The sequence below is a fragment of the Rissa tridactyla genome, chromosome 2, assembly GCF_028500815.1.
Source record: "Rissa tridactyla isolate bRisTri1 chromosome 2, bRisTri1.patW.cur.20221130, whole genome shotgun sequence".
Taxonomy (NCBI): domain Eukaryota; kingdom Metazoa; phylum Chordata; class Aves; order Charadriiformes; family Laridae; genus Rissa; species Rissa tridactyla.
Genome location: NC_071467.1, coordinates 119,341,852 through 119,627,642, shown reverse-complemented (window position 1 = coordinate 119,627,642; position 285,791 = coordinate 119,341,852). Strand labels below are relative to the sequence as shown.

The window sequence follows — 285,791 nt, the reverse complement described above, 5'->3', positions numbered from 1 at the left end:
TCTAAGTTGCTGCTTGCAGATGCTATTGATCTGGCATGAGGAAGAAAATGTAGCCAGTGAGTATTTTATGGCAGAGATGAAAGCTAATTTAATATTCAGATACGCAGACGATACAATAGAAATAATATTCTCGTAAGGCATTAGACTAATTAAAGTGTTATAAACTCTCTATCAGATTATCCTCTTTATTCTAGTGGTCCACTGGTGTCAGCACCAGTCATTGCACATGGAAATCCCATAGAGACTAATTAAATTTTCCTGGCCTGCAATAAGAATACAGGGGATTATTTTTAGATCTTATTTTTACCTCTATGGATAAGATGTGTCCAAAAGCACAAACATGCCTATGTCATCTTCTCGTAAGTGAGTCTTCCTCTAGGGCTTGGGAAGTGTGTTCCAGAGCCTGGAAACCAGGGAATCATGGCACTTCCACCAGCAGTTTGTCGACTGCAGCAGGATTAGTCTGGATAGACCATAGTATATGGGTATAGGTGAGAAAAGAAACAATGGCTTCATTCATAGCTAGAACTCGAGAAGAGGAGCTTGAATACAGTTATGACAGATTACCACCTACCAGTCTTTCCGAGAAGATAAAAAGGCAGTTGTCAGCTCTGGGTGCTCTACAGTGACAGAGTAAAAAGGCCAAATGCAATGATGTGGGTGATGGATCCGCATACAATATTAGAAAGTGTAGCATTTGACGCGATGGCTTGAGCAAGAGATCCCGCAGACTGATTTAAGATACACATCTTGGGGCTGATACGTGTCCCTCTTTAATTTGCAGAATCAAGCTAAGACATAGTAAAAACCCAGGCACACCTTTTAAAGCTGGTCAGGTCAGTGAAGAACCAGGCACATAACATCAGAGGCTATATTCCCCACTTGTTTTGTGATTATTAGTTCATGGAAAGAGTAGGTAAAGCTGAGTGAATATTGATCTTTCAGAGAGCAAGCTGTTCGTACCGCATGTATTTTCTAAGCATCGCCTTCTGATTCAGAACATCGGGAGTATTTGCATGAAAAGAGAAAATCTTTGTTTTTGAAGAGCTTGTGTTCTTCTGCTGCTTGTTCAATGCATCAGGTTTAAAGGCTGAAACCTGCATTTGTTCTTACTTGTGTACCCCCGCATTAAGGACTCAGTCCTTTGTATCATACAGAATCGCATTTATGAGTGCCATGGTCCTGCTGAAAGCAATCAGTCGCTTTGTTCATGTACTGACTTTGCTGGATTAGGACAAGAGTGCTTTGGAAGTTAGGAATCGAAGCTCTGACTCCCTTGATTTCCATAAAGCTACTTCAGCTTAACAAAGGTTTAACAGGGATGTCTGAGCACTAGCCTTGGGTTTTGAGTGCCTAATTATGGCTCAGACAATTGTTGCAATGTCATACTCATTGTGGCCATTGCTGGGAAAATAAGTAGTGTGAACTAGCGAGTTCCCTAGAAGCGAAGAACATTTTGTTTCCTTTTAAATCTGGTTCCTATCTAACCCAGAAAGAGCTGGCAGTTTTTTCTGAATCTGCTATTTGAAGCCCAGGCTGTCTGTTGTTCTGCAAATAATGACGATGCTGGACCGAGGAGTGGAATGGGAAATGTAACCACCTTCTCTTTGACGCAGCAGGACTGCTGCCCAGCTCAAGGAAAGGATGGGCATCAGTTGTGTCTGCTTGGATGACTCAGCCCCACTCACTGGCAGTGACACTTCTGTAAAGAGTTAATGCAGTTCTGCTGACTCACGGAGGCAGATGAATCTCTTTTCCCATTTTGATATACAGCAAAAGTGTCTCGCTGGAGAAGGGACAGCAGGCAAAGTTTCCCAAACAGGGTCACGTATATGACTAGTATGCAGACCACTGCAAATGGTACCCAAGTGCTCCTTGAGAACCCCAGGGTCTCCGCTTCTGCACACCAACAGCTACAGCAGCTCTGGGAGCCCCAATCGAAGCTGTTGATGCACAGTCTGGAGGCAGGGAGGAGTTTATTTTTTACTGCTAATTTTACTGATGATGTTGATGCTGCTGTGCTTTAAATGTCACTGATTTGTCTCATGTAGCATCTCTAAAGTATCACAATTCGTCTCAGCTTGATCTGCCAAAAGTCCTAGCCAAGGCCTGTGCATCTTCCCCATTGTAATCTCCTCTCTGGCTAGAGCACCTGGAACTGTCTCAAGTTTATTCATTTGGGCACATCACAGAGTTTTCCACAGTTCTCTGTCATTTCTCCTCTTCCGCTGCTCCAAATGCAAACTCCTCGTTCTCACTTTGAAAGCCCTTCACAATTCAATCCTACCTCACACCAGCCCTGGTATTTGTTATTCTTCCACCAACCCTCACTTTGTCGATTGCCAGCTCCATTTCTGCTTCTCGATTGTACACTTCCCTTTATGACTGGGGACAAAAACCTGCCGTGAAACCAGTAAAGTCCCTGCTGTAGACTCCTTTATAATGTCTCTGTCAGGTAGCACACAGCATTGAAGCACCAGCTAGTAACAGCAGGGCAGAGGATGATGAGGGCTGCAGGCTGGCTAAGAAGCTGCACACACAATCTGTATCACACCCTCTCCTTTGAACTCTGATTTTCATCCACTTGTTTTCTGGAGAAGTTCTTTAGGATACAGACTGTAATTGACAATGTCTTGTGTTTGCCTGCCTTCTGTGCAGTACGGCAAAACAACTCTTAAATGACCTGTGGAGCAGCTTGTCTTCCTCTCCTGTGGAACAGGATTGCTTCACAGTCCAAGTGTCTTGCAGCTTCTCAGGGAAGCAGGATTTTATATTTTATAGCTGGATTTCAAAGCCACAGAGAGACTGAGGCCACACGGGAAGCTCATGGGGGTGCCAAACCCACGTCTGCTTAGTGCAGACTAATTCCAGACTTCAGCACCTGTCTCCCTTTTCTATACAGAAATAAATAACAGTAAAGGCAAGCCCTAGGGCCACGTTCAGAACAGGCTGGGAAACACTCAAAGTATTTGCAGAACTAAATGCTTTCCAGGGAGCTATTTTTCAATGTATTGTTGTAGTAAATGTTTAGATTTTCCAAAGACAAATTCATAAAACAGCCGTTAAAGAATGCTATTTTATGCACAAATATTTTGCAGAACAATATGTAATCATGCAAAATGTTTTCGCGTTCCTAGTACCTCCACAGCATTGGCATTAAACAACTACCACTTCAGCTGACATCTCTTTTCCATCAAGAATGGCTGTGACATGTCAGGGTTTGCCCAGAACCCCGGGGATCACCCAGATGTTGAGAACATCTGTGCTTCGTGAACACGCAAAGCGTGACACCTGGTGAAACCCACCCTACAATGGCCTTTAGTGACCTGGCAGAAAGTAGCCCCGAGTCCTGCAGTGTGTATATTCTGGTGGGAACAAAGGTGTTACATTGCCCTTTAACCCTTTGTGAGGTTTCTTAAAAATTACTCAGATTGCCGGTCCCTCAATTCTGCCTGCACAGACCATTTAATTTGGATTCATTATCTTTCTTGACATACCAGATCCGAAGTTTGCCAGTTTCAGCTGAGCTCCAACACTGGATAGGTTTACCGCTGAAATAAATATAAAGCAAAACAGGTTATAGTCATAGTCAGGATCTTGGCCAATAAAATTTAAAATAAGCAAATGTGGTAGTTGCAAGACAAAATAAATAATAGTCCAGAGCTGAATCTTGCACAAGCTTTAGAAGTTCAGCTGTGAGGAAGTCTCACATGAGTGAGGGTCTTTTTCAACCTGCAAGGGGGAACCTAGGCAAGAACGTGAATCCAGTCTTCCTAGAACACTGCTTCAGGGTTTTTTCTATTTTGCGATTACCTCAAGCCAGTCTGGTCTTGTTTTAAGATCACCTTCAGCTGTGGAGGTGCACAGTTTGTTCTTTGGACCACTTCTCTCTTACACTCATTTCCACTGAGTTTTCTTTTCCTGTCATTTCTTTTTGATCTTTGTCTAAAAGCCTCAACCTATATAAAGCATGCTACAAATAAAAAAAAAGCTCTGAAAGTCTATTAATACATTCCCTTTAGGATTCTCTGCATATATTTCACACTTATGTTCAGATTTGAAGCGGTCTTTTTAGTCTGTGCTAGTACAACACAGAGTCTAACGGAGTTCTGGACATGAGCTCCTAAGTACTCCTCGAAGGTCATGGAGCCCTCATCCTGCAGGCCCTCTATCTTACTGATACCACCTGATGCTCTGAACAATGTGTTCCTGATTTCTAGCAACCTGATTTGCAGCTGGATTAGACTTTGTAGTAATGCCATGGATAACTCCTTCAGTAATTCTTCTAGATTCCTGATGGCAGTTGCTTTCTTTTGGTCCACGCTCCACCAGCTGTGTGGTTTGCAGACCGTGGGAGCACCACTAGAGCCCATCTTGACATGCAGTGGCTAAATAGCCCCAGCCTGGCCCTCACTGGTCAAGTCCTCTCACCTTCCCTGCTGCCTTGCCTCACTCCCTCACCTACCCAGGAGCATGTGGTGATCTGAATAAGGGGTTAAAGACTGAGGTTAAGGTTGGGCTGAAAATGTTTCAATATTTTAATGAAAAAGGGGCATGTATATCAAAGGTATTTTAAGATAGCAGTCATCTGCCCCAGCTCTTCGACGTGGGTCATTTTATGGCTTCAGAGACATCTGTGCTTGTCTAACTGAGAGGGTGGTGTGGAGGCACTATCTGCTGCTGATAGAAATGCACGGCACATGATGTCTTTGCTGAGATAGGTGTGTTGACTTCTCTGGAGAGATTATGCCCTTGTTCTCAGCCTGCTTGCCAACTGGCTGTTCCCTTTGTCTGGGCTTCTGATATTCATACAAAGTGCGGTACAAAACCCTGGCTTGTTCCGTGCAGCGCATGATCTCTGTTTTCTGCAGATAAATCTTTCTGACATGATGTAGCAGTAGCAAGCCGCTAAGTCCAACCAGCTTCTACTATCTGTTTCAGAAGCTTCAGTGGCCTTTGTTGCATCCCAAATATTTTCTGACAAATCCACAACAATACCAAGCAAGAAGGAGGAGAGAGAAGGTTCTGACCACTGTGCTCACAACCAAAGCAACATGTTGGTGGGCAGTACGAAACATCCCTGAGCTCCTTCCTCAACCAGCAAACCACAGATTATCAATGACTCTTCAAAGAGCACATTCCACAGCCATCACAAGATCAGCTCCCACCCTCTGAGATTCTCCCCCAACATCAGCTGTGAAAACATGAGCCAACCAAGCCTTCTAAATTATATCACAGAAACATTTTTCCTCAGCTGGGAATAAGTACCTCTCTCAGAACAATCCCCAGAATGATTGGATCCTGCTCCTTTCACGGAACTGAAACTGCTCTTTTCAGAAAAGGAGTCAAGTACCAACTTCTCTCTCCTGACCTCACCTCCCTCTTCAGCTGTTGACTGTGAAATTCTCCTTATTTACCTGGCACTTTTACAGAGATGGGTAATGCATCGCTATACTTACTCGCTCCTAACATCTTTTTTCCTGTAATTGACAGTAGGTGTCTTTCCACAGAAAAATATCTCTGTGATGTTATATAGCTGGGTATCCAACCCTTTACTCCACCACCTTCCCATCTTCTCTCCCACATGCAACTCCTTTCAGAAATGACAACCTCAAAAGCGCCTCCTCTGTCAGGAATTATTCCCTTCTGCAGTTATTCCCTTCCCTCAGTGCAGATCAGCATAAGTTTGCCAAATTGAGGAATGCTGCCTGAGGATCACAAGATTTTACTTGAATCTGATTATGGATTTCCTTCTGGAATCTGTACCTGCCTAGGGTCAGTTTCCACTAGCTGCAATGAGACTTCAGGCTCTAAATGAGCACCCTCATGAGATGCAATTTTAATGGCACTTGGGCAGAAATACTTATTCTTGATTTCATCTTACTAGAAGTATTTCACAAGCGATACTTTAAGAAAAATGTTTAGTTAAAATGTCATTAAAACAACTCTCAAAGATTCTGATTGTCCTTTACCATTAGTCTTCATCCTCCCAAGAGCTCTGCAGTCTGTCTCATGAAACTCCTACTGTCTTGTTACCTCATTATTCCCTTCTAAAATTTTATCATTATAGCCCACTTCACACCTCCTCTACCACACTGACAAATGCTACTGTGACCTACGGTGCATATTATAGTTCTAGTTATATCTATAGAATCAAAACTGCAAAATTACATCCTGATCTGCCTGTGACTTGTAGGTCACCTTTGGCTGGCCCCTGATTTCTTTATACTTCAGCCTCCCCAGCCATAAAACTGCCTTGCTCTTTGAGATTTATGGCTGAAAACCACAGAACAGAGCTATATATTAATATTACTTCTAAAGAGTTTTCAAGTGTGCTGCAAACTCTTTGAATGACTGAATCCATGCAGAGATTAATTATAGCTGATAGACCTATAAATGAGATATCTGTAAAGGGCCCTGCTAGACAGTGGCTGTAACCAATGATCTGACATACTTTCTGCTTCTTCTACCCACTTGCTCAATTATTCCTTGATGAAGAGGAACAGATATGAGGCACCTATGCATCTCCAACCTGAAATAAATTGCCCTCTTTTAGTTCTTTGACACGGCAGTCTAAATGATGCTAAATGCATTTAACCATCCTGTGGCGAGTTATCTTTTCTTGCAGGAAAAGAACTTAGCTCAACTCTCCCTCCCCAAACTGCTTCACAGATCCCCCTGGCTGCATTCAGCTGGATGCTGGGAGCTGAGACCAAAAGAACTGAAGCTCAGCCAGAGAACATTTGCCACCCACATACTGCAACAGTGTTCAGGAGATAAATCTTATTTATGAGGCTTAGTTTCATTTCTAGTCCTTTGTGCCAAAATCCCAACGCAATGTAATTTGTGCACGAGTGGTTGCAGTTTTCACAGTTTTGGCATTATTCGCTGCACACTAGCCCTCTCTTATTCTGGTTTTGGGTCTATAGACATACAACAAAAGAAAAACTTACACCCATACAAACGCATGGGACTGTGAATATGACAACATCAGGAGATGTACCTAGAGACACATTCAAGGGACAACAAAAAGTATCAGAGAAGTCTTAAATAAGAGACATTGAAACAGAAAATTGTATTAACTGTATAGTAACATCTGAGCAAAAACCCAGAACTGGAACCAGACAGCTTGCTTTGAACGCTTCATCAGGCGTTTCTCTGTAATAAGCCGAACTAAAAACATAGCCAAACTACAGACATCTGGTAGACAATACCTTTTGGGATAATTTGGGAGTGAACACAAGTCCATTTTGGTGCTCAGGTCTCTTTTGAATAGAAGGCAAACAACTCTGGGTTTTGTCATGATGTATTTAGGCAAGGGTTTTGAAAGAAAACTAATTCACTACCTTCATTCATGGTGAATTATAGCAAATCTAAAATTTACTCTCTACCCTCATTCATCTGAAAGAATTGAGAGTGGTATTACAGGAACTTGTTCTCCAAGTGAGAATGTGTCCTTGTGTTGCTTTGACGTGGGACCATGTCTGACACAGGACCAACGCCAACCTCAAAGGAGCGCCTTACAGAGTTCAGTTCTATCATTTACACAAGTTGTCCTATATATACTTGGGAAAGCCTAGTTTTTGTATTTGTGTCTCCCTTGTGCATCTGTAATTCTGAAAAAAAAAAAAGGCTGCAAAGGCAAAGAAGAGAGTCCCAGTTCTGGATGCCTGCCAGGAAAATGTAACTCTGCCCAGCTGTCTGCCCAAGGTACAGGCTAAGGAATGTTCATCAATTGTGTCATCCAGTTCTGTCTCTCCTCGAGCCTCCAAATGTCACTGGAACATAGCAAGTCTTATACTATGGCCAGCACAGGGTGGTGAAAGAAGCTGGAGTATCTAGCTTGATTATAAACGCTCACGCATATAAAGCAGCCTTTGGAAAAATGCAGCTTTGTGCTCCTTGTAATAAGCTTCCACGTTCAAATCTGTGCTGTAGGCACCGGCTGCGCCCGCCTGCGGGATGCCGTGCGCCTCAAGCCCAGCCCGGGCTGTGGATGCCTGGCTGCGGGAGCGGCTCCCGGGACTCAGCAGAGCATCCCTGGAAGAACCCAGCCACGGCACCCCACCTGACAGCCCGAACTCCCTTCCTCCGCCTCTCTTTTCTTATAAAGTCGAAATGAAAACGTGTGCGGTCGGTTCCGGGATGCTCTTTCCCCACCCCAGCCCATCTGAGGAGGGGGAGAGCCGACTGCCACCGCAACCCCCGCCCCACAGCTCGGCCGGGACAGGCGGGACGGGAGGGACCCGGCGGGCCCGGGGGTCTCAGCTCTCCCCCCGCGGAGGAGGTGGTGGCGGCGGCGGGCGGCAGGGGAGAGCGGTCCCCGCCTGAGGGGAAAGGAGCCGCCTCTGCCTTGCGGGGGTCCCGGGAGGCGCTGCCTGCCCCGGGGAGGGCAGCTGCGGGGGTGCCGGGCCGGCACCTCGGAGCGCGGCGGCAGCGGGGCCGGGGCGGGCTCACGGCTCCTCCCGCCGGGGCGCTGCCGGGCCGGGCCGGGCCGGGGGCGGAGGAGGCGGGGAAGGGGGGAGCCGCTGCCGTCACCGAGGCTCCCGGCTCGCCTCGCCGCCGCGGCAGCCCCAGCCCCGCTCCCACCCCCTCGCCTGCCCCCACCCTCCTTCCCTTTCTCTGGGCGAGAGCGGCGTGCCTTCCCCTCCCCAGATGGCAGCCGGCAGCGCCATGCAGCCTCCCGTTCCTCCTCCTCCGCTGCCTCCTCTCCGGCTCTAAGTCAATGCCATGCTGCCGCTGCTCCTCCCGGCGCTGCTGGCCGCCTGCCTGCCCCCCGGCCAGGGCTGGAGCCCCTCGGCGGCCGCCAGCGGGCAGGAGGAGCCGGAGCAAGAGCTCTTCTTGCCCGCTGCCAACTCCTCCTCCCGCTCCTTGCCCGGCCTCGAGATGGACCTCGACGGGGCAGCAAGCAAGGAGGAAGGCAGCACCGCCACGGCCACCACCAGCCCGGGCACGCCGGCTGGTCCTAGCCGAGAGCCTTTCCCCTCCGCTCCCACCTCCTCCGGGCAGCAGCAGCCGCGTCCCCAGCCGCAGGGGCAGCCGCATCCCGCCGAGGACCCGCACTGCAATATCAGCGTGCAGCGGCAGATGCTGAGCTCGCTGCTGGTGCGCTGGAGCCGCCCGCTGGGCATCCAGTGCGACCTCCTGCTCTTCTCCACCAACAGCCACGGGCGGGCCTTCTTCTCCGCCGCTTTCCACCGCGTGGGGCCGCCGCTGCTCATCGAGCACCTGGGGCTGGCGGCCGGCGGCGCCCAGCAGGACTTGCGCCTCTGCGTGGGCTGCAGCTGGGTGCGGGGCCGCCGGGTCGGGCGCCTGCGGGGCACCGCGCCTCAGGCCGCTGCTTCTTCCTCCTCCTCCTCCTCTTCCTCTTCCTCCTCCTCCTCCTCGCTCTCCTACCCGCCGGCGGCGGAGCCCGGCCAGTACTGGCTGCAAGGGGAGCCGCTGAATTTCTGTTGCCTGGATTTCAGCCTGGAGGAGCTGAAGGGGGAGCCGGGCTGGCGGCTGAACCGCAAGCCCATCGAGTCCACCTTGGTGGCGTGTTTCATGACTCTGGTCATCATCGTGTGGAGCGTGGCCGCCCTCATCTGGCCGGTGCCCATCATCGCCGGCTTCTTGCCCAACGGCATGGAGCAGCGCCGCAGCACCGCCGCCGCCGGCACCGCCACCGCCGCCGCCAAGTAGCCTCTCGCCCGGTGACTGTCCCCCCATTTTCCTCTTCGTCGTGTGTGGTGTGGAGGGACGGGCCCTGCCGCCATTTTCTCTTTTCAAGCGTGTCAGGGGTGGCCCCGGGCGGACGCGGGGTCGCCTGAGGGCCCGGCCCGGCCCTGAGGGGAGCGGCCCCGCCGCCGCCGCCAGGGCCGGCCAAATCCTCGTTTTATATCTTTAATATCCGTTTTAAGCAAACCTTTTAGTAAAAAAGAAGAAAAAAGAAAAAAAAAAGAGAAAGCCCCCAAAATCAACGCAAGAAATAAAAGATCCCTCCCATCCAACCGCGTTTGTTGTAGTCGGAGTAGCTTTTTTTGTAGATGAATATTGTTTTTTTTTTCTTTATTTACAGAAAGGGAAGACTTTTTGGCAGGATCAAGAACTGAAGCAGTATATATATATATATAGTTATTGCTGAAGCTGAACTTTAACGGACCTTTTACACTGTATTATCCAGTTGAGATGGTGTGTCTTTATTATTGTAGCTCTGTGTTATTTGGCTTTTAATACAGAGGTTTTCTTTCTGGAGCCACCGTAGCCTTTTGTCGGTCTGTTTTCGCCAGGGTGGAACGTAGGGGTTTGGCCGATTTCCCCATCTGCAAATGGGCTGCGAAGCTTCTTTCCCCATGAGATGATGTTGCTAGTGGTGTTGGTGGAAAAAGGGGAACCCCAAACCCTTTCAGAATGGCGTTCTGTCCTGTCCTTACAGTAGATTGAGGTCTATATGCCTACATCAGGGTGGGATAGGGAATGTGGCTGTGCCAGGGATCCTCCAAGGCGATTTGTTTAGCACCGCTCCACAGATGATGGCTTTCTCCTCGGTGTGAGGTGGGGTGGTTTTGGTCCTGGGAAGAGGAGGCACTCTCTTTAGGATGTGTTAAAAGCAGCCGGGGGGCAAGTTTCTGACTTCCGCAAAGCACATTCCTCAAAAACAACTCAGATGCAGTGTATTTTTTGAATGTGTGGTAATGTCGTACCTTTTCTGCATCCACCAGGGTTGCTCACAGAAAGCCTGTGGGGTGGAGAGAAGGTCCAGAACTAGATTACGGCTGCCACTGTGCAAGCGTGCAAGGAAGACAGACTTGCAAGATTTCCTCTTTCTTGTTAAAGCAGACAGTTGCATAGCCTGAAATACCGTTTGTTGTATACTTCCAATTGTTTAGCCTTATAAGAAGTTGTTTTTCATTTGCCTTAGACATGATTAGTCGAGCTGAAGTTTCTAAAACCAAAATGTGAACTGAGTGAGAAGGATTTGCAATAGGAATTCTCATTCCTTTGTCAACATTAATGTATTTAATTTATTAGTGGCACATAAACTCACTCGGGGGCAATTTGGTGTATTTGTAATGTTGTTTTCTTCCCTGTGTTTGGTGGAAATGACTGGATGAAAAGTCTGGAAGGATTAAATTCTTAGGATTCCTATTTTTTTAATTGAGAACAAAATAAAACAAATACATGCTTTATGTGTATGCTATCTGGAAAAAAAGATGCAGAGAGAAAAGGCTTACAAACAGCAGAAATAAATGAAGATTTTAAAATGTTCCATGTTACTGGGGTACCTCTACACCCACCGTTTCTCCTGTTGATCTTAACGGGCACGTCACTTGAGTAAACATTGCATAGTGTTGTTTTCAGAAAGTAGAGGTTCCAGTCGCTGTGAGAAATGTTCATTTGACCTGTTGATCCGAAGGGCACCTTCCCCTGTATGCTTAGTTTACAGAGACCCGCTTTTCGTTCCTTGATCTGAAAAACATAGTGTCATTTCCACCTTGTGTAAACTCTTTTGCACAGAAATGCGACATCCTAGGGAGCAGATAGTTGCCTGTAATGCCTTGTGTGAGAGAGGAGCATCTGTACTGAAAGGCGAGGCTAGCAAGAGAACATGAAGCTAATCTTAACACCCTCCTGAAAAAAGAAATGCTCTACATATGGAATAACCCTCAGAACAGTTGCCATGCTAGAAAGGAATTTCTTCTTTTAAATGAAGATACATTTAGGCAGAGAGTTAAGAACTTGTGTTGGAAGTTGTGCTGGCTTTGTAGTGTACAGTGCATAGTACTCACTGTGATCCAGGGAGCCTGTCCTTAAACTTACGGTTGGCATCTCTTTTTTGCTTATCCTAGTTTCACCAGTGACATGCCGTTGTTTTTTTCTTGAACTGCATCAACATAAGCAAGATAATGGCATTACTGTGTGAAACAAGCAGCTTCAGTTATAAGAGGTTTTTTATTTGCAGTTCTTACAGGCACCTACCAAGAACAGTAGACCTGGTGCAGAATGGTTTTGGGGTATGTCTTCTAACTTCTGCCAGTATCAGCTTGAATACAAACGTTGTGAACAGGCAATGCCGCACTCAGAATATTTTGCTGCTTCACTTTAAAAGTGTGATAGAAGAGAGGGATTTGCTTTTATAAATACACTTGTAAGTGGAGTTGCTATTAAAAATCTGCTAAAATGTGAAATGTGTAAAACACAGGGATGGCATTAAAAAAAAACCCAAACAAACCCCCAAAGGCAAACCATGTCCAGAATACAAAAAACCCCCGCAACATTTTCTGGGGGTACTGATCTCAGCCACAAAGTTCAAAGAGTGTTTCTGAGTTAGGGAATGTGTTTCCTTAGATCGCAGTAACCACTGGCATGTTCCCCCTTCATAGAGAGAGGACAGTCTGCATTTCTGTGCCTTAAAAGAGTACAGAGATTACTTGATGTACAGGGTTTAGCCTGGACATAACTCCTTGAACCCTTGGGTTTCGGTGAGATGGCAGCAGGCTTTCTCCTGTAAAGGACAGAGAATGGAAGTACATTATGCAGACCGTGAGCTTTCTGCAATCACTAATGCATCTGACACCAGTAACCCTGCTCCCATAGCTGTGGCTGCTACTCTGACTTTTAAGTAGCCAATAATTTTGAGTAACAAAAGGCACACACAACTTTCGCCCGCATCCATGGGAATTTCATCGGAATTAAACCCAGAAGATTCAAGCCCAGAGCAAAGGGAAACGATATATCTCCACACCAGCTAGTTTTAGATTTCGACTTGAGACACCAAGGTGTCTATTTATTTTATTTTCAGTGGCAGTGGAGCTTTATGGTCTCTTTCCTGGGGATGGCTTTTTCTAAGCCATTTTCATTCATTTGGATTTATTTTTAAAACCAGTTGGTAGCAGGGTCAGTGCAAGAGTGGAATTAGTCACCATATATAATCCTTTGTATACTCAGGGCGGGCATATATATATGTTTATATATACATACATCTATACATGAGGACTTACTGTGTACAACAGAAAGTCAAAACAAAAGGGAGAAAAAGGATGGTGAGAAACAAATAGAACTGAACAAGTAATACTGGTTTTCCTTCACTATTTGTTGGATCATGTTTCCTGGTAAGTTATCCTGACTTTATTTACGTACATGTATTTGTTGGAAAGCAAGGGATACCTAGAAACAGAGGTAATTTCTCATTTTCCTTTTTATGTAATTCAAGTATATTGCAGATTTTTTTACCAGGAACCAGGAACTCTCTCTAGAGAGAGATTCAGCGTTAGAAGGTACGAGGCTTGTATGCTAGTGTTAGACTGGTGCATTTTTTGCTGTATATTCAGACCTCCGAACTGGATCCGTCTCCCTCACCTACTTGTTTAGTTGTGTTTTATAGATCTATTAGAAGCAAAAGTATACAGATCAGTATGTAGTTTTAGCATGGACACAGTCTTGCTGTTATTTGGTGCCACATTTATTGCCATAATGAAAATACAAAAATGTAGTCCGGTATAACGATAATTATATATTATGTAAGCATACTGTTGTTCAATAGGTTATCAGTAATCAAGGGCAGTTTTGTATGTCAGGAGGTATGCGGGGCAAAATTGCCATACTTGGATAAACAAGAGAGTTGTTACTTAGTGCTTAGTTCACCCGTGCTTTTGATGATTAATATGACTGCAACAGCAGTACTATTTGTGCAGTGAATATTACTCAATATGGGTAAGGGCTACTGAACCAGGCCCTAAAAATACTAATTAAAAGCCTTACTTGTCTGAGTAAGTATTATTCATTGTGACCTCCGCTTGCTGAATAAAAGTATCTCCAGGGCTGACATTACGTGATTCCAGGGGCTGAACAAAAGCCCAATGAAATCAAATAGTTAATTGAACGTTTGTATGATTAATGATCAAAGAATCTATTTTAAAGATATTTATCAAGATATAAGAGTAGGTATTGCATTCTTTATCCTCTCTGGTTTTTATACACATAGTTTATAAATACAAAGCCAGGATTTCTCAGTCCAGTGTAGCGCCTTGCTAGTTTGGAAATTAACTTCTTTCTGAAGCTAGTGTGAAAATGCCAGTTATTTTTCAAGGAATTTTACTGAATAAATGCCTTTTTTGTGAGCATATTTCAGGGAAAGGCCTTGGTTTTTCAAAAAACATTTTTAATGATTCTGGGAGAATGTGTGAATATCAAATCCCAAATGTATTCAGATTTCAAAACAATAAAACATCTTTTTAACCAGTAACTGATTTTTAAAAGCATATTTTTAAACAAAACGTTGTTTTCCATTTTCCCCCTCAGAAGTAGAACATTTCAATGAAGACCAGAAGTGCATATGAGCGTTCTACCTTGCAAAAGTGCTTTTGTAGGGAAAAAAAGTATTTTTTTACACTCCTGTTTTTTGTGCGATACATAGCCATGTTCTAATCATAGTGTTCTCTTCCGTGATTTGGAATTGATCACAGCTTGTGACAGATAGGGAACTATATTTCATGTCCCTTCTTCATAATAGTTCTAGTTAAATAAGTTGTTCAAAATAATTGGGGGTAAAAAAAAAAAAGTAGCTTGGCCTGTTTGTTTTGTTTCTATTATATTATGCCAAGGGTAAAAGCAGCCTGGTATAAAAATTGGGATATTAAAGATGTTTACTGGAAATGTCTGGATGGCGTTTAATTAGATTTGTGGCCAGACTAAGTCTCACAATCCAAACATCTTCCAACGTTTATGAAGTTTGGATTCATAACTGAGTGTAGCAGTTTGGTCATCTATATGACAGAGGAATCTCTGGCTCTGCGTGTTGGTAAAGCCAGGGTCTAAAACCTTAGCTCTTATTTTAGCTTTCCTGTTATTTCAACAGGTTACCAAAGTCAGAGTAAAACTGGAAGATCCAAATATCCTATGAAACGCTGCAGTTTTGTGTGTGTTTGACTTGTTCTTAGCTTTTGTAGAAAAACATCAGATTAGTGAGACGTGAATTTGAGACCCATGCCCTACTGAGGAAGTGAATTCACTGGGAGTGTGAAGTTAAATCATGTTTTTGTTCCTTGTAAGGTGAGACTCGCTAGAAGCAGTGGGACCTTACCTTGTTGGTGTCATTCTGGGTGTTGCTAAGCAACATGAAGTGGTTAAAAAGGAGATACGGAAGAAGAGCATGGAAGAATAAAAGGAAACAAAAGACATAGAAAAAGCATAAAAGAGAGTAAGTGCGCCAGCATATTCTGCAAAGAAGTTGTATCAACTGGGAGAAAGCGATTAAGATAATAGAGAAAAAAGAAAGCTGACAGAAGATGGATTAGGAACTTGATTCCATACTTCATCAAATTTTTCAGTGCTTTGCTTGAATAATTGATTGCAGTTTTGGCCCCACATGGCAAAAGTAATGGCAAAAGAGAATAAAAGCCTGGGAAGAAATGGGAGGCTTGAGAAAAACTGGGAGTGGAACCACCATACTGTAAATAAAGAGAAAATAAATCATTCTCCGTATTGCTAGAAATCAAACAATGAAATGGCAGGGCACTCCCTTGCATATACTGTCTACTCTAATTTTGCTTCAGGTGCTCTCTGAGGTTGTAAGGAAAACAAGCTAGAAGTTGTATTTGTGGAATGGATATGGTTCTTCCATCATATCTTGTTTTGGTCCATGTAAAATATACGTTTCTCTTTGTCCAGCACAAGAATGTTAATCAGAACCGTATTAAAGCTTTTCAGCTGAATTGAAGTAGTGCTGGTGTGACTGTATTTCCCAGGCTGGGCCACTGCTATTGACAAGGCTACGTGCTGGTGTGCTCTTTACAGCATTCTGATCTATATTGCAAATACTTCCTCACTCATATGTTTTGAAGACTACCTACTTCATCTTCCTCTCATGTCCCTATCTTCATTGTCTCCCAAGCTTCACTCTGCTTTTTCTTCTGTCATTGAATATTGATCATTCTTAAGATTTGCTCGTTCTTACTTACTATCTCCCTTTTCCCGTCTCTTTTTCCCTAGCATGTTTTTATCTTGACATTTTCTGTCTTTGGATTTCTCACCTCTCTTTCCCACAAGCATGTCTTGTATTATCAAGCTATAAAAAGTACCCCAGGAAACTGTGCTATCAGTTTCTACTGCTTTTCCACTCTGCTTCTCACCCGTTCAGACTGTACCTCTCATGCCTTTGGTCTATGACACCTACAAGCCAAAGATGAGCCGGAAACCTTGTGTTGAGGGCAAAACCCAAGTGCAAAGTTGTCTCTTCCACCAGTCCTGTGGACTTCGTCCACACTTCTTCGGCAGACACAGAGCAGGGGCCCTAAGTTACTGTGTCTTCTTCTAGTAAATGAGAAATAGACCCATTTGAAGAGCTTCCTTCCACCTTAGTTCCTCAAAGTCCTTTCTCTGAATAACTCTGTACTCATGCACCTGCCCAAACCCATATCTCATGGATCGTGGGAGCTCTTGCATGCCACCCTTCCCAAGTATCCTCCACTGCATTGTCAGGACATGTCTCACCCTGCCTTCTGCTCTGACCGAAGGTAGGTGTCTCACATCTTGGCAAAGCTCTGCACAGCCAGAGAAGCAGTGATCTCACTTAGGAATGGATCGGCGTTTAAAGTTACACTCAGCTCAGCTGTGCAACTACGGGGTCAAACCCATTACTTTTCCATTAAACCTTGGATTCTGCAGAAATTGAAGTCCCTTACCCGAATGGATAAGTTGTACAAGCAGAGGGCCCTGACAGACTTTTTTAGTAGTGTTCTGGCTTCACTAGTAACTGGCGGAGTGGCCAGGACAACTCACCACAGCCCTCCTTCAAGATGATAAATACATACAGCTCACGCTGGAGTCTGTGTGTGCTCAAGCCTTCTGAAAAACAACGCGTCTGTCCGTGTCTCTCTAGCTGTGGAGGAAATGATATTTACTCTTCTCATACTGGTAGGGAAAGGATTAATGAGCTAAACCCCATATGGCGTTTTGAGCATGTGAAGCACAATAAAAATGCAAGACATGAACATGATTTTATTCCTTCTGTGTTCTTTTTGGCACTTAAGGGCATAGTTTAAGCCTTGTGTTGTTAAATTAAGGTATTCTGCACAATTCTGTCCACAATTTAGCCAGGCAACGGCTGTACTCTGGAAATGCTTTTCCCATTGAAAGGGGCTGCTGCGAGCTGATATATTAAAAACAAATCATTACTAAGTGATGAATGTTACTGGAAGAGATTCTCATTAATCCAAAAGTATATGAAAGAATCCCCGAAGGTGTAAGACATACTTCTAGGAGGTGAATATATGAAAAAATTGGTGTGGAGGTAGCTGGTGGAGATTTAATCATGGGGCTATTTCATTTCGTTTCTTGCACTGCGTGTTTCATCACATTTTCTCTGGGGAATGTGAGCTGTGCCTAATTATGCCAGCAATGTAGTTGCTCCTAAACGCAGACTGGAAACGACTTTCTTCAGGCAATACTTACTATGAATTCTTGACATTTTTTCATTTCCTCCAGGAGATGTAAAGCACTTAACATTGCAGGGTCATATCATTTCCTTAACCCAAAGAAACACACTTCTGAGGCATGGTGTTTACCTCACAGCGTGTCCAATGCAGCCTTGCAACACCCCATCCCTTCCCCAAGAGGGGGACTTCCCGTGGTGCCCCAACGCCCACTCTCTAGTTGTAGGATCATTTTGAGGCTAGGACCATGAAGACAGAAGCCTTATGCCTCTGTGCTCTACCCCAGCCATGTATCACCTTTCCCTCTGTCCTGGAAGCACAGTTACGGTGGGAATAAATTTACAGCAAGCCCATGCAAGCGGCAGTTTCTCACAAAAAATTAATACAGCCATACTGGTAACAGTTTCTGGAGAGGACCACTGCCACCAGATCTCTTGTTCCTCTTGCCCTCAGTTGTCAGCAGTCCGTGCCAGTGGAGCACTCCACAGCTATGGATCATAGATCATAGATCCTTAGATCCTCATAGATCATAGATCTATGGACCATAGATCCTTGCGGGGCAGCTAAGGGAAACCACATTCACAATTTAGGAAATGTATGAGGTTTTAGCCTGAAAGCCATTCTGAGCAGAAAAGGTCTTTCACTGAGCTGTTCAACAGTGTCTGAGCCCTATATGAGCTGTGTACTGATGCCTCTAATGCATACTGGGAGCTTTGCAGGCCTTTTTGGTTTGCTTTCTTTTTTTTTTTTGAGAGAGTTTGACTAGGAATTGCTGTAGATACTGGCTTGAGAGCATCCCTTTCCCATGCATATAAAATGTAACTCCATAGGCTTTGCTCTAGCTACCCTGGTGTGAGAGTGGATTGCCCATGACAAAACTCATCCTCCAAAAGATCACTTACTTATCTCCAGTTCTGAAATGGAGACTCATATCCTCTCCCCATGACATTGCCATCATAACACTTAGAAGCACCAGCCCATGCTGGGTTAAGACAGAAGAAGACAACTTTTATTTTCCTCCTACATCTGGAATGTTTCATGCCTGTGACAATTTTCAGTCCCCTGAATTCAGCCGGCGAGATTGATAATGGTGCCGCCCAATGCTAACTGAAGTGCCGTGGGTGGAATGGGTCAGGGAGATTTACTCTCCTCCCACACACTAAGTACAGAAAGAAAACAACGTTGGCTAATCTGTTTTCCCACATGTGCAGGGCACAGTGAAGCAGAAATCAGTGGCTTTACCCGTGTAAGAAAAACAATCCCCTGAAGCAGGCTCTCAATGAACCAGTTCTTCAAAAAAACAAAAGCAAGAACTGTTTTCTGTGCATGTAACTCCTGCTGATTGCCACGAGAACAGCCCCAGCGTAACTGTGTGATTGGAAGGTCATTTACCATAGTGACAGGAATAGGATCACTTTTTGAAAACTTCCCAATTAGCTTCAGCAAGTTATGTGTGATTCAGCTGATACCCACACTATCTTTGGTATCCTCACGGCTACAGAGTTGCTATCTTTCTTCTGTTACATATAAAAAGATAGTGAGAAACCTATGATGATGAATAATGTTAATGACATTTCTGACCAAAAAGCCTGCTTAAAATGCCAGTTAAATCCTTCCAACAATGATATTCAGAGAGCCTGTAAGCTGGAAAACATCAAAGAGTTAATACATTTCTGTAATATATTTAAAATATCAAAATCCTCAGCGTGAGGACTACAGGTTGACTGTAGCAACAGAAAGCATTCACAGCAAGTTCCCAAGCATGTGTTGTCTGCTATTACTTGGCAAATAATAGTTATGCTTAGCTACTTCCTAATATCTTCCAATCCCGCATTCATCGTAAAACCAATTACTCGTGACAATGTGCATAAAATACTTTCAAACTACTACTCTGAGCTCCTCAATGATACAAGCATACTGCATCTGCCTATTAGCCTGTCTTGAATATTAGGATTTAAAAGGTCCAGAATATTCTTTCCCTTTGACCATGTTAATTTTCTTGCCTTTATTTCCTACAGCTGCTGTACTGGCTGTCTTTGCTCAGCACACTTAGAGTTGTGGTTATTTAGGAAGCGATATAATATGCGAGCAATTCAGCAAAAAAACCTTGCTACGGGCATTACTAATCCTTCTAGGCTTGGAGTTAGCACAGGAAGGGAGGGTGCTGGAAGTTCCTTGCACTGCTGGCTGTAAGGTGTGGAGGACAACTTCGGGAAAGAATGAAATCAGTGTTCGCCACAGTGATTTTAAGAAATCGATCTTTATTCATCAGTTCAAAACACTGAGCAGTCAGTCTGATTAAAGCACAAGGGAAGGAGGACGTATCAGCTCCTCTGTTTTTAATTTAAGATTTGGCAGTTGTTGCTTAATAAATAAATGTATTGCAGGGTGTAAGTTTCTACATTACTGTAGGATTTTGAGTTAGTTCAGAGAACTGGAATGTAGGGCCTTGATCAATTCAGAGAAAGTATAGAAAATATATATATGCTGAAAGAATGGATCACATGAAGAGCACTTCTGATGGAAAGTACCACACAGCAGCGCAGCTTTGTGTAACTACTGTGTCTCACTGCACTACGTGCCAGTTAACCACACCACGTTGAAACAACTGAGCCTTCTCCTTGGTGGGCAGGAGGGTGAAACCTCTGAGAGATGGCAGGCCAAGGGGTGAGGGTAGTAGTCACTAACCTCTGTGACACTCCGGAGGCAGGACCCTACCGCCATCAGCCACGCGTCCATCGGCCGTGGGCACATGTCCATGGAGCATATAGCTGGAGCAAACCTGAGAAGCTCCTTTCCTCTTGTGGCTGCATGGTGAGAGTTACCACCTCATGCTAGCGTGGAGCCAGCTTCAGAAAAAGCAAAATCACTGTGTATTTAGGCTGGTCTAAAGAGGCACTTGGAGCTGCTCTGACTGACTCCAGTTTCAGTGTGCTCGGTCATGCTTTCTTGACTTTTGCTCTTCTCCACTCTGGAAGGTAGCTGCCCAGGGAGTACCTCGGGTGTTTAACAAATATCAGTCACTGAAATAAAGTCTTCAGTTTGTTAGTTACCAGCGGCAGACAGAATTTTTAAGCAGCGTTTTGATCGAGTATGATTTTCTGCAGTTGTTTGCACCTTAAGGTGCTGTGCAAATGGAATCCAAATGTCATGGCTGAAGGGCATTTGTGTTGACATTGCCTGTTCCAGTACTCTGGGCTTCTTGCATTTCCAAAATTTCACACTTCCTTCCCTAAGTTATTTTTCTCCGGTGGTGGTTTGGCTTCTAGATCCCACCACAACCCTGACGCTTTCCTCTTTTCACTGACCCACATATCGGAATACTCTGTGCATGATGGCTTTGAGTAAGAGTATATTCCCATTGTGTATTTCATTGCATATCCTGAATTTTCTTTTCTCCGAGCTTCTGTTGGAAGATGAAGGCCAGATAAACCAACTACCACTGTGGTTCTCACAGGGGAATCCATTCCTGGCCAATACTGCAACTTGGTTGTGGCTGTAGCACTGTTACATCAGCTTTGCTTGTGCCCAAAGGTCTGAGTGATTAGCACTAACATGACTGGTATTTGAATTCAGCAGTGCGTTTGCTAATAGTCTCTGTGCAGGGATAGTTATGCATCGTGTCATTAATAACCAGGAATTGTGTCTAATAAGGTTATGCTTTTGTGTGCATTATATGGAAAATGGCATTTAAAAAACAAGCTATGCCTTGTCTTAAAGGTCAAAGCTGTAATCAGATTACCTTCTGCATATTAAGAAAAGCAAAAAATTAATGTAAAAATGTATGAGATGGATAGTAAAAGCATGTGTTTGAATAATAATTGGAGGCGGTATTAATGAAAACTGGGCCTCTGTAACGAACTACACAGTCTGTGAACGGTAACATGATTCACACAGAATTGACCGTGACCGTGAGAGGGTGTAGGCAGTGTAGGACTTTACTGCAGACTTTGCGAATGCTAGCATGAGTGCTTCTTTGTACAGACTTCAGCAAGCCCGTTCTGACGTGCTGCGGGCACAAGTCAACATACCTAAGGCAGCAAACCCAGCACGTGGCACAGTCACGCTTGCTCACGGGAACCCCGCTGAGTTTTGAGCTCTCCTGCACCCTTCCAGCTGACCGCAGTGCAATATGAGAGGAGCGGTGCCATTGCTGCAGTGCTTTGCCACACGTCTCTGAGTGGCTCACCACTCCTCTTGCTCCAAAGACTTTTGACCAGCCAAAATGTCAGGGACTTTCTGAGCCCAACCTGTGGGTCCTGGGCAGTCAAGCTACAGTCTGTCCTTGGGGGCTGCTGGGATGCCTTGACTTTGCTTGGCCTGACTTTGGGCTGCCATTATGCTCCAGATTCTTGCTCCTGGTGGTTGGTTCAGTCTCACGCTTTTTGGCTCTGGTGCTGCTCCTGCCTCTGGCCTCCTTAGCTTCGACCTGCTTCTCTGTTCCTGACCACTTTACCTGATCTTGCTTGATCTCCGACTGCATCCTTCACCACTGGCTTCCTGGCCATACCATGCACCGGACCTGACTTTTGGGACTCGAGTAAGTTTTTCAGATGGGAGACTTGGAAGATGGAAGGACACGTTCCTTTAGTGCAGATACCTTTTCTCAACCTCGTCATGACTCATCATAGTGATTTGTTTCGGATGTAAGTAATTCACAAGGTTAAAAGGAGCAAACAGAAAGTTTAGGTAGCCACTGCAACTAAAATGAGGGATTTCTCTTAGGGTAAAGTACATCGGAGAAGAATGGGACCGCATGTAACCCATACTGTCAGGGAAGACAGAGACTCACAGACATACAGGTGTTCACAAGGCACATCTATGTCTGTTCTACAGAGTTGGGGATTTGTTTTAACAGCAGTGTGATTTACGAGGTAATCTCACTGTCTAACGATGCTATCAAATACTGGCCTGTGTGATGAACAGAAGTGACTCACTGGCAAGTTAAATAACAGAAGGGGAATGGAAATGTGCGTTCACCAGCCGTCCCATTAATGCAGAGTGCCATTAACACCTCGGTACATACAGGCTAAATAGACTTACCCAAATCAGTTTTATTACCTCAGTATGTGTGTGCTTTAGCCTGTGAACCAAAGCACAGTGCTGGCTCTTTCCCCGCTGGGAGCAGAGCCGTGTCCTGCCATGCTCTGCCGACTGCTTCCCGCTCCACAGCTCCATCTGTGCTGTGTGCCATCCACCCCACAGACCCTGCACACCTATCCCTGATCACCAGCGGCATCCCATTTCCCAGACAGCAGGAACAGTTACACCAATAAGCCAGTGCCCACAAAGTATCACCTATTTGTCTTTAAAGACCCGCTATTTAACTGGCTGTAGTGAGTTGGGAAATGATAGATGTGTGTTACATCGCTATTAGCCTACCAGGGAAGATGTTAAAAGTGGCCATAAATCATTTGTTATGCAGTCTCCTAGCCTCTAGAACAATCCACACCAAATATTTATTTCCTTAATGAAATGTCCTTTCTTCTCTGGTTGACTCTTTGTAACACAGCAAGTATTGGATCCTTTGCGTGATCAATAAATAATAAGGAATTGATTCCCGTGTAACCACTCTGGCCCTAATGCTGAAACCCCGGTGGTTGCATGGTTTCGCCAGATTTACACATGGGAATATGAGGTCAGGACCTTTTTTTCTCTGGCAAGTAAGAGGAGACTCTTCCAAAGGTAATAAAGTGCCCTTGGCTGTCCCTAGCTATTGCTAAGAAGCCGGGGGACAAAGTGGCCCGTCAGACTGGACCTAAGCAGCCCAGGGCTGGCCACGAAATCCAGAGGAGAGAAGGCTGGTGGGGCTCCTGCAGCCAGCTCTCTCTTATCCTCCCACGGCAGCGGCTGGATGACAAGGGAATCTCCATCCACAGGCTGAAGAAGGACTAGTGACAGTATGAAATTACTCCGAGGTGCAGACAAACCAAGTGACTCCCCATGGCTGAGCTATAAATTAGTCTCTGCAGCTGGCCAGTGTAACCTGCCTGCTGATAGCTTATAAATAAGTCAGCTACAGAGCGGGCTTAATATTTACCTACACATCTCAGACGGGTGGCATTCTGAAGATGGAAAGTGTTACAGAAGTGCTAGAGTAAGTCATCATTAAGCCTTTACTCTGGCATATTTACTTACCTCTAATAGCTTACAGAGGTGCAGAAATACAATTAAACTAGAAGATATCTATAGCTGCTGGCCTCCTGATAACACCTCATCTTCTCATGTATTGATTTAATGCCTGTGCTGGTGGTGTAACATATGTTCACCGTGTTTTACAAGTACCAGTGTGCTGACCTGATTTCTGTGTACCGATCCTGCCTGTTTCTTTGTTCCCTTGGTTGGTATTTATTTATTGTATCTGATAAAATACGCAGAAGCTTGCCAGAGTCTCAAAGGCAGGATGGCTTATCTACAGCTCAGTGTTCAGAGTGTTTCTGTAAGTAAAATGTGCTGTGGGATTGTACTTTCTGGGCAGTAGAAGTATCCTTCATTACACTTCATCAAGAGATCATTAAAACCAACCTTTAGCCCTTTTGAGTTCTGTGGTTTAGAACAGAGATGGGCATGGTGCAGTCATTTCCATTTGCTCTGTCTGGAGAGATGTTTTTTTCTTTCCTCATGATACAGCTGTTGCAATTTGCTTTTTTCTTTAAAGACAATAATAATGTACCAATGTGCACCCTTATTACTGTTTGCCATTAGCCCTTATAAGCATCCCTGTATTTTTGTTACAGGTGCTGTCAAAGGAAAAGAAACAAGGAGGAGATACATGTGTCTGTGTCTGTGTGTGTACGTCAGCTCACTGCAAGGAAGAAAATTTTGCTGCTGGCCTTTTGCAGGGATAATACTGGAATAAAGAATTACACAAAAAGGAAAAGGAGTGTCTCTGTCACAGAACTCAATATGGTGAAGGGAAGGCATTATTTTGAGTGACGCAGTCCTTTAATTTATCACTCTCTGACAACCTAAGCTATAATTTTGCTTCGATTATATAAAACCTGGTCATCACACACTAATTCTCACATCTCCAAACCCACGATGCCACACAGACATCTGTGCCACGCAGTCAGCTTGGACTGCAAAAACCTGCCTTTCACCAAGCTGGTGTTCCCTCTTCTTATCTTTCCCTTGTCCTCTTGAAAAGATTCATAGGAAGCATGACCCAGAGCCAATTCCCAGCACGTGGCAGCTGGAAACAGGGACATTTATGTTCTGCATAAAAGTGCAGTCTTTCTAACATGGCCATTGGTGCTCGCAGTGATACGCTACAACTGCTAAATACGGGCTTGTGGTCACAGTGCAAACTGGATGTAGCAGTTCAGCCTGCTCCTGGGTCTGCTCTTTATCTTGGCAAACTAGGATTTAAGCAGGATTAGCAGCCCATGGCACATAGTGCTGCATCCACGGTGGATTCGCAAACTTGAAGGTTTAGGGCTGCGAGAGCAGGAAACAGTTTGGAAGGGCTGGGTGCAAGAGGCAGGTTCACAGTCTGAACACGAAAAGCACGAGGCGTTGTGAAAGCACTATTTTAGATGTCTATTTTAGGATGAGATGTCCTGTGCTCTGTAAGTGACTATTCCTTTCCACTCTTACGGATGAAGCCTAGATGGGGTATTTGCGTGGTAGATGTCTACATATGCTTAGATGAATCCCACCCCTAAAGCCAGATCTAAATTTTGCCATGAGCAATTTAAACACTATTCCTTGTTCTTCTCACACCCTGCCCCCCTCAAAACAAATAATCCCGTCCTGCTTATAGCTACCCTTGAAGTATTTGAAGACCCTTCCTACATCACTCCTCCATGCCCTTGTCTTTGGCTAAAGAACCACACATCCTTCCATTTCTCCTTGCAGGTCTTATTTTATAGACTTTCAAATTTGTGTCATCAGGGCTTTCTTCAGCAGGCTGGCCTTCCCGAGGCAATCCATCCTTGGGTGTAACACGCCTACACAACTTGGATTGGGCAGACCTCTGCCTCAGTAGGCTTCCTGCAGGGCTGCGCTCGCCTTGGTACAACAGATGATCTTGCCACTGTTCCTACCTCATAGCCACTGCTGGTGTTGGAGCACCCGAGCAAATCTCTCAATCTTGACTGACAAAGGCCTCCTCCCTTTCTCTTCACGCTGTTTAATATAATTCTATGAAGAATAGAATAGGAATAGAATATAACAGGAGTTATATTCTATGAGGAATAAATCGCCTGCTATAAACTCTGGATGGAATTCAGAAGCATGCTCCACAGAAATATGTCTTTTGACAATGAAAGTAGATTCGTCATCAAACCCTTAAGGATGCTCAATGTTCTGTTTTGTAAGCATCCAATGGAAGTGATGAACTCCATCATGAATATCCAAATTGTATCTTTTTTGTTCTAAAAGAGCCTGCAGCAAAGCAACAGAAAATAATGGATTTGGTAGGTCCAGTTTCATGCTATATTCAATTTCAGCATTTCCTGAAGAGTCTTCAATTAATAGTATCTTAAATTTATACTGAATACTTAAAAAGGAAGGGGCTGGGAACAATGGATGTCCTATCTGAGTGAAGTCAGGCAAACATCTAATTACTGGCCTGCAGATTTTCAGATAGCTGTTGCTTGACCCATGAAGACATTGAAAAGTCATCCCCTCCTCTGACAAACTTCACTGGTAGAGGCAGGAGCCTTGTCTGAACCTTGGAAATAGCACATATAACACCTTTGTTAAGCTAGTTTCCATGGTAACAATTTCATGTCATTGAACATCATTAAAGACTATAAGAAATACAAACTTTTCAGTTAGCTTGTCTTTAGGGTTTTATTGACCTCTCTTTCTGAATAACTGTTCTCCTGGGAGATAAGACTCAGGGCAAAACAAGGGATGCAGGAGGTGGACTGCTTTGCTGTCGTGTTATTAGCAACCCTTTCCTTTGATTTTTCCGCTCAGGATTTCAGAACAAACTCTGTAAATATGAGTAGGCATGGAAACGTGGCACAGATATTTCTGTCTCTAACACAAAAATAAGGCAACTAAAGATTACTGCAGTTAAGTAGCTTGTCCAGAGGGGGAAAAAAGGGAAGCATGAGGAAGCTGAGTGAGAAATTACATGCTGTGATGACTTGACTCCCCCATTTAGCATCCTTGCCAGAATGCTATTGTTCCACTTCATGTTAAAGCTGGATAAAACCACTGTCAGCCTCCTTTGCCACTGGCCTCTCTGGCACAGCAGAAAAGATAAAAACCCTGGCAAATCTCGACCTACGTGAATAGCTCAGCTCTTCTTATGGGAAGCTCTAGCAGTAAAAGGAGTGAGATGCAGTAGCAGGAAAATTCAGCAGTTGCCTGTGATTTCCTCTGTGCAGTGGGGTGGTTTTTTTAGCTTACATAATTAACATTTGTTTTCTTACCCAACAGTTTTTCGTGTACTACAGTCTCCTCTCATGGGCAACGTTTGTCACTTCTCCTGCTAGGGTAGGATTGCAGCCCTGGAAACAGGAGCAAACTATGTCTTGACTCTGGCTCTAAAACCACAGTGGCTTCTACCTAAGGCTTTTTCAGCAGCCTGAAGGTCTCCTATGGCATGTCACCTGTAGGGACTTCCACAGCATGGAGGAAAGACCCTTGAAAATTATTGCTGAGAAAGGAAGTCAGTGAGAAGTACCCTCTGGCCATGCTGCTGTGGTTTTCCAGCCACTTTCCTGGCTGAAAGAATTCATGAATGCCTTCTCCTCTATATGACACAGCCACAGTAAGCTGGGAAAGGTCCTTCAGAGAGGGAGGAGGAACGAGGAAAAAATGTCTGTGCTTTTTTGGGTCAGAACCAAGCCCACAGATCAAAATATTTTGCAAAATGCAGATATGAATGCAGGCAGCCTGTTACTTCAGTGTGTTAGGTTGGGGTGTCGACTATATCCAGAAGGTGCAGAATGTAGATTTCAAAAGATAAATGGCTCACCAGCTGAGATATGTACTCAAGATGCTACCGTCCTATGACAAATAGCAAATTGCCTACTACTGCCGGCAGGATGCCTGCACAGAAATCAAAGGAAGGATAAGGGTTTCATTTTTTCCCGGTGGAAAGCTGTTTGAGGAGGGAGTCAAATAATGCACTGCATTACTACAGGATTGTAATACAATAAAGAGATATCAATTTTGGTCCGAGCCAAAATCAAACATTGTTTTTCACACCAAAAAGAAGCTGTGAAACTGTGTTTCAGGTTAAATGAAATAATTTATAAAGCATTTCACATAGGCCTTCGGCAGCTTCTGCTGCTGAGCAGGAGAAGGTGGAACACAGCTGGGTGGGACCAAGAGGAAAGGTGACATTCCTGTCTCTTTAAAAATTTCCAAAATTATTTACAGTCAGGCACAGCATCACACTTTTTGTTCTGGATACTGGAGACTGACGTGGTCATGATACTTCTCCCCCTTCCCACAGAAGGGGCATTTGGAGGATGTACCCTAGATGTGGGAGAGCAAAGTTGGACTTCCTCTTCTCTGAGGTGAATGCTGTAGTTCCAAAATACATTTATTTAAAAACACACTCAAATACTTGAAATTACACTGAGCCATCCATCAACTCCGTAACCTGACAGTGACAGGCTCAGTGGGTGAAGGGCAGCTGGGTTCCAGTTTCTTATTCACTGAGCAGCAAGATGTGGATTTTTCCACACCACTACCCAATCTAGTGAAGGAATTGACGCCACCAAGTGTTTTACTCTGCTTTCTTTAGCTGTACAATGCTACAGCAGAATGAAACACCAAAACCTCAAAGTCAAATGACCTGACATTTTCTAAATATCTCTTTCTGCCCAAACTATTCAATAAATTCAACATGAAACTTGAATAAGCGTAGTGGCTCCTAAAATGTCTCTCACTGACAAAAAAAAGAATTTGTGACAAAAATTAATTTAGGTACCCACTAGCATTGAATGAGGCATGAAATGTCTGTCACATTATCATTCTGGAATTGGAATTTCTCCAAAAAAAAGAAATTAAAAAAATAATTTAGCATTACATGTTAATTTTTAAAAATAAAATTCTACCTGCAGGCCTGGAAGGAAATCCAGGGGCTCTGTAATGAGGGAAACCTCAACGATAATCCCACTTCCAGCTTTTTTAGCTGAGCCCTGGCTATTCCCCCAGCCCCAGGGCAAGCAGTTCCCCGATTATTGCACTGTTTGGGGCAGTCCAAGGCTCCTTCCCTGCCTGTGTCTGCCTGATGGAACTGTGCGGAGCTGCATGCAGGCCAGGTCCAAGGGATCCTGGGTTGAGACAGGCTCCTTTACTGGGTGCATCGTTGCTTGCCCAGAAGCTGGTTGGCTGGAGCTGATAGAAAACCAGGATGAAATAATATGCACAAAACTTTTGATTTTGATTATCGAAACATTTTTCATCTGACTTTTTTCCCAATGACCTTTTAAAAGGAATTCAGCCTTCCTGGCACATTTATTATCAGTTACCCATCAAGCTTACCCATGATCTTTTCCTTCCCTTTTCTGCTTTTTCTGCTTCACTCTCTCTTTCAAACCTTAGCAACCCTCCTATCTTTCTCATGCTCTTGCAGTAAATCCCAAGTCTGAACAGAAATATGCCTCATTCCATTGGTACAACTAGCGACCCTACCATTTACACGGGCATGAACTACTCTGTCATTCAACACTGACACTCATTTCAGATGAAAAAATGATGCAAAGGAGGAGGGGGTGGGCAGAGGTGCATTGCTATTTCAAATGATGTACATTCTGTTGGATGCATTTTCTTTCTCTTTAAAAATTCAGTGTCCTCGCTTAGTCCTAAAAATTACTGTCCAAACCTCCTTTCTGCTTTGAGGAAATTAAAAGCTGTGACTAAAGCTCGTCTCTATCAACATCTCAAATCGTTCTTTAATGAAGAGAACAAGGATCTTGTCTCTTTGTTTTCACACAGGCTTCAGTTCCAAACAGCTTGCTCGAGGGTAGCATTTAATTGACCTCGGTGATGGAACACTTCCAGGATGCCTCTTGCCTAGCAACAACCGCCAGGTAGGGGAGCTTTAATAACTGCTGGGATTTAGAAGCCGGAGAATGCTATTGTGTGGCAATGGTGGCTTCTGAGCAGCCCAAAAGTGAGCCATCAGTGCAGGCTGGCTCCCTTAATACAACCTTAGACCAGGGCGACTGGCTTGTAAGTCGTGAGCCCTTGCATTTTGCTGGGTCCCGAAGCACAGCTCCACTTCCAAGCCCTAGCAGCAGGACGGTCCCCTTGCGGGGGTGCACTGCTGTCTCTGTGCAAGATGGTTGCTGCAAAGATCAAGGGGTTGCCCCCAGCTGTAATGGCATGCCCAACCCTGCTCTGTCCTGCAAGCTGCGAGGATACATGGAAGGACAAGATAGTTCTCCTATGTCAGTAAGCCTCTGCCAGAGCTCCTTGGCTCTCTGAGGAATGTGGTACAGGTGTTGTGGCTTCCAGCTTCATACAGACAGCCTGGAGGTCAGGCTAGCTACTTTACCCTAAATGGCTTGCCGAGCAGTACGTGGAAAATTGGAACCTCAGGTGGTAATCAGAACTGTGCCTCTTCGGTGAATAAGCAACCATTACCAGGCCAGGGTTCATTTTGTCCTATAATGTATGTTAAGTGACAGACCAACCAAAGCAAAAAACAAGTGGAAAAAAGGGGACTGGCATTCCAATTAAGTGTATCCAAACTGTTTTGACAGAGAGCTTTTCTCTGCATCTTCAGTCCCTAACAAAAGAGAGAATTTCCAAGCCAGCGAACAGACAGGGTCTTCATCCCACTAAGCCAATGTTGGGGTCAAGTCCCGTGTCTTTTAAATATGGAGCATTTTGGGAAAAGAAGCTGACAAAGAGAATATACGAGAACAGTCAATATTTCCATTTATCCCCATTCCAGATACAGGGTTTTTTTATGGATTTGTGAAGAACTGTGCTATAAAGAGTCTGTGTGTGCTGATAACTAAGCATTCCCTACGTTTGTCTCCCTGCTTTCAGAAATGTCATTCTGCTAATTTTCAGTAGTCCTTTATTACTCATTTTTGACTGCTTTGGATTTCTGTGTTATACATGTGTTTGTGTCTTTGTGTCTGTATGTGTATATAGCTCATACACCATTCTGATGGACTTCACAGTCTAATCCCAATTCTCCACTTTCTTCCCCCAAATCCATTGCTTTCCTTGTAAATCCTCTAACCAGCCATGACGCCCGACACTGTAACCAGAGACAAGAAGCAAGTCTGATAGTTACTGTCGTACTCCTAGTCCTCCTCTCTCCTCCTTTTCCCCTGAGCATCAGCGCCCACAGCCGCACAAGGGGCTGCCACGTGAGAGGCGAATAGAGCCAAGCCTTGGTGTCTGCTGCTGCTCAAGAGGACATGATGCAGATCCTCATCCACAAGGACTGACTTGATCTTTTGGGATGGGCTAAAGAGGGGAAAAGAGGATTATTTTGACAGGGAGCAATAAAACCAGAGTTCCCCCTGGCGCTGAAGTATCTCACTTGGACTCTGTTAGCCTCCCTCACTCTTTTCCAGCTCGTACTGTGTCACAAAATCTGTTTAGGCCAGGAATCTGCCCATTTTTTCCCTGCTGCAATTGAAGGCTTAGACTCTAAATGTCTCAGGGCCAAGACTTTCTTCATGTTGTTAGTCAAGCACCATTCCTGCCTCCGGTGTTGTACCAGCAAAATAACCGGCGCTGGGTATCTGCTTTAGTGTTGAAGCTGCTGTCTCCAAGAACAGGGAGGCACGCTGCAAACTGGCCTTGTCTGTCGAGGATCCCATCCCGTAGCTCACTGAAACCGTCTGGTCTTGGTCAGTGGGGCCTCCTTAAGCCCCAGCACAGTTTGTTTTGTGGTGTCTCAGATCAGGAGAATCCTATGGGGGAAAAAACGAAACCCTGAGTCTCTACAGTCTTACTCGGTGGCTGTATCCTGACCTGTGTGAAGGTAGCAGAAGGTAACAGTCTTCTGGGTCAATGCTGTCTTGGTGGAGCAGTGCTTTGGTGCTGGTAACGATCCGAAAGGGAGAAGGCACAGATTGCTGTACACCTCTTAATCTCTGCTGTGCAGGAAAAGTTTCCCAGCTTCTTCTGCTTTTCTTTCCTGTGCTTTTGCCCAGGAATGCATCTCCGTGGGCTTTGGCAGCCTCATGCGACTGACAATCGGCTCTGAGGTGGAAGATGGAGAGCTGCAATCTGGGTGGAGCCGAGTCCAATGCACCATCCTACAAGGGGCTGTAGCTAGCACAGGTCCAACACTGCCCTAACCTGGCTGTATTATTTCTGCCTGGCTCAGAGCACTACCAAGGCAAGTTGGTTTCCCTGAAAAAAAAAGAAAAAAGCAGCATGTAATCTTATCACCGGTTTGTTAGTCCAAGCCTCTTATAGAAACGTGTTTTTCAGATGTGTCTAGCTCAAATCTGGAGTAGCTGGCCATGAGATTTCAGGGGGAATTACACGTTCCTTGGAAGCATGTTCCTCCTGACTTGACTTTGAGGCAAAAACAGAGGAGCAGATTTTGATCTCTGCTGCCTGAGAGGGAGTTTGCAGCGACATTATGGACCGCAGTTGGGTTACTCTCCATTTATACCAGCTGAGAGTTGAATCTGGCCTGCAGTCAAGCCAGTAGGTCTCGTGGGATCTTATCTACACTGTTTTTAAAACCTATTTCTTGAGGAAAACAAAGGCAGTTCGAGGAAAACAAAGGCAGTTCCCTTAATCTGAAGTTCATAATGTTTTCAGTAATCCAGCTACCCAAAAACAACTCCCCCCCGCCTCCCCCCCAAGTAAAACTCCTTTAGAAAGGCAGCAAACAAGACTCTCTTCCTGGTGCCTTGCTGCTCTATGAGAAGGACCAACCACTATTTTCTTCAGGAGAAGGCACAGAGGCTATAGTTCATGTATACTTGCCAAGAAGGGATGGCTGAAAGGAAGACTGGATTCGGGCTGGGGGGATTCAATCCCCGCTCTTGTATGGGCTGCCTGGTCGAAGTTGAGCATCTCTTTGCTTTCATTCTCTGTCTGCCAGATGGGATTATTGCTCCGCTCAGGCATTTTCAGGGATGGAGGCCGGGCAAGAGCCTGTAGCAAGAGGAAGGCTCTCTGATCTTGCAGCTCCTGACATCTGTGCCTATGCTGGTAACAAAAAGGCCACCGGTGTAGGTGGCTTTTTGATGCGGAAACTGTGATGAGACCTGAAATGAACTGAGACCACATGCTTCTTTGTCTTAACGAAAGCAACTGAACAACGAGTAGAACCTGTTTATTTCTAACAGGTTTGATCCGTGAACAGGAATCCTGGTTCTCTGTGGGGGTTAGGATTATCACTTCCCATTAGTGTTCATGTTGCTCCCCAATAATGCCTTCCCTTGTCTTTTGCTTGTCTCCTTTCTTCCCTTTCCCCCTCAATTCCCCATTTCTCTTCCACTGCTCCTGCTTTTATTTTCTTCCATCCTTCAGTTTGCTGAGTTTTTTCACAGCAAGGCTAACCGGTAAAATCACAGCCTTTTTTCACAAATTGTGACTCCTGCTCTGTGCTCACATTTTAACCCAAATGTATTTTTTCCTGTCCCACCTCTAGGTGGTTGGAATAAGCAGGATGTGTAAACACACTGAGGAGCATGTTTCTGATGGGTAAGGAAGGGAGATTAAGGAAAATCAATAGCCTTGAGATTCCCAGGGGTACTGGGAGTGGGTGAACGCTCCTTTCCCCCAGCGCTGCAGGTACCAAGCTGCCTGTGCACTAATCCGGCGACTGGGCTTACACTGATGTGACGGTGGCTACATTTACACTGTAATCAACATCCACCTCCTGGGTATATTTTAAATTGGATTAGGGTGTGAGTTTCCTTCTCACTTTACAATCAACATGAGCAAATGCTTTGTTTATCAAAGCAATCTGAGCGATGCATAATGGAAAGCACTGGGATCTATCCGGAACAATTATAACAGTGGAATAGGTGCGTTACAATAGCGGGAAATCTATTCTGCTAAAAGCTTCCTTCAGGATCATTATCTAGAGACCTGCTAACCCTGTAATTGTTCCCTCAGCACAAGCACCCTCTTCAGAAAAAAACCATAAAGACCATAGCGGTCTGGTTCAGAGTACGAACAGTTGCGCTTGCTGCCGCTCTGATGGATGCAGCTCCCCCTGTGAATGCAACGCTTCCCTCCCTGCGATGAGAAAATGCGAACTAAGCGCTTTGCACGGGGATTCCTTTCTAGTGCAAATCCTTCTTGTTTAAAAACACGGCAGGGATGGGGGGGCGCGAAGATTACCTCTGTGTCCAATAGCCTCTTTGATTTCTTTTTAACTAAACAGAAGAGTTTTATCTAAATCAATCTCAAACGTACATTTACAAAGAGTGAGAGACTGATGTCTGTATAAATCAGTGGTATCCATTCTTACAAAGCGGGATGTTTACTGTGATGTTTTCATGAAATTGCTTAAAAAAAAGTCGCTTGCTTTCTTCTCAAGGATGTTTACTCATTTTATGCATGGGCAAGAGGTATCTCTGCTATTTCGAGTGAATTTTTCCTGAGCTGATCATATGATTCCCCTATAATCCCGGCTTTTATACTGCTTATATTTTTTTTTATTCATCTGACTACTCTTGATATTCAAAGAATAATTTCTATCAACCCACTTTATCCTCGAACTTCTTCACAAACTTGTTGCTATGGCTGTTGTTGTCATGTGCACGGTAAAACAGACCCCGTTCAGCCTGGGAGCCGGCAGGGCTCGGTGTGAGTAGGGGAGGGACTGAGCTTTGTCTCCAGCCGGGGGTTGGAGACTCTGCCTTGGGCTCGATTTACCTGGGTTACCACGGAGGTCATTCCAAGTGGGCCGTTAAAACAATCGGTACCTAAATATTATCACAGAAACCTCCTTTAGTTTACCTACTTACACAAGCGCCTTTCTTGACAGAGCTTTGGCACTCACAAGAACAAATGCAAAAATAACAATGAGCCAGAATGCAAAAAAAACCGGACAAATGAAAACAGGACAGTCAGACTCACAAAGGAGGTGATGAAGAGCCCCGCAAGGCTGCCCTGCTTATCTCCCATGATTAATCCCAGGAGGCACCTCAGTTAAATTGGATACCCTTGGCAAGGCAGCGTGTCGTGAATAACAGTTGGAGGAGGTGGAATCAGAGGGGAAATGCTTTATCAGGCGGATATTTGAGCGTGTTAGAAACAGAAGGGAAAACAAAGGCTGGGCAGGTGAGTAATATCTGTGGCAAAGCAAAAATCTGTGGAGAATGAAAGATGGGGACGAAGACAGGAGAGAGCTCTGCGCTGGTGGGGAAGGAGAAGCTGAAGTCAGGGCAAGGGCTCAGCCCCCCGCGGCCCTTGCTTAAAATCCTGGCTGGAACACAAAGTGCCAGCATGCCACCAAGCTGGTCGTTTTGGGCAGTAGATTGCACTAACCATGGCAACCCAAAAATCAGGGCTAAAATTGTCATTTTGTACTAAAATCATCACGTCTGCTTGCCAGTGTAGCATCTCCCGGTGTATTGCTCCTCTGCTCGAACCTATTTCATCTGTCTTCAAGCCTACACCTGTAAATCAATGAAATTGAAATAATTTTGTAGCTGTCCTAGCTCTTTCAGAGTAGCAAAGCCTCCCACCACATCAGTAATACCCAGCATTCCCAACAGGGCAATATGTGGCATTGCTCTGGGCATGCTTTTGAAGAAATACTCCTTGGGCAGAGTTTTTTGGCGTGCGGAGGGAGGGCTTTCCCCATCTGCAGTACCTGTAGATTTCACGCCAAAATAGTTTTTTGGTGGTAGAGTTTTTTGATTTAATTGTATTATATTACTTTATATTATGTTGGTTGTATTATTATTGTATTATATTGGGGTTTATACATTATTTTTTTTTAGTTACATTAAGAATCTAAATGATTTTAAATCACACTTGAAATTCTCACGAAGAGCAAGGGTTAATGGTAATAACGGTGCTTCAGCTTTTAGGAAACCCTAACCTTTAGGTTTCAAGGCACCGTTGCTGCTATGACGTTCCCAGAATCTTCGTGCTGTGATGAGAAGGGATTTTATTGAGGACTGACACAACACTAAAAAGCTGCTGTCTCTTGAAGACAGCAGAGACCTTGGGAAGGTGGGTGCCCATCTCCCTCTGATCAAGGCTGCATGCTGCTGCTGAAGAAATGCTGATTTTCCGAGCGAAGCAACCATCTGCTAAAAGTAGGCGGGACTAGATCCATCTGCCATTGAAATCAAAAGAAAAACTCGCATTAAAGCAGGTTGTCGTGGTCTTGCCACACAGTATCAGGAAAGCAATTTTTATTTCTCATTACATACTTTTTGCTGCTGGAGAGTGGCGAAAGAAGCTCTTAAATGCCTATCAGCAGTAGAAAAGGATGGTGTTTATCTGCTGGAAACGCATTAGAGGGAGGAAGATGCTAGAATTTGGAGGGAATAATGTCTTTTATAGAGCAGTCTGATACAGAGGCCTCCATGCATCGGCTGCACTTGAAGGACTAGAAAAAGATGTAGAAATAAACAAACCACAAGCCGGTACCCATTTAAATTTTAAATTCACTCTGGATGTGCTGTCATGCCTTTTGTGTTCATTTGCTTGCAGACGGGGGAAATCACGGTTTCCAAGTTCAAACAAACTCAGAAGAGAATTTTCAAAGTTTATATGCCTAACTATTAAAAAAAATAAGCACTGCATTCATGTTTATGTACGTTTTTACTGGAAGTGACTGCAGATTTATTCAGACAGGGAATAAAAATGACATCACTCGATTTATTTGACCAGCCACTAGAAAACAATGCGCATTTTAATGAATGTGCATAATTACTTAAAATTAACATTCAATCTACAGAGCAGTAGGATCATTAAGATGTATCAAATGAACTTAACTAAGGAATAAATTCAAAAGAAATCTGTGGACCTCTGGAAGTTATTATATAAGTGGGAGAAAAGACTGCATTAATTGTATAAATTATTCATTTTTAATTTTTTGCTCGGCTGCAGTAAGTATTGATAACATGCTGTCTCAGGGAGGGAAGAGCGATGACAAACAAATTTTGCTTATTCTCCTCACAATGGCAGAGTAAACAAAACCCGGGAACAAGCTGAGAAGTCTGGGAGTGTTTCTAAGTGCGTTGGCGGGGACCTTGTTCACTGTGTTTTCTTCTGTCTGTCTTCTTTCTGCCCTTCTACACAGCACTAGGGAGCCTTCCTAACAGACAAATTTTTTGAAAACTCGAGCGATTAAAAAGTTGGCTGGGAGAAGAATGACACAAAATAAAGCAAGCTTTGATCCATGGAAAGGTTAGATGAGAAATGGCAAATGTACTCTCAACAGAAGGTGCACGTATGCGTGGCTGCAAATAAAACTTCCAGCAGCCTTGGGGAGCCGTTTTGATCCTCAGCGATGCGCAAGTGGAAACGTTGTGTGCTTTGGGGATCCCAGAGTGTGCAGTAAAAATAAATTAAGATTATTCTGCTTCTCAAGATGCAACCTGCAGCTTTCGATGCTTGTCCATACGCAGCGGTGGTCCCCGAGGCTCTGAGACCTCTTTTCTGGAGCAGGTGTTGAACGCAGAGGGCAGCAGGGATGGTGTTCATGTAAGTGCCAGCACATCCCCCTCCTGCCTTCTCCCCACCAGGATGGGCAAAGCTGTGTGCCTTCCTCGCCAGGCAGTCTTCTGAGAATAGAGCTGCGGATCTCCTCCCGGGACTTCCTCTGGGATTTGCTTTGGGATCTGGCTGGATGAAATTGTCAGGTAAGACAAACTTCTGTCAAAAGCGTTTGTTCTGCTGCTTCAGCCTGAGAGACAGTTAGAAACATCTTACCTTGACTTACAACAGCGCGGCCCCGTCTCCTCCCTTGTTCCCGTTCTCGCGTCACCTCTAGACCTTGTTGCCATAATCTTGTTGGCTCGGCAAACTAGGACACCTGAAAACTGATTTTTTCTTCTATTTTTGAAGGGTTAATTTTCAGCTGCATTAATGAGCTGACTGTGAAACTAGCACCTCTGGCCTGATGTCCTGCTGCTGAGGACAAAGCAGACATTTGAAGGAACTGCATCAGCCTGCCCACAACCAAAGAGCCATGGAAAATGTGAGCACCCAGGCTCCGCTCGGTCACTGTCCTGTGAACATGAAGCAGCTGTACAAAGTCACTGGCAGCCTTCTAATGGATTTCTGGTATTGGCAGCAAAACCAGTAAGGACATTAATTTCACTAAGTGGCATCAGCAACAGAAGCCAAGGAGCTTTCAGACTGCTGGAAATGTTGGAAAAACCTGGACAGACACACCGCCCCCACAGCTTTTCTAGTTCTTGCTCCAAAGCATCTGAACAGCAGAGCTTTTCCAAAAATAAAAAGCTCACCATATTTTTTTGCGGGTAATAAAATGATGAGTTTATTGAATCAGTTAAATCAATTGGGCTAGAATGTACTCAAAGAATTCAGGTTGTTCAGGTTGAAGTAGATAGTTGGCATGAAAAATTTCAGCATGAAGAGTATGATAAACTTACAAACAATCAAAAGCAATTTTAGAGAGGGGAGCATCGGACAATCTTAACCAGAGGTGCCATTCCCAATCTATAATGGACGAGTATCATGTATCCCATTAAATATCACGTATGATATTATAGGTAGCTCCTGTGGTACAGAGCTATTTCCTTGGATGATGATGACGATGATTCCCTTGCTGTACAGTTATATCTTCAGATATTCTTCAGGGACTTTTATTAAAGGAGCACTATTCCACCATGCAAGAAGTATGCCCTTGGCAGATTCAGCACTAGTTTATACTACCTGTACAAGACTTTTGACTTCTGCAAAGGAACATATGTCCCCGTGAACTGTTGGGCACTAATAATTTTTTCTACTTGCAGCTGTTGTCTAGTGAGAAATGAGAAACTGGCTTTCCATTGGGCATAGCCTCCCTCCAAAATGAACAAAGCCATCACTTCTTGTAAGTTATCGCTCTGCTGAAATAACCTGAGGGGCATTCAGCCTCCACACAGTCAATACGGCATTCGAGAGAGCCGTCAGTCTGAATCACCCCAACAGTCTCTGTTCCCTTCCAGCAAACCTGCTGGCCTCACCAGTTTCCCAGGGACAGTGTATAAGGAATCACCGCATGATCAGAAGGTGCCGCTGACAAAAAAGGATGCTGTAAGCTGTGACATCTTGTGTAGCTTACAAAACAAAAGAGCCATCTGACAGCACTAAGATATTCAAGAATATTTCAGGAGGCAATTAGCATCTGTGTACCAAATGCTACCGAGTGGCTTTAGGAACACTCTCTAGGATTTTTAGCCGAGTTTGCATCCCAGCTCTAAACCCAGGGAGGTTTTTTACATTTGCTGCACACTGCCAGGAAGGAGGGGACAGCAAAGGTGTCTCACCTCCTTGTTTGTCCCCACAAACCTGCACCAAAGCGCCTCCTGAACCCCGTTGTTTTCTCTGGGGACTCAGGGATGCAACACCTCCTTGTGCTGCTCTTACTACAGAATCTGGTGCGTTAGCCACGTTAGCTCTGCAGGACATCGGCCATAACCTCTATTTTGGATGTGTTGCAGAATCAGATGTGCAAAACTTGAAGTCGAGAAAGTTTAAGCACCTAAGCAGGGTATAGGTATAAATATCATGCCAGGATCTGCCCCTGTTCTATTCCATGAATGTGAAATTCCCTGATGCAGGGGATAAATTTGTGCATGATCTCTCGGCAGTGGTGACATTTGTGTTCGGCTTACTCTACCTGTGTGGAACAGCAGGAATATTTGACAACATAAAGGAAAAGTCAAATGAAATCAAGCAAGGAAAAGAACATAATTTAAAGCACACACCAAGGGCTTACGCTGTGTCCTGCTACAGAATTAAATGGAGACATTCTGCGCCTACTTTTCTCCAAGTATTTCTCTGAGATGGAAGATGTGAATTCATGTTTTGCCAAATGCGGAGTGAGAGCCAGCTGATTTTTACAATTAATTCGCGGTCCAGATGCAGCATCCTAGAAAATATGTTCTCTCTCCTCCTGTTTTGTGTACAGCTTTGTTAGGAAGAAGGTAGCAGGCTGTCTGTAAAGGCTCATTCGAGAGGGCTCGGTGCCCTCTGCTGAGCTTGAATGCACAGGCAGTGATCAGGAAAGAAAAACATGTTGAGCCTCTTCAGGCAGAAGGATCTTACATTGCCTGCTGTCACCACCGCCTTCTCCTTGTCCAATAAATTGGATATTTGTAAAGTATTTTTTTTACCTAGACTGTGTTTCTCCTAGGGATTTGATAAGCCTTTTTTAGTATACAGTAGATGTTTTCTGAAGTCCAGCTCTAAAATTCTAGGAGAGAAGCTCTCTTTACTGGAAACATTATTTGCTCTTGGAAAAGCCGGCATCTGTGCCAGGTAAATGCATTCTGATTTGCAGATCCCACGGTATTTGTATAATCACCATAGGCAATGTGTGGCAGTTATCTTCCGAGAAACGCTGATTTTCTAGTCATGACCACTACCGTGCCTTTCATCTGAGTTTTGGTCTTCAAGTGTACGAGCCTGGGGATGTGTGCATGTACCGTCTCTGTGGCAGAAGTACAGCAGCACGTATTACCAGTTTGGTACCCAGAAGAGCAGCGGATGGTCGGTGGACACAAAAATAGAGCTAGAACTTGCCCCAGAACTGTACGTTCTCAGTATTAACAGGTTCTACAGGAAGTTTGTGTTGATCCATGCCCTTTTCAGCATCCAGGCTATCTGTCTTCTGGTGGGGGTGTTTCAGCTCTTCAGAAACTGGACTCCTCTCCCCAGAGGGAAAAGCAGCCTCTTCCCCAGCTGCTTTTGAAAAAAAAGAGGCCTACTGAAGTCCCTAACTTCATCTGAAAGGAAAAGTTCTCACACTTACACAATCTCCATTGCCACAGCCTCAGAGAACACCGCCCCCACCCCCACTTTTGAACGCATTTAATCTTCCTAGCACTAATGACAAAGGTGTTGCTGTATTTCCATGTTAAGCGTTAGGCAACTGAGGAACAGAAAGGCTAAAACTACATCTGTACAACACAACGCAGCTCTCAACCAGCAGGACCTAAAGAGGGCAACACAAAACCCAGTACAGCCCAGTAAGTTCTCCACCTAATTAACTTGCCTGCTGGAAAGCTTGGCGAAGCAGGGCTAGCGAGGTGCACAGCGAGGGTGGGTGGGAAATGATGGGCAGATGTCTAATTTCTGCCAAGCATAAGGACTGACTGCTGTGCTCCCGTTCCCGAGCAGGCTCTTTTTAGTATCACGCTTTGTTCCTACAAACCCCAGTTAGGATGCTGGGCCTACACGCCACGGATTGCTGGAAAGCTGAATTCAAATCCAGATGACAGCTCCTTAGTTTAGCGCCCTGTAGCCTGCAGAAATCATTACAGCAGCATCGGGAGCCGCTTGAGCAATCAAAGTATAAATGCAACATCACGGGAGCATCGCCTTCAACTCTCCCAGGCTTTGGTGGAAACTGGATCCAACCACAAACTTTGCAGATAAAACAAAAAAACCCAACGCACTTTTAACACTTCGTATTCTGTTGGGCAGAATCTCACTTTTTGGATACATTCTGTATAATTTAAAATAGCTTCAGCATATGCTCCCTTCTTCCTCGTTAAACGTTTCCAGGAAAGTCTTAGCAGTTTTATATGTGGAATAAGAACTTTAGCTTCAGTTTTCTGGACAACCTGCTGCAATTGCATCTAGAACATGGCCGCAAAGTCTCATTTAAAGCCCACAATTGTCTTTAATCACTGACCCAGTCCTTTTTTTGCCATGTCCACCTGAGATGGCAAATATTTTGCCAGAATAGGACCAGGTAGGAGCGACAACAGAAAATCCCGGGATGCAACTCCCCTGCTTGGGAGCTTCATCAGTCTGTGATGGAAAGACTGTCAGTGCCAGGCACAATGGGTGTCTGTGCGAACTGGATCATTTCAGTACCTAACACAACCTGTTTAAAGGCAGAATATTATGCAGTAGGCACCTGATTCACTTCCCTAATGAAGCCGTAGACCTTTACGAAGGCATGGGAATGTTAGCCCACATGCGCAACTCAGGGAGGAAACCTCAACGTCTCAAGCTTTTTCCGAATTTGCTGTTTTTACCAGAATAGCTAATAGTGTGGGCACATCACCAGTATCTCCCATATGTAAAGGATCCATTGCATACGTGCCGGCATGAGAGCCATGGGGAAGCGCTGGTCTCTCCATGGTGTCCCTTACGTGACTCATGCTGTTTCTGCGGATACTAAGTATACGTATAGGCATAAATGTTATTTGGTAGAGGGATCCTGTTCTGCAAGTTGTTTACCACACATACTATTTTTATCTTTTGTTATCAGAGCTTGAACATCTGTACCAGAGATGTCTGTATAAACTGACAAACAGATACATACAGTATGCAATAAATAACCAATCCTTAAGCGTCGGGGAATGTTCCTGCTGTTAAGCTGGTTTGTTATGATTTCACTTAGCGACAGATAAAAATGATGGAACATGACTTCTCCCTGACAAAAAATTGGGTTTCTTCCCAGAGGCTCAGCAATGCCCGAGCCTCGAGACTCTCTCTGCTGTCTCCTTTGCCTGTCTGTCTGATATATGATGAGCGCTCCCTTCCTACGCGAGCAGGTTATTCCTTTCAGGCCACGATGTCTCGCGCGGTAAGGCAATACATTTTATGCTGAACCACCCCTGACCACCATTTGGGAGCAGGTGGCTATGAACCAGCCAAATAGCCACTCTGGCTGGCTGATGGGTTTTCTTCCCCCGCATTTTGCACAGGACAAAGCAGAAGGGAGGCAGGCGGCCCCTCATGAGTCCTGCTTCTATGTCTTTTCCTGAGAAAACTCCCTTTAAAATATGAGCAAGAAGAAAACAATAACTTTACACCAAAGAGAAATGAAACGTACCGGACGCAGCAATTTCTCTCCTGCACTACTGTAACAGCACCACATTCTTCACACCCAGTTTCACGGGAAAAATTGCAAGCTATCTGTTTATCGAAGCGTGCTCAGGGATAAATCTTGCTCGTCTTCTTTACGTGAATGAGTAACCCTTATTTGAATGAGCAGTTCGGCCCAGGGGCAGAGTTACCAGGCAGTTTGTGACCCACCTCCTTCTTTGCTCAGGGTGCAGATTTTTGCGTCCCCTCTCCCATGCAGCCAGCCCTGCTTGAGAAGGCTCAGGCAAAGGGCAAAAGATCGCAGGATAAGACCTTGCACATAGAGTTTCCAATCTTTAAGGTAAGCCTGTTTGTCTAATAACCAGGGTACAATTCAGAATTGCCTCACCGCCATGATGAGAAAAAAGCCCCATGCTGACCTATTGACGGAGGGGTAACTCCAGTCAGCGCGGGGGCTGGTTTTTGTTGTTTTTTTTTCCCAGCATAAAATCATCGAACAAGCTGTAACAAATGTTGCTGCACTCGCCGCGCAATGTACCTGCCAAGTCAAATCAGGGATATCAACAAGAGCATTTTAAATGTTCTGGCGAGAGCAAACTTTCTTTAAGCTATTCAGGTGCTTTGTGGGTGTATTTTCAGGTAACGAGCCTTGGCTCAAAGCCCTGCATTCCAGCATCGCTGAATCTCACTCATATTCAAAACCTAATCAGCACCCGTATTCAAGTGCTGTAAGCAGTCCCTGTGCTTTCCACAATTCATCCAGCCACCATTAATAACTTGGAAATAATTAAGCTTTTGACCAAAATTATATGCTGCGTGACTTCAGTCTATGGAAGGCTGATTTGTTGACTCCAAAATGTTCCATGGATCATTATTATAGCTGGGCGTAATTATTTCTTTCATTTTTTATGATCGATAATGTATATATTATGACATGCAGAGTTGTATTTCTTATTTAGCATCATATGTATCTTTATTAAACACTGTAATAGAGTAACTCCCAAATACAGCGAGCAGATGTTTTACAGCTGTAGCACAGATACACTTCAACTTTATTTCAAGAACAGCCTTAAGCAAGTGCCTAACTTGAAAGCAATGGAATTTAAGTGCATGCGACTAATTGTATTTTATTGTGGGAAATTCTGTTCTATCCTGCAGAGGTGGATTTAATCCTGTGTTGAGAGGGTTTAGTAGACTAGAGCCAGTGTCAGCAAGGCATTGATCATGCTGATTACAAAATTATCTAAGTACAGACCTACATTTATCAGGAGGGCCCTGACTTCAATACACCTTGGCATTTATGTTTGCTCCCTTCCCTTGCTCCTCCTGAGTCACTTGCTTCCCCTGAGAAGTGACTCACCAGACATGGTCGGGCCGCTGGGGCAGACTTACCCTGTGGAATCACTTTACTAGATGAATTGCTTTAGCAGAAGAATTACTTTAAAAAGTCATCAAAGGAATGGAAATGTGTTCATATGGCTTGCATTTTCACAAATACGCAGAAGACCGTGTGGGGCTGTACGCCTGGCAGGCAAGACAAATGCCATCTCCTTATATATTTGTGGAGGCAGTCATGAGACTCCAACTCCTCCTTCTCCTGGAAGCTGCCACAAACAGCAGAGAGGTGTCGTGTCCCATGTACCATGACAGATATGCCATATTACTATAGCTGGATATTCCTGCAAGGACTGAAGGAGAGGTAACAGTGACTTTGGTTCTCTTGAACAGAGACAAGGGAACATAGAAAGTTCTTTGGTCTTTCCTTAATATTAACCTGCTCTCTCTTAGGCAGTCTGCTAGGATGATGCAATTACTGTATGAGGGGAACAGACCACTTTCATAAAACATGGTAAGTAAAAACGAGCTTAAAAAATAAATGTGCTATTAGCCATTTCCATGCCTACCTCAGTCAGGAGATAGCACATCCAGTATATTCCATGCTCCTGGTTTGGGGGTGAAGCAGAGCCAACTTTCTGTTCAGTGAGAAGCTCTTGCTTATCCTTGTTCCTGTAGCAACCAGGGTCACTGACTGGGTTGTTTACCCCATGGAGGGGTCACCTGTGGGGAGGAGTGGGCAGGTCAGGAGACCCAAACTGACCAATTGGGTGTTCCATCCCATCTGCCATGCTCAGTATAAACCCGGTCTTTGTTGTAAAGGGTAGAGGAATGAGTTGATCTTGTTTTCTGGTCATGGGGTGGCTGTTGGCGGTTTGGGTTTGGGTTTGGGTTTGGGTTTGGGTTTGGGTTTGGGTTTGGGTTTGGGTTTGGGTTTGGGTTTGGGTTTGGGTTTGGGTTTGGGTTTGGGTTTGGGTTTGGGTTTGGGTTTGGGTTTGGGTTTGGGTTTGGATGGTGGTGTACCGCTTGCTGCTGAGCGGCTGGGGGGGTGGCTGCATGGACAATGCCACTGGGGCCAGTGATGGTGGGGCCGATGCTGAGCTGCCCCTGGTATGGGCAGGGGCAGAGGCTTGGCTGGTACTGGTGGGGGAGTAGCTTGGGGAGTGATTTGTGTCTGTGCCAGCTGTGAATTGGCCCGTGGGATATGAGTAGCAGCAACATGTGTCACACAATACCCACTCCTGCACCGATGTTTAACACAAAGCCACCCCTGCAACACATTCAGGAGAAGCAGCAACAAAATCACAATCTTTTGAAGGTAACATTCATTTTCTAAGCAGCCCAAAAGGTTTCCATCCCCTAGCTCAAGCCAGACAGCATGGGGGAGAGTTCTTCTGACAAAGATGAAGGAAAGGGTCCTGCTAAAGGAGATCCAGGAGAGGGTCCTTCTAAAGCAGGTAAAGGAAAGGGTCCTTCTAAGACAGCGTCAATGCAGGAGGAGGACTCGGAGGTAGAGATAATTGTTAAATCCTTCTCCATGAAGGATTTGAGAAACGAGGAAGGACTTTAGTCATCAAGAAGGGGAGACACTTATCTCCTGGTTGCTCCGATGCTGGGATAATAGAGCTGATTCCATAGACTTAGATGGTAGAGGAGCTAGGCAGTTGGGAAACCTGGCCAGAGATGGAGGTATTGATAAAGCAATTGGGAAGAAGACAAAAACTCTCAGTCTCTGGAGGCGAGTGCTATCAGCTGTAAAGGGCAGGTATCCCTACAAGGATGATATCGAATGCCGCTCCAGTAAGTGGACTGGCATGGAAAAAGGTATCAAGTACCTGACGGAACTGGCTGTGCAAGAGGTGATTTATGGTGACTTGCAAGTGAACATAGACCCTGATGAAACACCATGCAAACAATCTTTGCTAAGAAAGTTTGTGCAGAGTGTGCCATCGATGTCTTCCCATTCATTTTCACCAATGGTTTGGAGAGGATCTGATGCTGATGCACCAACTGTACATGAAGTGCCTAACAGGGTATGACAATATGAAGACAGTCTCTCTCGACCCCTCACTGTGGCAGCCGTAGAAAAAATGACTGAGAAAATAAAGGAAATCAGCTCCTTCCCCTGCCTCTTCTGATGAGGATCCAGGAGAGGGCCCTTCTCGGGCAGCATCAAAGCAGAAAAGGAGATCAGCTTGTTCCCCTATCCCACACGACAAAGACCAGCTCAAGCCAGAGCCAACACAGAATACCTGAAGACAAAGAGCCAACTTGACCCCTTTGATCCCTCAGCTTTTATTATAGTTATTGGCCAACCCAGCCCAAATCACGACATCCACTAATAAGCTTCAGACAGTGAAAAAAATATGCCTGGAATTTGCCAGTGTTGAAAAATGCGGTATTTCCTGTGCTCTTGCAAGAAATACTGAATTTTGCACCTTTCCCCTGCCATACTGAGCTGTGCTTAAAGCACGGGGAAGCAGATGCTGTGCATCGTTGCTGTTCTCAGCTGCAGCAGAGCTGGAGAGCCAGCGCATAGCAATTACCCTGGCACATCACATCCCTGTAAAGCGGAGCTGCGCTCACCCCTGTCTGGTGCGTACAGACACCAGCAGCCCCGGGTTCTGATCCCTCTAACACATCCTCTTCTCCGTGACAGGCTTCTGCCACCTTTTGTTTAGATATTTGCAAGCTCCGTGGAGCCTGGGGTGAAGCTGCCCATGGTAGGTATGGTCTTTAGGCATCACCACAGTATATAGTCATAAAGCAGCTGCTCGATCGGATCTTTTTGTAATAACGGAGGGGACGAAATACTTGGGAACTCAGCTAGAATACCCGGTGAGTGCCCTCTCACCAGCGTGGGGTACTCGTCCGGTGCTCTTTGACCAGCTGGATGAGTGTCACACAGCTGGCTGAGTGTCACACAGCTGGCTGAAGGCTGTTTTGGTTTACACAGACAAAGCAAATATGCTATCTCATACAGCAGCTGTGTTTTAAGGAAGATGAGCTGCATCTCGATTACTCTCTTTGAGGCTGCATCGGCTTTTCTACCACCTGCCTCATGGACATCTGCACTAAATGCACACCCCGTCATTTCAGGATTCTCTCAGCTAGTTCTGCTGTTGAGAGCCAGAGCACAGTAGAAATGACCAGCATAAAAATTACTCGAGTCAGCTTTCTCTCATTGGGACAGGAGCAAATTTACGCGCGTCTCTCCTGATGCGAGGTTATCAGAACATTTTCTCAGCAGATTTTTCCCCAGGCTGACTGTGGGGGTCTCTGCCCACATGCCTCTATGGTTATTACTTTAATGATTTCATTTTAGGTAAAAAAAAAGTAGTGGAAAAGTAGTGGAAAAGTAGTGAAAAAAGGCAGTGGAATATTTCATTGACAACTACTGGTAAAACAACACTTGTTCAGTCGTTGGTGTGTTCATTTAGTGATGTTACACACACTGTGGGGATAAGGAAGCTGAAGTGGAAGATTTGCTCCTCAAAAATAGTATCGTTTAGAATTCATGTGCTTCCACTTATAGTTTTTCTGTATTTTCTTGTAACTCGCTCTGTGTAATTAATAGAGCATTTCCAGGCAAAGGATGCGATTCCCATAGACAAAGGAGAGGAATAGTTTCGACCAACCAGCATATGCATGTTTTTTGGGGGGGGTGGTTATCCCATTTTTGCCTCTTCCCTGGCTTCCCTTGCTAAATTCACATTTCTAAGATGATTAATCCTAGCTTTTCCTCAGGAGTGCATTGACTTTACTGTAGCCAGCCTGTCCATGAAGCTCACCACTGAACAACGATACATGGCCCGTGTGAAACGGCTGCTGCAGAGCACTTCAAGTCTCGTGGAAGAAGAATGCTATAAAAACGCCAAATAATGTTAATGAGGATTAAACCCTCTGATTTTTTACACTATTTCCAGCTGGACCAGGGCACTGTGAATTAAGCTAATGAGAAATCCAAATTAACTGGTTTTGATGGAGCTTTCATTGCGTGTGGGCACGCTCTGACTGCAGATGCAATTATTTCCCAGTTCCTGGGAGCTTTAATCCATAGACTTGCATACCATATTGAGCTGATCCAGTAAGGCCAGCCCCCAAATCTGACCCGGCTGACTCTTGTTCTTTTCTGAGGAAATGGCTGTAGATCAGGGAGAAGGAACGTGAAATGATACACGCTGTTCTCGTTCGCCTCCAGCCTGAGATGGGGGCGAGAGCTGCCTGCAGGACGGTAGGTCTGCTTACAGATGCTTTCAGCTTTAACCCACATTAGGACCAAGTCAGGATCTTTCCCATCACTGTCAATATATAAGTATAACCAAAAAGAGAGGAAAACCAGAAATGTCTTAAGCACAAAAAAAAAAAAAAAGAAGATGGGACAATGACAAAAAAATTCTTTGTCCTCAACAAAAGACCGACTGAGGGAATTGCTCATCAGCTGCATCAGCCAAAATAGACATGTGGACAAATTGACAGTAACACAAGAGTATTCACCTTCTCATGAAAATACACTGCAGTGAAAGACGATAGCTATTTCAAAGGAAATTTTGGTAAAAAGACGTGTGAAAGGAGGAGGGTCTCTTACACTTCTTCCCGTTTTCCTTCTTCATTTTAAAAAGTTGAAACAATGAAAGGCATAGCAAAGCAGATAAAGGAACTTTTATGCTTAGCACATCGACTCTTGCCGCTAGACTGCCAGTTTTTTACATCTGGTCCTCACTCTTTGCAGACAGAGAAAAGTCTGATTTTAGCAGGGCGCCTAATTAACAGCATTCACCTTCAGAGCATGCTTTCTTACCTCCTGGATGCTGGAGCACCATCACGGAGAGTGGTACACCTCCATTTGCACTGTACTCTGAGGGTCAGGGTGTTTTGGGGGAGACGTGGAATAATTCTCTAACTTTAACCCTGCCAACGCCCCAGGACTCTCTTATAGCATCCTGGCATGTCTAGCCAAAAGGTGTTGATGGCGGTTGGCTCCTTCACTGTAGCTGATACTACAGCACCCAGGATTGTTACCGCTGTAAGGAAGTGCATGAGCTGCGCAAGCCTTAATGAAGTCAATGGAAAATACCTTCGTGTTGTGTTGGTGTTTTTTTTCCCACAGAGTTATGTGTACAGACAGTCAATGTTTTTTGACTTGAAGTGGTCATTTCTGCATGCTTTCCCATGCCAAATATTTTAAGCATCTTAATCCAGCTGTCTGCAGCGTTTTTGCAACACTAGATGTCCAAATCCACTAGGAAGTGACTCTCATAACTAGCCAGTCTGTCACTACACAGCCTTCTCAACCCTACAGAGGAGCACTCACTCTTCGGTCACACTGGGGAAGTCACAAGGACTGTCTGTCCCTTGGTCCATCATCTCCAGACCAGAGGGAAGTGAACTTAGCTGTCTCACAGAGCTAAAGTTTATAGAGCTTTCAAAGGGAATTAGATGATGATGTGCTCGTTTGGAAATGCTGGCGACCACAGGCGACCAGAGAGAACCTAAGGGCAGCCAGACCGCAGGTGATTTCCAGTTCTGTGTTCCTACGTCAGAATTACAAATGACAGAATAGTGCTAAGAACTATAATGAACATAAACGCGTATCTATTTTAGGAAGTCTACCACACCTTTTCCATGTTTTGATCTGGAAAGAAGTAAAAAGGAACCGTAAGGTAATATAAAGCTGATATAAGGATTACCTTCAGTGGGAAAGTACTGAACTTTATGAGGATGTGAAACTTAATACGAAACACCTAACATAAATTAAAACCTGTGAGTTGGCCCAAAGCCTTCCTATTTCTCCAGTAAGAGAAAATAGAAACCCTAGCCCTTCCTTATTTCCTTATGTTAATGAAGTGGCATCAGAGTTGGTTTGAGCCCCAAAGAAATCATTCTGTTCCTCCTCATATAGCTGTAATGCTCCTATCCGTTCCTTTCTCTGCAGCTGTACTTTAAATTAATTACTTTCTTATTAACAGTGTCCATTTCTAGAGACTGATTTTTTTCCCCATACACATTTTCTTTTAATTGCATATTCTTCATTAAGATTAGTAAAAAGCTGTACTGTGCAGAAGACCACTGAACAACAGATTTATTTATAAAAGAGGTGTAAAGATCTCCCAGGGGAGCTGAGTATCCTTGTTGCCAGCTGAAATCAGCCAGGGCAAAGGGTCATAGAATCAAAGAATCATGGAATGGCTGGAGTTGGAAGGGACCTTAAAGATCATCTAGTTCCAAACGCCCCTATCATGGGCAGGGACACCTCCCACTAGAATTTTCTGAAGCTTGGTCTTAAATCTGTAAAAGGTCTTGAACTTCTGACATAATTTTGACTTTTCTCCTTCTTTGAACATGAATATCCCTGTGCATATTTCTACAATAGCCAGGTGCTGTTGTGGGCTAGTATAAATGTACTGGGTTTTTTGCAACGATATTGCCAAAGAAACAAAGGCTCCAAAGCAATGGCGTGGAATTGCTGGCAGATGAGCTGTCTGACATTAGTAATGTATTTACTCACTGGGCAAACATCTACTCCTGACTACATCACAAAGGTTTTTGCTCAGTTTTTCATCGCAAAGTCCCCAAACGTTTAACAAGCAGGATACAAACTGCTGTTCTCTGGGAAGAACCTACTTCTGTGTGAAATGTGGTACTTCCAAATGTAGAAACATCGAATCATAGAATGCTTTGGGATAGAAGACACCTTTAAAAATCATCTAGTCCAACCCCTCCCCTGCAATGAACAGGGACATCTTCCGCTAGATCAGGTTGCTCAGAGCCCCGTCTAGCCTGGCCTTGAATGTCTCCAGGGATGGGGCATCTTCCACCTCTGTGGGCAACCTGTGCCAGTGTTTCACCACCCTCATTGTACAAAATTTCTTCCTTAAATCCAGCCTGAATCTACCCTCATCTAGTTTAAAGCCATTACCCCTTATCCTGTCGCCACAGGCCCTACTAAAAAGTCTGTCCCTGTCTTTCTTATAAGCCCTCTTTAAGTATTGAAAGGTGGCAACAAGGTCTCTCCACCACCTATGCATCACTAGATGAGGAAGCACATCTGTTCAGAGATGCTTTGCCAGGCAAGCTGGGCTTTACCTGGCATCCGTAACAGATCGGGGACTCAGCCAAGAGTGCGAGGGGAGCTTCCTGACCGAAAATTGCAAAACTCTTGGAATTCTTCCTAACTTTTGGTAGGAGTTAATAACGTCGGAAATGTGCAGGGGAAGCGCTGGAGTAAAGTGTAACAGCAGAAATAACACTGCAGGAGCTTCACCACCATCGGCATCTCTCCCATGGACCACCACCCGCACCGCCGGTGCCCCCCCCCCCACGGCCAAGCCGGCTCCACCCCGCCACGCCGGGGCGGCGGCAGCGCCGGCGGCCGCCCCGAGCCCATCCCGTCCCCTCCCCGCCGCCCGGGAGGAAGAGGAGGGCCTTCACCTGCCCCGTCCCGCCCCGCCAGGTGCCAGGTGGAGCAGGAAGCTCCGGTGTCGCCGGAGGGGACCCGCGCCCGCCTCGGCGCCGGGCCCATGCGGGGAGATGGCGGCGGGCCGTGCGCTGGCCGCGCTGCTGGCCGCCCTCCTGGCCGCCTCGGCGCAGCTCCTTCAGCGGGAAGGTAAGGGACGGGGGCGGCTTCCCCTTGCTCGCCCGGTGGGGTTGCCCGGGGCGGGGGGGGGGGGGGGCGCGGAACCCGCCCGGTGCGCGGCTGAGCCCCGCCTGGCTTGTGGTGGCCGCACCGCCGGCGGGGGAGCGGCGGCTGCGTTTTATCCCCGTGGTGCGCTGCTGCCCGATTTTAATAGCTGTTTTGGGGGGGGGGGGGGGGGAACAGGGTGGAATCGCGTCCGCAATGCTCACGCGGTGCTTTATGGCGGTGCCAGCCCCGCCGGGAGGAGCGTGTGCGGGTCGTCTTTCTGCGGTGCCGGCAGGCGGGGATGAGCCCCGGGGGTGCGGGGAGCCGGGGCTCCCCTCGGGGCTGCGGGAAGCCGGAGACGGGCTCTCTTCTTCCCGGAGAGAAAGTTCACGGCGGCTCGGCCCGGCACCGCGTCCCGGGGATGCGGGAGGCGTCCCGCAAAAGGCGCCCGACCTGCTGTGCCGGGGTGCTCGGGCATCCCTTATAAATAGCGTTGAAATAGGGGCAGCCAGTCTCGGCACGTCTCGCTTGAATATTCCTTTTTCCTTTCTCCGTAAAATAAATACTAGCAGAGAAATTATTTGATTTTTGCGTGCTCGCTCGGTAGAGTATTGATTATGCAAGTAACTTCACAAAGTCCTTTTCCCTGGACGTGAGAGGCAGCTGCATTATCAGTAAGGAGCAGGAGTTGGCAGGATCACGCTCTTGTGTCAGACCATGCAGTCACTAAGCTTTTAAGCAAAGAGAACGGTGTTATTTATACAGAGCGATGGATGAACTGTACCTGCAGGGAAAGAGAATGGCTTGAATGCCTATGCTGGTTCGGACGGTTTAATGGGAGGCAGCTTCTTACTATCAAATCTGTGTCTCTTGAAATTCCTGGATGCTTGATGCAATCCCATGTATATAACCCACGGATAATTTTCGAAAATCCTGTCTGTGACCCTACAAGAATTCTGGTTATGAACACAGAGACAGTGTGTGGGCTTTTCCTCGCTTTCCAAAGCTGCTTGATTGCAAAAAATGCCCATCCTCATATCTAAACAGTCTGGTTTATAGCTATTAGTCCTGTTAAAGACTCTTGAAGTATGAGTCCTTCTATACAAAATAACTGCTGAGTTATTTGCGGCACCTATGAGTAACCTAAAGACTCTTAGATGAAATTCGTGCCTGTTAAACGTTTCTGTTACCTTCAACTGTGCTAGTTATGCTGAAGTGTGGCTCACGGCCATTGTTGTTATAAACAATATAGCCTAAACGTTGACTGTGAAATTGGAGAGCATTGAGGTTTAAGTTTCAAGTTACATAGTCTTTTATATAAAATATTTGCATTTAATGTATTGCCTCTGAGTCAAGTGAATGACAGCTATTTGTCTTTTTAAGCCTCTTCAAAGGAAAAAGAATACTGTGGTTAATTGTGTGTTGTTTTCTAAGAAAACAAACTTTTAAACCAGATGGGTCGGTACTAGGAGAGGAGCTAGGCTTTTTAACGAACTTGTATTGTCAAAGCAGCAAATGAAAAAAATGCTCATTTGCATCCTTTCTCATACATACTGCTAGACCTTCAGCTAGACCTTCACTGGGACACGTAGCAGCCTATTAATCACACATTCACACATGATTCTTCACCCTCTGGTCAAACTCTTATCAAAATCCTTTGTTCCTTTTATTCCCACCACCAAATTTTCTTGATGTCTCCACATTAAACTTCATTGGCTTGCTTTCGAGGCACAGTACAGCTCTTTCTAGAATCATAGCATCGTTTAGGTTGGAAGGGGCCTTAAAGATCATCTAGTTCCAACCCTCCCGCCGCCACCGGCAGGGACGCCTCCCACTAGACCAAACTTTTCTAATTTGAAGCCATTACCCCTCGTCCTATCACTCCATGCCCTTGTAAAAAGTCTCTTTTAAGCCAATGTCTTTGACTTTTGCTTATTGTCATCATCTGCTCCAGCTTCTTCCCCTCTCTCGTGTTTAAAACATCCAAATGAATTGCACGTTTGCGTTGGCATTTAAAAAAAAAAAAAAAAAGTTTATACCTGCTTTACGCAAGGTTGAGCCCTCTCAGTTAGTTTGGTTGGGTGTGTTAGTGAGCAGGATACCGGCTGTGTGGTGGCAGTGGGTGCAGGCTGTGTCCCTGCAGAGCCGCACAAGGCTGCTTTGCACGCGGTTGCAATCGCTCTGGTCCGGAAGGTGGCAAAACCAACTCAGATGCGAAGGTGCAGGAAATGGAAGGAAGATGGCAAGTCCGACGAAGAACGTGTAGTCTGTCCTTATTGTGCAAGCCTTCTCTACAAACAAGGTATCCGTGGGGTCTGGGGCTTTGTTAACTTTGTCTACAGGAACCGGGGAAAACATTCTCACCAGCCAGTGACCTTGCCCTCAGGCAAACCGTGAAGTTGCTCTGTAAAGCAAAGTTAGTAACAGTGAAGTGGCACAAAACACTGCTGGTAGACCCAGCCAAGGGTCTGCTGCTGCTGTTGGTGGTCCCTCTTCCTGCCTCCTTTGGTCCCTTCCTTTCCAGCCGCATGCTTCTGCCCGCTTGTCCTTCTCCTGCACAAGCATCACCGCTCCTGTGTGCCAGGTCCTCTGTCGTCCTGTCAAACTCTCTAACTTGGTGCCTTCTTCCTCTTTGTAGACTCAATCTCAGCTGCATTAGTGGCATGGGTTGGCAGGCTGAAGGTTGCGATGGTGTGAGCAGGAACGGGGAGGGGAACGGTGCCTTCCCAGATTTCTTGGCAGCTGTCGTGTGCCTGATGGGACCTTAATGCCAGTGGGAGTTGCTTTTGTTATTGTGCAACCAAAACTGTAGTTGGAACGTTTCCCCAAGCAAAGGTTTGTCCTGAAAATGCAAGATAGTTCAAGTTAAGATTCCCCCCCCACACCACTCCTATGGAGTTTGTAAATTTTAAGGGGTTCCCTTTGCCCTGGAGCTGATGTTGGTACTGGCTCTGCTATTGCTACATTTTGTCTGCAAGTTGGAGCAACCTCCCTTTCAACGAGGCTGGGTTTAGGCTGGTTGTGCAGAACCACTCATGAGGTGGCCATGAGGCACACGTGCCTCTTGTCGGGGACTGGCGACGGTGTGGTGGGATGACTACAAATCTTGGTGCGCCTATTTTTTAAAGCTGTCTTTTGTCATCCTTGGTGAAGTCCTTTCTTCTCTCACCTTCTCCCTCCACCCTTTCCCAGCAGGTACAGTATTATAGTGTTGTCTTTGCTTTCCTGTAGGAACATGTAGATCAAGCATGGCTGGTCACGTTGTCTTCAGAGGAGCTTGTGGTGGTACTTCCGATGGAACTTTATGCATAACGTAAATTGTCAAATGAAACGTTGGTCAACTTGTAGGTGGAAAACTACAGAAAGAAGTATTTGGTGCAATAGTTGTGCATAGATGTGGGAACGTGAATGAAGTATTGCGTATGTGGCCTTTGAAAATGTGTTTTCCAACTGAAAATGTGTTTTCCAACTATAAACGTGTTACTTTGGCACATTAATAGTGAAGTTAATCAGACTTTTATGACGTCTATGAAACATAAACAAATATTTTGCCTTTAAAGTACCCTTCGGTGATAAAATCTGCATATGCATTTGGGGTTTGTCTTTAAAATGTCATTGTTATAATGAGTGAATTTGGAGATAATGCCGCGCTGTTTCTTGCTCTACCCTCCAGTTAACTTTTTCTTGGCAACCGACTGATTTGAGTCACACATCAGTCTTAACACGTAAAGCTGCTGCTTTTAATAAAATAAAAAAACCCCAAGCTGTTAGCAGGGTCTTTCTGTTGTTCTGACAGAATATAAATAACCGGCCTGTTTGTGCTCCTCTGAAAGTCGGTGAAAGCTGCATTATTTCCGTTCTGAATCACCATTTGCTCACTTGATCAAGACCTCTCCTTTTAAGAGCACAACTAATGTGTATTTGGTTGTACTTTTTTTTTTTTTTTTTTTTTTTTAAGCTTGTCTCATACCATTATCAGTCTGGAGCACTTAGTTTTTACTCTCTAGAAAGAAATGTGTGTATAGTAAATTGTTTCTGGCATGTCTCAGTTCTGGTGCTACTACCTTAAATTTTCCACCAGCAAATACACTTAATTTTTTTTTCTCAATTCCAAATTTTTGGGTGTTTGGGATGTTTGTTTTTAACAGGCGAGCCTTGTCTGTGCATGGTTTTGATTTGTTTGTCTTTTTTAAATCTGAAAGGATGCAGAAATAATGTGATGGCCCAATTGGGAATGTGAAGCAGGGGGAACATGAAAATATTTGAGGATTAATACATTGAATTGAACTTGTTGTTCATAGCAGGACAAACGACCACCAATTTGAGTGCCCCCACCAGAGATCCTCACTTAGGTCATGGTCTCTGGAGTCACGTGTGGATGAAGTTTCTCCAACAGCCATACTCTTGGTCATGGGGTTACTCGTACACAAACCTGAAAACACCAATAAATAGCATCCACGTGGCGAAGAAGTGGCCCAGGAGAGAAGAAACAAGATGTGGTGGGCCAGCTCCTGAGGCTGGCTGCTTAGGTGGGTGGTGAGTCTTTTGTGCCTGGGGTTGTCATTTGATGAGCTGCGGTGGCGTATCACCCAAAAAATAATTAAGGGGGGAGCAGGCTGAAAAGGATTATTTTTTGGCATTGGCTCAAGGCATGGGCTCAAAGGACTGGCCAGGGGAGAAACAGGAGGTGGAAGGGTTGGAGGCTGCTGGAGCTCATTCCGGAGTACCACCGTGGGACTTCTGGCATGGAGGAAATTTTTCTTTAGCTAGAAGATTCCCCTCCTCTCATTTTGATTCTGACTTGTGTGCATTGTCTTCCTACTTCGTGACAGGATTTTCTAGACAGAAATCGGAGCTTGCTTTATGAGGTAAGGGAAGAACCTTTCCCCCACCTGATATCAGGTATCCTTTGGGTCAGTTGTGTTCAGGCTTGTTAATTACTTAAATGACTTAATCTTATCTAGAAATAATATTGGATAAAAAAGAGGGTAGGAGGAAAGCTACTGGGGAAAAAAAAAAAGTTTTGACTTCTTGAAACATTTTCACAAATAAATATTGCTAGGGCTCAGATTATTGGTATAGCCCTTATCACGCAGTTTAATTGATATTTATACATGTATATATGTTAAATAAAGAGCTTTGGAATCCACACCTGCCAAACCCTCAGTCTTAGGTAGAAGTTGAACAACTTTGCACTTAGTTCATTCCAGAAATAGTTCATATTAGAAATACAATGAGGACCCATCCTTTGCTGAGAGCAAGTCAAGATGCTTTTGGCTTTACCCGTGTTGGCTGCTACAGCTATGGGTGACAGGGGTATGACGTGTTTGCAAATGAGCATAGATCATAGGTGAGTAACTCTTTTTCTTCTTCACCAATTTCTCTGTATTGATTAGACTTTCGTTAGCTTTTTGTAATTGTTGATGGCTAAACATGGCCTTCTTCATGTCCTGGCCAGTGATAGATGAATGCAACCCAAGAGCAGTGAACTTGTGGGGGGGTGTACCCCTTCGTGTTGCGGGGACGCTGGTGGTGCTGGGTTATTGCTGGGGCTGTGCGGTGGAAAGCTGGGTGTTGCTCACCGCTGTCATGAGCTGTTCAGCTGAACTGACCGGCGATTTTCTTTCTACTCCTGCAGCAGGGTCCTCCCGTTGTCTTCTGGGTGCTCCTTTGAGCTCTCCCTTTGTATGCTTTCTGGCCATGGTCTCCACGCATGAGCTCCTAGAAAGGCTCAGCTGCAGCAAAGCCTGTGTTAGACTGAAGGTGTGAGGGGAAAAATGGGTCTTGGATGCCAGTTTTCATCTTAACTGGTCTCTCTTCGGATGATCCCATATCCTCTCCCCTTGCTTTTCTTAAGCTTCTGTTAAAATCTTTTACAATTATACATCTTTAATAATATTTATAATTAACCTTTGTCTGACTGGAGGAAAGACTAAAGATGTTACCTTAGCAGATCACTTCCAGCAGTTTCTGGGATATTAGCCGTCTCGCTGAGGCTTTTCAGATATCCCTCTCAAACCTCAGCTCTGGAGCGGACAACACACCCACTGCAGTATTGGTTGGTTTGTTGGAGCCAAACCATTAACGAATTCCTGTAGAGCACTTGGTGACTTCTGGTGGTCTCTTAGTAGGATTCAGCTGGAGCCTGGGCGCCATCCCTCAGCTTGAAAACTTCTGTAATCTCACAGAGGTGTGACCATGCAGATTCCTCTTGTTCAACGTCTGCTTGCACCACCAGGGCGTGAGGGAAAGGATGTGGGTTGTGCTGCGTCTAGTAAAATGTTGCCTGCTGGCTGTTATGTCAGAGCAAAATCTTCTGTTTCTGTATTAGCTGGTGACAAAGGCGAGGATTTGCTGCCTGTAGCTGAACCTGATCAGTGTAGATAGTATTGATGGGATCTCCTGGAAGACCTGCAGGAAGAGCCAGCCGAAGAATTGTGCCATAAGGTCTGACAGAAGTGCATTTCATGTATGTTATTAAGCTCTCATCTGCTTCTGGGTTCCTAGGCCGACAGTGCTGTGGGAAAACGGACTATCTGTTTTTACTTATCATAATGGGGGGGGAAGTCTCACCTGTGCCTGTTCCATTTGACACCTGCTAAAAACCATCCTCAGGGGTGACAAGGGACAGACTGCTTCGAGCTGTGCCTCTTGATTTCTTGGGTAACAAAGTGAGCATGGTTACTTGCTGCCAGACCAAATGGTTATTTTGAGAGGTACAATCACACCAGCATTTCGGAGTTGGCCCTGGCTCTTCTGGCACTGTGGGTGGAGCTGAGAAATTAGCGTATGGAGACAGCAAACTGCGAAGGGTGAAAAGGGATGATCTGAAGTTCCTCAGAAGTGAGAGACAAAGAGCTGCTGACAGGATGTTTGGCATGGGAGGGACCACAGATTGTGAAACGCGCTCTTCCACCTTCGCTAACCACAGCCAAGACGGAAGAGCTGCTCAGACATGCTCCAAGATGCTGTCCGCTCGCTGGCTTACATCAAGGTAGGGATAAACTGTGAAAGCAAACACCCCTTTGATCAAGGGAGGCTCCTGCAGTGACTTGCGTGGTGTCTTCGTGTTCCTCGTGCCAGTGTGACATTTTCTGGACAAGTTGCGCGGACCCATGTATCTTGGGTTTTGTACGTTGTACGCGAGTTGGCAGTCAGCTTGCAGACAGCACTCACTGACCTCTGCGTCTCGCTTCTACAGAAGCAACAAAACTTCATATCTGTAAAATAATAATTAAGGAAAGGCAGCCCAGAGTCAACATTCTCCCTTCCTTAATTACAGCTAAGCTTGCCAAGTCCCAAAGTGTCTTTTTTTTTTTTGCCACTTCTGAAGTCTTTTACGCAAGTTATGAGTGTCTTAATTATCCTTCTAAAAAGGTTCAAGAGAAAGGGGTAGAAGTACTGAAATTTGTTATTTTGTTAAAAAGGCATTTTTAAACTGAGGGTACTTTATTCCTGTGAGGCATTACAAATTCACTTAATGAATTAACAACTTCTGAATTAACAACCCCTGCTGGCCTTGGGTACTGACAGACCTGCTCTGGTGAACTGTGCTGGCTTGTAACATCACCATGGCAGAAGCGTCCGCCTTTCTTCCCCGATGAGGAGATCATCCCGATGTGTGACCTCTCGCCTGCTTCGCATCCTCATCCTGGCTATCAGTTTAAACAGTCAGTGAAGATTAGGGGGCTGTGCTGTGGTGGCTGAGGAATGGATATTCTCCACCAGGCGCCCTCTCCTGAGATGTGGATGGTTACACTCACGTAATAGTCGTAGGCAGCATCTATCTGTAAGTGTTTACAAGCTTTGCAGATTTTAAGCTTTAATTTTCTGGGTGATTCCCTGAAAGAAATCCTTTCACAAAATATGGACCTCATATCCCAAGAAAGCGTGGTATTGGAAGTCAGTTCCAAACATAAGGAGATTGTTGAGCGATGTAGAGAGTAGTTACTTTACATTTTACATGTAAACAGAAAACCTGTTTGCTTATGATAAAGTCCAACAGGATTTCAGCAGCTTGCAGCAAGTAGGGTTGGCTGTAATTTGTGACTGTGCTTGTGATCTCCATTTGCTGCTCACAGCACCGTTTAGTAGGTGAGAAGAGTATAAATGCTGTATGGTTCCCTGACTAACTTTGCTAAGGGCTTGATTGTGAAGGCAATTACCTGGATGGGCATTGGAGGTGGAACTGGAGGAGTGGATGATGCGTGGGCAATCGGGTGCTGTAGTTAAACTGGAGAGTTGGACTCAAACTGACAAAGGAAGATTCAATAAAGCAGGTCCAAAACATTTGAGTTGGCAAAGCAGGGAGATATTTACTCTTTTAAATATTCTTTGATCTGTTGTTGGCAAAATTGAGACAAATTGTGTTGGAGGTAATGGGGAAATGGATGATGAGGCATCTCTTAGCTGAGCCATTGGGGCATTCAGTCGGAATGCGGAAGCTGGAGTGAACAATCCCCATCATGCAGGAGGTCCCTTCACTAGGCGAAAGGTGTTCTGGATGGATTGTTCTGAATGCGTTTTACCAATGCTGCTCTGTCCTGCACCAGGGCTGTCCATTAGATTGGTGATGGGAGTTCTTACGGCTTGAAACTGAAATCATTCAGCTTATGGCCAGGTCACTCCATTAATGAGTCATACCCCTTGCTTCTCACCATCTTGCCATGACCTTTGCAGTAGATTATGTGTAGTGGAACAGCCTCAGCAGGCCATGGGCACACCTGTGGGCCAGCTGCTCTGCAAGGGCTTAGAAGAGGTGGTGAGCTTTCCAGGAGAGCTTATCGAGCCGTACAGGCAAACAGCACTGTGCTATCCCTGTCTCCAGGTGGTGGCACGAAGCGCTGCGATGGATGAGCCTGTTCTCCGGAGGGGTGTGTTCGTTGTGTGGGTTGACATCCCCCTCGGGCAGAACAGGAATTTGGATCCTGGTACTTCATATCCGGAGCGAGCGTTGCCGCTACTCGTCTTCTGCAGCAGCCCGTCTCCTCCAGCTGCCGCCAGCTCATGAATGGTGTCTGAGTCAGCCCCATCCAACTGTTTTTTATTAAAAATGGCTGAAGTGGAACAAGCCCACGACTTAACCAGAATGAGCAAACCAACAGTTATTTTGGGATATGCTAATATCTGGGATCTTTTTGTTGGTGGCTCTTGTGGGCTTTGGTTTCTTGGTCTGTCTGGGTTTTGTTTGGCTGTTTTAATCCATCCAATGAAGTCATAGATCAAACAATCCATAGATCCTTATGGATGAATTGCTGCAATAAAATGCATCCCTCTAGCCAAAACTAGTTGGACTCTGTTCTCACTCCTGCTTTGTTTAGCAAGGCATTGTACATAGCCATAAAAATTGCTGTCCTGCCAAGTTCTTTCCATGTACGTACATACATACGCTCTCTGTAAGTGGCTCTTGCTCTACTACCCTCCAGCTGCCTTCTGCATTGCACCCCCTCTTGTACAGGAAAAATGTCCTTTTGGCATTTATATACACATACGAAAAAATACTCGGGGTTTAGTGTCAGGTGCAACTACAGTAGATAAATTTAAACTAAACTCTGTAGAGTAATCCGACTTGTTTTACACCATGCGCTTTGTTTCTAACTCAAGCTGGAGAGCTCTGAGTAATAAAATTGATGAAAGGTTTGGAAAAATCTTACTGGTGAGAAAAAGCTAGCGGAGGTGCATTCGTGCAGAGAGGAGCATTACTTAGCGAAGAAAGGATGAGACAACTGTCATGAAGGCATAGCCTTAAATGAGGATGAGCAGCAGCAAAATCCAGTTATGGCAGGGAAGATTAAGATTAAGATCAGGGTGGTTGAAGAAATAGCCAAGGGAGGCTGCAAAACTAATCGCTTAGAGGAAATAAAATAAAAATAGGGTGAGATCAGATGTCTGCGTCAGCCATCAGGACTGGAGGCTTCACCTCCGACATCTTCCAGCCCAGCGATTTCATTGTTGTGTAGACGGAGAGCGGATCCAGGTTGGTGATACTTCCTCTTGTTGGTTTGGATATCCTGTGTGTCATCCCTGTGCAGCATTAATGAGGCATGGAAATTCCTTCTTTATAAGAAATGTGTACGGTTACTGGTAATCCTAATAAAAAGGCATGCAGTGGGAATCATAGACAATGACAGATCAGTATGAGTCATGAAGAGACTCACTCTTACTTGTAAAAGCTCTGCAAAATGAAGGTGATTTTAAGTGGTCTCTCTATTGTGCTCTCTGTGTGTGGCTATAGTTTGGGGGGGTTAGCCTTTATTAATTTATATTTAGTGACTTTGGGATCACTGGATATACTTTCTGCATGAGTCTCTTCTTCCATTTTTCCTAAGAAAATGAGATTTGATAGTCTAATGTAGCTTAGCACATCCCGAACGGCTGGCTGTTGTTGACATTACAGCATGGCGCTCTTATTTCTTGGCCAAAGTGATTATCTGTGGAGCTTCATCTTAGCAAGCTGTTTGTTTATGCGATAATCTAGCTTGGTGTCTGTCCTCGTGTGGGCTTCTAGCAGACAGCTTTGCTGAGCCTAACTGGGCATGGTTCTGCGTCCTTGTTGCCTATTGGGATGCCGATATATTGCAGCACTTCTGTCATTTTTGGGCAGGTCCAGTTTTGGAAAGCTGAGGCACGTCCGTGCTGGAAAGTGTTACTGAGCTGGCAAGGATTTGATCTTCTTGGGGGGAGATCAAATAAATAACTACATGGTCATGAAGTCTGGAAAAAGGGTATAGTGGGCAAAAAACCCAGGGAGCAGAAGCCAGGTCTTTCAAGGGCTGGGGAAGATGTTACCTTATTTTTGACCCTTGTAGGAAGGCTTTGCTTATTTCCCAACGCCATTCAAAACGTTGAAAATTTCTCTTCCTTGGTTTCAGCTCAGGGTGTGTATTTGTTTTGTTTTGAAGCTAGTCATGTGCTTAAGGTTACCCTTAAACTTAATCCTCGTGACTAAAAATGGTCTTAGAGCCGTGCCCAAGCATTTGGCACAGAAGCGCTGGCTGTCAGTGACCCTGGTGTGTTTCTCCATCCTGCCAGGTTGGCCGAGTGGTTGGGCTGTCCCAGGGATGGGAAAAGGAACAGTGATAACTGACCAGAAAGGGAGAAACAGACTTCTCAGTCGTACTAATAAAACGTAGACAAGTTTGACAATCACTTTACGCAAGCAAGAAGTCTCTTTTGTCTGTAGTTATTAATTATTGGTATTATGCTGTTAACACTTCATATCTGGATGATGTAAACATCAGAAAAAAAGATGACCAAGGATATTTTGTGCACTAAGCTTGATAAATAAAAAACCCCAAAGAACCTAGAAAGCCTACAGGGATCTGGAAAACAAAACTCTGGGCTAGGCTGGAAGTAGAAGTAGTTGTTTCACTTTCTCTTCTGAAAACACCTTCCTCCTGAAGCACGAGGAGGAGCAGCTCTGGTTGCTGCGTTTGCTTTACTCTTTTCACTTCCCCACCCCGTGGACGTTGCCCCTGCAATTGTCATATGTGTGCTTGGAAGGTCATTGCATGGTTCTCTTTTTGCCCGCGGCTCGGTCTCTCTTTTTGCCCGCGGCTCGGTCTCTCTTTTTGCCCGCGGCTCGGTCTCTCTTTTTGCCCGCGGCTCGGTCTCTCTTTTTCCCCTCTTTTTTTTCCCTTCCCCTCTTTTTTTTCCCCTCCTCTCTTTCTCTTTTCCCCCTCTGGAAACCCCAGACTGAAAGCCTCTGCAAGAGCATTTCTAAGGCAGAAAACACGATGTCAAGTAGTGGCAGCCACTGGAAGCGGTGAACAAAGTCAGTGTAGATGCTCAGGTGGAGGGCTGTCTCATCACTTAAAAGCTGTAGGAAAGTTACTAAGTGACCAGGTTCTTACTAATGGTATGGAGGATCGGCAAACTCATCGTTACAAATATGTGCAGAAATTTGGCAAGCCTTATGGTTTTTGAGCTTTTCATTTTAAGCCTTTGATCCTGGAGGCAAATAGGTAAGGCAGTTTCACGGGCTTGTTAAGTCTTTTGGCTCCAAGATTGTACAGAAAAGCCGGAAAGGCCGGAAGAAGGCTCAAGACCAACAAAACTGAAATAAAAGCTTGATGGGATATCTCTGAGCACTCTCTTCTGCCCTGCTCCCCCTAGCAGTGAGACTTTTGATGTCTGGTGTTTGCAAACCTGGAACTGCAACGTTCCTGGTGGCAGGGAGGGACCATAGTCCATGCCGACTGCTCGATCCCTGGGGGTTTCACAAAACATTGCAATGAAAAGTCAGGCCCTGCAAAACCATGAGATTGCTGTAGAAATCAGGGAGATTTTTAAAAGGGGTGTTTAAAAATAGGATGGGTGGGCTTTGTGGGAGCTTGAATCGCTGATACTGGTACACTTCTCCCTGCAGCCGTGACGGCTGAAGTTTTGAGTTGGGTGGAGGGTGATTGGTTTTGAGTTGGGTGGTTTCAGGTTGGTTGAGGGTCTCTGGTGTGCTCATCTGCCACGAGAAGGCTCTGCTGACCAAGGGTTCCCGTGGCTTAGTCAGCCCCACTCCCCGCAATCTTCGCCAGGTGAGTCCCCAGGTCTCTGGGCTTTGGCCAGTGTCCTTGCCACCACCATGACGATTGCAGCTGGCATGGACCAGGCTGGATGTTTAGGTGCTCAAGGGATGGTGAGTGGTCGGGTAGAGCCTGGGGCACCCTGCAGATGTGCATTTCTGAGCCAGCTGTTCTCCCGTGCCTTCCTGGCGTGCTGCCTGCCAGTGGCTGCAGAGGCTCTCCTGGGGTGCTGCGCTGCTGGGTTTGCTCGGGTAAATCTCTCTTTATTGGGGTTAATGAGCAAGAGGATTCCCAAGCTGGCATATGGGCAGAGCTTGGTTGTGCAGCCCTGCATGATGTCCCGCTCAAGGAACAGACATTTAGAACAGAACTTAGGGTACCCTTATTTCTAGATATCTTACTTTTTTAAAAACATAAATATTTTTTTTTTCTATAAACACTAAAAGCACAAGTGCTGTAGATACTGTGATTGTATCTTCCATACACTGAAATAAGGAAGGGAGAGTAGTGAAAACAAATGTCAGTAAACTTATGAACTGACTTGTCCTCAGATCCCACCTGGGAATGGGGTATGGCTGACTTCCATGCAAACTTTGCTTGCTTCAATAAGGGCTGGGCTCAGTATTTGCTGAGAACCACGCTGATGCCAATAACTTTTCTAGTCATCTTGAATGTCCAGTGAGTGCTCCTTGGTGTTTCATGTTGCGTGTATGGTTTTAGAAGACAGTCAGGTTTGGTCCATTTGATAAACCACTACCCATTCAATAAGAGAAGATTTCAACAACCAGTTTACTCCGTGGCTCCTGTATTTCCTGTGAGAGCTGCTCCTGCATGCCGTATTGCTTGAGGATGGGTTGAAATATGTGAAGACAGCTGAGGCTTTTATGTATTCCCCAAAAGCCATAAGTCTATGATGGTCATGTCGGGGATAGGGAGGAGGCATCCAAGAACATGCAGTCTGTCCCAGGCCACAGGTGCCTTCTGTGCTGCTGAGGAGCATTGCATGGATGTCCTGTGCCTTCAGGGAATGAGTTGCAAAAGGTGGGGAGGGTGGGAGAGGGCCATAACCACAAGTATAAACGTCTTGTTGGTATGTGCTTTTGGTATCGCCAGAGTACCTAGTCTGGTCTGCAGTAACTGCTGGGGCATACCCAGAGGTTCACCGGTTACCATCAGGTGCAATGGAAGCTGGGAGTTGCTTTGTTGTTTGACTGCTGAATAAACTTCCTCAATCGAGTCATGACTTCATGGGTGCCTTCAGAAACGAAGACGGCTCTATGTCGGGCATAACAGGGCAAAAAGCAAAGCCTGGACAACAGAAATTTGGAAGGAATAGCTGAGCTACTTTTAAAACGTGAAATAAATAACTCTCGTGAAGGTTACCTGGAGCAGAACTGGTCCTGCACAAATTGCATGTGTACCTCTCTCTGGGCGCATGCAGCAAGCGTATTTTTGTATCGTCTGTGCTGGGTTGGAAGAGCTGAGGCATTTTCTGTAGGTCCAACAATATGTTTTGAGAACATGGATGCAAGTATTCCTTCTGACAATGTGGCATCTATGGGGATGTGTGGAGAGGCTGGTGATACTCATACATGCTAGTGAAAAAACACTACATTATTTTTTTTTTTTCTTTCTTAGCTTCCTTTACGATCGCTCTTCGTACGGTGGACAATGTCACGGTTATGATTAAACTGCGACCTGGTGTTTTGGTGGGCTGTCAAATTCATGTTAAAAATTTCTTCAGGTCTGAACTCAAGATAAAGCCTGGGGATAACGTGACTTTTACCTTCACTTGTAGTACTCCAGAGAAGTATTTCATCATGGAAATTCAGAAAAATATTGGTAAGATACAGGTTTTTAATTTTTCCTCCAATGGTAATTTTCCTCCAGTAAAACTACATGCCTTTTTTTTTTTTTTCCCTCTTACTGTATTAAGGTATCCTCTGTAATCTTGGGTAAGAAGAAATCTTTGAACACCGATAAATAACTTTGAATTACTGAAACTACTCAAGTTAAAGAAGTCTGTATTATGGCTGGCAGAATGAGCGTTAACTTGGCTGTTTCAGACACAGTTGAATGATAGTTTGTTGCATCAATTCCTTGCCGCATTCCCTTCTCCCACGGTTTATAAACCCATCAAAGAATTTATTTTTTTTTTTCTGTCAAAGCCTGTGGGCACTGATAATGATACATTACCCACATTACTCATTGAGCAGCTTGATTTTGAATGTGAAACATTGAAGACGTGCGCATGTTTCCTTATTTTTAATGAACATTATTGCAATCAACAAACTGAAAATTTGGAAGTGTTGGAACTAAACCTTCATTTGTTTTGAATGTTATCCCTGGTGTATGCATGCTAGTGTACTCTAATGGCATGAACACGTGCTACTTCTCAATGAGATCCCAAACTTAGTTGAGTATTCAGTCTTTGGTAGCATCATTGTTGTTTTTGGGGTGGTGTTGAAGGATAGTTCTCTTCATGTTTTGGAGTTCTATTCATATGGTTCATGCAAATAGTCACGTTCACAATATTTCATGATATATTTGTAAGATGCAGTTGTGCTATTTCTTCTTTTAAGTTGAAGCCTAGACATGGATTAAAGTATGCTTATTTTTAGTGTGCAGCTTGAAATACCAATATTCTGGATTTTTTGAAGAAAAGTTTTCTAGGTTCTCCCCAGAATCGTGCAGTGGCAGTTGTTGTTATTCATCACGTCCCCAAAATTTGGGGGCCAGGTTTTTCATCAGGGCACCAAGGAAAAGAAGGTACAGTTTATGGCAAGCAGTGGAAAATTTCATATATGAATGATGTGCCAGGAATTCTCTGAGCGAGATGGGATAAAAATCAGTTCTCTAAATCCATGATTTCCATCTGTCCTGATGCTGCATTTCTCCCTTTTGCCCATTCAGCTTTCTACCCTACTCACTAAATACCTTCTAAACTCTTCAGCAAACAAGGCAGGAGGAATACTACAATTAATCCCTTCTGTTAGTCAGCTTGACTAAAGCAGGTTTATCCTGTCTGCTCTATGGGCTAGCAACCCTGTTTAGAGAGAGCATGTGACCGTATTATAGGAGTGTCTTTTAATGCACGTAGAAGAGAAGTGCAACCTAAAAAATGTGAAAATAGCAATCAAAGTATCAAATTCCTCATTTACTTGAATGCTTTCCAGAGTGTTATCATGGCTGTTCTCTCTCTGCATTTAGACTGTGTGTCAGGTCCGTGTCCCTTCGGAGATGTTCATCTTTACCCACTGGGGCTACCTCGCCTTAACAGGACTTTCATCTGGGATGTGAAGGCAAGTACAAAGGCTGGACTTGAACTGAAATTTTCTACCCCGTGGCTAAGACAGATTGAACCGGGAGAGACATGCCCAGATTTTGTTAGCTACAATATCAACAGCTGCATCGATAAGGCCACGGTCAACATTGGCACCTTCTGCAGGAACGGCTCAGTGTCTCGTGTCAAGCTGCTGGGAGGAGTCATCATGTCTCTGCATCTCCCATGGAACTCGCCGCTCACCACCTCGGGCTTCAACATAGCTAACAGGGCTTCCATAAAACGTAAGTACGGAGTAGTGTTTCCTCACCTGTAGCTGCCTCATGCAGATAGCAGCAGAATTCTTTAAACCTTTCTTCTCAGGTAACCTTCTAGTTTCGGTGCTGCTACCCCTAATTCCCTCCCACTTCATCTTTTCTCAAAGCTGCTATTGTGTGGTTTTTAGTTTGGTAGCTGTTGCTCTTCTAGCGTCAAAATATCTTAGTTTGATTGGTTAACCTATTAATTACAAAAATTGTTGTTAAACTGCCTTTGGTGCACATTACTCATTTTCAATTGCTTTAGATTTCCTAAAACTTAAACATACCTGCTCTATTTTTCTTTATTTTTTCAGCTAGGTGAGACTAGATAGCATAATTGGAATGAGCCAAGAGAGTTATTTACTGGTTGCAGTGTGTGGTTGCGTTTGTTTATTTTTAAATAAAGCTTCCTTGGCTTGCTGGAGTCTCAAGCCAATGCCTCCCTTCAGGAGAGGAAGGTGGGAAAATGAGAAGCAGTGCCTGGAAGGCACGTGAGGCTGCTTAAATACAGCTATCTGTTTCAACCTGCACAGTAACATAAGCCGTTGGGCAATAATCTTCTTAAAATACCTGGAATGTTATATAGCAATCGGCGGGTTACTTTGTGATCTCGCGACAAACCCTTCTAGGGAGATGTTCTCGCTCTTTACTTGAATTCTGCAGTTGTTGCCATCAATTATAGAAGGGACCTGGTCCAGGTTTGAGGTTCTAGAACACAAGTTTTTGTAACTCCTGGCACTCCTCGCAGTAGCAAATCATCGCTGGATTCCTAGAGTGGCACCATAATCTCTTGTGTACCCAACTTCATGCTGCCAAGAGTCATCCAAGCATGAAGTGTCTTACACAGTCTCCGTGGCTTGCATTTGTCTCTGCTGGCATGCTTTTGTTAGCTCTGGGATTTTTTTGGACAGAGAGCTCTGTGCTGGTATAAAAGCTCGCATCTTTTTTTTTTTTCCTGAAACCCAATGGAGCAGAAGCCGTTGTCAGGTTGCATGTTTGCCAGGACCAGAAATAGGAACTAGGATATTTCCTTTCAAAAAATAAAGGCCCCTCTGTCCATGTGTGTGAAAGGTAAACCCACTAAACTGAAAATACAGCATTAATATATCCCTTGCCTCTTCTGTGATTGACGACAAAAACTTCAACTCAAATATATGTTTTAGTCTGAGGGTTTTGTAATAACCTAACCTGTCGCTGAGGTGCGTCACTGTCAAAATAAAAATACTCTGCTGCTGGGGTGCTACATATGCCAGCGTGTTGTCTTTAATTGCAACTTGTTATGTGTGGTTTTTTTCCTCCTTTTTTTAGGGTTATGCATTATTGAATCCGTTTTGAAGGGAGAGTCTTCAGTCACCTTGATGTCCCCAAACTACCCGCTGGGCTTTCCAGAAGACGAGCTCATGACGTGGCAGTTTGTGATTCCTTCCAGCATGAGAGCAAGCGTGTTTTTCCACAACTACAGCCTCTCCAACTGCGAAAGGAAAGAGGAGAGGGTGGAGTACTACATCCCCGGCTCCCTCAGCAACCCGGAGGTGTTCAAGCTGAGCGACAGCCAGCCTGCCAATATCCCTGGCAGTTTCAACCTGTCCCTGCAGGGCTGCGACCAGGATGCTCAGAACCCGGGCATCCTCCGCTTGCTCTTCCAAGTCGTTGTTCAGCACCCGCAGGTCGATGAGAGTAAGTACCCGCCTGCCCCTTCCATTGCTTTTGCTTACAGATGCCTGGTCTGAGCACCGCAAGGAAGAGAAATGCTGGGTTGGGGTTTTTTTTCGTTGTTTTTCTTGAACTTTGGACCCTCCTTGAGTTTAAGGAGGTGGGTTGCCAAGCAACGCTGCAGCCTGTTTTACCACCACAGGTACCACCGGCCGTCATTACAGCAAGGTGGACGGTGATGCTAAAACTTGCAATTTGTGATGAAGTATAAAGGTCCATCATAGATGTTTACACTGTAGCTTGTAAACAGGGATTCCTTTCCTTTCCCAGCACCTGTATCATGTAATTGAAAAACACCTTTAACACCTGCAGTATCAGGGCTTGCATGTTGTATAAACAAAGCTAGCTTTTCCTTGCGACTGTGTTCCCTCTGGGGCTCGATCCAGCTATTGGGCAAGGACCATAACTGCTTGATCGGAATTTTCCGGGCTGCCTGTTCTCCAGTACAGAAATCAAGTTCAAGCTTTTTTGGACAGTTTTGAATCTTACAGCTGAAAATAACATTTCAAAGGTATCTCTTAAAATGTGAGCACAGGTTTCTGCTCTGTACGTAAGCAGTCGCCAGGTGAAACCTCCTGTCGCGGATGGTCAGGATTCATAGCATTGAATGGGTGAAATTGGAGATGTAAAACTATCTTCATACTACTAATGGCATCAGTATGTATTTCTTTCCTTCCCTGCTTCCTTCCTCTGAGTTTTATTTTGCTTCTTAGGGAAGCCTGAACATCTTCCAGTGTGAAGAAGTCACACTAGACATGGAAGATGTCAATAAGATACTCCAATGATAATATGCCCTACGCATTTGGATGTTCTTTAGGTTTCTTGCTGCTTGTTGCTACGCTAAGAATATTTGTTTGTTTGTGGTTTTGCGCCAAGTTCAGACAGGCTTAACACAATGATGTGTAATACCACAGCATCTATCTGAAAACAGAAATAAAAAGCCTGGCTAGGTAATGAGCTATGAAATAAGCGATTTATCCTCTGGCTTCTTAGCTCTGACCTTGGTTCATGGTGGAGGTTAATAGACAAGGTGCCCTCACTGCAGAGGAGCAGGTGGAGGGAAATCCACGCTCCGGACTACCTCTGTAGCAGGAGCTAATCAGAGGCTTTCTAAGTCATTTTGGAGGGAATGAAGTTTGAGTGGCCTGTACCTTGAAGTTAAGTATGCAGAAAGGATCTGTAGCATCTTGCCACTGTAATCCTCAGTTCTTTGTCTAGTCTGGCTCCATTCGCGAGCAGCAAATCCTCCTGAAATTGTTGGTAACGAAATCGTGTTTGCTTGCATTTATTGTGTGTCGTTGCACCTTGGAAGCCAGACAGAGTGAAAACATTGTATTCAGTTAATCATCAGCTTTATTTCCCTTCTACTTTGGAAAGCAAAGAGGAATTTTAATATATTTATGGCCAGTAGACAAGATGATAATCACCTAAAAAATAAAAAACAAGTTGTCATTGAATGAAATGCAAGCAATAAACCACTTGGATTTAAGAGACAACAGTGGTTTTTCTAGGGATTTTATAGGATTTCATGAGTGATTTTGTGGTTATATAAGTTCCATCACAGATTCAAATTAGCCCTCAGGACAGTATTGAAACTCTTGTTTACAAAAAAAGAAAACAAAAAAATGACGTCTGCAGTGTGCAAGTTAAACATGACTCTTATAAAAAAAATGTATTGGTACCTGCATATTCTCAAAGCTTCCCAAACATTTGGGTATTCCACGACTGTCTGCAGTGCTTGTCATTAAATAAGAGGAAAATAGTCTCTTCCCAATCAAAATAACTTCTTGATCTAAGCCTCTCTGTGTTTAGCTGCTGCAGTAAAAAAAAAAAAAAAAACAAAAAAAAACAAACAAAAAAAAAACTCAAAAAACCAAAACCCCCAACTCTGAAGAATGAATAACCCTGCGATAGCAATCCCAGGTTCTGTGCTTGGTTGTGGCGATGACACAGAGGTTTCTGCCTGACCTTGTACAGCTTTTGTGGCTGTAAATTCCAGAAAATATTTCTGGAAGAACGCTTTTGAGCAATCAAATGCTGCAAGGGCAGTGCGGTAGTTCAGTCATGCCGTTGAGGGAAACGAAGCAGCCTAGCAAGGCGTGATCCACAGCCTTCCCACCAGCGTGGTGACAGACTTTGATCATTTGTGGCATCTCTGTACGTTTTTAATTGCCGAACAGAAAAGACTGTTAGGAAGCATCTTTGAAGGCTCCAGTGACCTTCGTAATGACTGCCAGCACTTCTGCTGAAGTACAGTACTTGGCAAATTTTTCTTTTTTGAACCTTATCGGTACTTGCATTTAAATTAGCTTAATCTTTAAATGACTCCAGACAACCAGATGTGCTTAATTACTGACTTTCAACAAATTTCTTCAGCTTGGCTCGAAATCCCTAAACCAACAAAAAGTTAGCAGGGGCGGAACTCTAGATGGAAATAAGAAATTTGAGAATGGAGAACCTTTTTTGATCAACCGGTGTGTGATCGGTAGAGCTGACTTTAAAAGAAATAAGAGAAAAAACTCTTAGGGAAAATAAATCTAACATAGTTGGCTGAGCTCCTTACATTATAGCCTAAACTGTTCAAAAGCGTCGAGCATACATGTTATGCTGTTACAATTGAAAAGTGGTAGGGAAATGGGGTTTGTGTGTGGAAAAGCACAAATCTCTAAATTAGAAGCGTGATATGATACTGCCTGAGTTCGTATTACACTGATGGAAAGAAGTAAATAATGTTTTCTTAGCTAATATAGAAACAGCTGCATCAGCTGCTCGCCTAATGGAGTGAGAAGAGATGGAAGAACTTCTGCTTCACACCACGCGTCTTGCTGGTAATTGGTCTGGGTTGTTTACCTTTGCAGATGTCACCCATTTGGTTGACCTGAGCAAGGAATTGAATATGACTGTAACGATACACTTCGAAGGGTGGCCCAGCCGCATCCCAGTCATGTCTGAACCGATATGCCTGATCTGTAAGGATCCTCGCACCTGCGACCGCGTCTTGACTTTAGTGTCTGGCGCCATCTACAAGATCTCCTTTCTCTGCAAGGACTTGTCCCGTCTGAGGATCACAGCTGAAAAAGGCATAAGTATGACAAAAGTGGCTTAACGTTGTTTCGTAGGGAATGCTTTTGCATGCTTTTCCCCAGGGATCAAACCTTCTCTCTCCCTTGGGCTTTAAATAGAGTGAGTCTGGAAACCAGGCTTTGGGCCAGCTGGGAGATGGGTACGATGAATCTGGAGACAACCTTGTTGTTCACTATGTCATTCTGCCTTTAAAAATAGAAACTGCATAGCTATTCCTAGAAGGGAAAGGACAGAAGGCACCTGAGAATCTTCTCAGTAAAAACTGCAAAATATGGAAACAGAGCAGGAGAGCCATAAACCTGCCCATGAAAATGCGGGACCAAGGGGGCCACCAGGAGTGCATCTTGGGCCTCTTGCATGTCCACTTGTAGGATTTTCCCAAACACTTTCAACTACCAGTAGAGAAAGAGTTTTAAAGAATATATCTGGACCGTGGCTAGTCTGCAACAGTGTCCCAGTCAGCAAGTGGCAGGACAAAAGTAATATCTTGAGTGAGGGATTTTGAATACGTTTGTATGTCTTGGTTTCTTTGGTGTCCTGCACCCTTTTAAGGAAAGCTCTTTAAATAAAAATGATGCATGTTTGGGTAAAGGTTACCAAGAGAGGATGTTTTCTGAGGTAGTTGCTTATAGAATCATAGAATGGTTCGGGTTGGAAGGGACCTTAAAAATCACCTAGTTCCAACCCCCTGCCATGGGCAGGGACACCTCCCACTAGACCAGGCTGCTCAAAGCCCCATCCAGCCTGGCCTTGAACACCTCCAGGGATGGGGCATCCACAACTTCCCCGGGCAACCTGTTCCAGTGCATCACTGTCCTTACAGTAAAGAACTTCTTCCTGATATCCAATCTAAATCTACCCTCTTTCAGTTTGAAACCATTACCCCATGTCCTATCGTTATACTCCCTGATAAACAGCCCCTCCCCGTCCTTCCTGTAGGCCCCCTTCAGCTACTGGAAGGCTGCTATAAGATCTCCTTGGAGCCTTATCTGGGTCTGTAACACAAAACTGACGGTACTCTGTGTGTGCGCGCATGCGCTCCGGTACGCAGGAATATTTGCTTTTCTTAGATATTTCCTTTGCAAGAAAAATACAACCCTTGGGACTTGCTTTTGTGATTGCAGGCTGTGTCGATCTTCGGTGGTGTCAGAGGAAGATCTTTTACCTTTTGGTGCCCAAGGCTATTACCCAATTGCCAATTCAACTGCATAAGTTTATTTGGAAGCTCTTGGCTCCTGATCTGATCAACATAGAAATTATGTCTCCGTCTTTGAAACTTCAGCAACATGTCCCAGAGCAGAGGTGCAACACAAGCTACAGTTACAGCATTGTTGGTGCCACCCCAGAGACGGAGTTGAATGTTGGTGTATTCTGTCCTGGTGGATCCGTTGAAAAGATTCAGATGAGGAATAACGTCACCATATCCTTAAAAACATTTGGTAAAAGATTCCTCAATGAGTCTAAGCATCAGGATCTGCAAATGTCTTTCGTGCCACATATTAAAGGTAAGGTAGTGGTTTGTATTACTCTGTTGTATGGTGTTGGATTTCTCAATATGCTTGTTGGAGCATGTAGGAATAAATAGAAATAAGAGTTCAATTCTTTAGAGTCTAGTCCTGGAGCCATTGCTAGGATCAGTCTTTATCTGAATCAATGAGGTAGTTTATTCCTGGAAGAAGGAAGGAACTTTGTGTTCTATACAGCAGATAGTTGTTTGTGGGAAATTCTGCAGATATATCTGTGCTAATTGGGATAATTACTGATGTGGAAGGGATGATACATGACTTCTATTGCTGGTACTGAGATGCAGTTGACTGTACAAATTTGCTGGTCACAGGTATAAGTGATGCTTTTTTGTTACGGAAAAGAAAGACCAGATAATTTCATGTGCTGAAAGAGAAAGCTTTAAAAAAAAGAAACCGTCAAAACTAAGTTTTCATTCCTTTATTCCTTTACTTTACTACAGATGAGTGCTCTTTCACTGTGAGTCCAGATCCAAAAGCTAAAGTTTACTTGCAGACTCCCAACTGGCCGTATGGTCTACCTCCTTACGTATCCATATCCTGGTACGTTGTTGTGCCCAAGAAGCAAGTTGCCCGCCTAGGGTTCTCCAAGGACCGCATGGGCATCGCTTGTGAGACGGGACGTGCCTATGTCAACATAAAGGAAGAGACAGCGGGGGCAGAGGAAACCGTGCGCCGTGAGGATGAGCCTCTGCCCGAGCCCCGAAATATGTATCATGACTTCTGGGTAAATGTCTCCAACTGTAAACCCGTGGATAAGACACAGCTGACCTTGCAGTTCCGGGTGACCCTTGCTGACAAGCAGATAGGTGAGTCCTGTGAGGTTGTGGTGGTTTGCTTTCTGCTTGTTTCCTTGCTTTCCCTTGGGGGGACAGTAATGGATGCTGGTCCACCTTGGGTATGGGCTTTGAGGTCCCTGCCTTTGGAAATACCTGTCCCTCAAACCATCTGAGAGTTACAGCTGGGTACCTCTAGAGGCTGTGAAGGAAAGAGGGTTTTGGGTTGGTTTGTGTTTTGGGGTTTTTTTTATGAGACAGGGTGTCACAGGGCTCTGGGGTAGTAAGACTGGGTTTTATTTTATTTATTTGATTTAGCTTTTTTAATTAGAGATCACAGCCAAAAGGTATAAGATCAAGTGATGTTTTTTCCCTCCCAAGGTCACAGACCTGGTGAACAACTTGGGATTTCATTTTATGCAAACATATTCATCCAAGTAGCCTTTACTTCATGTTCACGGTTCAATTAGTCTCAGTGTTCACACGAGCAAGAAATCATCTCTGGGGCTGCTCTGACCATTTAGTGGAGAGTGCGTGCTGACTACTAACAGCAAAATCGGCATCTCGGTGTCTTTCATTTCCCTGAAAAATAAATCATTAAAAAAAAAAAAAAGCATTTTTAGGGTAGGCTTTGCTCATGTAAATTTGCTTTACATTTGCACTTCTCCCTCTTCATCTGTGGAAGACTACTGTCTGTAGAAATATTGGCTGCGCAGGCTGGAACTGAAACGTATCAAATTAATTTCTAACTTTTTCCTTTTTTTTTTTTTTTTCTTTTTGTAATGTGTGTTTCTTTTAAAACACGCAGCATTTTTCTTTGCTCACATGGACTTTCCTGATCAATTTTATGACTCTTAGGAAACCCCAGGTCAACACAATTAGCGTATTTCGGAGGAAAGCATTGTGTTGAGGGGAGGCTGGTGAAATGTCACTGTTTCCTTTGCTGAATCCCTCTCTGTCTCTCTGTGCACTTTCTTCTCTTCCTTGCCTATTCTGCCAGAGGCATGCGAGACATTGCAGGTGAGTTTAGCAGCCCATGAGCTGTATTGAATTCTTGGAGGTGGGGTGGTGGGTTGGTTGGGGTTTTTGGCTGTGCTCCACTGACAGCAGCAGGAATTCGTCGTTGCTTGGCATCCAACCTCTTGGAAATGGCTTGTGGTACCCTGTGGTGGGCATAGCTTGGAAATGCCTGCTCTGCAGGCAGCTGGTACGCTTAGAAACTCTTGAGGAGGTTCAAACCCAGCTGGCTTTTCAGAAGAAAGCTGAATGTTTTCATTCTCTCACTCGGTGTCCTTGTACCTTGTCTGTTTGCAGACCTAGGAGTAATACTTGCTGTGCTGGCTGGGGCTGGAGTTCTCGCGGCTATTGGACTCACTGTGTGCTGTGTTAAGAAGAAGTAAGTTCATCATTTGGCATGCGTAACTTAGCAGTTCAAGAAGGTGTTTCAGGAGAGCTGCTGGGGCCTCTGTTTCACATGTTGGTATAGATCCCTTGAACAAGGGTCTGAAGCGTGAAGTAGGCAATGCATTGGCAGTTGAAGTAGTGGGCCTCCCAGAATGCTGATTTACTCTAAATTGATTGACTTTGAGTAGAGCACTGTTTCTTGAGTCGCATTACTTCCACCCCCAGTGCATTGCCGACCTTGGCCTTGCTTAGCACAGGCCTCTGGCTGAACTGGAAGTGAGGTATTAGTTGAGCTTCAGCAATTCCTGTGAAATGGAACCACAGTGAATGTGGCTGCTGTGCCTGTGGCTCTAGACAAGGCTTTGTTCGGACAAGCTGTAAACTCACTCAGATGTATTAAGAGCTATCTCTCATCTACATGACCTCCAGCAACTTCTTCTGGAGTTTGCACATCAAGTGGGAACATTTTTCTATGAGATGAGCCCTTGGGGAGAGAACTAGGTTGTGCAAAGCAAACATGCGTAGCCTTAGTCATGCAAGCAGAGTCTGAAGTCATCAATAATTTGGGGTTTCTGACACATGCATGCTCAGTGCTGGTGGGGTGGTTGGGTCCTGAAGCTGTAGAGCTGGAATGAATTTGTGCAATATGATGACTAGAGCTGTTATGAGCACACTTCTCTGCCACACAGGAAAGACTTCACAAATACAGGCTTAAAAATCTTCAGTTCAGCCTTTGCTCTTTCTAGCTTGGGGAAGTCACTCCAGAAAGTGAAATCAAGAAAAGTTCATTCAACTTTTATAGAGGATCCACTATCCTACTGGTCTTCAGCAATGATGGGTCTTGTTTTGTGAGGATCTGATGGCCTCTACGTCCTATTAGTGTCTGTGGATGTTGGGAGACTCAGTACACTGCACGGCTGGGACCCCCACACTTGGGAGGCCATTGGAGTTAATCGTGCAAACTTCAGGGTCAGCAGAACAGCAGTAGGCAACCAAATAGTGTGAAGTTATTTCCTGCTCTGCCAAAAAAAAGCACGTCTAGACTCAAGAGTTATCTTTTTCCTAAGGTTGGAAGTAAAGCTTTCAATCCAGGTAGGGTGCCTGACCCTGGGTAGCTGGGATGGGTAAACAGAAGCTGCCGTTATTGAGTTCAAACGCACCAGCCTGACCTTTTAACAATTTCAACTCCATAACAGGAAGAAGAAAAGCCAGAATCCCATGGTGGGAGTGTACAATGCTAACGTGAATACCCAGGTGCCTGGAAAACAAGGATTATTCACAAAAGGGAGGAAAAACAATGAGTCTCATGTCTATGCAGTTATCGATGATGCTATGGTCTATGGGCACTTGCTGAAGGAATCCAATGGCTCAGTCTCTCCAGAAGTTGATGTGTACAGGCCGTTTGATGGACCCATTGGTAGCTTACCGCCTTCTCCACCTCCGTTGTCCTTCAGAAAAGACATTAAACGCTCTTCTAACACTGAGGAACCTCCATCTCTGACAGACACAGACCATGACACTTACACGTTTGCTCATCAGAAATCAGGGCAGTCAGAGGACATTGGAGATACAAGTGAAAAGAATAATGGAGATACAAGCACGTCCTTGCTGGAAAATAAGGAACAGGACGGTTTAGTGGAGTAATTTTATGCCAGGTATAGCAGTTTCCTGTGGAAATAGAGGTGACCTGTAAGGACAAGGGCCTAGGGAAAAATACTGAAGAGGAGTGTTATTTTAAAACGTGTTTTGATGTTGTGTTGTTTTGTTTTGTGTGTGTGGTTTTGGTTTGTTGTTTGGTGGTTTTTTTTGGTTTTTTTTTAAACTTCAGCTGTTATAGCTTTCAGTTTTAGAGTGAACATCTAGCAAACTCAAATACAGTTGAAACACTCCAGGACTGCGTGTACTTCTGGTTGTGAAACAGGAGGCAAAGGTACGCTCCTGCTTTTTAGTATAAAGACATCAGGAAAATGAACTCCTAACTGCCAGCTTAAATAGAGCGGAGAGAGTGTTTTTGTCCAGAATGGCCTCCTCTCTCACGAGTCATTTGTTCCCGAGTGTTGGTTGGTGACTCCTTGAAGGCGTAGGCTACATCGCCGTCTCAAGGCAGGTCCAGGTTGCGGAGATGTCAAATGTCTGCGATCTGCTAATGTCTGAGAAAAGGAGGGGATGCTGTCATTCCCATCACTTGCTGCTTGAAAGTTCATCGTTATTTAGCATACTGGTGGCTATGTAAGTGTAATGAAAGACCACGTATGCCGCCTGGAAGAGCTCTGTGTGTGTAAATCGGTTTGAACGCTTGAGTTTGGGCTCTTCTAGTTTGGAAGTAAAGTTATGTGTTTTCTCTAATTTCCAACTGATGCTATAATACTTGGATAGCGCTGTGTGAGCCTGTTCCAAAGACTTGTGTTTTCCTTGCTTTTCTTACAAAAACAGTTTCAAAAGTCTAAAACAATCTGTGCTTCTGTTCAGATGTGTGTAGCATTCACATTTTACTAAAACCTTGCGCTTTTGGCTCGAGTTAAGAGTAAGGATTCAGTGCAGAAATAGCGATGTGGTCATCTGGCTGTTTATTAATGCATTTCACTGCACATGTTAGAGATGTGTGGTTGTTTAAATAAGGACCCAAAAAAAGGAGTAAAGAAAACAGATTATTTCCAGCAGGTGGTTTCTCTGAAATGCAAAGTATGAGAGTGAATCCCTAAGGAAAGCCTAGGTGTTTATTTTCTATCAATCTGAAATTAACGACCGTGTTGAAGTGATGGTGGGGACAGCTCTTGATTTGTAGTGGGACTTACACTTCAGTCAGCTGGCTGCCTTTGAAAGCCACCTCTTGAGATCAGGTAAATAACAGGTCTCATTTTTAAGCGCTATAGCTAGCATGCCCCTCAGTTTATGTGCCTTTTAAAACTTGAGGGTCAGATCTTCATGCAGAGGACTACGGGTATACGAATAAAGTTGCCTTTTATATACAAACACCTGGCTTGTCCAGGTGTGCAGGTACTGAGGATGTTTGCAACCAAAGGCCCGACCACTTGATAGTTTCTCTCCAAATGTCTCATTGTTGACTGTTTCCTGCCTAAGGATACACAAAGGTGCCATAAAACTTTTAGACAGTGTTAGATGCAGTAACGTTAAACACGTAATAATGTCTGAAATGAAAACGTCTTTACCAGAAACCTTACTGTTTACATCAAAAAAGAATGTGGATTTCTTCCCGTGTTAACTATGCTGGCATTGCAAATTGCCTATTTACATGGTGAGATGTGTGTTTTTACACAACGTATACTATTATACTGCTTGGACCGCTATAAAAATTAAGTATAATGTTGTATCTGACTCGGTTTTCTGTAGCATATAGCAAAACATGTGCCATCTAAAGGTGCCTTTTAATTGTTTCAGGTATTTTCCTGCTTATATTTATCACTTTTAATGTAGAAATGTGTATTCCTAGATCTCTGGCTACTCACTGGGATCACGTATTTCAAAGTGTACTGCGTCATTTTAATGTCACTTGAGAACTTTAAGAAGATTTCTGCAATACTGCTATCTGTTTTTCTCAGGTAACTGAATTGCCACAATACATTTTTATCGGAGCAGTCCAGTTGTGCTTTCATCTGGCCCATGTTTCTCACTTCTCTTTTACTGAAAAGGAATGAGAAGTCTGTAAGAGAAAGTCAAGTTTGTCTCATCCCTCTGGTTCAGTTTCTGCAGTTGCTTAGATGAAATCTTTTAATTCATGTTCTCTCTAACCAACTGAAGAAAATGTAATAGAGGTAAGGCTTTTGTTCACAGCCTCTCGATGTTTGAAGGAAGAACATGATGCTTGTTGACCGTTATTTTTATTTGTTCTATTTTAACTCAACTTTTGGTATGGCAATATAAACCTTATTTTACAGTTGTTTCCAGTCTAAGGTTGACTTCCACTGTGCTTACTTTGGTATGTTTAGAGTAAGAGTTCAGACAGAAATTCCAATTTGCTTCTCATTAAGAGGAACTTGTGACTTATTTTTTTTTAAAAAATAAATAAAATATAATGATACTACCGGCTGGAGTAACTAGTGTATGCCTTTTGTGTGTGCATGTAAAATCAGCCTCAAGTGGTTTTATGTCTGACTGTTGGTAGTTATGCCATTGCCCTAGATCATAGAAATAGGTTTCTAGAGAACTTAATTTGCTGGGATAATATACTGCTGACTGTGCGTGGCCGTTTTCCTCACGCAGCCAGTGATATGCTCCTAAGTGCTGTTTTTAAAGGCACGTGTTTATATCACTGGGGAGAAGGGTTGTAAAATATGTGAAGCTTTCAATATAAAAATGAATGGTTCCGTGGCTTTTCGGTAGGGTTGTGATGTTTGTAATTTATTCACACCCAACTGATACATATGGTTGAATTCCAAATTAATTTATTTTCAGGGATAATAGCATAAAAGTACATTTTTATGTCCTTCATCCCAGAAGGGACCCTTATGAAAATATGTGAAGCCCTTTTTTGTCCTAAATTGAAGTGCATGGAATCAGTACATGCTGACCGGTTTATTTTTTTATTTACTTTGAGGCAAGTTTAATGCACATAGAAAATGATGTTTGAAATCTTCACTACTGAGGATTCCAGTAATTGCTGGGAAAGGATCCTTGGCTAAATTTGTCAGATCTACTTTTGGAAGGCATAGGACACTCAGCAAGGATCGTCCGGTCCCTAGGCCCCCCTCTCCAAAATTTTCACTTAATATGAATGTAAATGAAAGTACTTATCACTTGGATCTTCACTGAGATTGTGCCGTCCTGGAGTAGTTCCCCTGCAGTGATCTTTATTTAAAAAAAGAAAATTTCTGAGTCTGGTTAACCATTAATTGAGAGGGGGAGGTCCATAGTGGGACAGCAGTTTAGAAACTTGTGTCCAGAATGTTTATTTGCCGTTGAAGAGCAAAGAGAAGCGGTGGGTTTTGTTGCCCAAAGCTGAAAAGATACTACTTCTTGCTGCTTGGACTTGGGTCTTTGAGGTTTGGACAATCTTCAGTCCCTCAAAACACTCAGTAATTGCTTTATTTTTAAGCACGTAATGTGAGTAGTCTAGTGCAATTTCCAAATAAATCAAGAGCCAAGTTACTACTCTTTGGATTAGAGCAAAATTTGTAGAGCACCAGTAAAAATGGAAAAAGTTGGTTTTGTTGTTGTTGACACCAGACTAATATTGAGACTTCAACTCCTTCATCTTAGCGGGGGGAAAAAATAAATCATATTACTCTGAAGAAACTATCCTGGAATACCTGTGAGCGTGACAGAATGAATTCAAGTATGTGGATGTTGTTGGGGGCAGGGAGGAAGTGAAATGCTGAATAACCTTTATCCATGGGCACATCTTCACCAGCCAGTGCTTAATGGTGAGCTGCAGTGTACACAAAGGCGGGAGCAAATCTGTCTCCCCGAAAACTTTGGGGCTAGAAGCTTAAAAAAAAATAAAAAAAATAAATATAGGATTCATTCCTTTAGTATTGCTTTCTACATCCAACTTAGCGTTTGGTTTATTTTTGATAAAGTATAGCTTCACAGCTATTAAGTAAGCATGGCTTACCTAGTTTTCTTTGGAAGAGAGGAAATCCAGTGTGGAAAACTGATCCAGCCTGGAGGAAGGGACAGTACTTTTACAGGGACTTAGAAACTTCTGGCATCTTGTTTCAGCAACATAAATGAAGCATGGCAAATTGTTTCAATTAGCAACACTCCTAACATATAGAAGGGGGTTTTGTTTTTGTTTTTTTGGGTGGTTTGGGCCACATCCATCTCTTGCATTAAAGAATTGCTGCACGTAAGTCAGGCTTTATGCTTCTGGACAAGATGAATCTTCAAAAATGGAAGGAACTGCATTGTTTCTTGCTACATTTGTGGGTATGTGTGTATTTTATAGAGAGAGATATGTGTGTTTTATCCTGGTACAACTGCTACAGTCGCTCATAGCCGTAGAAAGAGTGCCAGGGTGCGTCCTGTCAAAGATGCTCTAACAGAGCAATGCCCCATCAGCACGCAGCACCTTTTTAGACCTGAGGCTAGAAAAATGGCCTCGCTTCCTGGAAGGTGTTTTCTCAGAAGAAAATGAGGGGAAAAGTTCTGGCAATGTCCTCCATGTTTGCAGCAGAACTATTTTGTTTGTTTTCTAACGGGAAATTATTTGATTTCAGAAAGTTATTTAGAAGTACCATTAAAACATATGTATACATCTAGTTTTCCGCACAGAGGAACCCGCCCTTCAGTGCAATTTGCCGCTTGGTCTCAGGAGTACGAACTGCGGACTCCTAAGTCTAATTGTCTTAGCGTCTGCTTCAAATTCATCATCGCAAATGCTTTTATTCAAAAGGTTGTTTTTTTTTTTTTTAAATTCGAAGTGAAGCAAATTAAGGGTGTGTTTCTCCTCTCAAAGTGTGACTTTTATTTAATTGCTGGATTCTGGAAAAAGTAACCTGAAAACGAGTATGCATAACTGTCATTTTGTAACATACGGTGAACTATGAAGCCAAATAATCATTTGTACTGAGGTAAAAATGTCTGCTCCACGCTTTAAGCTGTTAAGTAGGGGTTTGTGCATACTAAACTGCATGTTTGCATTTCAGGGCATGAGTATATGAGGCTTTCAGCTTCGGAGACCTCCACGTCCACCAGTGCCTTCTCGTGCTGTAGAAACTTTCAGAGTTCTGCTACTTAGAAAAGTAATGCAGCTTCAGATCTCTTCAAAAGTGAGGACTTTAAAGAGAAATACTGGGATGTTTTTGTCTAAGAACAATCTTTGTAGCAAGTTGCGAACCCACAAGCCTGAATCTGTAGATTTCACTTTTCCACAGTAAATTAAAGCTGTTCTACTTTCTGCCAAATCAAACCTGTTTAGATACTTGGTAAAGCATTAAGCTGTGGAAGTAATTACCTATTCAAAAGCTTGAAAAGGTTCATATACTTTCCCTTCACTTGTTTCCTTAAGTTAATTGAGAGTATGTTTGGCTTTTTATTTAAAAAGTGGTAAACCTAAAAAGTAAGCAAAGGCATAATGTGAACATTTTATAGCTTAGTCTTTCAGAGCAATTAAAGGAAAGAAAAAAAGCAGGCAACAAGCCCTTACCTCTTCCTCTCTAATTTATTTTCTTTGGGTTAACGGAGAACAAGTTTCTAGATATCTTAAACAAGCCTAGCAAAGCATATGGGTTCATGCATGTGAGCATTTATATGGATTTAAGATAACAATGTTTTAAGAGATAATTTAATGTTTTTCCTTGCTAGTCAAACAGCTGAGGAAAATGGGCTGACATTTGGTTTTTGGCTGATCAGTTCCTCAGGTCAAACTCCTGCGTGTTCTCGTTAGGTTTTTATGGACACCCGCCTGGGTCAAAGGATGAGACGCAGCTTCAGCTGAAAGGAGATGCTGGATTTCTGTGACAACGCTTCCCCGATACTACTCGTGGGGCATGCGTCTTAAGGAATCTGTGCCTGGGTTATGGCTGGAAAGGTAGCCCTGCTGGAAGTAAAGCAATTCAACCTGGAGAGTTCATGTGTCAATTAAGTTGCCCCAAGCACTGACTGAAAGGTGAATTGTGTTCATCACCCCCTTTTCTCTTCCTGCTGCTGTATTTTCCTGTCTTTTCTTCCTCTCTCCCCACACTCCTAGTCACTCAAATTCAAGACGGAAGTTTCCAGAGACCACTATGGTGAATATCCTCTATGAGATTTACACCAAGCAACCCAGGCTGGGGTTAAAATACTTTTAACCTCTCTCTGCAACGTATTTCTTACTCCAGCCACACCTGAACCTGCTTGGTGTACCTGAGGTAAAAATGCCGCTGTTGTCTCGGCTTCCCTTCCCTCTGGCTGGAGAGGTTATGGCAAAGCTGCTGGGTGAGGTTTGCTACAGCAAGATTTTCCCAGATTTTTGATTGTGCTGTCACAAAGCTGCTTCAGACTTGAATGAAGTGGCAGTACGTGAAGTAATTGTTTACATCTGAAATAGCTGGAGAAGCACTTGGGAAAACATTAATAGAGGTAGGAAAAACTCAAGTTATTCTGGAAACTATCGCTTCTCTTGACATGAATGAGCTCTCATATGAGTAATAACCTATTAGACACCAAAGTGTGCAGAATGATAAGCCAGGTCCAGGAGTGGTGCAACGAACCGTGTCTCTACCAGTAAACCAAGATATACTTTACAAAAATCTGTAATTGCTGCGCTAACATTTACCATAGTAAAAACGTCTCCACCGATTCACGCTTTGCTTTAGGTGATGCAATGGTGATGACTCCGTGGCTTTCTGTCACCAAGGAACAACATAGAGGAGCCATTCCCCTTTCTGCTACTTTGAAGTAGAAAAAGATGATGGGAATAACGCATCCCTTTGCTTTAGAAATAGTATGATTTGAGGCTTAGATACCAATTTTAACTTTAATCATTAAGGTGAAGCATATCCTTTATTCTCAGGGTGGATATTTTCCTGTATCCTACTGAGATTTAAGCCTTTTCTTGAGGGTTGGTGGGAGGCTAGGCTTTACACTTGTCCTCACCCTGGTCCCACCAAAGCCGAGGGAAGGAAGACTACCACCCATAAAGAGAACCCCTCAGGTTCCTTCCTTAGATACAGAGGTGGGTTTTAGTAGTTTGTTTCCTTGATTTATTTCTAATAAATAGAAATAAAATCAGGTGTGAATGCCCATCAGGTGGATGCTACCTGACTAATGTGGGAGGAGGGAATGGATTTCAAATTTGAAACTCCCCATAGGATGGGGCAGGGGGAAATTAAAAAAAATAATGTGCTTCCTTGAAAGCCAAGCTCGTGGAGGGGCTGAATGACTGAACAGTTTGCACTGTGCCATCAGCAGTTTCTGGATGCTCGGGTCACTGGCTTTCAAAGCCGTCCTGCAAAAATAAAGGGCATGTGGAGGGAAATTACTGAACGTGGCAAGCGGTAGCTGGTGGGGAGTTTGGGGGATGCGTTTGTTCACCTGACGCTTGGCAATAATGGCTTAGGTCCAATGCAGACTTTTGGGGTATTTGTTATTGTTAATAACTAATAATCTATGCCAAACTTTGTGTTGTCTCACGTGATTGTTGTGAGGACACGGTTGCAAGAGGAGGATCCTGCTGGCTGTGGCAGCAGCTGTGCGTGAAGCTCTCTTTGTTCCTGGAATATCACAACCACCTCTCTTTCCTGCCAATGTCACGGAGACACAGAGGACAGGCAGCCTGGGATGGGCTTTTGGGGATGACGAGGACTGAGTGTGCCTCCCCTGGGCATTCCCAAGCCAGCAGTTGCTTGTGATGGCCTTAGTTGAAGTTAGTACCCCTCTGACTACAAATTCTACACTTCTAGCCATGATATTTAGTTAAATCACTTTCTGCACTAACCTTTGCCGGCAGAACATCTTCAGGTAACTTTATACGACAGTAGGAACGTGAGATATTTCCTTTGCCAACATTGATAGTGGACTCTAACTAGGGACCTTAACCCACCCTTTGGGTTTTGGCTAAGAAACTGGTCACATCTGGGTTGCAGCTGGGGGAAGCAAGGCAGGGAGGGAGGAGAAGCTCTCCTGCACAGCCAGAGGGTGCATTTCTGCCTGGGTGCTTGAATTTCATCCTTTTCCACAAAGTTACTGCTGTAATAGCATTTGCCGCGGTTACTGCTGCTGTTACGCTTGCAGTAAATGTACTAACACTGCTATGAAATTACTGGTGCAGCTAATGCCTGGTGATATAACGGAAGAAGGGTGTTGAATCAAGGTTTCCAGGCAACCTTAATTTTCACATTTTCCTGATTTTTTTTTTTTTTATTTTTTAATTTTTTTAAGGAGTGGGTCTTTACAGCTTTATTATCTCTTACTCTTTCGTCGTGCAGGATTCAAATCTGAAGTCCCGTAACTGCAATGTCCATAATACTCAGGTGCCCTCTGCATCGCCATCACAGCCCCAACGCAGAGGTCTCTGGGTGCACGTGGCACCTGGGCACCGGGTGCCCTGCCTCGTCGCAGCCTGTGCCACTAAACTGTCTCCCCACAGCGATGCTCGCACAGCCCGGGCACCTTTCCTGATGAACAAAAAAACCATTAGCATCTCTGGCACGTGACCATGGCAAAGGGCTGGAACATAGATGTTATGACCTGCCAGTCTTTTTAAATTTTCCCTCGCCTTTGACAAAGCTGGATCTTTCATGCAGCTCTGCTAAGAGCAGCTGGGGAGGGAGTCGATGGGAACTTGTATGTGAGATGGGCAGGAGGTGAGGGGGGCTGGCTGCTGTGGTCCCTGCCTGTTTTATCTGCCTGGAAAGGCTTGAATTTAACCAGGAACTGGGTTCCTGGACCAAGTATGGCTTAAGACTCCAGGCGTGTGTAATTCCTTGTTACTCATGTTAGCTGAAATCCCAGTGCTTCACTTGCGCAGCTAGGCACTACACTAAATATCCCAGCTTGCCCCGTGCTGCGGGGATGCAGCTGAGGAAGTAGTGGGATTGCCGCAAAACGCGACGCGTGCAGGTGAGCTCTGGCATGCTGCAGCTCCCATGGGTGGAAAACGGGACACATTGTGAGATGCAGGATGGTACACTATCAGATTATACGCGGGGGCTTTTTTTAATAGCCAACTTTTATGCAGCTTCAAGTCCCTGTGCCTGGAACAACCAACTTTAATCGCCAAGGGATGTGGATTCAGGGCATTGGGAAAGCAGAAGGAGAGCAGGAAAGGAGTGGTGTCCTCAGCCCCGTGGCTGGCAGACACAGCTCTTCCACAGGGGTAGGTGGGAGGATGGGTTGGTCGCAAGGCAACATCTTGGCACTTTGAGCTCTGCCTCAGACCTTTGTATGAGCTAAGATAGCTGCCACCTCTGTGTCCTTCTCCCCCAAGCCCAAGGGAAGGAGGTGAGTTGGCTTCTCAGTTTTCCTGTGCCCTGGGACTACCTGTCTGCTCCAGGGATTTTGGCAATGGCCAGCTTTCTCCATCGTGCAAGAACTGATAAAGGAAGAAGCCAAGTGGTAGATGTCCCAGGAAGGTCTGGCAGCTTATGGATACCTCTCTCATTCATCCCAAAATAGGAGGGGAGCAATAAAGCCATTTTGCCCCTGATACAGCCAGTTCCTGAGACTGAAGACTGTGATTTTCTGTGGACCTCCAAGGTCATTCAAGCCCCCCGATTAGCATGTGAGTCAAAGGCTGAATCTTTGCTTTTGGTTGAATGCAGTGCTCACTGCAGTTTGGCCTACAGACCTGTCTGCTCTTTTTTTAATTGCTTGATAAAATCTGTGAGGTGGTTTTATATCTGGCTGTGGATACTACCTACATCTGCAGTTCCAGTGGGCTTAAAAATAGGATACTTTTATAGGCTGGCATAACAATTCCTGTAAATGTTTAAGAGAAGGAAAAATTCTCAGTAATGATTATTTTTGTTTGTTTTCAAGCTTTCCACATTTTATAAGTAAGGCGTTGTGGGTTTTTTTGTGTCCAGTACCATGCTTTCAGGTTTGCTTATCTTTCTCCAGCGATACACTACAATTACTCGCTGTGTTTGCATCCCTTTTTGGTGCATACATTTTAATTTAGGAATAAAAAAGTGCTGATTGTTGTTCTGCTTCATTTTTCAAAGCAAGACCAGTTTCTAGGCTGTGCGGAAAATTGTCAGTCACTCACTGTAGGCATATAGCACCCCACCCGCACAGCGCCTTCCAAGTCCTTGCTCTTCAATGGAACCAGTTGTTTAACTGTGTTTATAACCAGTGCTATTCCTGGAGCGTTTCCTAAAAGTTGACCGGTTTAAGGTCTACCCGCTTTTGCTCTGACATATTATAGAAGAAAGTGCAAGAGCCAGCCTCCATGGATGTCTGTTGCAGTAGCCCTGTGCTGGTGCATGGGCAGGTGGGACCTGTGGCATCTCCTATCTCCTGGGGTTTGGATCCCCCACGTCAGTGTGGCTTGCTGCTTGAGAAGTTTGGGTTTGGACTGACGTTTTCCCAGCAATGGAGCAGTGTCCAGGTTACACATGAACCCGGATGAGATTCAAGGCTGCCCCTGGCCCATCCTGCCCTAACAGTAAAGCAAATCTGTCACTATGGTTGAGCTGATTCACAACAGCATCTACCCACTTATGAATTGTGTGTTGGGATTGAACGTTTAATATAAAATATATCTCATTTGCTTTTTAGTGCTTTGGTGGAGTTTTTTTGTTTCCTTTTTGTTGAATTTCTACATGAACATTCAGTGCTTTTCTTCTGATGACGTTTAGCAGAGCAGCAAGACCTTGTATCTGGAGCTCTGGCAATGTTACAGTGTAGAAATTACATCCCACTAGAGATTATTTTATCATCTTTCTTGATAACTTTTCTCTGTAGGAAGGCTCTTACATGACAGCTCCTCCAACAGGTGTCTGAGGTCAGCAGTCTCCCCCTGAAATGCTTTTTTTTCTCCTGTGACTGTAGAAGAGGACCCAGTTACATAGGTATGATCCCTTGCTCAGTGTTTGTGTCCACACAGACTAGCTGAGGTCAGCAGGGACCTCTGGAGATTGCCTGGTCCCACCTCCTGCTCAGAGCAAGGTCTCTTGGAGCAGGTTGTCCAGGGCCACGTCCAGCTGGGTTTTGAGTATCTCTAAGGATGGAGACTCCACAGCCTCTCTGGGCAACCTGTGCCAGGGTCTGACCGCCCTCACAGAGAGAAACGTTCCTCTTCTGTTTAAGCAGGATTTCCTGTATTTCAGTGTGTGCCCACGGCTCTGTCTTCTCTACCCATCCCCATCAAGCATTTAAACAGGTAGATAAGACGCCCTGAGCCTTCTCTTCTCCAGGCTGAGCAGTCCCTGCTCTCACACAACAGTTGCCCCAGTCCTTTCATCATTTTTGCGGCCCTTCACTGCGCTCACTCCAATAAGTTTATGTCCCCCCCTGTACTGGGGAGCCCAAAACTGGACCTGGCACTCCAGATGCAGCCTCACTGGTCCCAAGAAACACAGAAACAGGGCGCAATATCAAACGCCAGAGACCTTGCTTTTGGGGTCCCTGTTGATGGGTGTGACAGAAATAAGACACATTCCTGTTACTGCAGGGGGAAACTAAGCTGGCCCTGAGGTATTTCTGCAAAGCAGTAGCTGGTGTAGTTTTTATCTCCCTTCTTGCATTTTCTTTTTAAAGATGTAGTGCTTCCCAAACAGTGTTTGCTAAGCATAGCTTCTTGAGATGTGTTCTTCATTGCCGGCCTGCAAGGTTGGCAAGCGGCTTGTGTGTTTTGTTCTCTTCAATGGGATGAGGGTTAGCTTTCCAACAGGGCTGAAACGAAAGCAAGTATTTTCTGCAATTAGCAGTTGGCCTCACCTCTTGGCAGCGCGGTCATCTGTGGGGTTTTGTCTCCTTCCTGGGGGGAGGCTGGACGTTGTGGGTACAGTGCTGGTTAGTGAGTAGCCAGGCTGCAGACGTTAGGTGCCTTATGGTCACCACCAGCACTGGTGGCCCGAGCCTCCAGCACGAACACTTGTGTGGGAGGTTGCAGGGAGGTGATGCGGCCACTGACCTGTTTACACAGGGCAGGACAGAGCATGGAGGCTGTTGGGTGTGAGTCATGGCTAAGATGTTTTATAATTTTGGTTTTAGCTGTGTTTGCAACAGTCTCCAGCTGTTACCTTTGGACTCCCTCTGGGTACTTCTGTACTGCAGATAAAGGGGATAAAGCACTATTTTTTAGCTCTGTACACCATAGTCTGATACTCTCTCATCCCCCGCTTTATCTTCAACCCCCAAGGAGATTATTTTTGTGCTTTCCATCCGTGTAGTGACTCCCAACTGTCTTATATTTATGCTCCCAGTGGTCGTTTGGCTTACCCTTGTTTGCTGATGCTCACAGATCTGTGTTTCTTCTCTGCCTATGGCAGCTTTTGAGCTGGAGAAATGTAACTTTAATTTAGTTTTTCATTTTATTTGCAAAAGGAGAGATGAGAGGTCAGGCACTGAAGTGGGGTCCAGTGCTTATGTAGGAGTGGGACCAATCAGCAGAGCCTATGGGAATAACGAGGCTCAGTGATGCAGGGCTGGAGGTGTTCCTTCCCTTTTGAGGTGCATCCTACCGATGGTCTCATCCCACAGCCAGAGGTGGGAAGTGCCTTTCCCTTATGGCAGGCGGGAGCAGAGGTGTTTGGGAGCTGATCCTCACAAAAGATGACAGAGAGAGACTTACATCTGATGCAGTGAGAGACTCGGGTCTGAGTAACCCCCAGGCTGAGCAGACAGGCACAAGGAGCAGAGGCGTGGGGTTGGGTTGCTCGTTCTGACTGTGAATCTTCTCCCTCTCTCTGCTTGGACTCCTTCTCCCATGTCACCAAACCCTCTGGATCCGAACTCACCCGGGACTGCTAAGGATTGAGTCCCACAAAAGTGTTCAAGGCCCAAAACAAGCTTTTGGCTTGTGGCTCCCAAATTCTTACCTGCCTTTGCCTACCCGTCCCTTTTACTGACCGAAGCCAAAAGCAACCAGGCTGCTGGCTGGGTGTTGACAAGTGTTAACAGTGTGCTGTTCTGGCCCTTGTTCGGAGGGATACTTCAGAAAGGTATTATGTGTTTTACAGTTAACCATTTTACTTTTAACCATTTTGTCCTTTGCCTGTACTTCAATACCTTAGTGAATTGGGGTCAGGGCAATTAGTCGGGTAAATTAGCATAGCTCTACTGAAGTCAGTTCTGGATGGCGTAGTGCTGGAGTAACACCTTCTGGGGGGCTCACCCAATAACTTTTCTTCTTTTGTTTATATAAATATATGCACGATTCACGCTTCATCTTTCCTCTGCTGTATTTCACAGCTGCAGGCAGCTGAGCGGCACGATCAGTGGCACAAGATCTTACGCAACATTTCCTATTTTAATAACGCGAGGTTCAGTTGAGATTGCAGGCATCACAATATGTTGGTTCAGAGATGATCACTTCCACATTTGTTTTTCTTGGGGAAGAGCTGAGGTTTCTTTACATTGGTCTGCATGCCTTTGGTTGAGACCGAACTTTGTGGACAGCAGATGTTCCTCTCTGGCTTGAGCGCCAAAAAGATTTAATGGAAAATCAAAAAAGTGATGCTTGTCCCAGCCCCCAGCAGATGGATCCCATCTGCTCTGGGCAGGTCCCATCGGGCCATGCTGGAGGGGACGCAGCCAGTGTCCCCTGTTCAACCCCTCCACCCCGGCATTCACCGTGAGCACAAAACAGGGGGTTGGCCACAAACAAACAAAAAAGAGTGCCGTGGTAAGCAAGGATGAGGAATCTTCTAGAATTTCTTTTTCTTTGGCTTTTAAAATAAAATTTGCTGTTCATAATGTACACTAAGAAGCAGCAGGTAGAATATTACTGAACTCATAAATGCCAACCTGAAACTGCAAGGTCAGTTTTGGCATCCTGGGTCCAACAAATAGGGCAGAGGCAAAGCCACCCTTCCCTGTGCTCCTCCCAGCTTCAGAAGAGCAAAACATCTATGAAGAATGGTGCTGGCAGGAGTGTGGCTGTGTGAAAATGGAGAGCAAGACAGATATGAGCGAGAAATCTGCTGAGAGCAACTTGTTATTCACTAGATTTTTGACAGATTGACTCTTTAATGTCCTCTCTGGGAATATCCTTTGGCATCCATCTCCACTGCTGTTTTGCAGATTCACACTCCACGCAGAGATCGTCCAGCTACAGCACCCCCATCTTCCCTGAAGCTCAGCACCGCCAGGGTCCGTGGTTTTCACATCACCCCTCTTTAGTTCCTGCGCTCCCATAAAACTACGCTGTTTTTTTCTCTGACTGTGCATTTGTGTTTTAAGACCTTGTGGTTTACGACCAGTCAGGATCAAAGCCAGCAACGCGTCCAGATTTGCTGCTCTGCATTCACATGTATCTCAAAACATGGAGGGATTGTCTGCCAAGGAGACTAGAGGGTTTATATTGAAACAAGCTGGCTTGTAGAGTGTAACCATGACCTACAGCAAAGAGCCTTGGAAACCTTCAGGATCAGGGTCCAGAGTAAAGCTCAGAGAAGGGCTGTCCTCTCGTGCAAAAGAGACCTAATTTCACGTGCAGTTCTGCAGCAGTTGAAACTTCCCAGACAGGCGTGGAGCGTTGTCTTCTTCGTGTATGGTCTTCTCTCCTTTATGGGATGCTGAGGAAGATGAGTAGGATGAGGAGGAAGAAGTCACCACCTCTGTGGGGGAAGGAGAGGGATGCTCGGTGCTGCTGCGGCTCCGCTCATTGTGGAGGAGGTGGGGGGCAGCCTGGGAAGTGCTGGCTCCATGCTGGGACCTGAGGTCCACTTCTCCCAGCACCGCTACTGCTACCAAAGGGGGGTGAGAGAAAGACCTTTCTTTGGGGTTGGCTCAGATTTTGGAGTGACGTTTCCCAACAGCAAGAGGAAGGGAGAAAGGAAATCTTATTTGTCTATAAAAGGATTCCCTGCCTGTATCCTGCATGTGGCATGTGACTGGGATGATAAAAGGTGGGGGTGGAAATCCTATAAACCGTATCCCAGTGTGGGAGGCTCTTGCTTTCTGCTTTTTCCTCTCTGCTTTTGATACCTCTGACTCTCTGACAGGTTGCTGGAGGTGCTCTGAAGAGAAATGCAAGGAGAAGAAAGCATTCCAGTCACATTGACACAACTCCATTCCTTCAGCAAGCTATATATTTATTTCATAGTCATTTGAACAGCGGAGCGTTTGGGAACAGTGACAGCTTTGGAAGTGTGCACTCTGCATTTGCATGTGTGTGTTTCGATCCCTCCAGCTTGGCTTTCCCTCTCAATGTCTTGGAAGACCCACCATTGTGCTGTTTTTAAACAAAGCAGCAAACTGAAACACCTCTCCCGTGGGTTCCCCAAGAGCATCGTGTCTTGAGACAGGCAACCTGGCAGCGCAGGGGACGTGACCCAAACTGGAGGGGTTACTACCAAGCTCCAAACTGCAAAGAACCACTGAGACCTTTCAGCCAACAGCCAGCAAGGCTTTATTAAGCTGTCGGGGTGGCCTGTACCTCTTTCCCATCATTGCTGTTTATTTCAATTTCATTTTTTTCTTCAACCCTTTTCTCAGCAAAAAAAAATAAAATACTGAGGCCAGCCCTTCGTCTGGGCATGACTTTATTGGCGCAAACAGTGCTCAGCAGATTTATGTTTGCTGACGACTGTGCCTGGACCAAAAAGGGTTTCAGCTGTGTTTCCATCACTTAAACAGGTTGTATGATTTCTAAAGCTGCTAAAGTGAGTCGTCTTGGGGTTTGTTTTAAATGGGCTTGTCTTTTATCCCTAATAGCATTACATTTCTATTATTTACCTAATACTTTCATCTTCTATTTCCAAAAGTACATTTGACTGACTATGCTGTAAGTCATCACTGCTTCCCCCATGATGCTGGAGCATAAATAAAGCTTCTGATGGGATATTTTAAAAAAAAAAAAAAAAAAAAAAAAAAAAAGATCTGGCAGTGGGAGAGCTAGACCCGCTGAAATCATTGAAACTGGCTTCTGATTGATGAGAAAAGGACCAACAAAATAGGGCATGCTTCTGGAAAGGGCTCCCTCCTTCCCAGTACGTCAACCCATGCCTGTAACTTCCTAGTTCATTCATGCACATAGTTGGATGAGCTGGACAACCCGTTGAGCAGCAGGTCCTCAGCCAATAAGCCCAACTGTGTCTCTCAATGCAAAGCAGGAGCAACTGCCTCTGCTCGTCGAGGCAGGACCTCGATCCCCAGGAGCCTGAACGGGGGAGCTGTGAGGCACGAGAAGCTCAGTCCCGTGTCCCTCACTATCAGGGCTTACTGGGAAGAGAAACAGGAGAAGAAAGTGGGAACTAGCTATGCTGGTGTCCCAACAAAACTCAGCAAGATGGGAAAGGACGTTGCAGAGCGACAGCCCCGGGCAACCGAGGTGGCTGTTTGCCAGGCTGGACTGCTGCACTGGTTCTTTGCCAAAACAACTGAGCCGTCCTAATAAATTCCCTGTGTAAAAAAATATATCTATGAATCGTGCCTTGGTAGGAACAATGCAGCTGCTAATGGGGCTGGATGTGGCCAAACGAAATGCTCTAACGCTCTCTAATCCGATACCGAGCCGTGACGACTTTCTTTGCGAAGAGTGACGCTACTTGAACGTGTGCGCGCGTGCGTGCGTACGTACATGTACACATACACATACCTATAGCTTTATAATCCTGCTGCCAAAGGGGGAAGACCCGGGCTGCGGGCGGGCGGGGGGGGACCCCCACCGCCGCCGCTACACGATCATGAACTGGCAGACGTAGGGCAGCTGGTCTTTGCACTTCTTGTCGAACCACTTGCCGACGGCGGCCCCCGACAAGGCTGCGCAGTTTTCCAGCTTGCCGCCGTCGGGCTGGGTGGTGATTTCAGTCTCCCAGTTCTTGTAGCGGACGGGGCCACCCGTCATGTCGACCCACTTGCCCTCCGCCGCCATGTCGTTGAGGCCCAGCCATATCTCCGCCTCGGAGCCGATGCTCTTGCGCATGTAGTCGTAGAGGGCATCGTTCTCCTCCCCGCCCTGGGGGGTGCTGAGCGTGCCGCCCTGCGAGATGCAGTTTTCGCTGGCCTCGTGGTACGTCTTCCTCTCCGAAAACGCGAGAAAGCATTTTAGGTGAATTTTGGTGCCTTTCAGGCAAACTGAGAGGTGGCCACACGAACAGAACAAAAAGAAAAGGAATTGGGTTTACAAACAGCGCCCAGGAAGAGGCGGCAGCAGCAAACGCAGTGGCCAAATTACAAGATTTATTTCTTAGGCTGTGCAGGGACTCTTGGCAGCACGGGAGTCCCAGGGGCCCTTTCCCTCCTACGCAGGGGATGGCTGCGGGAAAGTGACCTCCCTGTCCAGAAACCGTCAGGAAAAATGGACTTTGAGGTGACCCCGTAACCTTCCTGATCTCCGCCACTGCCGGAGCAGAGGCACAGCGTGGTCCTCCCGCCCCTTCCCCTGGCCTCGCTCTTCCCCAGCTGCTGCTACGCTTTCTCTGACGAGTTTGTCGGAGGGACGGTTTGTTATGGGCGCTGCCGGGCGTTGGAGTGTTTTGGAAAAAAGTCTGCAATTTCAGTTCAATCATCTTAATTATGCAAGCATGATAAAAGCGTCCTTTTTAATAGGCTTTGATCAGAAGTGTTGTGCTTGCATAGCTTGGGGTCTTCAGAGGAAATTTCTAGTTGCCTCTGATTTTATTGTTAACACTAGCAATTTATTTTATTTTTTTTTAAGCTCTAAACCCTAAGAGTGCAGGGTACTGTAGCCAAACAATAACTAATCAGAGCCACGCATTAATACCCAAACCAATGAATGTGAGCTTGGAACTAAAGCCTTGATTTTGCTTGTGTTCCTTTTCTTTAAAGTAGAAAATTCTCCTTAACTTGCATTTTCAGCTCATTTCTGTTTCGTGTTCTGCAAATCACTTCCCTATTGATGTCAGTGGAGTTTGCACAGAACAGCCGTGCAACGCGGATGGAAGATGGACATTTTAGGACTGCCCTCTGTACATGTTCAATGAAGCATGGTGGGACTGACCTCCATGAGGTTCCCTGGGCAATACCGTGGTATGTATAAGAGACCAGGTCACCATGTCACTGGGGTTCAGACAAAGGAGTAAGCTACATTTGACTGAAGTAGAGACTAATCCACTACCCATCCCTCTGATTCATAAAGGAAAATGAACATCTGGGTTAGTGTCATAGAATTATCCACAGCTTTACAAATGGCAAGCTTTAGCACATAAAGGTGGGGGGGGGGGGGGCATATGCTGCACAACTCATGTCATTAACCGCTTGAGGAGCTTCATCTGCCTGGAGGAATTGCAGTAAGCCCATGCTTTGCTTTGAGCCCCCCAACCTCTCTCCCTGTGATGGACGCCTTGTCGCAGGGCGCTTGGGCATCTCTTGTTAAAGGGTGTGGAGCAATTGTAGCTGCTTTATAAGCAGCTCCTCTCTCTAAGCACAAGCCATGCCTTCTTTAGCAAGTCCTTTACCTGTCTGGAGTGCTTGCTTTTCCTTCAGTAGAGCAACCTCCTGCGAGATGTTGTCAATCATGGCCTTCAGGTCTTCGATCATTTTGAGGTTCACACCATCTGTTGGGGAAACCAAGGGAGGAGCATAAACATCAACTGCATCCCCCAGGGAAGCAGCCGAAGTCATTCCTATCATCAAAACTCCCTGCTTCTCTGCCCTCGGAGAAAGACGCTCAGAAGGGATCTGCAAAGTCAACACCTGCCCCCTTGCACATCCATCAGAGCGAGCGTATGCTCGCTAGCCTGGTCCCACTAGCAACCCAGTATTCCCAGTTTGGGTTTCAGGGTTTTGCACCCTGTGGGGCTTCGTGGGGTGGCGGTCTGCTCTTGGGCTGCTGCTGCAGTGATGGGGTGGGAGTCGCAGACACGAGCATCGCAAGGTGCAGGCTTGTCTCTGGAGCCCCTACGTAGGGAACTCACTTGGGGTGGTGCTGCACTGAGGTCAAGTTCCCAAAAATGCAATGCTTCTGCCCTTCCTGAGCAGGAGTTCTGCCACATACGAGTGTTTTGTAGGAAACTTAAAGCTGCTGCTGAATAGGATTTATTGGGTTTTTGTTTTTTTTTTTTAAACTCAAAAACGTGCCCTCTCTCTCTCTATTCACAGCGCACCCTCCTGGCTTTCCTTAAAAACCCTAATGCATGATTTTCTCTGTATGCACCCCTTGCTGTGGCACGTTAGTCTGCTCTCATGGGTGCATTGGCAAGAAAGGGCTTTGCTCGCCAGGATGATGCTCAGCTGGAAGGGCTGCAGTACCTCCAATAGATCTGCTCTTGCATCATCAGCCACCCCATCCGTCAGCCCACCAACCACACCATCCCTGAGATCATCACAGCTGCCTCTGCCATCAGCACCCCCAGTGCAGGTACCCAAAAACTGTCCAGAGCTGCTCTGCTGCCATGAGAAGACACCTCCTTGGCCAGGGAGTTGGTTGCAGCCTGCTACTAAAGCCTACATCCTGCTAGGTATGTTGCTTCTGCAACAGCTCCAACCAACTATTAATTAGTGCTTGGATTTCTCCCGTCTAGGAGCAAAAGGACTGCTGTGTCTTGGATGTGGTGGGAGATTGGATGTTGAAGTGTTTGCATTCATTACGCTATCTCTGCTGCTCCTATTGCTCTACCTTGCCTGGCATAAGCATCTGGTAGTCCTCATGGGGTGAAAGGAAAGGGGGCAGTTTGTCCATGAACACAGTAGGATGGGCTTCCTCGAGGGCCAAGGAGGTGGGGAAGCCGAGGCACCAAGCCAGGTGAGTGGAGGAGCTGCTTGGATACGGACCAAAACCACCAGCCCAAAGATTACATGGTGCCATGAATATGAAAAGCCAGACACATCAGGAGGAGGGCATTAAGCTGCTTAACTAATTGCTCAATTAACTTTAATGGGTTCACTTAATACTGAGGCACTAGTTACTATTTTGGTGCCTTTGATGAAAACACTTTGTGGAAAACATCTAATTATTGCCTTCTTTTTTTTTCCTGCAGGCCTCTCTTGCAGCAGAACAAATGTCCCTTAGGTTTAAGTAACATCCAAGGGCCGTGGCAGGACACTGCCAATGCGTCTTGCTGGGGCAGCACCTTACCTTGTTCTAACTGGGTTTGCTGGTGGGTTCCTGTCTAGAGGGTCCCCGTCACCCAAGGTGGACACGTCTCCTTGATGACCACCTACGCATCCTGTCCCTTTTCACCGCCTATTTTCCAAGCCCTGGGCCACAAGATGTTCCTGCAGTAGCACGTTCACCGGGACGTCGGAGGGAGAACCAGGAGTGGTTAAGTTGCACTTCAGTTACAAAGCAGGTACCGCAAGTACATCAACAAACATCCAGTTTTCTGTTCTCTTGCCAGAGGTTTTTGTCTCTGTGCTGTTATTTCCTCAAGACTCACCTCCAGAAGCCTGTGATCGAGGCTAGTTCCTCTGCACTTCATTTTGATTAATCAACTATCCCTCTATGAAATTTGGATCTATATCTGGGTTGCTTAGCTTTGCCTGGGGAGGCATCATCCGGTTTATTCCTATCTGAACAGGTTTCTGTCCCCCAGCAGGGCGAGCATCGCTCTGGTTGGCAACGTCTGTCACCAAACCTCCCTGGCCATTGGTGTTTCTTCTGACACCAGGCGTTTATTTCCCTGAATGTCCCAGCTGGAAATGTCGGGTCCCATATTGCAGCCTGTCCCTGGATCAGAGGAAGGGACCAAACACACGCGCAATGGGTTTACATAGAATCATAGAATGTGTTGGGTTGGAAGGGACCCTTAAAGGTCATCTAGTCCAACCCCCCTGCCGTAAGCAGGGACATCTTTAACTAGATCAGGTTGCTCAGAGCCTCATCGAGCCTGGCCTTGAATGCCTCCAGGGATGGGGCCTCCACCACCTCTCTGGGCAACCTGTTAAAAAATAATGCTTGCAACAAGTAGACGGAACTGCACTTTGAAACTAGTACACATTGATGGGGATTCAGCTACAGCAGTTCCAGGCAGGTAATATTCAGATTTGTGTAACTTTACACTTTCTTTTTTTTTTTTTCTTTTTTTTAAGACATCAGACAAGGCTTTTGTGGATGATTTAGTCACCTTTGCTTATTCTATTAAAATTTCTGTGTTTTACAAAGTTTCCTTTAAACAGGATTAAAAAAGGACAACTTCTAACAACTTAGCAGGAAAAAGACATTTTCAATGCATCAATGTAAACGTTCACAGGCACTTTCTGGGAAAAGCACCCAGATTCCAAGATTACACGGGAATTTTGGTGCCCACATCAGCCCCTGCCCGCTGATTTAAGCATCCGGATTCTGGTTGCTGGCTTCAATTACCTTAAAAATACACTTGAGAGCTACGCAAAGATGCTCCCTCCCGTGCCCCCAGCACCCCGCCACGCTGTGACCAAGGGCAGCCCCCCCCAGGGCTGGCGGGTCCCCAGCCTAGAGTCCCCGGGGCAGGGGTGCCATTGCCCACCGTGGCTCCCACCTCCCCTGGGCACCCTGCTGGGTAAGACCCCTGTGGCTGCCCGAGCAGGGCAAATCCCATCTGCCCCCCACCCCAAGACATGGGGGTTTGGAGAGAGTTTGCTGAACCACTGCATCTGGTGGTGTCCCTGCCCATGGCAGGGGGGTTGGAACTACATGATCTTTAAGGTCCCTTCCAACCTGAACCATTCCATGATTCTATCTGGGAAAATCACTGGGGAGCAATTTGAGGGAGGGGAAAAACCCAACAGCAGGCGAAGTGCATGTGCTAGCTCAGCGTTTTCTAAATGCTATGGTTTGGCTTCTTCATGTTGAAACAGCACCATTTTTGTTCTGAAGCAGATCCAAATGTAAGCAATAATTACAAAAAAAAAGAAGAAAAAGCAAAACAAAAGAAAAAAAAAACAAATAAAAGGGTAAAAAAGAGAAAAAGCTTGGCTCCAATCATCATTTTCTTTTCTAACATTTGTGGTTTGGCTCTGGAGATTAAAAAAAAAATAAATCCAGCCAAATACCCCAACCCTCCAGCGGCTTCACCCTGACCAACCCTCCCCAGTGAAGGGCAGGGGGTGAGCCGGGATGGGGGCACTGGGGGCCTGGGATGGGGATGGTATGGGACCATCCTGCTGAGGACCGGAGCGGCTGAGCCCCAGCCCCTGTGGCGGATGGGCAGGCAGGCATGGACAGGGCGAGGGGCTGGGGGCGAAGAGGAGCCTCAAAAGGGTTTTTTTAGTGCTTTCCTCCCTTTTTCACCACCCCCTGGCACTGATAAAAATCATAAAAATGTTAAACCAAGAAATGCTGGAAGTTTCCATTAAAAGCAGGGCAGCTGACCTGCCGCGGGGCTGGATGCAGGCAGCCAAAAAAATGCCAAGTTTGGGTGTTGTTGTTTTTTTTCTTTTCCCCCCAGAAAACTTGACCTCTCCTTTGAATAGAAACCCCTGAAGCTCTCAGAAAAAAACCTGCCACCGGCTGTTTCAGATAGCTTGATTTTCAGAAAAAAAAAAGTTGAACTCCCCCCCTCCCCCCCGAAAAATCTCAGAGCCCAACTTTCCTGTCAAAGAGGTGATTTTTCTCCCACCTGTTTGTCACCAATGGGTTACAAACAGCGGTTCCGGCGACACGGAAAGAAAAATAAAATTTCTCCAAGAAACTCATCCTGGTACACCCAGTAAGTGCAATGCACGTATGTACCCTATACCCGCCCCAAGGGGTATTTTTGCTCAGCCATGGACCAGACATGTGGAATAAGCAGATAATACAGTGATTTCATAGAAAGATCTAATGGGGGAAAAAAATTTCTCAAGGATGGGATCTGATAAAAATAGCCACCGAGAGCAGCCCGGCCAAGTGAATTCCTGGGATGCTTCTTCCTCGCTCCCTGCTTGGTTCCAAGCGTCCGAGCGCCCGCCAGCAGTGGTCCAAGCCCACGCGACCGTGGCTGGACACGTGAGGCAGGTTCACACGCCGCCGGGCTCCTACACAAGCCGCTTCATTACCTGCCTTCTCCTCTAATTGATGTGCATTGTGTCAGAGACGGGGCGGGGGGGGGAGGATGGGACAGTAGCAAAAAAAGGAGAAGAAAAGCAAAAAAAAAAAACCTAACCCCAAACCACTAAGGCAAATAGACCTCAAGCACCTTTTCGTGTGTATTGCTCTCTGGTCAGCCTGAGTAGTCAGAGCTTGTGAATGGCTTGACGTACACCTGGGGCACGCGTTTCATAATGAAGATCTGTGTTGATATTTAATAGATTTTATATTGCTCCCGTTACCTGCCTGCTCTTGTCGCCAAATCTACAACAGCAGTCTGTCATCCGCCACTTACTCGCTTCTGAAAAAATGAATGAGCAGGGGGTATGGGGGTCACAGAAAGGGAGATTTTTTAGTAGAGGAAAGGTTTGGGGCGAACCTTAGAGGTAACGTAAAAAAACCACATTACCCTCTGAAAGTCAGAGCAAACTGTCCCATCAAACTTATTCAAGGTAGTAACCTGTCAAAAGCATTTCAGTTTCCTCACTATTTTACAGAAGGGCTACGCAATCATTCCCACGGAGCGAGGCTGGCCGGGGGGGGGCAGGGGGAAGACACTTTATTAGCTTTTTAGATGCTTTTTAAAAAGTTTCATTAAAGTACTGTTAAATGCCCAAATGACCGGGCTAATTGCATCCCCCTCAAGCCCCTCCAAGGTTTCCTCGCCAGGAAGGTGCCGCGGCTCCTTACCTTTCTTGGAAGCTGCCGGTTTTGGCCGGACTTTGCCGTTTTGCTGGCCGGAGACCTGGGTGAGGGAGAGGAGGCAGAGGAGCAGGCAGGCTCCCCGGAGCGCCATGCTGCTGCCGTCCGGCGCCGAGCGGAGGTGGAATGGCTTCGCTCTGCCTTCCAGACAGAACTTAACGCCGGCTTGGATCAGAAATGGCTGGCCCAGAAAGCCTCCCGCTGAGCCCCGGCCAGAGGCAGCCTCCCGTCCCCGGGGGGGGGCTCAGGCAGCTCCGGCCAAGGCTGAAACACATCCCAGTGGGTTTGCATTTCTTAGCAGGCTGCTTGTTTTTGTTTAAAAAAAAAAAAAAAAAAGAAAAGAAAAAAGAAGGAGGGAATGAATCTACTGAAAGTCTGCTAAGCTAAACATGAGGAAAGGCTGTGGAATGATTTCCTATGGATTTTAGCAAAATGCCATGGGTTTGATGTCACGCGTCAGTGACGACGATGTGAGGTGTGAAACAGAGTCGGGGTGACCGAGGGAGCCGAGAGGGGGTCCAGCCTGCCCAGGGGGGCCCCTCTGTGGGGCTGCCCAGGAGAGATGCTGCGAGCCCGGGCAGCTGTGGAGGGAGCGCGTGGTGGACCTTGAGCACCCCAGACCCCACCATGGCATGGTGCAAGGCCCCGCATGGAGATCCCTGGTTTATCCCCACTGCAAAGGGCTGCTGCAATCCCCCGGAACAAGTGCAGCCATTTCTAGAGCAGTCCTTGCTCAAAGTGGAGCTCTTACACCTCAAAAAACACAGCTCCACCGAGGCCTCGGCAAGGTTGTCCTGCCACCATTGCCTCTCCAGGGCAGATGAGACTGGCGCCTCCTGCCCACCTCTTCCCAGCTCTGCATGGGGTCCCCTCTGGAGGGTGACCCTGGCAGCGGGGATGCCCGTTCCCCTGCCCAGGTGATGGGCAGAGCTAAGACGTGGCCGTCCCATGAGAGCCACATGTTTTATCCCCGGTGGCAATTTCTCATTTGCTCTTGGACAGCCACAGGCTGAGGGCAGCTTCCAATGCAATAGGTTTAGACCTCTATTTTTGGGGCCCCCCTTCCAAAAGGGGGTTGCTGGGCACCAGCAGTCCTGTGGACATGGCTGTGCCTTTGCTCTCACCCAGCTGCCATGTTTAGGTTGCAGGATAAGGCTTTGGGCTGCTTTTCCTTGCAGTGGTGGCTGGGGACAGAGGGTGGCTCCCAGCCCTGGGCTCAAATCCCCAGTTCTGGGATAGCTTCAGCATAAATCATTCTCACCATGACAAGTCCCATCCTTGGGGGTGAGGACAAAGCTGTGTTGGCCATACTGTCCCCTATCCCTAGGACAATTTTGCAAGGACATAAGTGGTCAGGGCTGTTGGGACTGCCTGGCAGCAGCACGGCCCTGAGACTTTGGAGGCACCTGGGTGGCACCATCCAGGGGAGCGAGAGTCCTTTTGTGGCAAATGCATCCCCCACCGCCAGACCATGTGGTGGCTTGATATGCTTTCATTTTTCCAAACGCACTTTTGTTTCTGTAGGACAGGAAGCCAAACAATGTCTCTGGAGGTTTCAACCAAACCAGAGGGCTGTTCAATTGTGTTGCTCTTCAACTGCTTCCACTGCCCTGGCTGGGAGCTGGAGGTATTTTGGCTCTGCCTCACCCCACAAGACAGTGGGAAAGAAGTCTCGGCCCCAGCCTCTACAGCCGTGTGTGTGTCCTGGAAGCCATCTGAAAGAGGGCCACATTTCAGCAGGCCTGGGCAAAAGCAGGGACAAAGAAGGCTGGGAGATGTTTGACCTGCTACTGCAGATGTCCTGCTAAGAGGAAGGCTGCCCTGCACCTACCTGGCGCTGGACCACTTCCCTTCCTCCTCTGGCACCTTTGAGAGTCAAAATCCACAGCTGCTCTTTGCACCTAAGAAACCTGGTACACACCAGGGTCGATAATCCAAAGTATCTCATGGCCAGGTCTGTCAAAGCACGTGTTGATGCTTCACACCCACCCGTCAGGCTGAGTACTTGGGGGGTGGGGGGTGGGGTCTTCCCCAGAGCCACCCAAGGGGTTAGGTGACTGAAAAATACTTTGAAATTTGGGTCTTCACACAGTTTGGAGGACGTTCACGTATTTAGAATACCCCAGAGCTGTAAAGGATGACCGGGATGAGCTGGACTTGGGACAGGGGGGAACACATTCCATAGAAAGCTGTTTTTGCTGGGCCCCCCTCGCAGGATCCCAGTCTGACTTCAGCACAGCCCAGCTGCTTTAAGAGCAGTGCTGCTGCCTAAACCAAGACCACTGCCTCATTTTTCGGGTGCCACGGCTGTTCACCACAAGCAGGTGAGTCTCTCCTGCAGAAGGAACAAGAACCTTTCAAAAAGCAGAGGAAATTTGTGTAGAGGAGAGGACGGGCAGGCATTTTGTAGAACAAAGTGCTCTGGGCTTTAACCTTAGATTTGGCTACCAAGCTTAAATCTTTTCTGAAAAGTTAAGGCAAGATGCCACCCGGCACAATGTGAACCGCTGGAGTCGCAGGAGCATAAAAAGGTCTGAGATAAACAGGGGTGGGTCTGGAAAAAGAGCTGCCGTTGATTTAGTTTGGCCACAACTGTGTTACCCTGCTTCCCGCTTCTGCTGAATAAGGAAAACCCTGCCCTTTATATCCTACCTGAACAGAGCTCCCTTGTAGTCCAAGCCTTTGAAGCCAAGGAGGAACAGGTTTCATTTTCACTCTTCTTCACCACACACACTCAATCCCACTCAAAATTTAAGCCAGAGAATATGTATTTTAGGGATTTACTGTTCTCCTGCCTGGGCTATCCCAAAATGGGATGGAGCACAAGAGATGCCAAACACCTACATACACATACACATTCCCTTCTCTTGACATTTGAGGAGCATTGACCTATCCAAAGTACTTTTGGTAACTCAGCACCTCCCAGTTTTCCTTGGCCCCAGATTTTCTCGCCTGCCTTTGCTTTGATTCATGTCCTGCCACGCTGGGGAAAAAAACAAACTGTTGTCTTTGCTGCTGCATGTGAAACAGATGGCTCTGATGTGAGGTCTGACGGTGATTCCTAACCACAGGTTTCTGGGTGGCTGGGAGTGTTGCATTTGGTGGCTGTTTCGCCCGAGTGTTGCATTTCTCTGATTCCCCAGCTGAAACAAGGAGGGCAAGGCAGCTTTCCATTAGCTCCTGAAGGAGACGGCTGCAACCAAAGGGGCCTCTCCCAGCATCAGCCAGCATGTCCTATGGTGTCCTACAGTGTCCAGCATGTCCTATGCTGGCTGCCACCATCATTTTTCTTGAAAAAGAGAAAACCGAAATAAGGTAGACTTAAAAAAAAATTTGTCTCTGGCTGTAACACCTATTCACAGGGGGCTCTGCTCCTATTCTGCCCTATGTAGGCTGAAAAAAATTAAATCCTTGATATTATAAAAGCTCATAAACCCCCATGAGCCCACCTGACAGAAGCGAGCTGAAGTGTTGCTGCAACAGGTCCAGAATGGAGATGCTATAGGGAAGGGCCACCTTTAGGCTTTTAAGCTGGAAGGCCCTTGTCCGTATGGAGCCCATTCCTTGCCTGGGCTCCTGCTGCTGTTCCAGTTAAATAACGGGGCTACCAATGGTCCTTTGTAAGCCGTCTTTTTTGGGCAGACATCATGCTTTTAAGATCCCGATGATTCACGCTTCTTATGTAAGGGAGGCGTGGGAGGTGGGTAGAGGTAATCCTTTTTACTAGATGAACTAACAGAACTGGAAGACAGCGGCGAGGTTTTGGCCATGCAAACCCTTCCCCTTCAGGGCTAAAAGGGAAGCAGCAAATGTCAGAGCTGAGGAGCAACAGCTGGGAGGCTCATCTGGCACATATAGCCCATCGGGAGCAGGCACCAGGGGAAAGAGAGCAACAGCTGATTCATTGAAGGGTTAATAAGAAGGAGAAAGGCTACAATCATGCCAAGAAACCAGGTTTTTGTCCATGATTTTTTTAGATCTGTACAATCATGGATTTTACTTCCCAATATAAAGCACTTTACTCCCTGGTTTCAAGCCCAGCCTCCTGGTCAGACTGACAGTAGCTTCTGTTAGCTCTAAGGAGACTGGTTTGAGATGAAAAAGAGGGCAGAAGAATGTAGGCTTACGAAAACTGTCCCAGGGCCGCAGGGAAACGGCCAGAAAAGTTTACGTGGCTTTGGGAAACCCAGTAAGTAGGCTGCGATGCTGTATTTGGAAGGCTTTCAGTTAGCAAAACAGTGGCTGGAATAAGCCCATGAAAGGAAGCTGGATGCTCCTGGCAACGATGCAGACCTGTGATTTTGTGCCCAGCGAGGCAAGGAAATGGGCAGCGAGATCAGAGGCTATTTTGATTCGACTCCTAGGAAATAAGCAGGTATCGCCAAGCCAAGAAATGAGGCAGCGCCACCGCACAATGGCTGGAAAGTGGAAGGGTGGACTAGATAACAGTATTCACACGGTTATTATCAAGATAGGCAATTACCAGCCCTGGCTTTTCGAGGCTAAGTTAACTGGTTCAAAGGCAGGCCACCAGAACACCAAACGATTCTTGCTCTTTGCCTGCAGCCCCCGTCCTCCGGGAAGGCTCCTACGTCCCCTGCTGACAGCAGGAACGCAAAGGGGAGACCCAAAAGCGTCTTTACACATGGGGCCGTGCAGCTCGGTGGCTTGACCCACGGCTGGGGCAGCAGGCAGGGTCTCCTACCTCTGCTGCCTTCATCGAATCCACTCTGAAGGATCTGTGTCTCAGCAGCACCGCAGTAACCTCAAAGAGGAGTAAGAGAGAAACAGCAGTGGACAGTAAAAAACATGCTGCGAGGAAGCGGGGCTAACAGAAGAAAATCTCTGATATTAATTAGCCGCTGCCCGAACCCATGCTGGCATCGCTCCTGATTTCCACCAGCATAAACATCAGAACAGGTTAGAATGGAAAGAGCCGAATCTATGGATCATTGTTTTTGAGACCGATCGAGAAGAAATGCGATAATAGTTCAGGAAAGGGCGGTTTTCATAAGGACAATGATGGGGAAAACCAAGGAGTCAGCACTTTGCCAAAACGTTATCCCCAGCACCAACATTAGGAAATTGGCTCGGAGCCTATGGAGGGAGCCTTCCCATCACATCCCATGGCAAGCACGGCTCACATCCCTACCCCACATTCACCAAGGGTCACAGGACAGAAGGATCTGTACTAAAGGAGTTCCCCAGGTCTTAAACCAGACCCGAATGTGGAGAACTTGAAGTGCTATCAGCTGCTCAAAATCCTCCTGTTTCCAAAAGGAGCTGCACCAAAGGACTTACCCTCCCTTCTGCTTGGGGCATGCAGCTCCTGTGGGCTAGGGGTAAATCTGTCTGTCTTCACTGCTTTGCTTTTCTGCCCATCATCCACGTCCCTAAATCCAACCAGCCAAAGGAAAACTGTAGTCAAGTGTCTAAATCTAACACCAAAACTCTGGGGAAATTCGTAATTGTGGAGGATCGCTGAGCAGGCTGCATGAAACCATCTCGGCATCAGCTCAAGTGAAGTCACCGTTGAAACTGAAGTCAGTATTTTAGGACTGGCAGGCAGAGAGCAGTTCTGCCAGTTTATAATCTTGTTGCATGTCATTCTCACCTTTGAAAGACTCGTTTGCTTCCATATGGCTGTGGATGCTGAATTAGGGATTGTAAGAGGATTTCAACATCAGTCTTAGAAATGTCTTCATTTTTTCAATTTAGAGAAAAGGCTGCGTGATCAGACAGCAGGAAGAAAGCAATCCATGCCCTTGAAAAGCCTCATCGGATTAAAGTTGGCCTCTCTCTGGGGCAAAAGGAAAGAAGTAGGGCTTAAATCGTGACTTTTCAACCCAGAGGTTTCCAACCCCAGAAATGCCCAAACTTTCTGTTTGCCAAAACAGGAGAACGCGTGGTGAAAGAGCTCCTCAGGGAGGGAGGGCCTGCAGGCAGGTGGCTGGTGGCTCCAACCACCTCCAACACCCAACTGGCTCAGCTGCCGTCCCCGCCATGCCAGCTGGGTGGAGGAGGTGTACGTCAGAAAGCGGCTGAGATTTAATTTCCTTTTTCCCCTACCAATGTATTAGCTAAGGGGCTGCAGTAACTATGATCTTCTCAGTCTCAATCAGGGAGATCAAATCTGATCTACAAATGTAGACCTGAAAACTCAGGGGTGCTGTGCTGCTGATCTTACCCTAATCTTGAGAACAGGATAGCAACAGAGATGCTCATAGAGCCCGTAAGATAACCACAACCTTATTAAAAAGTGTTCCAGTCGATGAAATTGAGATTGAAACCATCACCAGGGAGCCATTAACAGCAGCATGTTTGAGATCCTAACGTTGTTTTGCAGGAACAGCAAAAAGGTCTTTCTTACCGGATAGCTCAAAATGCAGCTGAATCAAGGGAAAAATGAGGCATCCCAGTCTCCCTGCGGGGAGATGGGTACCAAAGTGCCCTGCTGTGGCCGAGCACTATGACTGGGAGGCCAGGCTGGATGGGGCTTTGAGCAACCTGGTCTAGCGGGAGGTGTCCCCACCCATGGCAGTGGGGGGTTGGAACTAGATGATCTTTAAGGTCCCTTCCAACTCTAAACCTTCTGTGCTTCTACAAGGGAACAAGGCTCTGGGGTAAGGACTGGAGTGCTCTCCTCTCAGGTCTTACCAAGTCATGCTGACTTCATCCCCCGGCTCTGGGGCTCCATGGCTGCTTATTACAGGCAAAGTAAACCAGCACCACAGTGGGGCTGGAGAACATCCCTCTGATGAGGAGGGAAGTGCCATCTGCTGGAGTTTAAAAGAAAAGTTGGAGGCAGTCCTAGCAGGTGGTGGTAAATCCCAGTTAATTCCTATTTACAGAGAAAATGCAGAAACTCCATGTAGATAATATCTACATCAAATCAAGGTGCTGAGTCCCTCAAAAAAAAAAAAAAGAGTGAGCTATGGCTCCCACTAACTTGTCTTTACAACAGGCTGTGCTGAAGCAAGTTTTTATAAAGGCCAACTGCGGGTGGCATAGCCCCTCTGCTCCTCATTGCCTCAACCCCCGCCCACGGCGCAGAACAAGCTCCCCTTCTCCTCCCCAAACTACACAATTGCAATGTTGAACCATTCCCGCAGTTGCAAAACGTTGGCTGATGGGATTCCTGGGCCAGGTAAATCTACTGCGCATCACCCTAAACGTAAATACAGATCTGGAGGAACACGAGAAGCAAATCAGCCAGGTCTACCGATCTACAGCCTTGCCCTCTCCCGCTTCATGGGGACTGTCCCTGTCAAACAGACCTTTAGGCTGGGATACACAGGGGAAGGAAAAAAAAAAAGAAAGGTAAATTGTGGCTGGGTGTATTTTAGGTAACACAAGTAGAAGCCTAGTACGAGTTGCTAGACTCCTCATCTCTAGTACACAGCTTTCAGTTTCTCAACACTCCCAGCAGAAGCAATTAATTTCTGGGACAAACAGAGAGCTATCCTGCTCCACAGATGTTTCCTCTTAGTTCTACTGGACTCGAGTCAATGAAAACGTGGCAATATCTGCACAGCAACACATGGAACTTTCCACCAGCCCAGATGGGAACAGGAGCAGTCTCAACTGAAGTCTCCATTAAAAATCTTAACTGCTATTTTTGTTTGGGATGGAAGGGAGGGGTTAAAGAGAGCCAAAAAAATAGAAATGGGCAGCACAGCCCTTAGCACGCCTGAGAACCACAATCTCAAAGATTACTTGGCAGATGTTGTATCAACCGGGAGAGCTTCTACCGCTGTTGGGGCTTTGTTTATCCATTTGGGATACAAGTTGGTAGCAGCAAACCTCCACGGGCAGCTGAGACCAACTAGCGGCTGTGTAATACTTTTGGCCAGGCTCATTATTTATATCTCAGGGGTAGAAGCAGTCCCAGTCTGAACTGGGGCCCCACTCCACCCCACTGCTTTTCAATGCCAACAGATGGGAGGTAGGCAGTGTAGAAGGAATAGGACCCCCTGAAGACCTCCAATTCATTCCGTGTCTGCTTGCACAGCTACAGAAGCCCTGGGGGAGGAGACGCATGGTCAGAGGGGGCACTGCAGATACTTACACCATGTTAATTTACACTTGCACTCTCAGAAAGTGCTTGGTAACAAGTATTTTGTGACTGGGGTAGCCATTTTTGTATACACAGCTGCTCCACAGGTTTCCCTGTGCTGTCAGCAGACACAGATGCTCAGGTAGCAAGAGTTTGGTTTTGAGCACATAGCCTAGACCTCAGATGGGCTAAATATTTGCCATCCTTAGTAAGAAGTGGAGAGGGAATGCAAATATATTCACCTCCACAGAGGTGTCAGTTAATACATTTGAAACACAGTGACGTTTCCTCCCCCTGCCCTGCAACGCCCCCCGCTCCAGCTCTAATAACAATCAATTTATAATTAAAAGGATCTAGAGAGGGGACAAGAAGCATCTTAAATGATGTAACTTGCAAAACACTTGGAGATCCTTCAGCTGGGAGGCTATGTAGAAATACTCTATCATTACCATGTTACAAAATTCACCCTGGAAGTAACTCTGGGCAGCCTTTTGGTATCCAGCCACAAATCTGTAACAAAACAGGCAACAGCTATTCAGAGAACATCTGTGGTTTACAACTTGCAATCCTCATTGAGGTCAACCATTTTCTGAAACATTAAACAATACATGACCAAACAAAACCTGCCTGTGTTAAGTCTCAGGTACTGTAAATGGTTTTTCTCCCTTCAGTTTTCTTTCTTTCTTTCTATATTCTTACAAGTAGCTTTGCGTGGCAAGGAATGGATCACAGCTACTGTAAAGCTGATGTCAGGTTAGTCTTTGCTTCACATAGTATAACTCTACTGGAGTGATTAAAGATGATACATATAATCATTCTCACGTCCTGCCTGTATGACTATGTAGCACTATTGTAACATACCTGACCCATTACTTAGGATGCTGAAAAAAATCTGACCTCTTCAAAATAGACATCTTGGGCAAATTTGGTAAGACAATTTTTTTTATTTTTTTTTTAAACCTGCCTGCTCATTATAGTAGTGGCTACACATACCTGAAATACACAGTAGTCCTGCAGTTACCTTGAATAATTATGTGAGTGAGCTCTAGGAAAAGGCCTGAAGAGATTTGGGGACCTTAATTACACCATATATTGAGCTGCAGTATGTTTTGTCCCATATCTACAGCCCTCCTTCAGCAAAAACCTTCCCCTTCTCCCCACCAAACATGTTCCAGACAAGAGAATGTTCTTAATCTGCTATTTGGAAATTAAAACAGGAAATTCAGGAAATGCTGCTTGAGTAAGAGCTAAATGATTCATGGATTAATGTAGTAACTTTTGCCATAATGTTTGTTCAAAAGGATCCTTCTAACACTTGTAGCTGGAATACCAACTTCCTGAGAATCAGCTTTTTCCTTAGACTTCTTCCATCTGTTGTCTCTTCCTATCCTGCCAAATAAACAGCTCTTACTCTTTGCTGGGCCAGCCAATGAAGGTAGGGAGGGAATCAACTGCTTTGAAGATCTGGTGATACAACTTGATTGCATCCCTTATCTGCCATCTTCTGTCTTTCCCTGTAAAGGATCGTTACTGACAGCCATTATGCCTTTCCAGCTAAATTATCAAACTCCTAAAAAATGAACTTATTTTCCCTTCTACCTTAGCCATGTCCTTTCTCCTTATCCACCATGAGAGGTTTTGGCTAGGTTACTATTGGACCTGTTGGCAAACAGGATAGGCAGAGCTCTGGTAAGCAAAGAAATCTTGTTTTAAAATATGAATTAGAAACTTCGGACCATGTTGTATTTATAGTAAAATCTAACCACATTTTATTCAAAGAAAAGTAATTTAAAGGAAGAATTCCACAAAGTGCTGTTCTCATCTGGCTGGTGAACAAAAAAAAAAAAAAAAAAAAATATTTCATGAGGCCCAAAACCTGGCTTGTGCTGCACCGAGGACATCCCCATATACACCCTTGAACACAGCAGCTGGTCTGCAGCAGTGGAACACATGCAAACAGAATTAAGTGGAACTTACACCACTCACTCTTGAAAACAGACTCAAGCACTTCCCAGGCAACAGCATCAATTGTTGCTGGTGCGCTTCCTAGATGCGGACGGTTACCCATATGGAAAGCATCTCAAATTTGCTTACTTGCATTTAACCGTAGCTTTCGTTATGCTTCGTAACATTTTAAAAAGTCTCTTAGCCAGAAGGATAAAGGTACTGGAACAAAAAAGTAACCTCTTTCTATATACAAAATGACAAGATTGCACAATCAATTAAAAACAGTTTTGAACATTTAATATAAACTCATCCTAAAAATCCAACTTTCTGCCGTGAGGTCCCCAAACTCTCTTCTTCATCCAAAATCTTCTGAAGGGCTATATGCAATGACTTGCCCACTCTTTTTCCCGTCTGCAATGCAAAGAAAGCAAAACAAACCTGAGACATATGCTTATTACCAGAAAGACAACTCTCATGAGACACTTCCTTTTGACAAATGTTTTCCCTTTAATGATTAACATATACCATCTGGTACAATAAAAACATGCTTTAAATTAAGAAAAACGGTGGTGTAAGTTTCATTTTAATTTGATTAAGTTTTGGAAAAACGTACACGTAAAGGCAGTGCTCCCGTTCATCAGAGAAGCATTCCATGACCGTTAACACCAGATCTGCGCACCACTGGATCACCCAGTAATACAAATTAAATTCACATCAGGTACAATCACACATTCAAATTAGCCAGCACACACAACACGAAGCAATCTGCTAGCTGCCAGAGGAAAACAGGTATCTGACCAGCAAAGCAGCCTACTAATACAAAGTTCAGTAAACTCTTCTGAACGTGCTCAGAATCAGCAGCCTGAATTTAGACCCTGTCATGTAGCCAGAGAAGCCCAAAATGCGCACTGGCTGCATAACCAAATCAGTTTGGGGGCAGATTCTTCATTATGATGTTCAGTTCCTATCTGAAGGGACTATCCAAGGACCTTAAAGGAGTTAAAAGAAGGTTTTCTTTACAGAAATAAACTCCAGAAGTGGAAAACCACCAAGATTAGCTCCAATACCAGCTTCTGCCCCTCCCGAATGCACAATTGTACTGTGGAAGCTGCAGGACAGGGAAACATTGGGCAATGCTGAAATAAAGATCTTTAGGCAGTGGTGACTATTAGAGCTTTCCAAGGGTTTCTCTAAATGACCTAAAATACTGACTCCACACAGTGATGAAGAGAGCCCACCTGCCCCTAAAGAGCCAAAGACAGATTATATTAAACTCACTTTATTAGCTCCCGATCTATGCAACGAAGACTACGCCTGCCACAGACCTGACCACAAAGCTCTCAATTGCCAACACCGTGGGCGCACAAACCTTAAAATAAGGTACACTTCTAACTGAAGAACCAGGTGACAGAATGTGGCCAGACAGAAGAGCTTTGATGCAGCAGCGTAGTTGGCAATCCTAGACAGTCGGAGCTAAATGCTAAATAAAGGGGGGCACACACAAAAATTGTTACAGCTCTGCACTGGGACAAAGATGACAGCAGCAGTCCGGAGTCCTGAGGAGTGATATACTTTGCGCATTCTTCTCCTCAAACATAGGACAACATCACTCACACCAGGTCAAAGTGAATGGGAACTGTGCAGAGCTTTGGTAGTGACACAACACACAACACTGCTGCCATCTTATTCCTGCCTGCCTCTCTTATGGATCATATCATAAACTCAGTAAAAAAAAGCCTAATGTTGGAAGCTTCCCAAAACTTTCCCATGAAGCTGCCTTCCTAAGAGATATGTCCTACGAACATCTGTTCTCTACTAGGCAGGGAAAGCTGAACACTCTCTGATCTGCAGCCAAATCATAAGGGTACGGAGGTGTCAATCAAGGGTTATGCAGCTCCTCCACTGGACATTCCCAGGCCTTTTTGTTTTTCTTGGTATCCTCATCAGGCTGCTGAGTTTGAGGCAGGTCCAAACAGATAATCTCTGACCTCCCAGAAAACATCATGGTTTCTTCTCATCAGCTTTATCCCTCACTCCTTCAAACTGCTCACCACCCAGGAGGGAAGACTTCTTCCAAAGCAAGTGAAAGATGGTACAACTCACTGGGTGATCAGCTTAAGCTCTTAACTCCTTGCACGAACAAGTAGGGACAAGTTCACTAAAGCTCTTAAGCAGAGTAGGACAGTTTGAAGATTTTCCATGGTAACGTTCCATATGCATCTCTGATTAGTGTTAAGATGAGCATGACATAATCCCAAGCACAGCCTTTTGGGGCAGGCTATAAAATGGAACTACAGAAGTTCATTTCCTACTTAGGACTCAATGTAGAGCAAAATCTGTCAATAAAATAGAGACTCTGATCAAAGCTTTCTGCAAATAATTTGCACGTGGGCCAGCTTCTACCATGAACCTGTATCTAACTTAAGCATCTATCTCTTTGTAGCAGACCTAGACCCAAAACCTCAAGCCTTCCATAACAGTTAGAATTGGACTCAAAATCCATCAAGGAAGACACATCAGATGTCCATAGGAAGTTGTTTCTTTAGCATGCCAAGTTAGAGATAATGCCCCTCTGCAAATCTACGTGGATGATAAGGGGGATAGGTGACCTCTGTGCATGCAAATAAAAAGCCCACAGGTACCACCAAGATTAGCACTCTGGAGCGACATCATGAACCAGGGAAGTGCCACATATACTCAGCATGTCATTGCCACTTGAGACCACGCATTTTCAAACTTGGCTCCAAGTTCTGCATTCCTCACTACAGCCAAGCTGAAATTAGTTCTGGATCTCTAGGAAACAGAGCCAGTTTGAAGTATTTTTCATTCTGACTCCGAGTTCAAAACCCAGTTCTGTCTCATGCTCAACGCCAAACCCAGGCATGAGAATTTATACTAGAAGGCAGTTTTTTAAGAAGAGACTGAAGAAAGGTTTAAAATGGAATTCTTACGTGGACGTGAACAACATCCAGACACTACTGTTTTCAAGGAGTAGGGCCAGATCAGAAATCCAGTAAAGGAGCAAAGAAAAACAACAGTAGAATGAGAAGAGTAAGCTTATCACAAAACAAATGAGTTGTGCTAGAACACTATGCACTAGCAATTCAAAGTACCACCACTATAGGGACTTTACCATGTTAGAAGATTTGTTCTTTCAGTCTTCAAGAGAAACAACGAGAGAGGGAACATAGTTCTCAAAGTTTATCAACTTAAGCTTTACAGTCTTACATCTGTGAGGCACTTGACTGAAATGACTCTGAGTAGCATACATTTCAGGCATCTTAAAGTTTTAGGTAACTTCCATTCATATTAAGATTCTGTTCCAAAGGAACTGTCTGTGACCTTCAGCAAATCCCTTGTGCACCTAATAAAAGCATCAGGATCTCTGCTCTTAAAGTTCTTACTGCAGCTTTTCATATACTCAAGTTCCAGTTCATCCAGTATCATTCGGTATCATCAGTAACTGCTTCAAAGTCCTTACCTCCATCATTTCAAAAATACTCTCAGGATCAAGGCTACCTTTCCCCACTTTCTTCATAGAAGTGAGGGCACCTTTACTGGTCACAGAAATAAGCAGACTGGCCAAAGAACAGGCTTCTTCCTGAAGGGTAGCATCCACCACATGCCTATATCCAATCTGTAGGTTAGTGACAAAACGACATATTAGTTTACAGCTCTTTATTAAGACGTTAAACTGTGAGTAGTAGTTCTGTTGGCTATCTACAGCCTCCCATCCTAATATCATGTGACTGACTTGAGAGCACAGTACTTAAACAGCCTCTGACCCTAAATTATGTGTACATACATAACAGGTGAGATAAGCATGTCACTATTTCACACTGTTTTCCTCTCTGACCATCCTTTTAACTACATGAAACTCCAGATTCCCCTTTCCCTCCAAATCCAAGCATGGACTGTCTTCCCCACTCGGTGAAAATTGCACATCCCAACACTCAGGTGAGCCCCCACTTCAGTGGTGACGTTTCTACTATTTATGAAACTTGCTTAAAAGACATGTCAGACAAAATTCCAGGAAACTCAGCAAATTGCTAACTCTTGCATTGGAAAATGCAGCATCCAGCAAATCAGCTCCTCTAGTTGTGGGCTATATATGGAAAAGGAAAACAAAAACCTGTTTGAAAGGAAAGGACAGTATTGCAGCCAGGAAAACAGATTTCTGTCCCCAGCAACAAATACCCATTGTGTAACTCTATGCAGACCACACGACCTCTGTGCCTCACAACAATACCCATTTATTTTAACATGGTGAAGCATCTGCTGCTCTGGATGTTGAGCGAGGAGTAGATGAAAAAATAACAAACACCTCTTCTGTATGCAAGAAGATGCATTTTAAGAATGCACCAAGTGGAAATCCACAAGTCAGAGGCGGAAAAAACCCCTTATTCGATAAATGTTCTTCTTAATTAGGAGGCCAAGCATAAACAAATATATACACAGTGGACTCTGACCGTTTCGGTAACACAAGTTTTATCTCTAGGGAAAAAATAAACAGCAGGTAAAGTTAATAGAAACTGAAGTGTCTAGGTAGAAGGCCAGAAATTTGTCAGGCTTACTTTGCTTAGTGTGACGATGCAGGGCACATCATCCACATTAAGTCGAATACAATCATAAGGGTCATCAGACAGCTCAATCTCTTTAGAGCCTTCTTCGTCCTCCAGAACACGCACTTTGGGTATTCTGTGGAAACAAAGTATGCAAAATCATTGCCAGAACAGATTAAAAATACAGGTGTCATACAGTCTCAGCTCCATGAAGTGCCCATTCCTCTAAATGAGCCTAAATGTTTAGGAAAAAATCCAGAAAGATATCAAACAGTAACAACTCGCTCACTGATTCTAGGAAGAAAATATCGTAAGTGGGAAGATATTTAGGATAAGACCATCATATTTACATCATTCAAACTGTTAGATTCTGAACTGGTTTTTACACTAATATACGGGGAGAGAATCTTTTGGAACTTGCACAATGCAATTCTGAACAATTCTTTGTACACCTGTCTGGATGTACAGGAGAGGAATTACCAAGACTGAATCTTTTTGCACTGTGGTTCCCAATCTTGCTGACAACAGTGAAGTTGTCAGAATTATGGCAATTGCATTGCTTGGCAAAGCTGTAACATCAGTAGCAAATACAAGTAGTAAAGCTGTTTGGGAAAGAGTGACACTAAGGAGATTTGGGGTAAAGGAAGATGATGACATTAGTAAAATCCTTTCTCTTTAGCGAAATGGGAAGATTGGGAAGACATTCCCATCCTTTAGGAAGCCAGAAGACTCTACTGTTCTAACGACAGACACCCAAAAGGGAGAAAAACTCAAGCAGAAACCCAAGAAATGCTTTCTTCTCAATTGTGAGTGACAAGCGCTCTCACAAATGAGCTAGACAAGGTCCTTATCAGTGATACATATATTGTATTTGTTATAGACACCTAATAGGAGTTTTACAGGACAATTTAATGCAGCTTTCTTAGTACAATTAATAAAGTAATTTAAAACAATTTATTAGAAGATAGTATCTCAAGAAGCCAAGAATCTGTGTCTTATATACCCTCATTTACCCAGGTACCCAGTAGGATGGAGTGCTCACTGAGTGTCTTCGCTTTACTAGCCAGTAAAACCCACACACAGAGCAACCATACTGCTCTCACTTCTACACATTTGCACTTGAAAACATATAATATTCCAAGACCTCCCTAGAAAGCTAACTTCAGTAACTATGTGGAATGTAACCACAATCTGTTTTTATATTAGTACTTCTACAGTAGCGTTGTGTTTTATAACTAGCCTCTGGAGGTTACATTCTTTTATGTGTTCTGTACCAAATCTCCTTTTAAAAGAGGAGGAGATCGGGACTGATTTATTGAAGTTTTCCCCCCACCAACGCAAAGCGATTTTTATCGTTCCCTGGAATAGTATTTTAGTTATTTGTGGCTAAGAGTCCTGGAGGCAAGTAGTTCACAACAGCTAACTCTGCTTCAGTGAGAACAAATTCCCTACAACAACACTGGCCCGAGCCAAGCTAAAACTTAGAACTTTCAGTAACAACTATGATCTGTACTTTTTCCTGAAATGAAACTCAAAATGCTTTGCAGTATTACACAACAAATCATTGGAAATGCATCAAAGCCTGTTTTCGAGTTAAAAATATTCCATTAAAAATTGATGGAATAAAGTCACAAGGTGACTAAGCCTCTACTACACGGGACAATGGAGAACACTGGACAACAGCCTAAACAAAAAGTGTATGTGCCAGAGCAGTGCGTAAAAAAGAATGAAGGTTTCAAGAAAATCCGTGAGATTAAGCTATTTGTAACTCCATCCTAAAATAGCTATGAAACCAGTGCAATGTTTAGTCTGCAAGAAAAAGGTGCCAGAATTAATACCTGAAAAATCCCTGCAAAGAGCTGTTTTGGCCAAGAAAAGATGAGTGGGGTACATATTAGAACTACTGCAGAGGCAAAAAGAGAGTTAATCAGCCACAAGCATCATAGTTGCATAAAAAGGGGGTATATACACAGAAAAACCAGGCAAAGAGAGCGTTACACAAAAAGCATTTCCAGAAAACTGGAGATTTCCTCTCCCAGCTTATGAAGATTTATCTTAAGAACTAGCTGTACATGTTTACTTTGCAACTTTTATTTTTCTGCTTTGATTCCTGCAACTAATCAGGGCAGAAATCTGTACAGCAGGACTTAGTCACATAACGAACAATGCTCTTTTCTGCATGCTGCCGACCCAGACTTCCCAATGGCAAAGCCAGTTCTACCCTTGCAAGCAGGCATCAGTTCTGTCTCTACCATGCTGCCCAGCAAAAAAGCATGACATCTGCAAAGCTATTGTGTTATAAACTGCGTAGCTTTTGTAATTTGCCTATTTTCTGTTGTCTCGGTTGCAAGTAGGCCCATCCCACAGGATCAAGTTTAATGCTAAGTCCTGACACAGTAGCTACTTGCACATTTTGCCGTATGTACTACAATCGTGGAGCGATCCAGCCTTAAGCACCTTGGAAACACAGTTAAGAAGAAAGTTTGGTAACTGCAATCTTTTGCACATGATCTTGACGTAGTTTTTAGACTATAACGAACCATACAAAACTCCAAGGAGTAAATGTTCCCCCTAAAACAGTTATATTGTCATTGCTCCATGCCTGAAGGGGACACGATGAGTCAGGTCAAACACACAAAGGATTTAAATCCCGTAATTCTTGTGAAAATTCCTTAAGTTACGGTTTTGCATTTACTTAGCCCTAAAGAAAAACGTGCCTATAGCTATTACAAAAATGGTTACAGCAAGATTTTAAGGATGAAGCTCAAATGCCTATTTGAACATCTGAAAATTTGTAGCTTCAAAGGAAAAACAGCAGCTGCAGCTCCCTGTTCTTGGTTCCAAGGCTGCAGTCAAGCCTGACGAAGATCTGAAAAGACTTATAACAAAAACCTGGTTGTAAACAGATTATGAAAGGAAAGTAAGACTCAAAGAGGGACACACATGTCAAGCAAAGTTCAGAACACTTAATCTGAAATGACCTTCAAACTGACATCTTGTCTTGCTGGGACAATAATATTTCATGAAGAGCAGGTAGCTATTCTAAACAACCTCGTGTCAATCCAAAGAAAACGTAGTAGGTACCAAAGGAAAGGGAGAGGAATAGTGAATGAGGACAATAGGTTTTCACTTTGAATTTCACCTCCTGACTTTCTGAGCTCATACGAGCTTAGAGGTACTAGCATTCCCTGCTCAAATCAATAGACGGGGTTCTCACAGGTCAAAAATCAACAGGCTCTGCATTATGTCACATTGGACCGCATTTTGATTTGATATCCAACTTCCACAAGACTGTGGCTGCTTGCCCATAGATTAAAGATTATATAAAAGATACAGTTTTTCAGAAGAATAAAAATAAAGCATGATCATTAAAACAATTATACTCTCCATGTTGCCCACGTTCCCAAAGCAACAGATTTTCTTCTATTTATTTATTTATTTTAATCAATTTGTATATGATCTTCTCTCTTTATTCAGAACTAGGATTCTGGATGAAATAAGAAAAAAGGCCTAGTTATCTTGTAAATAAAGTACATGCCTTAGATCTGCAAAACGACACACACGGGAGCAACTTTTTTAACTATAGGATTTTTGTATCCTGGCATCTCACACACAGAGACACAGGCATTTCTTCCCTTTAGTGTACTGTCAACTCTTTTGTGAGCCATTCCATTTGTGACAGTATTTCTTAATGCTACAAAAACAAGCTACTGTTAAAAATGACTGCTGAGAACTTGATTAGCATGGGAAGTTTCTCAGCAATATATACAAGCAATATATACAAGTTGTAGTCTTAGATGGATTCTCCCCTTACCCCCTTTTAAAGTGTTTATATCCTCATATACTGCCTGTCTTCAAAAGTCTATTTTCCTCTTCCTCTTGCAAGTACTTTTCCAGCTCTAGTACTGTGTGCTGATTCCCTGATGAATACGCCAGAACTATGCCATTGACTTTAGCATCTCTAATTTACAGCTGAAAAACAATTTGAAATCCACTTTCAAAACATTTATGCCTGTAAGAGTCTAACTTTTGCACCTCTTCCAGCTACTTTTACTACATAATTTTTTTTGCCAAACCATTCACTAGTTTCTTTCTCAAGGGTGCTACAAAACTCTGTATTCCCTTTCATCTGTAGATAAAGAAGATAAAAACATTGGAAAAAATATTATTGAATGTTATCATTAAAACACACACAGAGCACTTGCATCATTCATTCTACTAGATTCTGTTCTTCCATTCTTTGAATTAAAATGCACGAGGCAAAGTTCTTTTAAAGACACATTATCTCCCCCTCTCCACAATCTCTCACCACCAGTTTTTCCTCTTAGTTTTAAAAAGAACTCTAGACTAATAGTTAATGAGAAAGAACACCAGAAGTGGGAAAACAAGGCTAGTTACAAGTCTGCGATCACACTGACAGAGGGCTTCTTATTCAGGAGCATCACATATCAGTAAATACTTCTTATTTTAAATGCACAAGGCATCAACACAAAGGCCTCCAAGTACTTGCAACAAAACCATACGGTCAAGACAATTTTTTCTGGATCTGGCTACAGAACAAAAGTTATATTGTAAGCCTGATTGTGCATATAATACAATATGACACTTGATTATTAGAAACTGAAGTCATTAGTTCATGTTACTTGCATGCAAATGTATCTCAGTGCAAGTTGCCTTGGATATTTCTTATTTAAATAATTAAGCATTAAAAATGCTTAGTTCACAGAGAGTACTTCTCTTTCACTTCCCATGCCACTTCCACTCACATGAAATGAGATCTGTGCTTTACCTTGTGTTAAACAGAGCCGCCTTCACTGCGATAGAGATTGCATCAAGGAGGTTCCCACCACATTCCAGTAACTGGGGAGGATAAAAAGAATCTCTTTAAAAGAATATCAGGCTAGTAACTTTAAACCAAGTCTTTATTTTACTTAAGCCTACTTGAAACAGCAGAAAAATAAGAACCAGAACGGCTTTTTAAAAAACGAAGTTGTCTTTAAAGCCTATCTATGAAAATAAAAAACAGATAGGAAATTAAGTTTTCAGCTAACTGTATTATACATGCAAAACAGAAGAGTTAATGCACTTCATATTAAAATTAATGATAAAATTTAATAACAGCTCAAATGAAACCACCGCTGTTCTTACTCTCCTCCTGTTAATGCTCTGAACTAGACTATGACCAGACTTCTTTTTATAAACTCACCATATTAATTCTTTAATGTTAAATCAAGCCAATCCATTTGCTATACTTTATTTCAAAAAGAAGTCTTTCTTAAATATCATCTGGACAAATGTAAGTAGTAGAATTGTTTTCAAAGAAGCAACGCAAACTGTCACCCAGAATGAAAAGGTATAGTTACAAAGGCATATCATGACTTATTCTCTATTCTTTATGGAAAAGGAGTCATCAGCGGGTTTGTCTAAGGAAATCCTGATGTCAAAGTCTACTTGTTGATAACACTGTCATTTGAATTAAAATGTGTGGAGGGAGCCTAGCTTAGTTTCTTCCCATGAAGATCAGGAGAACAGCACTGCATACTATATAAAAAGGCAGGGCTCCCATAACCACTAATACTTTCTACAGCCTGAGGGACAACTCAAAGACGTATTTGGTCATAGCCTTGCGTTAGCTCTTGAGAAGTTCCACTCGAGCTGCCAGTACTATTCTATGAACACACACATCCCCAGCAAGCATCTGAAACTACTTCAGCAAGAACATATGGATGCTTCTCCATTACATCAATCTGTGCTGTATGATGAGAGAAAAACAAGTTTTGCAACACTGATTGCATTGATTGTTCTTCAGAATCTATTTACGAATGAGATAAACTCCCGCACTGGGTGCAAATCATAAATCAGATCTTCTGGAAAGACAGTTTATTTTTATGAAGACAGACCTAACTGTGTAAAAAGAATGACAAAAAGTTGGGGTAGAAGGCTAAATACAAAGGCGATCAAATTATTTCTTTGCAAACAGCTGCTGGATACAGAGAGGTTAACTTGCCACATTCAGTCGTTATTGGATTTTACTGGATAACTCAATAAGCCCCACAATATCTTTGTTATTAAAACACAATAATGGGATGTGCCTGTACTGTTGCTAAGCTTATGTTCAGGCTGCTGCTTTAGAGCCTTATCTGTATTACAGTGGCACCTACAGGAACAAAGCCTGTAACAAGCATGGTACAACAGTTCCTGCAAGAAGAAATGAACGCTCTCCTCAGCTGAAGCCCCTTGTACTGAGATCCCCCCCGTTTATTTATTTATTAAGGACTTCAAAACTCTGCACAACTGTGCATCATGGGAAGCAAAGGAGTCTTTAGAAAGGACTGCTTTTAATTTACTGATGTACAAATAAAAAAGTTACTGAGGGTGGAAAAAAAGAGAAAACATTGTAGATCTTGCCTTATTCAAAGAAGTTTTTTCTCCGAAAGGACAGATTTCTAAGGTAGTTTGTTTTTTTTTTTTTTTTCCAAACTGGGGGGAAATAGAAAAGGTGAGGAAATCCTCTCAGGAATGCTCAGTAGTGAATTGCTAAAACTTCAACAGAAACTAACGCACCCCCCCAACACACAATGTACCGTGAATGGGTAGGGAATGAAAAGAGATGGCATGCTTTAATTCTCCTTGCTCAGCACTGCAGGCTGCTGGGGCAAATTATGGGGAGAAGGCTATGCATGTATCAAAAACACCCTCAAAAATGCCTAAAAGCTTATTTCTGACATCAACAACTTAGAAGGGGAAAGAAATTGAGGGAAAGATAGAGAGGGTAAGAACAGGCTTATAGTTTTGCAGTACAGTGTATCTCCACATTCATGAGCTACTCTTTGGAAGCTGAACGCCTTCTATTATTAAGAAAGAATGCATGTATTTTGAAAGGTCAAGTTATATATTCTTGCCTTTAACATATATCTGTACGTGTCCATGTCTGCATCTTTGTAGCCTGTATCGCTGAAGTTATTTTCTTTCTAGTCTGACTGCATACAATTATAACACCTCCCAAGTACACTGACCACAAGAAGGTTTGAGAAGTGTTTTGAAGAGATAAGCTGCATGACTATGCAAAATATACTATTTTCTCTTTTGAGGTTACATGTCTCAAATTTTGTTTACGCACAGAAGCTGAATATAGATGCTTCAATCAAAGTGCACATGGCTAAATTACATAGCAATGGAGTATCTCCAGGTTCATAACAATCTTTCTGGGTTTTTGTCTTTTGGAATGAGAGACTTGAAGACAAGTACCTTCCCACCTGACCACAAGGTACCAGTAGTTTCAGGCTCATGACAGATTTAAGACTTATTTTCCATCCACCACAAACACTAATGTGAACAATTTCCAGGAATTCTGAAGAAAAACATCATACAAACGACTCTCAATAAGCATTGTAATTATATTTAGAATCTGCTTCCTTCAAGTGATGAATAATACGACTCGTAGTGCCTTGTACTAGCACAAGTGTCATACTTTCACCATGTGCTATTAAAATACAGCTTTATAGGAATGATTCATCAAGAAGAACTTCAGGAAAAACCTGTAAGTATCAAGTATAAACTCTCACATGTGATACGCAGGTCTTCTATTTAGAAGAGGAAATAGTACAGATACCTCAAAAATGTGAAAATACAGAGGCCTGGGGTAGGAAAAAAAGAAGCGCAAGTAACAGAATAAGAGACAAAAGTACGTTGTTCTAACTATACCAGCAGCTCTTCAATGGCTCACACACAAAATTCCTGCAGAATATGACATTAAAAACACTCATCAAGATTAGAATCCTAATTATGAACCTACAACAGATTCTTTCTTGGCACTGTAAACAAACCTAAATGTAAAATTCATCACAAAACATAGGTCTTGACATTGATAATTCTGATACAACCTCGTAGCATAAAAAACCCGAGACTGTTTTTCTCTGTAGCTGTGGACAATCAACAAATTTGTCCAGGAAGCATCAAATAATGACCAGTTACACCTCATATAAAAGCTATTCAGAACTACTTCTGCAGCAGTTAGCTTTATGAAAGCCTTTGTTTATGCAGTGTTTATGTAATGCTAAGCAGTACATTGCTTAAATACGCACAACATTTAATATTCTGTACCTCTGCTTGTAATTACCTAGTAACTAAAGGCCCCAGTGTGATTTCTCAGAACTAACACTTCATTCTTTATTAAACTATGCCAAGTTCCAATAAGCTGGTGACTAGGACTGTTAAAGCACTCAGCAGTGGTACATATTTGATCATTCTGTATGTGGACTAAGTCACGGCATGTACCATATCTATTATAATTAGGCTAATGCTACTGCTTTTTAAAAACCTAATGGACTAATTTTCACATTTATTTAGGTCTTAGTCTGAAGGTTCCTGTTTTGTTTAACAAAACCCTGTACTTTTTTTTTTTGCGAGACAGCTTAACATTTTGCAAATCACTTCATAGACATTAATGGATTCCTGTGAGTAAGATCCCTCAACATATTTTCAGTTACAAATCTGACAAATAGAAACTCAACTTTGGGCCAATAAGAATTGGAAATAATGCTCAAGAGAGTCTGACTTGCAGACTTCTATTAAATTCCCATGACAGAGTGCTCTAAATACAGCGTAGTTTGGAAATTGAGCTGTTGCAAGCACAAGATTTATACGCATAAAATTCAGTTTCCATTTTTTAATGGGAACAAATATTCAGTTTGTCTTCTACATTCAATACATGTATACAATTTTAATCAAAAAGTGCCTATGCAAAATTTAACTTTTGCCAGAAAAGCTTCTATTTTACTTTACTGAACTAGTACTGATAATAGTGCAGAGAGGTAGACAGGATGGACAGTTATGTCAGGGCTAACGTACACCCATGCTAACATACATTCATTAGAATGATAAATTTGGTGTTATATCTAGCAAGGAAAAAAGTTTAGCCTTCTTTAGTGGCAATTTCCTTGTCAGTATTAAGGTCATTGATTTTTATCTGAGACAGATTCAGAGCACTCAGTGTTTTATTAGCTCTGCAGTGGAGCAGTGGCATCAAGAAGAGTAGAAAAAGAGCAAGCTGGAAGTAGTGATTAACTATTATAGGCAGATTCACAAGAAAATGGCCATCCATGCTGGGAAGCCTTATATCACATTATGAGAAGCTTTTTTAATATGAAAATAGAACATGGTTATGCTAAGTCAGTCAGCACCTTGAAAAACCTCCTTCAGTCTTGGTTTTCATTTCCTTACTTACCAATACGTCAACATAGAGAACCCAGCAGTGCTCTCTGGGATTAATACAAAGTGATTTCAAGTCTACACTGCTCTCACTGCTAAATACTCTGTAGAGTGTATTTGCTATCTCTGTGCCAAGTTCTTCTCCTCCCCGGCCTTCAAATTCAGGAGTAGCATTTGCAGAACTAGATAAAGAAAGAAAAAATACTTTCACTTCTGAAGCAGCCAATACCCAAAGAACATTTCTTAAATATAAAGCATTAGAAATATCTAAGGATTTATTTGTACAAGAATAAGCATCCTATCTGCAAAGAAATTATTTCCATTTTGCATAAGAAAATGCCTTGATGCAGATAATATACCTACATTTTGCTACAAACTGATACTAATTAAATTCCACTACTATCTTCAATTCCCAAGTTACAATATTAAAGTTGATGAATTCTCTCAGGGATTATTTCTTAAGCACTCTCATCTTCTGTCATCTCAAACCTTTCAAAAATAAAAAAGTGAGAGAAATCTGTACTAAGTTCAGAACTGCTAAGAAGACAGCCTGTTAGAGCTGAATGTTAAATTAATAAGATAAGAGAGTGGCTAAGAGAAAGATGTGGCGATATGACGCACTTTCTTTAAAGTGACATGACTGCCCGACCTTAATTGGTAATTTCTTCACTGAGTGTGCTCTCTGCTATCAAGCCACTTACAGACAGCAGCTCATTATTTTCAGCAACTGCAGCTTATGGAGAGCAGCAACTAAAGAACATTTTTTCCAAAAGGGATCTGACAAAAGTGCGTGGCCTTCACTTCCCCGATTCTAATATAACAAACTTCGTTTATGAGCAGTCATGCAAGAAAGTCCTTGGGTGCCAAGACCTTGTACACAGCTAAGAACAAAATTCTAACAATACAAGAAAACAGGCCTACCAAAAAAACCAAACACAAGCAAACAAACAAAAAACCCCTCACCTCCAAGTCACAAGGAAACAGAGCAGAAGTGTCCAGAGATGCATACACAGCAAAACAACAAATATTCTGAACCCAACCTCTGGTTTATAGAGAGGGCAAGAGCATTCTTAAGTAGTGGACCCACACCACACATTGCAGGTCTTGTTTTTAAATAAACTAGTCAGACTTCCCCCAATTTAATTTCTCATTACAGAACATAGGAAAGGAGGTGGTTCCACAGAATTAGTCTGATACGTTCAAAATCTACAAAAGCAAAGCCTTGTATTCTCCTGCCTGGGCACCTCACAGTGCCAATTTCTCATGTATGTTTTGTGTTTATATGACGATACAAACCCTTAGCTCTTCCAGCAGGACTACCACAGGAACGCAAACATACAGCACAAAACAAAGTCTTGGAATATAATCCCTTCTCCTTTAAAAAAAACCCAACGACTAAAGATCCACATTATCTAGGCATGACTTAAACCATCAAGTGAGTTGTATCAACAAAACTGCAGCACCTGTAAGGGAAATTCTTACCTCACAGTAATTCTCCCTACTTGTTCTTCTGCAGAACTGATGACAACTCTGAATATCGGGAAGAGCTACTGAATTTTGTAGAAGTTATTTGCTGCTTCTATAACCAGACAGCACTATACATGCTTAAAAAAAATAAATTACTGCCAATCAAGCACTGACCGATGCTTCCAAACTACATTTGCCACATGAATAAGCGCTTCAAGTGTGACATATTATTCACAGTTGTGTTAATATTAGACACCAATTTTATAAGATAGGACCATACCTAAGTATAACTTAATTCTGGAAATATGCTGGGTCAGGCCTGTAGGTTGTATTAAACAAGCACTTGCCCCTGGATGCAGCTTTTGCACAAGTTAACTAGATCCTTCTGTTTAAACCATTCTGTTTAAAGTATGGTTATACAAGTACTATGATTCCTATGATAAATTGAAAAGAAGTATACAAACCTCAGTCTATACCTCATTATTATTTCTAAACATGAAGGTTCATCAAATGTTGTAGTTTTTAATTATAAATGGCCACTTTCTTTAACAGAGTAAGAAGAATGTAAGACTCAACTGGAACATCATCACAAGTTTCACTGCATGTTAATTCCATTATTGTTTTAACACTTCAATTGCTTGCAATCAAAGTGAAATAAAACGGTTAGCAGGGTACTATTGTAACTCTATGGTAAATACTGCCACCCAGTGCCCACACTATTGCAGTAATTTACACAGTGTAAAATCGAAAAAGGGTTGTCTAGCACACTAATAAAAGAAAATGCCAAAAAACTTGATTTATGTAGCGCAGAAAGAACTTAGCAGTGGCCAAGCGGAGCACAGAATTTCTACTCCTGAAGAGAATGTAATGTTAAAGACTTTCAAAACCACTTCAGTGTCACATTGCATAACAATCAAGACTCCTAAAGCATAATGAGGCTTCTACCACAGATCTCTACTTTCAAAACCCTTGCTGTTACCAGTCAAAACCTTTCTTTCACAGTAGCTAAGTACTTCCCATCCGTTGCTCAGGTCGTTAATATACTACAGTCTACAATGTAAGTAATTACAACAGGAGATAAAACAGCTAATTAAAGTTTACAGCTATTTTCCTGGTATACAAAGACTTCATTACACAGAGGATATTCTTCACTTGAAGCTGTATTGACTTCAAGGAACCAATACCAGATTTCTGTTCTTGCATCAAAAGAAACATACAGTCATTTAAAACAAGAGGGAAGATTCACTGTTTTAGAATCAGCAGTAAGTTAACCACCTCACTAATATTCCGCTCTTCCAGAAAGCAGCCAAAAGATGCCACGTTTATGACACAACTGGACTGCCAACGCAGGCCAAGAAACAGATAGACATGAATTCAGTTCCAGATGCTGTCTAACTGTGTCAATGTGATTATGATGATATTCAAGCTCATGATCCTACAGAGAATTGGGCTAACAAGGGTTTGGATTTAGTCTAGTCAAACTGGTAACTCTACCAATATTGATTTACTGATTCAGATCTGCTTATACAGTTTGAAACAGTTTTTACTCAACCATCAGATGGTGCTTCTCTCTGAAAAGCAAGCTAAACCCACTACAGACCATCTTTAATGGAGGAAGTACCATAAAAAATTGTAAAGACATTTCACTCTTTTGCAACTCATTAGTTTGCCTCTTGCCTCTGCAAAGAACAGTTGCCATGATAATGAGTTTATGGTAGTAGGGAGGATAGGAGAAGAGGCTCCTTTTCTGCGGCCACCATTCAAGCAATATCTTTAGTGATCACACTGAAATTTGATTTAAATTAACATTTTCCCCAGAAAACCCAACAGAACAGTATCTGAGGATCACCTAAGAGCACGCTGATGTGGCTGTTCTGCAATACTGTCATCTCTTACGATTTGGAGAACCGCTTTCCATCTGTAATAGTTAAGATCGTATCTGATCCAGTGTTCCATACAGGCACCAGTGAAACAGGCCCTCTCTTCCAGCTGGAACAAAAACATGTCTGGACTTCAAAGTGGAGGAACAGATGGCAAGACTTGGACAAATATATTCATTGCTTCCCTAATTCCACAAACACAGTCTAATGCATTCAAGGAATTTAGATTTGTCTGCTTTTTTATTTTTTTATTTCTTCCACTTTGGAAATTATAAATCTCTGCTTCAGTCAAAAAACAAACACCCAAACCAAAAAAAACCCCACTAACAAGTTAGTATTAGAACAAGCCCAAAACACGACAAAAGCAGACATATGGCAGTCTTTCAACATCAACGACCAGGACGAGTGCCTTCTCCAGTGCTGATGGGCAGTAAGGACAGCACATAGGATACTGACTTGTTATATGATAATTGATTTCTACTATCACAAATCAATACCCCAAAAATCATCTCTTCCAGCATTAGAGTCTGTTTTAGCATTAAAGTCTGTCTCAAAATGAGACTAAACGTGCTTCTCAGACTCCAGGATAAGGACTCAGCAGAATGAAGAGAAACGGAATTTGGGGGCAGAGAATTATATACATGATCCAGCAACTGATTGTTTCCAGCAATACAAGAAATCATGCAAGTTTCAGGATACAAGCATTTTAAGATAGAAAACACTACAGTCTGAGTATTTATTATTAGCTTCAACAATATAAAAGCCAGGTAGAACACACACGAACTTCACCATGAGATGCAGTGTATCAAACTATGCTCCGTTACTACCACCCAGTGGCAGCCTGGAAAAATGTCAGAGTACTGACAGCATCTCATTTCCCTTTACAGAGAACAAGCTGCTCCCACTTCACATTTTCTCTTTTGGATCTTTCTGGAAGCTAGAGGTCACCTTTCCCTGGTGGCACAGGCATGCAAGAAGTGACTACCCTTCTCTAAAATTTAGTCTTTTGGTCTGTCTTGTCACACAAAGTAAGGATTACCTATTTCTAGAACTGACACAATCCATCTTGCGCAATATTGCTGCACATCTCCCTCCCGTCTTCTTATGAAGCAGAGATTAACGGTTAGAAAACACAAGCTAACATTAATCTCATCAGTTAAAGTTTTTCTAACTTTTATTTGCCTATGAAAGAAGTGTCACAGTATTGCAACATTCCCACAGACCACTTGTTTTAATAAGGAGATGTCCCTGCTGTCATTGGGCTTTCTTCAAATAGAAGCCACCAGAACAAAGTGGGTACTACTTAGGATATTTCATACGCAAGTTTTATAAAGTAGTCAAGCTCAGATACCCTCTAATAGCAGGACCACATTGGAGAAGATCATCTTCCTGCCTCGTATTTTTGAACAGTATCAAATGCTTTAAAAGTATTCAAATTAATGATCATTAATTCATCGGTGAGTCCTTCCCTCTACAAACCGTAAGTTTCCACAGTTAACTAGTACTTCATGATGCAGAGAGGCAGTTTTAGAAAAGGCTGCATAATGTGAGAGAGATACAAACATTAAGGCAGATGCAGCCAGTTAGGTCAGAAAGATTACCGGATATACACTTAGTAGCTCTCATACCTTAGCTTTACTAACAGTATATTGGTTTAATGTCAGAGTAGCCACATTTTTTGTTTTCTAATAAAAATTAAAAAAAGGTCACAGGCAAAACAGCTAACTTGACAGTGCCAAGGCTTTTAGGAGACGCTCCCAAAGCACGTTATTTCATAAAGAACAGTTTTAGGAAGTCTACAAGATATGGGTATGGTAGTTTCAGACAGCAGAGGGTCTGGAATAACATTGAGATGCCACTATGCTACCTCAGAGCAACCTGAAAACAAAAGCTCTCAGTTTTCTTCTAGATTCCTTGATAATTCAAGCACTATGAAGACTGTAAGGATAAACAATAGTCCATTTGTAGCACAAAGCCAGGAATAAAACCAAATACCATTTTAGTTAATTATATACTTATTCACCAATAAACATGACAAAATTTTCTAATTAACTTATACATCTAAACTTTACAGTGAGGATTTATGGTTTTTTTAAACAAACGTTTTTGTACAAAACACACTTCAAACTTTTTCCACTGCTTTCAAAGGCAAAGTAAGCAAAACCCTTTAGGTACAGTTAAAGTACAATCTGTATCAGTCAATTCTTTTCTTCTGGATACTACGTTTTTGAAAGAGATTTTTTTCTGTTCTATCACTGTCAAAAAGACAACTGACATTGTAGTCACAAAGTCATGTTAAACACACGTGCAACTGAACCATTACTCTTTTCCAGCTGCAGTGATGCTATGCAATTTGGCATTTTTGTTTTCAAACCCAACTTCATTCTTTAATTCCTATTGTTTTGCTTATTTTGGCTCTGCAGAACCAGCAGAAAGTTTCTGAACATTCAACGCTACTGAAACAGTAGAATAACTTGTTTCTATCACCCAGACCCTTATGGGAGGTTAGTGGAATGAAGGTATAAACTTCAGAAGAAGGGTAAGATCTGATTAGTCATTTATTCCACGTATTAGATCTATTTCCTTCTCTTCTAGCATACTAACCAGTCAACAAAGAATTCCAGGTAACCTTCGTCTGGTTTCTCCAACTTCGGTGTCCCCATTTCAGCTTTTACACCTACCAAGATATCCGTGTGTCCCTGTTAAAACAAAAACACATCGTACAACTGGAATTATATTCACAAAACTACTCATTTAATTTAAATGTCTATGGTAAACTGACATTTCTGCCTTTCAGTTATCTGCACCCATAACTCTATCATAGTGAACTTAAAATCACATTCGTTTTGTTTTGTTTTTTTTTTTAAAAAAAGAAGAGGCTTTAGAAGCCTTTCCTTTGTTAAACCTAGAAGTTTCTTCAAATAATTGCCATACATATTAGCTTTCTCTAGGTTAAAAAGACACTCTTCATATCGACGACTTTTTCTAGGATTTTGGTTTGGAAACAGCTGTATCTGCAGAACCTTTATAATATTGTACAGTATATTTATCTTTTTCACACTCAATACATGCCAGAAATAGTTCTGCTTCACTCTAAAGGAACAGAACTATTTTTTCCAGTGATTAGGCACAGCAGCAATTTCATTTTTTTTCAGGATTCAGATTGAAGGCTTTTCAGGTACTTCACAGTAAATCTAGCTCAAGTAGCTTAGGCCAGCCTGAATGAATTATATATCCTGTCATCATTTCCTTAACCCATACTTTCAATTAGTGCTATATATACACACATTTTATCACACCCATCTACACAGAGCCTCAGCTTATCTTAAAACTAGTCACATGATGCAGAAGTTTCATCAGCAAGGTACACGACCCCTAAGAAATTTACCTACCAGCTTAACTCTTGCAGATCCACTTGTGTTTGATACAACATCTGTTTCTACTTCTGCACATCTGTAGTCTTCACAGCCACGACCATCCACACGAAGGTCCTCCTAAGAACAACAATCAATATATTGTGCTTAAGGGAATCAGTAATGAAAACTAGAAAAAGAATCTGTGATTTTAAAGTTTCCTTTTCCTATGCCAAACGCAAGTAGAAGTAATATAAAAGGACCAGCTCCCAGTTTCATCACTAACTTTCACTTCAGAGTACAACACAACCAACTGTACTTCTCCATTCACCTCTCCTTTATCTAGAGCTTGCAACAAGCTCTCTGCAGACGGACCCGAACCCCTGCACTACTTCCATCCTGTTTCAATAGAAAGCTTCAGACTACAAAAGTGTAAAGATCTTGGCTTTAAAAGGTACTTTAACTAACACAACATGGGTCTTTCTTGCGATACTCAAGTTCTGTACTTTTATATATGTAATTAGGATCCGGCAGACAAAAATAACCCACCAGCCTTCCAAATGTTTGTATTTCAAAAACAGATGTTATGCATCGCCAGATACTATACAGGTCATCCCCATAAAAGTAGTTTTCTTTGCAGTGAAATACAGTTTCCATACTTTGCAGAAAACAGTCCTTTTATCTTTGGCATTTCTCCCCACACATCCTTCACTCTTCCTCCTTGGTCCACTCACTGTTCCTCAGCTTAGTGACAAGCCAAAACTATGGAACAGCAAAAACCTGAGAAAGAGCGAGGGAAGAGGGGGAAAGAGAAGGACAAGAAATGAAAAAAAAAAAACAAATCCACGTCCTGTTCTCAGTCTGCTTTCTGTTCTGATGCTCCATTCTCAGTGTGCTTGGATGATTTAGAGGGCATATTTAGATTAGATACTAGGACGAAATTTTTCACAATGAGGGCAGTGAGACACTGGAACAGGCTGCCCAGAGAAGCTGTGGATGCCCCAATCCCTGGAAGTGTTCAAGGCCAGGCGGGATGGGGCTTTGAGCAGCCTGGTCTAGTGGGAGGTGTCCCTGCCCATGGCAGAGGGGTTGGAACTAGATGATCTTTAAGGTCCCTTCCAACCCCAACCATTCTGTGATTGTATGATTACCACCGCAGAGACACCAGGCCACGGAAAGCTCCCTCTTCCCCGCCCTACAGCGTAACTCATTACCGCCCCGCACCTGCCCACAGGGAAAAAGCCCGCAGAGACGGGAAAAGGCCCTGCCTTACGCCTCACAGGGCAACGCCGCTATAGGCAGGGCCAGGCCACGCCGAGCAAGCCCCGACGACTTCCCGCTCCCCAGGGCGGAGACTGCCGCCCCCACGCCGCCCCGGCCTAGCGGAGCCTCCTGCAAGGCAGCCGACACCGCCGCTACCTGGACACCATGGACGATGTAGAACTTCTCCGCCTCGCTCAGCACCACGGACGCCATACTTCCCACCGCCGCACACCACTGCTCTTCCGCTTCCGGCGTCCGCGCGCCGCTGCCGCCGCCGCCATTGGCAACGGCCGCGCGTGACGCCCGGCGGTGGGCGGGGCGGGCTCTGCGCCTGCGCACTGCTCGCCCCCGCGCACGCGCCTGGAGGCGGGAAAGTGGCCGCGGTCGGTCTAACGGCCGTTGCGGTCGCCTGGAACCCTCACAGGAAGGACGTGGACCTGTTGGAGCGGGTCTAGAGGAGGGCCACAAGGATGATCAAAGGGCTGGAGCACCTCTCCTGTGAGGACAGGCTGAGAGAGCTGGGGTTGTTCAGCCTGGAGAAGAGAAGGCCTTCCAGTACCTGAAGGGGGCCTACAGGAAAGATGGGGAGGGGCTGTTTGCAAGGGCATGTAGCGATAGGACGAGGGGCAATGGCTTTAAACCAGAGCAGATTAGGGTTAGATTAGACATTAGGAAGAACTTCTTTACAATGAGGGTGATGAGACACTGGAACGGGTTGCCCAGAGAGGTGGTGGAGGCCCCATCCCTGGAGGCATTCAAGGCCAGGCTCGATGAGGCTCTGAGCAACCTGATCTGGTTAAAGGTGTCCCTGCTTACTGCAGGGGGGTTGGACTAGATGATCTTTAAACGTCCCTTCCAACCCAAACCATTCTGTGATTCTATGATAACGGCCGTTGCAGCCGCCGAGCAGGGAGCCCCGGTCGGGTTCTCGCCCCTTCGCACGGGCAAGGTGGGGTGTAGAGCTGTTACACGCCCCGCAGAAGGCTCCGGCAGGGAGCGGTGCCTACCGAGCACCAAAACGCCCCCTCTGAGAAACTGACGCCTGTCGTTAAAGGGGCAGCGCCCGCCCTCGGTGCCCGGGTAAACACTCCTGAGGGAGGTTGTGGAAAGACCCCGGTGCTTGGGGAGGGCCTGCGTTGGGGATAAACGCCGCAAGAAAAATGCGGAAATGCAGAGGGGTTTTTGTTTTGGTTTGGTTTTTTGGGGGTTTTTTTTTGGTTGTTGTCTTTTACCTCAGAGAAAGGTTCCGAGCGAGGTGCAGTGCAATGGGGCAGGTTGGTGCAGGAGCGGTGAAGGAACCAAATGCTCTCCTTAGGGAGAGTGTGGTTGGTCCTATGCCAGATATCCCTGGGAAAGGAGCATGGGAAATGTAATTAAAAACTCATACTATATATTAAGACAATAATTAAGGGTTTGGTGGTGGTTTTTTTGACAGCCTTAATTGGAAGTTTCATAACAACAAGTGGTTAATGTAAGCCTCACACTTCTTTTGCACAGCTCTTGAGTATGATTTTCAAATTATTTTAAAAGTTGCTCTCTGGCTTCATGCTGATGCTGACGTGGATAAGAATGACACATGGCTTACAAAGATAATACGCCACGCTGCCGGAGTTTCTCCAGGCATTTCCAGCTCTCCTCTCCAGGACTCCTTGCTCAGTCAAGTGCATGGAGCGTTTCTGGCTGTGCCTTCTTGAGCTGTTGGTGTGATGCAGTGGGAGCAGATCAGAGAGGAGTGACAGACATTGCGGGAGGTTTTACTTTGGGCTGGTGCCGGTCTGGTCCCATTAGCGGACTGCACATCCATTAGCAGTTGGAGCAGAGCGGATGCATTTCTGGGGTGCACCCCGTGGCTTCTGAAAGGAGACTGGTTTCTGCACGCCGGGATTGTTGCGTGGGAATGGATCGATGACTGCTGCTCAGTGGGGAGAGCCAGTGGTGGAGCCCGGCGGAGCTGGGAGCCAAGGCTCGCTGCCCCTGAGGGGGTGAGCGGGGCCAGCCCTCCTTCCCCAAGGCAGGGGGTGCCAGGCAAAGGCATCGCCCATGCAGAAAAGGGGCCTGGTTGGAACTTTCTCCCTAAATAGTGCTGCCGTCCAACACAGATGGACCCTCTGTCTGACCCGCAGTGCGGTTCTTGTGTCTTCACGTTCCACAGCGTGAGCCAAACTCTGGTAAGGAGAAATTAGAAACTCCTTTGTGAAAGTGAATGCCTGACCCGAAATGAAGCATTGCTGCAGGTGCACCCTACAATTCCCACTGGGAGCATGGGGAGATGATGTTCTGCCTCCCAGCCCTGCCTAGCTCATGGGTGAGGCCACAGCTGCCAACAGTTCCAATTGCAAAGAAAGAGTTGTTTTATTTTTTTCTCTTCCCACCCACCCCTCCCCCGCCATCCCATACTGGAGCCTACCAAAGTGAGTCAAATCCTCGCGTAGCCCAGAGGCCCAGATAGCAAATCTCATTTACACTCTAACGGCCATTTTCCAAAGGCCAGAGAAGCCCGGGTCTGGCTCATTTTTCCTCAGGGGCAGTAGAAAGCAAACCCTTGCTCAAAAAAGCGCTTCCTGGCGCTTCAATTTCCCACCTCCAACGGTGAAGGTTATCGGACAAAAAGGATGCTGGTTGTGTTGTTTTTTCTTATAATGAGGGCAAAGCAATGTTTTTTCATTTACCCTGATGGTATAATGGATGGTATGCGTTAGCTGGAATAAAACCGGCCTGAGGGGGAACCCCCGGGAATGTGGAGATTTGCACCCCGCCATTAGCGCTGGAAGCAGCTGCCTCGGAGCGGGGGGCGCCAACCGCGCCAGCCGAACCCGCCGACACCTGCAGCCGTGCAAGCCCCGTGTAAAGAAAATTACAAAACACCCCCAGAAAGGTGATATTTTTTCCCCTCACAAAAACCCGAACGTAACGCTACACGCCCCAGATGTAACTGCGCACCAGGCACCGGCGGGGCCGCTGCCCGCCCGTGGGCCGCGGAGCCCCCCGCGCCGCGCCCGGCGGCGGGGCGGGGAAGCAGGTCCGGGGTGCGCTGCCTGCCGCCGCCTCCGCTCACTTCCTGGTTCCTCCCGGCGGCCGCCCCACCTCCTCGCCGAGCTCAGCGTAAGGGGCGGCGGAGGAGGGCGGGCAGGCGGGAGGAAGCGCGGGGGGGGTGGGGGGGTGGCCGGCTTTGCCGCTGCCGGGCGCGGGCTCCCCGGTGCGGCGGGGCTGGATGGGGCGCGGCGCCGCGCGGGGCAGCCGTGGCCGTGCGCGGCGCTGCGTGGCGGCGTGCGCCGGACCGGCGGCGGCGGCCTGTGGGGTAGGTGGTGCGACTGACAGCGGGGGTGTGTGTGAGGGGAAGGGGGTGGCCCGCTGCCGCCGCCGCGCCCGTGAGGGGCCGAGGAAGCGGGAGCGGCCATCCCGCCGCCGGGGCTGAGGCGGGGACTGCGCTTGCCGCCGGCGCCGCGCCACCAACCGCCTTCCACCCCCCCCCCGGCCCTGCCGGTGCGCCCCGCGTTAGCCCCTTCGTGGTGCGGGTGGCGCGGCCGGGCGAGGGCCGCACGGGGCCCCGCTTCCCTCCGCCGGGGCCCCGGGCGAGGGGCTGGGCGTGCGGGAGCGGGGGTCGCGTCCCGCAGCGGCGTCTCCCGGAGCCCTTGTGGGTCGGCAAAGGAGAGGTGGGCTCCCGCTCGCCCCCTCCTGCTCCGCCGGCTTCCAGCCCTGGGCTTTAAATACCGCGAGGCTGAAGGTGTTAAATAATACCGGGCTAAAGACGTGATTTAGGGCTGCGTCGGGGGCCGTGCGGAGCAGCGTAACGTCCCCTCGGCAGGAAATTTAAACTCGGAGCCTCCAGCAATGTCGCCGGGGTCCTGTGGTCTCCTGCTGGGTTACAGTGGTGAAACGAGGGTCCTGTGGTCTCCTGCTGGGTTACAGTGGTGAAACGAGGGTCCTGTGGTCTCCTGCTGGGTTGCAGTGGTGAAACGAGGGTCCTGTAATCCGCTCCTGCGTTGCAGCGATGGAACGTGCTCGCCCGAGTGGCTGGAGACGGTGGAGGGGACCCTCCGGCTTCAGAGGTGTCCGTGGTCACCCGGCGCTTGGCTGCAGCTGTGTCCGATGGGGGACCGTAGGGCAGCTGCGACTTAAACATCGGGAGTGATCCGTGTGGAAACCATGGTGCTGCGCTGTGGTAGGTTTAGTGGAAAGGGAGGTATGTCAATAGAAGGCAATCCAGGGTGTTGTTAAACAGCAGCTTCTGAGTATTACTGAAGCATTTCTGAAATTTTAGGAAGAAGCTGGTGCTGGCTCATTAGAAAATAATCTTCAAGAAAACACCAGCACGGGGGAAGAGGCAGCAGTCTGGTGGCTGATGCCAGTGTGCCAGTGAGGGATGCTGCATGGACAGCAGAGCTCGGTTAGATTTCTTTTCCTTGATCCTGATTCAGAAAGGATAAATTGTATTTTTCAGCATGCAAGAGAGAAAATCATGTGCCAGAGTCCTGACACAGCAAAGGTGTGCAAACATCAGATCTGTGGGAAAGGAGCCCAAATTCAGATGGTCGTTCTGATACAGCGGAATCACAGAGAAGGGGCTGGCGGGGTGCAGTGGGTGACTGCTCCCGATGCCTGGTGGCGTAGATAGCAAAGCGTTAGTGAGTACCATGTTTTTCTTTGCTTACTGAAAGCAACAAATAATTCTTTTGTATAGCGTTGTAGGCGTTCCAGTGATAACAGTCGTTATAAGGGGAGCCACGCGTTAATTCATATGTCTTTAAAAATGCAGCTCTGCATGCAATAAAGATCCAGTCCTTCAAACACTACGACTCTGTCAGCGAAGCTCTTGGTGCTGTCTCACTGTTGCAATAGTATTTGTCATACTGATGTGAGCTGCTTGTGGTAGTAAGTTGTGCCTGACTGAATGCCCATTGAAATTTAGAAGGTGTGACCAGGAGCTCTGTGCGGTTAGAGGCTTATAAAAGGACAAATGTAAGGTCTGCCTAAAAGCTGAAATATTTGTTGCAACATTTAACACCTCCTGGGTATTTTTGTGTACGTTTCTCCTTCCTTTTTAGTTTTCATTTTAAGTATTGTACTCACAGACAGGGTGTGTATTTCTGTTTCAAATTGCTTGTTTGGTAGTAGACAAAAAAGTCAAAATGTAATTTAATGCAGCTATTGGGAGTAGGTTGCAGGAAGTTGAATGCTTAATTCCTTGGCAGATGCCAGTCATCTGTGCCTAAGTAGTTAACCTGTCTTTTCTGGACAGTTTCTTTTGTCTCAGCAAAGGGGAGCAGTTGACAGTATGCGTGTAGCCTGGGCAATGGTAACTCAACTTTGGTGAATCTCTTTTTTCTTATCTAATATGAATTTACTTTTCTTGATGGGTGGGTTGCTGTGCATCTCCAACAGATCAGGAGCTAGCAGTGTCGCATAGTCAATGTAGGTTAAACCCATGGGTTGCATTATTTCAGGGAAACTTGCTCGTGCAGCCATTTCCCATACATCTATAATGGGATCTCTATCCTGTAGAGAAGACTGCAGGGTAGGTGGTGGGTACCCACGGTGGTGTCAGTCTGAAAATGGCTTGGCTGTAGCTCAGCCAGTCTCTGCGCATGTTAATTGACTGAGCTTATGGTTTTCTCTGGCCCCTCTGTGGTGTAGACATGACCTTTTACTTATACTTAAGGTGATATTCTGGAATACAGTTTTTCTGCCTACCTGAGAGGAGACAGCAGGTAATGTAAAATATGACAAGATAGAAAAGCTTGTTGTCAGTTTTTATTGTCCCTGTCCTGCGTTTAGCTGGTTGAAGCAAATGAGATGTGAAGGATGGTACCTGGAACATGGTAGGTGACTTGTGCTTGTAACTAACCTGAAACTTAAGGTTGCTTTAGGGAAAATGAGAAGTTAAAGCTTTCCTAATTAGAGCTGCCTATTTCCTGGGTTGTGCAGACAACAAGAAAAAAAGATAGCCTGTAACTTGACTGGAGCTGCAGTGCAGCAAGTCTGCCAGTAACGCTTCACACACCGTCCTTTTCAGAAGGAGTCCAAAAGAGTGAGCCAGCTTGCCTCCGCAGGCTCTGGGTGCCAAAGCCTCCTCATCCAGCAGCAGTTCCCAGATAGGGAGGTGCAAGGTGTTAAAGGCAAGGTGCAGTGAGGTACTCTTACTCCACAGGAGTGCTGGCAGGTTAACTCCTTTCGCCTGCTTCTGGCTGTGCCCCCCAGGGTTAGGGGGTGCTTGGGAATGCTTCTGGCGTCTGGAGAGAGATTTATCTAGGTTTATAGCCCTGTATATAAACCTAAATATAGGTTTTGCCCCACCAGGTTACAAGGTGACCGTACAGAACCAGTGCTGTTACAGGAGAAGGAGCAGGAGTGCAAGGAGGGGGGAAAAAAAAAAAGCAGAGGATAGGGGTAGGAAAGTAAGGAAATGAGAAGGAAAGTTACAGCAGCAGGGTTCAGCTAAAAAACGTTGGGAATTGCTGTTCCAGGAGCTGTAATAGCAAGTAAAACAAGGACACAGAAAACTCAGTGTTAATACCCTTGGACAAGAGAGGAATGTTGAATGGGAGGAAACGCAAGGCCCTTGTTGATGCTTTTGCTGCTGGCCCGGTGGTGGATGGCGTGTTTGTGAAGTTCAGCTGTGCGTTTTGCAATAATGCAGAACTGACAGGGGTGACCAATCTGAAACGTGGTGCAGCATGCAGAAGTTAAAACGAAGGGGCTCAAGTTGAAACAGTAAGAGTGAACAAAGGTAAATAAGTATGCTATTTAAAAAAAAAAAAAAAGAAAAAAGAGAAGAAAAAAAAAAAAGAAACATTTACAGTCCTAGTGGGAAGGCAGTAGTACCATACCACAGATAAAGAGAGATCAGAGGGCTATAGCAGGCAATACAGAGAGATAGTAATGTGATATACATCTTTTTTTCTTTGCATTAACTACTTGAATCACTGATGTCCAATATAGCATAGAATAGATAAGCAATATACTGTGTATTGCAGTTAGTCTGCTCTCCAACTCTCAGTATGTTGAAGGATAACACAGAAGGATTTACACACAAAAATTGTATTTTTTTTATAGAGACAGGGCTCACTTGTGCTTGCTAATGCAACAGTGAGCAAAACAAGAAGTACTTAGTTTGCCAACTCAGAAGTTCTTTTACTACTAAATTTCAAAAGCTTTAACATACAGCAACTTTGAACCTGCAGGTTTTTCCAGTTCTCTGAAATAGCAGTGTAGGTTTCTTCTAGGCTAACTCTTAACATCGCAAAGGTGTATCATGACAGTCGTGATTTTAACTTCAGGCATTTTCACAATAGAGGTGATAATTTTTTGGTCCCTGTTTTATTAATGTGCTATTTTAATGTATGCCCTGTGTCTTTCTGTATTTGGTTTAGATACCTGCTTAGGTGCAGTATTTAGATTTAAAGTCTTAAATGCCTAACCTCCTTCATACCCATATCTTCCCTATCCCTATACGGTAGGGAAGAAGTGTAGACTACACGTAGGGGTATAAAATACAGGGAGACAGTGACTTGTTCATGCTGGTGAAGGGGGGAGGCTGTAGCAGGCAAGAGCCAAATCCTGGGTTAGATTATCTGAGTGAAAAGGTATGTCTTGATAGTTAAGGTGCTCTTTCTACCTTGAAAGATAATATTCAGAATATTTTTTTAGACTAGGATGGTTCTGCCAGCTTCTTGTTACGACTAAAACTTTAAAGCTGCAACTCTTTTGTGCTTCTCTGGAAAATATATTCCTTATGCCATGGCCATGAAAATAGTGTAGTTTTTAGAATGGATGCTGAAAATAATACCAGTTCTATAAACAAACTTCCCCCTTGAATTTTTGTCTAAACCCCCCCTTAAAAAAAAAAAAAAGTTGATACAGGGCAAACTGAGAATTTAAATTCCCATAATCCAGTGGTTTGCTGTTTTGAGTCCTGAGTCAGCATCAAAATTGCAAAGCTGTCTAGGAGACCGGGACAGCTTCTCCTGTTTTGTCTCTCATAAGGCTGTCTATTCAGGATAACTGCAATGCTGTGGGAAAGCACGGCACCCCCATTTGTTGTTTTCTGTTTCCCAGTGCAGTCCCTGCTGCAAGATTGCTCTTCCCTTCCAGTACTTATTCCAGATAGGTGGCAATGCCACAAAGCTGGTTTGTATTTATATGTTCAGGATTAATTTTTCTCTTTTTACATAGGTTAAGTAGCTCGTGTGTATTTAGTCTATTGGGAAACTGTACGATTGAAGTGACAGAATTTCTCTGTTGCCCTTGCAGCTCTAATAGCCGGAAGTTATTTTGTAATGGTTCGTGCTTAATGACAGTTTTATGGAACACCTGCCATCTCTGTGGCTTTTTCATCAAAACCTTTTTGAGACCACTTACCTTGTGATCAGACCAAGTCAGATGAGAGCCTGACCTTAGCCTCTGTTGCCCCTGTGACTTGTGTCCTGTTCCTAGACCTTGCCCCAATTTTGTCACTCATCCATAGTGGCATGGTGTCTCTGTACCTTGGACAATGTCTTTGTCTCCTCTCCTTTGCCCAGGCTGGCAGCTGACAGGCGCTGTAGGTGGGAGTGCAATCACTTACCAGATAACTCAGACTCTTAGGTCAGTCTTTATGGCGTTATAATTTATTTATACAATACATATCCATTAGTTAAACAGAAACAATATAGACATTAACCAGGAAGCTGTTACCATCTGTCCTGAGAGATTACGTGCCGCAAACATTAGCATAGGAGAAAACTATGTTTTTAATTGAGAAAATGTAACCTTGTTTTCCTTACAGTTCTACTAATGTAATTCCTCTGGCGCTGTTGAACTTACTTCCTGTTTGCACTGATGTAAATGAGAAGAGAACTGTGAGGTTTGTGCCTTATGTGGCTGTGTCTCTCTTGAGCCCGTCAGTCTCAGCCCGATCCAGATCCTCAGGATGGAGTTTCTAGACCTGACAGGTGTCTTTGAGGTAATTTCTACCTCCTCTTACTCTCCTCAGGGAGAAGTTCCCTCTACATATTCATGCTCCTGTTCAAACGTATTCTTCAGGAATGCAGGACTCCAATTAAGTCTTCCCCTCTAATAAAATGTTTCTAATAAAAGTAATAAAAGTGTGAATTTAGTGTGATCCGTTTTTAATAAGGTCTTGTTTGCGCATGGCCTTTTCAAAATAATAAATAAATTAAAAATAATAAGTGATGATCCATCAAAGCACTTAATGATGTAAACCGTTTTTTAAACTGTGACTATAAAGCAACATTGTAAAATAGCCATTTACTCCCTTCATGTGTAGAAAAAAGTTATAACTGGTTTACGGTCTGGTTTTTGTGTGCTCTCTTTCCCCCTTTCCAAGGCAGGTAATCCAAGCCTGAGCATTTAAGCTCAGAAAAACACAGGTTCATTTTAAACTCTGTAATTTTTTAAGGTTATTTTTAATGCATTTAATATAATTCACACTCTGATTTCTTTATGCCATTTTTCTTCAGTAAGGGAAAAGAAACCATTGAAATTGCATGACTTCAGTAGCCAAAGGGTTCAGGGGAATCCGAGATGTTTGCGAGCTTCTTGCTAAAAGCAAATGTGTTGCTGGTAACATAGTACTTAGGCTGAAACTGTACCACTTAATATGGCCTGAATTCCCAGAAGAAAAATGAAAAATTGTCTTCACTAGGCTTAATCCTGTTAACGCTGCTTCTGGGGTGGCTGGAGTAGGGCTAGCAGTACTCACTTTGCCCTGTGACATTTTGATCTGAGTCATCGGATGTCCCGTCAGAGCAGAACTAAGCCCCGTGCCTGATCGTTCCCTGTTGCTTTTGCCATTTTAACCCGAGAGGAGTAGTTTTTGACCTGTTTGGCCTTTTGAATTGAGGTTAGGTTTGTTTTGTTAGGGTTTTTTTGGTCTGGTGTTTGTTTTTGGGTTTTTTTAACCACATGTGGAATCCCAAAAATATTCCAATGGAAGTACAGCTCCCTATAGCAAATTTAAGGCTGCTAATAATAGGCTTGCTTTTTTTAGCTGCCTTTCACAGACCTGTTAGAAATGTCCCATTGACCCTCCAGGGTTTTGTAAACCAAGGGTTGGAAGCTGATGGGTAGCTGGATGAATCTGCAGGAGACTGCCAAAAAATCTCAGCGTAGCTGGGCTGTTTTGTTCCAGTCCTGATGATCAGATAAAGCTTTTTTAGGCCTTGCAGAAGCCATTAGGAAAAAAAAATATATGAATGCTGATATTTCCTTGTTATCCCTGCTAGAGCTTTCTTTGGCCGGTTTTGACAGGCTTGTTGTTAGATTTGGGCTGTATGAAAGGAGATGTGAAGCACAGGTAAATGTGAATTAGAAACACACTTTCTCTCATTTCTGTTGCAAAGGAAGATGAAATATGCAATGTTTTAATCAATGCAGTTTTGTGGACATAAAAAAATGAAATAAACTTCAAAATGAACTCTCTTGCAGTTTTAATCTATCTGTCTGTCTGGGGTTTCTTGGTTTTATTTAAAGGAACATCCTGTCCTGTGGATCTAGATCGCCTAGTTTAGCCGTCATGAATAGAACATAACTAGTTATATATATGTTTACTTCCTTTTGATGGTGATAAAAAAATTAACTTTAGTGTTGTTTGCCAGCTCTCAAAATACTGTCAATGAACTTTGTTCTGTGCATGTCATAAAAATTGTTCTGAAGTATCTCTTTAAAGTGTATAAAAACCCAAATTGAAAACGTCGGAAAATGCACATTTTCTGCCTTGGTCTCTTTCTTTTTTTTTCTTTTTTTTTTTCTTTTTTTTTTTAGAATTGTTTTCTTGTAGTTGTCAGAACTTGAAATTCACGTAGTTTATATGACAAAATGTAATTACCTTCTTCCCAAAGTTTAATGTTAATGGACTTCTAATAGAGGGAATGATTGCAATGTGCATAGTGATACTGTAGTTTTGCAAGTCGTACCCGTGTGCTTGACTTCACTAGCATGAGTAATTACATGAAAATCAGCTGGGTGACGATGAAAATGGCGTTAAGCTTGGTATAAGTTTTATAACTTCAGAACCTGAGGTAGCTTTCAGGTACACGCTGGGTAAAGGCCCCCATCATTCGTTAGTTCATTCTTAATGCATTGATTGGGTGTCACAGGCCATTAAAAAATAGGTTTTTGACACGGCTTATGTCAGGTCAAAAGACAGTTACTTCATTTTTATAGGGTGTAATAGCATATTGTAAGTTCATTGTAGCAGGAAGTGGATTTTAATTTGTTTTATTTGCATTTCTAATGTGTATATTACATGTTTTTTTTGATTATTCCTGCAATGCCAAATGCCTTCCAGATAAAAAAGAAGAAAAGGTCTTTGCTCTGTCATGTCGTTAACCTAAATTGATTTGTGTGTTGTCATTGTGTCTCACACTTACCTAGCGGCCTCTCTTGTAGCCTGACACCATGATTAAGTCCTTAAGCCCTTCGCCTTCATTGTTTACGTATTGTTTGCTCCAGAGCAGGCGGGATGGACGTATTCCATCTGTGTGTTATAAATTAAGTTCATATGCAGCATGATTCAGGGGCAGGCTGGTTAGGGCAAGTTACGGCTTCCTCCCCCCTACAGTCTTTTTTTGGGGGGTATTGTTTATATGAAAATACCAGGTTGGGCAACATAAACAAAAACAGATGTTTCTGTATGTAAGAACAAGGAATTAAAAAAAAACCAACAAAACAAAACAAACCCAAAACCAAACCAGGTCATGTAGAAGAGAAGCTGAGACTCCAAGCTCCTGCAACTTGACTCTAAGTTAATGTACACTAAAACACCTATGTATTTCTCAAATAATGAGTGGTGTTTACGTACAGATTACCAATTTTTTGTTTTGTCGCCTGATGATGCCTGTAAAGCAAGCATTAAATAACTAAGTGCATTAAGTAACACATTTGTGCTCCAGCCAGAAGTCAGAATTGGAGGCCTGAGCTGTATCCTCTTAACCGTGTCTTTGCTGCACTGCAGAGATGAGTCCCCAGACTTTCAGACTGAGGTGCCTCAAGGCTCCTTCCAGTTTCTCCTTAAACAGTCCCACAGCAATAGCTCCTTTTTTTTTTTTTTTCCAATTTATCTCAATAATAATTCTGAGAGCAAGCTGTAGAACTCTTATTGGAGTGAAACCACTTCCTGCATTTACAAGAGAGATGAATTTTTATTTGACTGCTGGAGCGTGCTGTTCAGGACTAAACCCACAGTTTTAACCACTATGTATTTGTCTAGCTTTCAGTCAGTCTCTACTAATACTGACCTTAAGGTGACTTTTCAAACTAATTCCTCTGTTAAATATGAGTTTGCTTTTCCTGTGACCATTTCATTCCTTTGCTTTGGGAAACAAAACCTCAGGAGGGGAAAAAAAAAAAAAAGGCTCAGAGTCTAGACAAAAAATCCTAAAAGTTTGTGTTCAGGACTATCCCAGCTTGTTACTGCACCTGATCTGTCAAGTCTAAGGCATTTGTTTGAAAATCAAACACCTAAATTACTGTTTTCTTTCTTATTTTTTAGTGCAATATGATGTTACTGTCAACTAAACATTGTTGTCAGGCATGAGTCTTTAATTGTGTCAGCTTTATTTTGAGCTGGCAAACCAGCATAACATTTTTAATGAGATTATTAAATAATGCAGTGGAGGTTAACCTGTTTCCTTGGGGGAGGGGAGGGACCGAGTCTTTAAAATACTTGTGAAGTCTGTGTGAATGTAGGAAAACGTAAGCATCCTTACAGAAATTGTGGAAAAACTGGGGAAAAGATATGGATTTACTAGTAGGTGTAGATTTATCTGAATTTAGACCACCGGATTGTTTGGGCAATCACTGTTTCTGAAAACTATATAGCTTGTCTCCCTGAGTACCAGGAGCCAGGAGGCTAAATTATAGCTCTGGTTAAAATACAAAGTAATTACAATGTGGGATGTGAGTTTTGTGAATGAGGTGGAGAAGGTTTTTTGTTTGGTTTTGTTGTGTTTTTTTTCTTGCCAAAGTAAATGACATCCGCACGTGCACATCTTTATCTTGATTTTTCTGTTCTGTGTGAGGTATGTACGAATATAAGGCTGATGCGCTTTGACGTTAACCCATGCGAATTTCTTCAGATTAGTAAAACATCTTAAGCTCTCTCACTTGGCAGCATACTAAATGCTCAAAGCGGGAATATAAGAAAATACCTAATTCTCCTAGTTTATTTATACCAGTTATGTTAGAAAACAAACATTGTAAATGGTCTGGTTCATCCACTTCTGTTCACCTAGAAACTTTGCGCTCCTGTCTTTTGCCGCTGACTGTGGCAGTAGCAGTTCCAGCCACCTCTCTTCCGTGTCACTTGCACTAATGTGCACAAGCTCTCATCGCTTCTGTGCTTGGATGTAATTAACCATCCTGCTCATTCACAACCTTAATCTTTGGCTGTGAAACACTACTCGTCCTCTCTGAACTTGGTCCTCTTGAAATAACAACTAGAAAGCAAGCTACTGTCTCCTTATAGTGCAATACGGCAATAGTGTCTCCATTTAGGTCGGTGTTACGCAAAATAGAGCTTTCCCCTTGTATTTGACAGAACGTAGCCATATAAGTTTTGAGAGAAGTTTAAAGTCCTCGGTACTTTTGTGATCCTCTCACTATCTTTTCTATAAAATTTATCCGTTTTGTCTAGGCAACAGCATCAGTTTTTTAACAATTAAACTCAAAAATAGCTTCAGTATGAAGTTTTGGCAGAAAACATAACTCATGGTGAACATTGTCTCCCTTTCTCTGAATTAAAATGGAAAAATGCACTCTATTTTTTGCAAAGCAGTGAGAATTATCCTTACATGTTGAAATATGAGGAGTTTGAACCCTTCTGTAAGGTTATATGCAATTAAATATATTTGGTAGTAAAATCAGTGTATCCATTTTTGTACGAGGTGGGTCTTTATGTAGAGGTTGAGGTATTTTTTGAGCACTTAAGCCTTGTGCAAATACTCTGTTAGGAAGTATCTTTGGAAGAAGTTGCTGGGTGTATCAAGAGCCGCTTTCAAAGCGTAGCGTTCCAGGTGTGCTCTAACTTTGAGTGGTGTACACTCAAGGTGCAGATCGATTGATCCCCTGCCAAAGTCTTATGAGCACCGTTTTGTTTTGTTTTGTTTTCTCAAATGCCCACGTTTGGTAAGAGTTACATTGAGACTGCAGTAACTGCTGTGCATACCTGGGGTAGTACAGTTTCTGGCTCTGAGATGGACCTCACCTTCTGGGTGGACGAAGTGCCTGCAGAGACGGAGAGGACAGGGCAATGGCAGCAAATGTCACGTTAGTGCCCTTATTGCAGTGGAGTGGACTTGGCTAGGAATGCTAAAGGGGAGGTAAAATGAGTGCCGTTGAGGGATGGAGCAAAGGTGGTGAGAGAAGCACGGCAAAGGAGAAGGCTTAAGAGGGACGTAAAGCCAAAGGAGGAGTTGAGAGTGGGAGACAGCTGTTGCTGGGGAAGAGCATCCTCTGGGCAAGACTAGAAGTCCCTGTCAAGATCTTTGCGTAGGCAGCTTCTTCAGCAGTTCCTGCCACTATAACATTGCAGTGGTTTGTTTTTGCAGTTTTACCCTGATGCTATGGATAATGAGAAAGGAGAATCCTTCCACTTGCTAAGCTCTCCAGTATCTGTAGGGATACCCCTCCCCACATCTGATGCAGCAGTAAGGGACCCTGCCAGCTGTGCCAGGTCTTTACTTTTTTCCTAGCATTACAGTGTCCAGTTCTTGCTTCAGTCCCTGCTGTGGCAGCTCCTGTTGGCACCCACCTGATCACTGTTCTCTTCATTAAAACACTTGTTGCCTTTCTTCTGGAGGGAGTGGAGGTGGCACACCAGCGGATTTAATGTGTAATTAAGCAAGCCTTAAAAGCACTTAGTCTTCTAAGGAAGGAGTGTTCTGACAAGTGCAAGAGTCTGGTTTCCAAATCCATTATTTTGGGTTTGATTTATTTACTTTTTTTGCCTTTTCAACTGAGTTTCTGCAATTTGGAGTTTCCCACATGATCGCCATGTCATTATGCGGGCTGAGGTCTACATGTCTTGCAAAGCAGTGAACACTGTACTGTTTCTGACTCTCTTTCAGATGCAAGTATGGACATAATAGCCTATGATGATTACTCCACTCCACCGCTTCAGAGATATTGAAAGGAAACCTGAATACCTCCAGCCGGAAAAGTGTGTTCCACCTCCTAGCCGCGCTTCCCTGGGAACAATGTGGTTTATTCGAGATGGCTGTGGTATTGCATGTGCTGTCGTTACCTGGATGCTGGTGTTCTATGCCGACTTTGTAGTCCTTCTTGTCATGCTAGTTCCATCGAGAGATTATGTTTATAGTGTCATCAATGGCACACTGTTCAACACCTTGGCTTTCCTCGCTTTGGCTTCACATTTTCGTGCTATGCTGACAGATCCAGTAAGTATATCTCTCTGTATGTCTCGGAAAGAAACAGGCGGTGTTTTTCTTGTCTGCTACATGTTGGGTAACTTAGTTGCTGAGTGAGTGGCAGATTTAAATAACTTTTGTGTGTCAGGCTGCTGAGTGAGGCTGCTGGTGTGGTATGCTGATTTCTCATCCCACTCAAGTCAGATGCAAAGTCAAAGACCCAGCTTTAGGTTCCCATTGTGTGAGCGGCTCCTCTTTTTGCACTGGGAAGGAGAGCGCTTCTCTCTGACGCCGTTTTCTCCCCAGTGGCAGCTCTCATGTTTGTGGCTTGTTGTGTCTTGACAAACAGGAAAGCTGGAAAAGCTGGTTTTGGTTGTCTGCCTTGGCAAGTACTGCTTCAGCAGAGTGGAACAGAGCGTGTGTAGTTTTGAAAAGACGTGTAACCATCTCTCTTACTAGTGATTTAGTTGAGTTTATCGAACCATGCTGAAATAAATACTATGTGAGCGTGCTTAAGAGCTGACAGTTCTTGGGCAGGCGGGAAGCATCAGAGTTGTAAGACCCCCTTGTACGTCTCCATAGGACATTGCTTTACGAGAGATCTGGTCTGTTGCTTTCTTGTCTCTCAGCTAGTGAGAAGGTACAGTTTAGTACCATGATGCTTGTTCTGAGTGGCCTGTGATGGTTTATTTTGTTTCATAACCTTTGGACAGTAGATTCAGTTCAAAACCCCATCTCCACCAGTCAGTGGAAGAAAAAACAAGCTCAGACTCCTCTTGGCCCCTTCCGCCTGAGTGTTCTTGTTGCTGTTGGAAGTGGTGGTGTGCCTCTGATACTCTAATTATTCCTTCCAAATGTCATTTCCTACTTGAAACCTTGTTAGGTACCATTAGAACTTCAGTGTAATCTTTGTTTCTTAGTTTCCAGAAGCCACAGCGCTGCACAAATGGCTTGATTTGGGGTAATTTCACAGTTTGTGGTAAAGACTGATGCATTGCACGCTACTGCTGCTGGACAGAACTGTGAGCAGTAGCTGAGGCTCCGAAACTTGTGGTCATTGGACTCAGGAAGACAGGGTTGCAGCAATTTGTTATGAAGTGTATATCCTGAGGGTTCCCCTTGTTGCTAATTATTGTATGTTGTGTGGCTTTAATTCCCAGAGACCTTCAGGTCACTGAAATTATTTTGCAGAGTTAGCAGGAACTCTTTTGAAACAAAAGCTGTTTTCTGAAGCAGATTGGGCAAGCAGTGTTGCGGAAATAGATACGATCTCTTGCAGAGTAACTGGGAAAAGATATATTAATTCCTAGTGCGTGGTGGGATTTTTGTGTGTGGATGGTGAGAGCCGGTGGGATTTTTTTTTATTCTTTGTAGAGCTTTTTGTGAGGATATCAGATAAACAAAATGGAGGAGGGAATATAAAGCGAAGGGATGCAGAAACATCTGGCAGACAATGTGAGTGGGGATGAAGGAAGCTGCTGGGACATGGAGAACCAGGGGCACGTCTAGGACCAGAATGAAACAGAAAGCACCACTGAGGCAAACAATTAGGAATTCTTATTATAAATAACTGAAAACGTGACTACTTCAGAATTGATAGCATATGTCGTGCTTTTCAGTAACTGCTTCCTATGGGTTCATGATAAAGCATTCCTAAGGTTTTGAGCTTTGCAGTGTACTAAAGAGAGAGAACATCAGTTGTAGCATTTTGTGGAAATTGGTCTTGGTAATTTTTAGATTGGCCAGGCCTGTTAAGAGGTTTCTGTGGGAAAAACCCAAAGACTGCTCAAGAAATCCTTATAGTACTGGTTTAACGTGCAGTTCTTTCATTGATGTGTATTGTTCCCGTTTATTGCTGTTGGGAGGTTGTGTGGATGTGTTAAAAAGAGACTGTTCCATCAGAAGTCTGTTAAATAAAAGCAGGGATGTAATATTTTCAGTATAAAAGCCTTACGTACACAGAGCTGTATTTTTGCCGGTGTACCAGCACAGATTCCATACAGCACATCATGACCTTTTTCTTTTTTTTTTTTTTTTTCCTTTTTTTTCCTTTGAGCAAATTCATGAATTTAAAGCCCTAGAAAGGCTGGAAACTCTTGAACTCAGGCTTCTGCAGCAGCAATATGTTACCTGTTTAAAGATGCATATTTTAAAGTGGAAATTGTATAGCTAAGAATGTTTTACCTAGTCTTATTCAGGTGGGAGGATTCTTAGGATTCACTGTTTGAATGTTAAACCCCTTATTTAAATAACAAATACATAATGGAAGCACAACTGTAAATACATGAGGCATTTACCAGCAACTCTTAGTGTACACAATGATACTTCAGAAGTAGCTGCTTCTACTGGAATAAAACATCAGCGGTTTCCAATTTGTGATGTAATACACTGGCATGATAAATTTGTTGATAGATGTGAAGAGAGTGATGAGGATTCTGAAGTCTTTTAAGGTTACTATGGGATTAAAAAAATCACTTAAGTGAGGATTTACTGATGTTTAAGAAAACCAAAACAATGTTTAAGTATGTGGTTCCGTATATTAGAACCTCATTTTAATTTATTTTCTGAATCCTCTTGCTCTTCCTGAAACTGGTGATCTTAGGGAAGTTTTTATTTCTTTCTCAACCCTCCCCTCCCATAGTTTTAAGTCATCCTATTGTTGTTAGCACTCCTAATGTACACAGGGCGATTTCCTGGTTTGGTTTTGTTGGTTTTTTTGTGTTTTTTTTTTTTCTGCAGGGTGCTGTACCCAAAGGTAACGCCACAAAAGAGTTCATCGAGAGTTTACAGCTAAAGCCAGGACAGGTGGTTTACAAGTGCCCAAAGTGTTGTAGCATCAAACCTGACAGAGCACATCACTGCAGGTAAAGTCTTTTCTGAGGACTGCTGTTTTACCAAGACCTCAACAATTATCCAATGTGCCTTGATCTAAATTGTTGTTGGAGTCTGAGACTGGAGTGGTTAAATCGAGAGGCTGGCGTCTGAATTGTGTGCCCATAGTGCCACACACATTCAAGCTTCTCTGAAAAAATCTCGGGCCTTTTTTGACAAGTTTTCATCTGTAGCAGGCTGGAGCCACTTCTTGCGAAGTGAAAAGTACTTAAAATGAATGCTGCCTTGACTCCAGACCTGTAATTGACATTCCATAAATGCTCATGTAAACGTGACTTAAAAAGAGACTTTATATACCAGAATGCACAGAAATCTATAAAATGTAATGTCTCTCAAAAGGTCAGTGTCCTTCCTATTTTTGTTTTTTTGTCAGAAACCCATATGTCTAACTGTAGATTCTATTTAGAAGTGATATTTAAATTCAGGTAACTGTATATATTTTTCAGAGTTCCAACTTCCACATTTTCATTGAGTACTGTGACTTTGTTTTGTGTTTTGCAATGGATCAGTATGCCTACTGATCTGTCACGTCCTTTTTCTGGTAGGATAAACTTCCCTGAAGAGGGTAACTGGTAGTGAGCTTTTTAGTACTAAAGGCAGTGAGGAAAAAAAAACCCCCACCATAACTACTTTCTGAAATTCTCTTCTGCTTTTAAAACAAGTGAACCTCCTTTCCAGTAAGTAGTTAATAAGTTTGCCCTGGTGTCCCTTCCTTGGCTACTCAAAACCCAAAACATACTGAGAAAGCTTGTATCACAGTTACCGCTGATTGATGCAGGGGTCTCGTGGGGAGGGGAATACATGGTACTGAGCTGAACAACAGCTGAAACCTGTTCTGCTGTTTGCATTTTTCATGTTTATTTTCAGAGCTTTAGTTTGCAAATGTTTTTCTTTTTTTTTTTGGTTTTTTATTTTCATCAAAATCGGGAGTTGGTTTTTCAGCAGGAGCAATGTGATCATGCCTATCACTTATTAATGCCACTGTAAAATCCCCTCTGACACTTCTTCAATTATGAATGAAACTTCGCATCTAAAATGCTGTCTTGCTGATGACTCACTGTGTAGGTAAATGAAAAAGACTCTTTGGCTAAACACAAAACCTCATCTCCGTGATCCTTTTTTCTATGATTTAAGGTAACTTTTTAGACTTTTAAGATTTGGGAAACTGATCCGCTGAACACTGATGCTGTTGAGAATCTTCAGTCAAACATTTGTTTGTGGGGCAGGGGGATTTATTGGACTCTTGCACATCAAGGTTGTGCATACGCATCAGCAGGAGGTACTGCTAGCTGTACGCCTGAGGGACCAGGGCGCTGTTTGATTCATGTGCTATTTTGTGAGTCCCCCGTGCCCAGCAAACTATTCCTGCCAGCATTTGGAAGGTGGGTGGTTGAGCAGGGGGAGAGTGTCTGAGTATGGGCAATCCCAGCTGCCTATAGTTTTCAGTTTTGGCTTCTGTGTTTCCTTTTCCACCAGCTAGTTTCATGCTCTGCCTCTTACCCAACTGCTTTTGGTACGTATGCACGGAATAAAACCTCTCCTCTCAGCCTTAACTACCTCCTTCACGGAGGTCATCTTTGGCTTGGCTGCATCAGGTTGTCCCCCTGGGGAAACAGAACCTAGGAGCCATTGAAGAGGTTGCTTGGGTACTTACCTGTTTCAGAGCCCAAGGGAAGTGCGTGTGCATCTGCAGGCGGTAAATTAAACCACAGGGAGGCATCCTCCTGCTTTACACCACCTGCCCTGCCTCCTCCCGCCCCCCCCCCCCCCCCCTTTTTTTTTTTAAAACTAGTAATTCATACTTGTCATATGAAGTATGAAGTTATCTGGCAGATAGATTGTTTTTACTGTGACAGCTGATTTTAGTCCCCCTGTAGCTCAAGAATAATTTCGAGCTGCTTATTATAGCAAAACGAGGCTTTGCCTGTTTTCCACTGCACCTGGGGCTGGCAGGTAATAGGGTGCCCGTCCTTGCCTCAGGAGAAGCAGCTCCTGATCTGGCCCCATGCCGGGAGGCTGGGGGCTGCCTGACCAACCTCTCCTTTAAGATCAGGGCTACAGCAACTCAAATATTTTCCAGGCATGGCATGTATCCTTGGGGATCACCCCCTGCCAGTTGTAGAGTGAGCGCAAGGCTGTTCTGTTGCAGAGGTTTTCTATTATTTATTCATACGTGCTCATAAGAACATGTTTATGTTTTTGACTTTCCCTTAAGCATTTGGTTGTTGAAGTTTATTGTTTATATTAAGGTCAAAATACTTTTTGTTACAAGAAGAAAAATAAAATTAGCAGAGCCCTTGATCCTTTCTGTTTCAGTGCTGCCAGAATTGTTCTGGGATGGCTGTTTCCTTCCTGGGTCTATTGTTTGTTTGGTTTGGGGTTTTGTGTTTTTTTTCATATTTGATTTCTGTGCTTGTTTGTGCAATGTGGTATCAGGAGACTGCCTTTCGTCTCCTATCATATGAGAAAGCGGCAGAGAAAAAGACTTCCTTTATTATGCGAGTTGAAGCAGTTACTGACTAAGCAAGAGAATGATGTTCAGACAAAATAATAATCTTTTAATTATTTGACTTCTAGCCACAATGTGCATGCTTGCAAGAATTTGAATTTTGATTTTATTAGTCTGGTTTTGTGAAGTGCTTTAACATCTAATTTTACCTTGGATGTATATTGTGGTACTGTCTTCCTGACTGACTGCCGCAACCTTTTTATGCTAGTATGTGGCTTACCTTGGTGTCAAGAATATTTTCTAAGGCTTTATTTAATTTTCTTTTTTGCAAGCTCCTGCTACCAGCTAATGTTAGTAAATGAACCTTAGTCTGTTATTAGCAACTCTGAAAAATATCTTTATTCATTACTACTTTTCATATTTTTTCTGGTTTTTGTTTGCTTTTAATCTGTGGGCATTTTTACTGACCAAATAGGTTAAAACCAAACTAAATCAGATTTTTTCCATCTGCCTGAACGTATTGTTCTAACCATATTTTGGCAGAAACACTGATGTGAATATTATGGTAATGTGTATTACTTGGCATTAATTTTTTACAAGGGTGATTTGGTATTGTGTGGTTCATTTTGAACAGACATATTCAAGTGAGTAAACCACAAATATGAATGTGGTGACCAGTAAATTTATTTAGGTTAAAATTTCGCCTCTGATTCTTTCCTTTAATTTCTGTGTCCCTCAAACCCCTGTGAAATCTTGTATCCCTGGAATGAAATGTGCTGTAAATAAAGACCTGTATTCTTTCAGTGTTTGCAAGAGGTGTATTCGGAAAATGGACCATCACTGCCCGTGGGTCAATAACTGTGTAGGAGAGAATAACCAGAAGTACTTTGTACTGTTTACAGTAAGTATTTTACAAGTGGTGTTTGAGGTTGTCCAGTGGGCAGCGATGAAATGCTGTGTGTAGTCCGTGAAGCAGCTCTGAAGGCTGGCTTGCCTTTTTTTTTTTTTTTTTTGTCTTTCTTGTTTCAGAAGAACTTTACAGGGAGCTGTCGCAGACTTTTGTTTTGCTAATTAGGGAACACACACAACACAACAACGGGGAAAAGGCATCAGGAGAAGTTTTTGCCAGGGTTTTGTGAGGTTTGTGTTGAAAGTTGTTCGGCACGCTATTTCATAACACGAGTAGTTTATTGTGGTGTTGAGCTCCGAGATGTGGGCCATCGTTTTACACGGTACTTTGGCTGGTAGTGTCCCAGGCCATATGTAGGATTCCTAAATGTTGTAGTTGTATGAGTACCCATGTGGGATCATATAATAAAGAGCTGTTGCCACATCTTAAGCGAGGAGTGGGAAGCGTGCATCCCCTTTGGCAAGAATTGTCCACCTTTTATTTGCAAGTGGTTTATTTTCGTACTTGTAAATCAAGGAGGTGTTTGACTTTTTGTACTATATCTGTGGCATCATGAGTAAGAAAACAGGAGTGCAAGCTCGAATACTACATATTTATGGAAGGGTTGAAATCTGTTTCATCAAAGCGAGCTGCAAATATCCCGTGGGAGTAGCGTGAACATTACAAGGCTCAGTTTCAGTGATGCTCTGTTTTATTAATAAATCTTTTGAGACATCTGTAGGTTCGAGGAAGAATGTTCTCATATTACCAAGTAAAAAGGGGGAGATTTTCAGTTAAAGGGAAAGGCTTCCTGCTAAACTTCTCTGCCATGGTGTAGTTTGTTATGATGCGGATTACAGAACAAAACAAATCCCGTTTCTTTTGCTTGAGCAAGGGTTTTTCAAGGAGTGAGCTAGGTGTTTAATCCTGCCAAAAGGATTTCTGTTTCTGATAAAACTGACATCTACTTTCAAGCAGGCTATATTAAATGCTTAATGTAGCTGAGAGAGGAAAAAAAAGTACGGGTTGCTGGTTTTGTTCTTGGTTATTCATTTTGAGCCCTGGGGAGGTGAAAGAATGGCAGCACGCTCAACTTGCAAGGAAACCCAAAATACTCTCCTATCACCTTTTACTGCTTCCACAGGGGGTTTGTTGTAACAAAATCTCTCTCACTTCTAATATCTGCTGACCTTTGTCAGAGTCTGGAGGTTCAGGAGAGTCATCTTTTTAGGGCTATCTTGGTAAATTTTGTTGTTATGTGTAGTGATGCCTATAGTTTAAAGCTTTTTGTTACAAAGCTAAGACCTAATTTAAAACTTAATCGTACAAAGTATAAAGCTTGAGAGAAACTTTCCATGCCAGTGTCTGCCCCAGGGAAAAATACTTATTAAAAAAAAAAAAAAAATACTGTTTTTCTGAAACTCATGCTGGAAAACAGATAAAGCGCTTTTTGTGGTGAAAACAAATTAGCTGTTGTTTCTCTGGGAAACTATAGTGCTCTTGAGAGCAAGGATGTAAGCTTTGACAACGTGATACCTCAGAGAGTTGCTGCTGTCTGAAAGTTGTGCTGTACTCGGCGGAGATAAGGACAGTAAGCTGTGTGGAAGGCCATGCTGGGGCACAGGAGGCTGGATTTTGTGTCCAGCTGGCTTTGAATTAAACAGTGTCCCTCCTGTGCGCTCAGAGCTGTTAGTAAGGCCAGAATGAGTCCGTGTAGTCTTGGCATTTACCCGCTTCTGGGTGCTTGTTTAGGGGGGATGGGAGGGCGCGGTGGTTTTTGGAGTGGTTTGGTCTTAACACTTAAAGTGTTTGGAAGATTTAGCATCTTGGTCTTTAAATTTAGCTGATACCTATATTACGTCCTTTATTTTTCAGATGTATATAGCACTGATTTCCCTGCATGCTCTAATCATGGTGGGATTTCACTTCTTGTATTGCTTTGAAGAAGACTGGACAAGTGAGTACTAACAAAGTATCTAATTAAAATACCAGCTTAGCCTATGAATAAGACCTTGTAATGTAGTTTGCTTGTCAGGCAATCCCTTTAATCTGATTTCAGAAGAATGCTATCAGGGTTCTGCTGTGCTATCTCTATCTTTTTATTTTATTTTATTTTTATCATCAATCCTAGAACTTCATAATTCTTTCTGACCTGCTGGAATCTCTGTCCTGAAAAGTCCTGTTTCAACTTAAGCCTGGTGCTGCCTAGGGAGAAGCTAAGATTTAAAGACACCTAGATAGTATGTGTGCAATAATCTACTGTTGACATGAACGCAGCACTATTTTCCAGAATGCCGACACAAGATAAGAAGAATGTGTATGCTTTTTTTAACAGGGTAATGTGAATCATTCTTGCAAGACTGCCAGGAAAACATGCTAACTCAGATCCAAAAATCCACCCTCATAAGAACAAACAATTCCTTTCCACAAAAAAAAAAATCCAAAACAACCAATGAACCAACCTAAAAATAAAATAATCCAGCCCTCACTCTGCAGCAGCCAGTGAGTAAATTTTCACAAAGCCAGTTGAGATGTGTTTTTAAACAAATGGGTACAGGGAATCCTCTAGGTAATGATGAGTCAAACAGCAAGCTGTCAAAAAATGTGTCTGCAGATCTATGTGCTGCTTGTGGATTTTTTTGGAAGAGCATTAGCTTTGTTTTTCTTGGAATTTCAGTTGTGTCATTCAGTATAATGACCTGTTTTAGTTTATGATGCTGCAGAGGATGGGATGTTTATTCACATGGACTGAGCTTGACAAGTTTGTTCTGCAGTTCAAAACTTTGCAAAACAGCTGCCAGCTGTCACTGAGAACATCTGGATTTGACTACAGCAGCCAGGGCCATAGGGGAAGGATACATCAAAAGACAGAGGTCCCTTTGCCCGCTTTCTCAGAGCCTGTGTCTGTGGTGGAAGCACTTTCCCACCTGCCCCAGGTTTAGGTGGCAGAGCAGTTATGAGAGATGGATCTGTTGTTCCAGCTGCCTTGGATTTGTGCTGGTTCTGTTAGCACCTGATTATGGTGTATCTGTTAAAGCTTAACATCTCATGAGAAAAATAGGGTTTTTTGGGTGTTGCTCATTCTTCGATTTCAGAAAAATCTGGAGATTTTCTGACATTTACAACACCCAACTCAACACTGTGATTTTTGCCCTATAATGTTTTTCTTCCTCTTTCTTTCTTCTGCTTCTCTTTTATACTTACCTTCTCGGATTTTTTCATCTCTTGCCTGAGTTTGCACTATAGAGCATGAGGGAAAATAAGAATTTGGCTTAATCTGCCTTTTAGGTTGTGATTTAGAGCAATTATGAAAGGAAGCATACACTGTTTTTGTGTTGGTGCTACAGTAATAATTATCCTTGTGTCCTGACCACCAGCTTGAGATTTCTAATGGGACTTTATCACTGCGGAAAATCTGTTAAGATTAAGGTTTAAGAGAGAAGCTACAGGTTAAGTGGAGTAGAGTGGAGTCCTAGCTAGTGTGCTGGGGAAACACCTAAGTGGAAAAGTTGCATTCTTGAAGCGTTGCAGGGTGGGTTGTTTTTTTTTTTTTTTTTTTAGTCTTGCTTTTTTTAAAACTTGCAGGAGTAATCATTTCACTGTTGAATATCCTCCAGAACGTCAGAGCTTCCCTGTGCACCTTTTTGAGAATGGTGGTCATATAATTGATTTTGATAGTTTGAGTATGGAAAACTCGTGGCTTAGCAGGTGTTCTGCAGCTGCTGCAGTACCTGATCTCTCCTCTTCCAACTCCGTTGTTTTGTCTTCACAGAATGCAGTTCCTTCTCTCCGCCAACTACGGTGATTCTTCTCATCCTCTTGTGTTTCGAGGCTCTCCTATTTCTCATCTTCACCTCTGTTATGTTTGGGACCCAAGTACACTCCATCTGCACTGATGAAACGGTGGGTGTCTGACACGCTTTCTCCTTTACCCTGTCTCTCTCACTGTTTGTAGAAACAGTGAAGGGCACCAGGGTTTTACCTCATTGCACGGGGAGCTCATGTATGTGTACCCTTTGAGGAAAGACCCAGTGTAATAAACTGAGCTAGCACAGTCCTGGGTTGTGCTCTCTGAAGGTTATTGTGAGAAGTAGTATACACCTACGTGTTGGCTGGGATGCTGTGTTGACAGTACCTCTGATAAAGTAGGCGTTGGTAACAGGGATTACTCTGTAGAGTATTTGTCCCTGTGGATTCGAGAACCTTTATCCTTTAATGAAGTGCTTTTACTTTGGAATTGTCTGAAATTTGGCTGTCCCCCCCCTGGTGTGACTATTTACAGCTTTATGTGCTGGAAAGCCAAGATGAGTAGGTGGGGGAGGGATACATATATATATATACACACACACACACTTCTTTTAGTCTAGAAGATTTCCAGTTTTAGCTGCTTGTTAAACAGTTCAAAAATTCCTGCCAGAGGGAAAAAGAAAAGGCAACGGAGTAGGCTCATGGAAACAGCCTGCTGCAACGCCATCGTGTCCTCCCCAATTCAAAGATGGGGTAGTAGAGGTTACATAGCAGTGTTGCAGTCCGTCGTATATCCCTGCCTTTGCCCACTTCTGTAAAGACGGAGATGGTGACTCCTGGGGAAGTTCCCACACTTTTGAATACTGCCGGCCTTCACCAAGCATGCTCAGGTATCTGAATTAACTGGAGCGGATGAAGAAAGTGATAGTCTTAAAAGAGTGACAATTCATGTTTCTTCCCCTGCCTCCTTTAGTTTTCTCTCCCCTTCGCTTGTTTGCCCATGGCCAGCTGAAGCTAGAGTAAGTGTTTTTGCTGCTGTTGGAGAGCTGTGACTGGCATTATAGACTGCAAGAGCCCATTGCTCCTGAGTCTTTTTCGCAGTACTTTTTTTAATGCTTGGCTTCCACAAGAGGCTGATGCTCACACTGTGGCTCTTCTGTGTTCAGAGGAAGACTTCAGCTGTTCTTTCTGCTGGGGGGAGCCCCAGGAAGAAGTAACAGTGTTATACAGAACAACAAGATCCTGCCGAGCTTGAGTTTATCAATAAGCACGTAAATTAGCGATGCTGCCTGTGAAATCATCGTCTGAATTCCTCAATCTTTGAAACTTGTCAAGACTTTTTAGAAAACGCTTCCTACAGCTGGGCACCCAAATAAGTTCCTCCGATTTTCCCTTCCCCCTCAAATTCTGGGAACTCATAGATGTTAAAGGAACAATGCCACAATCTAAAATAAAAAAATGAAATATGGTCTCCCCATGTTGGGTTGTGGGTTTTCATTTTTGTTTTCTTTTTTAGTATGTACCAGTAAGGATTTTGCTCGGTGGAATTAATTGGTGATTTGCTAGCATCGAGCTAGCTGTGTCTGGCAAGCAATCTGTTTTGAGCAGAAGAATATTTCTAGATGAAGTCCTTCCTGGTGTGGTCTCTTGCAGTGTTTTACTTCACATTTTAGAGGCGGGGCTGTGTCTTGCCCTTTCTCACCTTCCTCTTCCAGTCACTGGGAGATCTAATTCCCCATCTTGTGTACGCTGTTCCACTGGGATGGTTCCTTTCTGCCTGAAGGGACCCAGAACCCTAGTACTTTGCTGTTGTCTCTAGAGGTGACATTCATGTGTTCTGCAGAGCTCCCAGAATCGGTAATTTGAGACACACAGATGTATTACAGCGCATTAATCAGTAGCATGGGAGAGATGTGTAGGTCAGGAGAAGCTTACCTTGCAAAAGATCTGGAGTTAAAGAACAGAGTGATCTGCTGCCTGTGGAAGAGTAATGCTCTCCAGCCACTGCACTCCTTCATTTTGCTTCAGTGGCAGCCAGGCGTAACTTTCCTGAAAGACCAAATTCACTTTGTGTGTTTTAGACACAATACAGATTTTTTTTTTTTTTTAAATGATTAACTAGTCAATGTTTCAACTGATTGCTTGATGGCTTGTTTTTGTTCTCCCTCTAACCTTTACTAAACAATGCCAATGATTTCTCTCAAATCGGCATCTTATTTAACCCTTTCTCCCCGCTGTCAGCCCATGCATGTTTTAGCAACGATTCTGATGAAACGTGAAGAGGCACCAGGTAGACTCAGCTACACTGAGCCATGGGCACTTCCTGAACTTGCTTGGTGAATCTGGGAGCATTATAGAGTTTATCTTTGGGTTTGTGGTATTATTTTTTTTTGTCTGCAAGCTTATAATGGTTTCCTCTAAAACTTCCCATCTGGTTAGCACAGAGTGCTTTCAGCCATTAAAGCACATACTTTACGTTTGGTTTTAGGTGGTGGGTTTGGTTTTTTTTTTTTAATTGACATCAGAGGCGATTGTCTTAAAAGGTTTATGAAATATCTAGGCCTGAACAAAATGAAAGTAATTTTATTTCCAAGGAATACTTTCTATCCTTACTATTTTTTTTAGTATAAAACATTGAGAAGAAAAGGAAAGGCAATATAGATGCATTTTGATTTTCTTACTCCATCCTTTGGATAAGGGGTAACTGAGAGTAGATCTTTCCCCAAATCCAGAACTACAAAATCTGAGTGTTTGACTGAAAATGTGATATTTCTGTTTTCAGGGAATAGAACAGTTGAAAAAGGAAGAGAGAAGATGGGCTAAAAAAACAAAATGGATGAACATGAAAGCAGTATTTGGCCATCCGTTCTCTATAGCATGGCTTAGCCCATTCGCAACACCAGACCAAGGAAAAGCAGACCCGTACCAGTATGTGGTCTGAGGAATTCTTGACCAGCATTTCCACTAAAATAGAAACATATTACAGCACTACTGTTAAAAATTTTCCATGAATGTTTAAAACAAAAGGCAAAACAAACTTTTTTTATGTCTATTAAATGGCTGATAATTGCAGAGAAAAAAAAGCCCTGTATTCCACAATTTTAGATAATTCTATATCTCTGGCTGAAACTGCTGCTGCTTTTCTTTTTTTCTTTTTTTTTCTTTTTTTGTATTTCTATTTTTTTTAATCTTGTTAACTTTACTGGCCTTTGTTTCTCTCTGCTTTCTGTATGGCGTAACTAATGTGGAGGGGATCCTCTTTCTCTGTTGTGACCCACCTCTTCTGAGTAGATTCTCATGCTGTCTCCTGACTGTGATGAGCTCTGTGGAAGACATATGAGTGCCAACAGCCCTACACAGACACCTTTGGACTTCCTGAAGGAACACATTTGCTCTTTCATATGCGAACCTGAGCGGGGAAGCAAACATTTCACTTACCAAAAGGTGCAAGACAAGAACGCAACACAGCAAGAGAGCCAGTTGACCTGGTGATCGCATACAGTTAAAAGTACTTAAAACAAAGGTTGCCAATGCCAGTTCCCACCCCACCCTCCTTTTTCCTTCCAGCCACAGAACTGATTCCATCTTTCTGGCATTATTTTGTCTGTTCCCTCCCTTGTGCGCAGGAAATTGTTGCCATCTTAGGGTAACTGTGGCAGATTTAGAAGACTCTTTGGATTATTAAATGCCTTACACTCGCAGGAAAGAAAGAAATCTGATTTTCCAAGTGTTTAGGATAGCAGAATCATCTTGTTTTGTGTGTGTTTGTCTTGTTAGAGCAATGCCTGCTAAACAGTGTTAACGTGAAAAACTGACGTGAATGCCCAGATTACTATAAAGACTAATATTGATGGCATGTGTAGGTGTACCAGGGCGATTGATTCTATATTCTTAGCATGGCCCTGGTTTAGAGCTTTGTAAATCTTTTCTCATATTAATGCATACATGTGTATGTGTGTAAACACACACACATATATGTGTAAGTATTTTAAATTGGGAAATATTGGTGGTAAGGAGCATGCGTACTGTTATGAACTGTGTGGTGATGAAAGTGGGAGGGACAGAAGGCATTCCAAAAACGGGTAGAGCTAAACCATTCATAACTACAACTGACATCTTGTGTTCAAGCAGGAATTTTATTATATTTTTGGATCTTGACTCCCATGGGCTCATCAAGCGATTGCAAACAAAGGAAAAACACAAATGAGCGGTGTCCATGACTTCCAAGGAATGTTTTCTTTCCTTGGTTTAAAATAAAATGGTATTTTTATTTTATTTTATTTTATTTTTTATTTTATGGAAAATGACCTGTTTAGACTGCTTTAAAGCCATGGGGGAAGGGAGGGAAATCAGAGAAGGAGAAATTTATTGGATGTCTCATTTTGGAAGTAATGTGAATGCTGCATCTTTTCAATCTGTCAATGCTTCCATATGGAAAACAAATGCAATAAAACTTTTCCAAAAACTTGTTTGCTGTTGTTATTTTCTCTCTTCACTTTGAATGTTGGGGAAAAAAGTCTGTAATGGGTTTTCTGACGTTTCGCTTCAATACACAAGCAGGCAGAAGTGTGTAAAAGTTAATTGGGTGTTCAACTTTTGAGTTTAAAAATGAGTTAATCAGTAATAGATTGATCTGATATTCAGTGGTGTTATCGCAGCTCTTGGAAGAGGCTGTCAGTAGCTGCTCTGCTGTGTAAAGGGGCAGTTTCTGCCATCCTGCTTGCTCAGGGTTATATCATTAGGAGCACGTTGTGATCTCTGCCGCGGGACTGCGCGGAGGGAGCCACAGGCTGCGCTCGCGCCTCAGTGGGAAGATTCTGTGAAGGAAACGTGGCTTTCGCGTACACTTTTCCTTAATGAAGAGAAGTTCAGGAAAAGTTTAGGTGATGTTTTTATAGTGCTGATACTGCCGATAGTGGGGAGACTTTCGTACGTAACTATGTGGCTGTGATTTTAGGATGCAGTGGCATTTCTCAGAGAGTGCTCCCAGCTTAATAGTTTAGGGCTGGATCTTTGGCCAGGATCAGCTCAGCCGGTGAGACGTGCAGATGGTGACTCAAACTGGTAGAGAATCCGGCCCTGAAACTGTCTTGACGCAAAATCGAATGTACTGGGGGGAGAGGCTTTAGTCACGTAGGCAATTACCGAATGGATGTATCTCTCTGTACAGTTCATAGCTTTAAAAATTGTTTTGATTGTCAGTTCCTGGTGCACTTTCCGGTTTTGGTTTATTTTAATTACCTTTATTCACTATGCATTTTGGAGGAAGACGGGTTACGTTGTTCTGGCATTTTGACCATTGTGGAAAAAAATGTGTAAATTAGTATTTCTTGTTTCAAACAAATGCCGATTGTTAAACTATTGTTACAGAGTATTGGTATTTTCAGACTGTTTTTGTTTTGAGTGAGGCATCATCGCAGCTTGCGGAAACGTCCATTGGTAGCTGTCGTGCGTGTGTCTCAGTAACTGTGGGTCCTCAGTTTTACTTGGGCTGAACGACTCGGTGGCGCAACTTGATGCGATTCGAACGATACTAAACGTGAGTCGATATGAGAAAGGCAGACTTCACCAACTTGCACGTGGAAAGTATTTTTCTCGGGCAGAACTACCTGATTTCGGGTGCTAGTTCTCCTCTGGCGTGACCAAGAGCAACTGAAGGACAACCTCGATCAGAGGCGGGGTGTTTCCGTTTCTTGAGAAGCTAAACGATGCTCCAAGCAGAAATGAGTGAAGAAATCTGCTGTAGGGAAAGTCTGGCCTTAATCATGACTTCTGAGAGCAACGCTTCCTGGGTCGTCTTCCCCTTAATGGACAAATTTTTGCAATACTCGCCCCTTCTGTTCGCTCTTTCCGTTTGGATTTTAAAAGGGTATTAAAAGAAGTTAATGCGTTTCTTCTAACACGCAAGAGCTGTCCTGCAGATTGCTTCTGGGTCAGGCCGCGCAGCTCAGCAGCCTATTTTTTATTTTTTTTTATTTTAAAGTGAAATAGCTGCATGATGGGAAAGAGAAACAGCCATTAGTTTAATTTGAAATACAAAATTCTCACTTTCTAAAAGAATGGTGAGAGATGTGAGGTAAATATATATTATTTTTTTAAAAAAAAAGTTTCATTAAACAGTAGTGAAACATCAACAGTTTTGCATTCCTTCCTTCCCCCTTAATTTTTTTTTTATTTTTTTTTTTTTAGGGCAAAACCTCACGCCCTACTGACTGTGGGGCAGGCAGCCAAAATTCGACCAGGATACAATTTTTAAACCTTCTGCTCATTTTCAATATGTGCCCTGAAAGGGATTAGTGAGGTCTCGGCCTGGAGGGAGAGAAAGTATGACCCTGCCTGCTCTGATTAACTTCTCCCTAATCTGGCGTCGGTGCAACCTCAGCCTGACCTTGTTTATCTCCTCGGGCAGCAGATGCTGTTCAGGGCAGGTGAAGGATGTTTTTTTGGGGGAGGGAAGAGAGGGTTTGCTGCCCAGAAGTGTTCAAGATCCTTATTCCCGATTTAGATGGCAGCATGGATCGAACTGGATTAAGCACGTGATGGAGGGCAGGATTAAAGCTCGTGCCGCCGGGGAAAGGGTTTAAATGCTTGGTGTCTGCTTCTCCTCCTGCCCCGTGCTGCTTGTTTTCCTTCTCTCCAGATAGTCGCGCAGTGAACGCTGCAGCCGTGGTGACGATTTGTTACTAATGGCATTAGAAACCTCTGCAGTTTGCTAATTAACAGCCAACAGCCAAAGGTCTCCAAAGAATCATAGGATTGTCTGGGTTGGAAGGGACCTTTCAGATCGTCGAGTCCGACCATCAACCTCACACCGCCAAAACCCATCACTAAACCGTGTCCCTGAGCGCCGTGTCTGCCCGTCTTTTAAATACTTCCTCCACTTTAAGCTGCAAAAGCATCTGCCTCCCATCCGCGGGGTGCTGGAACTGGAGTATTCCAGAGGAAAAGCCGCATGGAATTGCTAAAACACACTTTGCCAAGGCTCTGGTCTGCCGTCCTCAAGTGCTGCCCCTGTCCCGGCTTGCCCGGCAGGGAGGTAAGGATGGACCGAGTGCCTCGTCCCAAGGGGCTGGAGGCTGCCAGGGATTTTCCCTGGAAAAGTCAAAATGGGGCATTTTCCAGCTTGGGAGCAGAGCAAAAGACCACGTGCCTGTGCTTAGCGTTGCAAGGTGCACGTTTGTGCTTCAGGGCTTGAATTTTTCCCTGAAATTGCAACCCTGAAGACTTCAGCTTCGGTATTGCGTCACCTCTTCCTGCACGTTCGCTGCTGGAAATTTCTCCCAAGTCAGCACGGGAAACGGGGCGTGAATGAAGCTCGCGATAGCTTTGCACGTAATTCTTGGGCTTATGGTGTGTTTTCTTCCCGGCCCGCTCCTGCTGACTCAGTGTTATTGCGAAACCAAGCTGCTGCTGTGTTAAAATGTCGTGTTATTTATAAGGCTCACTGTGCGTGCAGCTGTGGCGCCGCTGGCCTGTTGCGTGTATTTATTTCCCCCCCTGCAAAGCCCTGAAATGTTTTGTGGGTCATTAGGGAAAACCTGTGGAATTAGACCGCGGCAAGTGTATTTTTCACCCAGCTGTTGGGTGAAAAAAATGCTCTTTTAAATGGCTTTAACTGAATTTGCTCATTTTTCCTTTCCTTGAGTGTCTCAAAACTTGTATCCCGTGTCCTTGTTTCTCTAGGAACAGAGTTTCTGCCTGGTCACTTGTGTGTCATCATGAGCATATACACAGCTATAGATCTGACTCCTCTCCCATGACATAGACTATGGGCATGAAAAATTGTGGCCTATTTTACATAATGGTAGCCTTAAAAAAAATAATAAAAGAAATAATCAAATTTCTTAGTTCCTTATTTCTACGTGAAGATTGCCAGGAAAAAAAAAAAAGTCACTGCCTGAATTTGAAGGACCTGTTATTTAAATGCAATCAGAAGTGTTTACTCTACTGAAAGTGATGTGCTTGGAGGAAGGATGAATCAGAATATTGACTGATCAAGGCTCCGGTCCTGCTTTGAAGCTTCCACTCGTACAGATTTCGTCCTGTCCCTGCGGGTATATCTGGCTTGCGTTGTGATTTGTCTTTGACAATTTGTTAAATGGCAATTGTGTTCTTAAATATTTGCTCTTAATTGACGCAGAGCGAGCTTGTTCTTATGTCAGCTACTAGTGACAAAGCCTAGATACGGCTGTGGTAAATTACCGATCGCTGGAAAAAATTGCAATGTTTTTCCTGTACCTGAAATATTGTAAAAGCGCCCAAGTAAGGTGAAGTTTTGGGTTAGGATTGTATTTTCTTATTCCTTGGAGGGATTAAAAAAGCATCGGGAGAAGAGATCCAAGTTTCCAGCAAGGGATGGCTTTTTAGAAGCCGTCTCTTTACCATAAAAATCAATAGCGACTTGTACCGAGGTCAGTCACCGAGATTCAGATTGTCCACGCATTCAGTCTTGTTTTAGGGTTTTGCTGTTAAATTGGGGGATGAAACTCTCAGTGGCGCAGGATGCCTGTCTTTGATGTTAATTAAAACCCGAATGCCACCCTGGCTGTAGATGGGCAGTTTTGCACGTGCTGCGGCGGTTTTACCCGCTGTAAACGTGAGATGACCCAAAACTCTTCTCTTCTTGCAGGGTATCGAGCGTCTTAAAAATCAGAAGCCAACCTGGGAGAAGACCAGCGGCTGGGAAGGAATGAAGCTGGCATTCGGTGGCGCTTTCTCCTTGGCTTGGTTCAATCCCTTTTCCAACCTGAACTGCGAGAGCCCAGGGCCAGCCGAAGCGGTGGCGGCGGCTCCTGCCTCTGCAATAATGACCCAAGAAGAAATCGAGCGGTTTCTCGCTCGAGATGTTGCCGTCCAAGTGCTACACGAATAAGCAAAGCAGCCTCCAAGATGTCAAGAGCAGCTTTCAGGTGGTTTGTTGGTTTTGTTTTGTTTTTTTTTATAATCACTACTTGTGTTGGAGATTTAAGGGATTGCTTTTTTTAACATACTTTTGGTGCATTAAAAAAATTCTGGAGTGTTTATCTGGAAGCCAGGTACAGCACTAGCAGAAACAATGCAAATCTCCAGAGAAAGCTTTATAAGCGATGAGACTCATAAACTCCTTTTCGGACCTGCGACAACTGCTTTATTGAGCTTTTCTTACTCGGCCTTTAAGGAAAGTTTATAATTGTCCGATAGATTGGTCCCAGCTCCCAGAAATGCGCAGTTGTAAGGAGTCTGGTTAATCTTTTGTTCTTACCGCCTTTTGGAGGGCTAAATGATAAGCCCGTGTAATGGCCAGATTAGCCCAGCTCTAAAGGTTTTGTTGAAAAAGTGTCTTTTTTAGCTCATCCCATGGATGCTGCCTGTGGATTATGAAAACTGCTGGTGCTCAGGTCTTAGCGGAGATGGGCTACCAGGCTACGGACACAGCAGATGGGCCAGCTTGCCCTGGGTGTGATTCCTTTGGGCTCCAAAACATCTCCAGGGGTAAATTTTAACCCTCTGTGCTTGTGAGGCCGTCCAAGTTCGGCGGTGCTTGACTGAGCGGCGCCGGAGCTGGAGTGCTGGTGGTGATGCTGGGCCGGCGAGAGCATTCTGTGGCCACGAGCAGGCAAGTATCGGCCAGGTTGTCAAGCTGCTGGTGGGGAGAAGCTTTCACCCCAGGGTTCATTAGCCAGTAGGACGTGTGGGGCGGGAGCTGCCCGGCTGAACTCTGCAGCCCAGAAAGGAGGCAGCTGGTCTGGGCCAGGCACCGGGGATGTTTCTACGGCCAAAGGAGGTGCGAGCACCCTGCTGATGGAGCTACTGGCTCTCTCCTTTTGACTTGCCTGATTTAGATGTCTGCCTGTCTGTTGGGTTTTTTGGTTTCTCCTCCATAGCTAGAATTAGTTGAGAATGAATGTTGCTATGTAATCTTACCGGGGTTTAACATTGTCCTGCCGGTACTCGCTGTTATGCAGGGTTTCCTTACGCTAATTCTGCAGCCGGCTCCTGGTGGACATTGGCGAGGGCGTAGAAGGGACCTGCATCGCTCAAGGAAGGTGTCACTGCAGGTGGCAGTCGCTAGCAGCAAAGTCACTCAGAGGTGACGCCAGCTGCGCATTCAAATACGCTGCCAACACTGGGCGTGCTCCAGGTGACAGTGGAGTTTTAATTTAGACCGTTTTTCAGTTGTTTGGGTTTTTTGCCTTTTTTTTTTCTTCTTGTCGTCTCCCTTAGCTTAATTGTCAGGAAATTTTGCAGGTTGTTAGAGACGTGCTCCTATTTTTCCCTCACCAGACATGCTTGACTTCATCCCCACCTCCCCTCTAATGTGGACCAAAGATAATGGCTTCCTCTCGGAAGGAAGAGAAAGGAGTTTTGGGGGATGAAACCACGGTATTGTGAAAGACCTAGATGAAGTTTTTATTATTTATTGAAGCAATACCAAATAGCATTTGTGCAAGATTTTTGCTTTTTTTTCCCCCCCAAAAAAAGCATCTTAATATGTATTAAGGGTGTGACATTCAGGGCTACTGTGGAGGGATGAGATTCTTTCCCGAATTTGTCCTCTGCCACAGCAGTCCCTTTTTCCGGCAAGGGGACTTGGAACAAAGCGAGTGCTGTGACTATTCAGAGCACAGATTGGCTAAAACCCAGGGGATATTTCCAAACAGTCGTCCCATCTCCTATCCCCTCTGGATGTCTCCACTTTGCCAGTGAAAAATAGGTTTAGGAAAAAATCATTAGGAACTGGGTATTTAGAAAAACCTTTCAGGTAAAGGGAGACACCCAGCATTTGGGGGGGATTGAGGTGTCCTCTCATGTCATTTAGACACGAGGTCTTGAATGTCTTTGCCCCGTGTAGCAGTGTGATGCTGAGGGAAGAAGCTCTCCTGCTTCTGCACCGGCCTACGTTCTTCTCTGTCAGCGTCCCACGGGAAAGGGACATCAGGGACATAGGCAGATGTATGAGGGATGTCCTATAGGGAGCAGTAGGGATGTTGAAGGAGGAAAAAAGCGCCCTTTTTAGCTCACGTTTTCTCATTTTGGCTTGCTGCTCGGCCTCTGCGTCCAGTTCATGTCCCCACCTCCAGTGCTGTGGCTGCAGAGCGGGAACGGTGCTGCGGGGTCTTGGGGGGAGAAATGAGTTAACGGTTGAAAATCACCTTGAGGTGAGCATGCGGGGATGTCAGCTCCGGAGAGACCCCTCCCACTGCGTTTCAGTGATGCTTCTCGGGACGTGGACCCCGCTTAATGTGGCTTTGATTAGGTGCAGACGGGGGCAGCGTATTTCCTCCTCCGCTCTCAAACCTGGTTCGCCTCATCACGAGGACAGGCGTCCTTCGCTACTGTTTCCAACCTCTCGTGTTGTTCCTCAGGTGCTGGCGTCTCTAGGCTTTATTTTTTTAATAGCTGAAATGGAAAAGCAGTGTGAAGAGCGGGGGTGAGAGCCGGAACAGCCCTTTCCCCTCCTCCTACAGTGCAGTTACGGTCCAAGTGAGAGACGGGAACGTGCCCCTGTGCCCTACGCGGAGCCATGGGCAGCCAGGACCTGGCGGGGTGACATCCTGTGTCCAGTGAACTGGTTCTGCTGGTGTCTCTTAGCTGTTGGTCTCCCTCATCCCGCTCTTCCTCCTCCTCCACGGATTCCCAGCACCCCTCAGTGTCTCGTCTCTCTCTCAGTGTAGCGTGGCAACCGCCAGAAATCGCAAAAGTCTTCATGAGTTGGAAAAATCTCTTCTATTCACATGTCTCGCATAAACCTCCTCCTTTAATGACTACCTGTTAGCTTGGGACCAAATGGGATTTTCATGAAATTGAAACCAAACCCACTGTTTTCCTTCCCTTCCCTCCACGCGCTCCTTGCCCCTCGTGAAATTGTGCCTTCACCTTCAGGCCACACTGCTGTGCTCCCAGCCGGCTCGCCGGGCCCCGGGGAGGGCGCTCCTCCAGGGCGCTCGGCGCGCGGACATCCGCTTGAGATCCCATCGCGTCTCCGGCACGAGGTGTTAATACGCGATGGACAGCCTCGTGGCAGATGTGAAAAGCATTCTTGTACTACTTCTCCGGCGTCTTCCACAGCAGGTTTTCTATGCAAGTAAATAACTTACATCTCTTGAAAAAATATATATTTTGCTGTTTGTAACTCCTTTTTATGCCTCTGGTCGCTATTGTACTTAATAAAGAACTAATTTTTCCATCCACCAAGGACTGCCGGCTCCTGCCTTCCCTGCGGTCGCCACACACGGACCCTGTGCCCACTCTGCCTGCGGAGAGGGGCTCCCGCTTCTGGCCCTGCCAACACCAGAGGTGGCCTTCTGGGGACCCAGCGCAGGGCATCAGGGATGCCGTGGGCAGAGAGGCGGTGGGAGCCCAGGACAGTGGCCCAACAGCCACCTGGGCACTTCTCTGGGTGTTCCCCAAACGTTTGAAATGCAAGTGAGTGGTCAAAAGCTCTTTTCCTCCTCCCTTTTTTACATGCTGGCACATAACCAGGTGTAGCTGCCATTTCTTTTTTCCACTCTGCAGCCCTAATACTTCAGCGTTTGCTTTTTAAATAAACTAATAAATAAACCCCTATACTACTGTGTGGCTCAATTTCCTCTTTCCTTGCGAAAATGTTGGAACCTGTTGGCCACATTGGGGTGATGGTGTGGAGCAGAGCTCTCCCTTGCCACTGGCGGACTTGGAAGGTGCTTGGTGTCAGCTCAGCGGTGGGGCTGGGTGGGCTCCAGCTGTGCACAGCTGTTTTCTCTTTTGACGTGGCTGTGGCTGGAAGAGGTCCAACATGTAATCCCGCAGCGTTCAGCATGGAAGGGGAAGGATAGAGGTTATACATTTCCAGGGAAGCACTGGTAATGGTGCAGGAGATGGTACTTCTTCCAAAAATACCTGAAACCCCCCGAAAGAAATTGGGTGGGAGGAAAGGAAGATGTATGAAAATGGTGTTTGGGGAGACTATGCCAGGTTGGCTCTTTTTGTTGTCTGAAGACAAAAAAAGGTGTATGCCTGTGCGTTCCCCGGATGGCTAGCTGGGAGGGGGAGGGAATTGCCCACAAGGGATTTGTTTAAAATATTTCTTGAGCTGTGCAGCGCGGCCTGTGGTGCGGTGAGGTCCCTGGGTGGCCTCCCATGTAGGACCACAGCCCTGCCTGGCTGGGCAGCCAAGCAGCTGCAAAACACCCCCTGGACGCACACCCACCACCAGCCAAACCCAGCACCTTCATGAGCTCCAATCCCCAGCTTGGGGTGGGAATGTCCCCCCGTGGGCTCAGAGCCATCCTAGCCCGGCGATACCATATAACCCAATCACGCAGTCGATTTTAATAAGCTTTATTGAATCACAATTAACTGCAATCAATGCAACCGTGCCCTTTAAGTCAATTTAATTCCCTTAGCTTGATGGGATTTTTGCGCTTTACTTGGAGATTACTATCTAGCAAGCAAGGAGGCAAGAAGTGCCCAAGACACGCAGCGGTGCTACACATTTAGTGAGGCCACCGTTTACACCCCGCCGAGGCACAGATCCTACTCGGTGATGGTGATGGCCTTCTCCACAGAGATCGCTTTGACCTGGGCCGAGGTCAGCTTGGCTACGATTTTCTTCTCTCCTACTCTCGTCGGAGTGCATATTACTTCAGACTTGATGATCCTACCGGGCTTTACATCCCTAAGGAGGAAGAAAAAACAAATAGTCCCAGCATCAGTTGTGGTTCTCATTTGCCACTTTCGAATCGTTTCACTTAAAGAAAGAGCTGCTGTGTGTATTTACGGTGGGTGTTTCCCTTCTCCTGTGACCAGCGTGCAGCAAGCGGGGCTCAGCACGGTGGCACTGGCTGGTGGTCCCAGCAATCCTGAGGACCTTCCCCAGACTTCCCCATACTCCTGAAGCACTAAAGTCGTCCCTGAAGGAAGCAGCTTTGTTCACACTGGCCGGGCAGTGCCCAACATCACGGCAGGAGCGCAGAGAGAGCCCCCGTCATGCCTGAATGCCCCGAGCACACCAACATCTGTGTGGGTCCTTATCTCTAAACATGTGGGTCTTTCTGCTGCGTGGACTGCACCCAAATGGGACGCGGTTCCGAACACAGCTTGCAAAGGGCACTGTTACTCCAAATCCTCTAACCACTTCTTCAAACGAAAAAAGAAAAAGAAACACAGCAGAGTCCCGCCACGCTCATTTCATTCTGGGCTCATCTCATTACCCCTGATTAAACGTTGCCATCTTAAATATGCCCAAGCCCTCCACCAGCAGCTTGCAGTTGTCCAGGGGCACGTTCAGCTTGTTCTTGAAGATGAAGGCACAGGCAAACTCCTCATTCAGTTTGGCTGTTTCTGGCATCTGTCAGAGGAGAAAAGAGAGAAACAAACCCAAATGCCGGGGATCAGAGAGGTCATAAAGATGCCGGAGCTGCTGCCAGTTTGCTCCTCACCACCAGCATGGTGGGGGACACCCTCTATATCCTTTCCACCCTCCCATGGCACCGTGTGCTCTGCCCCTCTGGCTGTTGTCCCAGCGCTTCTCTCTGGTTTCTCAACGCATTTTTCCTTCAGGTGGTAGAGCTGTGGGGTTGGAGATGGGCCCCATACAAACTGTTCTCTTCCATCCCCTTCCCTCCAGTAGGCCCTGCCTGCCCATTTTAGGTGGGGCAATAAAATCTTCATTTCGTGGCTGCACTCAAGTTTGAAATAAAGGTTGAATAGCCAAATAAAAGTGAAAACTAAAGCTGAGGACTGAACATCCCAGGAGGCAGCTGTTTGGGAGACACCCTGGGAATGCTACCAACCACCGTGGTGCTACAGTAAGCAGGGCTTTAACCCTCGTCCCCGAGGAGCCAGGCTGGTGGCTGCCTCACCTGCACGGTGATGGGGGGGTACTCGAATCTCATCGTCGTCTCCTTGGTGAGTTTGTCATTCGTCTCCTGGACCTCGGCAATGGCAGTGATGTGGATGAGCACTTCATCTTCCACCGAGGCCAGCGTCTTCATGTATGAGTCGGCTGCGATTTTCAGAGGGACCTTTGTCTCTGTGGGAGAGAAAACATGACTCGGTCCTTCATCACATACCCACGAACGGGATGGCAAATTTGTCTCTGGTGGTTGGTGCCTCAGGGTGCAGGATGAGGAGTATTTGCCGAGACCATCCTGCGTTTGGCCAGACCTGGGGGTCCCATGGGGGGAAGCCCCAGCTCGGCGAGTGGTCCCTGGCACACGCAGCCCACGGCAAGGGCGACTGAGCCCACACCATCCCCCTGCCAAGCCGGGCGCTGGCTTGGGCTCACATCCAGCATCTTGGCAGCCCTTGTCCCCAGCTGCCCTGGCACTCAGGAGGCAAAGGAGGGTGAGGTTGGGTACATTTAAGCCCGTGTCCCCCTGGGTTTTCTCTGAGGCACTACTTGCTGTAAAATTAGCAGCTTTCCTTTCACTTTAGATTTTATCTTTAATTGCCTGGACAAACATCCAGTGGCTCGGAAAAGCCCTGGAGTCAGCAGTGCTGGAGCCTGCAAGGCTTCCTGGCTCTTGGGAATCAAAGGAGAAAAAAGTCTGTCCTGATGTTTCCATGCATGTAGCTACCTTTGTGTCCTACCCCGCTGCATTTTGACAGCCACAATATACACGTGAAAACACTCAGCAATCACCAGCAGCAAAGATTGGTTGGGTTTTTTTTTGCAAGTGACTCAACGCTTGGAATGAGCAAGTGCTGTTAATTATTCATCGCTCATTAGTCTCTTGTTTAGCAAATTTCACTCACATTGCTGGGGATCAGAAATGCAACCCAGGTCGTGCAAAGATTCTCAGTGAACAGCAAACAGCTCTTGGGATCAGCCAGGCAGGCAGCCATGAGGTTGAAATTTGCTTGGGCGAAGAATTCAGAAAACAACACTCACCAGCGTCACCACCAGATGATTACCATTAGCATGGCAAGCACAAGACAAAAAAAGGTTGAAATTTCCTGCCATCTAAATCTTGTGAGGGATCTGACTCACTTGGATGCACCTGAAGCCTGTGGTGGCATCTTTGATGCTTACACGGTGAGGATGGGAGGGATATGCTCCAGCACACCTCGCTCACAGCATGGAAATGTCTGTCTGCCCACACCGATGTATTTCTAACCAGCTCATTGAAGCTGCAGCGCCTTCACATTTTGGTGCCCGCTATGGTGGGATCCCAGTCTATAACTGAGCCTCCCAAATGCAGTAACAAGAGAGGGAGGTAGCAGACAGACAATTTCGTCTCTCTGTGCCTTACAGAGCCAGGCACTGACCTATAGCGGAGCTATTATGAACCAGCTCAAGTGAAACCCCAAACTGCCACAGACAGGAGCCCACTGAACACAGCAAGCTTTCTGTGCCTACCAGAGTTGCCTTCAAGCTTGATGGTCTCCTTGATATAGCCAAGGCTGGCCTCGATTTTCCCAGTATAGGACTGCAGCTGGCAGGAGCCGGCAAGATTGATGGTCCAGTTCCCGGGAACAGAAGTCTTCACTGTGATGGCCAGTTCAAGGGGATTGCCAGGATACAAGGCGTCTGTATTGTTTATCTCAAGCTGCAGCCCAGTCTTGGAGACTGTCTCATGCAGGACCCCAGGCTTGGAATCCATGTCATCCACGGACATAGTCGAAGCAAAGCGTGCCCGAATTCCCATTCCTGCAGGGCGTATGAAGGAGGAAGCTTTCTGCATGGCCTTCCTTTCCTCTTCAGAACCTGGATGAAGAAAAAAGATGAGTGATAGGTGTATCTCAGTCTCTTCACCCAGAGCCACCTTCCCTTTATGCTTCTGCTGCTAAGCAGAGAGGATGCCAGGGCACCTCCAGCCTCTGCTCAGGAGATCCTCTTGTTTTACATTACCACCAGATGTAGCTGTAGTATTTTGGACTGAAAGAATTTCTTAGAGGATGGCTGCTCTTAAATTTTTCAGCCTAAGATTTTCCCACTCCTCACTGGGAAGGTTTTAACAGTCTGGCACAATATGGCTGGATCTGAGCACCGTGGGGAGGGAATGTGGGGGTTTTTTTTGTTTCCAATATGGGGAATGGAAAGACAAAAAGAAGGAAGAAATGAAGCAACGAGTCTGACCACTAGGTTGGTCACTCAGCCCATTTCTCTGACTGCCTGCAAGCTTGCTCCTGCCTACACCCTGAAGAGCAGCCTATAGGTGTCACTGCGGGCATGAAGATGTCCGGGAGCAGCGCTGCCTTCCCCAGGTCTCCAGGCCCTACACGGGGTTTGCCACTGCAGCTACCCTTGCAGTTTTCTCCTGGACAAAATGTTGTCGGGTGATCTACATGGCCAAGGGGTTCCTTTTTGGCACTACTCTAGAGGATGGGGGCTGTTACCTTCAGGGAACTTGTACTGCGCGGTGATGTCTTCCCGCTTGTCCTGCCCCACAGCTTTTGTGCTTATGTTCACGCCGACGCCTTGGGTCTCTGTGCTAATCTTGATGTACTTATCCTTGCCACGCACGTTCTTGACAACCCAGTAGACTTTGTCAGCATTCACTTCCGCATACACAAACTTGCTGTCGTAGGGCAAATAGACATCCCCGTCTCGTACAGCCTTCAGCGGGCATGGACCGCACTGGAAAGCACCTAGAAAGTGCATTCAACACCATTTGCTTTTCCAAATATGAGCAGAGCCTCCAATTTTTGTTCCACCCTCAGACCTACCCAAGCAGGAATCTGTGGCCATGGTAGTTGACTCTCAGCAGTAAATATTCCTCCAACTCAGTGCTGAACTCCAAAAGCCCCGATTTATCCCATAGCTGTTTGAGCTTTTGTATAGATGACCAAGGTTTAGTAAGAGCTTTTATGTGTTTCCCCTCAAATAATTTTAAGGTTTGAAAGTCAGGCTTGGTGATGGAGTCAACTGAGTCCAGCCACCTGTGTTTAATCTCCTGGCAATACGCCACTTTCTGCACAGCCTTGAGGATTAATGTTTTCTTTCCCACATCCAAATCCCTGCATCTGTGCAGGGAGGATAGTCACCAATTTTGGCAGTCACTCCTCTCGTTTACCAATGAACAGACTCATGGCTTCCTCAGGAAAGCTCTACAGAAAACATCTTCGTGGGGGAAAGCTGTGGCACCTCTTACTACAGGCTGCTTTGAGTCCTCAACTTCACCAAAGAAATCAGAGGATGGCAGAAAGAGAAGTTAGCTCTGATTTCTAGCTGTGCACTCAAACCTCTGAAATGACATTTGTGTCCCCAGAACGTCCTACAGGGTTGGTTTTCTGCCTGCCAAGAAATGCTGTTCCTCCCATCCCAGGCTGAGACAGCAGGAGTGAGACCTCTGGCTTTAGGATGTCACTCCCCAAGTACGTGAAGGTGTGCGTGTGTGTGGAGAATACATGCTTTGCTGACTGGGGACCATGGTTTTCATACGAAATGTCCCTGCCTCCCTTGGGAGTTGCAGAAGAGCCTTTCTAGGCAAATCCTACCTTGACTTTGCTCCTGAGGGGTTGAATCGATTGCCTGCCAGCCATCAAACCCTGACGGCAGGTCCATCCGCTTCATCCAGACGTCGTTCCACACATGGAAGTTCCTGCATGCATTTGCGTTGGAAAGAAAAGGAGTGAGCTGTTACAGCCAGAAGAGTCACACTCTCCTTCCTTAATCCTTAAGTAAGGGCAGGTTTAATGGGGATTTGCATGTAACCCTGTGAAACCCCAGTCTCTCCCTCTCTCTCCTGGGCAGCAAACGCAAAGCAGTAGGGAAATTCTCAAAGGAAAGGCTGCTGGGGCTGGAAAATGCAGTGCTGTGGGGTGGCACAGGGGGTAGGAAGCGTTAGCCCCCTTTGGCAGTACCAGACAGAGTCGAGGGACATCCGGTTCAGCTTTTCTCCGAATTCGTTGAGGTAAATGTCAACTCTCAGGTTCTCGTCTGTATCGTGCGCCGAGTTGAAGTTACTCACGCAGCGGGATGGGATCCCCAAGCAGCGCATGACTGTGGCACAGATAAAACACAGGATCACAAAATCACTCAGGCTGGTGGGCACCTCTGGAGATCATCTCATCCAACCCCTTTATCCACCCAGAGTCCGCTAGAGCAGGCTTCCCAGAACCGTGTCCAGACGGCTTTTGAATATCTCCAAGGATGGAGACTCCACAGCCTCTCTAGGCAACCTGTGCCAGTGCTCGGTCATCCTCACAATGAAAAAAGTCTTTTTTCCCCGTATTCAGAGAGAACCTCCTGTGTTTCATATTGTGCCCATCACCTCTGGTCCTGTCACTGGGCACCACTGGAAAGCCTGGTTGTATTTGCCCCACTCCCTCCCATAGGGTATTTATACACATGGATAAGACCCCCTGAGCTCAGAGGCACGGCAATTTGGCTTACTAGCACGGTAATTAGGACGGCGGAGAAGGGAGACGGTTCACTGTTTACCTGTAGTGAGGACTCCTGCGAAGACCCAGCATTGACCATAACTGACCGGTTTCTTCGTTTTGTAATACTGCTGCAAAATTGAGACGCTCCCCATCCAATCCAAAGGGGAGGTCCCTTTGTCATAATTCCCTGACCAGTTCCCCAGCAGGACACCACTGTCATCGTTGGCATTAACCTGTGGCCACACACGCATGCAAAGGAGAAAAATATGGGGATGAGGCTGAATGAGGCTTAAACCCCAGGGTCTTTGCCCACCCTGTGTCTCCCCAGGTGCTCCACGGCCCTGTGGCACCCAGTGAGGCTGCTGGTTCCAGCTAGGGGCTATCCTGGTTGAAAACCCTCCACCCGGATATCTAGAGGGAGGTGGCACCGCTGCTTGGGTTAGCTGTAACGCACTCTGCATGTTGTATCCTAAACCCCAGAGCTCCCAGAAGGGTCCCACAGTTGCCCCCCAAAACACAACCCTTGTGACCCTTGTGTTGGCCCTGCCAATGCAGCTGCTGGGGAAGGAAAATTGCCAGGGCAGCTGAACACTTTGGAGATGGGGAAATGCTGTATTTCGCTCGCCTCTTCCCTCCATCCAAAATGCCTCTGGCTCTTTCCTGGCGGTTTCCCAAAGGAACTCCTTTCAAATGCATCCCGAAATGGTGTTCAGGGCCCCGGGGAAAGAAGAACAAGTAATAAGGAGGAGGAAAAGGTGGAGGACCAAAGCACTTTTCCGAGAGAGGCGTACCAAAGCAGACATGGCTCTGGACACAAGCACAGGATCCCGTCTACTGCTCAGCCTGAGACTACTTTTATCCAGCAGATACATGCAGGCGTCCAAGATGAATTCCTCAAACTGTTTTGGAGAGAAAGCGGAGACATTTTTATACACCATTCTCAAACAGAATTAGCTCAATCACTACAAAGTCTATCTAAATACTTGGAGGAAAGTGTCTGACTAGTCCTAACTTCTAAACTTCCTTTATGATATTCAATTTTCAAGCCTACGGGGCATCCCAAAGCTGTTCTCTCCAAAGAAGGGCTTAAATGAAAAGCCACCTCAGAAGAAAAAAGCCTGTCTAGTGTGTCTTGCAAACACAGTTGGAACCTGACCCAACAATCTTTACTCCTGTGAGTTGTCCTAAGTCACCTACGTCATTTCCTTGCAACCCTGCAAATTACTCACATGAGTAATTAAAATGTAAGAGTGCTACAGATATTCAGTGTATTGACGTACGTACAAAATGAACCCTGGGAAAAAGAAAAGGTACATAAATGCAGATTATTACAGCAAAAGATTCCTAATTGCCAATTACTGATAAAGCTCCCTTAGGTCAAATTCGCAGAGGTGTCAAACATCCGATGCAATGAAACTTGGCAGAATATCAATACCAATTCTCATTGTATAACAGCAGAATAAATATTAGGATAGGAACAGCCCTCTGGAAAATGCCTTTTGGCCCCTTCACGGAAAAGGCATCAACACCAACACTTCTGCTGGGCTACCTATATCTTGCAGCTTGAAAACACAGACTTAGTAAAAAAAAATAAAAAACAAAAAAGAAAAAAAAAAAAAGAGAAACCCCTTCAACCCATATTCCACCATTTCTTAGTGAGGAAGTCTTTCTGGATAGGGTGCAGGATGCTCCATTTGGGTTCCTGTGTGCTTTCTACATGGTGCAAATAAACCTTCTCTCGCATCCACCTCATATCTCCAGCCTGAGCGAGTTTGTCATTTGCTCCGCTCCGCTGGAGTTATCTCGGAGGCAGGACAGAGGAACACCCTTCCTGAGAAGGCGGGCTGATTGTGTCCTGCACCCAACCGTTCACCACGCAGTCGGTGAAGGCACCACTTGAACGCTGACAGTCTCCGACAGTGGGTTTCCCCTATATTTTCCAGATCATGATGCAACAGGCAGAGCATCAGACTATTTTCCCCCCTCTCCACGGATCACGAGCAGGTTACCGATGGCTGCTGTGTTGCGTGAGAGCTGGGAGGGCTCTTTTCAACCAGAAATACTCTGCCCCCTGTGTCCTATGCCAGGGGTCTCGTGATCTGACTATAAACATGCCGTTAAACCCTGTTCTCAAGGTGTGGCTGGGGAAAACACTTAAGCAGACAAATGAAGCAGGTGAGCCCTCCCAGTGACGCTGGCAGGGTTATTCAAGCGCTTTGAGCTACTCACAAGCTTAAACTGTCTATAGGTCTAATTCATTGAAATGAACAGCTAAGGGAGAAAAAGGAAATAAGGGTAGTATCGCCAACAAGACAGCTTTTTTTACCTGTCCGAAATTCCAGGGTCTACCGTATATGCTGTATGCGGATCCAACATAGATGTAGCCCGTATCGTTGAGCACATACTCCTTTCTCTGCGCCTCATCGTCCAGGAAGACGACATCATCTGGAGCAAAAAACCCTCCGATGTTAGTTGGTTTGCACACACACTATACAAAATTTTCCTTGAAAAGCTAAACCGGGGGAGCTGGTGCTCTGTAACATTCACACCAAATGATGACTGTGCAGCACACACTTCTTTTCCTATAGTGGAAGAATTTCCTATAAGATTACTCTTTATTTTACCCCATAGGACTATTGCTATACGACCATTGCAGCGAAACACTTCCTTCTGAACAAACACTTTAGTGGACTAGGTAGACAGCAGAGAGAACTGGGGGACTGATGCCAACCAACAACGCACATTTTTTTGCCTGGTTATTTTTTTACCGGGATTTTAAGCCAACCCAGACTTCTCAGTTAACCCTTGTGCTGGCCCAGAGAAACAGAGAGGGGTGACACAGGTGCAGAGGTGACAGAGAGATGCCCCTTAACCAGGCACTGGGGACTTCCCAGTGAGGAACTGTCTCGTTGCTATTGCCCAGGTCCGTGCTGGCTCCGTGAGGATGCTGCTTGCGGTGTTTTAGGGGGAAAAAGCAATGTATGAAGGCAAGAGTGGAGGATAAATGTGAGGAGAAGCTCCCCAAGGGACAATCCCTGGCAGCAGCAATTACCACCACTGGCTGCGGGACCACTCACCTTCGCACCAAGGATTGAACAAAAGGTAGACATCACCATTTTCGGGCTTGTAAATGTTAGTCCCAGTCTTCACGTTCAGGTTGTATATTCCCACTGAGGCGCTGGGTGAGCTGGTGACAGACAGCAGGCACTGGGGAGGAGACAAGGAGAGATGGCATGATGGACCCTCCGCCACAGCCAGAGGAACAGCACAAGTACAGCACGAGCATTGAATGTGGTGGCCACGGGGATGCGTGTCAGGGAAGAGGGATGGGATGCATCCTGCATGCACAGTGGAGGAGCAATGAATGGAACAGGGCAAGGCTGCTACCCACCTAAAATTACAGGGCTAAGGGAAAGCAGGATGGGGGTTATGGGGTTTTGCTCTATCGCTCACAACGGACTCGGTGTTGCTGCCCTCCACCATTGCTGTGTGCAGGAGAACAGCCCGCGGGTTTTACCTCTTTGCCGCTGCTCTTGACGATGGAGATTTGCCACCCGCTGAGGTCCGGCTCCCGCCTTGGGTTCAGCGACATCAGGGTCCCCCTGGGCTTCATTGGCTTTTCGCCTGGAAACAAACCCAACATGAGATGTGGGAAGGTTGCACGGGTCTGCAACGTCCATGCAGTGCCCAGCGACAGGAACAGGCTGCCAAGGCTTTCCTGCTTTGCCCGACGGTTGAGGAGGGGGGGACCTACTTACCGATGCCAAAACGCAGTGCTAGCTTGTCGGAAGCCTTCAGCTCCCTGCTGAAGCTGAGCTGGATTTGAAAGGCCTGCCCGCGCCGCACCACCAGGTTCTTGATGTTGTACGCATCTGTGTGGTGCAGGCGGGTGTTCTGGCTCTTGAGAAAGTCAACCCCAGTGACCTTCAGTTCAGACCCTGGAAAGCCGTTAGCAGAGAGGGAGAAAGAAAAAAGAAAAGGGGGTTGATGGCAAATCGCTCAGTAAAGAGTTTTCTTCTTCTTAGTGGAGCCCTGTGGGTCACCAAAACATCAAAGCGTCCAGCGGTCTAAGCACAAGGAATCACATCAAGGATTGCCAGAGTTAATGGATGGTACAATATTTTTTATATATATATATTCTTACACACTATACTATACTATACAAAAATATAAAAATATGATATGATATAGTAATATAATATAATGTAATGTAATGTAATGTAATATTTAATATTATTTAATATAACGTAATATATGGAATGGAATGGAATGGAATGGAATGGAATGGAATAGAATAGAATAGAATAGAATAGAATAGAATAGAATAGAATAGAATAGAATAGAATAGGAATGGAATGGAATAGAATTACTTAGCATACGTATATAGATGTATATTGAAAGTCGTGTTGCTGGGATGGGTTATGGAGGCTGGCAGTGGTGAGAACGCTGCAGCAATCTGCCTGGAGCCGGGACAAGCGCCTGTGTTGGCCTTCGGCTATTTAGCCCCGGGTTGCTGTGGCATGCCTCTGCCTCCCTCCCTCGCTGCTCAGGGAGTCTGAGGGACGTTTGACCTCTGAGGTGGCCCTGGGTGAGTGGTGAATGAGCAGCCTGGGGGAGGTGGCAGCAGCAGGAGACATAGCGTGAGGATTTCTACCCCTGCTGGCATCCAGGCACCCAGCCGGCACCCCAGGACCTCTGTTTACGGGCAGCTGCCTGCCGCACGCCCTTAGGGCTGCCTCCTCAGCAGCCAAAAGGCTGGGAATGGGATCTCGCTGGTTTGGAAATCTGTGTCTGCTGGCCCACTGCCTGCCTTTGCATGCTGCCAGTTGGCTGGGGGTTCAGCAGCCATGAGCCAGCTCCACAGCCCGCCACGGGCCAGGAAGACGGCAGGACTGCAAGTTTTGTTGCAATACTGAAAGTCTTGCTTCTGCGAAGGTCTTGCTTCTCCCCTGAAAGTGGAGCAGGGACGCTGCATCCGCACACCATCCTCACAGCTGCTGGGGGGCAGCTCCGCTCCCCCGAGCATCTCGCGTGGGAGCCCACCAAAGGTCCCGACCACCACGGTGTCCCCGTGGGCAGCGCCCGCGGCACTGTCATGTCTTTGAGCCCTCTTCTCCTTGCTTCCACACACTCAGCTGCTTTGCTGGTGGCACCTCATCAAAGCCAAGGCTGTGACAGCGACTCCTGTTCGCTGCATGCCTGTGCCTTGCCGAGTGCATGGTGCATCAGCTCCTTGAGTATTACGAACGTTTCTTTGTTATTGCAGGTATGAAAACAACAGTAGTAGTAGCAGTAGCAGTATGAATAGCAGTAGTAATACGGACAGGTGAAGAAAGCGCTGCCTGCCAAGGCGTGTTCGGCTAGCGCTAAGGCAGCTGGAAAATTAAACCTCACTGTTGGGATTTTTATCTCAGCAAATTTCCCTCCGGTCAAAACTAGCTTTATATTAGCATTGAACACATCCTTCACAATTATCAAATAATAATTAACAGTAACTGTAATTGCTCCTTGCAAAATATAGCGCACATGGTCAAGCTGGAAGTGAACCGAATACGCTGAAATTCAGCTCCCCTCAACTGATGAGATCCCCAGCGTCTCTCGGATGCCATGAGCCTGGGAAATGGGACTCTTTGGGACTCTGGGGCTGATTCTTTGTATTTTCCTCTCAAAAGTTAATCCCAAGTAATACCACAACTGTCATTAATCAGCCTCTTGTAGATGTCTGTATATGTGAATCTTTGCAATGCCTTTTTTTTTTCTTCCCAAGGACTTGGTTTCTCCTACAACCCAAGTACTAAAGGAAGGTCTGGGGCCAGGAGCCAGCTGTGCTGCAAAGATGCTGCCTGTCTGGGGGGATGATAAATTTCATACCGACTGGTGCTTTTGCCATTTGACTTCAGCACAGCTTTGGACTCAAGCAAGAGACCCTGACAGGTGCCTCGCTCGCATCCGTTCCCAACACGGTGGCTGTTTTTGTAGGACACGGCATTTAAAAGCACCGTATTCTGGGCTGCTCTCCCCTCCTGCAACCCCGGACGGGAGTGGGGCTGGGGAAAAGGACGCGGGGCTCCGAGAGGCTCAACCTGGCACTATACCTGAGCAAAGAGCAAAGCCCTCGCGCAAAACTTGAGCAAAGAGAAAGCCCTCAGCTTGCCATAAAGATGGAGATTTGGGGGTTACTGCATGAGGCTTTGGCAGGCTGCCCAGGTGTGACAGGGAAAGCTGCATCATGCCAGAACATGGCTAAGCAGTATTTGGAAGTGTCTAACCTGTCTTGTACCTGCCCATTAAATATCCTTAAAGGATCAATTCCATGTTAACAGTAGGGAGTAACAATACTTATGAGGCACTTGCCTCATAAGTGATTCAGTAGATATGGGAGAGTCAGGAAATTTAAAACCACTTACGATAACTTAGAAATTAACAAGTCAAAGGCATAATAGTTGAAGGGATTAGTTCACCAAATGTCTTGACAGATTTGCAAGGAACCGGGGCAACCGTACTAACTTGAGTATCAACATCCCTAACATCGAAGAAGCTGAAATCTGCTGGTAGCTGCTGTGGCATGAGGGATGCCGCAGGCGGGGCCGGATCCGGGGCAGGCTGAAATCAGTGGCATGCTTCCCACTGTGACCTGTGCCAGACAGTGACTGCAGCCTTGAGTAAACTGAACTGACCGCCCATGGATCCCCACCAGATTACTACCTCCCTGTATTTCTTCTTAGTAACTATGTATAATCCATATTTATCTTAATTACATAACAGTTATCCATGGTACAGCAAATAGACTTAAAATCGACCATCACCTTTCGTTAACTGATTTCATTTTTGAGTGGTTTTTGTTTGCTTGCTGCCTGCCAGATGCCAACCTCGGGCTGATATTTTGCGCAACGGGGTGTGTGTGTGTGTATATATGTCAAAAAATTTCAGCTGAAATTACTTAACCCTCTTGAGAAGGATGAAGGGTAAGTGCGTCTTCCCGAATATTAACGAAACTCCAGCCACCAAAGCTGCTTGACTTTGTTCCTTATGAAAACCCTGGCGCTCGGCTGAGAAAATACCAGAAAATGTCCTCGTGATGGGAGAGGGCTTTGGAGGAATATGGGAGCTGAATGCATAGGATGTCTGTGGGAAAGGGCCCTGGGGAACCTTTCCTTCCATCATTTCCTAACTTAGGGACTGCATTTCCATCCCTTGTTTCTGGAAATTGCTGGCGTTGAGGATGCACAGAGAAAAACTGCAGAGAATAGATGCCTTGGAATACGCCCTGACAGTGCAGAAAGCGGTGCCAAGGACCTGCACCCGCACAGCGCTGCACTTATTCCTGTGCAAACACACCCGTGATACCCTGTGATCTGGCTGGTGTGGTGTCCCGCGCCAAGAAAGGCTGTGGAGTGAGCCAGCGGCACACCCATCGCCATGTCCGAGGGGGCTTGGCCGCAGCCCACCCTCCCCGGGCAGCCCCTGCGTGCCGCTTTCGGCTTCCTCCTCTGCCTCCTGCCCAGGGCACAGCGACGGACACCCGCATACCCTGTGCCTGGCTGCCTGCAGGTGCCCCGGTTTGTCAACATGGCAATTACTGATTTGTAGCAGAGCTGAGCACGCCAAGAACGTGCCCGCTCACGGGACGGAGGCTCGAGCTGCAAGAGGCAGCCCTGGCTGCGCTGGCTCCTGGGGCAGGCCAGAAGCAAACCCAAATCCTGCCAGATAACTTCTTCCTTTTTTTTTAAGAAGAAATTTCAAGACAGTATTTTTACATTTATCTCCTAGTTCCATGATTTATCCCTTCTAGAGCTCCTTCCAACACTAACCCGCTGGCCCCATTGCATGCTACCTTCCTGGGAAGATGTTCAGAGCTTCAAGAGCACAGTGATCACCCAGAACAAAAACAGGGACATGAAGACTTTGCGCTGGGTCCTTTTTTATCTTGAGGATGAGGTGATGGGGTTTAGAAAACATATTAACACAGAGCAGAGTCTTTATAGCATGCCTGGCTTCAGTGGGAATAATGGCTGCTTAGGACAGGATGGGATCCCCAGGGATGGGAACTGTAGTTTTGCAAGAGAGCGCCAAATTCGAACACCTGCATTTACTCCTCATCCTTGCCCAGTCTCCCGCAAACACTCTCACATCCCTGAGACATGAGAGCACATCCCGAAGATGCTGCTGTCCAAGACTTCCTGGAAAACGTCAGCTCATCCACACCCAGAGTAGGAAGGTGGGAAATGGAGGGGCTCGGAGCGCTGCCAGGACACCCTTCTCCTCCTGATGGCTGTGGAGACCTGCTCCCGGCTCCACTGCAGGCACCAGCCAGCTCGCATGCAAGAGCTGCTCAGCTACACCCCAAACCGCAGGGGTTTTGGGCATCCTGGGGTTGGGCTGGCCCAGGAGCGCAGCCAGCGGTGGTGGTTCAGCAGCTGCTACAGGACTGACCCAGGCACCTTTCTAGGTAGGTGCAGGATCTTCTGACAACAGCGCAGGCAGGATGGCCACGGGACAGAGCTCAAGTCCAAATAAATACCTTTTCTGGTTATTTTGAAACTTCTGTCAGATAGTATGAGCCATCACTTAAGAGCAATAATCTACATGATTAGGTAGACTGAAAGAAAGAAATTCACCTTGACACCGAACAACTTTAGAAAAGCTGTGTTTCTTTCCTATTATCACCGGTAAATCCCAATGTCTACAGGTTGATGAAAAGTGATGAAAAGTGGTTTCCATTTTTCAGTTGGTTACTCATCCGTCAAAACCAGAATTTGCGCAGCCAGAGCAAACCTATCCCCCATGAGAAGCGGTGGCTCCGAGACACCTTTCCCCAAGGTGTCACCCACGGCAGTCAGAGGGGTGAGAAACCCTCCACCTCCGCTGGAGCTGCCATCCTCCCTGCAGGACACCTGCCAAACTGCACATCTAACATAGGCTATCATATCAACCATTAAGAACTCACCAGTGTTACCGCTCATGGTTCTTGTCGGTGTTCTGACCCGAGGTGCCTGTGATGCCAGCAGCTTCTGAGCTCCTGAGTAGCCTGTGCCACTTGCTTCTGAGTGTGGAGAAGGAAGACGGGCTGCCCTTTTTATCAGTGTCTTGCTCTGAGGTGTCAGCAGGTCCACTGCCAAGGGGTGGTGTTTAGAGAAAGGAAGTTCATGTGGAAAAAAAAAATAAAAAAAATGACTACAACTCCCTCTGCACATAGTCAGACCCTGAAAAACAGCGAAACTTAAATCCCGACTCACATGTAAGGTGGATTTGCACAATCAGATGACAAGTGGACAGACCCTTCACTGACAAACAGTAAAATCATGGGCTAGATGAGTAACAATGCACCTATGCCCTAACATCCAGGTTACCGGGATTGCAACTCAAGGGCTAACTTTAGAAGGCATGCACAAACATTTAATCCTTAGGAAAACACAGTTCCCCATTCGGACTAAGTTAATTTTCTTTGAAGTTAATGAGATTTTTTTCATCACATTTGGGAAAGAAGTACTTGAAGCTGTGGGACTTTACAAGACACGCACATTTAATCCTTAGGAAAAAAAGAGTTCCCCATTCGGACTAGTTTAACTTTCTTTGAAGTTAATGAGATTTTTTTCATCACGTTTGGGACAGAAGCACTTGAAGCTGTGGGCTAAAATCCTGGCCCCCTCCCCATGGGGTCAGGTGGATGTCTGAGGAGATAGCCCAGAGGGAGCACCGGGTGGGAAAGAGGAGAAACAGGCCATGTCCAGGAGGAGCAAGAAACGTGGTGGATCAGGCGCCGTTTGCTGGCATCAACTTTTCTCCATCAATTTAGGTAGCTAGGTATACTTCAGAAGGACTGTTTCATTGGGTGCTGAAATGTTGGTGCAAGCTAGGTGCTGAGTTAGTAAATCCCACCCTTCGGGCATGTCACTGCTTGCTGGCAGGTGTACCTTGGGTGTCCTTACTTGAAAGCATGACTAGCGCATCCCAGGGCACTGAGGGTTCAGCACACATCTATAATCTCACAGGACATCTGCATGAACATCTGAACCACCAACGTTCTTAGTGGATGGAGCATCACTCACCATTCAGCACCTGACAATGTGCTGGCAACTACAAGTTTCAGTATTGAAAAAAACACCACGGCCCCAATTTACCTTTCAGCATTGCTTTTACTCTGCATTTCTTTCCTCCTGGAAGGCAAAAGACATTTTTATTTAGAACCAGCGTGACATGAAGTAAAGTATACATGGAATGTCAGTACAATAACGTAACCAATAATAAATGTAATCTGAACATTTACAATGTATATTACTGATTTCCACTACATTGCAGCAACAGAGTAATCCACTTCATCTGAAGGCACTAAGAGTAGCTTTCTAATCCAGTCTCAGCCTGCTATATTTATATATCTTTCCATGCCTGGTTGGAGGCAGCTTAAATTGGGTTGACAAAGTAGTCCTACAGCAAAAACTACAGCCTGTTGCAAACAAGAATGGGTTGATGTTGGCAACGCTTTGCCCCCGAAAACATTTTATGCAGGTGCATGCTGGAGGGCCAGTGGTGGAGGCAGGGCATCTATTCATCGGGAACAGCCACATTTCCAGTCTTATAGGGTTTTTGCAAAAGCCCAATTTCAACAGCGTGCATGTTCTGACCCTGACTTTGAACTTCAGACTTTGAGGAAAGAATGTAGAAATTAGATCGGTGTGGGTTCTGCCCTGCCATGAACATACTTCATCTTGGAAGGTGGTTGACCTTTTCACCATCTACGGGAATTTTTGGTTTATGCCAGCAGACAGCACCCAGCTTGCAGTTCAGTTCTCTTTTCACTTTGTGCAGCTGCTAGTCTTGCCTGCTCCCATTACCTTTTTCTATGCACTGGTAGTATCTCAATTCAAGGGAACTAAACTTGGCATGTGGTACAACACTCCTACATGAGCTTCCTCTCCTGGCTCGTACAAGCTTGCCCTGCCAGAAAAGGCCATTGAACTGTAATACTTTCCAAGACAGCTGTTGGCAAGGTCTGAGAAAAGGAATTTCAACTTAAATTGCAGGAATGTTTTCCAAAGGCATGGTTTCAGCTTGGTTCATGTTGTCAGCAGGTGATCTCTGTCCTTCCTACAGGCAAATCTCCTTTTGAACTTGCTGGCCAGACTGGCCAGAGTAGCTTGCTGTGGTTCAGCAGTACGGCTTTTTTTCCTCCTCCTTGGAGAAGCTATGAAAAATACCAGCCCTTTTGAATTTTTTTTCCCAAACAGTTACAATAGTTAATCACTTCAATCTGCTAATTAACAGAGGCAGGAGATGACATCTTTTTCACAAGCAATCTCCAGTTTATTACCAATAACTTCAGCGACTCACTTCCCAGCTTGCAAAATCAGACACCAGAGGCTATCAGCCTTATCTGCATCTATCTGCCTCAAGGTAAGTCACCTTATTAGCTGGCATAAGAAGGTAATAAAATGCAAACAAATAAAATCAGAATTCCTCAGTGGCTGCTCCCCTATTTACAAGCTTGCCCTTTGTCTCAGGTTTTGTTTATTTTATGTATCAAAACCAGCAAGGACAAGTCAGAGTCCCAGAGTACGACCACAGATAGCGATGCCAAGTAGGAAGGACATGAAGTGCAACCCAATCCTTAGCCTTACAGTTTTATTCACTGTGAGCCCATGTGTAGTTAAGGAGAAGTTGCCTTTTGTAATAGTAATATACCAACCTACATTTTTTATAATCATTTAAGGCTTCACGTTGCTTCTGTTTTGTTGTTTTGCTGGGTTGTTTGTTTTGTTTTGTTTTGGGATTTTATAGTTTTGTTTTGTTTTGGGTTTTTTGTTGTTTTGTTTTGTTTTGTTTTGTTTTGTTTTTTAAATATGTCCAGTCAGAGTAACGCTCAAAATAAAACACAGATCAAAAGTACCACAGATTTCCTTTTCGGCACTCTGGAAAGGTGAACTAATCCTTCCAGTTGCCTTGCAAAGTTGTTCCAAGGTGCCAAGGGGTGAGTGGTGCATCCGCCAAGGTACACACATGTACAGCCCATGTCTGGGTCCTGAGGGCCACCGTGGTGAGAAAGTGCCTTCCACTGGCCACAGCAGAACTAATGCCACGTGTACCATCTAGTATGTGTTGAGTCCTTCCTGAATCACAGCCTAGGGAATAGTAACTAAGGAGAAGTCTTGGGAAGATAAAAAGAAAAAAACCCACAGAGACAGAGCATCTGGTCCATCTCTTTTGAGCTGGACCTTAGTCAAGGTGCTACGTTGGTCCTCCCCTCACTGTTTCATTACGCTTGTATCTTAGTCATTAAGAATTTCCCAGTAGTGAGATGTATCTCATCCACGTAATGACCCTGACATGTTGTGCTGCTGTTACTCTGAAAGGAGTGTTGATCTGATCACTTCTCACTCGTGTACACCAACCATGGGCCGTGACAGTGGCCTGTCAGCTGCACCCTGAGGGCATCCCATGTTTCCAGCAGGCACATTCTCTTCTAATCTAACGTGAGCCAACTTGTTTCAGGCAATTGGACGTCAGGGGTTGATGCAAGATGGCCAAGCCCAGATCTTAACTGATTCCAAGTTGTCTGGCCCCAGCTACCTGGTAAGGAGTTTCTTACTGGGAAATACCAGAGAAGTGATTGATGCCAATAAAATCACGACAGAAATTCCATTCTTTCCTTCTCACTGAACTTTGAAAGAGGGTTTTTGGACCTAAAGTTAAGGATGTAGGTGACTAGCTTTGGGCATTTACCTCCAGAAGGAATGAAAACTGTATTGCTTTGTGCCCAACCCAGCACCACCCAGGGAGTCTGTTCGTGAAGAAGGCAAAGACAAAGAGAAAATAGAGACCACAACTACACATATACCAGATGTAGGCTTATGGTCTTGTGATCCCTACTCAGACAAGATGTTCTTGTGCAGCACTTTCCCTGCCCTGAAAGAGAGTCCTGTGGTCATTGCAGGAAATTGAGGTTTTAGGCCAAGGTCATCTTAGAAAAATACAGAGCTGCTTTAACAGCAAGCCAAAATGCTATAATGTTAAAATACCTTTTCTGGTTATTTTTCAAGATCCCTTTCTCCTTCTCTGGCTGAGACACAAGAGGCAAAATTCCAGAATCAGTCTAGATATGGGGAGCAACTATGCACAACGGTTGAACTTGGAATTTCAGTGCTATGACTGCTTGACCCACAATTCTGGTACAACTGTTTTAGACTGGAAACACCAAAATAAGCATGCTCCAGTGCTGAAAAGATTCTGTTATGTATTGGATTAAATGACTCAGGATAAGATACTTCTGCTTCTTAGCAAAATGCTTTGGAATTTTGTGCAATAGATGACAAAAAAAGGTCTCCATTGTGTCACTTCTTCCAGACAGCACCTTTTTTTTTAAATAAAATTGCCTTCTTTTTGAACCTGTGGAAACCACCAGTGTCTGCTGCATCCAATAGGCAGGAGTTCCTCAGCTGAATGACACACTGTAGGAGAAGGAAGCTGCTCTGGCCTTGAAACTGCTTCTTGCTAGCTTCCCTTGTGGCCCCTGACCTTATGGTAGAGGTCAAAAGTTATGCCAGCTTACTTTCTCCATGCAACTCACGGTCTTGTCAGCCCCCGTTCCAAACCACTACCGTCTTTTTCCACACTGAAGGGCCCTAGCCTGCAAACTCACTCCTCATGCCTTCGTCCCACCCCATCACGAGACCCGAGATGGGGAGAAGGACCCCCCACCCTCCCCCACCGTGCGATCCGACAGCCGGCAGTGTGTGCTTGGAAAGGGTCCAACGGGGTGGGTGCAGTGACTCCGGGGCCGTATCCACCCTACTGCCACTGACCCATGAACTAACTTCGAGTGTGCATGTATGACCACACTGACTGATTGCAGCGTGGACGCATATCCACAGACTACACCTAAAGCAAACAATATGAAAAGGCATGAGGAAAAATAAAGCAAAAGAGGGCTGCAAAAAATAAATGGTAAGGGCAAGGAAATCAATAGCACAAATATTGAATCAGGGATAAAATAGTTTATCCATGTATTAAAAACAGCTTCGGAGAACAAGGAAAATACTGACAGAATACCTTCCCACCTACAGGATATGTGTTTGGTTGCATGTGTCTAAGTGAGAAAACAGAAACTTGCATGCCAGTGTCTTCAAGGAACATTTCTTTCTGCAGGGGTGGTGCGACAGCTTCTCCCATCTGTTTATGTGGGTGTGTGTGTCTATATACATATAGATGTACACAGTCCACAGATTACAGGTCAGATTATGCCATGCCGCATCCCCACTGGCCAGCAGCATGACTGAAATCACTACGTGCTGGGAAGGGAGAACCTTCCTAGACCAGTAGGATTTGCAGGAAGGAGCTGGTCCCGCCCGGCGCTGGAGACCCGGCTCATGTGCTGGAGGGGAGCAGACCTGAGGCATGGTGAGTGCAAAGGCTTTGGCCACCCCTGGACATGTGGATGTCACGTTCAATAGCTTTTTGGTATGATGGGATTGACTGAAGGCAGGGATCTGTGGTTATTTGCCCTGAAAAGCAAACAAGCCAGCATGCTCCTGCTCACACCTCTCTGTAGCATCCAGGCCATTGCCTTTCACAGCAGCATGAGGTGCTCCCGCCTTGGCGCGGAGCAGTTCCATGCCCACCAAGGATGCTCAGGGAGAGTTTTCGTGCAGTGCTGGTTCCTGGCAGAGCCATGCCTGTGAGTTGCCTAACTCGGGAGTGTCCTGAAGTGAAGGAGTCATTCGAAATGCCTCCTCTCTGGATGAGGAAACAGTTGCTTGGCAGCAGGAAATGTGGCGTTTGTCATGCTTCATCCTTCCCTGGGGCACTGATCATTTCTCCCTAAGTGTTGCCTTAACTTACTGAAAGCCCTGGCTGATGTTCAGACCACGGTCATGAACTGAGAGCAGGTCACCATGCCAAGCAGAGTTGATGGACTCTTATCTCTTGCTGCAAAAACAAAGAGGCTGCGCTTGCCTCAGGGGAGGAGGGGAGCTCCTCACGCGGCCAAGCCTCAGCCCCAGCTCCCACAGGTGGGACGAAACCCCTGCCCGCTGCAGCCTCTGAGCCAAGCGAGATTGAGCGATGAGTTCAAATTGTACGTGCCTCCAAAAAGCGGTGGTACCATCTGCCACACCCCGCTTACTACCACTCTTTCCAGTCCTCCCCTCCCATTCATTTCCGTTGTTGCACTGGAGCCTCCGTGCGGTGCAAGACCCGTGCAGGGATGAGCAGGGTGTGCATCATCTCCCCCCAGCAAAATGGGAGCGGGAGGCCCAACCCAGGAGCTCCCCAGGCATTAACACAGCACCAGCAATCCCTCAGGACTTCCAGGGCGTGCAGTAGCCCCGGGAGCTGTTTAGGAAGTGTTGGCAATTAGTACAGCCATTCATGGCCACTTTTCCTTAAACCCTGAGGAAAAATCGAAACAGTCAAAGAGGGTTATTAAACAATCAGAAACCAAAACGTTTCCTTGAAGGGTGAGCAGAGAGGCTGGTTGGTTGCTCAGCAGGGCAAACAGTGTTCTGTGTATGTCAAGGGCTGCTACTGGACATGGGTGGCTGCGGTGCTGTATGCAGCTACGGGACGGAACACCGCAAGGTCCAGGCTTCCCGGTGCCTTGGTCACCCCATGCTGGGCTGCTGCAGCTGGTCAGCGTTACCCTGCCCTAGCAGCCACCGCCAGCTTTGCACTCAGCAGGCTGTCTTCTCCACCAGCAAACGTTCGACTGCACAAAGCACTCCGTTATCGGCATCTAAGTACGGTGGGGTCCTTCTCCTTTGATAACAGTACATTCGTTTTCAGGGGATGAATGCGTAGGCAAGTGCCTGTTATGGTTTCTGTGGTTAGCCAGCAAGACCCTGGTGACCTAGGTCTGTATGGTTTCTCAAGGAGGAACCTCCTTTCTGTGGCACAGCTGCACTTGACGGGAACTGCCAAACTTGGAAGCAAAAGGGCAAACCATCTTCAGTTACAGATGGTATTTCCCATTAAATCCATCCAGAGGTCACGGAAAGCCCAACTTCCTGCGCAGATGTGATCATCACTAACACTAGATTGGGTCAGTTGAGGTCTGGTCTAGCTGAGCCTCAAAAACCTCGACGGGTGGAGACTCTGCAGCCTCTCTGGGCCACTAACCTCCTGGTGACATTTTTTTTTTCCTGATGGCCAACTTGAAACTCCCAAGACATAACCTGTGCCTGTCACTTCTTGTTCTGGCCATTTCTATGAAGCGGAGCTTGGCTCTGTTGTCTCTGTAACTCCTCTCCAAGCATGTGTCAGCTGTTATGAGGTCAGCCTGAGCCTTCCTCTCTCCAACATGCCCACATGCCCCAGCCTCTCCTCGTAAACCATTGCCATCTTGGAATCCTTCTGCCAGACCAGTTTCCCAACACCCCTCTTGAACTGGGGGATCCAGCGCTGGAACAGGTACAGCCATTGACTACATTAGGGCCCTGAAGGGCACCAGCAGGACTGACTGGCCCTGCCCAACCCCCAGGGCTTTCCCCCAACCCTGTCCATGGCCTAGGACCCCATTTCAGGTTTTTCAGACAAGTCACTCACCTTTTTTTTTTCGTGTTAAACTATCCAGAAACAGATTTGCCTTAGAAAAGGCACTGAAACACCCAGCCCAACAACCATCTCCCACCTGAAGTGAGATGTTGCTTTACAGTCTAAAATATTCTTCCTCAGGACCACATTGTCACAAAATGCAGCCTTCTTGCAATCCTTTCCCTTAAAACGTGATGTGGCACAACACTGCACACTCTCGATTTTTTAGAGGCAAACTTCTGGCTCTCCTGGGAAGGCTTTTACCACCGACTGGAGCTCACCCCAGATTTTTCTCCGAGACCAAGCGAGCTGCAGGCACTGTACAGTTTGCTATGGATGAGTGTCCACTCTGTGCAACTCCCCTCTGCAGCCCTCGAACCCCCAAAACGAAGGCTTGCTGCTGGCACCAAGAACACATCAGATTAGCACCCATTTATTCATAACTTCATGGTTTTTCTGCAACAGCCAAGGTCAGAGCCATTCTTCTGGTGTGTTGAGTCACCACGACTTCCTCCTTCAAAAACAGCCCACAACTTGCGGTTATTTCAGTGGAATTAAGCTTTTGTGACATCCTTGCAATGTGATCAATATCTAAGGTCTCTGCAGAGTCAACACAGGGGACTGAATCAAATTCCTTGAAAATTTCAAATATACCAAACTCGGCAGAACAATCTACCCATCTTATTTATCACATCCACTTCTACTACTTATCACCCAGGTAAACATACCCTCCTTCAAGTTATTTTGATATATGCTGTGACTGAGCTGTTGTACAAACCTTCCAAGTTTCAGTGGCTCCTTGTCAATGACAACAGGGATATTTCTCAGGTTTTATGTATAGTTCTTTATCTAATCAGTCAAACTATGCTTTAAGGTTCAACTGCAACTATAATTTCATTTGGCTTTGTTCCTTGTAAAGGTATACACGGTATTATTTACCTCAGAATATAATACTCTTGGACCTTGCTTATACAACAGATTTTTCAAAACATTTCCCACCGTTAATTCAAGAATACTTACTTCAGCCTTCATGAGCGACATTGGGAGCCTTGCTGCTAACCATGCATCTGCTGCTTCTTCTGTTTAAAGTGTGACATGCTATAGCCCTGCCTGAGGAAAATCTGATGAACAAGATGCTGAAAAATTAGTGTTGTGTTTGAGAATGAGGGGAAGGTGTGGAAAGGACTCATTACAGCCAAAACCCGGAAGATGTGCAAACAAAAGCATATTTTGCTGGAATTTGAGCGGAATGTGTGCCCGAGACTATTCTCTAAAAACACCTCGGTTCGAGCGGGGAAAAACTCCATGCAAGCACACTACTGTATTTCCTGCATAAGGATAACCCACCTTCTGCCCTGGTAAACCAAGGTCGTACAGTTAGCTATGGTCTTCAGCCACCTTACAAGGTCTACCACATTTGAACCGTTCACTCTTCAAATGCAGCTCACTCCTTAGTCTCACATCACTTTTTTTTGTGTGTGTGTGTGTGTGTGGTCTAAAAATATCTATAAATATTAAATTTCAGCCACTGAGCTTTGGACAGTGTTTTAATTTGGAAATGCGGGTACCTTCAGCCACATTTTGGATGCCCACACATGAACCATCTATCAGAAGTGCACTGCCTCGCCGTACGGCAATTGCAGTTGTCCTTGCAGCCCTGGCACCACGCTGACAAGCAACACCAGCAGATGTGGGCTAAACCCTGTGCACACAGAGGGATTCTGCCAAAAAACGCACCCTGCTCGGCAATCTTTTCCTCCCACAGGATTGGAGGAAAACTCATTTCCATTCCCACCTTCAAGTACTTAGAGCAGCGAATTTACAGCCCTCATTTACGTACTTCCACCAAGTAAAATGCTGCCTACGCTTCCTGCACATGTGCAAACATCTCCTAGACCTTGACCTCCAACAATGACTGTAATAAAGAAATGTCAGTTTTGAGAGAGTCCATGCTAACAAACTTTCCAAAAGGCTTGCTAGGAGGAGGGGTAACAGCCAAATTAACCAAAGAGGAGAGAGTCTCATCCTTCTCCTGCTGTTTGCGCAAAAGCGGCCACAGCTTACAGCTGGCTGAGAGTTAATAACAAGGGCAAACAAATGCGCCTTGCAGCCTTCATGACTTCTTCATCATCTATGAAAGGCTAAGGAGACCTGATGTACTTTGGAATGCATAGTTCCTGATTGTCATCTCCGCAGACCTATGTGAAGGATGCCGGGTCACTGTGCCAAGTTCCTGCTTCCCAGGTGGCTGGACATGTCCCACTCTTTCTCTCTCTGCTGCTACCCAAAGAGCTCCTCAGGTGCAAAGACCCATGTTGGTAAGGAGGAAAGGCACTCAGAGCACTCTGCCCATTTCCCCACCACATAGGCGGCTCCTCTCTTTGGAGGGGAAGACTTATGAGCACGCTGAGGGAAGAGACAAAGGCTTTGCCCCTCCTGGGACATGGGTGCCAGATGTGACGAGCTAGGATGCTCTCCTGAAGCACAGGACTTGGAGCAAACAGCTCCCGCCGCCTTCTGGGGACGCTGACTTTTCACCTTTCTGATACAAGGAAGGAAAAGGCACCATGCCTACTCCAGTGGCATTTCCACCCGCAAGTCTATTTTTACACTTCTGCTGGACACGGCGCAGATCTGCCAGTCATGACAAACCCAACAGGTTCTGATACGGAAGCTTGGAGAAACGTGTCCTTAGGTTTTCTGCACATGCCACAACTGTGACTCACTTTCTGTGGTTACCGAAGACAGAGACAATCTGGCAAGCCCAGAGCAAACGAGTGATATCACCAGCATGATGCACACGTTTCTAGGCATCATTATATTTCTCGATTAGGATTGCAACTAAAAAATTCCCAAGTAAAACAAGATGTGTGGGCATGAGAAATAAGTCAATGCCTTAGAACTGATGATTCCTGACACACAGAGTGCGTCAACAGACATCTCATCCTGACCACAGAGTCACCATTGACCCTAAATGTTGCACGTGAGTGGGTACCACATTGATCACATCACACAAATAGGAATCAGCATCATCCAGAGGTGTAAAAAAACCATTGTTTAAGACTCCATTTTACCAAATGTTAACAAAATTGCCAACTTCAGCAAGTCAGGGGGAGGGTGTTGAACATGGACACTCAGTGAAAGCAGCTGCCTGTTCACATGCAGCCTGTTGTATTCTCCCAAAACTACAGTTTCATCTACACAAACCCTGGATGGTGATTTAAAACCCCATCCTGGTTAAGTTTAAAGGAAAGAGCAGCAACTTTACAGTGAGTAACATGTCGGGAATGGGTAAGCGGCAATTACAGGCCACAGATACAAATGGCAAATTAAAAGGTATATGTGACTGACAGGGGAAGCTGAAGGAATTAATGAAAGGCTCCACAGCCTTCCAGGCAGCAGGACCTTAGGGCAGGTACGGGGCCATTTCAAGAGGCAGAGAGGAAAGTCAGAAACAGCAGAGAAGAAGTATTATCTGCCCTCAGTGTCTAGTTCTGATTGCTTTTCTATTTCGGGAAGGGTCCTTTTATGGAAAAGTACTGATGCACAGGAACCTTCTACAGCCACCATGTTTACTTTCAGCCTTCCCTGAACTGGGAAAGCTCTGCAGCCGCAGGGTGTGAAAAGGGGGAGTGGCTGATAAGCCTCTGTCCCTGATTTCCAAAATACTGACTCAGAGCGGACCAGCTCCCTCTGAGGCTGTCACTGCCACCACACCACTGCCGGGAAAGATGCGGCCAGCGTGACTTTGCAAGTTGGCAGATCAGCAGGTAAGCAGGGTTAGCAAGTCCATGGCCGGAAGTAGGCTGGCTCAGGGCAAGGGGCAGCATGGCACTGTGCCCCCTCCGACAGCCATCACGCCTCCTTCTTCTCCGCTGGGAGCCACGCTGGCTGGGGCGCAGCTGTGTGCAGCAGCACGAGGCCACAGAGCGTCACGGTGAGGCCGACCCACCACAGAGGCGTCCACGTCTCCCCGAAGAGAAGCTTGCCCAGCATGGCCTGAAGGAAAAGACAGAGACACAGCTTTGTTGGTCTGAGCCATCCCAAAGCCTCCTGTGCTGCCAGAGCTGAAGGGACTTCTGCTGGGAGAGCCAGCCCAGGAAAAAACCTGCTTGAGGAAAGTCCTGCTGGGACCACCAAGAGAAACAGCTGCTGCAGGTGATGCTGGAGATGACCTACTCTACAATCCAGCCTGGAAGCACAGCCATATTGTGGTCCCAGAACAGGATTTTGGCAGATGTGCATGTGCTTTCCTGCCTTCCCAGCACCTCTCGTGAGCCAAATGTCCAGTTGACTGGGTGACTCCAGTCAATAAAAAAATGGGCACCACTGACTTGAGTTTCGGACACCACTACGAGCTGGCTGTGAGTTGTCAGAGCATAGAAACAAAGACTGACTGAGAGTGGAAAGTGAGCAGAAAAAACATGCAGGTCAAAAATGCTCTTGCTGTCACTAGAGGCGGTGTGTCTTCACGCCCAGCTAGGGTGGCTTTGGCTTGTCACAGGTGAGGTGTTGCAAAAGAAAAGTAAAACAAAGTAAAGCTCTCAGCTGCAACTCTCGCTGGCAATTAGGAAAGCTCAGTAAACCTTACAGCTGCTGCAAGACACTACGTTGGGCATCAGCGTCCTTCCTCCTGCACCACCCAGATAAGTCCTACAGTCTCTGCTGTGAACAACTGTCAGAGCAGCTGAGGCCCAGTACAATCATTTCACAACTGCCTGTAACTCTCCCTCTGTGGCCAGCAATGCCAGTCGCACTGGGAGATGAGTGTCCAGTGTGACCGTTTCCACATCGCTGTGCTCCTCCAGGCTTTAGCGCCCAGGGAAGGGATCTACTCACCGAAGAGATGAAGTTGGAGGCTGTCGTTGTCACAGAGGCAGCGGCTGAGGAGGAGGAGAGTCGCAGGGCTTTTGCAAAGACCGTCCACATCACGGCATTGCACGCAAACACCAAGCCAACACAGCCGATGCGAAGCAGCACAGGCAGCTGTAGGACGAAAGGGAAAAACCTGTGTATTTTCACTGACCCCTCATTCACGCTCACTATTTCATGAGCACTTTGGAGCAAAACCTAACAGTGTGGGCTGCTATTACATGAGGATGAATATATTAAATTGCAGAAGGAAAGAGAAGCAAGGAAACAGCCCTGGATGAAGTGTGACCCTGGCATGTCCAGCTGTGAGTCCAGTCCTGGGAAGTGCCAGGACAGTGTACAGCAGCTGCCATGCCAGAAGCCAAACTCCAGAAAGCTCTCAAGATCTTGACGTGGGGCACACGCAATCCAGCAAAATGCCCTTCACCTGTTGCTAGATGTATGGAAAAGGGCAGAATTCAGCCCTGCCAGAGAGGAATGATGAAGCTGTACGTGCTGGTGCCGCATGTGGTCCAGGACCCATCAGTTGTGAGTTCGGGCTGACCAGTGTGGTCCCAAAGCACTGGTCCTCATCACCTCCTGTGACCTGGCCTGCCTTACTGCTACAGCGAGGGCAGTGCAGGGTCCTCTGCGAGGAAAGTCAGAGCCGAGAGGCTTCACGTCTTATTTTGCATGCTCACTGGAAGGCAGGTTTACTGAGAGCTCTCTGCTCCAGTGTTTAGCAGCAACAAGACCACCTCTGCATTCAAGGTCCTTCAAGGCCAACTAGGTTTTCAAGAAAGATCTCTGTCCTTAGACAACCTGACATGACATGTAACAGCCTCAGCCTGGAAAAAGGCCAGAGTTTTGCATTAAAAGCCTTCACCATTGGCAATCTCGCCCCAACCCCATAGTTTTAGTTGCTGTGGCCATCTCCCTAACCCCCAGGTGTCGTGTACTTTACGTGAAGACACCAAGGGAGGAAATCACAGGCAGATCACTGACTCTTGCAAACACTTAGGGAGCACACGAGGGCAAGGTACAGCCAGGCTTTGTGTAAGCCCATACTGATCATGCCTTTATGGCCTGTCACTTCTCTCTGTCCGTGGTGGGATCTATCTTGAAGCAGACAAGACATGTAGGTACAAAGCCACCACCAAACACAGCTAAGAGGTGGCATCTGCCCCGCAGGAACAGCTGCACTGTGGGCCCCTGCCAGCCACCCAAATCAATGGGGACCTCCAACCGTGTTCTGCTCCCACTCTGAAGAAGAAATTATTAACCACAAGCTAGGGGAGGCCACAGGGAGTTTTGAAGCAAGTGATGTAGCAAGCACAAGGTTAAAAGGAAAAGGCTGTAAAGCAAAAACCTTGCTCGATGGCTGGCGCAAGCTCTCTGAGGCTGACCCCATCCCACAGAGGGACAGTTGAGGTGTTCAGCCTCATTTTGCCTTGCTTACGGCAATGGTCTCCAACTTTATCAGGGCAACAGTAAATGATCCCAAACAATTCCCACCTGTGAAGCACTTTGCTTTCCCACCACCACAGTGGCAAATTCTGCAGAGAGGGACAACCATGCCCAGCTGCTACTGGCCTTCTGAGGAAGAAACCTGCTGCTGCTGTGTTATGGCTCACAGTGGGATGGAGTTTGCCTCCTGGCTTCCCCTTTAGCCCTTGCTCAGTGCAGTTGTGTATGTCCACATAAGCCTTTAGTGGGTAGGCAGACTTGAGAACAAAGAGATGAGAGGGGATAACAATTCTCTGTGTTTCACCTAAATTCAGTATATTCTTTTCTGGATCAGCAAGAGCCTACCAAGGTATGCTGCTGGGAAAAAAAGCCTTAAGAAAAAGAGATTTTGTTACTGTCTTCAACCACCCACCAGAGGGTGTAGAGAGGATGGAGCCCAGCCAGGCTCTTCTCTGAGGTGCGCTGGGATATAAGAGGCAGCAAGTAAATGTTGGAACCAGTGAAGTTTTGATCTGATACAAGGAAAAACAAAGGTGATCAAACACTGGAACAAAGGTCATGGGCTCTCCAACCTTGGAGATATGAAAAGCTTGACTGGAGAAGGTCATGAGCAACCTGTTGCAGAAGTGTGGATTAGACACCCAAAGGTCCTGACCGACCTGAATTGGTCCATGAGTCTATCAGTGCTGCAGCAAAGCTGGTCCCCACCATTACAGCAGCTAGGCTACCTTTAAAAGTGACCCTGAACCCATGGGTTCTTCTTCCAATCGTCTTCTATTGCAGAGCCAGGGAAACCAGCTGCACAGGTGGCATATGCCCAGAAGGAAGGTTTTCCAGAGAGAGGTCAAGTTCCTCCGCATCCCGGGCAGAGGAGTGGTCATTGCAATGGCACGCAGGCGCAGAGACAGGAACATCCCCAGGTGTTCCCCACAAGGAAGGAGGGAAGCATAAATTCTTCCCCTGCCAAGGGCTCAGCCATGCCAGCCCAGTGAGTCAAGGATTACTGTTCTGATTGCTTTTCTAACAAGAGATTAATTTCAGTGTACATTTCAGATAATCCAGAATCACTCCTGAAGTGGCAGAAGTCATTTTAGATGAAGTTTGGCAGGGGAGAGGGGAAAGTAAAGGAAAACTTTTGTTCCAGTGAAATGACCCCTCTCCTGGTCAGGCTACTCTGAGGCTGAGCCATCACAACACGTCCTTCTACCCAGGAAATCCATCTTTGTGCTGCCATTAAGCTTCCTCCTATCCTACGTCATAACCTCTTAGAAGCATCAATACACTTTTAACATTTGCTGCCGCTTTCCATGCTGCACAAGTGATGGCCACTCTCTTTAGACTTATTTTCAGATTTCTGTAGTTCTTCCTCAAATACAAAACTCCCTGAATCTCCGTCACCTTGTGGCTGCTCTGCAGAAATGCCTTCGTAGCAAGCGTGCAGGATTCAAACAGCAAGCACTCCGAAACGTTTAAACTTCCACAGTCCTATGCAATTTAAACTAGTAAGAAGATTATGGCATTTACTTAAACTATTAGTTTTACAGCTAAACTGATTAATTTAGTTCACAATTGCCACCTAGAATGGACCTGAAAAAAGTAATTGGAAGAACCAATTTGTTCAGAAAAAAGAAACATAATCACAGAATCACAGCGTGGTTGAGGATGGAAGGACCTCCAGAGATCATCTAGTCCAACCCCCCACCTCCTAGATAATGTTGCCCAGGACCGTGTCCAGGCAGTGTTTGAATATCTCCAAGGATGAAGACTCCACGATCTCCCTGGGCAACCTGTGCCAGTGCTTGGTTGCCCTCACAGTGAAAAGGTGTTTCCCGATGCTCAGGGGGAACCTCCTGTGTTTCAGCTGCTGCTCATCGCCTCTGGTCCTGTCACTGGGCACCACTGAAAAGAGCCTGGCTCCATCCCCTGTGCACCCTCCCTTCGGGTATTTATACTCATTGATGAGATCTATCCTGAGCCTTCTCTTCTCCAGGCTGAACCATCCCAGCTCTCTCAGCATTTCCTAATAGGAGAGATGCTCCGGTCCCTTCATCATCTTCATTGTCCCTTTGATGGACTCTCTCCAGTAGCTCCATCTCACTTTTGTACTGGAGAGACACGAACTGGACCCATCACTCCAGGTGTGGCCTCACCAGTCCTGAGCAGAGGGGAAGGATCACCTCCCTCAACCTGCTGGCAACACTCTACCTCAATGACGCTCCACTTTGTCATAGCGCCCTCAAAAAAACCCAACCAGAACCCACCAAAAAAAATCCCATTAAATGGGCAGTATTTCTATAAATTTCAAAGGAGAAAAATATTCAGAAAAGACACTGTCAATATTTTCAGTAATTCCATGCTCTCCTTTTCTGTCAGTGGAGAGAGCAATCTTTTTGGAGGGGATTGGGAAGAGTATCAGGATTTAAATTTTATGATTCTCCCTGCTATATCAGAAACGATCAACAGAATTGGTGAGCACTGAGTTTTTTGCCTTTTTAACCATCTCTAGTAAGAACACAAGTCGATTTTCTTTTTTCCTGATGCGAGGCCGGATTTTTTTCAGATCAAGTTCCTCTTGTGGGTTCTCCTTTGGATTTCAAGTCCAAATGTCCATTTGCCACACGAATAACCACCCCTGCCCTATACCTAAATGAGCGTCTCCCCGATGTGCTTTTACGATACGCGTACGCTACCTCAGCGTCTCCCCACTCACACACAACCTTGCGTACTTCTCCACCTCAGCCGTGCCTGTGCGAGAGCTGACCTCTGTTGGTGAGGACACCGGGTGCCCGAGGTGAAAGGCCAGCCGTCCCGCGTGACCTTAGGCATAACGAGGTTTGAGAAACACGGACTGAGATAAAGATCGTGCCTTACAAACACCCAAGGTGAGAAACCCGGACTGAGATAGAGATCGTGCCTTACAAACACCCAAGGAGAGCTCGCCAGACGAGCTGAGCCACACAGTGGAAATCAACTGCTCCACCTCCCGGCTCCTGCCACAACACAAATAGAGCAAGTGTCAAGAGAAAAGCAGATTTTATTTGCCTAAAGCTGAGGGCTGAAAACTAGCGCTTGATGCCCAAGTGTACCAACACCCCGCTTTTAAAGTAAAACCGACGTAAAGCCACTGCAAAGGTGTTTTCAGAGGTAGGTTTGGTTTCAGGCATCGCCATGACGTGCTTGGGAATTTCTGCTCTTTCACATCCCAGCAGACCAGCTCCTGCCAGCCTGCTGTCTATCCGCACTGCCACCATTACTCAGCCCTGGCGCAGCTCGCAGGCCGGGCTCCCTCAGGTGACTCACGGCCCGGCTCTCCCGCACCGCCCCGGTTTCCCAGCAAACCCCTCCGAAGGCGAGCGCAGGGGACACCCCTGGAGCAGCAGCAGGAAGAACCAGCCCGTCTCCTCCCCATCACGGACGCTGCGACGAGAAGCGAAGCCCTAACGGCTGTATAACGGCTAAATAACGCCTGTGGCGGGCGGCGCGGGGGGGCCGGCCGCACGGCAGCCGCTTCCCTCCACCGACTTCCTCCTTCCTTACCCAGCCTCCGGCCGCCTGCCCGCCCGGCCCCAGCGCCAGCTTCGCCGCGGCGGCCGCCGCCGCCGCCAGCAGCCCCGCGGCCGCTGCCGCCACCCCGCCGCCCGCCCGCATGCCGGGCCCAGTCGCGCCCGCCGCCCCTCCGAGCCCGCCGCCGGGCCGCCTTCCGGGGCGCGGCCCCAGGTGGCACCGCCCCTGCGCCGGGACGGGTGGGGAGGGAGAGGGCGGCCGAGGCGGGGCGCGTTCATGGAATCACGGGATGGTTCGGGTTGGAAGGGAACCACCTAGTTCCAACGCCCCTGCCATGGGCGGGGACACCTGCCACTAGACCAGGCTGCTCAAAGCCCCATCCAGCCTGGCCTTGAACACCTCCAGCGATGGGGCATCCACAGCTTCCCTGGGCAACCTGTTCCAGTGCATCACCACCCTCACAGTAAAGAATTTCTTCCTACTGCCTAATCTAAATCTACCCTCTTCCTCTTCTTCTGAAGTGTTGCTAAAGGGGAAAGAAAAATGCACGTGTGCAATCTTCATTTATATACAAAGACTTTATTAAAAAAAAAAGAGAGTACAAGAACAATATAAGTCCGATGGTAGACGTACAACACAGAGAAAGGCTCAGGGACATATAGCAGGGACCATGCCTCCACATGCAGGGAGGGGTAGAAAACCCTGCCTGCATGGAAACAGTCCAGAAAAGTCAGGTAAGACAGAGAGATGCTCTAAGGAACATTTGTAAACCCAGAACAACAACAACAAAAGCCACAGGAGACAACAGCTTTGTGGTCCAAGACAAACCCCTTAAGATTGCTAGTAATGGTCATTAGTTATTTCTGATCTCTATTATTACTTGTCAACAGAAAAACAAACCTCCCCTGATTAAGGTCATTTGTTTTACTTTTCTACTCCACATCAAAGTTCAAGTGGAAACAAACCTGCAGGATTAAGCAACTTTAAAATTCATAGATAAGCTGGGGGAAATTCTTCTTTCCCTCAAACACCAAAGAGCCTCAACTAGGTATCTTGGCCCTTTACTTGACATGCATCTTCCTCTTCATTCCCTTTTGCCCCACTGCTTGTGGGCAAAAGCAGTATTGTACAAAGTAGCCAAAATTAGAATGACTGTAGAAAAAAAAAAAAAGCTAAACACAACAAGCATTTGATACTGGTATATAAAAATATAAAAATGTTCTGTGTTCCACTAATAAAAGTTTCAGTTATTTGCAATAAATCTTAAGTGCGATTAAATGAACTTATGCTATACTCCCTAAAGTGTTCTGCATATTTTCACATCTTGTTTCTTAACATTTCTAACTTTTGTTTGATAAGGAAATGGTTGCAAAATACTTCAAAAGAACTTCCTGCAATGAAAATATAGAAGTCTGCTTGAAGTTTACACTGGGGAAAAATGTTTAAAAAGCATTTTAATTTCAAATAGAGAAAGAAAAGAATACAAAGGCAAAAGATATTTATAGTAGTATTTACAAGTCTATTACTAAATTCACATTTGTGCTTTATTGAACCAACTTCAATATGACAATTTTTAAGCAACTCATAAGTATTAATAGTTAATAAATTTGAAAAATTCATTTTAAACCAGTAAAAATATCCTGTGTTTAGCTAAAAAAAAAAAAAAAACCACAAAGAAATTGTGCTTTTTAAAATTTGGCTCTGGTGGAAAATGTGGCATTTCAGAAGAGGTAGGAACCTGAATAAAAGTACAAAAGAAAACAAAAATACAGGTGTGTTCCCAATGAGAAATTTCTCCTTGACAAGGTACAAAAGTTTAAGGAAACATCTTCCAGCACCTACACAAAATCAGTTTTTGAAAAATTATAGGAAGGTGTTAAAATGTCATTGAAAGTTGCCTACTTAGCTGGCATAAAATTCTTCACTAAAAGTTATTACCAGCATAAAATCCAGGAACTAAAATACTCGATTACTCTAGGAACATAGCAAAAGTCAAGTTTGACGACTGGCTTTTACTTATTCTGTAGACTTTAAAAATATGGCTCTGCAGTTTTGTTTGTGTCATTATAGCATTATAGTCTACACGCATCACATTTTTTTGATTCTTTCAAAAAAGCATTTTCAACTCGCAGTTTTTCAGTCTCCTGTAAAACAGAAAAAACACGGGGGTATTAAGGACTACTTCTTTCATATTAAGGAAACTTATTTCATATTTCTAAATTGATTTTAACCCAGTAAAAACACCCTATGTTAAGCTAAAAAAAAAAAATCACAAAGAAATAGTGCTTTTTAAAATTTGGCTCTGGGGGAAAACATACCATTTCAGAAGAGGTAGGAACCTGAATGGAAACACAAAAGGAAACAAAAATCCAGGTGTTTTCCCAGTAAGAAAGCTTTTTCTTGGCAAGGTACAAAAGTTTCAAGGAAAAGTGTTTTATACACTAAAATGGGGTGATTCTTCCCTGGGGCCTGTGAGGAGACAGACCAGCCATGACCTACACAACTGCATAAAATACGAGATATCTGTTACTTTCCAACAGAAAAGCAAGAATTTTAGGTCTCATTATCAAAGCTTATCTCCTATGTCAGGCCATTACTTCATCTGTATTCTGCTCTGCAACTTACCTCTGTAAGTTTAGCGTAATCTTTCTTAAGTTTCACAAGATACTGAATCTTCTGGTTTAGGTTTTGATGACCAAGCAATTTCCCATTCTCCTCAGCAAGAAAGTCAACTTGCTTCCTTAGCAAGTCCATTTCCTGTAATTAATAAATGCATTACGTACATCTTAACTGTAGCCCCTCCTTCTCTTTTCAGAAGAAATAGCTTCTTTAGAACCATTAAGATACTAACATTTCAGTTTGTTGTAACATATGATGCAAGAGTTGGTTCATTCAGGAAATACTTATTTGTCTTAGGTCTCCTTAGGTACTACATTAAGATTCCTCTAAAGGGCAAAAGCACCATTCGATTTGTATTATGAATTGCAACAGTGATTTCCGTACCCAGAGTTCCACTAGTGCAGGAAACAGCATTACAAGTACAACTAAACTGCAAGACAAAACATTTTCAGTGGCAGTTGTTGATTGCTAATTAATTCAGAATGTTGTCCAATTAGCAACAGCTCTACCTCCACTGAATAAGATTCTAGTGTAAAGACAATAAAAAAAATACATATAGAACCTTTCCAATTCTGTCTCTCTCTTCATATGTTTCCTCCAGTTTTGATCTAATTTCTTCTTTTTCATGAAATGCTTTCATCTCCAAAGCTCTTGTCCGTTCCATCTCCAGAGTCATTTCAAGACAAATATTCTCTTTGATTTTGAGGGTATTTTTGGTGTCTTCTAATCTGCCAATATAAAAGCATCATATAATATTAAAAAACAACATAAACGGCATAAAGCTGAATTAGTACGTCATCCTTGGACATGTAGGAAGCCTCTTCTAAAAATATCCTTTTAAGACAATTTATTTTCCCTAGAACTCAGTGCTAACATAAGGAAAAATTGCATTCTGCTTCACAGATCTTGAGTTTGATACAATCACGTCACTAATCGGTGTTTTGGAGATGCTCTTCAATTTGGGAAGTATGCTGTTTCCATACAAGCCCGCTCATGAAAGAAAACAGAAGCTTCACCAGCAAGAACACTAAGAATTCATTTAAGGCATGTAAATTTGCCAGATGAACTTCGTTGCTCTTCAAGTTTCCCCTAAATTGCTTGTTTGCATATGGCTTTTCCCCAATAGCCTTGTTGCTCAGAAGCATTTCTGAACAGCTCAGAGATGGTCTGAGCTTGTTTGGCCTGGTAACAGAACGACCACCATTTTAGACAGACGTCTTGTCTGCTGACAGTGTTTTGATTCTATCAGGCTCACAGAATATGAAACCACACCATCAAAATTAGCAGCCCGTCTACTGATTATATGAACTTTAGTGATTTTGCATATCTGTTCAAATATTGCATAAATTAAAATGTTTTTGTCACCAGTTTTGTTTCACTGAAGCCTGGTGTTTAAGACCTGCTGTATGAAAACAGTATTCACTTGCTGCATTTGTCAAGACATTTTCTTGATGACAAAAGAATCCCTTTCCTCTGTGTACGTTATTTGTTTGTATGAGACTAACACCACTATAAAGCCTATTTCAGAGGCCAGACAGGTATGAAAACTCAAAGCACCAAATAGCAAAGGAACCCCTAATAAAGACTAGGGCTTCTGGAAAATTTAGTATTAATTACTTTTGAAATGACCATGTTCGTAAAACTTATAAGGATGAAGATAAGTTATTTACATAGAAAGCATTCCATGAAATGTAAATAAGTCAAATATTAGGATATTCAGCCACTATGAATCCTGAAGCAATACAGATTCGGAAAAGAATAACAGGGGTAGCATTTTCAAACCGATGTTTATCTACTAATTCAGTATTTTATTTCTTGACTACTACCCATCCAAGGTGCGAAACACTTGAATTTCTAGGACTACTTGCACAATAATGCAAACAATCTAGGAATCCTCTAATAATAAACAATTTTCATTATACAAGCTGAAGCACAAAAAAATAACATAAAAGAGCAAAGAATGAGACTGAAAAGATTTACAGTATCAATAAAGAAATGAACAGTAGTATTTCAATTTCATTTGAAAATGAACATGCTTAGAATTGACTGCATATAAAAGAAAAACAAAAGCCCTACGGTATAGACAATTTTAAACAATTCAGAACATCTCTTCCAATTTAAGTTTTTCTATGGTTCCACCTATTTCAGGGTATTTTCCTGATATAATACTACTTTTAGAAAATGTAGTAATAGGTGATACTACCACCTACTGATGAGAAAGAGTAAGAACTCAATATGTCCTGCAGAAGTGTAAACATTTCCAAACTACATCTTTTATAGTTCCAGATCTTGGACTTTTATTGCTTAAATACACCTTTTTGGTATTAATAAGCTTAATACGAGTCTCCAGTTGAATGAAAAATATTTAAACTTACTCTGCTTTGATTTTCAGCATCTCCTCCATTGCTCTATTCTGTAAAAGTTCAAAAATATTAGTGACATTCTTAATGTTTAATATACATATATTTAAAATTATTTGTCACAACTGATGATGTGTATCTCATTCCAGATCCTACCAAAATCATGGTACTGTCTAGTAAGTTCATGTCTTTGCTATATGCACATATTGCCAACTTCATGCCAGCACAAGTGGCCCACAGCAATATCTCTGCCCGTTCATACAAGCAGAGCTTTAAGAGGGGGTTCTTCTGTCTGGCAGATCCATGGCAACGTCTGCTGTGACATTCACTTCCCTTGGGCAGAGCGCTGGGTACAGCAAGTGACACAATCCTCACTTTCCAGCTCTGCAGAGATGGAACTTCAGATTAGTGATCTGAATCTGGTTTTGCTTATTGTGCAATCTGATGCCCAGTTCATCGGCGTTAGACCAAGATAGAAGCATCAGACTCTGTGTTTATTAGAATTCACTAGAAATCAGTGTTTGTTTCACTGCCATGAAATAGAAGAAGACATCTTAAAACTTCATAGAAGGTAAACCACAACTGACGTATACCTTAGCGAATCGTTCTTCAGCAATCTCCTCCTCTTTCTCTTTGAGATACTGAACATCAGGAAGTTTCTGGTCACTAGGAAATCCAAGAATGAGGAAAGTTTATCACAGAGGAAGCCAGTTGTAAAAACAACACCTTATCCAGATTAAAACAGTAAGTGTGTGTAGCTGTCTTGATACATGTTTGTACTCATATACGAAACATCATGAAACAACTCTGGAAGGGTTTGAAGTTTTATATTCCAATAACATCACGTTTTTCTTTGTTAGAGTACAGAGAAACTGATGTTTCAAAGAAAACAATTAAAAATGTAGTAACAATGCAACTGTGTATTAGACAGCTTCGGGATTGAGGTATTTTATTAATTCATGATGTTCATGTGCATACAGACTGCAGAAAGCAACTCCTTCCTACAAGATCGTTGCTCAGTGGTCTTGGCAAGTTAAGAAGTAAAAGATTTTTTTATATTCAGAAGACTTGGAAACTTGTTAGTTTTTAATAAATATTAGATGGAGACGAGTAAACACCGTAAAATTAAAATAATCCCCAAACCAACACATGACTGAGACCACTTCATTCTTACGGTGTGCCATAAGGCAAGAACTTCATTGATAAACAGTTATTGTAATTTTATGCAATTATAAAAGATAGCTATTTTCAGTAACTTAGTCTTTGCCAACATACCTAGCTAGGGTGATTTATTTTTTATATCTGGTGTAAACAGCCTCAGTCAGAGGGTATGTGTAGGTGCGGGTGGGTTTTTTGTTAACGTTAATTAAATGCCAGCTTAAAACATCTAAAAACTGAGAACTAAAATAAAAATCATATATTTTCATTGTTAAATTTCGGTACCGCCCACTTCCAAAATCCACCCAAATTCATCCAGTTTACAAATGGTTGGATAAAACTGCAGCAGTCCACTAACATCAAGGACAACAAAAAAAGCTTTTATAAATACATCAACAAAAAGAAAGCCAGGGAGAATCTCCATCCCTTACTGGATGCTGGGGGGAAAGTTGCAACCAATGACGAGGAGAAGGCCGAGATACTTAATGCTTTCTTTGCCTCCGTCTTCAATAGTCAGACCAGCTATCCCCAGGGTGCTCAGCCTCCTGAGCTGGAAGATAAGGATGGAGAGCAGAACAACCCACCCATAATCCAGAAGGAAGTAGTCAATGATCTGCTTCTGCACCTAGACGTACATAAGTCTACGGGGCCGGATGGGATTCACCCAAGAGTACTCAGGAAGCTGGTGGGAGAGCTCACCAAGCCTCTCTCCATTTATCAACAATCCTGGTCAACAGGGCAGGTGCCAGATGACTGGAGGGTGGCTAATGTGACGCCCATCTACAAGAAGGGTCGGATAGAGGATCCGGGGAACTACAGGCCTGTCAGCCTGACCTTGGTACCAGGGAAGATCATGGAGAGGATCATCTTGAGTGAGCTCTCACGGCAAGTGCAGGGCAGCCAAGGGATCAGGGCCAGCCAGCCTGGGTTTAGGAAGGGGAGGTCCTGCTTAACCAACCTGATCTCTTTCTATGACCATGTGACCTGCCTTCTGGATGTGGGGAAGGCTGTGGACATTGTCTATCTGGACTTTGATAAGGCCTTTGACACCGCACCCCACAGCATTCTCCTGGAGAAGCTGGCGAATCATGGCATAGACAAGTGTACTCTTCGCTGGGCTAAAAACTGGCTGGATGGTGCCCAGAGAGTTGTGATTAATGGGGTGAAATCCTCTTGGCGGCCGGTCACCAGTGGCATCCCTCAGGGCTCAGTTTTGGGGACAGTTTTGTTTAATATCTTTATCAATGATCTGGATGAGGGCATTGAGTGCACCCTCGGTAAGTTTGCAGATGACACCAAACTAGGTGGGAGTGTCGATCTGCTTGAGGGTAGGAAGGCTCTACAGAGGGACCTGGACAGGCTGGATCGACGGGCCGAGGCCAACTGTACGAGGTTTAATAAGGCCAAGTGCCGGGTCCTGCATTTTGGTCACAACAATCCCAAGCAACACTACAGGCTTGGGGAAGAGTGGCTGGAAAGCTGCCCGGCAGAAAAGGACCTGGGGGTGCTGGTGGATGGCCAGCTTAACATGAGCCAGCAGTGTGCCCAGGTGGCCAAGAAGGCCAACAGGATTCTGGCTTGTATCAGGAATAGCGTGGCCAGCAGGAGCGGGGAAGTGATCGTGCCTCTGTACTCGGCACTGGTGAGCCCTCACCTCAAGTACTGTGTTCAGTTCTGGGCCCCGCTGTACAGGAGGGACATTGAGGTGCTGGAGCGTGTCCAGAGGAGAGCTACCAGGCTGGTGAGGGGTCTGGAGACCAGGTCATATGAGGAGAGGCTGAGGGAGCTGGGCATGTTTAGCTTGGAGAAGAGGAGGCTGAGGGGAGACCTCATTGCCCTCTACAACTACCTAAAAGGAGGTTGGAGAGAGGTGGGTGTTGGCCTCTTCTCCCAGGTGAACAATGACAGGACCAGAGGAAATGGTCTGAAGCTGTGGTAGGGGAGGTTTAGATTAGATATTAGGAAGAATTACTTTACTGAAAGAGTGGTCAGGCACTGGAACAGCCTGCCCAGGGAGGTGGTTGAGTCACCATCCCTAGAGGTATTTAAGAAACATCTAGATGTGGCATTTCAGGGAATGCTCTAGTGGCAGAGACTGTAGGTTGTTTGGTTGGACTCGACAATCTTAAGGGTCCTTTCCAACCATGAAGATTCTGTGATTCTCAGTGGATACTTGAATGAACTTTAAAACCTCCAAGTTTAGGATGGTTTAGTTATGCTTGAGCCTTTCAAATTCTACTACCGATCACCCTGTACCAGCTCCAAAGTAGTGACCTGAGCCTGCTCCAGCTTAGCGTTACAGAGGTGAAGGCTGACCTTTTCTCTACAGCTTGCTCTTCCCTGCCCTAACCCTAAATACCAAAAGAGCACTTGGTCTCACCTTGTGTTCTCATACATGTGCCAATGCAGTCCAAGATCCTCACATCCCATCTACTTGTCACATGTAACACCAATGATCAAATCATCTTGCTCTCTAACACCGGGCCACACAAAAGATAACTTCTACCTGCTGCTATCAGCTACTCCCGTAATGTACAAGGCATGTGTCTGGTGTGAATATCCCCACCTCAGATACCTAAGCCTGCTTTTGCAGAGAGCACGCAATAAACTATTAGCCTTTGGTGTATTCAAACCACAACTCTCATCAACTAACAGCAGCTGGGAATTGTTAATGCTTATTAAAATTATAACTCAAAGTCCCAAGTCAGGAATCCAGGAAGCGAGGAACAGAAAAGTAATGCTTTTTTGTGAAAAATTGTGTCCGAGTAACCTCCTCCATAAACTGTGAAAAACAATGCCACAGAACCCAGTTTTCCACGCTGAAGTATCCACTTCTTGTTTTTCTGTGATTCCCATTTCAATTCACAACAGACTTTCAAGTGTCTGTTGCAAACTAAGCAGAAGGCCCTAGAGACAACATCATCATCCAATATCCTGCCTGATCTGCTTCACCTTGTGCACAGAATGTTTTCCACAAATGAATACCTTCATAATTGAAGACTACTGCACAATACATATGATGCAAGGACAAATTGGATAACTGCAATTTCAGCATCTAACTGAAATACTTAATTTTGCAAATTTAATAGTGGTCTTTTATGTTAAATACTTATCTTACCAAAAAGTCAGTTCTAAAACTGACAATACTGATACTTCATTGAACAGAGCTAAAAATTCTGAAAAGTATTTTTTGATAGATTTAATAGGTAAAAAAAATTTATAGGTAAAAAACCTCCTACCTAGCATTAAGTTACCGTTTACTAAATTGCCCCTTAAAAATGAATGGTCATTAAATATATATCAACAGAATTACTTGCTACCAGTTAAGATTTCTTTTCAGAAGATGTAAACCAGCAGATTTAATTATTTACAAAATTGAAAACAAAGAAAAAACAAAAAAGGTAAGCCACAAACCAAAATATTTTGCCCAAAACTAAGCTGTACAGATTACAGTTTGAAACCTCAGAATATCTCCAATCTGAGGCACGCAGCAGTGCACCACCTTTTCAGAAGAAGTTCATTTCTTACCCTCAAAAACAACAAATGGAGAACTGGTTCCATTTATTTCTATGTTAAAACTTGTGTTGAATTCATTTGGACATTTCCTATCTATTGAATCCATAACTGCACAAGTGATAATATACTGAAAGGGCTATGCATGTAATTATTTGACATAAAGGGCTATGCATGTAATTATTCTACATTCTATTTCCATTTCCTGTATAAGACTTTGTTGTATTTAAGAATTTGTGATTTAAAGACAATGAAGTTTACAAGTCACTAAACAATTTTCAGAGAAAAGGCTGAGTCAGTCTCTAATTATATAAACAATATGTAAGATTGTATTTCAAATAAAAACTGTAAATTTATCTTACTTAATTGCTTCAGGTTAAGACAAGTTTTTCTTGTTTTATTTTACTTCACCTGTTCTTGCTTATTCTCTGAGCTTCTACAAGGCTCTGTAAATTCCTGTTGTTCTCCACCAATATCTGCATTTCCAGACGCAAGTTATCCAACTCATTTAATTGGTCCTAAGTAAGTAAAATTGGAAACATTTTATTTGAAGACCAAATTGCAGTTCCTGTTTTTATTTCCAGTTGAACATGGTTTTGAGTGAAATAGAAGACAAAACTATTTGCCAGAAAACAAGCACAGTTCTCTGGCAGAGATCTGCATCACCCTTCCACTTACAGTTTCATTAGAAACTTGATTTAGAATAAGTCAGAACAGTTTCATCAGCAAAAATGATGTTACTATTTGATATTCATGAACACGAAACAACTCAGTCCTTGGGAAAACGTGATATATGGACATCTCAAGCAAGTTGTCACTATTTGTTACCAGCCTAGGTAAAGAGAAGACCAAGAACTGTCTCCTGCTCCTGCTTTAATGGACAGGCTACTGAGCACAGCTCATTAAAAATCTGAACTCTGTATTCTGTCTTATTTTAACCTTACAAATTGCCTGTAGAGATTAACTCATATATGGTACCTTCAGCCTTAGGATTTCATCATTTTTAGCTCTTCGTTCTTCATTCAGTTCATGTACAAGGTGCTCCAGATTTATTGCAGAAGCCCTCCGATCAGCTATTTCTTGCTCATGAGTTTCCAAGAGCTTTGCCAAATTCACATCAAATTTCGGGGGAGTTTTTGGACACTGGTAAGTTAAAAGAAACAAACCCCACAAACTATTAGTAAAGAACTATTTCCCCTATGTATTGGTTACATGTTTTAATACTTAATGGAAGGTGTTAATAAATGTTAATAAATTCTGGGCAGACAGATCAACAATAATACATTTAAGTTACAAACATGGTGAATGGGATTTGACCATTCTCAGTACACTGTCATTTCTGGTCCCAGCCTGAAACTATGCTGTAAAGTTTATTAGTCCCTTTCAATGAGTTCTAACAATCATTACAATGAAAGTGTTTCTCTCACAAACGCCATACCTGAGGAAATGTTACTGAAGATGAGTCCACAAAGCAATCTATTTGCTTCATTTTTAGTTCATATTCATTCTTCCTCTTCTCCATTTCTTCTGTCATTTTGTCCAACTATTTGAAACACCAATTAGAATTAAATTAGGTCATAATACACATAAAATATTAGAGAAAACAGCGGCCAGATCTGCAAGCTTAAGTACACCACATTATTTTAGATTACCTTAGACTTCACTTTCGTAATTGTTTTCTATATTTACCTAATAACTGTTAATCATTCAACAGTTGCATGTAACAGCGTTTTTTGAAAGCATATATGCACTATATACTGTGTACTGTGTAGTTAATCTGTATTTTGTTTTTATTGTTGGTATTTGATTTTTTTGCCTTGCTAACACAATCTACCTTTCAAAGGGCTTGCCAGCACACAAAAACTAGTATGAACTTTGCTGGCAAACATTACTGATCAAAACATAATTTGATACAAGCTAAAAATTTACTGGTATAGATTTAGTCAGTTTCCTCAAAGGGAATATGCTAACATGACAAAAGGACTCTTCTTTTCAAAATAACTTATCCTTATTAGAGTTTTTGCCAACACAAACATATTACATTGCACTATGACAGTTGTGACAACAAAAGCTAAAATTTGGACAAAGGCTTAAAACAGCTATTTGGTCTGCAAAAGCTCCAAATAACACCTAGACTGCATAATTTATGGAGCTCAACAATTATCTCCATTAGTTTGTGGATGAGTGTTAAGCAGAGGAAAAAAGTAATCGCGTAGGTTTACAGTGCTTATAACCTTGGGTACTGATAGTTTTCCTCTGCTCTCAGAATAAACATTTTTGTGATCTCTAGACACCATTTCCAAAGCTTTTAAGGGTTATCTAACCTTTGTTCAGAAGCTTTTGAGCTACTACTTTGCTTTTACAGGAAGGAGCACTGCTCTTCACCAAGAGTACTGCATACAAGATGCTCTAAAAACGCAAGTAAAACCTTTTTCAGAAGCTGCAATTGAGAAGAATAATTTCTTTACTTTACCTGTTCCCTGAGTTCCTGGATTAGAGCTTCTTTCTTCGTTATATCTTCCTGCGCGCACTGAAGCAATGAATCATGTTTCTTAGAGGCCTCTGTCAGTCTTATCAGCTGCTCAGTGGTATGATGCAAGTCTTCACACAGAAGATCTCTCTATTTTAAGTCATTGGATGAATAAAGAAAGATAAAGTTATTACTCTACAGCAGTTGTTTCAAGATGTTTTGTCATTGTTGCCAGGTTTGCTGACAGCTACAATCATCTCCCTTTTCCCTCCACTTTTTCATCATGAATTGTAGCAAGCATTCATCTCTAAGTTTTTTATTTTAGCACGTTTTCCATATCCGTTGTCTTGGTTGCAGAACAAAAACTTTCCTACAGTATAGTTACAGTTAAGATACTTGTGGAAGATGTTTGGAATCAACCACTGTTTGAAAGTACAATGTACACTTAAAAAAGATACGATTCTTTAAAAAAGAAACTGGAAAAGAATGTACAGATTTTAATCCATGCTGAGTTAGCGACCACAGTTTTAGCGCACTGCTATTCTGTAGATCTCTGGATTTATTCTAGAATCTAGACTCTCACCCGATGTGATAAGGCATCATACTTACACAAGGTGTGTTGACCTAGAAGGAGAAACAGTATTTTAAATGCCAACCTTGGATTAGTAGTTCTTGTCCAGTCAAGAAAGCATGAAGGAAATTTGTAACTGATACACCGTGCCAAAGAAGGAGAAACACTATGATTTTATCAGGATCTGGATACACCCAAGGATAACAACGTAATAAGAATTGTTACTTCAGTTTAAAAAAAACAAAACACCACAAAACCCTCCCCAAAACCTGAGATTTGGCAGGCAACTCAGTTTAGGATTTCAGAATGTCAAATTTAGATATGCTTATTAATGAAGATAGTCTGTTTACTAAACACAGTGGAAATCTATTTAAGAATAGTTTTTTGAGAAGCAAACACTACCCTGGAAGACTTGTTTGGTGCTATATGATTGGACTAAGCATATGTAATATGACAGATGATCTTGTAGAAATTGCTTGTAAGGAGAGGCTGGTGGTTTTAACTGACGGACGTGTTCATCAAAATAATGGTGAGAGCAGTAACAGGAAAGAAAGTTTTAAAAAAAAAATACGATTTTAAAAAGCAAAACCACTGTTGAATCAACCATGCATCCTAGACCTGTTTCCAGCAGGTGGAGCTTTTAGTTAAAATTATGAGGAAAGAAAAGATGTTACTGAATATAGTAGCAGTGGGGCAAGAGATAATATTAAACATGATGTATTCTTCTACCTATTTTAATTTCTCAGCTGCATCACCTAATGTTGCCACTAAATTTAGCTGATGACTCCTTAGTGGCCTTAACAAAATTAAATCAGGCTTTTAGCATAGGTTTTTATGAAGTAGCTTATAAAATATTTATGTCAACTAATGTGATAATTTAACAGAATTTGTCAGGTATCCCATGAAAAATTCCTTTAAGAACAGCTTAACTAGCTTTACTTTGAACAAAAATGAGGTTAGGTTTTACACAAGAATTTTAAGCAAAACCACATCCAATTCATCTGGTGAACAAATAATCACAATATATCAACATTATTGTTTTTACCTCAATGTTATCAGCTATTTGTTTTCTCTCTAAGGCTTCCCTCAGTTCTTCAATCTTCTTTTCCTGATCCTCTATGATTCCTTTGCTTTCTTCTTTTGCAGCCAGAACAAGATTATACTTGCACTACGAAAAAGATTAAATTAAATTTTAGGATGTTTCAGGAAAACATGTTATCAAAGAAAATTGGCAAACTTAATACAAGTAAATGTATATCACAAAGCTTATGATGACAACTACAGAAGTTTACCATCTCAGTGTCAATGACTAAAATCAGAATGATATATCATACTTGCTAAATTGTACAAGCTATGTTGTTAGAAATGAGTTGTCAGAACAATAGAAACACATTAATTTAATATGCATTAGTCACAATACATATTAACCACTAAAACCTTTATTGAGAAAGACAGATAAGCGTATTATGTAGAAATGTCTCATCAACATTGTGTCTGTAGGACCTTTTGAATTCATAGTTCATACATATACAGCATCTAAAGCATTCTGTGGGTTGCTCTATCAGTTTGCAAACCTGACCTATTTTAATAAAGAGGATGCATCATATTTATTCATAGTTATTCAAATACATAGTTTTAGTTCTTTACACTTATGTTTACAGATATAAACATATAACATCAGCAGCGTAAAAATTCACTCCCTCAAAAATGAATTTACAATTCAGCTTCAATTGTTGAGGTCTTAAATTGCCAATTTCTGAGAAAATCTGAATGTGACTGTCAGCTGAGTGTAGTTTACAGGAGGTGAAGAAGTCCCTTTAGAGACAGTGCTCTTTACCCACCACATGGAAAGAGTTCAGTTTTCAAGACAGCCTTAGGCATAAAATGTTCAGAAGATTTCAACATGTCAAAACAAAGAAGTTTCCTTCTGAAATGCTACAGCAAGTTATGCTGTTTGAGACCCATGATAAGACATGTCATTGCCTTCCATTACCATGTCCTTCAAAATGACAGAACATACATTTATATCCTCGAGCTCTCTTGTCAGCCCAACTATGGTCTCAGTTTTATGATTAATTGAAGACCTCAGCTCCTGGATCTGTCTCATCAAGTCAGTTACAACTTCCTGCAACATAAAAAAAAGTTAATCCCAATACATTAAAGATATACTGTATATATTTCATTACTGGACTTTCTTTGGTGTATAATTTGTCAATCCCAAATTTCAAACAGCCATTTGAAATTGAAGCATCAATATGCACGTGTAAAAGAATAACAGGAAATTTGTTGTCAAATCATTGGCTTTTGTTCTAAGCACTTACATAAAGAATTAAATAACCTGCTGTGTTCCTTAGAAGAGAAGACTAGCCCTCTGATTGAGTCTCAGGCTGTAATGGGTTTCTAACAGGACAAGAGAACTACTGTAATTACGTTTGTTTGTAATAGAAAAAGGCAGATTGAAGAAACGCCACTGCACTGACAATACCAGATTCTTCCGACCTTATATGTGTCAAATTTTTGGTTTTAGCATGGAAAAGGCAAGACTTACCAATGCATCATGCTGGATAGTAAGCACACTATGTGATTTCTTATGCCTGTTTTATAGACAGTGTAAATGCTTGTACTATGCGAGCTTTTGCTATTTAAGCTTTCAGAGCACTAGAGCAGTCTTTTCATGTAAAAGTGCTTTGATTTCATTAATAGAGATACCCACAGTCACATTATACATCACCTTTCTTACCTTTTCTATTAGCCCATTACAACATGACATTGACTAGAAGGCCCTATTAATCATGGGGGGAGTTATGCACTGTTTACGCATTAAATGTTTTGTCCAGTAGACAGCTTTACCTTGATCTTTGTTTTGTTTAACCTTCAGTTATCTTATGTTTTCTCTGAATGCATACCAGTTTCCTACTGTCCTGCAAACTCCATGCTAGTAAAAGGTAGGATTTATTTCACACAGCCAGGATTGCCTAGAATCACAGAATTACTAAGTATCATAGAAAGGCTCTGAGCTTTCAACTCTTCTACAGAACATAGTTACCCGCAAAACTGGGTATCAGTAACAGAAAAAAGCCCAAACCTTATCCGCATCATTTGTCTTCTTCAAAGAAATGATAGACTCTTCAGCAGCAGCCAGCTCCTGCTCCAATTTCTGCAGTTTTGCTTCCTAGAATAATAATTGTGAAGAGACTTAATTACTTTTGAAGTATGTTTTGTGAAGCACAAAGCCATGAGGAAAAAAAAAAAAAAGGAACTCAGTTGTTTACCTTACCAGAGAAATTAAGCAGTAGCTTAACAAAACAATCTGAAACTTGAGAACTCTACATTTATTTTGCTGGTAATCTACAGAACAGTCAGTTCACCAGTAAAATTGCTGTTAATGCAAAGGAAATCCATGAACACATGATTTAGTCATTCAATTCTGCTGTTGTACCTGCTGCTCGCACCGTGTCACCATTTCAGAGGATGGTTTCTCCACCTGTGCTTTTTCAAGTACTTTCAAGAGCTCTCTGGAAAAGAAAACATTTCTAGTGAGAAACATAATCAGAACATAATACAGCTTTAAAAAGAATAAAGTCATATAAGTTTGTTCTTCTTTGCCCTTTATTTTTTCTGAAGAATTCTTTAACTATCACCTTCTCAGTGCCACACAAAAGACTAATAGTTTAGTTACCAGCCATACACTGCTACCAGTAGTGGAACTTCATCTTTGACATGAAGAACTATACTTGTCAGGAAATTACATTTGTCATGTTAATTGAATACATGAAAATGAAGGGCTGTTCCACATTGGATAAAATAAAAAAGCCCATTATGTAATTATCTCCACTCAGTTGGGGAAAAACACCTCTACAAACAGGATTCCCATCTGAATACAAAACCTAGCATAAAAAAACACCACAATGAAGTCAGATGAAAACAAATCCCACCACTAATTAAAGCTTACTTTGAATTGTTTTCTTTGTCTTCTTGTAATTGTAATGTTAGTTTTTCATTGTGTTCTTTTTCTGTTTTCAGGAGTGTCAAAAGGTTCTAGAATATCAAAATATATGTTGTTATAACAAATTACAATATAAGGTCTTTAGAATAATTTAAATTATAATCTGAAACTCCTAAAATTAATAAAAAAACCCACAAAACCTTAGATGGGAACAGAAAGATATTTAGCTTTGTCCTGGACAAGTTCAAAAGTAAACACTTATTTATATTAAGGAATTAGCTCTTTTCACCTGCCATTGATAATGATTTCGTATAGTTATAATGTTCCTCAATACCCAAGGCTTTAAAGGGAGAAACCAGAATTTTCAACTGTAAATTAATTTGGGGAGATTTTTCAAATTCTAACCAGTGGTTCAAGATATTAGGTTATAAGGAATTTAAAATAATAATTTTCAATCTGCCAGTATTCCTTTAAACACTAAAAAGGAAAACTTAACAAGCAAACTTGCTGAGCAGGCACAGCATACACTGCAGAAGAGCAGGCAAAATCATTCGCAAAAGCCCTTGAGCAACCTTACTGCTGTTTTGCAGTCACTGCAGTCTGACAGGCTCTCAAGGACAGCATCAACTAAATTGCAGGACAGTGATCCACCACAAAAAGGCACAGATCATTTTAACAAGATCACATCCACTATGAAAATTTTAAAGAAACTGCTTTGTAAAAAGAGAATAAGTAAGCTAAGTCTTAGCTAGCATTGAGACAGAAGGTCACCAGCATTTCAATGGTAGGATTCTTTTACAAAGCAGTTTCTTATTCCTTTACTAATTCACCCATTTGCCTCAATGTTTCCAGAGCAATTTCTTCAGCCAAAAAACAATGTATCAATGCTATTGGATATTTCTTGTAGCCTGCATTGCAAAAATCTTGCAGTAAGTTTTAAAAAAGATTCTGCATAGGTCTTCCAAATGAGATCACCAGGAAACGTATTACTGTCGAAGCTATTTTTGATGATATAATAACAGGAATTAAACAATCTGATTACATGAGTAACTGTATCGAGTCTATTAAAAGCCTTGAGTCTTACACAAAGCTCAGTTTTCATTGCTTCTGCTTCTTGTTTTCTGTCCTCAAGTTGTTGCTTCAGTTGATCTGTCTCAAACTTCGCTACTTCCTGCAAATTATCATAGTCATCCTGCAGGCTTGCTTTTTCTTCAAGAATCTTTTCGTGTTCCAGCCTTTATAAAAAAAAAAAACCAAAACAACCCACCCACAATATCAAGACGAAGGTTTGTTTCATTATAAAAATACTCCAATCAATTGTATTTTAGAATCTTCAGATAATACACAGAGTACAGTCATTTTAGAAAGAAGCATCTGACATAAATAGTAAATTTTTTTAAACGCGGAAACTCTAAGTATATGAAGGGAATTTAAGTGGCAGTGGCAGAGAAGGCAGAGTATTCTGTCTGATCCCTAGAAATAATTTACTTCTTACAAAATTCTATAGAAGTTTCAGTGAATGTCTCATAATAGCGTCCACTTTTTTTTTTTTAATTTTTTTTGGGTTTTTTAGCCAGTTGTTGGACAAAAAAAATTCTGTTAGAATGATCCTGAGTACCTATGTCTGCTTAGTTGATATCTGGGTTATTTATCCCACATAAAATCTTTATATAGTCTGGGCAAGTCTGGGTTATTTTCCTCTAAATTGTTGTCTCAAAAACTTATTTCATTTGATCTTTCACAAAAGTAGAAGTTATTAATGGAGAGTCTATAGAAAGAATACCCTCCAAAAAGTCAGTACTTCTGCTAACACAGAAGGCATAAATGAAACAGCAATATTTAAATTTCAATTCCAGGCTCCCAGTTTCACAATGCATCATTCAAAAAATTACTTCAGCTAAGATGTGACCTGCTAAAATGCAGTAACATAGTTAAGCCTACCAGGAAAAAACCCCCACAAAACCGAAATCCCCCCAAACCAAACAAAACCCACCATAGAATCATTTAGGTTGGAAAAGACCCTTGGGATCATCGAGTCCAACCATCAACCCCACTCTACAAAGTTCTCCCCTCACCATATCCCCTAACACCACATCTAAACGACTCTTAAACACATTCAGGGATGGTGACTCCACCACCTCCCTGGGCAGCCTATTCCAGTGTCTGACCACTCTTTCTGTGAAGAATTTTTTCCTAATGTCCAGCCTAAACCTACCCTGTTACAGCTTGAACCCATTCCCTCTTGTTCTATCGCTAATTACCTGTGAGAAGAGACCAGCACCAACCTCTCTACAATGTCCTTTCAAGTAGTTGTAGAGTGATGAGGCTCTTCCTCTTCCTCAAACTAAACAGTCCCAGCTCCTTCAGTCACTCCTCGTAAGATTTATTCTCCGGGCCCTTCACCAGCTTCGTTGCCCTCCTCTGCACTCACACCAGCACCTCGACATCTCTCTCGTCTTGAGGTGCCCAGAACTGGACACAATACTCAAGGTGTGGCCTCACCAGTGCTGAGTACAGGGGGACAATCACCTCCCCACTTCTGCCGGTCACACTATTTGTAATACAAGCCAGGATGCCATTGGCTTTCTTGGCCACCTGGGCACGCTGCTGGCTCATATTGAGCTGCTTCTCAATTAGAACCCCCAGGTCCTTTTCTGCCAGGCAGCTCTCCAGCCACACTTCACCACTAACGGAACTCAACCTAAGTAAGTCGCACTAATAATTACGAATCTCACTGATTTGCATCTCCCAATAACAATGTCAATTATTGCATACTACATAGCGAGCTTTTCAGTTTTTGGTAGTGAAGCTTCAGTTTATTTTTATGGTTTCTTTCTGCTGGTATTTTTTGAGCAGCGTCATGTCACCTGCTTCATGTGACCAGACTGAGAAGTAACAGTTTAAGACTAAATTGAAGAAAAAAACTAAACAAAACCAAAACAAACTACCCCTCTTCAGCTACGTTACTTTTGGAGATCAATAAGCTTACAGGTATATCCTACTTAATGGGAAAATGCTACAGCAAGCCAAAATTAAGGAAGCCTCATTTTATTTTCTTTCTGCTAATTTCACCATGTTCCCCCTCATCGCCCTGAAATAGGCAAGGAAAGAATTGAGGGAAAAAAAAAATAAGCAAAGGACAAACATAAAATAACTTTAAATAAGAGATGTAAAGTGCAAGTTCCCATGTAGAAAAGAAGAACTATATCAGTGGATGCATCTAGAAGGGAGGTTAAGGCATTTTACCAAACTGCCAACGTACCTGACACTGTCCAGCTGGAACTGTACATCCATATGTCTTCCAGAAAGCTGACTCATTTCTTTCTCTTGCTTTTCCCTAAAGGCACTATATTCCAGTTTTACAGCAGACAGTTCCTTGTCTGCAGACTGCAGGACAATGCGCAAGTCATAGACTTCACTTTTTAATACTGTCGAAAGCCAAACAAATATTTCACATGTTATTTGGAAAACTGTGCTAGATACAGGACGCGTAACACTACAGAATGTCCTGGGAAAGTCTCACAAAACTTTACACATTTTCAGAATTAACCTTGAAGGTCACACACAAAAAGAATTTCTAAATGGAAAAGGTCAATGAAACATCAACTTTAAGAACTAAAGAGTACAGGCACAATCAAAAACATTCCAGATGATATCAGTGCATTTCCATAGACCAATAGAGGATTTTCCCTTTATTTTCAGTTACTATTTTTCTTATAAAATATTGCATCCTGTACTCCCTTCACATTCAGCATTAACGGGGAACAGTTATCAATATTGTATACCATGCAAGACTGGGCAGAGAAAAGCTATTCTGCAAGTATTAGAGATTTTTTTTCTTAAAAAAATAAAAATCAAACCAGTATGACTTTAACATCTTAAACCCAAAGTTACTCAGCACTTGATATTGTTGCTTCAAAATACTAAGACACCTCAAATGGAATTTCAGTGTTACATCAACTTACTATCAGTCTTGCTTTGACTGTCTTGAAATTGCTTCTCAAGTGATTTTAACTGTTCAAGGAGCTCCTGGCGCTCTTTACTCCAGTCATTCCTTTCAGATGAAAGAAGCTTGAGAAGAGAAGTAAAATTTTTAAATGGAAGAAAATGTAGAAGTGGCTACGTCACAGAGCGGTAACAATAATAATGTATTAGAGCATTTCATCAGCTAATTATAAATACAAGATGCATTTTTCTTTAAATCTGATGTTTGGTTATTCTGAAATCCATAGAAGTCCAAGAAAAAAAAATTTCAGTATAACTGAAGAAATGACCTTATCTAAAAAGTTCATTTAAAAGCAACCCACAGCACAGGAGCTGAGATCTACTTCAGAAAAGAGCTACCAGAAATGAGACTGATCTGGCAAAAAAACAGGCCTTATTTCCTTTTCTGTGTTAAATCAGATCTAGTGATTACGGAAGACTTTTACATATTTTATAGAGTAAGGATGTTTCGGTTCATTTCCCACTGAAGCAAGTAGTATTTTCAGCATTCCAAAGTTTAAAATTTCTTTGTATCTATTGCTGTTTTCCAGAAATCACGAAGTTTGCCAAAACCAAGCACAGACATCTTGAGTGTCTATTTGCTTATATTTAAGATCAAGCAGTCTCAGAATCACAACATTTAAAACAACAAACCCCCCAAAAACCACAAACCTGCAGTGTTGTGTTAAATTAAGTCCTTGTCTTCCTGCACAGCCCTAAACTATGATGCTGTGTAACTTTTGAAAAAGTCAAAATGCAAGTAACACTACAACACAGTAGTATGAGTGTGGTAGTTATCACCTTGTCATATATACACACACTCACATTATATTGTCTTATATTGTTCTCTCACCTCTTGTATTTGTGCAGAATGATGCTCCAGTTTATTAATATGCTGCTGGAGTTTTATATTCTTGCTTTCCTCTTCATCCAGCTTTGTCTGCATTGTGCTCAGTTGCTCCTGTGACACAACAGACACTCAAAATTAGAACACCCACCTTCCAGTATTCTCACGTGCCATATGGCAGTCTGTGCATATTAAATATAAAAGTGTCAACTACTTTCTTTTTTCATGACCTGAATGAGCAGAAAACAGAACATTCAAAAATAAACTGGTATCTTAAGTAGCTGATTTCTCCTATTGCTAAGTAAACTGCCAGAACACAAGAAAATCCTTCAGGGAATACATAGACCGAATCCAATAAACACTTAGTTTTCAGACACGTGTTTATCTTGGAGAAGTAAGGCTTTAAAAAGGAGTTATTCAAAATATACACTAGCTAAATTCCTTACAGGATCTCTGCACCAAGGTAAGCATCAAAGAGGGGTTTTGGCTGTTGTGCCAGGGTTTTACACGCATTGAAGTTAATTCCAGCTTCTAGACAGTAGCTCAGATAACTTCAGAGCACTCCTCTCTGTGAGAAAAGACCTTCCCTGCCTTTTAGGAAAGATACAAGACAATTCAGGTATAATGGTGGACAAGCAATATGTGGCAGGTTTCTTCAAATAATGCATTATATATTAAGCTTGGGTATTGTTCCAGATGTACATGTCACCAGAGACTTATAAAGAAGTTTCCCTACTTACAGTATTCAACTCTCAAATCCCTTTCAATATTTTAATTCTAAATCCTCTTAAGTACAACATATAATTAGAGAACTCTTTAGTGAAGCCTTAAGTACTCATCAAGAGCTTCAGTTTCCCATGCAAATTAAAATATACTGGGGGGAGGGGGGAGCAGGCAGCAAGTATTTCATGCCAAAACCCACTTTATAATAAGGTTACACACATTTCAGTTTTTATTCAGAACATTCACCTGTGCCACTTTGAGCTCCTCAGCAATGGCCTCATGTGCTTGTTCATTCATCTCTGGGGGAACTGGCTCTTTCAAAATGTCATCCATCATCTCTTCGGAACACTGAAAATCTTCAGAATGGTAATCTAAGATTTCTGGGCTTATTCGTGGCACTAGGCGAGATCTCAGCTGGTAAGCTTTTGTTGGAGTGGTTATGTTCTGTTATAAAGATTACAAAGCAGTCTTTATTTTAAGTGGAAAATTGAATTAAGACTTTGTCTGGTAGTGCATTTCATAGTTCTATAAGCAAAAGAATGAAACAAAATGCTTAAAGTGGTTAGTTCTAAATCACTACACTTTTTCAGATTTGTCATGTGATTACAGTAGCAGTCATTCTGTTAAGTATTTCAGAACAAAAAAGCAGCTATCTGCTTTATCACATATGGATTACACACTAGAACACTGGTTAGGTTAAGGGATCATCCAAATGAAAGTCTGTTCTCACACAACTCAGGAGTAACTATGAGTGGGTTTAAATAAACTCATTCTCAAGTGGTTTTAAATAAACTCATTCTCATACCTTAAGAGTTTCTCTATGTAGCTTATGTAACTGAGACACTTCTCGGCGCTTGTGTGCTTTGGTTGCTTCCAGAATGTTTTCAAGATGTTGGTTTGCTTTCCGAAGGGATTGAAGTTCTGATTCCAGTTCCATATGCTTTTTCCTGTTTAGGAAGTATTTTGTATTTTACTACTGTCAAAACCACTCCATCACTATGGCCTCCCATCAGTAAGAATAAGCTGCACTATTGCCAACGAGTAAACCGCAGCTGAACTCTTGCCCAAACATTGAAATACATTATTTTGAGAAGAAAGCCACCACTGCTGTATTAAAAAGTTTTTAAAAAAAAGTATATTAAAAAGCTAAGAAGCTTATTTGGGCTTGCATAATGAAGCAAGTAGATGGATAACTAAACTTGTCAGAAAAAAAATCCATTACACGGTAAGAAATAAGCTGAGAGCTCTGCAATTCCTTTTATGAGAAAGTGATATCACCCATACCAATATGGTTTTAAGCTTTTAAAGTGTTATCCAGTTATATGAGAAGTTTGAACTGGTGCTTGCCAGGATTAAAGAAAATCCCTTAAGGAATTTTTTTTTTGTAAGTGCTGCTGTGTTAAGATTATTTTGCCCTCTAAACTGAAAACCAGCAGCTGAGCAGAAATTTAGGAATAATTTCTGTTAGGTATTTTGCAGAGCTACATGCTCGTACTGTGATAGTTGGCCTTACTGACATAATTGTAGGGTCAATGTCTACAGATAAAAGAAAATATACTATTTCATCTTTTGGCAGTTTAATGCTATCACTTTCCTCCATGTTTTTAGCATTTGCAACAAAACTTATGGAACAGAATAGAACTTTAGTTCTGACTGCTAGTGGACAACAGAAAAATTAGCGTATATTGATTTTGTGAAATTGTTAAACTTTACTCTTATCCAGTTATGGCATACAGTTACACTTGTATGTAAAATTAAGCATCCCGTTAATCTGAAACTAGAAATGAGTTTAAAATTTAGTGAAATCCAGAGGCGAAACCAGAGGCTCAAAAGCACACTTCTGTTTGACTGCACTCTGCTAAAAAAAATGTCAGTAATAGATAAAAAAAATGCATCCATACTATCAAGAAAGATAGATATGCACAAAACATGGAATATATAAAATAGGAATATATCGAATGAGCAGGAAAATAAAGTAATTAATATATGAAGATATAAACATACAAGACAACAGACGGATTGTTGAATTGAAAAACACAGCAGATAATGTTACAGTTTACAAAGTTCATAGGATTTGCTACACAGAAATCTAAGCATAAAAATACGGATTTGTACAATTGCCTGAATGAGCAAGCAGGACATCACAAAGCTACTTTGCAAAAAAAAAAAAAAAAAAAAAAAAAAAGTAGGGAGGCAAAAATGGAAATATCTTGTGTACAGTGCTTTTAGAATTACACTCTAGATTCAATGAAATCAAAACCCAGTGATGTTGTGTACAAGCTAAAAAAAAAATTTAAAAATAATCAGGTCCTTTTTGTCTTCCAAGTTCACACTATGTTTGCTGGAAATACAATTCTTTTTCTTGTATCTCCAGTAACTGGACCTGAGTTTTTCAGAAATGGGGTTAATCAAGTTAAGCCACATATAATTCACTTGCATATGAACATATATATACACACACACTGAAAGTATTACTCAGACCTTTCACATTATATTGTGCTGCACTCAAAGAGAACAATGACAGTAATTTCTTTACTACATTAGTAAGGACAAAGGAGACCCTTATCTCATGTTTAGATGCCAAAGCAAATGAACATGACTATTGACACCATGTCTTTACTCTAATTTGAATTAAGTCTCTGTTCCAATAACAAGTCTCAAAATAGTGGTATTATTGGCTTCTTGAAAATATTTTAAGTGGAGACAAAAAATTTACCAACAGGTCAGCCACAATGTTCTGGGGTGCTTAGGTGCTACGTTTAGGTTGACTCAAACTTGCAGTCTTCAAGAGGTTATATTAAAAACTACTGTCGCAGTAAAACAAAACACAAACCCCCAAATACTCCTCCCCAAACCCCATCAACTCTTAGTTCCTGTCACTGCTTCTATCTATAATACTTCAGTTGCTGAAAAATAGTTGCTCAACGTGGAAACTAAGCCAAACTCTCCCTGTTCCATTAAGCAGGTGACTATCAGAATTCCAAGGTATGCACACCTCCTGCATGTTGTAAAGCATTGTTTTGCATCTTAACATAAAGAAGAGCTTTCAGAAAGACAAAGAAATCTGCAACAGTGCAGACATGCCTTCGGATTGCATCACGATTGTTCCCTAGTCTGGGAGTAACTGAGTTCAACAGGAACGTAATCTGTGTGCATGCCATTCATGCTGTCTCACATGCTAAGAACATACTTAGACTGTATATTCAGGATCTGAGACTAGCTTTAAAAAACCCAATATAATTATTTAAAAACATTTCGATACCGAGTTTCAATACTCACTTGGTTAGCTCTTTGAATTCTTCATATTCTTGTTTTGAACTTGCCAGTTCACTTTGAGTCTGTAGCAGGCGTGCTTTCAGCTTTTCAGATGCCAATGAGTTGCCTTCCACTGATATGGTGGCAGAATATAAATGATGACCTAAAGAACAAACATACACCCTCTGAAATCACAGAGTAGCTCAAATTATTGTGAGTTTTGCTAAAATGAAAGCATTTGTAGGCTTTTGAACAGCATAGCAGCAATTGAGATTGAAAAAAAAATGGGTATTAACAACAATCCACATGTAAACCAGTAGAATAATTAATATTACTGCAGTCTTCATAACAACTTAGGACAACAGCTTGAGATTATGGATGGTGTTCACAAGACACAAAAGAATCCAAAATTCCTTATTGCTCTATTTGCTTGAAGGCAAAAGTGAATAAAATGAAGTCAACCTGTTTTATCAGTTTTCAGGTATCTCTCTGAAGAAGGCAAAAATATGTAAGACAGACAACATTTTCAACACTACGCTGCACACAACAGAAATACAGTAAGCTTACTTAGCTGAAAAAGATCAGCATGATTTTTACCTCCAGTATTTTTCTCTGTGGCTGAAGCTTCCAAAAAAGCTTTTTCTAGTTCTGCGATGGTCTGAGCATCGATTTCTCGGGCCTTTTTAACTGACTGTAAAGAACGAAGTCTTTTATTCTCCTCTCTGAGGTTATGGTTCTCCATGGCATACTTTGCAATTCGTGGGTGTTGTTCCATCTGTGATAAGCAGTATTTTATTCAACAGTTTTTGTTTTCCCAACAACACAATACATAACTAGCTGTTGCTCTACTACTTTTAATAAGCATTACATTGTAATAGACAAGGCGGAAAAAAAAAAAAGTATTCCGTACAGTGGTTAAAACTGCCCCATTTTTTTTTTACTCCCTTGGAATCTGCTCTCAAAAGACAGTGGGTTTACATCTTATGTGGTTGTTCTTTTACTGGTAATAAAGCAGTACAGGCTTTTCTTTCTGCTCTTGACATCCCTTTTCAATTTCAACTTTGAGCTTTGATTTTCTTAACACTGTCCCTTCATGTCATAGTAATGTTTCTATAGTCCTTTAATGACTGTCCTGACTTCTGCTCTGTTTTTTTCCCACCTTCACTTTGGAGCTCAGCTATGAACTCTGGATTCAAGCTGGTTTTATAATACATCTACTCCTTTCTCCTACTTGTGCTTGGAGGAAATTGTTTTTAAAGATTTGCCTTCTCTCTTGAGCTTCTTTGTTCTTCAAAACTGCCTCACAAATGGTACCACACCTACTTGATACCTGAATAACCCAAAGCCTCCTCTCCTGAAACCTTAGATACGTACTTTGCTACTTGCCTTCCTCACACAGCTCCAGGACAGCATCACCCCGATTGGCCCACCTAGCATGTGTTATAACCCCTCAGAAACCTGCCCTATTACTTGCATCCTGCTGTCTTTCCCTTTCAAAAGATGTCATGGAGGTTAAAAGTCCCCCATAAGACTGAGGATTTGTGATTTGGAGACTTCCTTGAGTTGCTTAAAAGAGACTTAGTCCTCTACCGAACCCAGATCAGGTGGCCTGTAGCCATCTCCCACCATCACATCACCCTTACTAGCCTCTCCTCTTATGTAGGCTCACAAGCTCTAAACCCACCCATTGCCCCTTCCATAGGGAAACTCCATGCATTTGAGATGCTGCTATAAAGGGACCCACCACCCATTTACCTTTTTTCTGACTGGCTTTCCTAAAAAGCCTGTATCAACCACCACAGAACTCCAACGCATCAGCTCTTCTCACAAAAGAAAATTGTTCTAGAAAGGAAAAGCTGAAGACTTACCTGTTCTCTGAGTGTCTGCAGTTCTTCCCTCAATTCACTGAGCAGATCATCTTGCTCTTTTGGCAATAAACTTCCACCAGCCTCTTTATGTAATCTCTCCAAGCGAATAATATGGTCTTCACGGAATTTAACTATCATTTTATTGGACTGAATAAATTTCTCCTTCTTGGCACACAGATCTTCTAGTTGAGCAATTTTTTCTAATAAATTCTTAGAAAGTAAATATACAGATTGGTGGAAAAGTGACAGTTACACTAGATGAATTTTTAAGGTGCATATACCTCATACACAAATCACGCAAAATTCAGTTAACAATAATTTAGTGAATACACCATCTATCGTTCATTTGGAGCAGATCTACAGAGATCAACAGCTCATACCAAGAAGCCAAATTACACACTATATGGCAAAAACTTTACTTAGAAGCTCCAGTATGATCCTGTAGACTAAGTATTTGGTTAAGCACATCAGATGCACCCCTGGAGTCTCTGTTTGAGTCCATTTCTTCAAAAAAAAAAAAAAAAACCCCAAAACCCAACCCAATATTTTTGATGATTCAGCACTGTGCCATGACTTGAACGAAAGCACAATAAAATGGGGATGACTGGGGGGTTTGCTTCAAAAAACACACTGTTGATTCAAACACTCAAAGATGTGCTCAAAATTAAGTAAACCAGAATTTTGTTGTTCTGTTCAAATTTTTTATTAGAGAATCCAAATAAAACCCCACCGCTTAAAACTAAACATACTATGAAAGCTATCCTATGGCTTGTCTGAATTAGAAAGATTTTATCTTAAATGTCATTTGACTTTTAAATAATAAGGGTCATTTGACCCTTATTACTAAACCTTATATCTTTGGACAGAGTATTTTCATTCAAAACCAAAGAAAAGTGATGAAGAGAGTCAGTTCCAATATGCTCTCATCAGATAGTAAGCAGAATGCACTTAAAAATACTAGTGCTTTCTCACCTTCTTTTCACCTTCTGATTTCTCCCAGAACAACATTGCTTCAAGAAAGTTGTTCATGTAATTGACGTTGTTCTTACATTTTTCAACAGCACCTGTAGAGTAAGTCAAAGAAACAAATGACATATTTATTAAAATACCAGTTAGCCAGGTTCCCCTAAACACATAACGTGACAGTTGTGTAAAGAAAATTTAAATAAATTCTTTGAACAACATAATTCCTCTAAGATCATGCGCTGTACCCAGAGCAAAGAGGTTTAGAGACTTAGTCACCTGCAAGTGCTGATAAAGAACAGTCATTACACGTAATTGTATAATTAACAAAATTGTTCAAGCATTAAATGGCTTTACGATGAACTTTTATTAAAATAAAAGAATCAGTTTGTTCAGCTGAGTATATCTATAAAATGCAAAACCCCTCTGAAATCAATTTGATAACACTAAGTGATTATTGGCAATAGTATTACAGTTTGTTCATATTAAGAGTGGACTAACTGGTTTATGAGATAGAAATTCAGGAAAATAAGTGTAAGTTAAGTGGACAATTAGTGATTTAATCAGGAAGGAAAGTGTCCATACAAGGATTAAAAGGTCCTAAACTAATCCACTTCAGAAACTAATTCAAAATAGCTCTCCTGAATATCCTCATGCAGGCAAGACTACTTATTTATAGAATACCAATCAGCATAGTGTCTAGGTGCACAGTAACTATCCTATTGTAATTTAATATATTTTATTAAAATGCCATCGTGTTTTTAAAGTAGCTAGCAAGCAGATCTTATATTTGTGTGATCAAATATTACAAAGAGAATTTAACTGCATAGACTAAACACAGCTGTAATACTTTAGGTTCTGCATAAAACCTCTCTTCAGTGTTTAAACATAATCTGCTCTCCCTCAGAACTCTATCACAAATCTAACAACATGTCCCTCTGTCAATATTTGTGTATTCACTGACAGTGAGTCAGTGTCCCACATAATCACTGACTTGTTTTTACCGGTTAAATGTGCATGCTCACAGAGAAGTAATTTTTCCTTAGGAAAACTCAACCACAGCTGCTTTATATTAGACAAGTCTTTAATTTCTGTAGTAACTTCTATTTCTTAGCAAGGTCAGGAAAGAATTGACTCAGGGTCCACAGCAGATCACAGAGTTACAAGACCATGTTTACAACCTTGTAATCGAACAGTACAACGTAGCACATTTCAGTGAGATGTATACATAGTAGAAAGCTATGCTGGCATCTATATTGCAGATACAGTGGTCTAGTGAAAAGCTGCTGGAAGAAAAAAATTACTTATTGATAAAAACCCCATTACCATCTTACATTGAAACTGATCTTTTATTGAAAGGTAAATATCCTTCTTAGGATCTTCCTGAAGGGGCAAAAGGGGAAGAGGGAGGGGGGGAAAAAAATCCATTACTGAGCTTAAAAAGAATGCAGATTCAGTGGGCATTATCGACACCATATTGTCCTCCCTCCAGCTTAAATGTACCAGCAATCACATGTAAACTTTTGGTTACTTAAAGGATTAGGCAGCGTACCTCTTACGAACTGGAAGTGTATTCTAGAATAGAAATATAACCCTGTACACAAACTTATGAAAAGGAAGAAAATAAAATCATGTTAACAATTTCTGCAAAATATTAGATAGAAATACAGGCAATAGGATCCACAAGACAAATGCAACCTCTGCAGGTCAGTCCCTACAAAAGTATTAATTGTTCAGAAACTTAATGAATTACATAAGGCTCCAACACTCCATGCTAAAAAAGTAGCAAGTTCTCTCTCCCCTCACCCCCAACTCTTACCTTGTGATACAGAAATATCATGCATAGATGGCACTGAAGTAAGTTGAGCAAGCTGCTCTTTCAATTTCTTGACCTCAGCTTGCAGTTGGCTCACATTTCCTTGTGTGTCTTCGTTTACCACAGCCTTTCATAAATATGTTAAGAAAAAATTTGGAAGAGGTACAAATAAAAAAATCTTATATTTTACAGGCTACAAGAAAAGTCAAAGACTGCAAAACAACAACACTACTGAGAAGTTTTCCATCTTAGGAAAGGAAGAACTCATGGGAAAAGCACTGGTTTCTTAGTAAATTGAACATTAAGTTGCACTTTAGCTAAAAATATCAGTTAAAAAATTTAATGTTTTCTCTGGAGCTTTTTCGACCAACAAAGCTAAGCAGCTCACATCAAAGGCAGTAGTTTCCAGCCAGATGCCAACACACATTCAAAGTCCACTCAAGAGAAATTATGTTTTGGGATTTAGCATATATAAAAACTAGATGCACTAAAATACTATTGAATCTAATATTTTTAATGATAATTTTGATTTTTACTACAGATTTACTTACTTTTTCCAATGAAGTGCTCAGAGAACAAGCAATGAACACACACTATTATCAGTTATTACCTAGTCCCCAGCTGTTGTCCTCTATTCATAATCAAAAGCAAACAAGTCCTTTTCAAAAATCATTTGCCATAAACATTTAGGAAAGCAAATTGAGGTATTTAGCATAAGTTATACTTATTTAAATTAGTGAAAGCACAAGAGTATTTCAGTGAAGTTATCCTGTTTGCAGATGTGCAGTTTAAACGACAAGAAAGTGTTTGTTGCAAAAATAAATACATTGAATAACTCTCTTACCTTGTTTTTAATTAACTTTGCTCGCTGAGCAAAATTAAGGGTGGACAGTGTTTCACCAAAACACCTGGATCCTGGATGAACATTTGCAATTATGCATGTTTTTGCATTACCACCAAGGGAATCCTATTTAAAAACATAGAAGTTGTCTTTATTTGCATGTTTTTGGCTACAGCAGGAAGCCATCACCTAAGAGCTACTGCGTATCACTTCGAACAAACTACAGAAGGGATTTTATTCAACAAATCTCCATGCTACTTAAGTTTCTGAAATTTTATTTCAGACATGGGTATAAAGGATGTGGCTGTAAATAAAGACTTTATTTGTGTTTTCAAAATCCTGATTCTATATTACTAATCAGCAATTTGAGATATTTGTTACAGATGAACAGCAGGGAGAGAAAAAAAAGAGAATAAGGTAGATATTTCACTTTAATCTCGCTCATTAGCAGATTGGTATTTGTGCTATTTTGAACATCATCTAGCTGGCTGATTGCTCCAACCTATCTTCTGGTGGCAACTGCCAAAGAAACAAAATGAAAAACCAACAGATTCTTGACCAAGGATATAAAAAGAACCTCTCATGCATGTCTTTTACATGCATGTCTTCAAACATCTCCATGCTGTTAGATAAGTAGCTTTCAAATCTCTGGAGGAGGGAGCAGTTATTCCTAAGACTCTAAAAGCCCATTCCCAGAAGTGCTCAAGGCCAGGCTGGATGGGGCTTTGAGCAACCTGGTGTAGTGGGAGGTGTCCCTGCCCATGGCAGGGGAGTTGGAACTAGATGATCTTTAAGGTCCCTTCCAACCTAAACTGTCCTATGACTCTACTACAAAATAGCCCAACAAGCCTCAATGGCATTCTCTCTGTCTAGTAGAGAAGGTAATGTCTGTGGATTTCTTTGCAGTACAACCACCTTAAAAAAAAAAAAAAAAGAAACACTTAAAGTAACAGCTCATACAGTTGCAATTCTCTCATTTGTCTTCCAATTTCTATGTATTTCGGGTTGCATTGGAGGAACGTAATTCTTCAGAGGTTCACTATTTTAAGATATACATGGAACAGGGATGGAATGATTGGGAAATTTTGCTGTGATCACAAAAATACTGTGTTGTAACACAAATACTATATTAAGTATAGGTACTATATTACGTTACAAAAATATATTACAGATATTGTTCATTACTGTTCACAGAATTTTGGTGAGTGCTGGCAACCAACAAATCTTTGACTGCTTCCATCTTTGTTTTCTGTTCATCTTGAAAAGAGCCCATAAGCTCTCAGGTAGGAAACTGTAAATTTATCCAATTCTGAACATCATAACAACACTTAGCGCACATAGGCTAATTCTGGAAATCCTGTCAAACATTTCAACACATCTCTAAATATTACATTGTGATATACTGTATTTCCAAAATGACAGGGATGAAAACATATGCTTCTTTTTCTTTAAAACTTGCAAATATGTAAAAGGAGATTATGAACATAAATAAATTTCTTGTCTGCAGTTGACAGCAATAAATCAACTAGAAGTCTCATTAGATAAAAAGATATTTTTCAAGCTTTCTACTACCTGCCCAATATTGAAACAAATTTTTAATGTACCCAAGTTCAACTTTTTAGGGTAAAAAAAAAAAAAACAAACCCCAAAACAACAACAAACCACCAACCCAGATAAATATTTTTTCTACACCCCAAGGAGCATATAAAACCCAGAGGATATAATTACCCGTAACAGAAAAGTGAGCTTGGAATCCCGGTAACAAATGTGTCTCTGTTTGCCATTACCCACATCAACGAGTGCTGTGATTACTTGGCCCAGGCAACTTAGTGATCGATTTATGTTACCTGCTTCCTGAAAAAAAAAAAAAAATACAACAAAGGTGAACAGATTTGGTGAACGGAAGAGGACCATACACCTGAAAACAGAAAGATGATACAGATATTACAGAACCAACCTTCAACCTCAGTCCTTCTGTATGGGTGTCTTTCTGTCTCTCAGATCCTGCCAAGTCTACCAGGTTGAGCAGGGAGGACCGAATGTTAACAATCTCGTTGTTTTTCTCCATGGATTCCACTGTGATAGTGAAAACGGCATGTGATCTTGAGGATTCTCTGTTCATTGAGGTCGATGCTACACGACGGTTTCTCCAGCCCATAGTTAATACCTAAGCATGAAAAAGACGTCAAATAATACCAAGTATCTCAGACTGTATTGAGTACTTACAGGTAGGTGACAAACAGTAGTAAGCATATTTCAGCTTTCAAAAATATCAAGGACAAGGACTTTTTCCGAATAGAAGTCTTTTAAAAGTGAAAAAAATATAGCTACAGTCCAACTTAATAAAAACACTAATTATAATATTCACTACTTTCCTTCAAGAGTGCCATTGCTGTTTGAAAGCATAACATATCCAATACTGGTGTATGTTAGCAGTACATAAGGAAAAAAATATTTAAAGTCACAGTAGTATTATGTGTATGTTTCTCATTCCTGGAGAAATAAACCTGACAATTCCTGCAATACACAAGCTGCCTAATTAGCAGGAGACATAGTTTTCTGTTGCTATTTCAGAGATGCATAGGGCAAGCATTAAGGAAAGAGTACTGTAATTGCAATTCATATATTCCACGCTCCAGAACTATATGATTTCTCACATGTGTGGGATAGTCAGGAAGCACTGCCTAGGAACAGCTTTTTACACTGTTTCTTGGAGGATGGAGATAGGGGAAGAAGGTGTCACAGACACTGTGCAAAAAAATATGTGCTTTAATCAAAGAGGAATATTTACCAAATAAGCATCAAGATAAATAGTCCAAACATTAAAAAGTGACAAAAAATACCTGGTATGCTTCAGCAGCAGATGACAACACCTGTTCAACAGCACCATCAACAAAGACTCCCTTCTTGATGTGTTCTCTGAGAAAGAGTCCAGCTGAAGCAGAATCTAGCAAGTCAAATATCTGTTCATTGTAGATTTCAATAAATGAGCATTTGCAGAGAAAACTCTTTCCGCTGCCAGCCTGAAAAACACAGTAATTTACACTATAAACAGATTGGTTATATGAAGTCTGGCATTGTATGGCAGTGAATATCTTTTTTAACATATCTAAAGCTACTAGTTTGCATATATATTCTGCATACTATACATTTCTGATGTCCAGATGACAACCAACCCAGATGACAACCAGAAACCTAGATGCATTTTTAGACTCAAAATACAAGCACGCTTGAGTCTGAAAAAAGCTTACTATAATTCAGTATAGTACTGGACACAAGCATTTCTCATTAATAAATGTGATGCAAGACAGCAATAATCCTGGAAACTTAACTGCTACACACCAGGCTTACCAAACAGCCTTAGCTAATCTTTGAGACATTACTGTGACTGCAATAAGTAGTATAAAATAAATGTACCTTTTCTTTTTCGCGTTCAATTAGAAAAAATAAGTATTCAAAGCTCCGTGGAATTACACCTCTCAGACTGTGAGTGAAATTATCAGAATCAGATGGTCCTAAAGAGATTTTTAATTTAAAAAAAATATTAATTAGTACTACTCAAGAATAATGGTTGATCTTTTTAAGATGTCATTACAGAAGACTTCAGCAACCAGGTTTTAGTCAGTTTATGGCAAAACCACAGAAGACATGCAATAAAAATCAACTTTCAAGATCTAAGATAGTATTCCATAATGAGATTTATATGTAGTCTAAATGATGCTTGTGAAAGTTTATTTTACCTGTCCATAGGTTACCTAAATCTGAAATAGTATAAACTACTTAGACTTGCGTATAAAACACATGCAGATGTGCAGATCCATCAATGCAGCTATTAGCCCTTATTTGAAGAACCACAAGGATGGGGTAGGTTTGTCTCCATGTTTAATTAATTTCTATGTAGTCCTTGAAAACGTCGGCCAAACTGGTTTTGGTTATTCCCGTAACTTTCTAATGTCAAGTACAATATTAATGCATTTAAAATCACTACTGTATGAAGAACAAGATTACATGGGGATCCCTTCATATACAGAGGGGCCCTTAGTTGGGTAGGAATCAGTTATTTTGAAAAACTCACTGTATTTTAATATGGAAGACCCTTGCATACTAGACTATTTTTCTACACATGCAAGGGACATCAGCCAAAAAGCAAAACCAGTAGAATACTCATTTTTGAGAAAACTTAGTAAGAGTGTTTGATTTAATTTAAAAGCTTCTGTCCTGTTAAAAACAGAAAAAAAAAAAAATCTGTATCTTCGAAAAGACAGAGGAGAGTACCTATACTTCACTCTTGTGATATAAATCAAGAACAACTGCACTGAGCACTACACCATTCTTAAACCTTAAAATTACCTGCAGGAAGACAAAACTCTAAATCATCCCTGGTGTTTAAGCGAGACAACATCTCAACTCAAGACAAAAAACATTAAGAAACCGCTGAAAGATTAAGCTCTCTGATACACTTACCCATCATAGTAAAGGTTTTTCCTGAGCCAGTCTGGCCACTAACAACAACAAAAAAAAAAGGTTAGATAAAGTTTTATTCTGGCTCAGAATATTTTATTAATCTGCATTTTTAAGGAGAACTTGCAGCTTAAAATTAAATAAGAAAAAGTCTTCTAAAATGAAGATAAAAAGAAACAGGCAAGCTGAAAAAATCAGTCAGCTAAAAAGGTATAAAAATAGAACAGTAAATTTGACCATGAAATTGAGTTAGATAAATCATCTTTTTTCTCCCCCACCACTCACCATTTTCTTCCTAATTTCTGTTGGAAAGGGAAATAGCAGAACTTAACATTAAAATATATATATTAAACTGTTTTTTGGGTCAATCTTTTGCGTTTTTTGTTACTCAGTAGTGCACATAAACCCAAAATGAGAAAAATACTTTTAAGTTGACTATATATATATATTTTTAACCATAGTTATTAATCATGCTAGAGAAACTTCAGGGCAATTTCACTTCATTTTTCCACATTTGTATATTGTAACAAAGTAGACCTCCCTTCAGTTTTGCAAATGCTGTGCTAGGCTAAAAAACCCAGTAAGGTTTTGATTAAATCAGTCCTTCAAGTTCACATTTTTGACCAAAGTGCTTACTCCGGTTTCAAAATGAAAAAATATTGAGAGTTAATATAATGATATTCATGCTACAAGTCATAGATATATTTCTACCTTGAAAACATTTTGAAAGTTAAAATTATCATTCATGAGTTTTCCCACAGGCAGCTAAGACTCACTAAAGAGTTGAGCTGGCCAAATATAAAGCTAAAGTGATTTTCATTCTATTTTACTACGGACATACTGAAAACAACTAGCTTTCTCTTTAACAGTACAACAATGCTTCTAGCTTTTAGACAAAAAAATAGTAAAATTGAAATGAGTTTCCAATTCACGTTATTGACCACAAGTAGTAGAAGCATAATACCTACAAATAGATTGTTCCGAAAGAGGAGTAAGAAGTGCTTTTCAATATTGCATAAACATTCCCTATATTGCTCTGCACCGAGGAAGCACTTTCAGAGTTTACTTAATGTTAAGAAGGCTCTGCCACTTAAAACCACAACTACTCATTAACATAATCTCCTCAAATGTTGCAATTGCTATGAAATACCATTACATGACTTACTATGCAAAGATGGTTCCATTGTAGCCATTCATACAAGATTCAACAATATTTTTGGCCACGCTTGAGAACACTGACTCCTGGGGACAAGAGAAAGAGAAGGCACTTGACACCAGTCATTTAAGTATCTCTTCTTTCAGTGTTTCCTATGCTATAACTTTATAATGTATAAAATAGACACATTCCTTAAAGTTAGACATGTATCATGACCCCTTGGAGCTCTCACAGCAAAACAATACATCCTAAGTCTTTGTGACAGAAATCACTCCCTCTGAAAGAATTTTATTCCTTGTTGATAACTGAAAGAAAAATAATGAAATTCAGCATCATAGTAATGGCTTTCAAATCCATATTATGTTAATTTTAGTACAGTGGTTTTGATTATGTTATGGGATTGATACCATCAGTAGGTCAACATCAAGCCTATGACACACAACAAATCTAGCTAACTTTCAACATTTGCCACTGCACAACGGCATTTTCAACAAATCTGCACAACTGTTAGCCTCATCTATTTTCACGTATTTCTCTTAGACCTGCAAGAAGAGGCTAGCTACAAATAGCAACCTACAGTGGGCGGGTTTTTTGGGGGGTTTTGTTCTGTTAAACAGAAGTTAAATGGAACTGAAGTCTTAGAGGAATTAAAATTGTGTTCAGAATCTCAAACACAATATTATAAAAATTAAATAGAAGGATTTGCCTTCCAGTATTACCTGTCCCAGATGAACAAAGCATCTGTTTAAGAGGCAAATGTATAAGAAGGAAATATAACTAATAGAATATAAACTTGTAAGTTCCTAACATACAAATCACATTGTTAATATCAGCTACTTTTATATGTTTGTCTCAACAGGGGGGGGTTATTTCCTGTCTATGGTATTACAGTAACATTTCCAAATAGAAGCTTCAACTTTAATGCAAACTTTAATAAAAAAATGCATTAAAGGTATTTGACAGCAGAATTTAGTGCAACATTTCTGTACTACAACTACACATTAGCAATTTGACCACCGCAAAAAGTAAGATCTAAGGCATTACATCTTTAGAAAGGTTTAGTGTAGCAGTTGCCAAAATTTGGGGAAAACTGCAGTACTGTTAAGAGATTCCAAAAGTTATTACCTGTGTTGTTTCCATATTTGCAACATAATCAAAAGTAAAGATCTTTGGCTCAGGCTTTGAATGCAGACGGATGGTATTTGATGAAAGAACAGATAAACACAAGCCTTGATCTCCATCGGTTAACGCAGTTCCCTCTGAAGGGGGACGTACCCTTACGTAAACTTTGATAGCATCACCTTCAACACTAAATGAATATTTATGCATTAGATTACTTCGAAATAGATCTATCAGCTGTTTGGTAAAATTAAATCACAAAAATCAGATTAAGCATGTGAAGTCATACAATACAAATAAAACTACTTCTAGCTGTACACATCAATTCATTACAAGTCAAAGATTTACTAAAGGTAAAAAAGTGGCAGATTTAAAAAAGAACATTAAGTTAGTGGAACTTATTGCTGTTGCATTTAACTTCAGCTCTAAAAGAACAGATTTCACAGTGGACTTGAGATATACAAAAAAAGTGTTACAATAAAGGTTTTGGTAGTTTCTAAGGCTATGGGCTTCAAGCATCCTTCTTACTACTGGAAGTTATAAAAGACTTTACAAACAGTGCAGATGATGCTACGTTCCAGCAAGAAAGTTACTAGCGTATTTCTTTGCTGCTTGCGAGAAGGGAAATAACAATCAATTCTTGATCCATGAGTCAAATGTAGTACAGCAGCACGTACATCTAAAAGCTCCGTAACCTATTTAATCACATTTATCAGTGGATGCACCAGTAAATTTAGCTTGAATAAGCATCTGTGTATGACTATTACATTAAAGCTTTGAGGAGTTCTGGCATAAATACCAATACACCTATGTAATATTAAAGAATTAAATTCTTATACGAATGGCAGCAAACATGGATTTGCTTTACTTCATTCTTTCCCAAAAGGCAGTTATAGAACGAGGGTGTTATAACTGTTATTGACTTTTACTTTTGGTAAACAAGAGAAAGGAACAGAATAGTTTTAAAAGTGAGGGAAGGACTTCATGACTGAAACGTGGGGTTGAGGAGTGGCAGAGGGAAGGGGTAAAAAAAAGAACAGGAAGCAGCTGAGAAAGGGAAGATGTTACACAGGATTTAAGACACAAGTCACTAACTTGCTGAATATTTTTTCATTAGATAATATAATTATGAGTTGTGGCAGAAACTGTTTATATTTGGAGGAGGGGTTTTTGTTTTAGCTTAGGACTTCCTCATAGAATTGAAGTTCCTCATGGAGTATCTCTCCAGAGAAATTCTAGAGTCCAGCTACAGAGTTAGTGGACAAATAAGAATTTACTGCATGGCAGCATTCCAAGGGGAATCTGATGCCTCAGAACAATGCTTTTATTAAGAAACTTTTTTTAAAAAAAAAAAAAACCTATAAGGTAGTTCAGAGAGAAAGGCAATAATCTTATGCAGGAAAACGCTGAATGAAAAAAACTCTACATAATTTTAGGGAATTATACTAGGTTTTGTTTGCACTTTTTGCACAATGCAATTATTCATATGTAGGAACTGGCCAATACTACTTTACCTAGGTGAGTTCAACAAAGGTAATGCAGATTCACGTAAATCTCCTATAAAATAAAAGTGAAACACATAAAAGTTAAACAAGATAAAGTTATTGCTCAAAAAACCCCCATTTAAATAGAAAATACTGTAAGCAGTGCTGAGGGAGATAAAGAGAGCGCCTTATAAATATCCGTTTCATGCACAAATCAGAACCACACCAAAATATTTAGTAACTATCTTCTTTTGACAAAGTTTGCAGTTTCTGAGAAAGGTGGAGAAAGCTCCAGTCCCACAGTGTGAGCATGCACACACTTGTAAATGTATGTGCAATGAGTAGTCTCTTAAATTAATGTACATAAGGTTTTGCAAATGTGTTGGAGAATTAGGAATACAAGCATTAACAGCATTCTACAGTGCCATTATGTTTTAAGAATTGCTAACTCACTGCACTAAAACTACAATACAGCAGGAAATAGTTTTACTGACATGACTACAAAAAAATCAACTTTCTAAACCGGCACAACTGAGCACCTATATTACTTTCACTTTTATGAAGTAATATTGAGCACTCTGTAATGCATACAGCTCCCCCGTATATATGAGCATTGTTTTGCACAGCTTCACATTTCAAGGAGATGGCACACATTACCCCATAGGTAGATATGGCGACTTATTTTTTAATTAAGGGTGAATCTGACATGAAGTTATTTCACATGGGTTCGTCAAAATATTAACTAAGTAACATAACCAAATTTTAAAAATAAGTTAAGTGACAAAGAAAGCTGATTTACCAAAATATTCCAAGAATAACGACGTTACAAAGTCTCTAAAAACACACGGGCTCTATTGTTGGAAGTTCCCTTTAAAAGTAGGATTAATAATGATGTGCGAAGGCACTAACCTCATTAGCAGCCACACTACATAAATATCCTGCTGCTGTTGTGACAGCCTATCTGCTTTGATTCACACAATAACATTTGAGAAATGTGCTAACTTATAATCCAGTTACTTGTTCTTCAAATACGCAAGGTATCAAGACGAGCTGGGACCAGAGAAGCGGCGCATTTTTAAACTGAAACCAGACTGACAGACACTTGCACAACTTGTACCTTTGGAAAGGACCGACTCGCAGCTAACCGTTCTTAGCTCCCATTTTAAAGGGCTGCTTTCACTTTAACGTTTGTAAGACAGTTACAAACGTCACAGCTAATTAAAACCCGATTAAAATTACGGAAGACGGACTGATAAACGCGGGCCGGCTGGGAGCAACAGGGTTTGTAACGCCGTCCCGCCTTGGGGGGGGGCTGCTCGTACCTATCGACCCCGAGAAGCCCTGGGGGATACCGGTGTCATAAGTGTTTCTGGCAGCGCTGAGGTCACCCCTCTCCGAGCCGCTCCTCCATCCCCCTTCCCCGACACCACCGGGGGCAGCGGGGGGACCGCAGCCCCGAGGCCTCGGCCCTTCCGTGGGGCACCGAGCCCAGCCAACACGGCCATGCCTCTACCTGACCCCATTAGATCTTACACCTGGATGTTGCTTCCCCCCCGGAGGCGGCCGGCCCCGGAGGGCAGAGCCCTCCTTCACCCTTCAGCGCGGCCCCCCTCACCGCGGAGCCGCCACGGTCCCCGCCTGCTGCCCCACACAGGGGGGAAACATCACTCAGCCCCTTCAGGGCCGCACAGCCACCCCGTCCCCTCACCTCTCACGCCGGGAGCCATGATTCTTGAGGGCCCCACCGACGCCAGCGCCCGCCCGCCGACCACCTCTCCAAAATGGCGGAACGTTTGAATTTGGCGCTAAGAGCCGCAGGCAGTGTGACCCCACCTCCTCCTCGAAGCCAGCATGGGCGCGGCCATTTCGCTCCTTCCCCGCCCCGGCGTTTTTCTTGCCATTGGCTGGAAGGTCCTTCGCCCCCTTCACGTGACGGGGGAGTGACGGAAAGGAGGCGGTGTGTTGGTTGTGTCCCACTCGGGCCGCCGTCCTCTCGCGCGGCCCGGAAGTGTGTGTTTGTGTGTGGGGAGGCGGTGCCAGCAGCAGCGCAGCTTTGGTCGGGGGCAGCGGCCATGAGCAAAAGGAACCAGGTCTCCTACGTGCGGCCGGCCGAGCCCGCCTTCCTCAGCCGCTTCAAGCGGCAGGTCGGGTATCGGGAGGGGCCCACGGTGGAAACCAAGGTAACGGCCTGGCCTCCCTCCCCTCCGCGCTGGGGCAGCGCGGCCTTCCCTCCGCGGGGGCTCGTGTGGGGGCCCTGCTTCCCTTCACGCTGCGGCCAGCCCCTCGCCGGCGGTGAGAAGGGGCAGCGCCCTCCCCACGGGGCCTCCCCTGCCACGATGTCCCCTCTGGGGCCTAAAACGAAGGCCCCCGTCGCAGGCGTTTCCAGGCTTTGCCCCTGTAGGGCGAGGGCTATCAGTAGTTACCCGCTTAAAATTAACCGAAACGGCCTTTGTAGCTTGTGTTTGCTTCTGTGTCGGAGATTTAAAAGAACAGCTAAAATCCAGTGCCTCTCCCTGTCGCTGTTTTAATAGTTGTGGTGATGGTGGTGCCCTTTGCAGAGCAGCCAGCGCCGGCCTGTCAGTGCCCAAGTAGTCTGTGGGCGCAAGGGGGGAAACAGTGATGATGTCCCAGCTGTAACGTCTGTCTAGACAGGAATTAAAAAAAAGGGAGAAAAAAGGTATTTTAAGAGTATAAAAATATATTGGAAAGGGGTTAGCACCATCCTAACATCAGGTCAGCAGATGCAAACGCTGGTGTGATGGCCAGGAAGGCAGGGCAGGGGCAGTAGCGTTTGAGCCAGCTTGTTAAAAGGCAGCCTTTTCTGAAGACATTCTTTTTTTCTATGTTTTGAATGTGCTTTTGCATGTGTTTCCTGCTAACTGTAAGGTTTTACAGGATGCCTTAAGAAAGAGGCCCATCATTACTCATAATGAACTGGAATTTAAGAGAAAATTATGTCTTCAGTAGATTAGTACAAACTGTTTCACTTCCTGAGGAAGATTGCATTTTGTCTATCTCTTCATAACTTCAGTGGATTACAGTACTACTATGTATACTTTTCCTTAGAAGATTTAGGTTTTCAGTTCCTGTAATATTGCCACACTTTATGTTGTTGCACCAATGTTTCCATGCCAGCAAGTTTATTTGTATAAAATTTTATTCCAAATGATTCTTCTGTCTCAAAGCACAAGTTTGAGAGAGTGGAAACAGGAACACGGTCTTCCCATTTACAAGGATTTGTTTAGGCAGCTTTAATAACAAAGCCACCATGAACTCCCTTTCCCTTTGCGTTGTTTTGAGTACAGCATCGAAGACTCAAATTCAGACCCATGCATTTAAGATTTTCTCAGTGTTGCATGGCATGTACAGTAAAGATAATGAACAAAAGGAATTAATTTCTTACTTTCCAAGTTCCTACTATTTTGGTCTTTAATTGAAAGAGCCCATCCTGTTTATTTCTGGGGGATGCTATGTGTCAGTAGTAGAATTGGAGTACCGTTTGCACAAAGCATGTTGGGAGGGCCTGGCACTGGCAGCTGTGCCAGGTCTCCTCACTAGCCTTACTGCAGCAGTAAAGCCAAAGAGTACTAGTCCACTCTTAGCAGTTGTGATTTAATGTGGTGATCAGAATTGTTTTTACTTCTCTCCTGCCTAGAGGGAGCAGCTTCCGCTTGCAGATGACGATAGTGAGAACGGCAGTGACAAGGAAGATGAGCAGCCTCAAGTGGTAACACTGAAAAAAGGGGACTTAACTGCTGAAGAAGCAATGAAAATTAAACAGCAGATCAAAGAGGCCTTAAAGTCAAATGAATCAGGTGAATTTCAAACTACTAATTTTTACCTTTGTATAGCCAAAGAGAGATAACTTTTAAAAAGGAGCCTGATACTTGCTCAGTTTTCTTCTTTAACCTGTCTTTCTACCTGTCTTGTTGTGCCATTTGGATTTGGTAATTCAGGTTTGTGCTGTCCCTATGTAGAAGTATGTGTTAAAACTGAAATGGTATAGATGGAGAAGTCAAGTAACGGTACTAGGAGAAAATACATTGAGAATCTTAGATTTTTGAAAAGCAGATGGATGAAAAATTCATTTTTGTAATGCAGGTTAGCTTGAAATTAAATAAAACTACATCTGTTTTGTTTCTGCAGGTAGATATATGTATACATAAGGTGTAACCAGCTAGTGGACTGAGGGCAGTGTTTATATAATTTGAACTCCTCTGAGAAAATGTGTTCAGCTTCAGGCTTACTTCCTGGTCAATTATTATTGAAGTGTAATGCGTGTGCTTGGTGTTGCAGTTTGTAAAGTTGTCACATGTTTTTTTTTTCCAAAAGTGGGATCACTCTCCTAGCGTGGGGAGAAATGCCAACCTATTGCAAAGAAATGGCATGATTCTTTCTAAGCATTGGTTTCCTTTTCATATAAGCAACTTGAATTTTGAATGATCACAGTAGGAGGAAAAATTATATTGTAAGGCTGGGCAAAAAGAAGTAGTTGTCCATGAGAATCTATTGAGGTGGAGTCCATGCTGTGAAAAAAGTCCAAAAGAGCTACCAAGTTGAATACACAGTATGAAATGGAAGCATATTTGAATAGAGTAACTGAACTTCTTTGGTGGAAAAAGACATTCTTAAGACATAATTGCATGTAGCGAGGCAGTGTTGTGTCCCTGTAGGACTTTGGCACCTCTGCTTATTACCCCTTCAGCCCTTCAGTAATAACTTGCATTTGGAGGAAAAAAAAACCCACAGTAGTAGGTAAGCAGGAGTGTTGAATCACTATGCCCTGGGGACTGCTGCCCTCTGTTCTGCATTATTGTGTTACTATTTGTTCGTCTGCCTTTGCTGTTAATATGAGGTCTTGGCCTCCTTTTCCTTTCTTTGGCTTACGGGAATAAACAGGGTAAGTGCTACTGTGCTCCTCTGCTATGGAGAGGACCTGGTGTGAAATTTTTAATGAAGGTGTGGGTAACTGTGCTACAGCTTGCTGAAGGCTTTTTTGAGTCTTTGTCCATCTTTGCACTGTCAGTCTGACCTCTAGATTTAAATTCTGATTTCTAGTCAGAGACAGGTATTTAGACAGCTGGTTACTTCCAGTTTAATAAAGAGAGTTTTGAGTAATGCGTTAATTTCTTTTCTTTTTTTTGGATAATTGTCAATTCTGAAAATTGGAAGTATAAGGAAAGTTTGATACTGCATGATTTGATTACATTTCTTGTTGCTTTGATTTTTTTCCCCAGAGTTGAAAGAGAAATTAATTTAATGGCTGCTAGACCATAATATATAGCCCCAAATCAGATCATTTGTGAAATTATGTGAAGCTAAAAATGTAGCAGGAAAGTAAATTTTCTAACTGATAATCTTCCTTTCCACCGTGCACCAATCCCAAGGCACTTTAATAGATAGTAAGTAATGTGCTGCTAACTTTCTGTTGTGAATAGAAACTGTTAGTTTTTCAAAACAGGGAAAGTACTCGGTTTTGAGATTCTGCCTTCTCTTTTATATCTGTGGTGATTGTCTTTGTTTGAAGATCCTTGTCTTCAGGCTTTAGGATATTATTCTAGGATTTTTCATATCTCATTTACATCCTTTCTCCTTCATTTTCTTCTATAACCAGTTTGACACGGCTACACTTTTTTTTTATTTATTTCAGGCACCAGCAGTTCCTGTGACTTGCATTTTCTTTTACAGAAACACTTGAGTAACGCTTTTGCATTAATTTGGCAAAACCAGCTGATTAATGTCCTAGTTGCACTTAGTTGCCTCCTAAGGCAGAGCAAAATTTAGTGAGGCTTGTACGTTGGCTCTTGCAAGTATAGTCACAGGGCACTTTTTTATTTAGGACTGAACCCTTCCCATATGAGAAAATGCCCTTCCATATTGAAATATTTTTCTCCATGGAGGACTGAATTAGAGGCTTTTTAAAAAGAAGTCATTTGTTTATCAACACTCATTTTGCTTAATATTTTTATGCAGCATTTTATAAATCATTACTATTGGTTCAGAGACAAAGAAAAAAGATCGTGTGAGAAATTCAATTTGCACAAAAGAAAAGATGGCAATTACTGCAAGATACTTTATCCCAGCCTTCATTATAGTCTATGGAATTGATTTTTCTACTGCTTCTCTAGTTCACCTGGCCTCTGGAACACTCCGATACATGCAGATGACCAAATTTGGCAGAAGGTGTCCTTACTCAATTTCAAAGTCTCTTAATATTATTCTTGTCGCATTCTATATGCTGGGCTTGGAGAAGGACAAGAGAGGGGAGAGGCAAGGAGAATACAGTCCTTGCTGTCTTGGGTATTGGACCTCTTTCCTTAGCTTAAGCAGCTGTTACATCAGATACGTATCACAGAGTTCATGTTGCTGTTCATCACGTGAACAGCAGGAATCTAAATTGAAGCTAATTTTACAGTATTTAAGTAACAAAAACTTTCCCAAGTGTCCTCATAAATGATTGAGACTGAATATCTGAGCAAGACTGGCCTTTTCATGTTCGTAATACCAGTGTGCAGAATTCCAGTAGTAAATGCTTCCAAAGGTACGCATAGAGATGGGTGGCCAGAAAGCACTAGAAGGAGCATCTGAAACGGCTGACCTGAACTTCTAACCTTAGAAACCATTAAGAAATTTGCCAGGTTATCATAAAGTTTTTCCAACCTTTGTCATTGAATAGACATATATCTTGAAATACTGTTTGCGCTGCTCCTCCTGTTGTTCCTGCCAGCTTAGTGGTGTTTCCTGTGCTTGCCTCATTGATCCACGCGGACAGAAACTGCTGAAAAATGGTGCTGCTATCCACAGAAATGACTACTAAATAAAAAACACAGTAAACTGAAGAGCAGTGCTTCTTTTTCAGACCTTCATTTCTACTTCTCTTGTAATATATAACTTGCAATTAAAAGAGAAGAAAAAAATTTTCTGAATGTGTGGCTTCTTAATGTCACTTGTGAAGGGAGTTTTCAGCTCAATGTTTGATTGTGCCCCTCTTAGTTGACCACTTAAAGGTTTGTGATCCAAACAAAAGCAGCGATGACTAAGAACAGTCACAATTTGAACTGCTACTGTAGTTTGTGGACTCTTTTATCAGAAGTGGATTTTATTTTTTCTTCTGTAATGCTTTCATGTTGGTTGTGTTTTACTTTGTGTGTTTCAGTGTGTTTATCAGAAATCCTGCTTCCATAATTTGTAATACTGATACAGTCTTTTATCAGGGCTCTCTATAAAAACTACCAACACTGAGATTGTTTCTTCAGTCTTTTCTTTGCATTGCTTAATACAAGTCAGTTTTTGGAGGTCATGGGTAAAAACAAGAAAAGGCAGCTGGCACATAAGAGTCTGGTAAAATTAGAAATTACCAGCTGGAAAAGACAATCTTAACAGATCAACACAAATTTCTTGAGCTGCTACATCAAATTCTTTCAAAAAGTATAGTCTGCCTTTCCTCCCTCTTTCCACAAGTTGCTTAGGTAAGGCTGGGCCTGCTGTGTTTCTGCATCTGCTTCATTCTTTGTCAAGCGCTGCCAACACATCATTGCTCTCTGAAGTTGGCCTGGGCTTCCTGCTGAAAGGAATGTCCTTGAGCATATAATGAAATGTTGACAGTGTTTAACCAGGCTAAGAGCTAAAATCTTTTCCTTTGATGCAGAATGATCCACAAATAGTATTGAGGCCCTGGAGGTCAGAGCTAAGCGAGTTGCCATTTTGGTGGAGTTTTTGAGCTTTGCTCTGTTTATGCACTTATTAAGAGTTTAAATTCATATTGCAAAGATACCTATCAGTTTCTCCATCTGGCAGACAAGATGAAATGATTTTGTGCAGTTCATAATGTGGGTAGCAAGAGAGTTGGGGGTAAAGTTGAAAATTCTGACTTCCATTTTTATATGGAGTATGAGTACATAGTTGTTTATCCAATTTATTTTGTGGATATGCTTTCATTAGGTTTTTAGGGGCTTCTTTTTTCAATTTACTATTCTAAGAAATGTAGTAATTGCTCTTTAAAAGAGTGTCCAATGAGATTTTTTGATGCTCCTCATGCTTATGCAGTAGCTGGTTGCTTTGAGCCAGCTGTACTGGTACTGTATACAGTCTGTGTGCTGACTGGCTCAAGTATATACACAGTTGGGTCTGCTTATAAGTGATATTTTTTTCTTATGGATGCTTTTTTTTTTTTTTTTCAGAATTTGACTTATATCATGTGCCTCAGATCTTGTTTAAGGTAGCAGATCTGGATTTCCAAATAAACAGTGTAGTTAACCAACAATTAGTAAAGGGAATTATTTTATATTTAACTTCAGAGCCCCGAAATGGAGGCAGTTATGTGAAAAAATACTTTGAATTTTTAATGCAACTTCTGAGAAAAATGGTATGTAGTGCATTTTGATTGGTTGGGTGTGATATGTTTTCAGAAAGAGTTATATTTCTCTGCCAGAATTTATCATAGGCACTTCCTAAACTTCTGTATCCCCTGTTCAGCATCTAAACACCTAAGCTTTCCATGCAGAATTCACAATGGATCCATTGACAAGTATGCTTATCGTATCTACCATTTATTATTGCTGGTAATTCCTTGTAATTGTAATGCTTTTCTAATGCACCAGTACTGAAATACTTTCCCCAAACGTGGTTAGTTATTTTCTGCGTAATAGTGTTCTCATAAACTACTGCTGAAGCGTGCATTCTGTAGAAGTAATTGACAGAATTGGTGCTTTGTTTTTTAAGCTAGGTTTCTTCTTCAAATGGGTTTGTGAAACTTAAGGAATTATAAGTAAAGGTTCCTAATGAGCTTGATGATTTTAATTCGTACCACACAACCCTTAAGACACAAGATTTAATAGTTGTAATGTTTGGAGCGTGCACTGAAGAGTGTTTCAGCCAATGCTGTGCATGATAACACTGAAATGTTAGTCTTCTGCCATAATGCTTATGAATTGAGGAAAGAATTCGTGCTAAAGACAAAAGATATTTATGGATTATAGATAAATAGCACATAATCTTGTCAAACACATGTAGATTGTTAGTAAATTTCTGTTGAATAATGAATTTCACAAAAGTACTTTAGGAAAAATATCTTGCACAGAGCCTATGTTTCTTTAACATCCTGTCACATATACATTACACAAATTGCAAAATACTGCAGCATGAGCCTTTCTGTCTGATTCATGACTTTACAGTTACACTTTTTTTTTCCCCCAGAAATATTGCCTTGATGCCGTTACTTGTGCAGTAGCTTTCCTCCTCTGCATGATAATCCTGGAAGGGACTCCTCTTGTTTATAGAATTTTTATTCGCTCTAGTACATACAGAGGAGCAGAATTAGTCAGTTGGAATAGTTTGGTGATTTTGCAGGTACAAAGAAACCCTAAAACTTTCATCCTATATGATAATAAAAGGCAGGTTTATGACCATGTAATCATTTCAGCTGTCTCAGCAGGACAGGGTATATTAGAAGAAAAAGAAAAGCTTTGTCTTGTATATGTGCCATTTTGTTCTTTAAAGAGATACCGTAATTCTGAAATAAGTGCATTTGTTGTCATGGATTTTACAAATGGTGAAGTGGAATTAGAGGATCCTATAAAGTTGTCCTCTCCATTTTGATAAGTGGATGCAGCTGGATTGTGTGGGAAAAGCTCTGCAGCTCACAGTCTCTTCTAAGTTAAGGCTCTGGTTATTAAGAATCCATTTCTAATAGTAACTGCAGGAGAAATGTCTTCAAGGGCTGGTTGCTATGGAGCAGATGTGTGTGCATGAAGGACATTCATCAATACAGACTTTGTGGCCAAAAAATACATTTTCATGATTGTTGTATTCTACCAGAGGTCTTGCTGATCTTGGTTCTGGGGGAAAAGAAAAGATAATAGTGAAGGTCTGTATGTGTGCATGAACATGTGCAGATGAGTTCTGATTTTACTGTCTTTGTTATAGATGGTGAACCAGAACCTGCTGATGGAAAAATTATGTTCAGGAAGCCAGCCAAACGTTCATCAGAGAAGGTTTTGGACTTCAATGTAAGTTCAAGTAAGAAGATGAAAGAGGCAAAGAAAACGAAGAGAGAAGCAACTACTCCTCAGAGTCCAGCTAAGCAAATAAAAAATAGCAGTCTCCTCTCATTTGATGATGAGGAAAATGATGATTAAGAGTTGTATTTTTTTTATATTTTACTTACCCTTCTAGAGATCTGAGTAAGATTGTTTTTGTAGAAATTGAAGCATGGTGTCTGCGTCGTCTCTTACTTTGTTATAGTCCAACTAGAGAAACATAGTATAAAAGTAGCAAGAGTTAAGTCTTTGCAGTTCAGATGGAACTATATGAACAGTATTTCATGTCTTTATTTTAAAAGAGAATCTAACCATGTATGTAAAAGCTATTTGAGATCACAAATGAGTAGCAAAATATACCTGTACATACCCAGTTTATCTAAATTTTCAATCAATACATTTTAAAATGTCCTCCGTTACTAAAAATTTATTTCTTCGCTCTTTACTGGACTTAGTTGACAGTCGTGTGGTTTTTTACCGGTTACTGTTGACTTGACATTCAAAAGAGAGAGACTTCGTTGCTGTGGAACAGAGACTAAAGTTTTCTGTCTCATAGCATAGCAAAAATTTGCACTAACTTTTGCACGTGTGGTTCAGCAGATTAGCTCTTCACAGAGCCCTGGCAGTAAGTTAGTCTGCAGTTGCTAAAATCGTATAGTCTTAATCCTGTCTTTGGTGAAAGCAGTCTAAGAAGCATCAAATTAATTTGAATTGATTGTGCTAGCAAGATATAAAAGATTTTTGTAGTTGATGGTATCAACTAATGCGAAAGAAAGATGCCTAAACCCTTAGAGATTGTGCACTTTGGTTGTCATCACACTGATGGGCTCAGTGGTTTGGTGGTGGGGTTTTTTTGAAGTATATTTGTTCCAGTTGGCTACATATGTGCTTATAATTATTTGGGATCTCAAACAGCTTATTTTAAAAAAATATATTTAATCTTTAATCTGTGAAAAGCGTTATTTTGGTTTTCTTCAAGTAGGAAATTGTAAAATTTAGGTCAAGAAATGTGATAGCTGTGATACAAAGTTTTAAAATTTTTCAGTTGCCCATATACAGTACACTGAAAGTGATCATTTCTGTACCATTTCTGTAACAGGATGTGCTGAAATTGAAAATAACACTGAGAGCTGATGGAATTGGGGAGAACAAGGCGGTGGAAATGGGATTAGTGGCTTTGAAATTATTTGGAAGAATGGTGTGTTCTGTAACCATATTTAAGGAAGACCCGAGACTGCTGCAGAATTACAGGGTACAAGGCAATGAAACCAGTTCTGCTGCGTGACAGGACATTCAAAATTATTTGGGCTGTAAAGCTTCATTGAGGAGCAAATTTGAAGTTGCTGTGTGAAACAGCTGGTTTTACTGTGTTAATCTGGTATTAAAACAATAAATTATGTTTTCTGTAAGTGGTCCAAAGATATTTAATGAGAATTTCAGTGCATAAAATGGGATTTTTTTGTCACCTGATAATGAAGCCTCTTACCACTACTACCTGTACATACTAACTTCCTGCAGCATCAGATGCAAGTCTGCATACTATTTCACAGTGATTGTGTGAGTGCATGTTACCCTAATTTTGAAAACTAATAGATCTGTTGTGCTTTCAGAAAATTAAAAACAGACCCATAAATGTATATTAAAGTCATCTTATAGCACTGGCCTGATATTAGAACTGCCAGAGAGGTACAGTGTGACAACCTGATTATTTCCATGAGGACATGTTACATTTATAAATCCATAATTATTCTGTATTCTGCATATATAAAAAGAAAATCAAATGTAGGAAGAAGAGATACAGAATCAAAGGTTCCCAGGGATTAATCTTTCCATTTATTTTGTATACTTAAAACTTGTTTGAATCCATTAAATATATATATACACACCCATGAGAAATCTTGTAGCATTACAGTATACTGTATATACAGTATGCAGTATACTTGAGCATATTTCAACAGCTGAGTAAATACTCTGACTTGCTGAGACTCCTCTGAAAGAATGAATTAACCATTGACTGCTTACTTAAACTTTTCTGATTCTGTTCATCAGCACAAAAATACGCTTTCTTACATTTTTTTTGCACAGCCTGAAAGCTCTTCACTTTAGCTGTGAGGCAGTTTAGGAGACATGGCTATCAAGAGATAAATGCTTGCCAAGGATCAGAGGGAATTTGGATTTACCTTAAAATTAGAGAGGGCCTCCCAAATATGCAGCTGATTTGGCATGTTCAAAATAAGATTGAGCTCTTGTTTGAATCCGGTTAAGTCATTGCATTTAAACAGAAAATACTATTTCCAGTGAAAGACTTGTGAGACTGAAGTCCAGTAAAAAGAGGGTTACCTCAAAATACTGGGTACAGTAACTTTTGCTTAATCATGCTCCTTGCCCTACAACTTCAGGTGATAGTTGTCTGGCATGCAAATAAGCTAATTGGGTTTACTTGGAAGTAATATAAGGAAAGGCCTGTTCTTCAGGCAGCACAGCAGGGGAGAGAAAGGTGGATGCAGAAAGCCAGTTTCTTTCCTTTATTCTGACTGTGATTTATAGTGCTTTGACCAGGAGGAGACCTTTGTATTCATTGTATTTCGCTCCCAGTTGCCCTAACAATAACTAATTGGATATATTTATTAAGAGGTGTGAGTGATGCACAAAAGCATCAAGTAGTCATGTGAAAATTCAGTGTTCTTAATGTGACACACCAGGAAAATTACACACGCCATCAACTCCCCATGAAACCTGTGACTAAAGAGAACAATTGCTTTTTCATTTAGGAAAGAAATGTGAAACTGTCTTAAGCAATCACCTGCCTTAAGCAATGGGTCATGGAAAAATAATAATCGCAAGAACTTTCTAATAAAGGGGAAGCCAAAGTGAGCACATGGAACATGGGGCCAGGACTGGAATGGACAATTTTCCCGGATTTTTCTTTCCCTCTCTTTTCCTAGCCTTCCTCCCCAGTCCTTTTCCCCTCCTGTAGTGGGGAATGTATATGTGTTGGTTTTTTTCTTGTGGAGCTGGCTCAGCTAAGCGTGAGAGAAGCGCTGTGGAGGAGCAAGGTGAAAGCAGCTGTGGCCTCTTAACTAATATAGGAATCTTGTACAGTTTTTATTAATAAAATCTTTGCATTTTCCCAGTTCATTAAGGCTCCAAAACATTTCTGGGTGGTGGTGTTAGTTCTCGCTCATCTTAGCTGAGCAGTAAGCCAGAACAAACTGGTGAACTGTAGTAGCATTGCATCATTGGATGCTTATAGTGGAGGCTTTTTATGTTGCAAAGGTGCTTGGATGCCATCAGGAAAAATTAGATGCTCTGTCACCTTTCTTTCTTTTGAAGAAACAGGATCTTTCTCTAAATGATAGGTGAATCATCATTGAGACAGAAATTGCAAAGATTATGGGACAGAATGAGCAAGAAAATGCACGTGGTCCAGGAGTTCTTACCCTTGGTTATATTTCTAGCCTGTCTAATAAGGTTAATTTTTCTAAAATAAAAACAAATTTGTTGGACTGCAAATTGTCATTTCATTGGCCTAAACAGGAAGGGATGAGTCAGAATTCTATTCTGATAGTTTTTGTGTCCGGCACTTTTCCAGGAAATATTTGGAGGATCAAAGGCTGTGTTTTGCAGACACTGAACACAAGAAGCCTGTATTTAGCTGTTTTAATTACACATTTTTTTAAGTTCCATTGCAGGACTTAATGTCTTTTTTTTTTTTTTACAGTGCTTGAGTATATAATCGTGTTAGGAAGCTGCAGATTTAAAATGAAGCAGGAAGTAGCAGTGTCATCACTTCAGCTGATTGTTTCCCTTGTGCTGGAGTGTATTAACTAAGTAATGCTTCACTTGGCTGTGCAGAGCCAATTGCATTCTCAAGGACATGAGGCATGCCTGAAGATGAGTCATTACCTTTGGTACAGCACAAGAGGTATGATACGCAGTCTCAGCAAGCGTTTGTCCATTGAAGTTGGTTAATAACCTATAGCCCCCTCTCCCGTGGCAAGATGCCATAAATCAATCCTTTGTGCATTCAGCAAACAGAACGGCTGCTGTATCAACTGCCTCTTCAGTATCATCCCTTTATTCCAATTCCTAGAGAGAATCTCTCTGCAAAGAGATTTTTCATGTCGTAGACCTCCCTGTCTGCCCCACTTCCTTGAGAGCATTCCAGAGGCAGCAGTCACAGGGTAGCCATTAAAACTAGGGGAGAAACACCACAGGGTTTTATGTAAGTAAGTGACTGCAACCTCCTCTAGACTTCCTCAAGATTTGGAGAACCTATAAAATCTCAGGGCCAGCACCTGGGAAATAACTTCCTCCTGGGGAAAACGGATGGGACCAGTCAGGAAAATTACACGAGACTGAATTCTACAGCGTCTACCCCGCTATCACTTCTTATTTTTTTGTTGGAGGTAAAGCAACAGCTGAAAAAGCAGTTTTTCCTCTATCAGGAGATGTAAAGTGGCTTTGGTGCCATTCCAATCCATATGGCAAAGGATTCCTTTTCCTTGACTCCTGTGGCAGTCCTCAGTGCAACGCCTGATTAGTTAAGGCCATGGGCAAGAGGGAGCTACCTTGTAATAGGCAGAAGTTATTAGAGGAAGGTGTTGTCAAGCCTCCGTGGGGTAACAGTGATCACTGCACACTTTTAGTTTTGATATCATGAAAGAGTTGTTCCCTTAGGGACAGCACAGTAAAAACGAACTTTAAAAGGGCAGATTAAAAAACTATGAGGAAAATGGTTAACAGCAGGCTGAAGGGCAAAGAGAAGTACTTAAAAACCATAGAGATCTGCCTGGAGGCTATTTAAGAACATTGTAGTAGAGGCACAGATGGTTTGTATACCTCTGAGCAAAAACAGCGTATGAGGAAGAATGAAACTCACAGGGCTACATGGGAGAAAAGCGTGAGTATAGAAAGGTTGAAAACATGTCCCTTAAAAATGACGACTGTCTGAAAGGCAGACTCGGAAACGTTATCAGAAGAGCAGAAAGAGCTGGAAAGTGTCACTGCTAAGAAAAAGACTGTAGCAGCCACTGACTTTGGATCCCCAGGATGAAACACCGAGTGACTCTAATAATGTCCTGAGCAGTTTGCCTTTGAAAACTGGGCTACTCCAGATGAGACTTCACCAGAAAAAAAAGGATGCTCTTAAGCTGTGTTAGCTAGCACAGACCAAAATCTCAATAAAGCCACAGCAGTCTGCAGTTTTAGTATGTCACCAGGCCAAATTTAAGAGTAAAGGAGCCCATTCAAACATTGTTTCTCTGTATTAGGACTTTAATTTCACCTTGTGTTAGATTCAGTGCCAAAAATGATGTTTTTATTCCTTGCCAAAGAAGGTAGAGATTAAAAAAAATCAAACACTCCTAAAAACTCTAATTTTAGTAAAAGCAAAAAGCCTGCATTTGTTCTGGTAGAGATTTGGGTTGGGAGGGAGACTGTCTGATAAGGATGTAGCTAGGTTTGCAGAGCTTTTTTGCACCAACGTGTAATTGGGCAGATGCAGCATTTTGTTGTCATGTATCTGAGAACAGGAACATGCCAATTATAAACTAGAAGGGGAACATCTCAAGTATCACAAATCTGACGATGTGTGCAAAACAAGTGTCCTTGTGAAATCAATGGAAGTTATTTTTCTGGTTTAAAACCAAGGAAAGGCGGGGAAGGTTAGCACAACTGTTTTAGCAATAAAAACTTGATGCACGCAGTCTCGGTGGCACTGGAGCCCTGGCATCTAGGCTGTTTTATTCTGCCCTGTTAAATTGAAACAAACAATTCAGCTGCCCGAGTTTCTTGTTTTCTCCTCTGACATGCCAGCTATCTCGAGAGAAGAGATTAGGCATTGTTCTGATCAGTGCCACAGAAGCAGCAGCAGTTTTGTAATTTAAGGGCTGCATAAAATTTATGGAGCACTGAGAAGAACTTAAATCAATTTTATGATTTTCATAAATCATTGCAGGCAACCATGTTTGTGTAGAAAGCTGGTGATGTTTGAGCTGTTTATCCAATGGACAACATTCAAACCAGGGATTTTCAAAGGCACCTGTGGGAATTATGTGTTTGAGTCTGATGGGAGTTAGAAGACTTGCTCCTTTGAGCTACTTAGTATTCCACTATTAATTTTTAATCGTGCCAAATTGTTTCAAATACTTGGTAAAAATCAAAATTAGAGGAAGGTCAAATTCAGAGCAATTCTAAAATTTTATTTAAATGCCTAATGTGCGTATAAACAGGGAGTGGGTAACTCCTAATTCTATTTTAGGTGAAAAACCCACTGTGGCACTTGAAGAGTTAACCCTTTCCTTACCACAGTGTCTTTTGGAGTTGTTGTTTAGGCCCCGTAACTGTGAGGAACCTTGTTCTCTCTCTGCTTGCTGCTGTACCTGCAAATTATTCCAGCTGCTACAGAGAAGGATCTACCTGTAGAGCAGAAAGAGAAACAATATGTGGTTCCTCATAGCGCATTTCAAGATTATATAATAAAACAAATACAATTCCATACATTACAGATATGAATAGAGCTTAAACTTTCCTTCTGGACAACTAACCGAGGTGAAGCTGGTAAAATACAGTTCCCATTTCATCCTAACTTGGGTATTATTGGTGATAGAAAGAACCCTCCCCTCACTGGGTACTATGCCCATCAGGATACAGGTTGGAGACCTTTCATCATATTGGGATACCTCTGAGCTATAACATTTGGTGCTTAATTTTCTGTATTTTAAACTTCTCTGAAAATAAATCACTGTGTTTCAGGTTATTGCGGACTGAATATGCTCAACATGGTATTAATGGGAAGAACAGTTGCTGAACTCCTCTGTGCTGGATGGACAGCTTGGGCTAATTTATTTTCTGATGTTACTCCATTGCGCTCAATGAAATGACACTGATTGATAGATACATGAGCTCCTTACTAGACTCGAACAAGGTAGTCTGAGATGAATAGGTTTAAATTCAAGGCAGCGAAATGTTGGACACTCCAAGATCTCGCCACTGAATTCCTATAGCCAACAACATACATAAGTGATGGGAGCGACTGACTCAGCGGTCATTCTGCAGGAAGGGGTCTGTGACTGCTGTGAATTAAAAACTGAACATAGGCCACGGTGTGAGGAAAGCTTATGCAATTTCGGCTCTATAAATAATGTGTCATGGAGAAGAAATGTGAAGTAGTCCTGCCCTGCTTATTCTATGATTCTCTGCTTCAGCCTTTGGCTGGAGTAACGTGTCTACTTTTGTGCACTATACTTCAAAAAAGAAAAATGTACACCAATTGGAAAGTCCAGCCGAAAGTAGTGCTATTGATCAGAAGTCTAGAAAACACGACCTGTGACGAGAGATTGAAAGAACTGGGTTTATACATCTAGAGAATGGAGATGCAGGGGAGGGAATAAGAATGTGATACCAGTCTTCAGATATGTAAAGCTTCCTGCAAAGAGGAAAGTAATAAATTGTTCTCTGTGTCCACTGGGAATACAAAAAGAACTAATGGATTTAAATTGTAGCAAAGGAGATTTAAGGAAGACATTAGGACAGGCTTTCCAGCTGTAACAGTAGTGAAGCACTGAAACAGATTGCCTGGGGAGGTTGTGGGATCTTCATTGCCAGACATTTTTAAGAACAGGTCAGACAAACATCTGTCAGGAATGATTTGGGTATAATTGATCCTGCCTTAGGGCAGAGGGCTGGACTAGGTGACCTCGCAAGGTCCCTTCCAGCCCTATTTTCTATGGTTTTCTCATTAGGAAGGCTGATGTGATATTCCTAGGACCTTATCATTCCTTTTAAAAGAAAAACATGCTATAGCAATGCCAAGAGTCAGATTTAGACTGACAATATCTGGGAAAATTCAAAGCTTAAAGTTGATAGCCCACCCTTAATTACTAACACTTGAATGCATGTAACACAGTTGGACTTGTTCAAAGGCTAACAACTTGGAGGTTACACTACTGAGTCTTTTATGACCAGATTGTGACCTTTTTAATAGCATGAGAATCTGTTTCTTCTAACATGTATTAATCTTACGTATCGCAGCTTCCATTTAGTCATTTGAGTAAGTAGCAGCCATTGGTCTTTAGCATTTAACATATTCCAGGTGGGGTCACTCTCATTTCGCATGCCATCACACGTTTGGCCACATGCTCTGCTTCCACTCACTCACTCACTCCAAAGCTTGATCTTCCACTCCAATTCATCATGACGCCAGTGCTCAGCTTCATTACGTGGCTGTGTTTAAATCACTAATACTGCTGTTAATGTGCTTGGTACACTCCCCTCCGTTCTCAGACATTGGATATTCCTCCTGCTGCTTTCTGCTCACATGTTCTTTTATTCCTGTTGATAAATTTCATTTTCATCTGTCTTTTGCTGCTTTCCCTTCAAGCTGTGCTCGCGTTACAAACTGCGGTTCAGCAGTTTAGCAATTGGATTGCATCCAAATATTACCAAATGCCACATCTTTTAATATCAGGCAGAGCAGCTTGAATTTTCTTCCTCAGAGTGCTGTAAAAGACACACTGGCGTGTTTTCTGTGCAAATGCCAAAAAGAAAAAAAAAAAAGTTTAACAAAAGATGGGGGTTGTGAAGCAAGCTGAAATGTCTGCATTCCCAGAATTTTGTATTTTCCCTGATTTCAGGTTTCAGTTCATGACCCAGCTGCTGATTTATGTAACTCGGTGGAACTATGCCAATTTCAAGCAGCCAAGAATTTGGCACTGTCACTTTTATGACTGGTGGTACCTTAGTGTTCAGCAAGGTGCTCCAGAATCCACACGCCCCCAAAGTTTCAACTTAAGGTACATTGGCTCAGCACAGGCCTTTCTCTAAGGTTGGATTTCTCCCATGTTACTTGTTTCTGCTTTGTGCTTTGCATTGCTCAAAACGCTCATTTCCTCTCCCCTGTGGGTACATTCCGTGGCAAGGGATCGCTTGACTTTGAAATGCAGTTTCATTCATTTTGCCCACTGGTTAACGCTGAGATGGAGAGGAAGGTAAGCCTTGTTATTTGGACACCGCAACGGGGATCCTGCTCCTGTCACACATTTCCTGGTTAATACCGTTTCTTAATGCCTTGTTCTCCCATGTCGGCAGTTCACCACATGGGATGAGGAGAATAATACTTTTTTTCCTACCACTTTTGTGTCTAACTTGCCTATTTACATATGGTCCAAATTTTTTTGGATTGTGACTGCCCAATGTGTTTTTTCTTGCACCTCTTTGGCCATTTGCTCTTTAGTTCTTCCTCCCCGCTACAGCTCCAGCATTGATGCTAACACGTCACCCAGCAAATCTTCACCACGGGGAGGGAAGGGGCCTCTTCACTGCACCTCCGGAGCAGAACCAGAGAAAACATTTGCCATGCAAGCCTGTTTCTCAAATTCAGTGAGATAAGGTGTTTGCATCCTATCGCAGCTCTGCAAATCTTCTGTTTTGCCCTCTTTGCCCTCAGCTTCAGGTTGGCACAGGCAGAGGCCGAAAGTGCCTGTGAATGGTGCTGCACCATTCGCGCAGCTCCTCTGCACCTCTGAGGAGTTCAGAGAGTCCACGGTGGTTCCAACACCAGCTGGATTTGGGTTTTGAGTGAGTTAAGAGACTTTTATGTGTGGATGCTGGCTTTTTTAAAGTACCTTTCAGTGCTTGAGAGCCTGTGTAGGCTCTAATAAATAAACACTTTTATCTCAGGTGTCGGCTCTAGTGCAGTCATGTAATCATGGAATCACGGAATTTTTCAGAGTTGGAAGGGACCTCTAGAGATCATCTAGTCCAACTCCCCTGCCAAAGCAGGATTGCCTAGAGCACATTACTCAGGACTGCATCCAGGCAGGTCTTGAAAGTCTCCAGAGAAGGGGACCCCACAACCTCCCTGGGCAGTCATTCAATACCACACGCACAAATACATACCCATGGATCTCGTTGAGCTGTGCGATTTAGAAAGACAGTTTCCGGGTGATGGTTCGAAGGGACAACACTCCTGTATTATGAGTTTACGCAGCACCTAGCCCAGAGGAGCCTTAATCTGTGCTACAGACTCCAGGGTGCTACTTTAATACAAAAAATAATAGTAATTTGTAAATGAATCAAGGAGATTTTAAAATCAATTTTCTTCAGTAAACAGCAATTACTGAAATGGTTGCAGTTATCGCTGCGGACTGAGCATATAAAATGCTTCAAGATACAGAATTGGATTCTATAAATGTATAATTCTTTTATCAATATTCTTAGAAGCAGGCTTCTTTCTGTGCTCTCCCTTTTGCCAAAACTCTCCTCTCTATTATATACTGAGCTCATTTCCCTCCTGGATAGCTGCAGATTTGTTGGTATACAAATTAATTTTTTTACTGACTGGAATGAACATTTGGAGGATAAGAATGACATTGCTGTTCATACCTAAAGGTAATCAATACAGGTAGAGAGGAACAAATATTTTCTAACTGAGTAAGCATCCTCTCTAGCCTTATTTCCTTTTTCTAAAACCCACAGGACTGTATCCTGGCTGCTGTACATGTGAACAAAGCAGTGAGAGGCAACAGCATTTAAATCTTGTTACCACAGAAGCATCACGAGAGAGAAAAACTTCTCTCCTCATCTTGGCTCTTCCCATGCTCCAGCTCAGCAGTCACTCACTCCTAACAACCTATGCCAATCCTTTAACTGCAGTGGCAATAATTATTTGTTTGTCACCAATTTATTACCCCCAAAACAGTGGAGAAGAAATAAGTTCCGTACTTGAAGTGGCTTGACATCTGCTTGGGAATGGCAGACAGCAGTCTGTGGCTACAGCATTTAAGAGAGAGGATGTAAGGGGATATTACGATGACAGATTCATAGAATCACAGAATCATTTTGTTTGGAAGAGACTTTTTATGATCATCAAGTCCGACCGTTAACCTAGCACTGACAAGTTACCACTAAACCATGTCCCTCAGCACTCCATCTACATGTCTTTTAGCTACCTCCAGGGATGGTGACTCCACCACTTCCCTGGGTATCCCGTTCCAATGCTTGACAGCCCTTTCAGTGAAGAAATTTTCCCTAATATCCATCCTAAATGTCCCCTGGGGCAACTTGAGGCCATTTCCTCTTGTCCTGTCACCTATTCCTTGGGAGAAAAGACCAACCCCCACCTCTCTACAACCTCCTTTCAGGTAGTTGTAGAGAGCGGTAGGGTAAGGTCTGCCCTCGGCCTCCTTTTCTCCAGGCTAAACCACCCCAGCTCCCTCAGCTGCTCCTCATTAGACTTGTGCTCTAAACCCCTCACCAGCTCTGCTGCCCTCTGGCAACTCTGGACTCACTCCAGTATTCGTATCAGCCTGGGACCTGCCTGCAAAATAAATGCAAAATAAAAGTATTATTAGCACATAAAGAGGAAAGGAAAGGGGAAAGAAGAGCAAAAAAAGTAGTGGGGTTTGCCCTGTTCCTGGCTTATTCCACTGCCCAGCTACTCCTGACCGTGGAGCCATCTGCCGTTTCAGGCTTTTCTTCCTCGGAGACACCAGGGACATTTGCACTCCCTTGTAGCCAGATTCTGCCTTAATTTACACCTGAAATCAGTGAGGGGGCCGACAGAAGGTCAGGGCTCCATTTTGCTTTGCTTCAACCGGCTGGCCCTTTCACAGGATGAGCAAAGCAGATGCCGCAGCGAGAGGGAGGAGGCCGGCCGCCTCAGGCAGCGGCCGTCCAGCTGCTCCAGCCAGCCCGCCTTCCCTTGGCGGAAAGCCTTCCTTCAACGCAAATCCTCCAGCCCACAACCCGTCCGGGGCCGCTGGCGAGCCCGCCCGCCGGGGCGCCGCGGGGCCGGGCGGCGGCGACGACCGGCTGCAGCGCGACGGCGGGACGGCAGATGGCGGCCGCGCCTCAGGCAGCGGGGCGGGGAGGCCGCCTCCGCGGCGGGGCGGGCCGGGGCGGGCCGGCGGGGCCGGGCCTGTTTTCCCGGGGGTGATGGCCGGCTCTGCCGTTACCCGCGGCCCCCGCCATCTGGCGCTGGAAGAGCGCGGCCCGGCGGCGCTGCCGGCCCGCAGGACCCGCGCCCCAGCCGGCGCCCCGCCGCCCTTCCCCGCCCGACCTTTCATCGCGGCGGGGGGGCCTGGCTGGGAGGCGGCGCGGTTTTCCTCAGGGCTGTCAGCACAAGAGTTGCGAGGCGCAGGGTGGGGGTTTTGGGTTGGTTTGTGGGTTTGGTTTTTTTTTTTTTTGGTTTGTTTATTTTTTCCTTATTTCACAGACTCGCAGAATGGTAGGGTTGGAAAGGACCTTCGGAGGTCACCTAGTCCAGCCCCCTGCCAAAGCAGGGTCACCTAGAGCAGTTTGGACAGGAATGCATCCAGGCGGGTTTTGAGGATCTCCAGAGAAGGACACTCCACAGCCTCTCTGGGCGGCCTGTTCCAGTGCTCTGCCACCTTCAAAGTAAAGATTTTTCTCCTCATGCTGAAATGGAACATCCTGTGTTCCAGCTTGTACCTGTTGCCCCTTGTCCTGTCGCTGGGCTCCACCGAGAAGTGTCTGACCCCATCCTCTTGACACCCGCCCTTTAGATATTTATAGGCATTGATGAGATCCTGTCTCAGTCTTCTCCAGGCTAAACAGACAGGTCTCTCAGCCTTCCTCATAAGAGAGATGTTCCATTCCTTTGATCATCTTCGTAGTCTTCCGCTGGACTCTCTCCAGTAGTTCCCTGTCCTTGAACTGGAGGGCCCAGAACCAGACACAGTGCTCCAGATGTGGCCTCACCAGGGCAGAGCAGAGGGGAAGGATGATCTCCCTCGACCTGCTGGCCACGTTCTTTTTAATGCACCCCAGGAGATCATTGGCCTTCTTGGCCACAAGGGCACATTGCTGGCTCATGGTCAACTTGTTGCCCATCAGGACTCCCAGGTCTTTCTCTACAGAATTGTTTTCCAGCAGGTCAGCCCCTAACCTGTACTGGTGCATGCAGGACTCTGCTTGCCCTTGTTGAGCTTCATTAGGTTCCTCTCTGCCCAGCTCTCCAGCCTGTCCAGGTCTTGCTGAATGGCGGCACAGCCTTCTGGTGTGTCAGCGACTCCTGCCAGTTTTATTTCCCACGCCCCCATCTTTCCTTTTTTCTCCTCCTACATATCTAGGGTAACACCTGCTGCTCGGATTTATAGTCAATTTGGGATGCGCAAGGAACAAAGTACTGCGAGAGGCAAGATATAGTTGTGCCAGCCTCCAGTGAAAGCTGTGTTGCTTGGGTTGCTGGCGCTGGCTGCCTGTTGGGGTCTGTGCCATGGGGCTCCTTGGGGCATCTGCCACACCCCTGGTGCCCACCGGTCCCCCCTTGGTGCTCCCAGCCACCATGTTGGCTCCTGCCACCGTACCACTGTGGGCAAGTGAGAGCTGGGGCCTGGGGTGCCCTGCTGAGGCTGTTGGGGCTGGCTGGCCCCAAGGTGAGGATGGGGATGGAGACAAGGATGAGGCGTGCCAGGGCTTGCATGGTGCTCTGGCCGCTGACCACCATGACCCAGGATTAGTGGCCTAATTGGTGGGCAACGCTGAGTCAGGCCCCTTGCGTTGGGCAGGGATGAGTGGGAGATTAACTGTGGGGAGGATGAGGGACTGCCTATGGATCGCACCCCCAAAAAAAGACCAAAAATAGGGTTTAGCATGCTTTAAAATACACTGAAGAAAAAAACAGTGGAAAAGATTCCCCTTTCCACTGTAGGGTACCAGTTATGGGCTGTGTTTTGCAATAAGTATAAACAGAGGTGTAAGCTTAGTCATGTGAAAAGTCTCCACTGGCGTCAAGAGCGGCCTCCATAACCAGTCATGTGGGGTATCAGGCAGAGTCCAAATCTGTGTGCCACTGTTGAAACTTTAGTATCACCAATGTCTAAATCTTTCAAGTTCTCTTTGATTTGGCTGTCTCTATTTGCAGCGCCTGACCTGCCATCTATTCACGTTATTTATGTGTTCTCTCCCAGCACAGGTGTGCCCAGAACTTTATTAAAAAAACCAAGATGGAGTTGAATATTTAGGCTGAAGTGCAATCTGTAATGCAAAAGGAGAGGCCCTAGTAAGGTGCAATTTCTAATATCTCATAAAGTGCAGAAGAGTTCAGGTCAATTAATCGATATTTGTGGAATTGCAGAGTAAAATTTCCAACTACTGGATGTTTGATAACAGGGATATTTAATCATTAGACCTTGTATATTTACACTGAGCCTGTATGCATAGGAGATGTTTTAGAAAGGCACTATGTGCTGGAGACATAAAAGTCATTCTGGAGGTGAGTTAGGTTTTCTGGTATCTCTGAATCTGACCTGTTATGGGAATAAGATCCATGCACACATCAGATAACGAAACTTGCACAATATGATATGGGAGCTCATTTAAATGGATCTGCCATTTGGTGGTTGCCCGACTACGCACAGCTTCTCTTCTGACTGCCAGTCCCCTCCTTTCTGAAATGAGGACGGTATTATAGCCTTCCTTTTAAAAACAGTATCAAACCTGCTGGTGAGCATTTTCACACACTGTTTTCTCTTTGGTTTGTAGTTGTATTTTTAAATAGAAGTGGGCAGCAACTGAGATTTTGAGCCAAACGCTTAGAAATATAGACATAGGTGGAAAGCCAGTCCTATGTCTAGAAGGTCCACCTTTCCTCCTTAAACTACCAGTTCCATAACCTTGAATGCTTTTTGGACACCTCTATAGACCTAACTAAATAAAACCAAAGGATGAAGTTTCTCAAGCAAATACATACGTCTTTATTATTAAACATGAGCGTCTGAAGTTAAGCATTAGAATTTTTATTTGGGATCTGGGTATCTATTCTCTGTACTCTCATCTTATTTTAGGTGGTAGATTTTTAGCTTTCTGAGGCAGAGGCCAGTCCTTTCTCCTTGACAACGTCCAATTTCTCAGCAGTGTACACAGTGCAGGGTCCAAGGAAGGTAAAGGAGACCACCTGACCTGCACTGGTGTTCCTTTGCTGCAGCAGAGCAATTTATTTAAGCATCATCTCTCGTGAGCTTTTTGAGGCATTGAGCAAAGGTTCCACAGGCCCGCAGTTGGCTGCTGTGGTCCTGCTGATGGGGTTACACCAAGACAACACTGAGGCACGCGCCAGAGAACAGGGAGAGAGGAGGAAGAAACATGGTCTGTCTCTTGACACCTTTATTCTGTCCCACCTTCTTTTCCCTGCCACTGGGAAGCATAATTTCTGCATAGGCTGTCTTCATCCGTGAGGGAGGGAGACAGCAGCAAGCCAGACACCAAGGTAGCAGAGCCATCACTGCTCGTTATTTCTCGAGAAGGATAGGACCTGTGGGAATAGCTGTGCCATTGCCACTGAACCAGTGTGGGCCAGGGACGATGCCATGGCCACTGCAGTGAGACCTCACTGCAATTTTACCTTCTCTCCTTTCTCTGCCCACCTGGGCGACTGCTCAGCTTGTGTATGCCTCCAGTTGGCCCTCCTTATACCCCTAGCGATGACAAGGGACTCCTAAGTGAAAATTATTACAAATAAATGGGTGTACGTAAATATCTGTTAGGAATTCCAGAAAGCAATGCTACTGGTAATTAAATTGGCAACCCCATCTGCGGTGCAGCTGACCGGGGTTAGCTTCACTTTACTTCGGCAGCTGCGTCCACACTGTCTGGAGGTGAAACTTAAGTTCCCCTTTGCCTGTCGGGCAGGCAGCGAGCCTGTAAGCGTAACTCTTTGAAGCCAGGCCTCTTTACATGGCTGAGCACGTCGCACGTGCTCCAGTGCCACCAGGCACACATGGGGGAGCCGGGCAACAAACTATCTGTGGGGGCAGCGGAGCTCACTGTAACTAAAGCCACTCCAGAAGCTGCTCTTTCAGGGAGGTCCAGATGAAACCAGAGAGGCTGTTTACTCCACGCAAAATAAAGGTTGAAAAGCTCAGGCATCCTTTCTAATCTGTAGCGAGGGGGTCTCTGTTGGTCATATCATGGATATTGCTCTATTTCGGGACGTCTGAATGTGGGGCAGTTGTCCCCACTCCCGGTGGGGGGATCACAAACAGGTGCCAGGGTTTTATGACCATCCGGGCCTTCTCAGGTTGCTAAACGGGTGGGGGAATCCCTTCCAGATCCTGCCCAGCTGAGAAGGGGATTCCAGGGGGTTTCTGCCGTGGAAAAGGCTGGCAGCCCAGCTCTGCTCTAATTATAGCATCAGAAGGAGGCAATACTAGAGGTGCAGATGATGGAGGGTATTTACTGTCCCCCCTCCTTTCTCCAGGAAGCACTTTCTGTTCTTTGCACCCAGTTTTAGCAGCTCAGGAGTACTGAAAGCTCAAGAGCTCCGGGTGCTTAAACCAAAAAAAGAGTGAGAGAAGGTTGATTCAGTTTCTTGTATAACAACCTCCACCCTTCAAACTCTGGGATAAGCGTTTGCAGAACGAGACCCTTCAGTGAAACACACGCTTTGAATTTCAAGCCCAAACTTCTCCCACCGTGTGCAAAGACTTTGTCATCGCACTGATCCTTGTCATCGCATCTGCTTGATCAAAGCGTTCCTGGACAGAAATTGGGGGGATTGCGATCGCCAAGCAGAAAAAAATAGTAGCTGTATGCCTTATCCAAGCCTGTCGTTGCTCTTACGGCTGCACTCACAATAGGTGCCGCCTTTGCCTGCAGAGCCATATTTAACACCTTTGTTTACAAAAGCTCCAGATAACCTCCTCTGCAGGAGGTGCTACAGAAAAGCCAGAGTCTCTTCTAGTTTATGCAAACAGAGCCCCAGGGTTGCTGAAGAATGTACAGGAAGCTCTGTCCAGGAATTAATATCCCCTCTATCCCTTACCGATTTGTCAAAACTTAATTTTGTTTAGTGGGGTTTTTAAATCCACGCAGTCTTTTCCACATCCCTTCTCCTCCACCCAGTGGCAGTTCGTTCCTGGGCTATAAGCGTTTGCACTGGCCAAACGTATCAGTGGATTTAAAAAAATGAAACAGGTACTTTACATGTAATTAATTTAGTGATTTGCTCAGCTGCTGATTCACGTGCATAACCTCAATTAACATTAATGGGAGTTATGTAGGCATGTCAAGGGCAGAATAGACCCCTAATAATCTAACATGGAATGTTATTACATTACTGCTGTAATTATATACTGCACACACATCATTTCTACTTTGCTTCATGAACTGCTCTTCAAATGCGGTGGCTACTCATCTGTTATGCTGTAAGCGCTAATGCTGAGGTTACACTAAGCATTATCCTTCCTTCTTCATTGTTCTGCTGCCTGTCCACAAAAGATACACCTAGCTAAATAAGTAACCAGCCGGTTGGTGTTTTGCAGAGCTACAAGTTTCGGTTTTTTGAAGGTGATATTGGAAGCCAGAAACAATCAAAAACCAACAAACCTCAGCAGAACGGCATGTCATCTCTCCTTCAGCATTTTATTTTTATTTATTTTTAATTGGAATCTGAGCAAGCATGGCTGACACACCTTTAGCCTCATGGTCAAAGGAAGTCGGGTGTACATGAATCATACCTCTCAAGGAGGTGTTGAAACAATTCTGCTGTTCCAGAGCTTTTTTGGTCTTTGTTAAATGCTTCATCTTTCAGGGGAGAGAAAGAGGGAAAGTGGTCCTATCCTGGTGCACCAGATGGATGTTACTGGAAACTGAAGAAATTGAGAAAAATGAACCTTATCTAACTGGTATAAACAGCAATTTTCAGGTGATCTGGCTTAACACAGCTGGGTCAGTCTGTTCTGCCTCTTGTTCTGTCCAGTGAAGTTGCTGTATACGGACAAGTGCTTTCCAGTTTCGGCTGTGGAAACCGCCTCTGTGTTTGTACCACCGCTCTCTGAACTGTCACATACATTTCAGTATTTTTGTCTCGAGGTCTCTCCTGCTCTTCTGCAGAAGATAAGGCCTGTTACATTTCTGAGTATGTGGGCTACTGTTCAAACCTGCATATTTGTAGCAGCGTAGTATATCCCTGCAACTAATCGTCAGCTCCCCGTGGCCATCGTGCCGTGACAATCGTGCCCAGTACCTCGGATACGATACTGCTGTGGAATCAGAAGTACACACAGTACGCCTGCACCTTTACAGGATCACACAGCTAAACCAAGTAGTTCAGATTAGCTCGGCAATTAAGGGATAGTGAAAAGCAGCGAGTCCTTAATGCTGACTGACAACATGGCACTGCTCGATGAAAAGGGAAAAAAAGAAGCACTTGCGAAAACTCGAACGTTGTGAAACAGCCAAAGCCCCCGAGTTAATGCATTTTTTATATGATTGCCATGAGTTAGGCAGTGTGTTCTGGGCTGGAGGTACCAGCTGATACCAACATCCATCCATCTCTTGTCGAGGAATCTGGTTTTACTACTTCTGTTTGTGTAGGCCCTAATGTTTTTTAAAGTGTTTGTTAAAACAAGAGCTCTGTTTCCAAGGTAACAGCTACCTAACTTTATTACTAAAACTGCACTAATTCAAACAGGAATCTGAACAAACAGATTCATGTTAATTTCAAGCTCCATTAAAAACACAAGGAAAAAAAATCAATGTTTGCCAAATGGAAAGAGAAAAGGAATCAATAGAGAAATTTTATTTTCAGCCTTTTAAGTGGGGTTTTGTAAACAATAGAGGTTAAAAAAGTAAAACTACATGAGAGTGGTACACAGCATCCTTGTAAGCTGTACTGTAAACAGGAGAACAAAAAGATTCAACGATAATGTAGGAATAATCATTAGGGCTGTAAAAGCTTGAGAAATAGAGCCACAGAAGTGGAATTACCTGTCTCACCCCATGTGCAGTCAGGTCTCCTAACATCTTGTCCTGTGCCCCCAGGCTGTGACTCAAGAGCGATGACCAAAAGCCTCCAGAGAAGAGCAAAGGTGTGATTCTACCACGTCCTACATTTCTCCAAGTAGTGTGGGCGACAGCAGCTGTGCCTGTGTTACTGCCGGGGCTCTTCACATTTGCTAGCAACCAACACACAAACACTCCAGGGATGCTGGTTATTTGGTTTGCTCTCTAATATATGCCAAAGCCCCCACTGCCCCCGTTTCCCCCGCCGTTGTTACCCTTGCCGGCAGAAAGGCAGGTATGCTGGCATGTGCTACGGGCACAGTTGCAGTCCGCCGTGTGGGCACAGCCGGCGGCATGCTGGCACAGTGACAGCTGGGACTGTCGGGTGACATGTACCCGGTATGTTAGGGATGGGGTATTGCTTGCGGTTGAGACATCGGCTAAGCACTCGGGAGATCCACATCCGTCTCTTCCTGGCTCTGATCCTCCCTGCTACCCCACCAGCTGTAAAACAGGGATCAGAGGTCTGGGTTTCCTGATGTCATTTTGAGGCGAAATCCATTATTCTGGGCAGCTACTCAGAAGGCAGCAAGGCTTGGAGGGCGCCGAGTGAGCCGCTTTAAAATCAGGCTTTTGCATGGTAACTCAGGCATTGGCTCGTCATGCTTTACGTGACATTTATCTGATCCCAGAAGCCCTGGTTCCTTTCCTTTCAAATGAAGGCTGTCTTGACAGGTCCATGAGTTTTGAAGCTGTTAGAAAAAGATTTTCGCAAGGAGTAACAATGACTTTTCCCCTTCACTGGGCCATATCTTTTCCAATTTGCCACTGTTAATAAATATTCTCTTTTCCAAAATCTGGATGGAAGAGAGAGAGATATAGTGGGATATTTTTTCTGAAATCTCCACACTAGTGTGTTCCCTAGGCAAAATTTCATTTTGTTGTTTAAAAGATTGAATATAAGTGATCCTAACCTTGAAGTGCCTTAAGTGCAGGTAGTGAGAGCTCCTGATAGAAGTCAGTTGGCCAGGATCCAAGTTATTTCATTTTTTTCAAGAACAAGATATTTCATTCCTTTCTCTAAAACATTAACTGAACACTGTCAGTCTCCTTGACCAGCAAAATTTTAGATAGGTGTGTGACAGTAGATTTTACCTTCCTGACTAGAAAACACTGAAGGTAATGTCACACTCTTGCCCTTTCAGCAGAGCTCTACTGGGTTGTCCTGGTTCCAGCTGGGATACAGTTAATTTTCTTCCAGTAGCTGCTGTGTTTTGAATTTAACATGAGAATAATGTTGATAACACTCACATATTGTTTTAGTTGTTGCTAAGTAATGCTTCTATTAAGTCAAGGACTTTTTCAGCTTCCCATAGAAGCTGAGAGGGAGCATAGACAAGACAAGCTGGCCCAAGGAATATTCCATACCATAGATGTCATGCTCAGTATAAAAATGGGGTTGGCTGGGGGAAAGGGATCCAGGGTGCTCGGGACGGGCTGGGCAATCGATCATCAGGTGGTGAGCAACTGTATTGCATCACTTATTTTGGATATTCTTTTACCATTATCATCAGTATTATTTTCTCTTCTGTTACTGTTCTCTTAAACTGTCTTTATTGCAGCCCATAAGGTTTTTTTTTCCTTTTTCTCCCTCTTCTCCCTACCCTACTGAGGGGGGTGAGGAGTGAGTGAACGGCTGCATTTTCCTAGTTGCCGGATGGGGTTAAACTATGACACATGTGAGTAACACGTGATAGGGCTCTCCAAAAAAATGCAGGTAGGGCACAGAATGTGTAGCCAGTGCTTATAGCCCAAGCGTCTAGTTTTTAGTCTTTACTTTCTTGGTAGCTGTAAAGAAAAAATCTGAGAATGAGAAGATGAAAGGCAAAATCTGTTGGGCATACACTGATAAGGCCTATCTGGTAAAGAAACGGTGTAAATGGGACAAAAACTATCTACTGCACAACACAGTAGTTTATTTTTTATCCTCTTAAGGATAACTACTGATTGGAATGCCTTTCAGAACACAGTAAAAAATGTTGCCAAATAAAACCTGAGTGCAACAGTCCTTTCAAAGAAGGGACTGATGACAACAGAAGTCTCTGGCAACATTTGAGATGATTTTTGTCAGGACAGCTGGTTTCTCCTCTCATTAGTCTTTTGGAGAGGCACCCTCTAGTAAAATGGCACATGATACCCCTTTTCCTCCCCTCCTCTCCCCCTTCTCTAGCCACCTCACTAGTATTACATTGTTTGCCCTGTATTCTAAATGGTATTTACTTTAAATCTTCTTTGATTCAGTTACTTCACCTTGGCATCCCATCAGCTGGCGAACAGAAGTAATGAAGTGAAGGGGACATAGTTAAGTTGATATCTTAAATACACACAAATCCCACATGCTGTGGCAACAACAAAATGAATAACAAACACGCTGCATGAAAATCCTCTTAAGTTCCTTTTTTTCAATTCCAGCCTTGCATACAACAGGAGAAACATCTTAAAAAATAATCCTGTAATATTCCTGAACTAACAGCATTGGCATGAGGCACAGGATGGTCGTCTTATGCTTCTCTGCATATCTCAGGCAATCACAGCTGCTGCTAGTAAATTAATGGCTGCAAGGGGGTTGGGAGAGGGAGAACAAGGAGAAAAAAGGGAAGTGGAAAGCCTCGTAGGTGGCCTTGTCTCCGCCAAAACTAAATATTTTCATTGGAGCTTTTTCCATTCAACAATTGGCAGCTTTACCCAGAGGCCTTAAACAGACAGAAAAATTCTTACTGTTGTAAGAGTGACTGCTAATGGGATGCAGCACTACCTGCTAATATACATGAATGAATATCTATTTAATAATAGAATTGTTTTCTCCTAAGGTGCCTTTCTTCTTTCTTTTCTTTTAAATTCTTGTCTGCTGTGCCTGCCCACTTCCCTTTGCCCTAGAAATTAAACTTTGGTACTTTCTTTATGCAAGATTTATGCTAGAAACATTGGCTGGTGTTTCATTGTCAGTCAGGGTGTGATTCTGCTGTGACATTTCCAGCTATATTTTTATGGCAGCTGCAGTTAAACCAACATCAAGCATAAAAACAAACATTTTTTTTTTCCCCTGGCAGAGTTCATTTACATCAGTGAACCAGACTAAAAGGTGCACTACCCAAAGCACTTTAGCCCCAAAGCCTAGAGGGCTTTGCTAGGATGGATGTAGCTGGACTGCCAGTAGCTCAAATGGTGCGTGTGTGCGTCTGTGTCTGGGCATGTGTGCATGGAGGGCAGCTGAAGTGCAGAGCGAATACTGAAAGAAAAAAATGAATTCAAGTATGCAACCTATTATTCTGGTGTTTGGGTGAAAAACCCCAAAGTGCTGAAGTTTGGAGAAAAATTAGCAGGGCGTGCTGACACATTGAAGACCAGCTGATTCACGCTGTCTGTTGGATTCAGTGGAGGTGGCTGAAGAGGTTGCTGACTTCTGCTTGCCCACCTCACCTCAGCCAGAGCTTACTGCTGTCAGAAGCAGGCCATGATAGAACAACTGACCTGGTTGCTCCTCAGCTGCCCCAGGTGACAACCTACCGTATTAATTTGACTCAAAGAAGCTGTTCCCAACAAAGGCTTTATTTTCATCAATCCTGTGAAAGATCTGATTTTCATTGCCGAAGCTTCCAGCCTGCTCTGGCCTTTTCCAATTGGGTTGGAAGTATGGACAGAGCACGCAGGAAAAGTACTATTAAGCTAGAAAGTGATTTGATAGCCACAGTCAGTACTTTAATCAGCAAGGACAGTTATCCATGGGGCTGAAGTCCTTATTGCTAATAATCAATGGCCAATGGCTCTTTTCTTCACCTACCTATTGCCTTAATGAAAGCAGAGCCCACAAAATCAGTGGTGAAGGGACACAAGAGGAAAGGAGGAAAAAAACCATAAGGAGATGCCAGGCAGGTCCTATGGTGGTAGGAGGGAAGGATCCTGGAGAGGCAGAGGGAGACCAGTGGGAATGGAGGCATGCAGAGCCCCAGGATGCAGGAGCCTAGGAAGACCTTGAGCAAAGAGGGAATGGGAACCTGTAATCAGTGGGCTCCCATAATTACGAACCCCTAATCTCAGCATGTAGAATAGAGTGGGAGTCCCTCATTTAATCACTTCTTAAATGTAGTTTTCCACCTTCTCAGAAGAGGCTCAGAGGTGTTGCTAGCAGTTTAGGACTGTCCAGCTGCAATGCCTTTTCCACTGGAAGCTTTTCCCAGTTTCCTGGGAACGTCCTCTGTCTCCGTCCTCCTTCTCTGGCACATAGTCTTTGCATTGTTAAATACTGATGCATTCTCATTCCACAAGGTTCTCTGCCACTTGAATTTCTTTGGCCTTATATGTTGTTTTCTCTTCAGTCCTTGCTTTCAGCCTCTCTGGACTCAGGGGGAGAAAGGGGTGGGGGGAGACTGATGTAAATTAACCATCTAGCGTAAATCCGTATAACTCCACTGACTACAATGAAGCTGCACTGAATTACTGTAGCTGAGAACCTGCTTTGTCGTGTCTCTCTCTTCTGTGTGTTTTCTATTGCCTGTTGTGGAAAAAAAAACCCCAAAAAAAAACCCAACCAGAAAAACACTCCACCGAAACTCCAGTTCTTTCTGTTTTGCTCTCCTAAGAGGTGCAGCTGTATGCTAATAGTCTGCTTCTCTAGCGGGAAATAGAAAGGGCTATAGCATGCTTTGATAAACCAGGAAGCAGACTCTGACGCTAGTGTGCAAGGAGAGAAACATACGGAGCTTTTTTCCCCCTTTTCTATCCCTCGCATCAATTTCACACTCTTTTAGTTTGGTTGACCTCCATGGAGTCCCTCCTAATTTACAGCGCCATAAACAAAATTGGAATGATGCCCTCTGAAATGTGCAGAATTGTTTCCAGCTTACACCGAAGAAGACGGCGTATTCCAGGGATTTGCAAAGGCATCTCTCTACTTGGTGAGTTTCTTGCATTATACACCTTCTCCCGTGCTTCTGCTGCTCGTACTGGCATGTTTTATGTGGATGCATAAGAAAGGTGCAAACAGTGATGCAGTCACATGGCCCTCTGCTTTGGAAGAGTCCGAGGGACTCGGTTTCTGCTGTATTTTCTTCTGAACAAACAGTTGGAAATTGCATGGTCATGGCTGGAGCAACAGCCAGGCCCTCGACTATGCCGATACCCTGAGGGTGTTTGGAGTTACTTTATTCTGCTGATTAATTTCACACCACAGGTGGACTGGAAGAACTTTATTTTGCTGTGTGCCTCCCTGTGCCTTGGTGCATGTCCAAGGTGTGCCATTAATCAGCCCGACTATATGGGCTGTTCCATCTTATTGCTTAATTAAGACTCATCAGTAATTTACTTGAGATTAATACCTATTTATATGGAGCTGAAGTTTCATCTATTTGGGGGATGAGTTATTGAACTGCATTATGTGAAGTAAATCAATAAAATATTACTGGAAATGAGAATGACTCTCTATCCCTTTCAGTTCAGTCCATTTGCCAAGCTCACAGACAAAACTCATTTAAGGGAGGCATTCACGTTTACATTCAGCTTTCCATCTTCCACCTAGATGTGATGTCTATTAATATCTCTGATCACCTTGCTCTCATTACCTGAATTGTATTGTAAAGTCAAGACCTGAGAGAGTGCTGCTAAGAGTAAGAGATGCTTTTAATCAGTTACAGGGTAGTAGCCCTATTATGATACGACCCAGAGACCAGTCTTTCCAGGGGTTACTACGAAACCAACACCCTCAAACTGGTCTCAAATTGCTATTAAAGGAGTGCTTTGTACCACCATATGTACATATTATTCATGAGGAACAGCAGAGGGGTCATCAGTAAGTGATCCTTAACTGGCTGCTCATGGCTTGGATGGGCGTTCTCTTCTCTGGATAAAAACCTGGTTGGAGGGTCAGGCCCAAAGAGTGGTGGTGAATGGAGTTAAATCCAGTTGGCGGCCTGTCACAAGTGGTGTTCCCCAGCACTCAGTACTGGGGCCTGTTCTGCTTAGTCAATGATCTGGATGAGGGGATCAAGGACACCCTCAGTGAGTTTGCAGATGACACCAAGTTGGGCAGAAGTGTTGATCTGCTTGAGGGTAGGAAGGTTCTACAGAGGGATGTGGATGGGCTGGATCAATGGACCAAGGCCAATGGTATGAGGTTCAACAAGGCCAAGTGCCGGGTCCTGCACTTGGGTCACAACAACTCCATGCAGCGCTACAGGCTTGGGGAAGAGTGGCTGGAAAGCTGCCTGGTGGAAAAGGGCCTGGGGGTGTTGGTCAACAGCTGGCTGAATATGAGCCAGCAGTGTGCCCAGGTGGCCAAGAAGGCCAACAGCAACCTGGCCTGTTTCAGTAATAGTGTGGCCAGCAGGACTAGGGAAGTGATTGTCCCTCTGTACTCAGCACTGGTGAGGCCGCACCTCAAATATTGTGTTCAGTTTTGGGCCCCTCACTACAAGGAAGACATTGAGGTGCTGGAGCAAAGAAAAGCAACAGAGTTGGTGAGGGGTCTAGAGCACAAGTCTTATGAGGAGCAGCTGAGGGAAGTGGGGTGGTTTTTCCTGGAGAAAAGGAGGCTCACAGGAGACCTTATTGTTCTCTATAACCACCTGAAAGGAAGTTGCAGCAAGGTGGGTGTTTATTTCAGCTCCCAAGTAACAAGCTATAAGACAAGAGGAAATGATCTTAAGTTACACTGGGGGAGGTTTAGATTGGATATTAGGAAAAATTTCTTCACAGAAGGGCTTATCAAGCATTGGAACAAGCTGCTCAGGGAAGTGGTTGAGTCACCATCCCTGGAGGTATTTCAAAGAGCTGTAGATGTCGTGCTGAGGGACATGGTTTAGTGGTGGACTTGGCAGTGATAGGTTTACAATTAGACTCAATGTTAAAGGTCTTTTCCAACCAAAATGATTTTACAATTCTATGATGTCCAGAATATGTAGCATAATTGCAGGGTTTTGTTAAGCTAATGCAACTTGTTTACCAAATGCAAATAGCTTCCACTTAATATCATGTCTTAATTCTGTTCCAGTGCAGAGGAAGATTTTTCCCTAGCCACATCGCCTGCCTGTGGTGACTTCCTTTGAGTGGAGCTCTCTGAGAAGGACACCTCTCTCACCGGAGGCACCTTGCCAGGAAAACTCCAGGTAGTCTTGAAAAACAGAGCTAACTTTTCTGACTTTTCTTCCATATCTTCTCTTGCTCTCTCTCTACAAAGACGTATAGTTTTACCTTGGTGGATGGCTGGTTACTTTCCACACCAAGCCCTATCTCAAGTGAGAAGTGCAGAGGATTTGTCCTTTTCTCCATTTCTGTGAAAAAATGTTTATTTCTGGTACCATTTGATTAACAACCTGCCACAGAAGAGGGCTCACAAGAAACTGGAACTTTATTTTCTTTGTAATAATTGTTCCTATCTTTGTAATAATCTTTTCTAACACAAGATCAGAGTCAGGCTGCAGAGACATGAAAGGGCCTGACATTCACCGACTCATGTGGCTGCTGTAGCAAGTGGTAGGAGAGGGGGAAAAGCTAATGGTGAGTGAGGGATGGACTTCAGTTCAGAGGCGTTCGCTGAGATGGCAGAGTTCACCTCTAGCCTGGAGCTTCTCTTGGTTTGAAAAAATCCATCCCCTTCTAAAGTTTTGGCGAAAGAAGAGGGCTTTTCTCTTGTGTGTAATTCAGAAGAATTGTTTGCCTAGACCCTAAAACAAGGACAACCTTCACCCCTTACCAGCTTCTCACCTAGCCCTTTTTCTCTTTGTTGCTTCTTTTAGCTTCACTGCGGTCGCCACTGAAAAGCCTCCTGAATGCTTGTACCATAGGGAGGAGTTCACACAGCTAAGGAATTAGATGCTCTCTCGGCAGCAGGTGCTGTTTAAAGTAGGGGGTTAATGTGCTCTTCTGGCCTCAGATGAACCCAGTTTCAGAGCACCCCCATGCCCCAGCTGTCCTTTTCCACCCTGCTAAACATTATCCCCGCTTTGTATCTGCCAGCATAACTGCAGGTTGGAGGTGCTCCCTAACCCAATTCTGTCACAGTAATCTGGGTCAGCCTCAACACTTCCAGTACTACGTTTATTTTTGTAGCTCTCATCACTTCAACAGTTGGGTTAGAGAGCCCTTTCATGTGCAATTATGCTGACAAAATCGAGGGGGAAGTGAGCTCTGGCAGGGGGCTGAGTGGAGCAGCACAGGGGTGCCAGTGGCCAGGACATCAGGCTGACCATTCCCTAAAGTACACAGTAAACAAACTTGGGGAGGGACAGCCCACATCATTTTTTTGGCATCTTGAGACCTTTGTCCTCACCTGGCAACGGGAGTAGGTGTGAAGTTTACAGATTTAGAATTTCATTCCCAAGTTCATGATGTGCTGGCATGATAACATAGGATAGGTTCCTTAGTTAACTCTTTCCACCTTGGTACAGCCCCTCTTCTTCTCTAGTTGAACTTACTGATTTGGGACTCAGCCTTGCCATGAGCCTTGTAGGGTGCAGGTATCAATCTACAAAAGGTTTCCTGAAGAAAAGGGCCTTATGCTTTCTCAGGTATGCCTTCAAGTTCGCTGAAAACATGCATGGGCATCAAAACAATGCAAAAGCTGATGAGCTCAACTTCCGTGGAAACAGCACAGTAGCAGATGGATTTTCTGAGGAATGTAATCATTGGCAAATGCTGGTATTTTTTATTTAATATCAACAGGAGAAAGCTACAAAGTTTGGAGCTGAACTTCCATGAAGTTTGGTAGAGTAGCAGGGCGGAATTGTACATATCACAGGTTTTGGTCCCTCTCCTCTTCTGATATTTAACTGTTGGCAAAAGGCACCAGTGAAAGAAAGAAAAGAAATCATCTGGACACTTTGTTTTATTATTAGCTAAGTTTGATATTTTGCTAGCTGCTCTTCTTCTAACCCTTCCTGCCTCTGTTTCCATCCTTCATTTCACTGAGATTATTCTATATGCTAGACCTGTTACTCTGCAAAAAAAATCTTTAGACATTTGCCCCTGGAAAAGAAGTAAGCTGTAAATAATATACAGGAGTAAAAGCCTCATGAGGATCTGAGTCCAAGCAGATGTCACTAACTTGGTACTGAATATAATACCTCTAATACCTCTGAAAACAAACCATCTCTACCAGTCCCAGCCCCTGTCGCCTCTTCAATAATGTCTGATCATGGGAGCAGGCTTGGCAATTCAAGGAAAACTGTCCTTTGCCCCATGAGAAACTGGCATACAGGAGAGCATATGCTGCCAACTCAGTGTCAAACTGTTATGACACCAGAGTCGCTAACCATTTTACACACAGTTGGAAGCAGCTTTTACACGACTTCCACCTCCTCAGGCTTTTCGACCTCTCTCTTCAGCTTCTTCAGCCTTTATTAAACATAATGAAAATGTCAAGACTGTTCTTAGACCCACTTGCCTGGGCATGTTCGCCTCCTGAGTGAAAATGGGTTTGTGGCTGTGGGTGCAATACATGTTTATTGAACTATCTCCATAGATACCAGTGGTCGCTCTTTCAATTCAGCCTTAACTAACTCCACGTAGTGGTGGAAATGAGGCAGCCAGTGTAAATAAATAGATGTTTTGTGCCTGCGGTTTAGATCACTTAAGCTGTCTTTTACAGATGAGGTAGAAAGTTAGGAACTGACTGTGGCAGAAAGTCTTAGCAGCTGCTTGAACCGCAGTACACAGCCAACTCCAGCGTAAGGATACCCACAGAGGACAGTGCCCAAATAGTTATATGAGTTTAGCTTCACACTTTCATTTATAGCAGCGTAATTTTGCAGTAGAGCCAAGCTTTTAAATATTAAAGTGAATTTATTCCCAGATTTATATCTGTATTTAATATGCATGCATGCCCGTATTTATACCCTATGAGGTGATCGTATACCCATGTGGTAAGCTGCCAAAGCAGGTACTAAATTGTACTTAATCTAACTTTCCTCAGTCTTTGGCCTTGGTTGCTTAAGAAGACTTTTCCTTAAGATCAACATCTTGGTTGCAAATTCCCCGGGGATTATGTAGCTGGAAATCTCAACTCCAATTAGAACAAATTTATCTATTTGTAAATGAGAACGTATATCTGAGATTTCATACCTCAGCCAATTTACTTTAAGCTTCTCCACATTGACCAACAGCAAAAATTTCCCTTTCAAATACAAAATCCCGCTTCCACTCAAAAATCAACCAACCAACCAACCAACCAACCAACCAACCAATCAATTAGTATGCCGGCTGGTTTTGTTCCATGTACAATATTCAGTCCCTCAAACAGTGTAAGTTGTAAGAAACAAATATCAATATATATCATTATGAGTGCTTGAAAGAAAGGCTTTCTGCTACTGGATGGCAGAGAAATCCTCCTTTCTAGAGGAATACAGCAAGTGTTTCCAACCATGGCAGATTGGAAATACAAGATTTTAAAATCCTGACACTGACTGACAGGACTACTGTTTTAGGGAGTTGCTTAGACATTTTAAAATGCACCACTTATATTTATTTTCCCTCCTAGGTCTCTGCTAAGGCAAATTAGCAGAATAGGTAGAGGGATTAAGAAAGCAGACGTTAATAAAGTCTCAGAGTTAGGGTTTGTGTCTGTAAATCCTCTGGATAAACAAGAGGCAGTGGTGTGGCACAGTAAAAATCCAAGTGTCAGTCATGCCAGGGTGACTAATATAACTCACTTGTGGCCTCATTAATCATGAGCGGAGCAGGCAACCCAAATTCATGTCAATAACAGCTTTATGCCACCCCAGCGAAGAAGAAATCCTTTATAGATATCCTCAGGTAGAGTGAGAAACGCTGGTCCTTTGCTGGTGTAAACCACCTGAGCTCTGCCACAGACTGACAAGCGATGCCCATTTTTCTTAGCTGAGCATCTGACCCACATTTGCTATTCATTATTACCACGTTATTTTTTGGGAGTCAGCAGAGTTGTTCTTGTGGCTCTGAACAAAGTGTTTGCCTTGTAATCTCACCAGGCTGGGGATGTTTCCAAATATTTTTTGGGAACTTTATGAAAAATGCAGCCTCTGCCCCAGTGACAGAAAATAAATTGAAGATTTTTTTTTTCCCCTCAGGTGAAACTGATACCATCTTTGGACACTAGTGATCCCTGAACAAGGGCCTCACACAAGTAACCCTAAAAAGCATGTTTATCACTTGAATGGTTAGATTGTGAAAGGGTAGTAATTAAAAAAGAAAATTAGGTAAATAGGGCCAGACTTCTTTAAAAGGTCTTTGCTTCCCCTTCTTCCAACTTGTGTGTGTGGAAGATTTTGCTGTTCTCTCCCTTTCTTTCCACCTCTGTAGCAATATTCATTGGGGATGAGGTAGAAGCGTTGCTGTCAGAGTGCTCACTCTAACTTCATTTACCAGCACGTGGATTTTTCTTTGGTGAGAGTGACACTGAGATTGCTGCTGGTGTTATGGTGTACTTCACTCCGATAGCTGAGAAACGGGCTGCGCTCACTTTCACAGCCAGTTGAAAGCAGTGTAAGAGTGGCTGTGCAGTGTGTCCGAGGAGAGGACTGAGCCGGTTGAAAAGCCATCACTATTTTTTTTTGGTAGGAGTAGTGTCCAGGTGGATTAGCTCCTCGCTCCAGGTGATCTTGCTGCCACACGCAGTAGCAGAAGGAAGGCAACACAGACACTGAGATCGGGACAGGACCTTCCACCCCTTTGGGGGCTGTCTGTGTGTAGTTCAGGTTAGTCTAAGAGCCAAAACACATTGCCAGGAGAAAATGTTTATGCAGGTTCGACAAAGTTCGGTCAATGCTTTGACTGAAGGCTGATGAACCTGGCAGCACGGTGCTTCTTAGCCCCCCAAAAGTCCTGCCAGCTTGGCAGGAGGTTGGACTGCCCTGACGTTTGGATAGAAGAAAAACCCACAAGCAGAGGGTTTCGCATCTCATTCTGCAGCAAAAGTGGCCAAGAAAACCCATTTCTCTCTTGTGTCTCCTTTAAGTGTTTCTCTATATATTTGCTTCAAAATTCAAAGTCTCATCAAAAAGCTTATCACAGGGTGGTGCTGGTTAGGGGCTCTCCTTCCTGCTGCCCAAGATCTCCATGTTGCACTTGAAGAGCAGTCTGCCTTTCCAACCCATCTGTGCTCAGCCTGCTCCCTGGCCCCAGACGGTGAGCCGCAGTTCAGGATTTGCCGGGCTGGAGCTGGGTGGGATGCCTGGGGGGTCACGTCAGCCTGCGGGGGCTGCCTCCGCCGCACCAGCTGCTGCACCAGCAGCAGCAGCGTTGCATCTGGATGAAACATGAGTATCGGATTTTGCAGGGCGTCCTCGGGCCCAAGATAAAATGGCATGGCTGATGTTTCCTTTCAGCGCAAGCCGCCGTGCAGGGTGACAAAAGTGCAGCCGACGGGCCACATGCGGCTCCCGAGCACGTCTGGTGCCGCTGCACATGGTGCTTGGTCAAAACGCCCAGCGAGGCTGAAGTGCGGCAGCCAGATGTGCCCTCACCTCCTTCCCTCTGCTCCATACCCCACCGCGGGGCAGGAAGGTATGGAAGCAGAAGAGACAGCACCAAGCACACCACTTTTCCTCCCAGATGGAAAAAAGGAGCTTCCTAAAGGTAGCAAATGGGTGTTGCAATATTCCTCCTGAATTCCATCACGTTTAAGGCGCTCTCAAAAGGGTTGAGTATCCGGTTGACAATATTTGAATGCCTGTGGGCGGAAAGGTCAGATGCTTTCAGCTGAAGTTGATAGGCTGATCATACAGATGAATGGAGACGGCGCAAAGAAAGACGTGGGCCAAAAGAGTTTTCTGGTCTTGCTTTAAAAGTCTTTCCCTCTCCCTAGGACAGAGGAGCTTGTGGGTGTGATTATCAGTGGTGGCAGTGTGTAAGCCCAGTTTGGGCAGGCGGGCACGCAGCAGTGGGCAAGAGGATCAGCCTGCTAGCGAGCCTGCAGGTTGCACCCCAAGACGTACAAGTAGTCAGCGAGGTGCCTGGTGGAGCATTCACCCATGTACCTACATGACATGAAAGAGTCATCCCTTTGCTTTGTGCGTGCACACCTCCACCTGAAAATAGAAGCCAAGAGAAAAAAAAAACAGGAAGAAAAAAAGGAAAACAAAAAGTGTTATGAGGTTTCTGGTTAGTGTGGCCCTGTGCTGAATTTAAAACCATGGTGAAATATTTGTGGGCAGTAATAATTATATCATGCATTAACAGGGAAGAAAGGAAAAAGGTAGTCTTGGACACCATCGAAAACAGACTGACATCCCAACTGGTGGTGTCTGTGTGTCTTGCATCCCTCAGGTGCTGTTGGTCCCCAGAAGCTGCAAGGATTCCCATGGAGCTGTGTTGGGTCCTTTGGAGCCATGCTAATTCATACCAAGTTTTTCATACTGCTCACGGAACTTGCAGATCTGAGGCTTCATTTATAATGAACCCACCACATGAAAGGCGATGTATCAATGCTGGTAGTTGTTCTTTCAGCTTCAATGGCAAAGATTGCTTTGCTACCAGGGATATTCATGGGGAGTTGCTCACACCTGCTTGCACATCCTGGGCTGATCCAGGGCAGACCCCCTTCATATCTCTGAAGCTCCAACAGATGCTTTTTGCTCTGGAGTTCATTCATGCTTTGCAAAAAGGTCATGTCCATGCTCTTGATGATAGACTTTTAGTGCAATTATTGCAATTCCAGAGTATAACTCCATCTTGGTGGTTGATGTGGTTTTTCTCCATGCCTCATAGATGGGAGAGATGGGGAGAATGAGGAGAAACACAAAACAGGCTCCCTTATTTAGTGCCATAATGTGAATTAACATCAAGGCAGGTTCCTAGTGACGGACCCAAAGCCTGGGGGCAGTCATTTAACTCAGCCCCTGATGGCCATTGGCCATCAGGAGCTGAGGTAAATGGCTGCCCCTCCACTCTGTCATCAGCCCTCCGCCCCAGCAGCCAGCTGAACATCCTCGATTAAGGTCAGTGTGTGGTCATGAGCACTCCCAAGGTTGAGTGCTGACACGGTAATAATTGGCAGATCTCATCAGGCTGGTAAAAAGGGAGTTCTCCTTCGCGGCAACTATTGCCCAAGGGGGAAAATG

The 285,791-nt window shown here is 43.7% G+C and overlaps 9 protein-coding genes and 1 long non-coding RNA gene across 18 annotated transcripts; 4 read left to right on the top strand and 6 right to left on the bottom strand.

Moving 5' to 3' along the window:
- The first annotated feature begins 8,659 nt into the window (after positions 1-8,659).
- TMEM158 (transmembrane protein 158) lies at positions 8,660-15,658 on the top strand. The gene has a single exon (XM_054193247.1). It carries the CDS (start codon positions 8,731-8,733, stop codon positions 9,679-9,681), a length of 951 nt encoding a protein of 316 aa, XP_054049222.1. The 5' UTR covers positions 8,660-8,730; the 3' UTR covers positions 9,682-15,658.
- Positions 15,659-36,095: 20,437 nt separating this feature from the next.
- LOC128905746 (uncharacterized) lies at positions 36,096-51,716 on the bottom strand. Of its 3 annotated transcripts, none has more exons than XR_008464961.1 (4): positions 51,480-51,716; positions 44,204-44,357; positions 37,218-43,987; positions 36,096-37,130 (listed from the first exon to the last, which is right to left on the bottom strand). It is a non-coding gene; the product is annotated as an uncharacterized LOC128905746 (long non-coding RNA). The 3 variants fall into 3 exon arrangements; XR_008464963.1 differs by having other exon boundaries at positions 36,096-37,126; XR_008464962.1 differs by lacking the exon at positions 51,480-51,716 and adding an exon at positions 48,436-49,951.
- On the top strand, positions 51,033-79,883 carry CDCP1 (CUB domain containing protein 1). 2 transcript variants are annotated; one of them, XR_008464960.1, is made up of 10 exons: positions 51,033-51,240; positions 65,412-65,615; positions 66,984-67,340; positions 68,664-69,032; positions 71,927-72,154; positions 73,277-73,657; positions 74,119-74,484; positions 75,766-75,847; positions 76,545-76,947; positions 77,052-77,128. XR_008464960.1 is itself a non-coding variant. In XM_054192227.1 (9 exons), exons 1-9 carry the CDS (start codon positions 51,165-51,167, stop codon positions 77,497-77,499), a joined length of 2,511 nt encoding a protein of 836 aa, XP_054048202.1. In that variant the 5' UTR covers positions 51,033-51,164; the 3' UTR covers positions 77,500-79,883. The 2 variants fall into 2 exon arrangements, 1 of the variants encoding a protein (XP_054048202.1); XM_054192227.1 differs by lacking the exon at positions 76,545-76,947 and having other exon boundaries at positions 77,052-79,883.
- Positions 79,884-92,474: 12,591 nt separating this feature from the next.
- Positions 92,475-101,340, bottom strand: CLEC3B (C-type lectin domain family 3 member B). The gene is made up of 3 exons (XM_054190889.1): positions 101,042-101,340; positions 95,823-95,921; positions 92,475-94,479 (listed from the first exon to the last, which is right to left on the bottom strand). Exons 1-3 carry the CDS (start codon positions 101,145-101,147, stop codon positions 94,079-94,081), a joined length of 606 nt encoding a protein of 201 aa, XP_054046864.1. The 5' UTR covers positions 101,148-101,340; the 3' UTR covers positions 92,475-94,078.
- A 9,991-nt stretch (positions 101,341-111,331) lies between these two features.
- On the bottom strand, positions 111,332-133,102 carry EXOSC7 (exosome component 7). The gene is made up of 8 exons (XM_054190888.1): positions 132,948-133,102; positions 131,568-131,669; positions 130,780-130,874; positions 124,845-125,010; positions 120,408-120,478; positions 115,631-115,754; positions 114,538-114,693; positions 111,332-111,467 (listed from the first exon to the last, which is right to left on the bottom strand). Exons 1-8 carry the CDS (start codon positions 133,002-133,004, stop codon positions 111,363-111,365), a joined length of 876 nt encoding a protein of 291 aa, XP_054046863.1. The 5' UTR covers positions 133,005-133,102; the 3' UTR covers positions 111,332-111,362.
- A 2,700-nt stretch (positions 133,103-135,802) lies between these two features.
- On the top strand, positions 135,803-170,653 carry ZDHHC3 (zinc finger DHHC-type palmitoyltransferase 3). Of its 5 annotated transcripts, none has more exons than XM_054191302.1 (7): positions 135,803-135,893; positions 147,857-148,186; positions 150,896-151,020; positions 154,302-154,398; positions 156,262-156,343; positions 158,159-158,289; positions 166,763-170,653. In XM_054191302.1, exons 2-7 carry the CDS (start codon positions 147,881-147,883, stop codon positions 167,003-167,005), a joined length of 984 nt encoding a protein of 327 aa, XP_054047277.1. In that variant the 5' UTR covers positions 135,803-135,893; positions 147,857-147,880; the 3' UTR covers positions 167,006-170,653. The 5 variants fall into 5 exon arrangements, with proteins under 5 accessions (XP_054047277.1, XP_054047275.1, XP_054047278.1 ...); XM_054191300.1 differs by lacking the exon at positions 135,803-135,893 and adding an exon at positions 135,971-136,089; XM_054191303.1 differs by lacking the exon at positions 135,803-135,893 and adding an exon at positions 136,372-136,953.
- Positions 170,654-171,446: 793 nt separating this feature from the next.
- Positions 171,447-195,026, bottom strand: TGM4 (transglutaminase 4). Its single transcript, XM_054192689.1, has 16 exons — positions 194,965-195,026; positions 187,545-187,580; positions 186,371-186,535; positions 181,182-181,361; positions 180,941-181,047; positions 180,501-180,630; positions 179,750-179,868; positions 178,215-178,322; positions 177,482-177,656; positions 176,902-177,040; positions 176,536-176,639; positions 175,435-175,686; positions 174,455-174,802; positions 172,956-173,125; positions 172,305-172,441; positions 171,447-171,769 (listed from the first exon to the last, which is right to left on the bottom strand). Exons 2-16 carry the CDS (start codon positions 187,552-187,554, stop codon positions 171,628-171,630), a joined length of 2,286 nt encoding a protein of 761 aa, XP_054048664.1. The 5' UTR covers positions 187,555-187,580; positions 194,965-195,026; the 3' UTR covers positions 171,447-171,627.
- A 1,725-nt stretch (positions 195,027-196,751) lies between these two features.
- TMEM42 (transmembrane protein 42) lies at positions 196,752-203,910 on the bottom strand. Its single transcript, XM_054192690.1, has 3 exons — positions 203,800-203,910; positions 198,784-198,930; positions 196,752-197,943 (listed from the first exon to the last, which is right to left on the bottom strand). Exons 1-3 carry the CDS (start codon positions 203,908-203,910, stop codon positions 197,800-197,802), a joined length of 402 nt encoding a protein of 133 aa, XP_054048665.1. The 3' UTR covers positions 196,752-197,799.
- Positions 203,911-204,366: 456 nt separating this feature from the next.
- Positions 204,367-244,785, bottom strand: KIF15 (kinesin family member 15). Its single transcript, XM_054193238.1, is given in 37 exon segments — positions 204,367-205,910; positions 206,392-206,523; positions 206,948-207,113; positions 208,761-208,798; positions 209,339-209,411; positions 213,828-213,934; positions 214,395-214,559; positions 214,855-214,959; positions 215,890-216,036; positions 217,503-217,625; positions 218,478-218,582; positions 219,543-219,629; positions 219,897-219,972; positions 220,410-220,495; positions 221,488-221,638; positions 223,666-223,831; positions 224,369-224,474; positions 225,241-225,348; positions 226,204-226,401; positions 226,763-226,904; positions 229,237-229,375; positions 229,810-229,987; positions 231,081-231,290; positions 232,053-232,144; positions 233,863-233,986; positions 234,704-234,826; positions 236,429-236,554; positions 236,658-236,867; positions 237,544-237,723; positions 238,118-238,215; positions 239,165-239,202; positions 240,327-240,403; positions 241,443-241,626; positions 242,951-242,993; positions 244,629-244,691; positions 244,694-244,739; positions 244,741-244,785. Coding segments are annotated over 37 exon segments (4,329 nt in total). The 3' UTR covers positions 204,367-205,838.
- Positions 244,786-244,859: 74 nt separating this feature from the next.
- KIAA1143 (KIAA1143 ortholog) lies at positions 244,860-254,366 on the top strand. 2 transcript variants are annotated; one of them, XM_054192365.1, is made up of 4 exons: positions 244,860-245,100; positions 246,576-246,735; positions 252,845-252,927; positions 254,057-254,366. In XM_054192365.1, the coding sequence occupies exons 1-4, from the start codon at positions 244,993-244,995 to the stop codon at positions 254,240-254,242; spliced, it is 537 nt and encodes a 178-aa protein (XP_054048340.1). In that variant the 5' UTR covers positions 244,860-244,992; the 3' UTR covers positions 254,243-254,366. The 2 variants fall into 2 exon arrangements, with proteins under 2 accessions (XP_054048340.1, XP_054048341.1); XM_054192366.1 differs by having other exon boundaries at positions 244,862-245,100; positions 252,845-254,199.
- The last annotated feature ends 31,425 nt before the right edge of the window (positions 254,367-285,791 follow it).

Coding starts and splice junctions, on each gene's coding strand:
- TMEM158 (XM_054193247.1), top strand. CDS start 8,731: ATGCTGCCGCTGCTCCTCCCGGCGCTGCTGGCCGCCTGCCTGCCCCCC.
- CDCP1 (XM_054192227.1), top strand. CDS start 51,165: ATGGCGGCGGGCCGTGCGCTGGCCGCGCTGCTGGCCGCCCTCCTGGCC. Junction 51,241..65,411: donor GCAGCTCCTTCAGCGGGAAG/GTAAGGGACGGG, acceptor TTTCTTTCTTAG/CTTCCTTTACGATCGCTCTT. Junction 65,616..66,983: donor GGAAATTCAGAAAAATATTG/GTAAGATACAGG, acceptor CTCTGCATTTAG/ACTGTGTGTCAGGTCCGTGT.
- CLEC3B (XM_054190889.1), bottom strand. CDS start 101,147: ATGGCGCTCCGGGGAGCCTGCCTGCTCCTCTGCCTCCTCTCCCTCACC. Junction 95,922..101,041: donor ACCGGCAGCTTCCAAGAAAG/GTAAGGAGCCGC, acceptor TTTCCCCAACAG/ATGGTGTGAACCTCAAAATG. Junction 94,480..95,822: donor AAAGCAAGCACTCCAGACAG/GTAAAGGACTTG, acceptor GCCACCTCTCAG/TTTGCCTGAAAGGCACCAAA.
- EXOSC7 (XM_054190888.1), bottom strand. CDS start 133,004: ATGGCGTCCGTGGTGCTGAGCGAGGCGGAGAAGTTCTACATCGTCCAT. Junction 125,011..130,779: donor CTGGAATTCTTTGTTGACTG/GTTAGTATGCTA, acceptor TTCTTTATCTAG/TTCTGCAAATGCTACTCCTG. Junction 111,468..114,537: donor GTATTTTTGAAATGATGGAG/GTAAGGACTTTG, acceptor TTTGCATTGCAG/ACGGGAAAAAGAGTGGGCAA.
- ZDHHC3 (XM_054191302.1), top strand. CDS start 147,881: ATGATGATTACTCCACTCCACCGCTTCAGAGATATTGAAAGGAAACCT. Junction 154,399..156,261: donor AGTACTTTGTACTGTTTACA/GTAAGTATTTTA, acceptor TTTATTTTTCAG/ATGTATATAGCACTGATTTC. Junction 158,290..166,762: donor CCATCTGCACTGATGAAACG/GTGGGTGTCTGA, acceptor CTCTTCTTGCAG/GGTATCGAGCGTCTTAAAAA.
- TGM4 (XM_054192689.1), bottom strand. Junction 177,041..177,481: donor CGCAGGAGTCCTCACTACAG/GTAAACAGTGAA, acceptor TCTGTGCCACAG/TCATGCGCTGCTTGGGGATC. Junction 174,803..175,434: donor GCAGTACAAGTTCCCTGAAG/GTAACAGCCCCC, acceptor TTCTTCATCCAG/GTTCTGAAGAGGAAAGGAAG.
- TMEM42 (XM_054192690.1), bottom strand. CDS start 203,910: ATGCGGGCGGGCGGCGGGGTGGCGGCAGCGGCCGCGGGGCTGCTGGCG. Junction 198,931..203,799: donor GGCAGGCGGCCGGAGGCTGG/GTAAGGAAGGAG, acceptor TTCGTCCTACAG/CTGCCTGTGCTGCTTCGCAT. Junction 197,944..198,783: donor CCTCCAACTTCATCTCTTCG/GTGAGTAGATCC, acceptor CTTTTCCTTCAG/GCCATGCTGGGCAAGCTTCT.
- KIAA1143 (XM_054192365.1), top strand. CDS start 244,993: ATGAGCAAAAGGAACCAGGTCTCCTACGTGCGGCCGGCCGAGCCCGCC. Junction 245,101..246,575: donor GGCCCACGGTGGAAACCAAG/GTAACGGCCTGG, acceptor TCTCCTGCCTAG/AGGGAGCAGCTTCCGCTTGC. Junction 252,928..254,056: donor AGAAGGTTTTGGACTTCAAT/GTAAGTTCAAGT, acceptor TTTCTGTAACAG/GATGTGCTGAAATTGAAAAT.